This window comes from Salvia splendens, chromosome 6, assembly GCF_004379255.2.
Source record: "Salvia splendens isolate huo1 chromosome 6, SspV2, whole genome shotgun sequence".
Taxonomy (NCBI): Eukaryota; Viridiplantae; Streptophyta; class Magnoliopsida; order Lamiales; family Lamiaceae; genus Salvia; species Salvia splendens.
In genome coordinates, this window is record NC_056037.1 from 30,462,912 (window position 1) to 30,748,512 (window position 285,601).

General features: G+C 38.9%; 28 protein-coding genes and 3 pseudogenes across 44 annotated transcripts; 15 read left to right on the forward strand and 16 right to left on the reverse strand.

The window, feature by feature from the left end:
- Window positions 1–10,697: 10,697 nt before the first annotated feature.
- On the forward strand, window positions 10,698–11,418 carry LOC121806928. Its single transcript, XM_042207105.1, has one exon. It carries the CDS (start codon window positions 10,797–10,799, stop codon window positions 11,292–11,294), a length of 498 nt encoding a protein of 165 aa, XP_042063039.1. The 5' UTR covers window positions 10,698–10,796; the 3' UTR covers window positions 11,295–11,418.
- Window positions 11,419–13,503: 2,085 nt separating this feature from the next.
- On the forward strand, window positions 13,504–14,326 carry LOC121809250. The gene has a single exon (XM_042209777.1). It carries the CDS (start codon window positions 13,698–13,700, stop codon window positions 14,220–14,222), a length of 525 nt encoding a protein of 174 aa, XP_042065711.1. The 5' UTR covers window positions 13,504–13,697; the 3' UTR covers window positions 14,223–14,326.
- A 146-nt stretch (window positions 14,327–14,472) lies between these two features.
- Window positions 14,473–18,014, forward strand: LOC121809248 (alkaline/neutral invertase A, mitochondrial-like). The gene is made up of 6 exons (XM_042209776.1): window positions 14,473–15,791; window positions 16,048–16,207; window positions 16,365–16,576; window positions 16,699–17,192; window positions 17,286–17,334; window positions 17,425–18,014. The coding sequence occupies exons 1-6, from the start codon at window positions 15,147–15,149 to the stop codon at window positions 17,749–17,751; spliced, it is 1,887 nt and encodes a 628-aa protein (XP_042065710.1). The 5' UTR covers window positions 14,473–15,146; the 3' UTR covers window positions 17,752–18,014.
- Window positions 18,015–18,368: 354 nt separating this feature from the next.
- LOC121807807 (putative pentatricopeptide repeat-containing protein At1g56570) lies at window positions 18,369–20,692 on the forward strand. Its single transcript, XM_042208139.1, has 2 exons — window positions 18,369–19,096; window positions 19,189–20,692. Exons 1-2 carry the CDS (start codon window positions 18,509–18,511, stop codon window positions 20,389–20,391), a joined length of 1,791 nt encoding a protein of 596 aa, XP_042064073.1. The 5' UTR covers window positions 18,369–18,508; the 3' UTR covers window positions 20,392–20,692.
- LOC121807806 (pentatricopeptide repeat-containing protein At3g62890-like) lies at window positions 20,684–25,070 on the reverse strand. 4 transcript variants are annotated; one of them, XM_042208134.1, is made up of 4 exons: window positions 25,058–25,070; window positions 24,795–24,912; window positions 24,360–24,567; window positions 20,684–24,283 (listed from the first exon to the last, which is right to left on the reverse strand). In XM_042208134.1, the coding sequence occupies exon 4, from the start codon at window positions 23,439–23,441 to the stop codon at window positions 21,051–21,053; it is 2,391 nt and encodes a 796-aa protein (XP_042064068.1). In that variant the 5' UTR covers window positions 23,442–24,283; window positions 24,360–24,567; window positions 24,795–24,912; window positions 25,058–25,070; the 3' UTR covers window positions 20,684–21,050. The 4 variants fall into 4 exon arrangements, with proteins under 4 accessions (XP_042064068.1, XP_042064070.1, XP_042064071.1 ...); XM_042208136.1 differs by having other exon boundaries at window positions 24,360–24,420; window positions 24,494–24,567; window positions 24,795–25,059; XM_042208137.1 differs by having other exon boundaries at window positions 24,494–24,567; window positions 24,795–25,059.
- A 111-nt stretch (window positions 25,071–25,181) lies between these two features.
- Window positions 25,182–28,374, reverse strand: LOC121807808 (AP-3 complex subunit mu-like). 5 transcript variants are annotated; one of them, XR_006052045.1, is made up of 5 exons: window positions 28,172–28,374; window positions 27,573–27,672; window positions 27,327–27,437; window positions 25,834–25,912; window positions 25,182–25,235 (listed from the first exon to the last, which is right to left on the reverse strand). XR_006052045.1 is itself a non-coding variant. In XM_042208141.1 (5 exons), exons 1-5 carry the CDS (start codon window positions 28,204–28,206, stop codon window positions 25,313–25,315), a joined length of 345 nt encoding a protein of 114 aa, XP_042064075.1. In that variant the 5' UTR covers window positions 28,207–28,373; the 3' UTR covers window positions 25,185–25,312. The 5 variants fall into 5 exon arrangements, 3 of the variants coding, with proteins under 3 accessions (XP_042064075.1, XP_042064076.1, XP_042064074.1); XM_042208141.1 differs by having other exon boundaries at window positions 25,185–25,321; window positions 25,834–25,923; window positions 28,172–28,373; XR_006052046.1 differs by lacking the exon at window positions 25,182–25,235 and adding an exon at window positions 25,259–25,321.
- A 237-nt stretch (window positions 28,375–28,611) lies between these two features.
- LOC121809609 (Golgi apparatus membrane protein-like protein ECHIDNA) lies at window positions 28,612–32,665 on the forward strand. Its single transcript, XM_042210330.1, has 6 exons — window positions 28,612–28,766; window positions 31,104–31,160; window positions 31,265–31,468; window positions 31,553–31,612; window positions 31,897–32,023; window positions 32,372–32,665. The coding sequence occupies exons 1-6, from the start codon at window positions 28,752–28,754 to the stop codon at window positions 32,458–32,460; spliced, it is 552 nt and encodes a 183-aa protein (XP_042066264.1). The 5' UTR covers window positions 28,612–28,751; the 3' UTR covers window positions 32,461–32,665.
- A 344-nt stretch (window positions 32,666–33,009) lies between these two features.
- On the forward strand, window positions 33,010–35,179 carry LOC121809607 (chloroplast stem-loop binding protein of 41 kDa b, chloroplastic-like). The gene is made up of 10 exons (XM_042210329.1): window positions 33,010–33,232; window positions 33,433–33,567; window positions 33,647–33,733; window positions 33,805–33,895; window positions 33,984–34,038; window positions 34,115–34,175; window positions 34,274–34,495; window positions 34,568–34,684; window positions 34,770–34,859; window positions 34,945–35,179. The coding sequence occupies exons 1-10, from the start codon at window positions 33,131–33,133 to the stop codon at window positions 35,122–35,124; spliced, it is 1,140 nt and encodes a 379-aa protein (XP_042066263.1). The 5' UTR covers window positions 33,010–33,130; the 3' UTR covers window positions 35,125–35,179.
- LOC121809608 lies at window positions 35,155–36,182 on the reverse strand (annotated as a pseudogene).
- An 11,229-nt stretch (window positions 36,183–47,411) lies between these two features.
- Window positions 47,412–49,750, forward strand: LOC121806461 (galactinol synthase 2-like). Its single transcript, XM_042206508.1, has 3 exons — window positions 47,412–47,753; window positions 48,077–48,364; window positions 49,266–49,750. The coding sequence occupies exons 1-3, from the start codon at window positions 47,412–47,414 to the stop codon at window positions 49,605–49,607; spliced, it is 972 nt and encodes a 323-aa protein (XP_042062442.1). The 3' UTR covers window positions 49,608–49,750.
- Window positions 49,751–68,662: 18,912 nt separating this feature from the next.
- Window positions 68,663–79,969, forward strand: LOC121810059 (galactinol synthase 2-like). Its single transcript, XM_042210953.1, has 4 exons — window positions 68,663–68,998; window positions 69,078–69,365; window positions 69,775–70,039; window positions 79,348–79,969. The coding sequence occupies exons 1-4, from the start codon at window positions 68,663–68,665 to the stop codon at window positions 79,524–79,526; spliced, it is 1,068 nt and encodes a 355-aa protein (XP_042066887.1). The 3' UTR covers window positions 79,527–79,969.
- LOC121810061 lies at window positions 78,552–79,386 on the reverse strand. The gene is made up of 2 exons (XM_042210955.1): window positions 79,244–79,386; window positions 78,552–78,973 (listed from the first exon to the last, which is right to left on the reverse strand). The coding sequence occupies exons 1-2, from the start codon at window positions 79,384–79,386 to the stop codon at window positions 78,733–78,735; spliced, it is 384 nt and encodes a 127-aa protein (XP_042066889.1). The 3' UTR covers window positions 78,552–78,732.
- A 138-nt stretch (window positions 79,970–80,107) lies between the features above and the next one.
- Window positions 80,108–81,985, reverse strand: LOC121810060 (trafficking protein particle complex subunit 4-like). The gene is made up of 4 exons (XM_042210954.1): window positions 81,912–81,985; window positions 81,647–81,760; window positions 81,393–81,561; window positions 80,108–80,564 (listed from the first exon to the last, which is right to left on the reverse strand). The coding sequence occupies exons 2-4, from the start codon at window positions 81,704–81,706 to the stop codon at window positions 80,368–80,370; spliced, it is 426 nt and encodes a 141-aa protein (XP_042066888.1). The 5' UTR covers window positions 81,707–81,760; window positions 81,912–81,985; the 3' UTR covers window positions 80,108–80,367.
- Window positions 81,986–87,411: 5,426 nt separating this feature from the next.
- On the reverse strand, window positions 87,412–91,801 carry LOC121809091 (ADP-ribosylation factor 2-like). The gene is made up of 6 exons (XM_042209639.1): window positions 91,744–91,801; window positions 89,987–90,076; window positions 89,918–89,931; window positions 88,085–88,204; window positions 87,784–87,902; window positions 87,412–87,694 (listed from the first exon to the last, which is right to left on the reverse strand). Exons 1-6 carry the CDS (start codon window positions 91,799–91,801, stop codon window positions 87,604–87,606), a joined length of 492 nt encoding a protein of 163 aa, XP_042065573.1. The 3' UTR covers window positions 87,412–87,603.
- Window positions 91,802–94,369: 2,568 nt separating this feature from the next.
- LOC121809092 (probable calcium-binding protein CML41) lies at window positions 94,370–94,897 on the reverse strand. The gene has a single exon (XM_042209640.1). It carries the CDS (start codon window positions 94,895–94,897, stop codon window positions 94,370–94,372), a length of 528 nt encoding a protein of 175 aa, XP_042065574.1.
- Window positions 94,898–98,988: 4,091 nt separating this feature from the next.
- Window positions 98,989–101,829, reverse strand: LOC121806438 (annotated as a pseudogene).
- Window positions 101,830–121,606: 19,777 nt separating this feature from the next.
- On the forward strand, window positions 121,607–122,945 carry LOC121809646 (E3 ubiquitin-protein ligase RNF185-like). Of its 2 annotated transcripts, none has more exons than XM_042210388.1 (2): window positions 121,607–121,765; window positions 121,962–122,945. In XM_042210388.1, exon 2 carries the CDS (start codon window positions 121,985–121,987, stop codon window positions 122,708–122,710), a length of 726 nt encoding a protein of 241 aa, XP_042066322.1. In that variant the 5' UTR covers window positions 121,607–121,765; window positions 121,962–121,984; the 3' UTR covers window positions 122,711–122,945. The 2 variants fall into 2 exon arrangements, with proteins under 2 accessions (XP_042066322.1, XP_042066323.1); XM_042210389.1 differs by having other exon boundaries at window positions 121,612–121,765; window positions 121,976–122,945.
- Window positions 122,946–123,985: 1,040 nt separating this feature from the next.
- On the forward strand, window positions 123,986–131,914 carry LOC121807198 (structural maintenance of chromosomes protein 2-1-like). The gene is made up of 21 exons (XM_042207415.1): window positions 123,986–124,403; window positions 124,613–125,293; window positions 125,418–125,561; window positions 125,645–125,935; window positions 126,021–126,206; window positions 126,313–126,477; window positions 126,558–126,617; window positions 127,189–127,251; window positions 127,845–127,936; window positions 128,081–128,177; window positions 128,428–128,544; window positions 128,674–128,892; window positions 129,307–129,447; window positions 129,539–129,706; window positions 129,776–129,960; window positions 130,051–130,144; window positions 130,214–130,302; window positions 130,452–130,677; window positions 130,923–130,997; window positions 131,223–131,355; window positions 131,678–131,914. Exons 1-20 carry the CDS (start codon window positions 124,086–124,088, stop codon window positions 131,340–131,342), a joined length of 3,531 nt encoding a protein of 1,176 aa, XP_042063349.1. The 5' UTR covers window positions 123,986–124,085; the 3' UTR covers window positions 131,343–131,355; window positions 131,678–131,914.
- A 1,205-nt stretch (window positions 131,915–133,119) lies between these two features.
- Window positions 133,120–140,468, reverse strand: LOC121808484. Its single transcript, XM_042209008.1, has 16 exons — window positions 140,165–140,468; window positions 139,987–140,070; window positions 139,800–139,873; window positions 139,685–139,718; window positions 139,103–139,161; window positions 138,304–138,418; window positions 138,074–138,111; window positions 137,621–137,718; window positions 137,486–137,541; window positions 136,466–136,733; window positions 136,209–136,324; window positions 135,684–135,737; window positions 134,912–134,977; window positions 134,457–134,531; window positions 133,811–133,902; window positions 133,120–133,582 (listed from the first exon to the last, which is right to left on the reverse strand). Exons 2-15 carry the CDS (start codon window positions 140,002–140,004, stop codon window positions 133,813–133,815), a joined length of 1,161 nt encoding a protein of 386 aa, XP_042064942.1. The 5' UTR covers window positions 140,005–140,070; window positions 140,165–140,468; the 3' UTR covers window positions 133,120–133,582; window positions 133,811–133,812.
- A 1,086-nt stretch (window positions 140,469–141,554) lies between these two features.
- On the reverse strand, window positions 141,555–148,880 carry LOC121809592 (leishmanolysin-like peptidase). The gene is made up of 17 exons (XM_042210315.1): window positions 148,367–148,880; window positions 147,596–147,952; window positions 147,357–147,497; window positions 146,974–147,106; window positions 146,753–146,866; window positions 146,582–146,655; window positions 146,422–146,496; window positions 145,701–145,793; window positions 145,476–145,536; window positions 144,920–145,252; window positions 143,909–144,035; window positions 143,725–143,824; window positions 143,342–143,411; window positions 143,042–143,194; window positions 142,864–142,959; window positions 142,087–142,406; window positions 141,555–141,994 (listed from the first exon to the last, which is right to left on the reverse strand). The coding sequence occupies exons 1-17, from the start codon at window positions 148,454–148,456 to the stop codon at window positions 141,812–141,814; spliced, it is 2,520 nt and encodes an 839-aa protein (XP_042066249.1). The 5' UTR covers window positions 148,457–148,880; the 3' UTR covers window positions 141,555–141,811.
- A 7,255-nt stretch (window positions 148,881–156,135) lies between these two features.
- On the reverse strand, window positions 156,136–158,701 carry LOC121809093. Its single transcript, XM_042209641.1, has 7 exons — window positions 158,262–158,701; window positions 157,311–157,446; window positions 157,150–157,159; window positions 156,884–156,985; window positions 156,696–156,755; window positions 156,554–156,622; window positions 156,136–156,482 (listed from the first exon to the last, which is right to left on the reverse strand). Exons 1-7 carry the CDS (start codon window positions 158,476–158,478, stop codon window positions 156,411–156,413), a joined length of 666 nt encoding a protein of 221 aa, XP_042065575.1. The 5' UTR covers window positions 158,479–158,701; the 3' UTR covers window positions 156,136–156,410.
- A 3,837-nt stretch (window positions 158,702–162,538) lies between these two features.
- LOC121809094 lies at window positions 162,539–163,762 on the forward strand. The gene is made up of 3 exons (XM_042209642.1): window positions 162,539–162,618; window positions 162,687–162,809; window positions 163,430–163,762. The coding sequence occupies exons 2-3, from the start codon at window positions 162,750–162,752 to the stop codon at window positions 163,760–163,762; spliced, it is 393 nt and encodes a 130-aa protein (XP_042065576.1). The 5' UTR covers window positions 162,539–162,618; window positions 162,687–162,749.
- Window positions 163,763–170,025: 6,263 nt separating this feature from the next.
- Window positions 170,026–174,413, reverse strand: LOC121808434 (NAC domain-containing protein 41-like). Of its 7 annotated transcripts, XM_042208921.1 has the most exons (7): window positions 174,056–174,413; window positions 172,949–173,029; window positions 172,330–172,426; window positions 171,766–171,992; window positions 171,491–171,661; window positions 170,645–170,993; window positions 170,026–170,550 (listed from the first exon to the last, which is right to left on the reverse strand). In XM_042208921.1, the coding sequence occupies exons 2-7, from the start codon at window positions 172,988–172,990 to the stop codon at window positions 170,336–170,338; spliced, it is 1,101 nt and encodes a 366-aa protein (XP_042064855.1). In that variant the 5' UTR covers window positions 172,991–173,029; window positions 174,056–174,413; the 3' UTR covers window positions 170,026–170,335. The 7 variants fall into 7 exon arrangements, with proteins under 7 accessions (XP_042064855.1, XP_042064851.1, XP_042064856.1 ...); XM_042208917.1 differs by lacking the exon at window positions 172,330–172,426 and having other exon boundaries at window positions 172,949–173,152; window positions 174,056–174,409; XM_042208922.1 differs by lacking the exon at window positions 172,330–172,426 and having other exon boundaries at window positions 174,056–174,129.
- Window positions 174,414–182,789: 8,376 nt separating this feature from the next.
- Window positions 182,790–187,666, forward strand: LOC121808339 (methyltransferase-like protein 2). Its single transcript, XM_042208764.1, has 10 exons — window positions 182,790–183,141; window positions 183,230–183,452; window positions 183,641–183,771; window positions 183,959–183,992; window positions 184,252–184,327; window positions 184,442–184,619; window positions 184,690–184,779; window positions 184,851–184,950; window positions 185,030–185,170; window positions 187,535–187,666. Exons 1-10 carry the CDS (start codon window positions 182,845–182,847, stop codon window positions 187,537–187,539), a joined length of 1,275 nt encoding a protein of 424 aa, XP_042064698.1. The 5' UTR covers window positions 182,790–182,844; the 3' UTR covers window positions 187,540–187,666.
- On the forward strand, window positions 186,747–188,978 carry LOC121808340 (geranylgeranyl pyrophosphate synthase, chloroplastic-like). Its single transcript, XM_042208765.1, has 2 exons — window positions 186,747–188,051; window positions 188,277–188,978. Exons 1-2 carry the CDS (start codon window positions 187,541–187,543, stop codon window positions 188,825–188,827), a joined length of 1,062 nt encoding a protein of 353 aa, XP_042064699.1. The 5' UTR covers window positions 186,747–187,540; the 3' UTR covers window positions 188,828–188,978.
- A 5,198-nt stretch (window positions 188,979–194,176) lies between these two features.
- LOC121809530 (protein BRASSINAZOLE-RESISTANT 1-like) lies at window positions 194,177–196,242 on the forward strand. Its single transcript, XM_042210224.1, has 2 exons — window positions 194,177–194,619; window positions 195,170–196,242. Exons 1-2 carry the CDS (start codon window positions 194,332–194,334, stop codon window positions 195,863–195,865), a joined length of 984 nt encoding a protein of 327 aa, XP_042066158.1. The 5' UTR covers window positions 194,177–194,331; the 3' UTR covers window positions 195,866–196,242.
- A 17,840-nt stretch (window positions 196,243–214,082) lies between these two features.
- LOC121808524 (arabinosyltransferase RRA3-like) lies at window positions 214,083–216,955 on the reverse strand. 2 transcript variants are annotated; one of them, XR_006052223.1, is made up of 3 exons: window positions 216,537–216,955; window positions 214,895–216,086; window positions 214,083–214,656 (listed from the first exon to the last, which is right to left on the reverse strand). XR_006052223.1 is itself a non-coding variant. In XM_042209062.1 (2 exons), exons 1-2 carry the CDS (start codon window positions 216,711–216,713, stop codon window positions 214,974–214,976), a joined length of 1,290 nt encoding a protein of 429 aa, XP_042064996.1. In that variant the 5' UTR covers window positions 216,714–216,955; the 3' UTR covers window positions 214,795–214,973. The 2 variants fall into 2 exon arrangements, 1 of the variants encoding a protein (XP_042064996.1); XM_042209062.1 differs by lacking the exon at window positions 214,083–214,656 and having other exon boundaries at window positions 214,795–216,086.
- Window positions 216,956–222,481: 5,526 nt separating this feature from the next.
- Window positions 222,482–223,303, reverse strand: LOC121808525 (protein P21-like). Its single transcript, XM_042209063.1, has one exon. The coding sequence runs from the start codon at window positions 223,260–223,262 to the stop codon at window positions 222,600–222,602; it is 663 nt and encodes a 220-aa protein (XP_042064997.1). The 5' UTR covers window positions 223,263–223,303; the 3' UTR covers window positions 222,482–222,599.
- Window positions 223,304–224,689: 1,386 nt separating this feature from the next.
- Window positions 224,690–229,093, reverse strand: LOC121806963 (annotated as a pseudogene).
- Window positions 229,094–243,017: 13,924 nt separating this feature from the next.
- On the forward strand, window positions 243,018–244,458 carry LOC121809095. Its single transcript, XM_042209643.1, has 2 exons — window positions 243,018–244,409; window positions 244,453–244,458. The coding sequence occupies exons 1-2, from the start codon at window positions 243,018–243,020 to the stop codon at window positions 244,456–244,458; spliced, it is 1,398 nt and encodes a 465-aa protein (XP_042065577.1).
- A 23,788-nt stretch (window positions 244,459–268,246) lies between these two features.
- LOC121806518 (nucleolar and coiled-body phosphoprotein 1-like) lies at window positions 268,247–271,782 on the reverse strand. Of its 2 annotated transcripts, none has more exons than XM_042206584.1 (7): window positions 271,503–271,782; window positions 271,314–271,378; window positions 271,159–271,199; window positions 270,422–271,041; window positions 269,835–269,924; window positions 268,947–269,008; window positions 268,247–268,479 (listed from the first exon to the last, which is right to left on the reverse strand). In XM_042206584.1, the coding sequence occupies exons 1-7, from the start codon at window positions 271,710–271,712 to the stop codon at window positions 268,374–268,376; spliced, it is 1,194 nt and encodes a 397-aa protein (XP_042062518.1). In that variant the 5' UTR covers window positions 271,713–271,782; the 3' UTR covers window positions 268,247–268,373. The 2 variants fall into 2 exon arrangements, with proteins under 2 accessions (XP_042062518.1, XP_042062517.1); XM_042206583.1 differs by having other exon boundaries at window positions 270,422–271,044.
- Between the last annotated feature and the right edge of the window lie 13,819 nt (window positions 271,783–285,601).

A 285,601-nucleotide genomic window follows, 5' to 3' on the forward strand; every position in this document is an offset into this window, starting at 1 on the left:
AACCTTTAGATGTGGAGAATCTGCATGCTGTGGATGTCATTAACCCATTGGTCCAAGAATATCTTGAGACTGAATTAATGCATGAACATATTGACAATTCTGAGTTAAGCCATCCTATTGATAGAGAGGTAGCAGGATGGTGTGAGGCCATGAACACTCTGGAGTTGACGGATGAAGAGCTGGCAGAGGCGATTGTAGAATTCTGTAAGAATCCTGAATCCGCCGAGTCAATGAGATAAGCCCATGCGGCTAGTTTGGAAAAATTTCCAGGGCCTAAAGGATTAATCACCAAAGAAATGGAAAAGAATCTACTGCCCCAGGAGACAAGTTCGCCAAAAAAGGAGTTGAAGACATTTCCATCCGGTCTAAAGTATGCTTATTTGGAGGAGAACGAGACGTTCTCTGTAATCATCAACAATAACTTGACCCAGAAACATGCAAATGAGTTATTGGAAGTGATCAGAAGAAACAAGAAAGCTATAGGTTGGACTCTATCAGACTTAGTGGGAATCAGTCCTGACCTCTGTATGCATCATATTCGCTTGGAGGAAGGAGCAAAGGCCTACTGGGATCCACAAAGGAAACTGAACCAAAATATGAGAGATGAAGTCTTGAAGGACGTTCTGAAACTACCGTCCTTGGGAATCATCTATTCGATAGACAGTGAGTGGGTAAGCCCAGTCCACATGGTACCAAAGAAGTCGGGGATACAAGTGGTGAAGAATGAAAAGAATGAGCTTGTGCCCACAAGGCTGGTAACGGGCTGGAGGATGTGTATCGACTACCGGAAGTTGAACGGGGCTACACGAAAAGATCACTTTCCGTTGCCCTTTATTGATCAGATGCTTGAGAGACTAGCGGGCAAGCAATTCTTCTGCTTTTTGGACGGGTATAGTAGGTATTTCCAGGTATACGTAGATCCGGAAGACCAGGAGAAGACGACTTTCACGTGTCCCTTTAGGACATATGCGTACAGAAGGATGCCATTTGGCATGTGTAATGCACCAGGCACCTTTCAAAGGTGCATGATGAGCATCTTCTCGGACCTGCTGGAAGAGTGTATCGAAATTTTTATGGATGATTTTACAGTTTATGGAAGTTCATTCGAAACCTACCTAGCTAACTTGGATCTAGTACTACAAAGATGTCGAGAGAAGAATTTGGTGCTGAATTTTGCAAAATGTCACTTTATGGTGCCAGAGGGAATTATCTTGGGCAACGTCGTCTCGGAAAGTGGTATTCAGGTGGACAAGGAAAAGGTGGACGTGATTTCAAGGCTTCCTTATCCTACCAATCAGAAAAGAAGTAAGGGGATTCTTGGGCCACACGGGATTCTACCGAAGGTTCATCAAAGACTTCGCAAAAGTTGCACAGCCACTTACCCGCCTCCTGCAGAATGATGTGGATTTCAACTTTGACGAGGCATGTCAAGGGGCCTTCCAACTTTTGAAAGACAAGCTTGTATCAGCCCCTATAATCAGAGCTGCGGACTGGAATCACCCCTTCGAGGTGATGTGTGATGCCAGCGACTACGCCGTCGGAGGAGTGCTAGGTCAAAGAATTGATGGGAAGAGCTATGTAATTTTCCATGCCTCGATGACTCTTAACCAGGCCCAGAAGAATTACGACACCACGGAGAAAGAAATGTTAGTTGTGGTGTATTCCTTTGAAAAGTTCCGACCATATTTACTTGGGTCGAAGGTGATAGTGTTCACTGATCACGCAGCGATTAAGTACGTGTTGACAAAGAAGGAGTCTAAGCCAAGACTAATCTGATGGGTGTTGTTACTGCAAGAATTCGACTAGGAAGTGAAGGACAAGAAAGGGACCGAGAATAAGGTAGCCGATCATCTAAGCAGAATTTTTCAAGGAGATACAGAGGAGGCTATACCAGATGCATTCCCAGAGGAGCATCTATATTACATGGGAGAATCCTCTAGACCTATTAGATGGGAGAAGTTGTTGGCAGTAACCGGTCCAGGAGATTCGGACAAAGGGAAGTATCAGCTGAATGCAGAGCCATGGTTCGCGGACCTGGCAAACTACTTGGTCACAGGAGAGCTGCCCAGTACACCAGATATTTCTCGGGCCCAGAGGATGAAAATTAGGAGTGAGGCCAAGTACTATTTTTGGGATGATCCATACCTTTGGAGGATGGTTCAGATCAGGTGATTAGAAGATGTATTCCGGAATGGGAACGGAGGGACGTGCTGGACCATTGTCATGCATTGGCATGCGGTGGGCATTTTGGCCCAAGAAAAACTGCACGGAAGGTTTTAGATAGTTGATTTTACTGGCCGTCGTTGAACAAGGGTGCTTATGGGTTCTGCCAGAATTGTGGCCTCTGCCAGCAGACTGGGGAATCTCTACTCGTGATGAGATGCCCCAGGTCCCAGTAATTGTCTGTGAAGTGTTCGATGTCTGGGGGATGGACTTCATGGGTCCATTCCCATCTTCCTATGGAAATTCTTACATACTGGTGGCAGTAGATTATGTATCGAAGTGGATAGAGGCTAAGGAGACTGCCACATGTGAAGCAAAGGAGGTCATGAAGTTCCTTAAGGCTAACATTTTCAGCCGATATGGAGTGCCGAGGGTAGTCATTTCAGACCAGGGAACGTATTTCTGTAACAGAACCATGTAGGCCCTTATGAAGAAATACGGAGTACACCACCAACTTTCTACTCCGTATCACCCACAAAGCAACGGGCATGCAGAAATTTCCAACCGAGAGATTAAAGAAATTCTAGAAAAAACAGTCAACCCGTCAAGGAAAGATTGGAGCAGACGGTTGGATGATGCACTTTGGGCCTACCGGACTGCGTTCAAAACTCTCATTGGAATGTCGCCTTACAGGCTCGTGTTTGGCAAGATGTGCCATCTCCCAGTCGGTGTAGAACATAGGGTGTACTGGGCAGTCAGAGAGATGAATATGAAGCCCCAGGCCTGTGAAGAGGAGAGGAAGCTCCAACTGCAAGAGCTGGAGGAATTGCAGCTTAGGTCATACGATGCTGCGATGTGGTACAAGGAAAAAAACAAGTTGTGGCACGACAAAAACCTTCGGGTCAAGGAGTTGCAGGTTGGTTAGAAAGTGCTCCTGTTCCAATCACGGTTGAAGCTGATGCCCGAAAAGCTAGAGTCTAAGTGGATCGGACCCTACACGATCGTTGGTCACAGAGCAAACGGAGCTGTGGAAATTCAGGAAAACGCTTCTAACTCTACCCCTTTCCTTGTTAATGGTCACAAAGTTAAGGTGTTTAGGGACAGTTCAGAGCTGTGTGTGGTGGAAGAAATTCCACTACGCATGCTCCCCACTATCGACTAACTGGTCAAATTGTTTAGGTATACTTCGGGAATTCTTGGGTCAGGTAGATAGGGATGATTTTCAAAAAAATCTGTGTACTGAACCATGATATTCCCAAGAATACTTAAACACGATATGTAAATAATGTGAATATGTTTTCTTGAAACTTGATAAAAAGAAAAACCAAACAAAGAAAAAAATTGTTTTAACCCAAAAATATTTTTGTAATACCAAACATGCTTGGGAAAGTAATTTGACATTGAAAATTTTTTTTGGATTCATATCTCCTGGACCAGGCTGTTCGGTGTTCGTTTTTAGTTAAAATTTTTGTAAGTGTTGAGAGTACATGACCCGGGAGAATGGGGGAAAATTTCTAAGGAATCATATGTAAGAAAAAGGTGGGAGGAATAGAAAAAAATGGAGGAGTTTTAAAAATTTTAAAATTTAAATTTCAAACCTGGGGGACGCGTACGGTCGCTTGCGCTAGGACGCAACCGTTCGACCTTCCCCTGTTTTTATTTTCTTTTTTCTTTTCTCTTTTCTTTCCTTATTTCCATTTTCCTTATTTTCTTTTTCCTTTTCCTAAAATAACTTCCCCTAAACTCATTAACTTCCACCCCCAAAATATTTTCCCCCATAACTCCCAAATTATTCTCTCACAACTCACCAATTCCTCTCTGCAGAAAAGTAGTTTCTGATAACCTCGCCATAAAACAACGCTCACCAGATGGAGAAACAACCCGCAACCCGCCAATCCCGCCGGAAGAATGCACAACCACTGAAAGGAATGGTCGGGGAACGTCGAAGAAGGCGTCGTCTTCAAACCCTACCGCCCAGAAACCGCCGTCGGTACCACCACCAAAAATTGTCGAGCCTGCGACTGCCCAAATCACGGTGCCTGCAACCGCTCCAACGTCAATGCTAACACCGACTGCAGTCCCTCCACTGCCAGAAACCAGTTCGAGCGCGCCTACCGCTACGGTCACTCCCACCGCCACCACGATGACCGACCCAGAGCAGATTATGAAGGAATTTCTCCAGAAATTCGACCGTGGAGTGAGGGCGAGTGATCTTTTCGCTTGAATGGCGGTTGCATGTCAAGAGGAAGAAGTCACCTCAACCCTAACCCCACTCAAGATTCTACCCAGACCCCAAACCTTGATTGAGACACCCACATCTCAAGCTCTATGCACACTAAGAAACCCAAGACCCTACCGAACCCCCCATATCGAAACCCAAGACCCTACCGAACCCCCTGTGGAAGAAACAGAGAACACCAAAGAGGGGGATGATAAATTCGAAGATGAGGAGGAAGTGAAACTGACTGAGGAGGGTGATGAGGGCGATGAGGGTGATGAGGCAGGGGATGAGAATGAAGTGAAACTGACTGAGGAAGGTGATGAGGGTGGTGAGGCAGGGGATGACGAGGAAGTCGAATCTAAGGGCGAGGGGGTAGGAAAACAAACGGAAGGATGCGAGAAGGATAACGAGATACAAGAGCAGGTTGAGAGTATGGTAGGTGAGGAAGATGAGGGGACTGTTGAGAGTGATGTGGAGTCTGATAGGGTTGATGAGAAGGAAGAAACAACACCAGTTGTCTATAGGAGGAAACCAGAGATCGAGATACAGAGATAGGAATTGAGGCCGAGATCGTCGTGCTATACGATATAACGTCGGACGAAAAGGGAACCCCGGTTGACGAGAGAACGGTTAGGAGACAGTCACGTCGGGCTAAGAATTGGAAGAACGCAGCGCCGGCCAAACCGCAAAGGGAACTGAGGCTGAGCGACTCCGAGGAAATAGGGGACGATATTCCCCAGGCCCAGGAAACTCCGGACGCTGCAGAGGATGTCACTCCAGAGAAAATCCTAGTTTCGTTTGCCTCGCCGACTGAAGAGGAAGAAGCACAAAAGGAATTTGAAAATAAGACCGAGGACCCCCAGGAGGAAGATGGTGTGTTCGAAAAGATGGAGGTCTTTGTTACCAAAAAAATATTGGAAGCGATGGTCCATTTCGAGGACCCCAAACAGAGCATGGCGTGCGAGGGAAGAGTGTCGAATGCGAAAGTGGCTAAGTCAGGAAAAAGTCTGTGTCTCTCAGACCTGAGGGATCTAGGTGTGGAAGAGAAGTTCATCTCCTATTTCAAGAGCATCGGGTTCGAGTGGCTTCTGGACCACTGCATGGAAGAGGTACCGGTGGCTCTGGCGAAGGAATTCTTCACATCCTTCAAATTCAAATCCACCACAGATCCTGATGCAGACTCAATTACATTCCGACTATTCAACAAGGAGATGGTGATGAGTATCAGAGAGTGGTCACTGAGGATGGGGCTATTTACGCCCGAAGAGGATGAGGAAGGGGCCTGGAACGAAAGAGAGATTAGCCCACCCAAGAAGACAAAGTGCTTCGTAACTGAGGAGGCCTGGAGGATGATTGCCCACAAGAAAGGAGGAAAATTCAAGACAATGTGCTCTAAAGGAATACATATCACTGACCAAGTCCTCCGCCTGGCGCAAGTATACATCGGATACAATCTGCTGGGTCAAGTAGGCGCAACTCTCACCACTCCAGAGTTGTACTTTATGTGGTGCATGCTTAAGGGCATGAAGGTTTATCTAGGTTATTGGATGGCCCAATCATGCCACCTGGTCAGGACCCACTCAAATCGCCATCTCTACACTTGCAATCTCCTAGGATCCTTCATCAAGAGGAACGTGGCCATGAAGATAGCCGATTAAGTCACCCACTTGCCCCTGTGCGATGCCCTAGAGAGTTTTGATCTCCCCTTTCTCTTCAACAAGGGACTCACCATAATTAAGGATGGTGAAGTCCGATTCTATGAGGTCGGGAAACAGGAGGGGGTGACATTGAAGACCGATAGAGAGGAGGACGAGGCGCCAGCAAAGGTGGCTGATGATGGGTGGAAAACCAGGATGGAGGAAATGATGTTGAAGCTGGGCAAGAATGCAGTGGCTCAGAGGGGACTGATGGAGGTGCACACAGAGAAAATGACCCATGCCGTCGACGTGATGATGAGAATGGTCGTTGTGGTCGAGCAGCAGATCATCCCGGCCCAGCAGCGCATGATTCCTAAAGCACCTGCAGAGCCCAAACAGCAAGCCCCAGGAGCCACCCTAGTGAAGCCAGTTTCCAGCTCCCCAGCAACTACTCTAACCAAGAAGAGGGAGGATGATGAACCAGCCCCACCACCACCAAATAAAACAAAGATGGTAGCCAGGAAGTCTGGTCCCCGTGGGGACCAGAGTCGGAATTGATCGCCCCTATACACCAAGTAATTTTAAGTTTCTATTTTAGTTTTTATTTTTAGTTAAGTCGTATATATTTTATGTGTCGTCTCCCACTTAGGCCATGCTGGACCTAAGTGTGAGAAGTTTGTGTGTCTAATATGTGTTTTGTTAGTCTATATGTTTTAGATATACGCTCTGTCAAGGATGTTTTGTTTTTTTATTTCTGTTGTTCTGTGTCTTTTCCCACTTAGCCCAATGCTTGGTCTAAGTGTGAGAACTTTGTGTTTTTCTTGTGATTGTTTATGTCTGTTTTTGTGTGTGCACTAACTGCCCTGTTTTCCACTTCATCGGGAATGCTTGGGGACAAGCATGAATGAAGTGGGGGGGGGGGGTTAGTATGATAAGTGTCTGAGCATGCATGTTTCTACTAGGTCTAGGAATAAGTAGATTTTTTTTAGGTTTTATGTTTATGCATAACTGGTGAAATAAAAAAGCAAGTGCCCCTTAGTGAGAGTGATTGTAGAGAGAATACATGTCAATTTGTGAAACCCTCTTTTTTAATAAATTGAAGTCAGTTTGGACGAAGTGAGGACGATAGAAAAAACCTTAATTTAAGCCAACTGTGAAGCCCTCTAAGAGTGAGTTAGAAGCCTAGAGTAGAACACTTTCTACTAAACACTAAAAAACAGAGTGGCTGCCATTGATGCTAAGAGAAAAATTACACAGGTAGTAAGGACTAAAGGCAATAGGGATAGCCATTTGAGCTCAATTCTTTCGAACCTGCTGAACCTGCCTCATTGGAAATGCACACTTTAGTGAATACTTTGGGCCTACACTGAATTTTTTCCATTTTTTGTTTGGAACCATTAGCCTTCATGCCATGTGAACAAGGGGACAGGGATGGAGCAGCTCACCATTTGGGGTACGAAATAGGATGATAGAACAGGGGAGAAAAAGAAAAAAATTCAGAAAAGAAAACGTGTAGGAAAAGTTGTCACCTAACCCAAGAAAAAAGAAAAAAATTCAGAAAAGAAAATGGGCAGGAAAAGTTGTAACCCGACCCAAGAAAAAATATATATGTATATATAAAAAAATAGCAAAAAAAAATAGAGAAAAGAAAAACAAAGGGCGGAAAAAATTTTATCCGACCCGGTAGAAAAGAGTAGAGAATAAGGCTAATTAGCCAGGGAACATCTCCAAATTTTGGGAAGTTAGAATTGTACATAGGGAGGTTGTTTCCAATTTTTATGTCCCTAAGTTCACATGTCCGCAATATGTTTTCACTTATACTTCTTGAACTTAGGACCCCTAGGACTCTCACCTATATACACTGTAATCCCCTAGCCATATTACAACCCAATGAAAGACCTTAAGGAACTATTCTGTGTCAGCCGATCTCAAGGCATCAGTGGTATGGCAAAATGATGAGCGAATGATCCTAACATTCCTGGTGAGGAATGAGTGATCGAGTGAATCCAACGGATGGTAATGACTAAGGCTATCTTGACGAACTGACAACCTGACTAGATAGAAGAAGGGATGGGGAGGAATCTGAGGCTGTAGAGACTTGAATTGACCTTAATCTTGTGGGGACGGTACTAGAAAATAAAACCAGTTTATGCATTATGTGTCGATGTGTTTTTCTTTGTTTTATTGTTTTCTGTATGTGTTTTTGTGTCTGTTTTCTTTGTCCAAGTCTTTTTGTGTCTAGGTCTAGGAGTTTATATCTTTTTCTTTTCCGTAGGGTCGGTTAAAAGGGGAACCATGCATCCAAACTTGACTTATTTCTTCTTCGTGTCTTTCATACTTGAGGACAAGTATGGTTTAAGTGTGAGCAGTTTGATAAGGCTCGTTTCACGCATTGGTTTTAGATCAAAACTCTGTATTTTCGGTGCACTAATGTATGTTTCTAAGTTCAAGTGCGTAAAAAATCTGCCGAACCTAGGAAGCGCATATAAATTACAAGGGGTCAGAGAAAAGGAGGAAAATGAAGTGAAAAACGCTAGCAATTTACCTGACCGAGGAGATGAAAAGGAACACTGGCGGAATACAAAAATGGAGCAAGGAGCAAGTATAAGGATGGAGGGCAAAAAAGACAAATTATGAAGAGGGAGTGCCCTAGGGATTGATGCATATATAAAGGGACGATCCCTTTTAGAAGAGGAGCCTTCTTTTTAGCATTTTTTTCGATCTTTTACACTTAGTCTCCTTAGTTTCACTCTCCAATCACAGTTCACTTCACTTCACACGCACTTGGCACTTATGGGGTGACTTCTGGCTACCGTGGTGGTTCCTAGCTAGTTTCTGTGGTGTAACACCGTCCTCACGAGGGCGAAGATATAATTTGCTTTTATTTTCCGTTGTTTATTCCCATCGTGAACTTCCTTGCGCTCAGGGACTGCTTTGTGTTTTGGAATTTGTTCTCGTGGATATGGCAGTTTTTACTTTCTGTTTTACTATGGTTTCTGATGTTTGATGTTGTTCTACTGATTTTGGATGCTTTTCGCAATTGACTGTTGCATTGGAATTGAGATTGGTTGAATCTGAGGTTGTTTGTTGAGTGGTTGTTTGAATCGAAGTTCATGTTCCTGGAATTGAAGGTTGTTGGGTTTGGATCGGTTGGATCTGGAAGGGATTGTGAGTCGGAGTTGTGGATCTGATACGTGGCGAATTGAATTTGCATGATTATGGCATTTTTACTGTTGTTCTCGCATCTGCTAGGCCCAGTAGTTTAGATCTGTTGAGTTTAGCCTTTAATTCCTTGTTTAATTTCGGATCTGGAACTTGCTTTGTTTTTATGATGTTTATTACTCTGTTTTATTCTGTTTTCCCGATTGGATTCCTGAAGAAGATGAAGTTTGTTAGTAGTTAGGATCAAATCTGCGATCTATCTGTTCTCTCTGCCTTGTCCTTTTACTTTTCTGCAGCTTTTACAGAACCTGGACACTTAGGGAAATTCGGTTCCCACTTTCTGTGCTAGTTTGTTCGGTCATTTTAGGAAAGTCAGTATAGTCTCCAGTTCGTTGATTTTGTCTCGCAAGTTGATTTTACATTTTGAGTTATGCATGTGCCGTACGCACCCGTTTCCTGGACCCAGTAGATAGAGTAGTTAGCTTTCATTTCCTAAGTCCAGTAGTTAAAAATACTCGACCCAGTTGTTGCGTGGCAGCAGCCGAACCCTCCCAAAACCCTCCAAATGCATGCTAATTCATCCGTCCTCGTGGGATCGATCATTTACTTCTCTATACTAGCCAATAGTATAGTGGGTTGAGATTTTTGAAGCGGAAAAGTGTGTGTCCAACGATCGAATTCTGAAGGTTCCACGATCTCCTACACTCTGTGATCTAGCGAATCTTCTGGACCTAGGGGTTTGTGATATATCAATAGCACAACGCACTATTCTCCTACTTCCACATTGCTTATGTTGGGTATTGATGGTGCACACCCGAACTCCACATTAGTATGATATTTCATTGCTTATTATCCAATCATCTTCAAATCTTGATAAACTCTTCATATATAGTTAGGAAAAGAAATTTTGGAAATCACTCTTCCATTCATATACCTAGTTTCCAACATAATAACCTTTTATCTACTTCTCAATTTGAATGATAGAGAGTGACGCATAATATAATACTACAAAATACACTAAATTGTCCATTTTTTTGAATAGTAATATGAAAACACAAATCATACTAATAAACCCCATATAGTGAGGGGTGAATGGTTCAAATCGGACAGTTAGTTTAATCAGAGTCGCTAGGCAGTTTTGATTTTTATCATAACCATCTCTAAGTCACATAAATTTTAGTTAAAATTTTTTGAAATCATAATCGGCGTACAACTGTTGATTTTGACCCAAAATTGAGAAAAATCATTGTAAAAATGGTAAAAAAAAAATCAACGATTTTTATTCAGGATCGAAACATTATTTCCTATGGCCAATTATATGGTTCTAATATTTTTAGCATTGCAACCACATATGACAAACTATAACCGACAATTGACGAAATTCCTTAAAATAACTGATCCAAAGACTTTACTAGTGAATAGTGGCATTATAATTATAACCACCCTTGAAAATTTGAAATAAAATATAACTAGATAGGGTATAATGGGGATTGAAAGCAAAATGAATTGGGGCTGTCATCTCTATAAATAGATTAGACATAGAGAGCATATTAGACATAGAGATCAAACACCCCAATTGAGAGATATATATACATAGATCGAAACAAAAAAAAATGTCTCTGATCACCGAAGAAATAAGAGCGGCGGCATCAGAGATGTACCGCGGCGACGAGATCTGTCAGGAGAAATCGAAATTTCTCCTGACAGAAATGGGCCTCCCGAACGGGCTCCTCCCGCTGCGGGACATCATTGAAGTCGGGTACATCAAGGACACGGGGTTCGTGTGGCTGATCCAGAAAAAGAAGTTCGACCACAAGTTCGAGAAGATCGGGAGGCACGTGCAGTACGGGGCCGAGGTGACTGCCTACGTGGAGCAAAAGAAGATCAAGAAGCTGACCGGCGTCAAGGCCAAGGAGATGATGATCTGGCTCTCCATCTGCGACATCTACATCGACCATCCCCCCACTGGCAAGATCACCTTCAAGAGCCCCACCGGCTTCTCCCGCTCCTTCCCCATCGACGCCTTCGTTGTCGAAGACAATAAGCCTCCGGTCAAGGACGCCGTCAACCTCGCCGCCAAAGCCGAGGTGGTTCAAGTCAAGGAGGTTTAGGCTCATCTCATCCAACTGCTTCTCATTAATGTGTTACTATCATTTATTTCATCTAAAAACTATGTTGTTTTCTTTTTAATTTCATCAATGTGTTTTATGGATTTAAGTGAGTTTTAAATTTTAATCGTATTATCTTTTTTATTTATTGCCGAATAAAATTTAAAGATTATGAACTTAAATTTGAGATATTTGGCCTCATACGTTACCACTAGCTAGGCTAACCCGGATACGGTTAATCATACTACATTTACTTGTAAGATTAATTATAAGCATTTGTCCGTAATTTTTAGTTTAAAATGAAAGTTTAGTTATCCATCATTAAAATGTAATTATATAAAGTTAAGATTCTTAAATTTCTCTAATTATTGTGTTGGCAATTGAATCCTGATAATTTCTGATTGGATCGCCCGTTTATAAATTATATACGTCTACATGTGCAATTAATACTGATAGCTATATGGCTGTGACAATAAATACGGATACGGGGATCACTATGGTGGCAAACTAATGTTGAATATGTTCTTAAATCTAAGGATTTTTTTATTATTATTTTAATTGTGGTTGTTTAGTATAACCCTACAGTATAATAATATACTCCCTAGCAAAATTGGTATTTTTATGGAGTATTTTTTTTGATATAATAAGTTCGCTTTTGTGTATCGTTACATTGAAATTGAATCCACCAATTTCCTTAATTATGTTTGAGTAGATCCGAGGATCCACCATAGGAATGAAATAAAAATCACATATCATGCACTTATGAATAAGATGTCGGTGGTAAATTGTGGAAATAATTTCTTCAATGCCAGTATAAATTTGGTGGAAAAAGAATGTATAATTGTGGATTTATGGTGGATTATAATTTATCCCTCTAGAGGATTCAAACCTTGAATTTATTAAATGGAGGACATGCGTTGAAATTGTACAACTAACTCATGATCTCTTCTAGGGAATTTTACATGTAGTATAATATTTAACCTATAAATCTTATAATTATGTTTTCTGAAAAGTCTAAATCTCTAAAATTGTTTTAATTTCTATATGATTTATAAACCTCAATAATTTTGACATCACTTTCTAATTTATGGAGTAATAACAAATGCATCACAATGTGAGACTGTTTAATAGTACGACTAGATACCATTAAACATTCTCAAAAAAATTCGTAAATGATATTTAACCAACTTAAATGTTTTATAAACATCGTTAACCATCTGATTATTAAAGATTTCGGAAAATTCATCTATTGGACTTGCTAATACAACACCAATTTATATATTCGATCAAAGAAAAGAAAACTGTACATACTCTCTGAAATTGGAGTACTACTCAAACTCACAAATCAAAAGAAATTTGTTCTTATTTTCGTTACTGGTGGTTAAGAAAATTGAGGAGTTTTTCAGAAAAGAATTCTCCCAAATTAAGGAACCATAAATGTGTATAGCAGTGCTAAACGATTCTAACCATCTCCACCGTCTACGTATGGAGCATTAATCAAATCAATTAATATACATGACATCTACCGTCACAGAATTTATGACAAAGTTTAATGGAAAAAAATGAACAGTTTACAGCTATAGAAAAAACGACCACGTTTTAGCAATATAATGAATGAGTATTTGAACTTACCCACAGTTATGAGCTGACAGAATTGACTTGCTCTGACACGTTAATTAGACATTAATTCTGCAATTAATCTTCTAACTACCTTCATCATTAAGCAAAAAATTATTGATCATCAAGTTAACGGTGAGGGTCTTCTAATGATTAATCCCGCCTTCTCCTCTTAACAAACACAGAAGATACAACCAAGTACCTTACCCTCTGTGGTCACTAAAGTTGTCGGTGAAGGACTCCGTTGGGGTGGTGAAGCCCCAGACACCAACTTTTAATCCACAATCTTAGGCGCCAGATAAGTCTTTTTCCTCAAGCTCCCAATTCGATTCCAATCCTTGAAAAGTGATTTTGTTATAAATATTCCAAATTGACCAAACAAAGACATAGCAATAGAGCTCCAAAGTTTTTTTTATCCAATTTCTTAAATAATTTCAAATTTTAATGTTTATGTCATTTATGAAGATATTGAGAGCAGTGCTTATCGACGATACTCATATTCAGCATATAACTTTTTCTAAAATTCATGTGTTTTTTTTCTTTAAAGCTGCCTAATCTATGGATAAACTTGAAACAGGTGTATAATTACTACCATCTTGTTGAACATTATATACGTACCCATGCCTTATTTGATAATACGTACATCTAAACCATAAAGTAGTTGGTAGGCATTGATAACACACATACACAATAAATGCACCCATGATAATGCATAGCCAAGCCATCCCTCTATCCATCTATATAATATAACAACCTCATCTCTCAACTGCATTCATTCATTGAGAGAAGATGTCTCTAGTAACAGACGCGATCAGAGCGGCGGCGTCGGAGATGTACCACGGCGACGATATCTGCCGGGAGAAGTCGAAGCAGCTCCTGACGGAGATGGGGCTGCCGAACGGGCTCCTGCCGCTCAAGGACATCGTGGAAGTCGGGTACGTGAAGGAGACCGGGTTCGTGTGGCTGATTCAGAAGAAGAAGTGCGAGCACCGCTTCGAGAAGATTGGGAAGCCCGTGCAGTACGCCACGGAGGTCACCGCCTACATCCAGCCCAACCGCATCACCAAGCTCACCGGCGTCAAGGCCAAGGAGCTCCTGCTCTGGGTCGTTCTTAGGGAGATCTACGTCGACGTTCCTCCCACCGGCAAGATCACCTTCAAGACCCCCACCGGCCTCTTCCGCACCTATCCTGTCGACGCCTTCCAGCTTCAAGACGACAACAATAACAACAAGAACGAGAACGCGAATGAGAAGGAGAAGGAGAAGAAGCCCGCCGTTGAAATAAAACCCACCGTTGAAGTCAAGGAGGTTTGAATTTGATTAGTGTCACAACTCGAAATATATTGGACTTGTGCTGTTAAAATATGCCTATGCTTTGATTACTTTTATATAACATGAATTCTCGGTTTTCATTTTTATTTGAATGTGTTGGTTTAATTTACGGAGAATATGTTTGTATGGATGTTATGGAAAAATTAACTTATTCTAACCCCTAACAAAGACCAATTACGAAATGTCGAAATTAGTGATCGAATGACTCAAATTATGCCACGTGGGATTTCGAATATAAATCACTCTTCTATATGAGTAGTTAGTAAATACTACTACGTCAAATCTTTCGAACATTGACATATTTTCATCCTCCATATCTTCCAAATTAAAAGCTATGGATGTGTGATTTATTATAATATAACTTATTTGTTATTTTAACAGTTTGAATTTTGAATCATGTTGACGAGGTTAAGATCAACAACCTTAACAGTTTGAATTTTGAATCATGTTGACGAGGTTAAGATCAACAACCTTCATTAATTCCTGTTGCTTTACTTTTTGTTCCGTTTTTAAATTTTGGACAATATTATCCAGGTAGTTTCTCTTTCAAACTTCTAATCATCAAGTAGTCTATGTCTTGTACATGTTTAATACATATAATAGCAATGTAGTCATATTATATAATACTCCCTCAATCCCATAAAAATAAAATCTTGAAGAAGGCATGAATTTTAATATGATCGGTAAAATAAGTTAGAAATAGAAAGTGCTCAATTCAGAATTTCCGTATATATAGTTCCCTCTTCATATTTGAATCCTCCCTCCGCAATCCCTTCCCCTCTTCCCATTTCTTGAATCCATTTTCTTTTTACTACTTTTCTTCTAATTCGGATTAACTAAATCGCCTCTCCCCAACATTCCCATTAATCTTCCCCACAACTCAAATTGCTGTTTCCGTCGAAAGAAATGACCACCATTTTCAAATTCAAGAACATGAAGCCATGTTCCAGAATCCTGTCGCCCTCCAAGAACGCGGGCGTCCCTCTCCCCAAATCCTCCAATTTCTCATCCAACCCTAATCACTTCTCCGCTTCCCGATTTCGCACCATTCTTGGTCGGACCCAGAAGCGGAATTCTGCATTGTCTTCGACATGGGGCCAATCGAGAATCTTCTCCAGCTCCTGCTGTTTCAATCCCAGCAAGAGGGCGAGGACCCATCTCGCGGTGGCGCCGCATTTGAGGAATTTCTCGGCGCCGGTGGAGAAATGCGATCGGATTTACTTGAAGGGAGGCATCAATGTGAAGCCTCCGCCGGGGGATGAGGGGGTTGAAGAGGGCGGGGAGAATGTGCGGAAGAATGAGTGCTCGAGGTTGGCGGGGAAGGAGGAGACTGATGTGGAGAAGGAGGCGTGGAGGCTGCTGAGGAACGCTATTGTCACGTATTGCGGGAGCCCCGTGGGCACTGTGGCCGCAAATGATCCCAATGATAAGACGCCGCTTAACTACGATCAGGTGTTTATACGTGATTTTGTCCCTTCTGCCTTTGCGTTTTTGCTCAAGGGTGAGGGAGAGATCGTCAAGAACTTCTTGCTTCACACTCTGCAGCTGCAGGTAATCAACTCTTTGCTTTTATTGTATCGTTTTGTGATAATCTATGATGAATCATTGGGACTTACTATATACAGAAAGATGGATTGTAGTTAAAGTAGCTAATCTTTTACTAGTTTGACTTGATCAATTATGTATGAGCCTCTTGATATAAGAAAGTTCCTTATCTTTCCTGGTTTTGTAGAATAATTGATTAATCATTGATGTGGCTACTTGATTGACGTTCCTTCGTTTTCTTATATTACCTCGTTGTTTGAAGAGTTGGGAGAAAACGGTGGACTGCTATAGTCCTGGACAAGGACTGATGCCAGCAAGTTTTAAAGTTAGATCTGTTGCCGTAGATGATGATAAGTTTGAGGAAGTTCTTGATCCAGATTTCGGGGAGTCAGCTATTGGACGTGTTGCTCCTGTAGATTCTGGTATGCAAGTTGTTTCTTTATTAGCTACATGTCACTGCATTGGAATTCTGTTCTTTTTCTTCTCCGTTTACTTTTTCCCCTTGCATTTGTTTGACTAAATTTAATGGCTTCGTGTTTTATATTTCTGTGATGTTGCAACTGTGTCTAATTTATCTAGGACTCTGGTGGATTATCTTACTACGAGCTTATGGGAAGCTCACCGGGGACTACTCGTTGCAGGAAAGAGTGGATGTCCAGACAGGGATAAAACTTGTTATAAACCTCTGTTTGTCTGATGGATTTGATATGTTTCCTTCTTTGCTTGTTACTGATGGTTCCTGTATGATAGATCGACGGATGGGTATTCATGGTCATCCATTAGAGATTCAAGTAAGTTTGTTATGGGATTCTTAATTTTTTTTTGGAAGTTTAAGAATGATGAGTTTACTCGTCGATTGCAGGTCAACTTTATGCAAGTACCATGAATGATTCATTTTTATTTTGTTTTTCAGTCGTTATTTTACTCAGCTCTCCGGTGCTCTCGTGAGATGCTTGAAGTAGAGGAGGGATCCAAGAATTTGGTGAAGGCCATCAACAATAGACTGAGTGCATTGTCGTTTCACATCAGGGAGTATTACTGGGTTGATCTGAAGAAAATTAATGAGATCTATCGTTATAAGACTGAGGAGTACTCGACTGAAGCCATTAACAAGTTTAATATCTACCCCGATCAAATTCCTCATTGGTTAATGCATTGGATTCCTGAGACGGGTGGTTATCTCATTGGCAACCTGCAGCCGGCTCATATGGATTTTAGGTTCTTCACCCTCGGAAATCTCTGGTCTATCATTTCATCTCTGGGTACTCCAAAACAGAATGAGGCTGTACTGAATCTGATCGAAGCCAAATGGGACGATCTTATTGGTCAAATGCCACTTAAAGTGTGTTACCCTGCTGTCGAGTCAGAAGAGTGGCGAATTATCACTGGAAGCGATCCCAAGAATACGTAAGATCCCTTAACTACATTACCATAAATTGCTTTCATGTAGATGTAGTTTTGTAGTATATATATCTTATAAAATCTGAGTGATTATTGCAGACCTTGGTCATATCATAATGGTGGATCCTGGCCAACACTTCTATGGCAGGTAAGAATATCTTTTATAAAAATAACAGATCATTTGATGCTTAAAATGTGTGTATTGTGGTCTAATTGATGAATTGATTTGTTTACTCAGTTTACGCTGGCGTGCATGAAGATGCGTAGGACGGATTTGGCGAAGAAGGCTCTGGGAATAGTTGAGAAACGGCTTCCTCTGGATGGGTGGCCTGAATACTACGACACAAAGAACGGGAAGTTCATAGGGAAGCAGGCGCGGTTGTACCAGACATGGTCTATTGCAGGATACCTGACATCGAAGATGCTGATGGAGAAGCCCGATGCGGCTGCCCTTTTGCTGTGGGAGGAAGACTACGATATTCTCGAAAACTGTGTTTGTGCTGTGAGCAACTCCAACCGGAAGAATTGCTCGCGCATGCTTGCCAAGTCTCAGATCCTGGTCTGATCTATTCTACTTTGGATCAAGAAAACACCATACATATATACATATTACATATGATAGTGTTAGTAGTGTTGTTTTTTTACTTTTGTGAAATGCTAGAGAAGCCAAATGTTGTATACTAATATAGCCAGGAAAATAGGAGAGCCCCATTGATTTTGTAATAGTGGCGTGGCCTATTAGTGTTGCGTTGATGCAACACATTTAGATAGAGAGGAGAAGATTAAATTCATATATGAATTTTAAGTCACATTTCTCTTTTTTGTTCATCTCATTAGTACTTGTTTTGATGGTGATACGCCTCCATTTCATAATTAAATAATGTTACAAGTATTACTCCATTTTGAAGTTGATTTGCAAGTAAGAGTAAGACCACACCAATTGATAGTACTAAAATTTAGGGAAAAAGTTTGTGGCAAGCAGTGAGTGTGTGATAGAGGGATTCACTATTATTATTAATTAAATTTTAACTAATAGTATTTCTTTATAAAATAATAGTAAAAACTTTATATGTATAAAATAAAATTTGGTTTGTTAATTTTCTATTATTGGACTTTATTTCTTTAATTTTGTGTTTTTTTATTATAACTTAAAATATAAATTTATGTATGTAAGTTTTTAATTATATTTTGTAATATAACTACTCCTATAAAAATTAGAAAATATTTTGAGAAGCAAATATATTCTTTTAGGCTGGGTTGAGTGAGTTATTGATGGTAGTAGTAGTAATTAGTAGGTTGTGGGTTGAAAAACAAATGAAGAAATGACATCAAGAAAGCTAGTCCATCATCTGAATCCCAGATTCCCCAACTTTCTCCCTCTCTCCTCATCAACCCATTTCAGCTCACCGTTTGCCCCCAAACCCCCTGCAGTTCTGGCCACAAATATCATCAAGTCATACCTGGAGGCGGGCCTCGTCAATGACGCCCGCATCCTGTTCGACGAAATGCCTGACCGAGACGTGGTGGCTTGGTCCGCCATGATCAGCGGCTACACCTCCTGCAACCGCCCCGCCGATGCTTGGGCCGCCTTCCGCGACATGCTTCCTGAAGTCCGCCCCAACGAGTTCACCTTCTCCAGCGTACTCAAGGCCTGCAAGACCATGAATTCTCTCCCCCGTGGCGCCATGGCCCACGCGCTCGCCCTCCGGCATGGCTTCCTCGGGAGCATCTACGTTGCCAACGCACTCATGGACATGTACGCTTCGTGCTGCGATGATATGGACAGAGCCCGCACTGCGTTTGAGGAGATTGGTGTTAAGAACTCGGTCACGTGGACTACTCTGATCGCTGGCTATACGCATATGGGAGACGGCCATGGCGGTCTTGATGTTTTTAGGAGAATGTTGTTGGTATGCACTCATCTCCATACGTGATCGTTCATTCCTTCGTTTGTAAATTCTTGCTATTAGCTCTCTTGTATATGTGTGTTTGCTGGCTGCAGGAGGAGGTTGAATTGAATCCGTTCAATGTTTCTATTGCTATTAGGGCTTGCACTTCGATTGGATCGCAGGCCTTTGGGAAGCAGATACATTCTACAGTGTTCAAACATGGATTCGAAACGAATATCCCTGTGATGAACTCTGTTCTAGACATGTACTGCCGGTGTAATGGTCTGAGTGATGCAGATCAATGCTTTGGTGAGATGGTAGAAAGAGATATAATCACATGGAACACCATGATTGCAGGGTACGAGAAGTCGGATCCGTACAAGGCCCTGGACCTCTACTCGAGCTTGATGCTCGAAGGCCTCGTGCCAAACTGTTTCACATTCACCTCTGTCATAGCTGCAGTAGCTAACATTCCAATCTTGGGGCTTGGAGAGCAGGTTCGTGGTGGGGTCGTGAGAAGAGGCCTTGAAGACGACATGGGGGTGGCCAATGCCTTGATCGACATGTATGCCAAATGCGGTAGCATTGTGAGCTCATGCAAGATTTTCAAGGCGATGCGTTACAAGAATGTTGTGTCTTGGACCTCTATGATGATCGGATATGGCAGCCACGGGCATGGGAAGGAAGCTGTTGCGTTGTTCAACAAGATGGTTGAGTCCGGAGTCAGACCTGATCGGATTTTGTTTGTTGCTGTTTTGAACGCTTGCAGCCACACGGGGCTTGTTGACGAGGGCCTGGAGTACTTCAAAGCAATGGTGTACAGTTACAACATAACTCCGGACCAGGAGATCTATGGGTGTGTCGTGGATTTGCTTGGTCGTGCTGGGCGGCTTCAGGAAGCATACAAGCTGATAGAAGCCATGCCGTTTATGCCGGATGAATCCGTTTGGGGGGCGTTTCTTGGAGCCTGCAAAGCACATAAGCTTGCAGAGCTGGGGAGCAAAGCTGCAAGAAGGGTGTTGGATTTGAGGCCTGGTGTTTCCGGGACGTATTTGGCGCTGTCTAGCTTATATGCCTCTAACGGGAAGTGGGGGGATTTTGCGAGAATGAGAAAATTATTGAAAGGGATGGGGAGCAAGAAAGAGGCGGGGATGAGCTGGATCGAGGTGAAGAATCAGATCTGTAGTTTTGTTGCAGGAGATAAGATGGGATCCCATATCGATTGGGTTTACGAAGCTGTAGATACGGTGGGACTGCATATAAAAGATGCTCAATACAGTCCTGATTTGCAATGCTTAGAAGATGATTTGGAGTGAAGGAGCTGATAATCATTGGGAAGCAAGTGAATTCGAGGCCGTGTCTATAAAAGCTCGGACTCGTACAGGCACTGGTGAAGACTCATTCTTTCATTCATTTATTTATTTGTTCAAGTGATGCCCAGAAATGAAGAAATCTTAGCATGAGATTTGGGATCACACCACTAATGACTGAGTCCATCTACAGAGTTATGTTGTATGTTGTAAATGTGCCATGGTTTCCTGCGAAGCAGGTGCATATTTTGAATTGTTATGCTCACTTTTTGAGCAAAGAAATTGATACAATGACACATTATGATTTATGTAATTATTCCAAAAAAAGTTGAGATTGTGCTACACTTGGTGAAGAATAATTCAGAGGGAAATTGATACAATAACACACTACTTCTAAATAGATGCTACACCCAAATTATGATGAGCATTAAAGCATAAATACATGTAACCTCGACTCGGTGGCCAGGCTCTTGTTCACTGCACAGCCTCATATCTTCATGTTGTGTCATAATCTTGGCCGATCCCAGCAATCTTCGTGCAGTAGACATCAACCGGGCCTTTCAGTTTCAAACTAAGAACGCGCTCCAACTATTCGGTCAGCTCGGAGAATGCTCCTTAAATCATAATCAATCCCTGCGTTTGGCATCACGCCATATAGGCATCTGCTACCAATAATCGTTGCAGGAACAAGAACCACAGTTGAAATGGTGGAATCTGTGCCGATCCCTCACCACAATCTCACGATCAAAAGCTTTGGACACCAACTTTGCTGCCTCGTGACAGTCACTGCAGATTCTCAAATTCTTAACTATTCTTATCGGTGCAGGAGCATTCGTTGCAAACAGGCCAAAGGCAATTGCCAGCTTCTCGCTATGTCTAAACAGATTTGTTTCCTTCTCTTCTTCATCAATATCAAGCAGAACCTCATCCGTGCCCGGTGCATAACCTAGGCTCCTCAATCTCCTAACCATTTCAGCCAACATTGCCTCAATTTCCTTAATCCTGGGGTGTGATTTGTCCCCAGCCATGAATTCATGCACAACACCACCGGCTTCGATTATACTGCAACCTGGGGTTTTAACCACACCTTGCCGCACCATGATGTCTCTTATCTCCTCCACGTTCTCCCAGTTCCCTTTAGAGGCATAAATATTCGACAACAATACATGAAACCCATCGTGCTCAGGCTGAAGCTCGATAAGTTTCCTTCCTAATCTCTCTCCCATTTCCTTGTCACCGTGTTTCTTGCAAGCTCCAAGCAGAGCGCCCCAAGTAGCAACATCGGCTGGCATAGGCATCGTGTCAATAACTTCCTCCGCTTCTTTCAGAAACCCCGCTCTCCCAAGAAGATCTACCAAGCATCCATAGTGTTTAATGCCAGGTTCAATGTCATAATCTTTCACCATCGAATCAAAATACTCCCGGCCCTTCTCTACCAGACCTATATGCCGGCAAGCACCAAGAACAGCCACGAAAGTTATCTCATTTGGCACCATTCCACATCTTTTCATCTCCTCAAACCTCTCAAGCGACCTTTCTACTTGCCCGTTCATTGCCAGGCCGAGGATCAGAGCATTCCAAGAAGAAACTCCCTTTTCGTCCATCCCATCGAAAACCTCCATTGCATCCTCAACACTTCCACATTTCATGTACATGTTAATAAGAGTTGTGCCAAGAATAATTTTCACCTTCATCCCATTCTTCCGTATGTAAGCATGAGCCCACTTGCCTTGGTCGAGGGCAGCAAGCTGAGCGCACGCTGAAACCACACTCACGAGAGTGGTCTCATCAGGCTTAACACCTTGATGCAGCATCTCGTGGAATAACGCCAACGTCTCAGAGAAGTTACCATGTTGGGCATTGCCTGATATCATTGAACTCCACGATACAACATCCTTCTCAGGCATCCTATCGAACAAATCTCTAGCCTTCTCGACCAATCCACATTTAACGTAGCCAGATATCATAGAATTCCAAGATATCAAGTCCAAAACACAACCAGCTTTGAACAACTTCTCCGCTGCTGAGACATCCTCACATTTCGAATACATGTGAATTAAAGCATTCTGTAAATTTATATAAGATTCAAAACCAACTTTTGCGACCAAACCATGAACTGATTCCCCCATTCTCACACTCGCCAAATGCGAACAAGCTGAAAGCACAGACACGATGACTACCTCATCAACATTAATTCCTTTTCTACACATTGTCAAGAACATATCTAAGGCCTCTTTATACATCAGATTCTGCTCATAACAAGAAATCATAGCAGTCCAAGATACCACATCCTTCTTGTCCATCTCCTCAAGCAATTGACGCGCCTCATTCAACCTACCACTCCTCCCCAACAACACTATCATAGAGTTTGATGCAATAATGTTTTGCTCAGGCATTCGAGCATACAGCACCTTCGCATTGTCAACACTCCCCACTAAAACATATCCAGCCAATAATGAATTCCAGGAAACCAAATCCAAAACAGGACTTTCATCGAACACCTTTCGGGCATCACCAACCTGCCCGCACACGCTATACACGTTTATCAAATTATTTACAACGTAAACATCGCCACAGAAACCCATCTTGACGACATGATCGTGCACCTCTCTCCCCTCGAATTCAGAGAAACGGAGAGAGCAGGCCTGAATCAAGATGGGGTAGGTATAGTTGTCCATGAACATATAACCATTCTTTAACATTGATTTGTACAGAAAGATTGCATCTTTTGCTCTGTTCCGTTGGACAAAAGCTTTCAGCATTGTATTCCAAATGAACCCATTTGAGTTGTCAATTTTGGCGAAGATTTTGTGAGAATGATCAAGTGGAATAAACGATGAGTCGGTGGAAAACTTGAGAATTCTGCTAGCAGCATAAGTGTCTTTAATAAGACCAGAGCAGATGGTTTGACATAAAATCTGATTAAAGAGGCGAGGAGTAGGGCATTGAGAGAAAAAAGTCTCCAATTCCGAGCAAGTAATTGTAGTTCTTGAAGTGGATTTCTGGTTTAGGGATGATCTAATTGCTGAAAATGAAGTTAGCTTTGCAGAACTCATAAGAAAGATATCGCTGCACAAAGGCTTTTTTCAGGAAAGAGAGAGAGACGCGAGAAAGAGAGAGATCAGGTTTAAATCTCGCGCCATAATCCCAAAGGTTTAAAAGTTTCAATCAAATGAGTATGAATTTTGATTCTATGTTTTTCTGCAGATTCGCTGAACTGCTGTATGACTATAGCCCAATAAGGGCCCCTATTCAGTATCGCAGCCTTATAAAGCCCATTAAGCGGCCTTATACAGTAATAGATTTAAAGACTAAAATTTAAAATTGACCCTCTTTGTCGAATATTTTTTTAACACACATTAATTGTTAAAAATTAATGGTCAGTTGCTTTATGACATGATCTCAAACAATAAGTTTTGATCCATGATTTATTGTAAAAAATTAAGAATCAGAGCAAGAGCTAACGTATTTCACAATGGACCAAAATATATTATCGATTTTTCAATGTGTGAATTCTATGTTTGTGTGTGTTCAATTTAGAGGGGCCAACAACGCCGATGATGGTGGTGTGCGCTGGTGGATAGTGAAGGAGCAAATGATAGCGTGGTGGCCGAAGAGATAGAGAGGGAAGGACAACGACAGAAAAGGAGAAAATGAAAACGATGTCATTTCAAGCCTAACAATACGACATCGCTCACCCACTGGAGAATCTTGATGGTAGTTTGACGAAAGATCGGATGATTTGACACAAGGTGGTAGTTTGAACTGAACTGCAATATTATCAATTGACTTCCCAGGATCATTGCGAATTCCAACCAAAACACTTATACGACATGTCCCTGAATCTGAGGTGAATTGTGGCTTCACATATATTGGAGTACTCTTCAACTTCTTTACCCTAAAAGATAACATGTATTTAAACTACGGTAAAGAAGATGTATTGATATGCATGAGCACAATGAAACTGCACAAACCTGTAAATTGTCCATCAGGTGGCACAAAGGATAAAATCTGGTTAGCTTCCCATGGCCGAGTCTAACACAAGGGTGAAATCTCAGATCGTTAAAAATCGAAGGGTTTGCAAACGACAGAGTGAGATCCGGGAGACCTGATAAATTTGAATTTACTTGAACTTCACCATATATCTCGCATTTCACCAGATTCCCATCTCTAAGCAGAAGCCTGATGAGAAGGGGCGACAAATCAGAACATGATAAGCTATACAGATAAAATACATTTGCCAATTGCTTGGGATGTCTAAACCAAGAACTACCAGAAAACTTAATTTTGAATTATGTTTGTCATTTTAGTCTTTTTGATGATTCTAGCTAGTTTTTTATGAAACAACCATTGCAATAGTTGCTTTGTAATAGCAGATGAAAAGATGAAGATTCCATATCCACAAATACCAGGCATTTGAATCTGGATTTAGTCCTTTCGTTATATCATCGATGAATACCCATCTATGAAATACCGGACTGCCAGAGGAAAGTTGAGCAGAGCAGTGTAGAAAGAGAGAGAGGAAAACTGAAAAACCAGAAAGAACAAAACTGAAGAGCACAAACATGTGATGTTAGACCATGAGATGGAGCAGAGTTTTTAAGTAATAAAATGTCAGAAATCAATAAAAGAGAGGTAAATGCAAGACAAGTTTCTATGTTTATCCAAGCACCTGTTTACAGTGGCATCCATTTCTTCCACAAGATCAACATAAACTTCATTTGTGGCGTGCTTAAGGTAACTTCATTTGTGGCGTGCTTAAGGTCTGTCTTTCTCCATGGAACACAAGCAGTTGCCCCGGGAAGTGTATTGCTCACATTGGACGTGCTACCAGTGACAACACTCAGAACCTTACAAACAATGTTTGGAGGAGCTATCATTTCCCTTATGATATTAGGTTCTGTAGTTAGAGGGAAGCCATTGTCTATCATCTCATCTAGCAGTTGCATAGCATTTATTTGCGTCAGCTTTGGATTCTACAATAGCTAAGAAGTATATGAAACTAATTATAAAAGATTAAGAATTGAAGATAAATTCTTGACTTATTGTGCCTTGTATCATAATTATAATCCTTAAACCTGGCATAATACTAGGATAAGAAATAAGAATGAAGTGTATGGTAGGATTCACGCCAAATAAAAAACAAGTAATTGACATAACACGCTGGATTGGTATCAAGGAAATAAAGGGCTGACAATGGATTATCATTTTTACGAAAAATATAACCAGCTGGCAAAATCATACTACCTCCGTCCCTTTAAAATGAGAACTATTTCCTTATAAGTCAATCCTTGAAAATTATGAACTTTCTAATTTTGGAATAGTTAAAAAACCATTACGCCTACACATCATTTTATTTACAACTTATATCATTACACTATACATTAAAACCCATGTCGAACCAAATGTTCATACATTTCAGGGACGGAGGGAGTAGTAAATAGATACCTCATAAACAATAACAAAGTTATCCTTAATCACATCTTCATTCAAGCCATCCAAATAATTTGAAAGAACATCAGCGACCCTGCAAAGGAACTAGAAATCAAACTGTCAAGTGTTAAATAAGTAATTACAGCTGCTCAGTCTATATTTAACTCCATAAAATATCATATGGTGTGGTGGTATGGAAAAGAAAAGAAATAAAAAAATCATTAAGAACGTTAAAAGCAGAAACACTGGCATTTTATTGTTTTGACATACGTGTTCTGTTTCTACAGTGCATGCTTGCATACGTGAAACGTGAATACATTCTCAATATCAACATCTTTTATACTAATGATATATATCACATTCGAAACTGTCTGTGGCAAGATCGGCATCAAACAACTATGCTATCACTGTTATAATCGATAAATAATAACAAAATGCACACATTGTCATATGTAAAATAAACTCTCTTGTTGCATCAGTGATTCTAGTACTCCCCCGTCCCATAAAATAGGGACATTTGGGACGGCACGGGAATTAATGAATAATTGGTAAAGTAAGAATGATGCGGAGAAGGGTAGTTAAAATAGTGTTAGTGAAGAGCGGGAACCACATTATTATTAGTGTTTAATGGTGGGCCCTAGTGGTATGAGTTGTAAATAAATTGCTATACATGAGCAATGAGTTGAGGAGAACTTTCCATAAATGAAAATGGATTTTTTTTTATGGGACGGACGGAAAAGGAAAGTGTCTCTATTTTTATGGGACAGAGGGAGTATCATTCTTTATGATGGTTGTAGCATGTATAAAAGGTTAAGTTCATTTTTTATGGAATATGAGTATCAAAGAAGAAACTATGCAGACAGAGTGGCATAAAAATACAGAGCAATCATCCAAGCTATCCAACTACTGATTTCACATGATGAATTCTGTGGCTACATTGAGATTATCAATATACGCTTTCTATGGGCTTCATGAAATATATGGGCTTCCTAACAAATTTTTTCATATATTCGTTCGGCCTAAGCCATGCATTTGCTATTCAAGCTAAAAAAAGATAGTGAAGTTTTTACAGGTGAGGTATCCTTTCTCAATTGCCTACACATTAATTTTTTAACCTTCTCTATGAAGACTGCCTGAGTCACAGTCATTGTAGCCTTGTTCATTCATAAATTCTCAAAGCATCTGTAGACAAACACTGAAAGTCTTAACACTTCTTGAAGAAGAAATATTGCTTCCATTTTTTTGAGTAGTATATAGTTGATTGCTGATAGGTCTCAATAGAGGAGCAAGCAAAACAAACAGTTCAAAAAATTGCACCTCAAATCAGGAATGCAGATAGTTTCTGCCTACAATTACATCTGCTCATCTCTTCTATTATGTCAAAACAAAATAACACGTCGGCAACTCATTAATACTTCAAGGACTTTACATTGAAAATCCACAGTTCACTTTGGAGAGCTGAAAGCGATCTATAGTTAAATAAAAGGACTAGGACTGACGTTACCCACCTCAATTGCCATCAAAGGTGGCATCTCAACTTGGGTGCACGCCAAGAAGGTGATCCCCTCACGAACCACTTGAAACAGGTAATGGTTGGGTGAAGCAATAACAGGTACAAGCTATTTTATCACAAGGGAAAGAAAATCATACACAAAAATGCCAAATACTCAAATAGGCATCAAAAATCTAAAAAATAATTGATATCCGTGCAGAATCGAATCGAATCGAATCACAATTATAGTGGCTGGGGATACCTTCAAAGATTCACCTTGAGTAAGTATTTGGTCCCAAAACCAATCACATATGGTGCGGTCAACCCGGTGACCAGTAAGCTGTTTCTCAAGCAACACTTCCCTGAAATTTCAGATCATTTCTGAATTGTCAGCCCATTCTCTTTTTCCATTCCGTAAATTCAATTACTGAAGAAAATTCCCATTCCGAAATCCAAGCATTCCTATTTGAAGCACAACTGATGTACAATCTGTCTTCACTGCACAAACAGCTAGAGCTAATCCAAATCCTAGAACAGCCTATCTTACCCAGTTGCAACAGAAATTGTATCCAAGAATTTATGTTTTGGTCCCATCAACAATTTATCAAAGCTGAAAATATCCAGGTCTAGTTAATATGTAAACCCTTAAATACAGTAAATTTCAACAATTTATTACTACTATTCAATCTAATAACCTTTTCAACAATTTATTTCTGCTAGCAGGTAATGATTTTCAATTCTGCCAGCTGAATATGTAAAACCTTAAATCTGAATATACCATGGATAGAAATTTACATTTAACACCAACAATTTCTTGACACATATCATGAAAATAGTTGGGGTGGGGATTTGAGATCATACCCGGAATCTAATAGAAGAAATATACACTGCAACATGTTTACTCGATTTTGTTCCCAAATTTTGTAGAGCCTTCTCTGTTCCAATCCATTTTAACTCTAATCCTCAAATTATTTTCTTTTTTCCACGTGTGTGGAATAAATATAAATAATAAAATGACATGATTGATATGAAAATTAAATTGGATTGTTTATTAAACAAATCAAATTACTGAATTAGGTACGAGCATTCGAGTTACTCCTACTTATGAATCTATTGAACAATTATAGTTATATTTGGTGAAATTTTGAATAAAATATTATAATTATATTTGACCTCCATTAAAAACGTTATTGACTGGAAGTAGTATATAAAGAAAGAAGTAGGGGGTTATTTTGAGATATCACATAATACTGGGGTCAATCCACGATTACCAAAAACTCGAAATTCAGCACTCAATAACCAAGATGGGAATGGAGATGAGTATTTCTGAGTTTGTATAACTGGAATAAACTTAATAAGCAGACGCCCATCAATCACACCATAGAAAATTGTCCCAAGGGTCGGAATTCAAGGAGATCTTGCAATCGTAAAACTCAAAAGCATGGATCTTAATCAAGTAAGTTGATTTCTTCACCATTGTGCACTCGTTTTTCAATTCTTCAATTATTATGTCAAAATTTCCCTTGTCGGGACATGGATGATGAATCTTTACGACTAATTATACCCATTATAATGTAGCATGGATCGGTAAATTTAACTTATTTTTAAGCTGCATTTGTTGTTCGCGGCAAGTTTCACCCCTGCCATGGCAAGATCACCAATCCAAGGGTTTCATTTGGTTGATTTCAGAGGGTTTCAGTTCTGATACTTTGATGCATTGGAAATCATCATGGTGTGTGGGTCTCGAATCGGTGAAATGGCTGATTGACTTGGAAATACAAAGCGATCTTCATTTTTTTTGTTAGTTATTGGTCTTTACATCAGTTATTGATTTTGGGTTCTAAAACCTATATCATGAGCTCTGCTTGAAAAAATCTGTTCATTGATTTGGGAGGCTTCAGATGTCATGCAAAGCTATATTAACAGATTTATAGGAAATTTAGTTTATTCCTTCCCCATCTCTGTTTGAAAAAATGACCCATTGAGCTCTAGTATGATGGGTTTACAGTTGTTAATTGCCAGCAATCAGCATTATGTCATAGGTATATTTCTCTTTGAAACTCACATTAGCTAGAGTCATCTTAAGAAACCTAACAAAATACGTAACTTGTTTTTCTACTTCGCTGATCTTTAGGTAGCTTAACTAACTGAATCCAATGTCCACGACTCCCCTAATCTCTGTTAAGTAATAGAGATTCATTTTGAAGTGCTTTTGTATTCTAATACTTTTTTTTGCTTCATGAGTTGGAGCCTAAAGTTTTTAAAATCTTCTACGTAACCTTCAACTGTTTTTGTGTCTTATAGGTGAAGAAGCATGATGTTTATAAATTAATTTGTATTCAGATTTACAATAGCTCATAGATTCCTGTCTGATTGAGTGCATCTGTGTGTACCTCATTTATCTTTCTCTGTTGATAATCGTGGGGGTGGATGATATGTTGGAGCCATGTAACCATGTTGAAGATTCAGTGGTTAAGTGTTTTTAGATACACTGTGGTTATTCAAGAAAGGATAGTGAAATTTGTCCATTTGTGTGAGGTTCAGTTTTGAAATGTTACTCTTAGGCAATAATGTTTCATTTTTTTTCATTCATTCACAACCAGATGACCAATAAGTCGATAACACAATAAAAAATGACATATTCAACACAAAAAATTAAAATAAGTAAATGTGGAGACTGAAGAGTTCAATTTTTAAATAGTTTTATAACTTTTGGGTATACTAGTGGTTACTTATTGATTCTTTCTCATCTAATCTAATGTAAACATCAATATAACAAACCATGAATCCCTCACTTGAACCCACCTAATCATTGATGGCACCCTCTAAAGTTTCTTTTACAGCTTAACTTCTACAAAGTACAAATTACTAGTTGAGAAACTCCCTAGGCTTCTTTGATTGAACAACTGTATGTCCAGTATCACCTTAAAACTGCATCTTCTTACCCAAAATTTCTTAAAATCAGTCAGATTTGTCCTCACTCCACTGTGCTGGATTGCTTTATACTAAAATACAATGCCCTTGTTTTTCTGTGACAGGTTGTTGAGTTTAATTAGTCAATTTACTAGTGAACAGGGAAAATATTACTCCATCTTTCTAGTTAATGTCACATTGCCACTGAAGGAATATTGAAACTTAAGCTTGTTGTCCAATATCAATTACTTATCTTAACATTTGCTGAGAATATATGGAATCCTTAATTTCATTATCTTATTTGTCTTTGTGGAATGTGAATTAATCGATTCTTGTCTTTCTATGCTCCCTACAATCATATTTTGTATTGTTATTTAAACTGCATTTTCTTCAAGAATCTCTTATGTCAATTGTATTCCTTCTAATTTAGTGAAATAAGACCTACTTATATTCCATTATATCTTGACTGAAAAATGCTATGGTAGCCTTTAAAATGCTTTGCATATCTATAGTTCCTTTTGCATCCTAAAAGTGAAGGGTTTGGAATTTGTTAGGATGTTGTGATGTACCCTTTTGTTTTCATGTGTAAGTTCATCAATTTCTACAATTTGTTGATTTCAAATTCCACAATTAGTACATTGAACTATAGGGCGGACAGAAATTGTTGTCGATCTAAATGGAAAGTTTAATATGTTCCACTATGAACATCATGATTTCATGAATTTAGATAAAAATGTACAGATGAAAATATTTTTTTTATCTACTCCACACTTGTATTCTTTCCACCCTAGAGGAATACAAGAATATGTGGGAGAGAAAGAGTGGAGAAAAGTGCCAGAGAGGCAGAGAACTAATTTCTGTCTCTTTTTTTTCTCTGCAGCCTCAAGGGGAGAATTATGCTCATCCACAAATATGCTTCTTCCATGTGCTTTTCAAGGTTTATTGCGTTTTACCTATCTGACTTTTCAGTTTTGTCATTGTCTTGTGTTTTGCTTTTGAATTTGTCAATATTCTAACGCCACGAAAGTGATATCTTTCTAGGGGGCTGCCTTGGCATTTTATATTCTTTCAGCTCTATTTGTGAATAATTTTGTCATCATATTCGTGATCACCGTACTTCTAGCTGCACTTGATTTTTGGGTTGTCAAGAATGTAAGTGGACGCATCTTAGTGGGCCTCAGGTGGTGGAATGAAATCAATGACGATGGTGAGAGTGTGTGGAAATTTGAATGCCTTGACCAAGAGGTGAGGATATATTGCCACTTCAATGCATCTTATCTGTTCTACTCTGCCATAACCATGTTTACTCATCATTTTCATTTTATTCAGTCAATGGCTCGGATGAACAAGAAGGATTCATGGCTGTTCTGGTGGACCTTATACCTTACGGTAAATAAATAATCTTGAGTTAAGATACCATGCGGATATTATATTTAGTTCAATTGGAAAGGAAAGGATAATGGTAGATAGATGATGTTCAAAAGGTTAGGCAAATGAGAAGTTGCATATGAATGATGGCGTGTGTAACTGTTGAATTATCAATTCTTTCACAGCAATCATATAGGAGTATTATATTTTTTGCATGTGAAGCCTTCTCCATTTGATGCATCAGATCTTCCTTGAGCTATTTATTTTTTCTAATTAATTAATTAATTAATTTTTTTTCTCGGCAGGCGGTTGTATGGATCTTTTTTGCCATATTCTCTCTGATTAGGTTCCAAGCTGATTATCTCCTTGTTGTTGGCGTGTGCTTGACGCTTAGCATTGCTAATATCATCGGCTTCACTAAATGTCGGAAAGGTTCGTCTACTATGGATATCTATCTCAAGTGTCAGATTTTACAATTCCACTTAAGTCCTCAACTGTTTTTACTTGTTTTTCTGTATTGATGCTCATACGCTCCTGCTTAGTGCATAAATTATTTGACTGCTGCTGCTGGTTTTCTGTAGTGATACTCATACTTATTGTTGAATGCTGTTACTTATTACACAACACATCATTTTGGTTGTAGCCTCTTGGATTCTGTTTTCTACTATAGTGAATTATTCATGCAAATTAGAGTCCTCACTTTTAACCTAGGAAGTAAAAATAGTCATCTGATTATTTTCATCCTTGATGTAACTGTATGTGGTTCAATTTTTCTTCCAGATGCTAAGAAGCAGCTTCAGGCATTTGCTTCCCAGACCATTGCTTCTCGCTTCCAATCCACCATTCAGTCAGTATTTAGTGTTGTTTGAGTTGCTTAACTCATAGAGAGGAACACGCTCAAGCTGCTGTTTAGCAGATTTTATTATCCTATCGTGTAAATAAACATTTAGAAGAGTTGCTCATATACATTCATGTAAACAGAAGAAGGTGCATGTCTATGTGCCATTTTTTGATATCTAAAGGTGTTGTAATACGTAAAAAAATCATTATTTGTTAGGATTTCATTTGTTCTCATTGTGTGTGATTACTGAATGTGGTATAATTTTCATGAATTTTTTAATGATCATCGATATAAAGGATCGAGAGGATATTTGATTAAAGATGCATCAAGTAAGCAAGATGCTTTTAATAAATTTTGTGGGATTGGTGGAATTATGCTAAGGTATTCGTCTAAATTTCATATTCAGTTCAGAACAAAAAAATATTTATTCAATGTTTTGATGAAATTAAACTTAGGGACAAAATTGTCTAAACACATTAGCAACCCAGTGGCCAGTGTAAAGGTTTCGATGTATAAGGAAAATATGGATACAATGAAGGTTGTGGTGAGAGTGTGGCCTTGTCTTATCAGTTATCCCTATTGTAAGAATCACACACTCTCAAATGATAACCCCATAAAATGTTTATGTCCCATTTCAGTCTTTCTCTCAACGAACTAACTGATCACGGTGGTGGTGGTGGTGGTGGTTGATATTCATTATGGCAAGTCTGGTGGTGGTGCAGCACAGACAACCGTCTTCGACCGTCCTCTCGTCTTCTCTCTCCGACTTCAACGGCGCCAGGCTTACTTCTTCAGTCCAGGTATTCTCACAACACAAATGTGCAGAAAATCAGCAAAATACACTTTACTACTATTACAATCTTGTACTTGAATTCCATACAACTGTCTTGGCTTTTGAAGCAAATGATGCCTCAACTCAATGCAAGTAAATTAGTATAATGATCATACACGAAGCCTCAAATCTTTTTTAGTATGCAATCTAATCAAGATTTTGGTGCAGTTGAGGAGGAAAGTATGGCAGCCGAAAGGAGCATTACGCGTTAGTGCATCGAGTGCCAAGAAAATCCTTATAATGGGAGGCACTCGATTCATCGGCATATTCTTGTCCAGACTCCTCGTCAAAGAAGGCCACCAGGTTCACTCATTCTCCCCTGCTTCTGATTCTGTGTTGATGTTTTTCATTGCCTTTGAATGCCCGAAACACCGAATGGCAGGTCACACTATTCACTAGAGGGAAAGCTCCAATTACTCAACAATTGCCTGGTGAATCTGAGGCTGAATTCTCTGATTTCTCCTCCAAGGTATGCTAGCTTCCACCTGATACGAACGCACCGGATAATAAACGTTTCTTCAATTTTTGTGGTACGTGTAGATCTTACACTTGAAGGGAGACAGACAAGACTTTGATTTTGTCAAGACCAGTCTTGCAGCAGAAGGGTTTGATGTTGTATATGATATCAACGGTGTGTGTCGATCAATATCTCTCTTAACTTGTTTCATTTTCGTGTTGTAAAAAAGTCTCCCCTCACATTACTTGGCATTGTGGAATAGGGCGTGAAGCAGTTGAAGTTGAACCTATACTTGATGCTCTGCCAAATCTTGAACAGTTTGGATCTTTACCTCTTTGATTATTTTCCACAGTTCTATTGCTTTCTATTTCTGAGTTGTGTGTGTTTTTACAGGTACATTTACTGCTCTTCAGCAGGAGTTTACCTCAAAACTGATTATCCTCCACATTATGAGGTCAGTATTTATCTTGTTTAGAATCAAAATCTGCTTATCGAGTGTCTCAGTCACTTGCATACATATATCGGCATCTGATCTTCAATGCTTCATTGAAGGTCGATGCAGTTGATCCGAAGAGCAGACACAAGGGCAAGCTCGAGACAGAGAGCTTGCTAGCATCAAGAGGTGTGAACTGGACTTCTATAAGGCCAGTCTACATCTACGGGCCGTTGAACTACAACCCGGTTGAGGAATGGTTCTTCCACCGGCTGAAAGAAGGCCGACCCATCCCCGTCCCCAACTCAGGCATACAGATCACACAGCTTGGTCATGTCAAGGTATCTCACTCAAAACACCATCTCCACTACTACTCAAAAACCAACTTCATTCTCTTGTATCCAAACTTTCAGGACCTCGCCACTGCCTTCATCAAGGTGCTTGGCAATCCGAAAGCAAGCAAGGAAGTGTTCAACATCTCTGGAGATAAATATGTCACCTTTGATGGTCTAGCAAGAGCATGTGCTAAGGTATTAAATCCTCATAAAATGCACTACCCAAAAAAGAGTCGCAACCTTCAGCTTATAACAGCGTACTAAACACATAAATTGACAGGCTGGTGGCTTCCCTGAGCCCGAGATTGTTCACTACAACCCCAAAGAGTTCGATTTTGGCAAGAAGAAGGCGTTCCCTTTCCGAGACCAGGTACTGGAACGAGCATCACATACCTGTTTATACTACCAGTATTTTTGCATTGCAAAGATTGCTAAGATGTTGTGTTTGAATGCAGCATTTCTTCGCCTCGATTGACAAGGCAAAGAGCTTACTGGAATGGATGCCGGAGTTTGATCTTGTGGCAGGCCTTACAGACTCTTACAACCTGGACTTTGGCAGAGGCACATTCAGGAAAGCAGCTGATTTCTCAACTGATGACATTATCCTGGGCAAGTCCCTTGTTACTCAGTCCTAGAACAATACTCTTGTTGTTATTGTACAATCATTAATCAAACGAAATTTTGTTTTTATTGCACAATCAAAAGTAATGCTAGCTCCTAATGGTTGTTAACAAAGGTCCTCACATCACGAACAAGAAATTGAAACTCAGGCAATTCTTGAAAAGAATAGAAACCATGAAAGGCATTTGGATAGTCAACCAACTCTACTTGCTTCCCACACTTAGTGAGCCACTGAGCATAACTTCTCCGGCGATCTTGCAACAAATCAGCCCCTCCAACGCCCTCGGAAACTCCACGCTCTCCAACTCACCGCCGGCGATCACGTTCGCCGCCGCATTGTCCCGGTCAGCCCCCACCGGCAGGAACATCTTCCACATCCTCTCCGCCGTCAGCATGGGCCCACTCGCCAGCCTCACCTCCGACTCCGTCCGCTCCTCCCCTCCAAAGAAGGGCTGCACCGCCACCACCCCAGCGAGCCTCACCTTATCCAGCGCGTGGCCTTCACGCGCCGCCCTGACCGCCACGTGGTGCGCTATATTCCCGCCGGCGCTGTCTCCCGCCAAGAAGCAGCGTTGCAAGTCGCCGTTGAGCGGTGCGAAGCGGTCGTTGATGAAGCGGAGGGCGTCGTGGTATTGGGAGGGGCACTTGTGCTCGGGGGCGAGGCGGTAGTTGACGGAGGCGGGGATGGCAGCGGCGAGGGAGAGGCAGAGGTCGTGGCAGGGCTAGAAGTCGGGGGAGAAGCTGCAGAAGCCGCCGTCGTGGAAGAAGACGAGGAAGGGGATTTTTTGGGAGGAGGAGGGGGTGAAGAGGCGGAACCAGAGGTCGCGGGAGGGGTCGGAGAAGGAGACGGTGGCGGAGGGGGAGGGGGGGATTTTGGGGTCGAGGAGGCTGAGGAGGCGGCGGTTTACGGTGCCGTCGGAGCGGAAGCAGCGGCTGATCAGGAATGAGCTGATGAAGAGTTTGAGCCTCGTCATCAACGGGAAACTAGTTTTGTTGTCGTCGCCCTCGCGAGACAATTCTACTTTTGTTATAGAGAATTAATGGAATTCCATTTTAATGAAGGAGATTAGATTTATTCCGGATGGGGGAGTGACGCACAAGGGTTATGCGTCGTTATTATTGAACGACGCACAACCCTTATGCGTCGTTGGTTAACGACGCATAATCGTTATGCGTCGTTTAAAGACGCATAAGTATTATGCGTCTTACCCTAATGACGCATAACCCTTATGCGTCACACTGGTAAGCATTCCCGCCTATCACCCGGGTGACCCGGGTTCGATCCCCGGCAACGGCGCATTTTTACTATTATTATTACTATTGCAGCAAGGACTTTTGGAAATTATTTTATAATAAGCATTATTTTATTTTCTTATAACATAAAGACTTGGATTATGTAATTAATAGTATATAATATTATGCCCATGTATTCTATATAAGCGTAATCTATAAGTGAATAAAGTTTTGATTTTTATATTATTATACAATTAACGGCATAAACAATAGTAATTTTTAAGATATTCGAAAATAAACTTAATATATAAAATAAAATAAACAGCGGTCATAGATAATAGAAGTATAAATTAATTTGTCAATGTACATGTATTCGTTTTGGGGGACCAATTAGATTGGGCATTTATTCTTAACTTCTTTAATTAAGTCTTTTATAAGAGTAATATCTATTTGCCAAAAACAAATGTTTAGAATAACTCATTTTTATCAAATACTTATCACTTAAAAAAATGCGTCGTTGCCGGGGATCGAACCCGGGTCACCCAGGTGATAGGCGGGAATGCTTACCAGTGTGACGCATAAGGGTTATGCGTCATTAGGGTAAGACGCATAATGCTTATGCGTCTTTAAACGACGCATAACGATTATGCGTCGTTAACCAACGACGCATAAGGGTTGTGCGTCGTTCAATAATAACGACGCATAACCCTTGTGCGTCACTCCCCCATCCGGAATAAATCTAATCTCCTTCATTAAAATGGAATTCCATTAGTTCTCTATAACAAAAATAGAATTGTTCCTCGCCCTCGCCCATGTTTGTTGATGATTTTCTGTTTTCAGCTCTGCAACTAATGTCTCATCATCATATTTGTAGGAATTCCATTCACAAATTAATCCATCTATTATGGTTAGATATACGGGTGTGATCACGGTTCAAAAACCGCCGGTTCCGATTCACGAGGCGGTTCAAAATCGCCGGTTTTTTGCTGAAACTGCTGGTTTCGGGTCGGTTCGGCGGTTCGAAATTTTTTTTCTTTCTTCTCGTTTTAGTGTTTATTTCAACGAGACCACAAGTCACAAGTCACAACTTATAAGTTACAATTTACACTTAATGTTGGACTTGAGTCTTTGGATTGAAAGAGAGTGTATTGGATGATTCTCTTTTATAGCTACATGTTGTGTTGCTCTTTCTTTCAATGTGAGATAAAACTCCTTATTTATAACTACATGATACATCTCCATCATCTTTTTTATATTAGTTTATATCTTAACTATCTTCTATTATTACAACTTAACAACAAATATAATTACATAAAGTATTATTCTTTAATTCTTTATCATTATCGATTTGTTTGTGTATAAGTTTATGTGTATGTTAACTAATAAATACCATTATACACATTAAGAGAATAATTATTATACAAATTGTATTAATCTAGTGATAACAATAATATGAATAATTATTTATCTATATACAAATCATATTACTCAATAATTATTTATTCTTATCTATCAAGAATATATTCACAAATAATAATTTTATTTATATAAATTATACTACATCTATTAGAATAACAACTATTATACAAAATCATATTATTAGTCTACTAATATATAAATATATAAACTATATCATACCACTATACAAATCATTCTGTAGTTATCTATTTTTATCATTATTAAACCAATTATATTAATCATTGTTTTTTCCACATTTTAATCAATATATTGAGAAACAACATACTTACATTTAAATCCAATTATTTGAATACGTTCACATTCTATAAATATACAAATTATTATCAACAAGCAACATTCAAATTTAATTTAACTATTCTAGTTGATGCTATTATTATCTATAAATTTGTCTTAGAAAAAGAATCATAACAAAAATAAAGATAAAGTTAGTGAATAATAAAATGTAGTAAAAAATAAAGAAAAGTAGAAACAAAAGAAAGTTTTATATCCCACATTGGAAAAAGATGAATGAATGATCTAAACATGTAGTTATAAAAGAAAATATTTCAACATATTTTGTCCCACATTGAAAGTAAAATACAAAATATTCAATGATGTCTCTATAAAAGAGAAACAACAAAAAATGGTTCTTAGAATCATAGGCCCAACTAGGCATGCACAAACCGGCCCGGCACGTCGGTTAACCGGCGGTTCGGAACCGCCGGTTCATGAACCGGAACTGTGCCCGGAACCGGCGGGTTGAACCGGCAGAAGGGTCGACGGGTCGAAAGGGCCGGTTCAGGTTCGGCAATATCTTGAACCGTGAACCGGCGGTTCGGCGGTTCGAACCGCCGGTTCAAAGGGTCGCACAGTGTAAAGTAGGCTAGGGGTTCGTAGGGGTTCAGGTAGGGTTTAGGTAAACCGGCGGTTTTCGGTGGGAACCGGCGGTTTTCCGGGAAACCGGCAGTTTTCGTCAGAAACCGCCGGTTTGGCAGCCGGTTTCCGCCGGTTTCGGTGACTTTTCAGAGGCTAGGTCGTAGGTGCAGTGTTTAGGCCTGCAAAACCGGTCATAAACCGCCGGTTTTCTGACGCAAACCGTGGACGAACCGCCGGTTCCGGAGGTAAACCGGCGGTTCGGCCGATTTCAAATTTCAAATTTTTTTTTATCCAATTTTACTCCTATAAATACCTCACTTCTCCTTCATATTTCCTTACCCCATTCTTGTGTTAACAAGGATTTCATTCTCAATCTTCATTTCTCTATTCTCTCCTCATTCTCTCTAATTGCGCAAGTTTACGTTTCAATTCTACATTTTCTACTCACTACTATATGTGTTGTTGTGCTCATAATTTACCACTTCTTTTATACTTCATACATATTTCATTCCAAGTCCGTACTATTTTCATTTATCAATATGTCTTCTTCTCGTGGTGGATCGGGACGTGGTGATCGGGGCAAGGGAATAGCCCAAGATCAAAGTACTACGCGTCCCTCAAAATCTCGACGACCTAGTCGTCGAGATGTTATGGAAGAGGTTTCCCGATTGGCAGCCGAACGCATGCAAGTAAGTAATGAAAAATTTATTTTCCAATTCATATTTTAAAATTTCATTAAATCTTTTTATTGCGTTCATACTTTTAACTTCTACGAACATAATATTTGTAGATGGAAGAAGATCATAGGACCGCCATGCTACTTGCTGAAATGCAACAAGGTGGGGGTAGGGGAGGTCGTTCCCAACAAGATGAGGAGTTCGACGTTAATATATCGTCGGACTCGGACAACAACGGGGATAGATCGCATTCTCGTATTCCTTCTAGCACCGGCGGAAATGAGGAGATGTCTCCCCCTCCTCCACCCGCTACTAACCCGGTAAAAGCTTTGAAATCGGACATTTTTGTCAAACACTACAAGAGGGTCCCGGTGGTGATTCCAAATCCTCACGATCCGAACTCTCAAGAAGAGACTTCGGAGTTTCATGTTTACTGCAACTATTGCGATAAAGTGTACAAATGGTCCGCCGGTGGTGGATATGGCACCCTCCGTCGCCATTTGGTGACAAAGCATCCGGTAGAATGCGGCACTACCTCTACCCAAAGCCAACTAAACTTCCAACCCGCCGGCTCGGGTTCGTCAGGTACGCCTCTATTTAAATATGAGAAAAAGAATTTTGATGATACAATGACTAGATGGGCGGCTATGAAGCATTTGCCCTTTAATGTTTTTGATGACAAAAGTTTTGAGGTTACTATGCAAAGTGGTTTGAATGTAGCAATCAAAAGAATAGGTAGAATGACCGTGCAACGATCTACCGTTCGGCAATGCTTGGAGAAAAAGGTAGAATTATCACGTTATTTAGTTAACTTGGGCCACAGGGTGAACATTTGCTCAGATGTTTGGACGGATTGTTTTAACCGTCATTCATACATGGGTATTACGGTTCACTTTGTGGACAATAGTTGGACTTTGAACAAGCGTTTAATTGGTTTTAGAGAATTTGAAACTCCACACAATGCACCCGAAATTGCTTCGTTGATTATACAAGTGTTGAATGAGTTTCAGTTATGCAACAAGATATTTTCTATTGGTTTTGATAATGCAACTGCCAACACCGCAAGTATCGCCGATTTGATTGCGGCTTGTACACCGGTAATTGGAGGTAAGTATTTTCATCAAAGATGCATTTGTCATATTTTAAATTTATGTGTACATGATGCGCTTGAATTATGGCAAAAGCATGTTTCTCCTATTAGAAATGCAGTTAGATTAATCCATCAAAAGCCACCTATTGGCAAAGCATGGAAGAAATATTGCCATCAAAAGAATGTCAGGTACACGAATTTTACTATGGATGTGTCTCATAGATGGAATTCGACATATGATTGTCTGAATTCTACTTTGACACATAAAGATGCTTTAAGTGATTTTTATAGAACTAATCCCTACCGTGATTTATATCTTTCGCATAGTTGTTGGGATAACAGTTTGACTTTATTTAAATTGTTCAAATATTTTAAAAATGCTACTGTTGAATTGTCGGGTGTTTATTATTGCACTGCTGTTCGTGTTTTGGAGCATTGCATGTACATATCCCTTGGTTTTAAAACTGCAATGAAAAATGCTTCCTCTTCTCCCGAGTTAATGTGCGTTTTGTATTATATGATTGAAAAATGGCTCAAGTATTTCAGTGAGATTCCTAACGTGTTTTTTATTGCAAAGGTATTGGATCCAAAATGGAAATTAGCAGGTACCTCTAGAATTTTAGATTTTTATTATAACAATTTGAGTTCAATTGATCTTGGTCCCCTTCAAGCAATCCAATCCGATACCAGTGACGAATTTGGAGTCGACCTCTCAGAAACCTTTCAAATAAACCTCCCGGACCGGTCAGTTGTGCAACAAAACCTCGAGTTTAACTTGCGCTCTCTCTACACCGAATATGAAACCAAGTATAACACCACCCACCAAGTCAGAAGACCCCATCCTCCACAACATAACTATGGCTTTGCATTTCAAGCCGATTATGATGACCCCGACGCGCAATCCCAACTAGCCGACCTATACAACTACAGCACCGGCGGAAGGTCCTCAGGTATGGTCAGTGAATTAGATTTATATTTTGATTCACTCTTTTCCTTTGGTGATGAAGGTCCTACTCCTCCCGCCCAAATCGACGTCCTCGATTGGTGGGGAACCCACGAGAAAGATTTTCTCATCCTTGCTTCAATGGCCAAGGAGATTTTTTCTGTTCCGGCTTCCACTGTAGCCGTTGAGTCCGCTTTTAGTGTTGGCTCGCGCGTGTTGGATGAATCAAGAAGTAAGCTCTCGACGAAAAATATGGAAGCCGTGATGTTACTTGATGATTGGGCCAAAGCTGACGTCCGAGAACAAGAAAATGATTGGGATGATCGTCAAGAGGGATCACAAGATGAATTCACCGGGGATGAAGCTTAGGCCAACCGTCAACCGCCGCCGGCCAAGCCAAATAGGTAAGTAAGGTAAGAGAACTACGTGGACTTTGATTCCCTAATGCAAATGAGCAATTGGGATACGTAGGCACCTCAACTTAAATTTTAAATTTAAGTTGAGCTCAAGTCCTTTTTCTTTTATTTCTTTTTTTTTCCCATTAATTCCTACTTTAAAAATATGCAAATACAATTACATAATTGTATTTGTGTATACTCTAGTCGATGAAGTATATTTCTCTATACGGATAAATGAGGGAAACTTTTGACAATTCTACTATAATTGTTGATTGTTAGACGAAACTCAACATTTAAAGTTGAATTGCTAAATGTGTCCTTAATTTAGTTATGTAGAAAGATCTTCTTCGCCGGTTAAGAGTATATATATAATACACTTATACGTTTAAGAACTTCAACGTCGTTCTTGTCATTTGTAATTAGTTGTTGACTAGTAGTCTCATTTGTATTTAAATTTTGTTTAAGACTTCAAGACCGGCATATGTTTTCGATTTGTAATTGTTGTAACTTGTAAACATGCAATTTCAATAAAATTGCAACTTTAGTCGTATTTTTTTTCAATTTTATTTCCTCACATTTCATACATAAACAATTGTAACTTGTAAACATGCAATTTCAATAAAATTGCAACTTTAGTCGTATTTTATTTCAATTTTATTTACTCTCATTTCATACATAAACAACTTTGAAAGTGTAATGTAATTTGATTAAAAATTGAATAGTTGAAAAATACAAAAAAAAAAAAAGTCGACGAACCGTCGAACCGGCCCGGAACTGGCGGTTCAAGCCGAAAACCGGCGGTTTTGAACCGCCGCGTAAACCGCCGGTTTGTTGAACCTGAACCGGAACCGCCGGGAGCTAGGCGGGCCGGTTCAGGTTCAAGCATTTCCTGAACCTTGAACCGCCGGTTCATGACCCTGAACCGGCGGTTCGTGACCCTTGTGCACACTTAGGCCCAACAAATAAATATGGGCTATTATGAAATTATTGTATTTATTTATTTGTGAAAATTGATTTTTATATATAAAAGTTGATTTTTATAAATAATGATTTTTTTTCTAATGTTATGAACTGGCGAACCGCCGGTTCGCGATATTTCTGAACCTGAACCGGCCCGCTTGAACCGCCGAACCGCCATCCAGTTTCGATTCTGGTTCCGGTTCATGAATCGGCGGTTCTGAACGCAGGTTAACCGGCAGTCCGGTTCGGATTGTGTATGCCTAGATATACCTAACAATTAATATGCCTAACATATTTAACGGAAAACGAGGAACCTATAAAATTAAAAATAATTTAGAATGAACCATGATGTATACGTATTTGTGATAGTTTATAAAATTAAATTGCACTAGTATAAACTAAAGTTTCCGTCCCTTTAAATTCATCGCTTATTTCCATTTTCGTTCGTATTTGAAAAGCATTTTAGTCTATTTGTAATGAAAGAGTGACAAAACTTTTTGCCAATTCACCTTTTTAAAATTATTTGACAATTTTTTGCATTTCTCACCCAACTTTCTTCATCTATCTTTATTTTTCTTTTCTTCTTCTCAACATGGACATACAATGTGTGTATAGATGTGTAGTATGTGCCATGTGTGTATAGTGTGTGCAGTATATGTATTGCATGTTCAGTGTGTGCATTGCAAGTTCAGTGTGTGTATAGTGTGTTCAGTGTGTATAGTGTTTGCAGGATGTGTAGTGTATAATTGTACATATTTCATTCCATTCAAATGTTATTTAGAGTTACCAAACATAAGAATAAAATCAATCAAGGAATATTCATTCCATTTTTTATGGGACTGAGAAAGTATGTATAAATAAGATAATGAAAAAAAATTGAAATCCATAAATTAATGTTTTCATATCTGAGTAGATTGACCAAATTTTGTTATTTAAAGGACTATTTTTCATTTATTTATTATTTATTAAGATTTGGGCTCTCTGGGATTGAAGATAACTTATGTGTCTTTTGCAAAGAAGAGCCAGAGACTGTTGATCATGTCATTTTCAAATGCAGGTGTTCTAGTAGGTTGTGGTATTTCTACTGCGGGTGTTGGAATTTATCTTTTTGTTTTCCCAAAGACCCGGTCTCGTGCTTCCTCAACTGGATAGACGCTCCTTTTATCAAATTTGATAAAAAGCTGTGGTGCTCCCTCTTCTATGTGACGTCGTGGTCCATTTGGTGGCCTAGGAACTAAATTGTTTTCGAGAAGAGTGTCCCAAGTTGGGTAACTGAGAAGAGACTCTTGATGTGGAGGCTAGGTTCGTGGGCTAAAGGACGATGTCTAGAGTTTCCATTTTTACCGGAGCAAATTTGTGAGGATTTGAGCTGGGTTAGAAGATGGACTAACATCAAACATAAGGCTAAGGTTGCAATCAAAGACCACTAATGAGGTTCGTCTTGGTGGCTTTTGCTTGTGATGTGAGCTTTGGTCATTTGATTGTTTTTACTTTTGGTTTTCGCTGATGCTTAGTTTTTCGTTAGTCTTGGTAGGCTTGTTTTTTTTAGAATTTGTTGTTGAACTCATGCTCATCATCTTTTGGTTTGAACCTTTTTTTATTAAAAAAAATTCTAATGTCATATTATTGCTTACACTATTTAATACAGTAGTTTTATAATATTAAAAAGAATTAATTTGGGGGTGTCGCTCCCCCAACCTAAACGTGGATCGAAGTAATTACTCTAGTGTATATGAAAAAAATATTATTAAATTCAGTTAATTTTTTTTGGAATAAGCATACCTAATTAGGTTATACTGTATGTACTATTCACCAATGATTCGATGTGGACCTACATTAGGGTTCTCACCGCTCTTTAGTATTAAGCTTCAAACAGATCACAGCTCTTGGATCATTTGATTGGATGATTGTGATCAAAATAGTCGAGCTACATTAATTGACGAAAAATCTACATTATTAGAATGAAAATATACATTTTTAAACTACAATGCTACATTATTAGTCGGTGTACATTATTAGAATGAAAATCTACATTATTAAATAACACGTGGCATTAATCTAACCGTTAAATGACAAAATCGCGGGGCTGAGATTCAGTTGAATGTTTGGACAATATTTACATGTTTGAACTTGAATAAAAGCAATATGTATTTTGTTCAAAACACTCTATGTCAATCTTCCGTAACTAAAAAAATACTACTGAGATTTAGAAAACTCAGCCACTTTCATTAGTACTTGATAAAATAGAAAATTTCAACCTCCAAATCTGCATCTGGAATCACCATTGGAAATTAATAAAATCCAATTCCCAACAGAGTTACTGTTTAGCGCTGTTGATCTCTTGGAGTATAAAAAAGGTTCCTCATTATATTGTGGTACTTCAACTCATCTTATTTTTTGAAGTTATAGAATAGTAATGAAATTATTTTGCATTAATCTATTTTAGTGACTGTATAGGGATAACATAGTATTTTTATTAAATTCAATATAAAGTATAATGGCTATATGATAGAATCGCTGACCGAGAATGAGAATGAGAATGAGAATGAGAATGAGAATGAGTAAAAAAAGAGAAAATGTTACGGGCTTAATAGGTGATGGAAGCCCAAGCCTAAATGTGAACCGGGAAAAAATGATATTCAGTTTGAAAGAATTTTTAGTTTTATGAAACAACCCATGCATGAGTCTGCGGCTGTGCAAATTAAAGTAAAACATCTAAAACGTCCAACAAAAAACACAAAGAAGAGCCAAGGTAAAACTAACCAACAATCCATCCAAAATAGCAAACACAGAATACCAAGCCCAAAATCAACAAGACACCCACGAGAGACACTCAAGCTTAAGCCACAACAAAAGAGACCCAGGATCAATATAAACTCTGCACTCCGGTGTGTTGGTGGGTCGGCTGACCCCACCCAACTTCACCTGAATCCGCCACGGGTTTGAAGCCTTTTATTTAATGTCCTAAAAATAAAATTGTGAGAGCTTAGTCCTAAATAGATAATATAGGACCGCGCGTTTAAAGCCTTTTATTTAATGTCCTAAAATAAAATTGTGAGAGCTTAGACCTGAATAGATAATACTGTATTATATTAATGTTGAGTTTGGTGTGTGAACTCTAGCATCAACGAATAATAATACCCCAAAAATAAATTCACTTTTAGTACTCCATCAAATAGTTTAGCTTGAGATGATAACGAGGTTAAACTTCTAGCTATGTTGCAATTAGTTCTATAACTATATCAGTGTTCTATTTCATAATATCTTATACAGTAATACAACAAATGATGAAACATTGTTATTCTCAACTCTCAAATTGATACCTCAGTTATGTAATGGAACATTGTAGTATAGTCATGTTTTAGAACAAATTTAATTCGACAATGAATATATAATACCAAGATGATCATGAGCTTGAGTGCTACGAAAGCTTGCTACCCAAAATTATCGAATAATATATACCTTCAAATCCCTCCGCCTAACAGAAAAAGAAAAGAACAAAACCTACAAAGCAAAACAAACAAAAATTGGATATAATGTGGATGGCAAAGGTAGTAATGAAATGTTTGAGTTTATCCATCACCAATAGATAAAGACGATCATAAGTGTGGGCTGGTGCAGATTTTAGATTCTCTGTAAAATTTTAATAATAGTTTAGTGATTTGGATAGTATATTGTATGTTGTTACATTGTGTGTATAATTATTCATAATCGTGATTTTTTTTTCTTTTTTTACTCTTTTTTATATGTGGCAATATATCTAGACTATTGAATTTTTAATTGTAAAACTTGGACAAAAACTAATACAAATTTTGTTTTTAGTTAAAAAAGACTTTTGTGCAGGAAATTTTTAAAAGTGAAATTTTGTTAAGTGAGAAAAAATAGAATATGAAATGGATTGTCTAATAAAAAAAATCACTTTATTGAGGCTAGGGAGTATATACTTATATAGTTACTGTAATACGGCCATGTAATAAATTTCAATATAGAACGTGTTATAGTCAACTCAAACTCATAATTTTGGTCCGAACATTAATCATTCTAGTGTTAGTCAACAAACACACGGAAAAAAAAACTTTGCAATAATTGATATCCCTTAGAGCGGTCACGAGTTGGTTACGATCCATTGATTATGACTTTCCTTTCATCGCCATTTAAGTTATCGGAAAATTATAGAAAAATTCATTCAAAAATACTAAATTGTCAAAAAAAGGAACCGCTTGAGTTACAAATTTCATTCTATTATACTTTTAATTATTGAGGATGCAAATGACGAGTGCAAAGAGCTTAAATTCCTATTAAGTATTTATGAAACATAACATCTACTATTAATAAAATTTTCTCTGCGTTGCTTTATAGCATTATGTAGGACAAATTTACTTGTACTATTGTACGTTTGCTATTTTTGTTCTTGCAATAATATATGGAGTAATAAGTAAATATAAGTGCAAGAACCGAAGGAAGAAGAAGCAAAGATGATATGTTTAAATGAAGAAGTTCTCCACGTGTTATTACACGTTATCATTTTTGCTGACTTAGCTCCAAAGTCATCCACCTTATATATATTGGCAGCCCCATCAGAATCTCTTCATCCAAACACTGTCTTCCAAAACACAATCCATAGGTCACAAAAAAATTTGCAAATTGCAGATTAAACCAATCGTAAATGGCTCCCGAGATTGTCAAGTCAACCACCGGAAACGCCGCGGCGCCGGTGGTGGGCCCTTCCAAGCATGCCTACGTGACGTTCTTGGCCGGCGCCGGCGACTACGTGAAAGGCGTCGTTGGGTTGGCCAAAGGCCTGAGGAAAGTCGGCACTGCTTTCCCGCTTGTGGTGGCGATCCTCGCCGACGTGCCGGTGGAGCACCGCCGCATCCTGGTGGAGCAGGGCTGTGTACTCCGTGAGATCGAGGCCGCGTTCCCTTGCGCCGATGCTGATCAGAACCACGCTTATGTTAGGAATTATTTCCTTTTCAACTATTCTTCACCCTTGGAAGGTATTTTTTCTGTCCTAACTTAATTGAGTCGTATTTTTTTTTAAAATTATTCTATTTCTCTATCATAATGTATAAGTTAGTTGAGTCTTATTTTATTTTAACTTATTCTTAGTTGGTTTTTTTTTGGCAAAATTTGTTCAGTTTCCTATTTTACTTTTTATTCTTTCAATTTAATATTCGAAACATCAATTTTTTAAATCTCATATCGAAAAGAAACGGATTAATTAATTTGAGAGATTGAAGGAGTATATACAATTTTACACATTTGATCACATTTTTGTTTAGTGACATTTTTTGTGGTGCATTTAATATGGTTATGTATGATGATATGTAGTTTGTGGAGTATGAGAGGATGATATACATGGATGCGGATGTGCAAGTGTTTGATAACATAGATGACTTGTTTGAGCTTCCGAGTGGCTATTTCTATGGGGTGGTCGACTGCGTGTGCGAGATGTCCGGTGATGCCTGCCCACAGAAGCTCCGGTGGCCGCAGGAGCTCGGCCCACAGCCCCCTTTCTACCTAAATGGCGGCATGTTTGTTTTCGAGCCGGATCTCACCACCTATCATGACCTCATTCACACCCTCACCATCACTCCTCCCACCCCTTTCGCTGAGCAGGTACTCGTTATACATTTTAAATCACAAATTTTCAATTAAATATTATACTCATTTTTAATATACATATTATGAATTTTAATCAAATTGATCAATCAAATAGTGTTATATTAAAAAAAATCTGATTTATATATAAAATAATATTTTTAAATTATAAATTATGTTGCAAAAAAATTATATCACAAAAATTGTGATGCAGTCACTTGCATTAGAGATTTTTTAAAAAATATAACCACAATTTAGAACTCAAAACAAAGTCCTCTTAAGTTGAGGATTTATTATCTTAATATTTTATGTTTGTAGGACGTTTTAGTTATGTCATTTAATTATGGTTGGGATACTGATTATGAGGATGTTTTATTCTTGCAATTCTGCTCCTCCGAAATCAGGGTAGTACTGCGTTGCCCTTGCGTGCAATAAGGATGCATTATGAGATGACCGTTGATAGTATAGTTAGAAATATACTATATTAATTTCTTTAATTACATTAAAAATATAATTAATTTGATGTAATGAAACGTTTTTAGTATTTAATTAAATTTTGATCATGACCATATCACAAATTTAATCATGATTAGCTTTATAATATTTAAAACAATATTTAATCACAATTTGTAAATTTTCGGAGACATTCTATTCGAGTAGAAATGTAGAATACAATGTAATCTAGGTACAGAACGAAGTGTTTTGGTTGTGCTCAAAACTTGGGCGTTTTTATTTTTTATTTGATGAAATAGTATCTGGATTTTTTAGCAATATAAAAAGATGTTATTTTCATTTTGATAAAAGAATTCAGAAAACGTTTTATAATTTATTTTTCAAATTTAATTTTGAAACCCTTAGTAAAGATGTAGTGCACAAATTTGGAAAAATCCTATTAACATGGAGTTGGGAAATTTATCAGGATTTCCTAAACATGTTCTTTAGAGAGAAGATGAAGCCAATTTCGCCGGAGTACAATCTATTGGTGGCAATGTTGTGGCGACACCCTGAAGCTGTCGGCGTCGAGAAGGCGAAGGTGGTTCACTACTGCGAGGCCGGGTCGAAGCCTTGGAGATTCACCGGTGAGGAAGAGAATATGGAAAGAGAAGATATGAAGATGCTCGTGAGCAAGTGGTGGGATATATACAACGATGCATCCTTGGATTTCAATGTAGCCCAGCGCCTAACCAAGGGTTTGCCGTTGTCCCGGGAGGCGGCGAGGCAGGTGGTGGTTCACTATAGGTCCGCTTCATCTGCGGCGTGATCGATGCCCAATGTTGACAAATATTAAATTAGTGTTAGATAGATATCGTACGTAACTTTTGTATCAAAAATGTCTTGCAATGGCCTAGACATTATATATACTCCTTTTTTTAGAAAAGTTTGGTTAGTTTCTTCATTTCTTGCTTATTTACTTTTGCCAGTTACTTATTTGTAGGTAATTATACTCAAGTTATCCATTCTTGCTTACTTTCTTTGAGAAACTAATTTTTGCTTATTTTCTTTTTTAAACTATTTTTTTACTTACTTTTTATTTTTATTGAAAATCTAACATTTTATACTCCTCCTTTCCTTCCCAATTTAAGAGTTCTAATTAGTTAGGGCACGAATTTTATGAAATGTAAAGAAAAGTGAAATATAGATTTTATTTACTATCGGGGGCTGTTCGGTGCTTTCGGGGTGAATCTGGGTTGTTTCGGAGCTGTTCGGGCTGTTCGGTGCTTTCGGGGTGAATCTGGGTTGTTTCGGAGCTGTTCGGGGACTTTTGGGGGGTCTCGGGGTGAGTTCGGACAGCTGCGGAGCTGTTTCGAGCGTCGACAGCAACCTCCGGCGAGGAGGCTGCACAGCAGCGGCAGGAGTTACTGCAGGGCGGACCGAGGACGACAGCGCTGCTGATTTTTCGCCGGTGTGACAGCAGCGGCGCATCAGCGTGATAGGGTTTACCTATCAAAGTAGTTATTTGAGTGAAAGAGACGTGAAGAGACGTGAATTTTGAGAGAGATGAGAGAATTCGGTTTCTCCAAGAGAGAACCGTAGGGAGAGAATGATAAATATTACTTTAATTCATTCTTCTTGATAATAATAATAAAAGACTTCACACATATTTATAATATATGTGGTACAAAAAGATCTTTTGTAAACTAGGAAAGCAAATCAAATCCTAACCACTATGGAAAGTAAATAAAATCATGACAACTAAATAATACTAAAACATAAATAAACTAAATAAATATACGGAGAGAATATCAGCTCCCTTCCGGAATAAAATAGAATATCATGTCCCTATCAACTCCCCCATCGTTGAAAACCACCTTGCCCTCAAGGTGGAAGTCAGAAAATTCATCTTCCATCTCGTTGGCGCTGTCTTTGTTTGGATCTTCGTCTGCAAACAAAATTGTATCATATGGGATCGCAACGAGTGATGGACAAACCGTCTTTGGACATGAGATCTCTTCCGCGACTTCAGTGACATAACCAAGGATGACAATAGTGATTTTTGGGCTATGAGATTTTGGAGGAAATTTGGTTTCCACCAAATCCATTGGCTCATTTAGCTTTTCAAACGATTCATCATCATTTTTTACTGTCTCTTCGATAAAGGGATCAGACTTTACATTTGTTCTTGGCTCATCATCGTTTTTTGCGACAGACTCGATGATAGAATCAGATGTGGCCTCCTTTTTAGCCATGGCCTCCTTTTTAGCTAAATATGCAACTGCCTCCGTAATTTTGTTGAGAAGTTTATTCATCTGGGCGAAGTAAATGGCATCCTCATCAAAATTATGATAAACAACATCCAGAAATTCTTGCCATGAGCACTTAGGATTCGAGCGTCGATACTCATGGAGCCATACAGATGCTGGATGGTCAAAAAATAACCTCACAAAAAATAGACGATCAGCATCAGAAAACAAGTAATAGTCAAAATATTCTTGAATATCCAAAATCCATCTCACGGGGTTAACACCAGAAAACCGAGGATGAGAGTTTGACAGCAAGACGGACATGGTGGTAGAAAGTAAATCAATAGGAGGATAAGAACCTAATGAAAGTACCAATTTGATAGGGTTTACCTATCAAAATAGTTATTTGAGTGAAAGAGACGTGAAGAGACGTGAATTTTGAGAGAGATGAGAGAAATCGGTTTCTCCAAGAGGGAGAACAGTAGGGAGAGAATGATAAATATTACTTTAATTCATTCTTCTTGATAATAATAATAAAAGACTCTACACATATTTATAATATATGTGGTACAAAAAGATCTTTTATAAACTAGGAAAGCAAATCAAATCCTAACCACTATGGAAAGTAAATAAAATCATAACAACTAAATAATACTAAAACATAAATAAATGAGCACTGCATGGCGACGCTCACATTGCATGCCACAGCTTAATCAAGCCGCTGCTAACCAAGTTGATCAAGCCGCCACATGCCGAGTTGATCAACAAGGCACAATGTATGATCTCAAGTCACTGGACCGCCATGCTAATCAAGTTGCAATACATTGTCTCAAGTCACTGGACCGTCAAGCTGATCAAGCTGCAATGCATTGTGCGCTAGCCAAAACAATCACGAACTCCACGAGAGCTGAAGCTGAGAATGAGACAAAGAAGAGTAAGGAGTGTGCGGCACAAAATGAGCCAATGATCAACCTCGCACGTGTTGAAACCGCGGACAAGCCAGCTAAGATGGAGGACCACATAGGTACTTGGCGCGGCGTGGTGTTGCGCGGTTTAGAGAGGAAACATGCTTTGTAAAGTTTGTTAAAGTAGATTAGTACAATGCTCTAGATCACTGGAATGCTGAATATATGTATTGGATCGGGTTACATTTGAATCCAAGAAAAAATACAATTGGAGTTTGAATGGAACATTAGATACAATGTCTGCTTTATTCCTCTTCTTCGTGTGTTTGGTTACATCTTTTCATGGTATCAGAGCAGGTTCCTTGTGATCCTGTCTCTCCCATCCATTTTTAGTTTTTCTTTTTTTTTAAGAAAATGGCAGAAGCCAATGAAGCAATGCTCGTGGCAACACTGCCACCCATATTCTCATAGTTGCCTCTAATCTCAGTGAAGCTAACTAAAGGAAATTTCCTCATGTGGCAGCAACAAGTTGATGTTGCTGTGTATGGCTATGGCCTTGAAGGATTTGTCACAGGAGAATCAGAACCTCCTCCACAGATGATTCTGGATCGAGATGGAGAGTCCACGGTGTTAAATCCAGCCTTCATAACCTAGCAGCGACAAGATAGAAGGGTGGCTGGATGGCTTCTCTCCACACTGTCAGAGAATGCTCTAACCTTGGTGGTAGGGCTCAGATCTGCTAGAGACATTTGGAGTGCTTGGAAACCAACTTTGCAAGCTGCTCCACAGCTAAAGTGATGCAGTATCACCAGCAGATGCAAAATTTGAAGAAAGAATCGATGTCTATGAATGACTACTTAGGAAATATGAGAACCTATTTTGATTTGCTTGGCTCTGTTGGGTGTAGAATCTCAGAAGGAGAGCAAGTTCTTCACATACTTGGAGGACTTGGGCAGGACTATGATCCTGCAGTTTGTGCAGTGACCTCTAGATCTGATCCATAGAGCATTGGAGATGTTAGTGCCTTCTTGCGCAGCTTTGAGTCAAGAATGGAGTCAACAAAATCACACTCCGTTAGCTCAGATGGATCTCAGCCATCACTCAACTTGGTTAGACAGCAGCCTGGACAAAGAAGGGAACAAAACTTCAGCAACAACAGATTTGAGTCGGGCAGTGGAAGAGGCTTTGGAGGCAGATCTAATAGAGGAGGAAGAGGTGGAAGAAGCTACGGCAGAGGAAGCAACAACAAAATCATTTGTCAATTGTGTGAAAAGCCAGGGCATTCAGCTGCGTGCTGGCATAGGTTTGAGCAAAACTTCACACCACCTCAGTTTCTGCCTAGAGGGAGTGCTCCTCAACAACAAAGTCAAGGATTCTCTAATCCTTCAACTCATCTGGTGCAATCAGTTCCCAGATCTCCTTCATCCTTCTCAACTGGAACTCCATCAGAATTTAGCTATGCTTCCAATGCTTCTTCAAGCTGGTATCCGGACTCAGGAACGACACACCATGTGTCCAATGACCTGAGCAACCTCAACATAAGCCTGAATATATTGGAGGTAAGAGTTTATTGCTTGGAAATGGTGTTGCGGTTAATATTCAAAATATTGGTGAAGGTGCATTTAAATCTCACTCAGCTAACCTTTCTAGAACACTTTATCTCAAAAATCTCTTGCATGTCCCTAACATAACCAAAAATCTGATGAGTGTCTCCAAATTTGCTCAAGATAATTCTGTGTTTTTTGAATTTCACCCGAGCTTTTGTTTTGTTAAGGATCTGAGCACCAAGGAAATTGTGCTCAAAGGAACTCTTGAGAGAGGCTTATACCACTTCCTAGTAGATCATTCCCCAATCAAGCGAGGCACAGTCCCCATTTCTTCTTCCAGTCCAGAGAAGCCAGATATTCATTCCTTGAGCTTGGCCAGTAGTAGTTCTAGTCAGTCTTGTAATTCATATTTGTCTCTATGGCATAGTAGGCTAGGACATCCCACTCTAGATGTGGTGAAACTTGATCTTAATAGCTGTAATATCTCTTATCATGCAATGAAATCTCCTTTACTTTGCTACTCATGTTGTGTATCTAAGGCTCATAAGCTACCTTACTCTCAGTCCATTTCTCAGTATACAACTCCTCTTGAGCTTGTTCATAGTGATCTTTGGGGTCCCTCTCCTGTTAAATCTAGAAATGGATATTCATATTATGTCTCATTTATAGACCATTTTTCTAGGTTCACTTGGGTCTTTCTGCTAAAACACAAAAATGATCTGTTCACTGTGTTTAAACAATTCAAAGCCTTGAGTGAGAACTTGCTGGGTTCAAATATCAAAATTCTTCAGTCTGACTGGGGAGGTGAATTCCAAGGTCTAGCTCTTTTCCTAAAAGAGTGTGGGATTGTTCATAGAGTCTCATGTCCATACACCCCACAACAGAATGGTTTAGAATAGAGGAAACATAGGTACATAGTTGAAACTGGTCTGGCCTTGCTAGCTCAATCTTTTCTTCCTCAAAGATTTTGGGATGATGTTTTTGTTACAGCCGTTTATTTGATCAATCTGATGCCATCCAAGATCACAAACAACATTTCTCCACATGAAACTCTTTTCCTCAAAAAGCCTGACTATTCATTCTTAAGAGTGTTTGGTTGTCTTTGTTTCCCCTATACTAGGCCCTATAATAAATCTAAGCTTCAGTTTAGATCAGTTAGAGAAACATTTCTGGGATAGAGTCGCCCTCACAAAGGATATAAAGTACTCTTACCTGATGGGAAAGTGATAGTCACTAGAGATATCATTTTTTATGAGTCCATTTTCCCCTTTCAAAATCAGTCTTCTGATTCGCCCGTAACTGTTTCATCAGCTTCCTCATATCATCATTTCCTATCACATTCACATCCTGCTCTTACACCTTTAATTCCAGATAATCCACATTCCTCAACTCCATCTGTTTCCTCACATCACTCACCTTCTGTCTCAACACCTGACCACGACACTCCATAATCAGATCAGCCTCACTCTGATATCCATCCTCAGGGCTCTCAAGCATCATCTCATCCTGATCCATCTCCCACATCACTTCCACCAAACTCATCTCAGCCCACCCATACAATGACAACCAGATCAAAATCTGGCATTTTTAAACCTAAGGTCTTTACTGTTTCTGCACTGTCACCTCCTGTGCCTAGGACAGCCTTAGAAGCCCTTCTCATTCCTAGCTGGAAAATTGCTATGTTGAGTGAGTTTACTGCACTTCTTAACGATAAAACATGGATACTAACCACACTTCCTCCAGGCAAGAATCTTATAGGCTGCACTTGGATTTTCAAACTTAAAATGCATTTATCTGGAGCCATTGCTAGATACAAAGCCAGATTGGTTGCACAAGGATTCTCTCAACAACCTGGCTTTGATTTTAATGAGACTTTCAGTTCAGTTGTCAAACCTACCACTATCAGGATCATTCTGAGTCTAGCAGTCTCTCTTGGTTGGCGAATAACTCATCTTGATGTCAACAATGCTTTCTTGAATGGTGATCTTAAAGAAGATATTTATATGAAGTAACCTCCTGGTTTTGAACAAGGTGGACTGTTGATTTCTGGATTACAAGATAGCAAATCCGGGCGTAATACAACCCAAAAGAAGGAATACAGAAGGAAGAACTGAACTGAAATTACAACTTAAAAATGAAGCAACTAAACCAGTATGGTATGATAGCCGAGTCGATGAGGCCTCTTCTCGCAAGACGAGATACGCCCCGGTAGTGCCCTCGGTTTGGCGTGTCGTCCCCAAAGGTAAAACGGCTACGTCTCTTTTGATGCAGCACCGCAATCAGCAGAGCTCCGGCGAACTGGATAGAGGAGAGGGCAGAGCTTCGACAGAAGGACAATGCAGAGAGAGGGAGAGAACTTATGCAGAGAATGCTTGTATGTAATGTTATCCTAATGCAGTGGAATGGCTAGCCTATTTATAGGCCAAGCCACCATGCAGGGTCAACCAAGCCATGAAGGCTCATCATGGCAGATCCGTAACCGCCGACGGTTACGAGCGTGTGGCAGGAGTGTGCCATCCGTGTGTGGAGCGTGTGGATTTCTCACGTGGCAGCCGTGACTGTGCCTCGCTTGACGACGTGTCAAGCCACTTGGATTGCTGACTCGGCGGTGGTCTAAAAAGAATAGTTTGGGCCAAGCACCAAGCCAAAAGACCACCCAAAGACCAATTGCCAAGATCCAAGTCCAAGTCCAAGATCAAGATCGAGATCGGGCTCAGGCCCGAGGCCCGCGGCCCGCGACCACGACCACGAGCACGAGTACGGGCACGGGCTCGGGCGGGCGGCGGCGGCGGCGGCGGCGCGCGCGTGTGCGCGCGTGTGGGCTCTTTCACCCATCTTGGTCCACTATAATTATTAAGTAACATAAAGTCACTTAATTTATACACATTAAAAGATGTGTTAATCCTCCAATGTGGGATAATTAACACTAGTTAATTATTCCCTAAGCTCCAACTCCAAGCTTTAATTAAAAGCTAATTATGCCCAACTTTAATCCACTATTTCTCACTCACCGGAAATCGGATTTGAGAAAGTGAATATACTACATTTATCTACGTAAAATGTAGATCGACGATATGTCATTTAATTTCACAAAATTAAATGTCTCGTCACATTTATTATTTGGTCAAAATCCATTGACCGGGCATATTTTAATCCATGATTTTTTACATGGACCTCATCTGGTGTGTAAACTCAACAAAGCGCTTTACGGCTTGAAGCAGGCCTCTAGAGAATGGTTTTCACTGTGCACTCTACTCTCCTCAAGCTTGGATTCTCACAATCAAAGGTTGATGCTTCTATGTTTATTAGACAGAAGGGTGGAGAAATCATCTATCTTCTTATTTATGTTGATGATATGCTTATTACATGAAACTCTCAAGTTTCTATCCACCAGGTCATCTCTCAATTGAATTCGCATTTTTCATTAAAAGATCTTGGGGAGGTGAACTTATTTCTAGGAGTTGAAGTTGTAAGTACTACTGATGGAGGCCTCCATCTCTGTCAATCCAACTACATCAAAGATCTCTTAAAGAAAGCTAACATGTCAGGGGCTAAGGGATGTCCAACTCCCATGGTTTCAAGTTCTGAGTTGAGCAAGCACTCTGGACAGCCGGTCACTGATTCAAAACTTTACAGAAGTGTTGCTGATGCCTTGCAATATGCAACAATCACTAGGCCGGATATTAACTTTGTTGTGAACAAAGTAAGTCAGTATATGGCTGAACCTCTAGATAGACATTGGAGAGCTGTCAAGATAATCTTAAGGTATCTCTCGGGAACCTCAAATTATGGAATTCAGATCAAGAAGTCAACTACTGAAATACCAGTCTTCTCAGATTCAGACAGGGCATCTGATTTGGATGACAGAAGGTCCACTACAGGCATTTGCGCATATCATGGAAGAAATCTTGTTTCTTGGTGTGTTAAGAAACAAACCGTAGAGGTTAAGTCTAGTACAGAGGCAGAGTATAGAAGTCTAGCTCAAGCTGCGGCAGAAGTGTAATGGTTGTCATCTCTACTTGGTGAATTGAAAATTAAAGGGAAAGGGAGTCCAGTGATTTGGGTGGATAACTTCAGTGCAATAGCTTTGGCCTCAAATCCTGTGCTCCATGCAAGAACTAAACACATTGAGTTGGATATACACTTTGTTCGTGACAAAGTGCTTGGAAAAGAGCTTGAGTTAAGACATGTGCCTACTGCAGATCATATTGCAGACATCTTCACCAAACCATTAAGTCATCAACCCTTCGTGAAGCTAAGAGAGAGATTAGGTGTTGTGTCCTTAGCCTCGCTTGGGTTGAGGGGGCGTGTTGGAAGTGATGGCAAAGTTGATCGAGCCGCTGCATGCCAAGTTGATCAAGATGTTGATCAAGGAAGAGATGATCAGGCGCATAGGCTGGATCAAGCCACTGCTAATCAACTTGATCAAGTCGTTGCATGGCGACGCTCACATTGCATGCCACAGCTTGATCAAGCAGCTCCTAACCAAGTTGATCAAGTCGCCACATGCCGAGTTGATCAACAAGCCGCAATGCATGATCTCAAGTCACTGGACCGCCAAGCTGATCAAGCTGCAATACAATTGTCTCAAGTCACTGGACCGTCAAGCTGATCAAGCTGCAATGCATTGCGCGCGAGCCAAAACAATCACGAACTCCACGAGAGCTGAAGCTGAGAATGAGACAAAGAAGAGTAAGGAGTGTGAGGCACAAAAGGAGCCAATGATCAACCTCGCACGTGTTGAAACCGCGGACAAGCCAGCTAAGATGGAGGACCACATAGGTACTTGGCGCGACGTGGTGTTGCGCGGTTTAAAGAGGAAACATGCTTTGCAGAGTTTGTTAAAGTAGATTAGTACAATGTTCAGAGTTTGTTAAAGTAGATTAGTACAATGCTCTAGATCACTGGAATGCTGAATATATGTATTAGATCGGGTTAGATTTGAATGCAAGAAAAAATACAATTGGAGTTTGAATGGAACATTAGATACAATGTCTGCTTTATTCCTCTTCTTCGTGGGCTTGGTTACATCTTTTCAAGTCGGCGGTGCGGAGTGAATCGAAGGCGACGGACTTTGGAGTTTTTTTTGCAATTTGGGGATCTTGGTTGTGTGAAGTGTGAAGGGAAGGGGGAGAGGGCGGAAATACCGATAGTGGAAAAGGGAGTATTGTTTGGTGGGTCATTTTTTCTTGGGCCTCCCTATTTTATTTTAGAGGAATAAGGTTGGGCTAAAATTAATTTGATTTTGGGCTACTTCTTTCGGGCTCATCATCTCTTAAATTAATTTAGGCCAGTAAAATAAATCCTTAGGCTGATAATTTAATTCCTTGTGGGGATTATTTAATTAATTCCTAGAATAATAGGTGAAAATTTAATCACGTGCTTAATTAAATCTTAGGATTTACGCGACGCCTTGTGCGGTCGCCGAATAATCGAAAATATGCGAAAACCACGAAACGAGATAAAAGACTTTAATTAGGGTGCATGCATTCTAATTAGTAGTTTTCTCGTTCTAATTGTTGTGTTACTACTTTACTTCTTTAAAGGGAATTGTTCCGTGAGACTCTAATTTCGGAATGAGGAAATACTCAAGTGCGATACCGTTTTAAGCGAACGAGGTGGGCATTTCTATCCTACATTACTATGTGGGCTTCCTGTTTAAATATGGTTTATGTTTCAAGTACGTTCTATGAGAAAATATATGTTATGTCATGTCATGTTTTGTTTTATGGAATGCCTATCTGAAGTGGCTTTTGCCATGTATAGTTAATCAAATTCGGGTCCCAGTAGAGCCGCAAACTCTACTCAGACTAGTGTACACAACATGTAGATCGGGTGTCATCTTTCGAGTTGGCCGATCTAGTGACTTTGAATGTGGACACATTCTCTGTCATGTATAATTCATATATGGTGAATGATGAAAGGAAGTTAGGTTGCGCAGCAATTTGTTTATGAGAAAATGTTTTAGTGCTCGGGCTATTTCAAAGTTAAAACCCCGATGTCACTCAATGAGGGCTTGACATGATATTTTATGAAAATGTATTTTGGCATGTGACCAATGAGTATAACAAGTACTCAGCACTGGCGGATCCAGGTGGGGTCGGGCGGGGCCCCCACCGCCGGCCAGCTAAGGCAGGGGGAGTCCATTAGTTCCAGTCTTTGAAGTCGCCGCCGACCCCACGGTGCACTGGAGTGGGAAAAATAGCAGTCATGATTCTTGGTGGTCATATGTGTGTGAGATAAGAAATTCATATACAAAGAGGAGTTGTTTGAATAATTGAGACGAAGAATTTAAAATTTTGAGTTGCATAGAGTGAAAATGGAGTTACAGGTGAGAAGATGTAATGAGATGAAAAAGAAAAATACTCATTGTGAGACCCAACTTTTGGTTTGTTAGAGCATCCTCATCCGCGCTCTTGCCAAAGAGCACGGATGTGGGCCCGGACCCACTTTTACTCCCTGCTCTTAGGCAAGAGCACAACACCCACATTCGTGCTCTTCCGCAAGGACAAGCTCAAGGGTCCCACCATTCTATTATTCTATTTAAATAAAAATATTTCCACAAAATTAAAATGCATTAAAAATATCTGGAATATTATTACAAATTACAAACAAAAATTAAAAATTACATAATTAAAATCCTAAAAATAAAAAAGTACATAATTAAAATCCTAAAAATTTAAAATTACATAATTAAATTCATAAAATTAAAAAAACCCACTACTCGTGGCCGAATTTCGCTCAAATGTGTTTGATTAGGTCTTCTTGTAGCTCAATGGTGGGTTCGGGTATTGCGCATTGTTTTCCTTGTTTCGATCCTCTCGCCCACCGTCGTATGCACACCTCGGTGTGGGGGAGACCTCGCGGTTGAGCTTCCGACTTCATCCTTGTCGTAAAAGATAGAAGTCATCAGTCCTTCGTCAGCTATAATCATGTTGTGCAAGATAATACACGTGTGCATGATGTCGGTGATATTTTTCACGTACCACAGCCGAGACGGGGCCTTCATAATGTTGAATCGGAGATGATTTGATGTGAAAAATGGATGATAAATGTGTGTATTTATAGATGATTATGGGAATAAAAATATATAAAAAATCAAAAAAAATCCAGAAAAACGGTAAAAAAACAGCCATATTTTTTGGAATCTGAAAATATATTTTTTTTAAATTTTTGGTATTATTTTCGATTTTTTAAAAAAATGAATTTCCAACGGAAATGCCGTTGGCCAATCAGAACGCGCCACGTCAGCTGCTCGCTGGCACGGACGTGCCCGATGCATCGAGCAGCGCCGCGCCAGTGATGAGCAGGCGGTGCCGCACGGCTGGCACAGACGGATGGACGGGTGTCCACTCACCGCTGCGGATGCTCTTATTATCTCTTTTGTTAAATACGTACTGTAGTATTCAAAATTAACAAAATTGTTGTAATATCTCAAATAATTCACTCAATTATTAAACTTTTTATAAGTAATAATTAACAGTGATTGGCCACTAGTATCAAATTAATACCTATAAATCATAGTAATTATTATTTTTTCATACATGGATTGATAATTATTTATGTACATATCTATCTTATTTATTAAAAGGATTAAAAATACATGATTTCATAATATTAAAAGGTTGTGTTTCATAAAATTTTAATTCATTACGAGAGGCTTCATATTATTTTTGTCTAATTAAACAATTGTCAAATGTCAATTTTTAATGTTGATATATTTGTTCATCTTATCGAGTTTATGATTTTACATTAACAATGAAGTAAAAATAGGATACAATATTATTTACGGCAAGTTGCGATTTTTAGGACATGTAGTTCTCTAAACATGAAAAGAATAGTTTAGATGTTGATAATATTTGTAGATTTGATTACTTTAGTAGAATTTATGAAGACGACAGCAGAGCAGGAAGCAACGAAAAGAGAGATAACAAAAATATTCTTTATTATATTCGACCCTACGAATTTCATTTTCTAGATTCGCCATTGGTACTCAGCCCTGCATATGTTTTAAAAATGTGCAGGTTGAGCAGTGATGACGATGGGCCGTGTTGAGCAAAGACGGCGTATGTTCTTCAAAAAATAGTGATTGGATGCATCGTGTCTCCATACATGATGTCATTCGCTCTTGAACGCTTCCGCTAAACATTATTTCTTCTGAGTTCATGTAATTGTCGAGATGATACTCTGATTTTATTCAAGTTATTTCTATGATTTCAAGACAAGTCCAATTATACAGTTGTTTTCCCCCTTCTGCCCCGCTTTTTTAATCACTCACTAGTCGCAATCAACCGTTCTTTCTATCTTTAGAAAGGGCGGGCGTGACATTTTGTCCTTTCTAACCTCAGAGAAGAACCGTTTCTTATTTTTCTTATTTTTATATTTCTCTCTTCTTTTATCTCTCTTACCATCTCATTTATATCTCTATCTAATTAAATAATGCTAAAAGTCAACTTATATTTTTTTATTGGAATAATGTTTTATGTTGATGCTTGAACCGATACTTAATCATACCTATAATAAACCGGGAATAATTATCCTAAGAACTGTGACTCCTTTTCATTTTAACACTATTGTTCAGATAATAAATTGGACTAACACTATAAGCACATTCATTTAAGTAGTGGCAACCTTTCGTTTCAAGTGTGACATTTATCAATATGGGCAACATAATACTCCTACAACAAAGCATTTCTTATCAATAGGATTGTGAAGAACGAACCTACGGTTGTGATGACCGAAATGCAAATTAATGAAATGACAACATGCAAGGAAGAACACAAGCGAATTACGTGGTTCGGCGTAAGCCTACATCCACGGGCAGAATCTGGTGTGTTTCTTTATTGATCACTCGAGAAATTACAAACATAAGAGCACTCAAAACTCTCAAGAATTTACAAGATGGAAAACCCTCAACTCGCCCGAAAACTTCTTGCTTCGAGAGCTAAAAACGCACAGCTGAAAGATAACACTTCCTCTCTTGAATTCTCTCTCTATCACTTTTGATTTCTGTTGTTGTTAGTTCCGGAATGAATCGCAACTCCCTTAAGAAGTATCGATCAAGAAAACCGCCGAACAGCTTCCAATTGCTGAACAGCTTCCTTTTGCCGAACAGCTTCCAATTGCTGAACAGCTTCCTTTTGCCGAACAGCTTCCAATTGCTGAACAGCTTCCTTTTGCCGAACAGCTTCCTTTGGCCGAACAGCTCCTTTTGCCGAATACGGTTATAACCGTTTCCAACGGCTAGTTCCTGTTTTGGTTCCCAACGGCTATTTCCTGACTTGATTCTTCCACCAGCTCAATCCGATCTTGATGAGCTCAAACACTAACAAATCCTCCACCTTTGAGCAATCTAAGATCCATCACCACCAGTTCCACCTTCCTTCCCATACTTACAAATTTCGGACCACCCCAACCAAATCCAAGCAATGTCGGAACTTGGATCTTGGTAGGGCTTTAGTAAGTGCATCAGCCGCATTGTGCTCGGTGCTGACCTTCTCAATCTTCACCGCACCCTTCTCAACCTCATCTCGAATGAAATGCAGCCTCACGTCTATATGTTTGCTGCGTTCATGATATGTCTGATGTTTCGAGAGACAAATCGCGCTATTGCTGTCGCACTTGATCACAACATTTTCTTGCTTCACCCCAAAATCACCAACTATACCCCTAAGCCAGAAGCTTTCCTTTACTGCCTCAGCAAGAGCTATATACTCTGCCTCCGTCGTCGATAGAGCCACCACGGATTGGAGATTAGACTTCCAGCTCACCGCGGAGCCGAACAAGGTAAATATGTACCCAGATTGTGAGCGCCTATTATCAAGGTTAGCTGCATAATCTGAATCGCAAAACCCAATAATGCTATCCTTATCTCCTTCATTCTCTGATTTGAACATTATTCCCAGATCACTACTTCCTTTGAGATACTTGAGAATCCCTTTCAAAGCCAACCAGTGCTCTCTTCCCGGACAGGACATGTATCTGCTCACCACGCTTACCGCATGAGAAATATCAGGCCTTGTGCATATCATCATATACATCACACTCCCAACTATGTTGGAATAAGGTATCTGGCTCATCTCTCTTTCTTCTTGCTGATTTCTGGGACATTGTGATTTGGACAGCTTAGTCTGTTGTGATAGTGGAACTGAGGTTGTTCTACTCTTGTCAATCTGATATTTGCGCAGTACTTTCTGAATGTAGCCTTCTTGGGACAACCACAACACCCTCTTATCTGCATTTCTGAATATATCCATTCCCAAAATCTTGCTAGCACTCCCCAGATCCTTGATTTCAAATCCCTTTTTCAATAAGGCTTTCACCCTATCTAGCTCCTGTCTATCTGGTCCAGCAAGCAAGATGTCGTCTACATATAATAGCAAATACACAGCAGGTCCCTCAGACTTTGATTTGAAGTAGACACAACTATCATATCTGGAATTTATAAATCCCATACTCTGCATATGTTCATCAAACTTGATATGCCATTGTCTACTTGCTTGCTTCAAACCGTATAGACTTTTCTTTAGTAGACAAACCTTATCTTCACTCCCATGTATCACAAATCCCTCTGGCTGATTCATGTATATAGTTTCCTCAAGCTCTCCATGAAGAAAGGCTGTCTTCACATCAAGTTGGTCCAAAAACCAACTTCTTTGAGCAACTATAGCTAGCAAAATTCTGATTGAGGCATGCTTTACCACTGGAGAAAATACTTCATTATAGTCTATTCCCTCCTCTTGTGTGAACCCCCGAGCTACAAGCCTAGCCTTGAACCTAATCTTGTTCCCAACCTCCAACTTTTTCTTGTATATCCACTTACAACTCACTGGTTTTTGTGTGGAAGGTCTCTTCACAAGCACCCATGTCTTGTTCTTGATCAGGGACTGTATTTCATCTATCATAGCCTCCATCCACTGCTTGCTCTCCTTAGAACTCATAGCTTCCTTGAAGCTTGAAGGCTCTGCATACTCTATGTTTTCTGCAACACATAGTGCATATAGCAAGTATTCTTCTTCACTGTATCTTGTAGATGGTTTAGGGATTCTTCTGACCCTATCTCTGGCTAGAACATAGTCACCCAAATCCTGCTGCTCTTCTTCAGGGTTCAAGACATCAGCATCTGCTTCTTCTTGTTCACTATGATTTCCCATCTGCTGTTCAGGCTCAGCAATTCTATCTGCTCCAGAAACCTCCACCTGAACTGATTCCTCAGCCTCCTCAAGTTCTGGAACACCCATCTCCACCATCCTCTCAGGCTCTGGTTCTTTCTCAGAATGAGATGGCCTCTGGCTCTCTTGAGCCTTTTCTAGAAATGGCATCCTACTTTCTTCAAATTGCACATCTCTAGAGATAATAACTTTCTGATTTCCTGGCTCTATGCACCACAGTCTGTAGCCCTTCACTCCCTTTGGGTATCCAATCATCACACATCTCAAGGCCCTTGGCTCCAACTTACTTTGCTTGATGTGTGCATAAGCCATACAACCAAAAATCTTCATATTCGAATAATCCATGGCCTTTCCATACCATCTCTGATCAGGAGTGTCAAAAGCTATAGCTGAAGAAGGACTTCTATTGATGAGAACTGCTGCCATACTCACAGCCTCACCCCAGAATCTCTTAGCCATTCCAGAGCCAAAGAGCATACATCTAACTCGCTCTAGGATGGTTCTATTCATGCGCTCAGCAACTCCATTCTGTTGGGGATTAGATGGAGATGTCCTATGCCTCTTCATACCTTTCTGCTTGCAGAAAGAATCAAACTCCCCACTCAGAAATTCCAGCCCATTATCAGTTCTTAAACACTTCAAAGAACACCCTTTCTCCACCTCCACTTCCCTACACCACTCCTTGAATTTCATGAATGTCTCTGATTTTTCCTTCAAGATAAACACCCATAATTTTCTAGAAAAATCATCAATAATGGATAGAAAGTATCTACCTCCACCCAATGAAGCTGGTGTAGCTGGGCCCCACAAGTCACTGTGGGCATAGTCTAGTGGTGACTTTGAGCTGTGAATTCCTCTTCCATAGGGCAGTTTCTTACTCTTTCCGAGCACACATTGCTCACACAAACCCAACTGCTCATTGGGATTTTCCAGCTTAATCAGCTCCTTCTTGGCCAATTCTTTAATTCCAGTTTCTCCCAAGTGTCCGAGTCTGAGATGCCACATTCTTAAGTCTAATACCTGCACCAGATTCACAGATCCAGTAACCACACTTGCCTTTAGATAGTATAGGCTTCTCTTTCTCTCAGCCATCATAACAACATCACCATTCTTGACGATGTTCATAATCCCATCAGATAATATGCAATTATATCCTGCTGCATCCAACACTCCAATAGAGATCAAATTCCTCTTAATCTCTGGAATAAACCTCACACCAGTGAGTAACCTGATGGAGCCATTATGAAGTCTAAGCCTGATGGACCCAATTCCTCTGATTCTGCATATCTGGTCATTTCCTAACAAAACTGATCCAGCTGCATTCTTGATTTCCTCAAAATGACTTCTAGTTGGACACATGTGGAAGCTACATCCAGAATCCATGATCCATGGAAGTTCTTCCATGTCCTCAGTCACACACAGAGCCTCCGGGACCACCAACTCTTCTGCAATATCAGCATTGTTCTTGCCATTCTCTTCCTCGGCCTGCTTCTTCTTCCAAACCCAACAATTCTTCTTTATGTGGCCTGGTTTCTTGCAGTGATGGCATGATCTGGTCTCTTTCCAGTCAGCTGTCTTGTTTTTCCATGGCTTCTTCTGTGACTTTCTTTTCACATTCTTCTTGTGATCAGCAACACTCAGACTCTCAGACACCATTTCAGTGGACTTTGGATTAGATTTCTGGATTTCCTTGAGCTTTAGAGCAGAGTACACCTCTTCATATCCAATCTTGGACTCTCTACCAAGAAGTATAGCATCCTTGAAATGCTCATAACTTGGTGGCAAGGAATTCAACAACATCAGAGCCTTGTCCTCATCTTTAATCTCTTCATCAATGTTCTCAAGATCATCGATGCATTTCCCAAATTCTTCGAGTTGTTCCAACACACCTTTTCCATCAGCAATCTTGAAAGTGAGAAGTTTCTGCTTCAGGTGCAGCCGATTTGCCAAGGATTTGGCCATGTATAATGACTCCAACTTGGACCAAACTCCAGCCGCTGTCTCCTCCTTTGAAACTTCTCTGAGGACTCTGTCATTGAGGTTGAGTATCAAGGTACTATATGCCTTGTACTCTCTGTCTTGAGCCTTTGCCTTCTCCTTTTCATCAGGCTCGGGCTTCTCCTCCTCATTACTGCCTCCACCATTTAGGGTTTCCCATAAACCCTGTTGCATCAAGATTGCTTTCATCTTCAGCCTCCATAGGCCAAAATCATTTCGGCCTGTGAACTTTTCAACATCAAACCTTGCTGCAGCCATTATTCAAACAGGTTGAGCGCCTTCTTGAGGAAACAAAGAAAGAACTCCCAAAACTTTATGCCTTCTCGATCAATTCAGTGGACGAATTTCCCACAGACGGCGCCACGTTGTGAAGAACGAACCTACGGTTGTGATGACCGAAATGCAAATTAATGAAATGACAACATGCAAGGAAGAACACAAGCGAATTACGTGGTTCGGCGTAAGCCTACATCCACGGGCAGAATCTGGTGTGTTTCTTTATTGATCACTCGAGAAATTACAAACATAAGAGCACTCAAAACTCTCAAGAATTTACAAGATGGAAAACCCTCAACTCGCCCGAAAACTTCTTGCTTCGAGAGCTAAAAACGCACAGCTGAAAGATAACACTTCCTCTCTTGAATTCTCTCTCTATCACTTTTGATTTCTGTTGTTGTTAGTTCCGGAATGAATCGCAACTCCCTTAAGAAGTATCGATCAAGAAAACCGCCGAACAGCTTCCAATTGCTGAACAGCTTCCTTTTGCCGAACAGCTTCCAATTGCTGAACAGCTTCCTTTTGCCGAACAGCTTCCAATTGCTGAACAGCTTCCTTTTGCCGAACAGCTTCCTTTGGCCGAACAGCTCCTTTTGCCGAATACGGTTATAACCGTTTCCAACGGCTAGTTCCTGTTTTGGTTCCCAACGGCTATTTCCTGACTTGATTCTTCCACCAGCTCAATCCGATCTTGATGAGCTCAAACACTAACAAGGATAATTTACGCACTTCTTTTTATTACTATGTTCAATGAAGAATAAATAAATAAAAGAGTAACAAAACAAGAGAGTAAGTTTCGTCTCAATCAAAACGAAACATTTTATATTAATGTATATATGAACTATTTGTGCAATGTTGTTTACGTGTGAAATGAAAGAATAAATAAAGAGAATAATATCTAGTTAATATAATGTCGTTATGCATTAAATGTAGAGAGAATAACGTGTCATGTCAAAGCTGGTTTCAGTGTTCTAATAAATTTATTTTTCCATCTTATAAGCAGTATTTGTTTATAGATATAATTATATCATTGTCGGTATGTGTATAGCACATATAGTTAAATGACAAATTTTAATAATACTACTACTTTTTCTGCTCTAATTAGTGTATAGAAGCTACTCTCTTTTCTACTAGAATATGCTCTTTTGGCTGAATATGAATTTTAATATACAATTAGTAAAGTAAAAAAATAGAAAAAAAAGTAGTTTAATTATTCTTAATGAAAAATGAGTCTCACTTAATTAGAGAGAAAAGAATTTCTAAATTTAGAAAATGCACATTTTTATGGAACTAACCAAAAATGAAAGAGTGTGTATTTTTGTGAGACAGAGGGAGTATAAGTTTATTCCTGTCGTCGTCGTCATCAATAAAAAATTTAAGATTGTATAAAATCTCGTTACATAACTGTTTTTAAGCATTCATAACCTTCAAAAGAATTTTTAATACCCATTTGTCTAAAGATAGTTGAATCACATTCATTGTCGTATCTTCAAAAGTAGTTGAGTCATTTTTTTATTAACAAAATATTTATTTACTCTCATGCTTTACTTTACCTTTTCAGCTTTATTTTAATTTTTAAACTTTAATTTTTTAAATCTCATACTCATAAAAAAACATCTCTAACTACCTTAAAATAAATAAAGTATTGTTTTCTTTTAGCAGAAAAAAGTAAATTTTATGAAGTTTAAATCTTCTAGCATAAATCAAAGAATTCTCTCCAAAATCTGTCTTCCAAAAAATGGATCCAGAGATTGTCAAGTCAACAGCCGGAAACGCGGCGGCGCCGGTGGTGGGTGCTTCTAAGAATGCCTACGTGACGTTCTTGGCCGGCGCCGGCGACTATGTGAAAGGCGTCGTTGGGTTGGCCAAGGGTTTGAGGAAAGTCGGCTCTGCGTTCCCGCTTGTGGTGGCGCTCCTAGCCGACGTGCCAGCGGAGCACCGCCGTATCCTTGTGGAGCAGGGCTGTATACTCCGTGAAATTAAGCCGGCATTCCCTTCTTCCGATGCCGATCAGAACCACACATATGTTAGGAATTATTTCCTTCTCAACTACTGCAAGCTTCGCCTTTGGAAGGTATGTATTTAATCACATTTATGTTTAGTCACATTTTTATGTAGTGACATTTAATATGGCTTTGTATGATTATGTGTAGTTTGTGGAGTATGAGAGAATGATATATATGGATGCGGATGTGCAAGTGTTTGATAACATAGATCACCTGTTTGAGCTTCCGAGTGGCTATTTCTATGGGGTGGTTGATTGCGTGTGCGAGATGTCGGGCGATGCCTGCCCACAGAAGCTCCGGTGGCCGCAGGAGCTCGGCCCTCAGCCCCCTTTCTACCTCAATGGTGGCATGTTTGTTTTCGAGCCGGATCTCACCACCTATCATGACCTCATTCACACCCTCAGCCTCACCCCTCCCACCCCTTTCGCCGAGCAGGTACTCAAATTATTACAGGGATAATAGTTCTTTAAATCACGGAATTTGGTTTGAATGGTTTCATAAAGTTTGGAAACGCAAATATTAAATTATGAGATTTTAGTTTTTAATTACTGTCGCATATATATATCCAAATGTTTGTTGATGATTCTCAAAATGCCATGTATTAGTACTTCTTTCTTTTTTCTTCATTATTTTTGGGGAAACGATATTGTTTGAGCACGTCCAAAAGACGTCATAATTTAATATTCCATTTTAAAAAATTATATTCTATTTTAAAATCTTATGAGACTCTCTAAATTTTTACGGTGATTTAAATGAAAATTACATTTATATTAGTAGTATGTTTAAAGAGATGTAGAATGCAGATTGTCGAAGTGTTGTTAACATGGAGTTGGAAAGTTGTTAGGATTTGTTGAACATGTTCTTTAGAGAGAAGATGAAGGTGATTTCTCCGGAGTACAACCTATTGGTGGCAATGTTGTGGAGGCACCCTGAGGTTGTGGACGCGGAGAAGGCAAAGGTGGTTCACTATTGCATGGAGGGGTCGAAGCCGTGGAGATTCACCGGCGAGGAAGAGAATATGGACAGAGTAGACATGAAGATGTTGGTAAGCAAGTGGTGGGATATATACAATGATGCCTCCTTGGATTTCAATGTCGCCGGCCAAGGTGGTGGTTCATTATAACTCCGCTTTAACTGTGGCCAGATCAAATTGTTTGTCACTTTGTTACTACAATGTTTTAAAAACTGGACCAACAAGTGAATTGGTCCAATTATCGATTCATGGTCAACCGATTATCTATTAGAAAGTTTTTAAAATGACATTGTGTATTTTGTTTGAACTTTTAATCATTATTTACAAAATTTGAATTTTTATTTTATTTTTTATTTTTCTATCATACTTTCTTTTTTTTAAATTGAATTCTCTTTCCTCATGTTAAGGAATTATGGAAATAGTTTTGTATACGTGCTTATGTTATTGGGTAATTGTGGACCTGTATTGAAGCTAATATGTACATTTCTCTTGCTTATTCTTATATGAATATCTGTTAAGACAATTTAATTACTCATTACACAAGTCTTCACATAGGATGATAGGATATACTAAGTTCTAGCATGGATATTTTACAATCATACATTAATGCATGCTAATGACTATTGACATGCAATACTTCATGAACACATTAGGTTATTAGTAAGTTCCACTTGGGATATGATTTCCTTGCCATTGCCATTATAAACATAGACAACTAATTGTTGGGAGGTTGCCTTTCAAAAGAAATAAAACAGACACTTATGTTTTGGCCACCAAGAACCTTATTAGTTTATCGCCCTATAATAAGCCAGTTTGAATACTCAACTTCAGAAAGTAAGTACATTGCAAGTCAAGAGAAGCTAAAGATGGGAAGCCATTAGTTGAGCGGTTTACAGAAACGTGAGATGGATTCAGACCGTTGCCCTAGGCCGAGGAGTGTATCAGTAAACAAAATAGAAATAAGCAGTGCTTCATATGAAAATAATTGCCAAATTTTTTCAATTTTATTTTCAACTTCCTTTGAAAGAAATAGCAGTAGTACAAGATTTCAAACAAATGGGAACTAAATGTTGAATCTTCCAGAAACTAGCAATAATTTAACCATATGATTGGGGAAAGAAAATTAGTGGATGGGCAGGTATTTATTACTCCTGCAAAGATATTTTGAACAAAAATGTTTTGCATTGTGTTACTCAGGTAAGACTCACACTTGATAAAATATCTTTTGATTTAGCCTAGTTTTTGGTTCAACATTCAATTCTTTTCATGTTGATAAATTTTCTGCTGAATTATGACACAAGGTTCTAATTATGTGCAGGGGTGACAAACTGCATACATTCGGTTGTAAGCATGCAACGCGAATGAACTCTAATGTTTGGCGTTATACGACACTCTGCAGGGAAATCTCCGTGCCATTTCCTTTACTCGTCTCATATCATCCCAAATCAAAATAGAAATGTAGTTGAACGTGGACATTTAATAATAGATTCAACATTGTTATCGGAAGAACTCTACATTTCAAAAGGTTGCATCCACTAGATTATGGCATAAGCTATGTTTTTAAAATTTGAAAAGATCAAAGTACATTTTAATCTCTTGTGAAGGATTTGTCCTCAAATCCGGATCGAATCCTGAGACGTCATAAGGGCTCAAGTCAGAGACATTGAATGTTGAACTAACATTGTACTCACCCGGTCGGTCGATGACATAGGCATTGTTGTTAATCCGCTTCTTGACTTGGAACGGCCCATCACCTCGTGGTGCAAGTTTGGATTTCACCTTGTTTGGGAAGCGAATCTTTCGGAAGTTCACCCACACCCAATCACCGGGGTTGAAAATTACTTCCTTACGCCCTTTGTTGGCCACTCTCGCATTGTGCTCATTCTTCTTTCGAAAATTCTCTTGGACCTTGACATGGAGATCCTTCACAAATTGCGCCTTTTGGGCACCATCTACATCACAAACAAAAGAAGAAGGCAATGACGATACCGCAAGGTCCATCGGGGTAAGAGGATTAAATCCATACACAACTTCAAAAGGTGAGAAACCGGTAGTAGAGTGTGTTGTGCGGTTGTAAGTAAACTTGGCAATTGGTAAACAAGGTTCCCTAGTTTTCCGATTCTCACCCACTAAAGCTCTAAGCAATGCCCCTATAGTGCGATTCACCACTTCGGTTTGACCGTCGGTTTGGGGGTGTGCGGTGGTGGAGAACAAGAGCTTTGTACCTAGCTTAGACCAAAGTGTCTTCCAAAAGTAACTTAGGAATTTGACATCCCTATCACTCACTATGGTTCGGGGAACCCCGTGGATCCGTACCACTTCCCTAAAGAAAAGACCGGCTATGTGTTTGGCATCATTATTCTTCCTACATGGAATGAAATGAGTCATCTTGGAAAACCTATCCACCACTACAAAGATACTATCATTTCTTGCTTGGGAAGGGGGTAGGCCTAATACAAAATCCATTGACAAATCAACCCATGGGTGTGTAGGGGTAGGAAGTGGAGTGTAAAGACCGAAGTTATTGGTTCTAGACTTAGCTTGTCGACACTCAATGCACCCCCCCCCCCACAAAACCGTCTCACGTCTCTCCTCATTTTGGGCCAATAGAAATGTTCACTCAATATCTCATAGGTCTTAGCTACCCCAAAATGACCCATCAATCCCCCAAGGTGGGACTCCCTCACAAGCACCTCCCTCCAAGACCCTTGAGGGATACACAACCGATTTCCCTTGAACAAATACCCCTCATGCTTATAAAATTTCTCAAAAGAACCCTTTGCACAAGCAACAAATGTAGATGCAAAATCATGATCATGCTCATAGAGTTCCTTAAGACCATCAAAAGCAAAGAATTTAGATGCACATATTGCAAGCATATGACTCCTCAAAACAAGAGCACCACTACCATGCATATCACCACAAAGTACTAAAGTAGGCTTACATGATAAGGTATCGGCAACAACATTTTCCTTTCCTTTCTTGTACCTAATGACATATGGGAAAGTCTCCAAGAAAGCACTCCACTTGGCGTGTCTCTTGTCTAACTTGTGTTGGCCACCCAAGAATTTGATGGACTCGTGGTCCGTGTGGATGACAAACTCCCTATGCATCAAAAAGTGTTGCCAATTTTCCAAACATCTTACAATGGCATAAAGCTCTTTATCATAAGTGGGATAGTTCAAATGAGTTTGATTGAGTTTTTCCGAAAAATATGCAATAGGTTTCACTTCTTGCATCAACACTCCCCCAATCCCTACCCCACTAGCATCACATTCAAGCTCAAAAGTTTTATCAAAATTGGGTAAGGCAAGTAAAGGTGCATGTGTGAGATCGTGCTTTAAAGTATTAAAAGCATGCTCTTGTTCCTCTCCCCATTTAAAAACAACATTCTTTTTCACAAGATAGTTCAAAGGAACGGCTTTGGTTGAGAAGTCTTTCATGAACCTTCTATAGAAACTAGCAAGGCCGTGAAAAGAGCGTATCTCACTAACATTCCTAGGCGTGGGCCACTTCTTTATGACCTTAACCTTTTCGTCATCTACCTTGATATCATCTCTCCCAACAACAAATCCAAGGAATATAACTTCATCAACACAAAACACACACTTAGGCAATTTAGCATACAACTTGTGTTCTCTCAAAAGCAAAAGTGCTTCCCTAAGGTGCCTAGCATGCTCTTCAACATTTGTGCTATATATCAAGATATCATCAAAATAAACCACAACAAATTTTCCTATCAAAGGTCTAAGCACATGGTTCATCAACCTCATAAAAGTAGAAGGAGCATTAGATAAACCAAAGGGCATGACTAACCACTCATACAACCCAAATTTAGTTTTGAAAGCCGTTTTCCATTCATCACCTTCTTTCATCCTAATTTGGTGATATCCACTAGCAAGATCAATTTTTGAAAAACAAGTAGCACCACACAAATCCTCAAGCATATCATCAAGCCTAGGTATGGGATGTCTATACTTAATGGTGATTTTATTGATGGCCCTACAATCAACACACATTCTCCAAGAGCCATCCTTTTTAGGCACAAGTATAACCGGCACGGCACATGGAGAGAGAGATTCACGGACCAAACCTTTGGCAAGGAGTTCCTCGACTTGCCTTTGCAATTCCTTGGTCTCGTTCGGATTTGCTTTGTAGGCGGCCCGGTTTGGTAGAGAGGAACCCGGCAAGAAATCCATTTGATGCTCAATTCCCCGAATTAGGGAAAGCTCGTTCGGAAGCTCACTTGGAAACACATCCTCGAACTCCTGCAAAACAACTTTAACAATATCCGGGACAAGTTCAAGGTTAGTGTTAGTCAAGCAAATCCGCCTTGAAATGGCGAGTAGCAAAGGAGAGTGGCTTTGAAGTGCCCACCCAAGTTTGGATTTAGTGGCTATGAGACACTCTTTTCTCTCACGGGGTTTTTGGGTGTCACTCTTATTGGATTTGGAATTCCTCTCACCATCCTCACACTCACTTGGCTTTTTTCTTTCACTCTCTTGCCTTTTTTCTTTCTCTCGCTCTCTACTCAAGTGTTTATGAGCTTCTATGATGTCACTAGGGGACAAGGGCTTCAAACGGATCCTCTTCCCATGTGACACATAAGAGTATTCATTAGTGTACCCGTTCTTTGACACCTTGTTGTCATATTCCCAAGGCCAACCAAGAAGTAAGTGGCAAGCGGACATGGGAATAACATCACAAAGTACCTCCTCCTCATATTCCCCAATCTTCAATGGTACTTGGACTTGGGCCGATACCTTGATATCCCCACTTTCACCCAACCATTGGAGTCGGTATGGGTTTGGATGTCTCGTCAACGGCAATTGCAACTTTGCAACCAACCTTTCGCTCACTACGTTGGTACAACTTCCTCCGTTAATGATCACAAGGCAAGTCTTGGATTGAACTTTACACTTCATATGGAAGATATTGGAATGTTGCTCTACACACTCATCTTGCTTAGGTTGGGCACTTAACGTGCGGAGGACCACAAGATTGGTCACCCTTTCGGTTAACTCGTCTTCACTATAGAACCCAATATTTGTGTTTGGGCAAGACTCACCCCCTTCTTCCTCATCCGCTTCATCTTCCTCCTCACTATAGATTTGGCTATCCGCCCCAATTACCATAACTCGTTGATTGATGCATTCCCTAGCATAGTGGCCAAATCCCTTGCATTTGAAGCATTGAGTTCTTCTTTCACCGGTTTGTGGGGCCCCTTTGGTTGGTGGAGGGGCCGTTAGTGCTTTCATTGGAGTTTTTGACAAAGTGGTAGGAGTGGTGGGTGCTTCTCCCTTCCTTTGAGGTGTGCTCCACTTGTTTCCTCCTCTCCCACCCGAAGTAGGGGTAAAGGTCGCCTTCCCCTTGCTCACGGATTTCTCCTTGCCTTGCCGCTCAAACGTCTCGGCAAACCCGAGAACCTCATTCATGGTCAAACCTCTCATGGCTTCAACTTGGACCTTGTGCTTGAGGTGCACATTGAGCCCGTGGATGAAGCGGTCTTGGGTGACCTCTTCGCTCTCCTCAATCCCAACTCTCCCCTTGAGTGCTATCAACTCATAATAGTACTCCATGACGCTCTTACTCCCTTGCTTTAAGTCTTGTAGCTCTCCCCTCAACTTATGATAGTATGATCTAGGCACGAATGTAGCCCTCATTAGATCGTTCAACTCGACCCATGTTCTCACCTCCCCTCGCAATGCGGCCCTCCTTTGCCTCATAAGGTCGGATAACCAAGTGTTGGCATGTCCTCGAAATGCGGTGATAGCTAACTTGACCTTATCCTCCTCCGAGTAGTTGTGAAGGGAGAAAATCTTGTCTACTTGAGACTCCCATTCTAGGTACGTGTCGGGTTCAAACTTCCCATGGAACTCAGGAATAGTGTGCTTGAAGTTCCTTGAAGGGTCATCATACCTTGGCACCTCTCCTTCATACTCTTCACGATGGTTTCTCCTTGGCACTCCATTGAATCTATGGTTACCACAGCCTCCCCCTCTCCTATTTTGGTTTTGGAAAGGCATCTGCTTCCAATATTCTTCATCGGTATATTCATGATGACTCGGATGATGAGAATACTCGGCTTCACTCCCTCCTCTAAGAGTCCGGTAACTCCCGCTACCTGCCCCGGCTCGGTGTGTAAGTGGTACTGAGGCGGAGTGGTGTTCGACCCGATCCCGCAATATAGTCACATCCTCATGTAGGACGGTGAATTCCCCTTGCACGGCGTTGATGTCGCCTTGCATCTCATTCACTCTTCGATCAACTCCGTCCACCTTATCCAAGAGCATTGTGAGTAGCTCCTTTATAGATCCCTCGGATGACGACACGAGGACCGGCACATCATCTCCTATAGGAGAGTTTGGCCTAGAGGCTCCATTTCTAGTGATCGGTGGCATCTTGAGTACCTACAAACACAAATTTTGCAAAAGACTAGGGACGAGTCCCTTTTGTTAGTAACACAAAAAAACGCACACACCCTAGAATGGAGGTTTTAGTGAGGAGCTCACTTCCCACAATGAAAATCCCTTTTCCCCAAAACTCACACCCAATGTCACTCGGAAGGCTTAGAAATTTTGGTGGCTAGGATACTCTCCCTCACTTGCTCTCAAAATATTAATCCACAAGGGTAGCACAATTCACAACTAAGATCTGCAACTAGGCAAGTAATTACTAGTTCTAGAAGCCAAAAGATAAGTGAAAGTAAGGTGCTAGGCCAATGGGACAAATAAACAAACACTTTGTGTGCACGAATTCACTTAATAACAATAGACCCAACAATTGAAGTAATTTTGGTCTACAACTTTGGAACAATCACATTGACATACCCAAGAACACATATATCAATTTATAGCTAAAGCCCATGGATATATTTTGAAGTATCTTCTTTTTTTTTTCTTTTTTTTTTTGATAATTTTCTAACAATTACAAGAACAAGAACCAATGGCTCTTGATACCAAATAATGTGAATCTTAAGGATTCAAGATACATATGTTTGCCCCGGACTTGCTCTTGTAAATATTTCAACAACCCAAACAAACCCAACAAGAAATGAAACAATAAAAATGGTGGAAAAGGGAGAAGGTGAAGGTGTTATGATTTAGATAGATGTTTGGAACCTATGGACCTTCTACAAAACAATGAAGACAACCCAAGGCAACTTTCACCAAAGCAAGAATCTAATGGCTCCACAAAACTAGCAACACAAGAACTAGAATTGCATACCTTAACATTCAATCTAAGCCCGACAATAGATTAAAATGCAACCACAAGGGATTTTGATAAATCTCCAAAGATGAAGAGGAATGCTCACAATGGAGTCTTTGGTAGGTTTACAAAATGTTCAAAGCTGCTAACAAAAACCCTAGACATGGGTATTTATACTAGAGGATAAAAGTGCTAAACAAAAGAGTCAAAAAGAGTTCAAAAACGCAAGTCGCGTAAAACGCCCGGTCGGGCATTTTTACTCATACAAAAGGCCCGGTCGGGTGAACTCTCTGGAATTCGCGACCAAAATCTGTCAGAACGCCTGGTCGGGCGTTTTCTCTGGAATCCTCCAAAAACACTATCTTCGTCTTCGAAAGGGCTTCGCGTGAGTATCTTGCACGCCCCCATCGGAGTCCGGATGAGAGAGTTATGACCATTATACGAAAGGCGCGCAGTGAGGAGCAAATGACTCCATAAGAAGCGCTTGGACGGGCATCGCTTCCGTTCCCTCCTCCAACGAGGCCTTGAGCACCATGCTTAGCTTCCGGTTGTTTCCCACGCGAGCATTATCTTCGGAGGAGCTTAATCCACTGATGAATGTGCTTAAGTTGTCTTGCATCTTCTTTGTCATTCCCCTCGTCATTGGTCGATGGATGTCCTTGGTGGGGTTGATCAAATGATGTGTGACTTATGGATTCGCAACAGTATGTCATGATGTCATCTGCTCTATTCTGTTTCCTCTTTCCTCTACTGTTATTTCTTTCATCCTTGGCTGATCAGTCAAATCATCCCTTTCATAATTCATACATAAAAGGTACTGGTTTATGATCTTTTTCCTATACCTCAATCTGGATGTTGGTAATATGTATTGCTAGTACATTTTCTCAGTTTTTCTTTATATTTTTTCGTTTACACTTCTGAATTTCTTTCCTTATGTGACTTAAGAAAATGGTATTTCTTCCTATCCAAATTTTGTTTTCATTTATTCTATTTATTTGTTTATTTCAGGATGTTTTTTAATTAAAAAAAAACATTTAGCATCAACCATATGATAACCTTTTTGACCCATTAATTACAGAAACATTGATAACACTTTCTCAGTTGCAGTAACTATTTATATTTTGTGGTCTTTGCCAAGTAGTCTGCTCTTACACCTTTACTGGTAATTTGTAACCTATAGCTACAATGATTTTCAGATGTATTAGTAATTTTTTGTGGGGGATGCGTGTTTCGGATCCGTGCTAAATAAAAATACCGGGGACATTGCAAGAATACTAACATGTGAAATGTAACATAGAGCATGTGGTTGAATGACAGATTTCTTCAAACTAAAATGAAGGCGGAGGAGCACAGGTTCCACTTCTTCAACTCATTTTAGCTTGTCGCTGTAGGCTGTGAAGGAAGAAAGTGTTCGAAAATGGACAAGAAATGTGAACCTATTTGAAAAAAGATTTTATATTCATACCTATAAACTTGAGGTAATAAGTTCTTTTGTGGAGCTTACACATACACTGATTGTCTAGTTGGTTGTCTAATAGTCTAAGGCTGTTTCGTGTTTCGTTAGCTATTTAAGTTTGATTATTATCTACCATCTTGGGGAAGCGCCTCATTTGAAAAGTATCATCTCTCGCAGTTTGTGTAAGGTCTTCGCAGGACAACTGATGTTCCAGAGGAGCATCGCAACATGCTCTTGAACCAGGGATGTATCCTTTGTGAGATCGATCCTGTTAGCAACAAGGAGACCTCCTTTTCTAGGGCATATTTCGCGTCAACTACTGCAAGCTTCGGCTTTGGAAGGTGATCCTCCTCTTCACCCAGTGATTGCCTTTTTTCTTTCCTTGTTTTGAAAAAATTTAACTGCCTGGTGATTGTTACATTGGGACAGTTAATAGTTATTGCATGTAATGTTTAGGCTAGGTCTTAAGGAAGACAGTAATGTATCTTATAAATTTATATCCATTGAGTTCATTTAATATTAGTAGTAGTATATTTATAACTACATTAGTAGGCACCTCAAATTTAATATGACATGTGTTTTTATAACTCTTGCAGTTTGCAGAGTATAAAAAGATGATTTACATGGATGCAGATATTCAAGTGCTTGCCAATATAGACAACCTTTTTGATTTACCGTCTGGTTGCTTCTACGCAGTGATGGATTGCTTGTGCGAGATGGGTGGCCAAACTTGTCCGCAATGATATGGCGCCACCCTGAGCATGTTGAGTTTGATGTAGTGAAGGTGGTTCACTTCTGCGTCGCTGGTTCAAAGCCATGGCAGTATACGGGGGAAGGGGAGCATATGGAGAGAGCAGATGTAAAAATGTTGGTTGACCACCGGTGGGAAATTTATAACGATTCTGCAAAGGAGCAAGTAGACAGGTTTCTGGTTGATGGGGATGAACTTTATACCTAATAAAGGAGACTCACATGTTTTGTGGCTGTCTTTGGTTTGCATGTTGTAGCTGGATTAGCTTGTAGTCTTTGCATCATTACCTGTATTATCCAGACCTGTTTGTCTGTTGCAGAATTGCAGTACAAACGTATGTATAAATCTCTACTTAGATCTGTTTCTATTGCCCGAGTTCCAACAATGGACTTTCAGCAAGATCTAATCGAAGACATTAGACACACAACCACTAAATCACAATTATTTCATCAACTATTTTTGATATGTCATTGAAGTAATTTTGACTATTATTAGTCATTAATTTTGATTTTGCAAATATCACACTTAAATAAATACTATGAAAATTGATAATAATAAAAAAATTATGAAATGAAAACATTGATTTGTAGCGAAAATGGGACTGATTTTGATGGTATTGTTGTGGATGATTAAGGTATTCTTGCAAAAAAAAAACCTTCTGTGTATTTGGCCCCAAAACACAACATAAATAAGCAACATATGGCCTCTTCAAGGGGAAGAGCAGAAACCAGTACAGCATTTATATTTTGAAACAAGAAAGCAGCATAGCATATTAGTAGCATAACTTATTACTCATAATATGGATCCATAGATTAATTCCGAAAATAAACATGCATTTCCCATGCTCAGCACGAGTTCAGAATTCTGAAATTTAAAACAATCGGCCTCGACAGGAAGCATGTGCATATACAAATCTGTGTTTTCTAAAACTGAATCACCTTACCTTCTATCATGGGTTTCAAACAGAACCAGAAAATAATCGAAACGAGCTTGCTATAGAACGAGCATGAACACAAGAAAGCCTGGTAGCAGGTTATGATGTTGCAGATCATCTGCCCAATAAGGAGACTCGCTCCTTCTGTACAGCCTGTGCCAAACTTATTTCAAACAACTCGCATCGAATTGGCATCTCCATCTCATAGAAAGGGTTCTTCAAGACATAATCTGTGTATAACTCATATATATGTTTCAAGAGATTCTCCATATGCTGAGTTCCAGGCTCACAGACCACAAAGAATTTAGTACCTACACGATATGATTCATTAACTACAGTTATTCATACAACATCACACCACGTGAGATGAAAAAAGCCCACAAAGTTTCAAGAATCACTAGGCAATATGTAAGGGGGGCAGTGGCGAGATATAGAAATCGCCTTTATATAGGTAACTGTCAGGAAATTCCCAGGAAGCAATTATATATACATGGAATTACCACATTTCTGCATAGATCTTTTTCAAGATATAACAAATTTATTCCATTTACTTTTAGACCAGCGTTAATAGTAGCCATCAAGCTTGAACTGCTCAACTTAAATTAAGGTATAAAGCATAAATGCTGATACTAATTGACAGCCTCAATTGAAACTAAAAAGCTGACACTAAATAGCAAGTTTGTTCACAAACTATCAAGTCGAGGGATACAATGCTCGGCCATTTACATCCCTTGGTCCCATGAATCCATGTTTGGTTCAATAAAGAAATAAATGACAGGGGGGTGTTGCATCAAAATCAGTGACCTGTCTCCACAAACCATCAGCTGTATTATACGATTAGTAGCGTCAACCATTCACTATTTGACCCTGTAATGACTGAGCATCTGACTAACTTTATCAACCATAAGCAAACACGATATATATTAGGACTAGGCTCAGCAATGAGGTTTATAAAGAAGATGACCTCTGCAGCAACTCAAACTTACTAGGTCAACCAAGCCCATAACTATGTAATCAGAACCTTATCCCGCTCTACACCGCACCCCACATTCAATCAAGAGCATAGGAAGACAGGGTAACGATTCCCACGATAAGTTAAATACATAAGCCCAAACCAGTAACAGGGGAAATCTTCTAACCAGTAAGAGACTGGAAACAGTGAAGATCGAAAGTATCAGCCTGAAGAAGCTCGATTCCAAAGCAGCCGGAAACGGGAGAGAGCTGCTGCGAGATGGCGTGCATCGAGTGCCAGAGACTCGCTAACCTCAAACTGTCGTTAGTATCCATTCTTCCGGCTGATCCATAATCCTAAATTCAGTATTAAGATTTTCTCTTTAATTCCAAAACATCCAACACTGAACAGAGTGAAAGGTATTACCAAAAGGCATTTTACCTTATAGAAAATGAGACCGCCGGATTTATTGATGATATAGAGGCTGTAAATCGCCGCCATGGAATTGTGGGTTACTCCGATCTGAGGTTTATGAGCTCAGTTTATACACGATCTCTGCAAATTTGGGGAAAATTAATTTTCCGCTGGAATCACATTATTATACAAACATCACATGATTCGCAATCAACTAATAAAGTGGGTTGCCGGATTAATCTTCATCGGACATGCTAAAAATGTATAAGTAAATGCTCAGATGTAACTTCACCAGAAGCAAAGTATATAAAATCGCCTCCTCCTCTCCCCCACGGCACGCTCGTCAACCTTCCCCGGGTAATGATTCGGGAATTTGCTTTTGTTTCAGAGCATCCACTACGCGTCCTGCGCGGGGCTCGCGTTCCGTCCCGGAGGGACGGTTCTGCTGCGGGACGCGTTACAACGTTCGTCCCGTCCCGTAGCCCGTCCCCAGCCCATCCCGTATCCCGTATCCGCGAGACAAGGGACGCGCCCGAGCGACGTGGCGCGCCACCGATGCATGCGTGACGCCCACTCGCTGGCCCGTGAGTGGGCGTCGTCACGGATGACGCAATAAATCAATTTTTTTTAAAAAAAATCGAATTTAAAAAAAATACTTTTTATTTATAAAAATTGTTTTTATATTTAAAAACAATTTTTACAAATAATTAAATACAAGAAATTCGTAATAGCCCACATATATTTGATGGGTTTGCGAATTTATGAAACTCATTCTTGGTTGCTTCTCTTTTATAGAGACAACCTTGAATGTTTTATGTTCCACTTTCGATGTGGGACAAAGTCATTCTTCGTTGCTTCTCTTTTATAGAGACAACCTTGAATGTTTTATGTTCCACTTTCGATGTGGGACAAAATCATTCTTGGTTGTTTCTCTTTTATAGAGACATCCAAGAATGATTTTGTTCCACATCGAAAGTGAAACATAAAACATTCAAGGATGTCCATATAAAATTGTATTTTAAATTATGTCATTTTTATTTTTTTAAGATTTTAATTATGTTTTTTTTATAAATTTTAAGTTGTATTTTTATTTTATGTTGTAATGTTGTTTTAATTTTAATGAATTGTGTTTGTTTAAATTGAATTGGGTTGGAAAAAAAATAAAAAATGAAATTGAATGAATAGTAATTAAGGGACGGAGCGTTGCAGGTTCCGTCCCTTAGTTAAGGGATGGAGGAAAAAAGGACAGTGTGGCCCTCAAATAGTGGTCAAATAGTAGTTAAGGGACGGTATAGAGACAGCGTAGTGGATGACCTTAGAGCATCTCCGATAGCGGCGAGCGCAAGAATCGGCTAGCCGGTCGCTGACCATTGCAGCCGGCGAGCGCCAAATCGGCGAGAAAAACGGCGAGCGCACGCCGATTCCAGAGCGCTCGGCGATGCGCTCGCCGATCTCCTGGCCGCCATTGCAGGCTCCAGAACAGCGGCGTGATTTTTTTATTATTATTATTTAATTTTCGAAACACTGTATATACGCGATCTGCACGTCATTTTCATTTGCACCACTTGTTTTAACGAGTTTTTTCTCTATCTTAATTTCTGTACAAAATCAACAACGCGAAATGGAGCACAACAACGAGCCTACTCCATGGACGAGCGGGTCTCAAACTCCGACGGTACCCGCGGGAGGTGGATGGGGTTCGATGCCCGAGTACTACTACCCTTGGCAGCAGATGATGCCCGGGGTGGTATCCGGGGGTGGTATGCCGGGATGGCAGGGGATGCCGGGGGGTCCGGCGATGCAAGGCGGGCCGGCGGTTCCGGGCGGGGAGGGGGGACCGGGGATGCAACCCCCTATGCCGATGATGCCGGGGTGGACACCCGGGATGCAGATGACGCCAGGGTACCCGGGGATGCAGGGGACGCCGGGGGGGACAACGTCTATCGCCCCAGTCTTGATTTTGCTACTGCTGCTTCGCACACATCGACCCCAGCGGAGACGCAGTTCGCTTGGTTTGAGACCTTCTTCTTAGAGGAGTTGGGACTAGATCTCGGGGATGCGGACACTCCCGTTCAAACTGGGGGAGTAGGGCGGGGTCGGGGCGCGCCCAAGAAGAAGAAGGGGAAGAGGGTGGTCGGCGAGTCGTCGAAGCCAGCTGGTGACGACAGCTCGGCACGGAGGAAGTGGACGGACGCGGAGAACGTCACGCTGTCCAAGGCGTGGGTGAGTGTTTGTGATGATCCCCTTGCCTCAAACAATCAAAGGATCGCCAACTTGTGGGCTAAGATAGCAGCAGCCTACAAGGCATTTTGCCCGGAGGGGAGGCCACGCAGAGGGGAGGAGTGCCGGAAGGGGTGGGATCGAATCCGGCAAGGGGTCTCCCGATTTTCGGGCTTGTACACCAACGCCCTCCGAATGCAGTCCAGTGGCCAAACTGACGAGGACTGCAGGAGGATGGCAGAGAAAGAGTTCCCCGTGCCCGGGCTTTACAAGGAGTTCACCTACTGGAACTGCTACCTGGTGCTAATGGACTCCGAGAAGTTTCGGACAGGAGTCGATGTTGGCTGGCCGAAGAAGCAGCGCCTAAACTATGCTGGTGATTACGCCGGTGGCAGCAGCGGCGGTTCCCACGACCTCCCCGAAGATGCTCAGGAGACCCCGTCCCCTCCCGTGTTTACTCGCCGCACTCGCCCGGTTGGTCAAAGGCAAGCACAACGGGCTTCTTGGCGCGTCAGCAAACGCGGGCTGAGATGTACAAGGTCATATCTGATTGGAAGAATGCCACTGACCCCGAGGAGAAGAGTTTTTTTCACGCACTGCTCGTGAGTATGCGAGCCGATTTGACTGCCGCAGCGGCACAGGTGGGGGGCTCAGACGCGGGCTCAGATGCCGCAGATTTAGGGGTCCCAGATAGAGGCGACCACGACGACGGCGAGGCGTGAGGCGGCGGCCGGGGGGCTCATGAATGGAGTAGGAGTTTTTTTTAAAAATTAATGTAATTTTTTTTGTTAATATACTTTTTTTAATTAATGTACTTTTTAAATTTTTTATATTATTATTGAATTTTCCCGTATATGTGTCGTAAATTTAATTCTGTGTTTTGTGTGATTGTTAATTATTTGTTTTTAATAATTTTGTTTATTGTGGCTGGGCTATGGCTGGGTTATTGCTTGTCCAGTTGCTTGTCCTGATGATGTGGCATGAGGAGTTTGTGGTTGAGCTATAGCTGGGCTATTCTTATTGGAGATGCTCTTAGTCTGGTATATCGTTTCACAATGATTGAAATTTGAATCTTCCGAGCATCGGAATTCCCAAAAACATCTCCTGCCACGTCATACGGACTTCCCACTACACTGCCACGTCATAAGGACTTCCCACTGCACAGTGGCGGACATCCTCAAGGACTTCCCGAAGGTCTTCCCACAATTAAAAAAACCACAAATTCACAAATTAAACAATTTCCGAAATTAAATAATTTACGGAATTAAAATTTCGACACAAATAGGGAAAAAATTCCATTAAATAAAAAAAAGAAATGTACATTTCACCAAATTAAAAAAATATTTCAATAATTAAAAACTACATCAACGGCAACCCCTCCGCTGCCATACTTCTTCAATAATATCGTTCTGGAGCCGAACATGGCTTGTCTTTGGCGCATGTCGGCAAATGCACGGACTCGATCGACATCGTCATGGGGTATCCCCATGCGTACACTGCTAGTGGCCACGCTGTGGCTTGGACCCACAGCACCAGCATCATCATTGGTCCAATCAGTCAATGCTGGGCCTTTATCTTCGACAATCATGTTGTGCATGATAATATTTGCGTACATGATGTCGGCGATGCTGTCAACATACCACAGCCGTGTTGGACCCTTCACTGCCGCCCATCAAACCTGGAGCACACCAAATGCCCGCTCCACATCTTTGTGCGCTGCCTCCTGGCGACCCACAAAATATATCTTCTTTTCATCTGTTGGGCATCTGATCGTCTTCACAAAGACGGGCCACATAGGGTATATCTCATCTGTCAAATAATAGCTCATATTGTGCTGGTTGCCGTTGGCAACGAAGTTGACGCCCGGACCAACGCCCATGCACTGCTCGTTGATAAGGGGCGACGACTGGAGGACGTTGATGTCGTTGTTAGACCCGGCTACTCCAAAATAGGCATGTCAAATCCACAGCCGGTAATCAGCTACCGCTTCAAGGATCATTGTGGGATTCTTGGCCTTGAAACCAGTAGTGTACATCCATTTCTAGGCAGCGGGACAGTTCTTCCATTACCAGTGCATACAATCTATGCTGCCTAACATCCCCGGAAACCCGTGTTGATTCCCGTGCATATCCAGCAGAGCCTGACAATCTTCGGGGGTAGGCCTCCGAAGATACATATCCCCGAATATCTCTCTAACGCCATGACAAAAATACTTCAGGCAATCGCGGGCAGTCGTCTCGCCGATGTGGAGGTACTCGTCGAACATGTCGGTCGCGCCTCCGTATGCCAGCTTCCTGATTGCGACAGTGCACTTCTGAATCGGCGTGTGGCCGGGTTTACCAGCCGCATCCTCCCGCACCATGAAATACCCGTGTATACCATGCACAATGGCGGACGTCCGCCGCGGAATTTCGGCACGCCGGTTGGGATTCCGCCGGGACGGGCGCCATTGCTGATGCTCTTACCAATTTTATAAATTTTATATCGTTAAAATTATTTTGAATACGTTTATTTAGCCAAAATATTTTTCACGAAAATGTCCCTATAATGATTCGCGAGGTAGCATGAAACTTTAATTTCATTCAGTATACAAGAATTTGCATTATCACCCGAAATCATTCAACTACCGCATTCGTATGAACACGAAAATTTTGTACAATTTCATTAGATAATTGCTAGAATAGTGTTTAAATGGCTCGAATTTATATATTGACAGAGAATAATAGTCTCTGTAGAATTTTTATATTGACAGAGAATAATAAACTCTTTATCCCATATTAAGTGTCTCACTTTTTCAATTTGGAACTACCTTTATACAACGTGTCATTTCAGTTTTATAATTTTTTCTAAAAAAACCTAACATTTTACTAATCACATTTTATTAATATTACTAGATGACTCTTTCCTTGGGCAACACAGGATTATTGCAGTTTTATTTTGTGTTAGATGTAGAGAATAAAATAAAAAAATGAATAAAATAGAGATAAATGAGTTTCTAATTTTATTAAAGAGTCACCTTGGGACAAACTTAAAAGTAATGTGGGTCATTTTCGATGTTTTTTCACTAATTTTTCTTTACTTAAAATTCATGCTAAGTCAAAGTAGGACAAATAATAAAGGGCAAGAGAAAGAGAGTAATTATTATTCACTAATGTCACTATTTTTGAGATCTCATCTCCCATACTCACAATGTCACACAAATAATTTTATTATTGTAATAATATTTGTTATAACATGATAAAAGTATATCATTATATAATATATTGTGATTAACATTTATAAAAAATTTGAAATTTTAAAATTCATAAATTAACGAGTCATTATCTATTCAAGTGGATTTCACATCAATCCAGTGATGAAATAACAAAAACATTCTAGTTTCGTTGGGCAGAAACAACGATAAGATTAGGAGAAAAACACAGAGATATCATAGTTTGTGACATTTGAGTTACAAATGGACAGTTTAAGAGATGCCTTTTGTGTATGTGATTTTATAAGTTCAACCCTGCAAGCCATGCCAGACCGAGGGGGAAGCAAAGGATTGTGGAATGTGAAATGAGAAAATAGTAGGATATCACTATCAACTATATATATATATATTTTTTAGAAAGTAATCACGGTACATGATCTCGCATGAGAAAATACCAAAAAAAACCGTACTCTTGATTGGTGCCAAAAACCATCCAACCTTTCTTCTTTAAGACTGTAAACCAAGGAAAATAGAAAAATGTAATCAATTTCCATTAGCTCCTTCAGGGAATCACTCAACCTACCTTGTTAGCAATGTTGTTCGAGAGCCAGTCAAGCCCCTCGTATAGCCCTTCTCCAGAGGTGGCACATGTGCTCTGGATATACCTGCAACCCATACCAACACACCGTCTTTAGAGTAAAAATAGGCAATAATCTACTAACGTATAGTGAGAGATAGAGGGAGGAGGGGGTACCAATGGCGTTGACGAAGGGAGTGAAGCCCAAGCTTGTCAGTTATCTCAGCAGCATTCATAGCATTTGGAAGATCCTGTTTGTTGGCAAAAACTAGCAGCACAGCATCCCTCAGTTCTTCCTACATAGGCACCACACAAACCTTTTGTAAGGTAAAATTTTCAGTTAATATAATATTTGAGCATACTTTCTCGATATATTTAACTGTCTTCGCCACAACCCAGCATGACAAAAAAAGTTGTAATAAAATGAATTACTGGTGATTATGTAAAGCAAAAACTGAAAGTAGTCATGTTTGAGTACCTCATTTAACATTCTATGAAGCTCATCCTTAGCCTCAATAACACGATCTCGATCATAACTATCAACCACAAAAATCAACCCCTGAGTGTTCTGGAAGTAATGCCTCCACAATGGTCGAATCTAGACAATAGAGGCCATAACGAACATAGTCGGGTGCAAGCAACAAGCATAAAAAATAACAAGGCATGAATATTGCTTTAGCTAAAAGCTAAAAAGAAAAAACAAACATGAAATAACAAGAAGATATTTTGCTCCCTTTTTTACTCCTAGTATAGATAGTTACATTATGGTTTGTTTATAGCAGCTTTTGACATGTTGTAAACCCTCCAAAGACTCAATTTTGAGCATCTTCTTCATCTCTGAAGGTTTATCAAAATCCCTTGTGGTCGCATTATTCTTTAATTGGGCTAAGTTCAATGTTAAGGTATGCTTTACTAGTTCTTGTTAAGTTTAGTAGAGCCATTAGGTTTTTGTTTTGGTGAAAAGTTGTCTTGAATTGTCTTCATTGTTTTGGTGAAAGTTGTCTTCAAAGGTCTCAATCATTAATCAAACTCATAACACATTCATTTTCTTTTTCTTGTCACCATTTTCTTATTGTTTCATTTCTTTGTTGATTTGTGTTGGGTTTATTTGAATATTTTGTAAGACCAGGTGTTGGTAACATATGTTCCTTGAATCCACAAGATACATATTAAAGTATCTTTCAGGAAACCATCAACAGGAAAAACATACATCTATCAAATGAAGTTAGTTTGCTACATACTTTGTATACCGACTAACACATGAAAAACAATTAGCTTACCCAATTCCACCTCCATTGCTACAATATCACTCAACACTCTAAACAGAAACTACTGAGCATAGTAACATTGACCATGTAGTCTATTACTAAACAGTTAATCAACATTTGGACATTCAAATGATAATATCGAGAAGCAACAAAACTATATGAAGTTATCGTAAATAAACATCTATTGGAACCTGTTCTTAGAGTTTTCATGAATAATAGGAGGTCATTGACCTATAAAGATCCTAACATTATATCAAATAAATATTTGCAACGAATATAAACTGGAATATTAATTCCTTCCAAGCATCTTTTATGGCTCAAGCTGTAATATGCTATGGAGGGTTGGACTAGTCCTATGATGCCCAACTTACTCGAGCAGATCAGTAAGATAAAGATATGCATATAGCAGATTTGAAGCTATTCTAAGGTTCTCATGAGGATACTCACTTATATCACAAATCTTAAAGGTAATTGAATATCAATAATGCAGTTCAAAATGAAATTCTAGCAGTCTACCTAGTCTTAAGAGGCTGAAGTCTGAGATTCTGCATACAAAATACTACTGTATATCTTAAGAAACGTTACTGCAACAGCAAGTTCATAAAAGGTAAAATTTTATTTAAAAGTTGATCAACATTTCAAACTACATATTTCACCGTCCACAAAAAATAATCGTGTTTTTCCATTTTGGTCCATCCATCAAAATTAATCTCTATTTATTTATGGTAAGTATATCTCTAATAGGAGGGTCTCATTTTCCATTAATAATATGTCAACCACTTTTGCTCTCTACTTTTCTCTTACTTCACCATTTTTTTTTTGTAAAACCCACATAGTCCACTGCCAAGTCTATTTCTCTTTATCTCTCAAATGTATTTAAAATATTTCCTCACTTTGAATGAACTAAAACTCAAACATCATTTCCTCTATAATGTGTGCCTAAAATCTACAAAATGTGAAAAACTAGAAATTATCCAACACATGAATAGAAATAGATGAAAGTCAATAGGTGGAACAGTGTTGCGAGATAGAAAGAAACATACCGATTGTCGGAATTGTTGTCACTATTTCTCCCAACTTGAGTTTATACAATATTGTGGTCTTAGTCTTACCAGCAGCATCAAGACCTACCATAAGAATTCGCATCTCCTTCTTGGCAAATAGCCGACTAAAAAGCTCGGTGAAAGACAACCCCATTTTCTCTGCATATCACACACAGAAACAAATGTTAACAACTTAACACTCATTTCTCTAGGACAACGCTAATCCAATGCCCATATAAATAAAATTAAAGCTTCTTTGCTACATTTCATAAGACAAGGATAGATATGGGATCCAATACTATCTCCAGTTAGGGTCCAACATGAAAGCCATGAAATTATAAAAGTATGTTATGTGAGTACTTTTTCAACATAATTTACCATGGATCAAATTTGAATCTATTAGAAGTAATATATATTCCAAAAGTGAACAAAAAAGTATATAACTCACTGCTAAACAAATTTACCTTAAAAATTCCATATCATATTCTTAACTTGATAATTATATGCAGTTATAGCTAGGGCTAATCAGTTTAATGATAGTGTATGACTGTATGGTAGTCATTGTTGCAAACTTGCAACTGTCTCTTTTTTTCTCATAATATGAAAGTACGAGCAGGAACAAAAAAAAAACTCTTTAAACTTTGGCTTCCTCATGTACTATTTACTTTCACCTACGAATTATGTGATGGTTCATGGTTGGAACTTGCAGATATATATAACTTGAAATTCAAGTGAACACTTTATTTTAAAATCAACACCAAGCACAAAAGCTTCATTAAAAGATAAAATAATTGGTTAAGCAGAACCATTAACTTTGACGATAGCATTTCAATTCAATCAAATGGAGAAAATCAGACGATCTAGTAATATTTTGAATAAGCCAACCACAATAACACCTATGAGCCTAAATCCTGCCAATTATTTTTAAATCTAAAGAAAATGATCATACGATGATGGAGAGACTGCTAAACACCCGATGTATTATCATACAACCCCATCTCCTCTCCCAAAACAAGAAGATAAACATAGTTCAGCAACGAAATATATATATATATATTCAAGCACTCATGACGTCCACGAAGACAAACAGGATGCAGATTCAGCATTTGCAATATACGAAAGGCAAAAGAAAATAAAATCGTATCAGTTAACCCCCCAACAAAGATTTACATGGGTAGAAGAATTCCAGCGATCACAAAATTTCATAATATGAGGATAAATCGAATTCGGGAATCTGGATATGCAATTCTAGCGACAAACAAATAATATAAAACAATTTGACTATAGGTAGAAAATAAGATGCAAATGAGATAAGAGAATAGCTTTACAAAGATGAAGAAACTCTCGACGAAAGAGAAGGGGATCTAGCTCTGAGGCAATCTTATATATTTACCTATTTTTCAATTCAAATAGAGTATCATTTTAAATTTAATATTATTTCGTTCATCATCCTTAACTAGCTTTAAAATATTGTTTGTGTTAGTGTATTATGTATATATTATTATATTGTGTTTGATTTGTAGATTGGACTTAGTGAATAAGGGAAATATGTTTCTTTACATTGTTTGAATGCAAGGGTTTTAGTGATTAAATGACAAAATTGTCCTCAACAGTCTCATATAGACCATGAGATTGACGTAGAACATGGTTGCCTATAAATCTTCCTCATGTGTTCCATTAATCACAACAATGGTACCAAGGCTGTCGAAACTGAAGAATACGTGATCGATAGTTTTCGGATTCTCCTTGCAAAGAGTGCAGCGAACATCTTCAACTCTGGTAACGCTAAGCTTGAAGAATTTCTCCTTGGTATCGGGCTAGCATACCATAAGCATAAACCACAAATGTAGTTGTACTTGTGGAACCATTGCTATAACTTGCCATCTAGTTTGATGTTAAATTGTTAATATAACTTGCATCTTATTTGATGTTAATATTAGTATGTTTGCTTTTAATTTTCAAGATATACTAAGAGCATCAGGAGCCACTACTATAATGCTATAATATGTTGCATGTGTAGATATAATATGATTAGGGTTTGAAGCTAATTAAATTAGTGCATAACCTAATATTGCATTTTTATTTACCTTTATTTAAAGCCAACAACTCAGATTTTAATAGATTGGAGAGTTGAGTGGATTATCACTCAGATTTTTTTTCAATATAATAAATTGGGTTGGTAAGGATCGAAAAATATATACACCATGATTTTGTAAAATAAGGGCTAATGAGAGAAAAATGAGCTGTATATAGATTGTAGAATACGGAATTTTCGAAAATTAGTAAAAAGATTGGTTTGTTATATATCTCCCAAATATAAACTCAACAAATACAATGTCCCACATATTGGGTTCTTCCAATCAACCATACATTTTTTTTGTCCTGATATGTCGTTCCAGACAAGTGGCATTTAAATTCGACTGTCCTCTTATCAAACTTTACTACTTGAAAATTTTCCAGAAAAACAATAAGTGAAGGATTTAAATTGTGAGGGCATCCAGGTCTTGAGCACTAAATAATTTAGTAGTAGTAGTAGTATTTTACTTATTCTCGTTTTATTAAGCATTATTTATAATCCTTGAGAAGTTACATTATTCACTTACTTTATTTTATACTACTACTATTTTCTAATTTTTTTAAAAAAGTTTTACCAAATTTTCACTAAAATAATTTCCTTCATGTAATACTACTAATATATAAATGAATTATTTTTTAATGGCACCGCAAATGGAATATGAATTCAATTACAGTGAGCAACTATATATGATGGCAATTGGCACAGATTCAATCAATTACATTACAGCAAGTATATAGTGTATATATGCTGTGGCAGATCACAGTAGCAGTATTTCGAGGCGAAAGGATGACACATTTATTGCTGCTGCATGGGCCGTTATTGGATTATATTAATATTAATATTTATTTTGTTTACTATTCATTAAAAAGAAAAGGACACCAATCTTAACATATTCAACTTCGTGAACCTTCAAAATCAAATAGTCTTGATTATGAAAATATTATAGCAATAATTAATATTATCAATATTATGTAGCAATAATATTAAATAGCAATTCTGTACAATATTATGTATAAAATACTGTATAACATTATATAGCCAATCCCATATACTACATTTGTTTTTACCATCGGCGGATCCAGGTGGGGTCGCGCGGGGTCGGCCGACCCCACCGGCGGTCCACCGAAAACTGCCGGAAAACATCATCTTCGACCTTTGACCTGGTGCAGTTCCGTCTCCGACCCCACGGCCAGCTTCAACTCTACCCGAAGCCTTCCGCCTTTTCCAAAAACTAAGAGGAGAAAGGAACAATACTAATAAGAATAGAGTAGAGATAGATAAGGGGAGGGGTTGCAGAAGAAGCTGATGTATTCTCAACGAAGAATATGAACAGAGAGGTTAATATTGATTTTTGGGCTGAGGAGTGGTTAATACTCCTATTGATTGTTGGGTTAGAAAATCTATAAGTAAAAAATCTAATTGATTGCCTCTGGTCACTCGCCGTTAATACTGCTTTTTCATTTAATTCGTCTGCCAATAATTTTCTAAGCCATGTAGTATTAACTTTTTTTCTCCTTAATTTTCCCACAAATTTACATAAATTCCTAATTTATTTAAGTTTATTAGTTAAAAAAATCAGTCAATACTGTCCTTTTTAAATAATTTTATCTTTATTACAAGAGTTACAACTTTCTTTATAAATAAAAATTCTATATTTCTACCCAATTATTATTTTGATTAAATAGAAAGTTATAGTAGGAGACTAAGATTAAGATTTTTGAGGGGCATAAGCTTTGCACAAAAAAAATTGGTGCGTTATGATATTCTTTTAATCATGTTTTATTATTTTTTTACTTTTATTTTGTTTATTTGACCTAATTTTTATGAATATAATAATTATATACTTATGTTTTTTTATTATTGATTTTAATTACCATCCATATTAAATTAATGGATAAATTTATTTTAAAAATATCTTGAGTTTGTATATGTTCTCATGAGTTTTATCTGTTCTTCTGGTACTAATGTTGAACACAATCAACGACTGGAAGATATGTTTGCAATTATTTCCAATGATAAAATTTCGGCCAGCTTCAAAATATGAATATTCGTAAAAGTTAAAAATATGAACTCGTAAAAGTCAACTATCGTGATAAAACAAAGATAATTTTATTTGTAATGTATTTTTATAATATATATAATATTATTATATTAATTATCTCATCCGACCCCACGATTTTTAAATCCTGGATCCACCCATGGTTTTTACCATAAGTCACCAGTCACCACACATACAAACACATAATTATAATTGTGAAATAAAAAATCATTGTTTTTAATTAATAAATTTGTAATGACAGATCTATTACAATTAATTCATGAGTAATGAAGATGAGAAATGTTGTTTTGTTTTGTTATACTAGAAAGCAATGAAATCAAGTCATCATCTTCGAAAACTCATGGAAATCAAGAACCCCATTGCCATCAAGATCATAGACACCAATCATGGCCTCGCATTCACGAAGCGACTTGACGTGGCCAAGGCGGGCGAGCACCTGCCTGAGCCCCTCCGCCGTGATGCAGCCGCTCCCCTTCTCCTCCTCGTACACCTCGAATGCCTGCCGGAGAACCTCCTCGTCCGCGCCTCCCTCCATCACCCTCACGAACTCCTCGAACCTGAGCAGCAACGACCCGCCTCCCGAGCACTCCCCGATGATCCGCTCCGCCTCCTCCCGCGACACCGCCTCCCCCACGCTGCCGAAGTAGGCCGTCAGCTCGTCCGCCGATATGCTTCCGTCGTTGTCGGTGTCTAAGAACCGGAAAACCCGCCGGAATTCATCTTCTCTGCCGCCGGATTTCGGCGACGGTAGTGGAGGGGCGGAGGTGCTTGGCTTGGAGCGGAGGTGGCGGAGCTTCGAAACCCCGCTGCTGAAGGGCTTTGTAATAATGGTTGCAATCGCCATTGTGAGTAGAATTTTGAAGGTTTGGAAATTGGAAACAACGATGGGGTTTATATAGAAATTTAAAATTGTGTGACAGTAAACGGCCAAATTTTCACAAGAAATTGCTTCGTAGTTTCCTCTCTACTTACGGTTTAACTATTCTACTCATGTACAAAAATTACTCTATCCGTCTCTTAAAAATAGAAGTTTCAACTCTCTTAAAAATAGAAACTTTTGAAACGTGATAGGTTTTAATACAAAATTGGTAAAGTAAAAGAGATAGAAAGAAAGGTGTGTTAGTGGAAAATGAATCGCATCTCATTATAGCTAAAAAAGGGTATCCTGAGCAATTGCAATAATCGGGTTCATTGATATTCCTGGTTTTTAAATAGAAAGTTTTTTATTTTTTTGAGGACGGACAAAAAAAGAAAGAGTTTCTATTTTTAGAGGATTTGAGGATTATTTTTAGAGGAGGGAGGGATAATTTAAGTATTATTTCGGTTGCACTAAAATTGACATTTTTTTTCTTCAAAACTTTAGTTTTAGATTTGAATCTCATTAATGTTTGTTGTTGTGGATATGGGAATATTTTCTTCAATGTGAATCAAAAATAAGGATAAAGCTTACGCTTTCACATTTTATCATTATCAGTATTATCCAATGAAAACTTTTTAATCCACAATGCATGTTCTTTTCTATTGGATTTTCATGGAATCAATTCCTGTGGATTGTCTTGGATGAGCATCACAACTCTGATAAATTTTTTTAGACTAAATTCTAATATAATCCCTTATCTTATATTTGTCTTAAAACCATTTTGATTCTATACAATAAAAGTTTTATTTTTGGATCTTAATTTTGGTTCAGAATTAAAAAATTTCTTTTTAAATTTAACGGTCAAAGATGGTTTGACCAAATTAATGATTAATTATAAGTCTAACCAAACCATTAATCTAAATAATTTAATATTAAAATTTACTTATACTTTTCAATTTTTATGATTTAAATTGTGCCATTTTTAATTTTTAGGATTTATATTATGTAAATTTTAATTTTAGGAATTTGTAATGTAATTTTTGAGTTTTTAAATGAAGTTTTATTAATTGTATTTTAAATTGAAGAATGAAATAGTGAGACTAATGAATAGTTATGGTATGGGATTAATTGTTGCAGGAGTATCCCCTAGTTCAAGGGATGAAATAAAAAATGGTTAAAAGTGGTGTGAGGTCATGAATAGTTAAGGGAAGGAATGGTAAGGAACGTCAACCGATTTAGTGTGATCAATTCATTGTAAAAAAGAATAATAATTATTTAAATCATGAAATTTGTTTAAAGAAATTTTCTACAATATTCACGTCTCTTGGTGATGCTTAAAACGACATTGTTTCATTAAATGAGTTTTTTCATTCTTTTTCTTTACATGTTTTATTAAAACAATGTTGTTTTAAACATCGCTAAAGATGTTTTGTATGTTGATGGATAATTGAAACCTTTTAGTTTAACATTTCATTTTCAAAATTGTAAGAATCTATTATAATTTGATTAAATTTCATGATTTAAATAACTATTTTGAAAATTTAAAAAAAACAGCACTTATAAAATATAAAAAACACATTGTCTATGTTGCTACATACAGCTGTATGTTAAATAAATTACTCTTGCAGTTGCTCCGTGATACTATTAACTTATTAAGTATGGGTGAATATCAGTTTTTGGTTCATTTTTTTGGCTTAAATCAATTGAACCAAACATTGAAATCGAACTGAATTATTCGAAAATTTAAAAACTGAAAAAATCAAAATATAAAAACCTTTCCCAACTTAAAAAAAAGTCAAAATTGCATAAAAAATATCCAAAAACTAAAAACTAGAAAAATCTACACTCATTTTTCTAAAAGTACAATATCTCATAGAAGTTTCATTCACTTAAACCACCTAACACAAATACAACAAAAAAAAACTTCAATACAATAAATCTAAACCATTACTCCATAATTTTCATAAAATCTGAATAACATATTCTGTAAATTGGAGAATCTTCCCATGTATACTTCAAATCATCTGCAATTATGAAAATAAGATTAATAATTTGAACAGATTATAAGAATGAAGACAACAAAATTCAATAACACAACTTTGTACTATATTGGATAGCACCTTTTCATTTCTTTTCTTTTTCCCAAAAAATCTGTAAAATTATATTTATTAATAGAGTGGACTACAAAAATGATCCATGTACTTTTTCGTTTGCACAGTCCTTGAACTTTAAAATTATCATTTGCAGCCTCTGGACTATGAAAAAATGAAAAAAGAGTGCAAAATGACAAAAAAAAAAGTGCAAATATTAAAGTCCAAGGACCGCAATTGATATTTTTAATATCTAGGGACCGCATACATACAAACGGTAAAGTCTAGAGACCAATTATGTAGTTCACTATTTTATTTGACAAATAACATAACTTTTTAAAGGTCGTACGATGATAGACTTGAACTTGTGACATTTTGTCCGAGCATTAATCACTCTATCATTAAACCCAACACGCAAAAAATAGTACTCTCAGTTCACTCTTATTAATAAAGCATCTACATAAAGTGCTAAAATCCAGATTCGGAAAAGAGTTAGATTCAACTAGGGCTGTCAATTTTTGATCCAACGCGATAATCCGACACGAATCCGCACGAAGTTAACCCGACACGAACACGCACGTTTAGGATTTGGGTCCTTATAGGGTCGACCCAATAAGAACTCGAAAATTTTGGGTTGGGTTGGGTCGGATTTGGGTCGGGTTGGGTTATCCGTTAAGAAAAATAATAATTATTTTGATTATTTTTATTAATTAAAATAGTATATTAATTTTTAATTTTATTTATTTTTATTAATTAAAAAAATATTCTATTTTAAGTTTATTAGTAAAAATATGATTAATACTATTATTAATTATTTTTTATGATAAAAAAATATTACTGCATACTTAAATTTTATTAAAAAATAATTATTTTAATTATTTTAACTTTATTATTTAGATTTAATTTTAATATAATTAAATTTTATTATTTGGATTTAAAATTTATTTAATTTAATTATTTTAATTTTGTAATATCTTATTTTATCGTGTAATATCAAATTTTAATTATATGATATTATATGTCGGTCGTTATCGTATAGCGTTAAACTATATTGTGTAGTAACTTACTATCATTAAAAGATGACAGATATTTTTTTGGATGACACGAAATCCGCACAAATCCGACACGAATTTGTTGGGTTGTACCCGATAAGAACACGATGATTTCGGGTTGGGTTAGGTTGGGACCCGATAAGGTTGGGTCGATATTGGGTTGACCCGATAGCGACCCAATCCGCACGATTTGTCAGCCCTAGATTCAACGGCTAAATCCAGATTCGGAAAAGAGTTGATTCAACTCGTTAGTTCCTAAACTTAATAGCATATAGATACCCACATGATCCGAATTTGATTAGGAACATACTTCTTTATAAGAAATCAGTATTAATTTGAGATTGAAACATGATAATTTATAACATAATATAACAAAATCTCAATTTCACAAATTCATTTTATGGAAATTGCATTTCATTGATTATAATGTACTACTAATTTTGATAAAAATTGTATCATTGAGTTATTAACTAATCATTAAATATACAAATGTAACTTCCAATCTTGTTTTAGCAAGTATTTTTAGGGATGTAAATTTAGTTCTCATGTTTGGGATATACCTAATCCCAACCAAATACACAGTGGATTTTGGGTATCTGAAACTCTAGTGTAAGGATTTTTTTAGATTTCAGGTACCTGAATAGTACCCGATTATAAGATTAAAATTTGTGGAATGTTTTTTGTTGTAGGCTCATGGCTGCAATGCCCTTAGCTGCAACGCTTAGCATATAGTGAACATATAATTAACAAAAACATTTCAAACAGTGACGAATTCATCACAAGTTGAATAGGCAACGTAAACAGTGACGATATTTTGTAAGAGACAACGAACACAGATGTTGTCTCTGGGCTTCTTGGAGACGAGCTATTTTTGTAGTGCGTAGCAAATTAAAAGAGATGAACACAAACGTCTAGTTGATTGAAAGCACAATAATCAATCAGTTCAATAACTTTTCTTCATGGATCTACCTTTGACGAATGTATCAGCAGACTTTAGTCTGACATTAAAATAGCTAGGTATACACAAGCTAAACAAACGTAAACCTTAAACCAAAAGGATGAGAAAATTGTAAGAAACAAGAATAGGCTAGTAAAAGCAATCACCACTGCACAATTAGCAACACATTTCGCTGTTGAGAGTTGCTCTTCTGTTCCGTGGTCAGGAAAATGACCGTTCACGATGAAATCGGTGAGCAGCTGATCCTTTAGTACGAAAGCATCCATTAACCACGTAGCAGCTTTGTTTTCTGTTGGGGGGATTTGCTGCAGAGGGATGCGTCTAATATTCATGTGCACTTCAGCAGGGTCCACACCGAATACGTTATCCATGAAAGAAGGGCATTGATTCTTGTAGGCTATAGTTACATCATAAACTGCCAATATATGGTTTCAAGAAGTGAGATTTATGAAGCTGCAATATTATGACAGCAGAGTATTTGATGGTTTGCTTAATATAGAAACTTGTTTGGTCATCTAATCCTTCAAATTTGATCCTATCACACAAAGTGAACACCCATGATCCTAACACATCTCGTTCAAGTGACATCAACATTCGTGTATGTAGCGCCAAGCAGAACAGGCAGAAGTGACAGACAGACAGAAGCGAATATGCAAATGCCAAACAGAAACATTACAAAACAAACTCACGAATCACGGCCATGTACAAAGGTTTTATGCATTAGGCCAAGAAAACCAATAACTAATCATGATTAGTAGACAAAAGACTGGTTGATGAAGGCATATTGCACTAGATCATAATTTTCAAATGACCATCCCAAATGATTATTAGAAACAACCAAGAGAAAAAACCTGCATCCAGAGAGTTCCGCAAGATCTTCAAACAAGCATTGAAGCCCTTTGTCTTCGGAAGCAAGACATTTTTAAGTATTGGCAATCCACCTTCCTTTGCAAACTTCTGACTTCTCATGCATTTCTGTTCTCTGCATGAAGCAAGAGGGCAGTAAATTAGAAACGTCATAAACAGAAGAGGGATAAAAAAAGCTGATATCCGAATGCCTGAAAAAACTGCAGCGAGCAAGAGAAAAGCATAGGCTTTACGTATAATCTGTTCCTTCAGGGAACACAGCAAGCCACAATGGATCCTCACGATCGCCAAAGCTTGAGAGCATCTCATTCATTACTGGTTCATCAACTTCCCACTTTCTCTCCACTGGGATGAACTCTAAAAATGTGAAATCCCCAGCCAAAAATCGGCAGCTTCATCAAGCTGCTTTATAGAACATACTTAATGTATCCCAAACAACCTTTCCGTGGGGCGAAATCCCATAGATACATCCAGTCAACCTCGGTTCTGTGGTTGGAGATTAAAAGAACACGCTCTTCCACTGGAACTTGATCACCAGAAAATATAACCCTGGTTTTGTTTATCTTCTCAAACAAAAATGGCCAGAGACCAAGCCATAGGCCAAACAAGAACGACACAGCTTTTCTACTACAGCGCAGACTGAATAGCCGTATGATAACAGCAGCTGCAGGTGCAAAATACACTAAGAACATGGACGCAGTCAAAAGATATACTGCTAAACATAGCAGACCCCTGAAAATTCTAAACGGAGTCAGTGGGAAGTGCTTCATGTTTTTGGTAGATTCATTGGACTGATTAATCTCCATGTTCAACTGAATTATCCTTCACTTCTTTGGCCAGAACACAAGCACCAGACAAGAGAGCTTCTTTACGATCAAGATAATCTTCTCTTCAAGAATCTCATTACCAGACTGCTTATTATAACACTGCTAAAGTCCATCGATCGAACTCACATCTGCAACGACATCCCTATCTATCATCAATATGAAAAATACCAAATGCAGAGATCGCTCAATATTTTGAACATCAGATTAATTGAACAAAAGCAGAGCTACCAAATGTGTATCAAAAATTCCTTCACTGTTATAGCCACTTTCAGTATATACAGTTATGAAAATTTGAAAAATACATGGGCTAGTGCAACAACCCTATGATCGAATGAGAATATGATGATGTATCAAGCCAAAGTTCGTGACACGATTTCCTTTTTGTATGTTCATAGCACCTCAAACATCGAAACTCCCAAATAAGCCAGAGATTCAGTTTTTACCCCAAATAGAGTTCATTGAATGCTCAGTAGTCAATAACGAAAGAGGAGCATGAAATTAAATCGCAACATCAATATCAATATCATATCAGAAGAAAAAAGAAACAAACCATTAGCATATACAGCAGCTGTCAGCCGACGTCATATTTTATTCCAATAAAACAGAAAAGTCGTATGAATCGCATTGTTCCAGCTCATAAATTATCAAAACTGCATGGCAGCCACAAATTTCCACAAATATCCATTCCATACAGCTAAAAATTTCCAGATTTGCGAATCTATCGGATTAACAAATACAAAAACGAAAGTCACCGCAGCGAATCATTGGAGCGCATTTGTTGAATCACCAAAAACAACGAAAAATCATATAATCGTCTAAAAACAGGGGAACGCGCGAAGTAAATCACAATTACTGAAGGAGAAGATCGACAAAGAGATAAAATCCAAGTTTTTCGATAATTTTAATCTGGTTGAGACGCATAGGCTTGCTTATACCTGATTGGAAACGACGAAGTTTGTGTTCCGAAAGCGAGAACGGTGCACGTCCAGCTTCCAATATATACCCAACCGATACAAACAAATACTACAAATTATGCGATGGGTATATATGAATAAAATATAGCTGTTGGTATATGCGTAGAAACTTGGTTTCTAGAAACCTTGGAAATGGTTTGGAGAAGCAATCTGGTGTGGACCATCCTATCGTTATGAAGTCATTTTAGCGGTTGGCAAAACATAATTAATGTTGGGTTGCACGAATTATATTAACTAGATACGACCTTTTATTTTTTACTATAACTAATAATTATATAAAAATCTCTAACCAACTTTAATTGCTATCAGAAGTTAATTAATATAGCAACTTATTGTGAATATACGATCTACACATGATAGAGTTTTTCGAGGTTGATAATTAAGGTCAAATAACTTGTGAATTCTAACTAATTCAATATTCATCAGAACAAAACTTAAATAAGGTAGACTGTATGGTATTCTGCAAAAACTATTTGGTAGAGCACTGATTTATTATTGTATACTAGTATTACACCTGCACAGATTAAGATATTTTTAAAATATTGATTTTAGATTGAAAAATCTATTAAATGAAATTAGGAACAATATAATATAAAATTAAAACAAAAAATTATTACTCTCTCCGTTCATTATTATGAGTTTTGGTTTACCATTTTAGTATGTCCGTAACAATATTATTATATGGGTCTAAAATTGTAAATTTGTTATAAACATATACAATAACACACTTGATAAAAGTAGTAAACTTTATTAGTGTATAAACATTACTTATTCTTAAGAAATCTATTTTATAAAATATTATTATTTAGTTTACTGATTTTAAATTATAGCATGTGTCATTTTTTTTCTCTAAAATAGTAATATTTATTTCTACAATTTTGTTTTAATTTTTATATTATATTGTTCCTAATTTCATTTAATAGATTTTTCAATTTAAAATCAATATTTTAAATTTAAGAGTCATCTGCGGTTTCTTCTGCAGAAATTGATTCTTCCTTTAATGAACTTATTATATTGTCATTTTCTTATCAGCAGTTGCATAAATAACAAAGGATTTGTTTACAATTACTCAAAATATTTGTAGTAGCTACAGTATGAACCTATATATTCGTATATAATGTACGTAGATAAACGTAAAAAATCGTCCAGTTTGGGATCTGCATTTGCTTCACTTTCCCCCCAGAACTTCTCCAATAAGAACTAATCTCTCCATCTTCCACAACAACAGTAAGTCGAATAATACCATGATCTGTACTGTAAAGTGTGACCCCTTGACAATGAAATGGTCATACACTGCAATGTGTCCAAAATGAGCAATTCTCCATCGGTGGATCCACTGAAAAGGATGCTCTTGAAGGGATGGAAGCAAACATCTAAAACGAAAACGCGGTGGATTAGAAGGCCGCCTGCGCATTTTTCTTTATTTCTGCCTACTGCTTTATGAGACAATATGTCAAAGAGATTGACTACATTCAAAACCCTAATTAGAAACATGACTCCCTAAAAGAAAATTTACACTGATCTGCATAAAAGTAACATTACATGATCAAAGCATATATGTATGAATCATGTGTTTGTTTGTGTCTGCGTGTGCGTGTCTTTTATAGAGTGAAAAAGTTGCAAGGTTGTGTAGAAGAAGAAAGGGCTCAATAAAATTAACAAAATATTTACTATGATAGATCAATAGCATTTACTCCATTTGATAATCATAAATTTCTCAATTTAATACATCAAATGACACAAAATGAAAAGTCATGCATCTTACCGTTATATTATTAAACTGCCATATGTAATTTAAAAATGACTATAATTATCATATAAATAAAAATAATTTCTAATGGCATTCATGTAACTATCTAGAAAACTCCCCTTTTACACGCCCGTGCGATGCACGGGTCATATTAATTTCTTCATATTTATTTCATTATGCGAAATAAAATTTGTGAAATGATAAACAAAATAATATTCGACATCCTCTTACTTTGGATTATACTTTTTCAATCACAATAACCCTACCTGGCCACAAGAGTGCGTTTAAATGCTAACTTTTCTTTAAAATGTCATTACAATCACATTAAATTTTCAACAGATATTTGTGTTGACATTTAAATATCAGACTTAAAATTAAAAAAGCATTTTAATTCCGTGAAAATATGAATTAACCGTTGAGTTATAACTACAGGAGCAAGTTTACGTTGCAATAATTTAAGATTGCACTGGTGAGATACTTCCTAGTTGAGCTTCATTTCATTGCAATATAGTGACCCTATACACTAAAAACTCAAACCTTGAAACCTAAATCATAAACCCTTAACTTTAAAATATACTCATCATGACCAACAAATGAGCCAAATATCTATAAAATTCTCCCTCCGCCCAGTTCAATTTTACTTTGTTGATCACTTATTCTATTTTGAGGGTTTTAGATCTGTATTCGATATCTTACACTGGGTCGGCCTACTTGACAATCCTTACTGATAGTAGAGGTTTTTTTACCTGAATCTTGGCTGCAAATCTGATTATATGCTCATATCAAGAAAGTGCAATTTTAATTAAAAAAAACATGAAGACATTCTTTTTTTAAAAAAAATTGTGCAAATCTATACATATATAAAAGTGAGTTTTGGATCAATATGAGTGGCTCGCTCGATATATTTGAATCCTAAACCATAAATACTAAACTCTGAACTCTAAACCATAAATACTAAACCCTAAACCCTATTATCTTCTAGATTTGAGATCAATTAGAATGGCTCAATACACTTGAACCCTAAACCCTAAACGCTAAATATTGAACCATGGATCTAAACCGTTGCCTTCATCTCAATTATATGAAGATATGTATTAGTATTAATTTTCATAAACTTTCTCACTTCCTCTTCGCCTAATTATCATAAAAAAAATATTTCCAACTTCTAATTTTGTTGAAATATGCATAATAATAATTTATTATTAATCGGCTAAACTGAATTACAATATAGATGAATGTTAGTTAATTTAAATTAACTAAACGTAAATAAATTAAATCAAATACTATCAATCACGAGTTCTAATTATCTGTGTCTCTCTCCATTTATCTTTGAAAAATGCTAAAAATACATACAGTCGATGTATATTTTAAAGCTAAGTCAAAAATAGAGAAGCCTTTACAAATGAAAGAAAACAAATCGATCTCAATTATCTTCGGAATGACACCGACGGTCGAGGGATGGGTGAACATGGTTGTTTCCGGCTGCCGCTGCTCACTTAAGATTTTCGCCATTTATCTTTTTTGTTCATGTACTTGTGCTTGTTCTTGGGGGTTCTCCATTTATTTATATAGAGCCAAATCAGTTTTGATTGGTCATGGGTGCAAATGAAAAGTTTTAGCTCTAATTCCTCAAACAATAATGTATACGTTTTCATTTTCAATTGGAGCCTTTTAGCTTTCTATATTCATGTAACTATTGGCCTTCTATATTCATATTCAATTGGAGCCTTTTAGCTCTAATAAGTGAAATAATAATGCGTTTCACATTTATGTTCAATTGGAGCCTTTTAGCTCTAAGCTAAGATAATAATGCATACGTTTAATATATCAAAAGTTATTATATATATTTAAATATAATTACAATGACATTCTTGTTAATTTTCCCAAAACTCCCTTTTTAAATCCCCAAAGTGTGTCATCTATTATGGGACGGAGGGAGTATGTAATAGTAACTTATATGAAAAATGATTAACTTAAAAGTAGAGGAAAAGAAACCAATGCTAATAAAAATGATTTAATTAAAATAGAAAAAACCATAGTGTTGTTAAACGGCACAACTAAGACTTTAAATTTTTATAACTTATATAAAATTTTATTTTGTTTATAATTAAATACACAACAAAAATAAAGAACATGTAAAAAGTAAGGAGAGGCGAAAGAAAAGAGTACACAAATTGTACATTTTCTAAAACAACACAATTGAGTTAATCTTAATTTCATACTATTATTATATTCCATTTTAGGTATTTTGTAAATGTAATTAATAGTAAATTGTAGTATTAGTCAAATATGTTAATAATATAAGCATCTACATAATTAATTTACCTAAATTGAGTTAACCATGATTTCATACTATTAATTCCCATTTTTTCCTCACAATTTATAATACTATTAATATGCTACTCAGCCGCAATTTCTGTCATGAATTTGCCAAAATATGAAACAAATCACGGAGGGAAGGAAAATAATAAATTCAAAATTAGATCGATATTTTAACTGAGAATAGTTCAAAAAACCTTCCTGTATGCCCTACTTGTTTCTTCTATAAATAAGAGGTTGTAAACATGTAATACAAATATAACAATACAATGAAAATACACGAATATGCCTAGTCTATTTCTGTTGATGAACTCTAGTCTGTTTCTTCCATTGTATGGCATGTTAATGCCGATGAACATTTGAACCCATCCTTGCAAGTCGTCTCCCCGCCAGATTACATGTTGTAATTGATATTCCACAATAATAGTAGCTCAAGAATTTGCATATTATGCCTAAGCAAGAGTTTTGCAAGCGCCCATCCATACTCATTATCTTCAGCTATACCAGAATTTATATGGGAATATAGAAAATTAATGGCATAAATGTGTGGGAAGAAGAAAGGGCTAGGAATTCACAGAGTTTTTGAAATAGAAAAAAAAAACTCTCAATAAACCTGACGTAAGGTTGACATTTGAATACTATTTATGTTATTTCTCTAAAAACTTTTCAAATTATCAAATTTTATTAGAATATTCATAATGGCATAATGGAATCAACAACATCTCCCCACAATGTGCAAAAAAGCATGTTATGGCTGTGGAAAAGGGATTCAAATACGTTATAAAAATAACAAAGCGAGACAATTTTCAACACTTACTCGGAATTTGATAGCCGGATTTCGATGAGTCTAGATGTAGAATGCGTAACAATTTTTCCAGTGTCGACAACCACACCAATGATATCTGCAAAAAATATGAAGGTAAGAATTGTGGACAAAAAAAGTGTAAAGTAAAGTTAAAGATGCTAAACTTACCAAAGAGTGGTTCATCACATACATTACCAATCTACGTAATCTCCTCAAATGACTTCAAATTTAAAAGCATTTTTGGAAATTGAGGTTCATTAACTGCAATCATTTGTGTGCTTGAAATCATTTTAATGTGGTATGCATGATTTGTAACTGGATTGCGAGGCCGATTTTGCCTCATGAGAAAATTGCGTATACGAAATATACCCCCTTCCCTAATTAGTGCACCAAACCTTGCGTGTAGAATTCGTGGAATAGTTGCTTGAATCCTTGTGCCCTGAACACAAAAAAGTCCATAGGTAATGGTTTCATATAACTTGCAAAAACATATCTAAAAAGCACAAAACAACATACCATTCGATCATGAAGCACACATTCTAAACTCACGATATTGGTTTTGTCTCTAGGAGCGGCAACTTCATAGACATGGATACAACGGACTTTGATAATCGAATTAGTTTTCGTTAGTTGTAGATCATCGAGCAAGGTGTGGAATGGTTCCATGGTATCAACCTTGCTACTTGTGGGAAGAACAAAAAGATGAAGCTTAAGTAGTATAAGGTAAGTAGGTATGTGTGGATAGATCAAATCATCTAATGTCATATTTATAGGGCAAAAAATGAAGTATGAGGCATCATTTTAATTAGTGGAGAAACCTAATCGGCCTACAATTCTATTCAATGTCATATCTAGAGAAACATCCACCGTTAGAAAAAGTAAAAAAATTTCAAGGCAATCTCAAAAATTGGGAAAAAAATATAAAACTCTCAAAAGTCATTATTAAAATACCAAATCACATTATTCTATTTAATACTACTACACGTGTATTCGATGAGTACTGTGGTTAGGATATTAATATTAAATGCTTTACATATAATTATGAGTTTGTGCATCATCATATTATTATTATCAACATAAAATGAAAGATCGATCTCTCTTCCCTATTGTCCTTAAACGTTTCTTCTCTTCGTAACCTCTTGTTTTCTTCCCCCGTCTCCTCTTCTTCTCATTCCTTGCTGGATAACTAACCGAGGCATCAAGAGCAAGGTTCTTATAATAATTTTTTCCCTACATAATGTCAAATGACAAGTCATAGAAACATTGGACCTCCAAAGTATGTGAAATAATTTTAAAATAAGGGTTAAAATTGTGAAATAAATACTGAAAATTTAATAAACGTTATTATGTACATTAAATACAAATAAGATAGTTGACTGTTTCAATTTAATTATTTCCGTTAAGAACGTTATGTCATTATTGGATAGAGAATGGTTTAATTTTATTTTATAATGTTCCTCGAGAGACTTTAATTTCTTTCAAGTTTTTAACTTAAAAAATTTAACCGACACATTCATCATTTATGCTCTTAATTGATTAATTACGTAATACTTATAAATATTCGTAGTGCCTTCTTGGAAGTGTAAATTAATTTATTATAACAACAATAAAAACCGTACACATTATAATTTTATTTAAATATTTATAATGGCACATTATAATCCCAAACCAAAATTTTTAATTTCCAAAATGCCCCCAAAACTCAACTTTTATATATGTATAGATTTGTATCGTTTAAGCTTTAAAGACAAAAACTGCGTTGAATATATATTTAATTAAAAATTAGAATATTCGATGACAAAGTCTAATCGCCTGCAACGCAAATGATTGGAACACAACCAGGTATGAGGTAACCTACCGATGGGCCGAGACATCTGCCGAAAAATTTGTCATATTCTCATATTTGAATCCTGTATAATACTGATTCCTATTTTAATACTCTTTCGTCCTATAATAGATGTCACACTTTCTTTTTTGTTTGTCCCACAAAAGATGTCACATTTTCTTTTATGGAAAAAGCCCTCCTCACATAAATATAAATACTCATTCCGTCCCGCCTAAGCGAGACGTTTCTATTTTGGCACAAGAATTTAGGTAGCGGTATTTAGTGAATTAAATTATTAATAGTAAAGTAAGAAAGAGAAAGAGAGAAAAAAAGTAAGAGGGAGGATAAAGTAAGAAGGAGAAAGAGATAATAAAGTAAGAGAAATGATAAAGTAGAAGAGATAAGAGGATAAAGTAGAAGAGATAAGTGATTTGATTGTTGTCAGAAAAAGGAAACGTCTTACTTAGGTTAGAACGTACCAAAAAAGAATACGTGCTATGACGGAGGAAGTATATTATTTTCTATCTCCACCTAACACATAAAACATCTCCTAAAATCCCGTGTCATTTTTCAGGTGTGTCATCTATTATGGGACGGAGGGAGTAACACGAACTTTTATAAAATACTATATTTCAGCCATCAAAACTATGCGACGACTTAATATATGTGAAGAAATTTTCAATTTGATGATTTGATCGATGTTTGACCGTGGGAAGCGAAATATGACTCCGTTTTTAATGACAGTCAAATATAGTACAAAGAGTTAACTGCAAGTTTCCTTTAAAATATTATTAGTATCTGGCTATCTGCTATCAAAATGCTTTATTAAAGGCAAAGAGCAATAAACAGATCACCAAGGCTAATCCAATTTAACATTATTGACGGATTCTCGAAACTATATTGATAGATCAAATTAGCTATGACATTTAGTTATTTATACTACTATATTTTATATTCACAATTCAATTTACTCTGATATTTTTGTCCTCAATGTTTAAATGAGGGGTGTCACACGGGCTAGTTGAAGCACATCCACTACATTCTCCACGGTCAACTGCTTAGCCAACGACTCTGTACACCTTGTGGTACCAATAAATATCCAAAATGGGAATATCCAAACTGCGCCAGAGCAAAAATTTGATTTTTAACTTTTGTTTTTCAAAATTCATTTGATTAGGTACGTTTTAGATTTTTTCTTTGAAATTTAGTTAATTCAATTCGGTTCAACATTTTTAAGATTGTAAAAAATATAAAATCAGACCAAATTCGAATATAACATACAACATCAAGATTCTGTCAAAGATCTATGAAATACTATGGATTTGTTCGCAATTAATTACGACAATTTTTTTTTGTAAAATTATACTACTCCTCTCCAGTTGAAGCAATTCTTATGGGCACGAGATTTAAAAAACTAATATTTAAAAATTAAAGAAGACAAAAAGTAGTAATAAAATACGAGGATAAAGATAGAGTAAAGAAGGAGAGTGATAAAGTTTTTTCCAAAAAAGGAAACGACTCAACTACTTTGGGACGACCGACAAAGAATACGACTTAACTACCTTGGGACGAAGAGGGTACTTGATATCACAGTTGATTAATAAAATGTGGACGTTGGGATGTCATCGAGTATCCGTGGATACATGACCTTGTCTTTTCAGACACCCAATCTTGAAAATCCAAAAAATAAACTCGAACTTAATCCCGAATTAGTATCGGTTGCCCGATTACCTAAATCGGATACTTACCTAACTTGGAAATCTAATCCCAAAATTTGAATACTCGAAACACCCAAAATTTAAGAGATACTTACTCTAAACAATTCTCTGGCCGATCCCTAACCAATAATAAAAGAAAAGAATGGAAAAACAACTTACATCTCCAACACAAATGACGATTTCCATTAGCTTAAAGCAATAATAGTGAGTACTATTTTTTGGAGGATTCTCCAAGGAAATTATCCTAAGTCAGTATACTCTCTACACAAATTATACATTTACTCATTCCACAAAAATTAATTTAATCTTACAACAACCCAAAATACTTTGGAGACTTTGAGACTAGAGTCTTGGAGCGAAGGCGCCCAGGCGGCGGTCCTCAAGTCGACGCCTCAGAAGAGGGGATGGGAGTGGGAGTCGGAGAGGGGTATACGTATACCATATTTTTCGATTGGATTAGATCGGACGATACCAGATATCTAGTTGAACAGTTTTACGTGAATATCATTATAGGTGAATGATGGGGTACGTACTAAACAAGCCCAATAGCAGTGACAGCTCGGCCAGCCCAAAGCCCAAGAGTTCAGTTCGGCATTACCAAAGAGTTCGGCCTCAGCCTACAGCTCGGTAAAAGCCAACCCATCAAGCTCTACTCTCAGATCGGCAACCAAAGCAGTTCGGTCTCGGTATTCGACCGAACAAGGAGTTAGTGGACCCATACCGGATGTCCAACACACCCACTACCACGTGATGTCAGTTCAGGCCACGATCGTAGGCCATGACCTACGCTTCACCCACGATCTTAGGCCATAACCTACACGACATCCACGACTTAGGGTGGTGACGCAAGCCATGATCTGAGTTCATTATATAAATAGAACTTAGATCTGATAGAAGAGGTTAGAATCTCTCTAGAGAAACAATCATATAGCAAGTCTGTGTTGTAAGCTGTATTTGGCAGATCAAGCAATACAATCTTGCCCTCCCTTTTTCCCGTGGACGTAGATTTACTTCAGTAAATCGAACCACGTAAATTCTTTGTGTCTGTATTTTCATTCTCTACCAGCCTTTGCTAACATCAAAAATTCGCGGATCCATCACTGGCGCCGTCTGTGGGAAACGAAGAACAAAATTTGTGATAAAGCGAATTTTTGATCCATTTTTTCCACCCAAAAAATGCATACCAGATCGCAGAATACCCGCATTCCTGCCCGTGAGAACCCGGAGGAAGCCAATCCATCCCATAGGTCTGGAAAACAGCCTAGGGATAAATCCACCACCAGTTCTCATGGCGAAGGAACAGGCCGCTCCAAAAATCGTCCCACTGAGTCTTCCCAGCAGCCTGATTTGAATGAGGCTGTCAAGCTGTTCTTGGCTGAGAAGCAGGATGAGTTCTTAGCCTTCCTGCAAAAGAGCCAAGAGCCGAAGACGAAAGCGGAGGATTCTCCTTCCTCATCCAGACATGAAAGTCACTACCGCAGTAGTGCCGTGTCTTCCAGGAAGAAGAATCCTCAACCCCGACATATTCCTGCTCTTCCTCGGTACCGGAATCACAGGAGAACTCAATCTCCTCCATACCGACGAGATATCGGATTCGCCGTGTACGGAGCACTGAAGACTCCGTTCTCGGACGACATCACCCGAACTCCCCTACCGCAGAACTACCGAACTCCGTCGATGACTTACGACGGGCTCGTGGACCCTCACGATTTCTTGGGGCGCTATCAGTATAACATGGCGAACCAGGGTCTCAACGAGGTCCACATGTGCAAGCTGTTTCCCGAGCTGCTCATCGGGAACGCGAGAAGGTGGTTCGATAGCCTCCCCCAGGGCAGCATCAGATCTTACCGAGATCTAATGGATGCCTTCCACAGGAGGTTCTTTCAGAAAGCGGAAGCCCGAATCACTTCGGCTCAGCTGCTTTCCATTCGTCAAGGTCGCGACGAAAAAATCAGCGACTTTATGACAAGATTCCACAAGGAATGCCTGCAAGTAGACGATCTCAACGATCTGCTTGTCATCTCGGCGTTCCAAAATGGAATCCTGCCCGGAGCTCTCTACAGGAAGCTCGTTGAGTGCGGTCCGCAGACAGCTCAGGAAATGTGGGACATTGCGGACCAGTACTCCCGGGCCGATGAGGCAGACCGTCGCAAACGGTCGTTAGACAGCTCATCGTCCCGAGGAGACAGGAGGAAGCCCGATCATAGCGATCAGGGACATCCTCGCCGAACTCCTTTTGGCGATCAGGGACATCCTCGCCGAACTCCTTTTGAAAGGATTCAAAGGACTCCGGTGCAAGACAGATTGGGACCCCGTCTCAATCCCGAGAAGCCGCCCGCTCAGTTCGTACCGCTGAACAAGCCGAGAGCGGAAATTTTCGAACTACACTCCGACCTGTTCGAAAAGCCAAAGCGGATGACGAAATCTGCCGCGCGCCGACCCCAGGATAACTACTGCTCCTACCATCAAGACCACGGTCACGATACCGAGGAGTGCAGAAACTTGGCTGCAGGTATCGATGTTCTTGTGAGGGCAGGGACATTGAAAAAATACCAAAGCAAGCAGTCAAAGAAGAATAAGAAGCAGAGAGGTGCGAACTGCGCTCCTCAGGATCCGAAAAGGCAGCCGGATCCCGAAGACGATGACGAGCCGCAATATGATGGAGTAATCCTGACTATTGACGCTCTCCCTGCCGGGAAGACCAAGTCGTCCCTGAAGTCAGAGCGCAGGGGCTCCAATCGAGAGGAGCCAACGCATAAAAGGCTGAAGCAGGACGAAGTGATTACGTTCTCGGATGCTGATCCCGTCCCGGCCATCTCTCCTCACCAAGACGCCATTGTCATCCAAGCCGGAGTGGCAAACAAACTGATCCACAGGGTGTTTGTGGATACAGGAGCGTCAGTCAGCATTCTTTTTAAAGAGTGCTTCGACAAACTAGAAGTGGACCCAGCTCGGCTCAGCCCGGCTCCGCTTCCCCTGAAGAGCTTCGCCCAGGAGGACACCCGCCCTGAAGGTATTATCAGCCTTCCGATCACGGTGGGGAAAGCGCCTACTAGCTCCAGTACGATGATTGAGTTTTTCGTGGTGAAAGCTCGGTCCCCGTACAACGTCATCCTGGGAAGAGACTGGCTCAACACAGTTCGGGCCATTTGCTCCACTTATCACCTCACCATCAAGATCCCTACTAAAGGAGGGATAGCGGTCATCCGAGGTGACCAAAAGAGAGCAAAGGAATGTCTGCAAATTGCGCTTAGAAGTGCCGAGCAGTCAGATCGGCACCACCAAGCATAGCAATCACAGCAGCCGGAGTCAGAGGCGATGACCGAAGTCATACATGAGCCGAACTCGATGACAGTTCAGCTGTACGAAGACGACCCATCCAGAACGGTTAAGATCGGCTTCGCGGGAACGCCTCTACTTCGGGAAAAAACCATCCAGCTCCTCAAGGAGTACAAAGACGTCTTTGCATGGTCTCCGTTGGACATGACCGGAGTGCCCCCCGAGGTAATCACTCATCGTTTAAATATTGATCCTTCGGTCCGGCCGATAAAACAGAAGCAAAGACTCTTTGCGGCAGAACGAAGTCAAGTCATCCATGACGAAGTCCGTCAATTATTGAAGGCGGATGTGTTATTCGAAGTGAAGTACCCTTCGTGGGTGGCCAATCCTGTCATGATCAAGAAAAAGGAAGGAGGATGGCGGATGTGCATAGATTTCACCGATCTAAATAAGCACTGTCCCAAAGATTGCTATCCCCTTCCGAACATAGATAAAAAAGTAGAAGCTCTGATAGGTTTTGAAATTTTTTGTTTTCTTGATCTATACAAAGGATACCATCAGGTTTTAATGGATGAGATTGACGCTTCAAAAACGGCCTTCATTACTGATTTCGGCATTTTCGCTTATAAAAAGATGCCATTCGGTTTAAAGAATGCCGGAGCCACTTATCAAAGGATGGTAGACAAGCTTTTTCGGCACCTGATTGGAAAGGAAGTCGAAGTATATGTTGACGATATAGTCGTCAAGAGCAAAAGCACCTCGGAGTACGAGCACAACCTCAAGTCCACTCTCAACGTGCTCAAGAAAGCCAACCTCAAACTTAATCCCCAAAAGTGTACCTTTTTGGTAGATTCGGGAAAGTTTCTGGGTTGTTGGGTTTCAAAAGACGGACTCAAGGCAAACCCCTCAAAAGTTCAAGTCGTTCAGAACATGGCAATGCCGAAGTCCATACATGACGTGCAAAGGCTAACCGGATGTCTGGCCGCACTGAGTCGATTCCTTTCCCAAGCAGCCGAAAAGCAACTGCCGTTCTTCAAGGTGTTGAAAAAGGCACCAAAGTTCGAGTGGGGAGCCGAGCAGAAAAAGGCCTTTGACGAGCTCAAAAGTTATCTAGCCGAGCTTCCTATTCTCTCTGCTCCAGCCGAAGCCGAAGTACTATTCTTATACTTAGCGGCATCGGATCAAACCATCAGCGCGGTGCTTGTACGAGAAGAAGGCCTAAAGCAGTTTCCCATCTACTTTACAAGCCGAGCATTAAGAGGTCCAGAAACAAGGTATCAACCTCTGGAAAAAATTGCTCTGGCGTTAGTAAATGCAGCAAGGAGACTGCGGCCATACTTCTATGCTCACAAGGTATGCGTCTTAACCGATCTACCTCTTCGGCAAGTTTTGACCAAGCCAGAAGCATCAGGCAGAATCGCCAAGTGGGCTATAGAGTTGGGAGAGCACACAATTGAATATCTACCTCGGAAAGCCATCAAGGGACAAGCCTTGGCAGATTTTCTTGCAGAAGCGAAGTTCGATCAAGCAATTCCTATTATTGCCGAACAGAAGAATTCTGCCAATGCCGAACTAGCACAGCCCTTGGAATCCGAAGTAGAGCCGCCGGACTGCTGGAGCGGATTCGTAGATGGAGCTTCAAACAAGATGGGAAGTGGAGCTGGTATTTTACTTGTCGCTCCCGACGGACACGAGGTAACCTACTCACTTCGTTTCCTATTCCCCACTACTAATAATGAAGCCGAGTACGAAGCCCTCCTGGCCGGACTCCAGTTAGCGCAAAGTCTACTCGTCAAATCTCTCAAAGTCCATTGTGATTCACAAGTCATAGTAAATCACATGTTGGGTACAAGTGAAGCCCGTGACGAGAGAATGAAGAAGTATTTGGACAAAGCGCAAAGCATCAGCCGAAGTTTCTCCTATTTCCGGATAATCCGCATTCCCAGAGCGGAAAATAGCCGAGCAGATACCTTAAGTAAGTTGGCCTCAGATCCTAGCTCAAAGGCGGAAGAATTAATGCATCGAAGCATTGATGAAGCCGAGGTACATTCTGTATCCAGCTCGCCGAACTGGATGACGCCGATCTTGCAGTATCTGGATCAAGGACAATTGCCCGAGGATAAGAGAGAAGCTCGGAAGATCACTTGCCGAGCTCTTCGGTACGAACTTCATGAAGGAGTCCTCTTTAGAAAGTCTTACCTCCAGCCGTTATTGCGGTGCGTAGGACCAGAAGAGACGGACTACATCCTCAGAGAAGTTCATGAAGGATCGTGCGGTAGCCACATCGGAGCCAGAGCTTTAGCTAAAAAAGTTCTGAGATGGGGATATTATTGGCCAACCATGGTACAAGAGGCAGTGCAGCTCGTCAAGAAGTGTACGAAGTGCCAAATTCATGCAAATGTCCCAAGGATGCCGCAGACCGATCTATACACTATGCAAAGCCCTTGGCCTTTCATGCAATGGGGCATAGACATAGTGGGACCACTTCCTCAAGTTCCTCGGCAAATGAAATTCCTTATCGTTGCCGTGGACTACTTCACGAAGTGGGTGGAGGCTGAACCTTTAGCTACGATAACGAGCTCAAAGGCATTGGACTTCGTCTGGAAGAACATAGTGTGCCGATTTGGCATACCCCACATCCTCATCTCGGATAATGGGACTCAGTTCACCGACAAGACGTTCAAGAATTGGTGCCAAGAGCTGAACATTCAACAGCGGTTCACTTCGGTCTCCCATCCCCAAGCAAACGGACAAACGGAAGTAACGAACCGGATTCTGGTGAAAGGGTTAAAAGCTCGGTTAGAACAAGCCAAAGGACAATGGGTAGAAAATCTCCCTCAAGTCCTATGGTCCTACCGAACTACACCCAAAACCTCCAACGGTGAAACTCCGTATAGCCTGGTGTACGGCACTGAAGCCGTAATTCCGGTGGAGATCGGCGTACCCAGTCCCCGAACCCTAAATTTCTCCTCAGAAATGAATGACGACGGACTGAGAGCAGAACTAGATCTCGCCGAAGAAAGAAGAGAATTGGCGTGCATAAAAGCAGCCAAGTATAAGGAGCAAGTAGCCCGGTATTATAACCAAAGGGTGAAAAAGCTTCAATTTCAAGTGGGAGATCTCGTCTTGAGAAACAACGAAGTAAGCCGAGCAGAAAAGCTGGGCAAACTCGAACCCACATGGGAGGGTCCATATCGGGTGTCCGAAGTCCTCGGCAAAGGGTCTTATAAATTGACTCACATGTCAGGAGAACAAGTACCCCGAACATGGCACGTCTCCAACCTCAAGAAGTTCCACTTGTAAGAGACAAAGTCCGGTCAGTCCGTCTCGTGTCTAGTTCGGTCATAGGGGTATGTGTTTTTATTTGTTTGTTTTTTACTTGTACCTTTTACTTGTCGTTTTATAAAAAGTTTAAAGTTTTTTCTTTCGTCTTTTTCATTTTTTCTCTATGTGTTTTGTCCCTATGTGCTTGTCGTCTCTTACAAATGGTACCAAGGTATATCGTTCTTTAAAGACTGATCCCCTTTTTAGATCGATTATTAAAGACTATTGTGAGTCCAAGCTTCTAAGGAGGATATAAGACCACAATTCAGCTTAACAAGCAGTCCGTCTGAAACGAACTGCAATAAGCCAACGATTGTGAGTCCAAGCTTCCAAGGAGGATACAAGACCGCAATTCAGCTTAATAAGCACTTCGTCTGAAACGAACTGCAATTAGGGAAAGTCCGATCCACGCGATAAACCTCGCCGAATTAGGACGACCAAGTTCGGTCAAAGAAGTTTACCTCATAAGACCGGGGACGACCATGTCTAGTCAAAGAGGTTTACTGCATAAGACCACGTCGGTTAACTGGGAAAGTCCGATCCACGCGATAAAACTCGCCGAATTAGGACAAGGGAAAGTTCGATCCCGGCGACAAAAATCGCCAAATTAGAACACAAACCAAGTCCGGTCAAAGATGTTTATTTCATCAGACCAAAGACGAGTCCGGTCGAAGATGTTTATTTCATCAGACCAAAGACGAGTCCGGTCAAAGATGTTTATTTCATCAGACCAAAGACGAGTCCGGTCTAAGATGTTTATTTCATCAGACCAAAGACGAGTCCGGTCAAAGATGTTTATTTCATCAGACCAAGGACCAAGTCCGGTCAAAGAAGTTTACTTCATAAGACCGAGGACAAGTACGATGAAATTTTTTCGCTAAGCTGTAAATACAGTGTTAGAAGCGAAAACAAAATTTCATTTATCAAATCTTGTTCGGCATACAACTCCGCTACCCTACAAAATGGCGTTACGCTATTACAAAGGACTATTCTACTGTCCAGGGTTGCTGAAGTTAAGCCACCTATCTGCAAAATCCTCTGGAAGCCGAGTTCGGTTGTTCCGAGCAGATGAAGAATAAGCAGGTCGACGAGATGCTATCCTCGACCCAACGCCTCTTCCCCGAGCCCGAGAAGTCCTAACACCTCGGCGATGAAGAGTCTCTGCAATAAGCATCTGCTGATCTTGCTCGCTCATAGTCACAACTCCTCGGCGAATTTCAGTCCGTCCCCGTCTTGACGATTCCGGTTGCTCCTGAGCCCGTTCTCGTCTTGACGTTTCCGGCTGTTCCGGAGTTCGTTGTTGGCTGGGAGTAGGATTTTGAACAAGGGAACCAGAGGTTTGATCTGGAGTGCGAGCATCTGTTGGCGCGATATGCCGGAGGAATCTCTCAATTGAGGGACGCCGGGCAAGAACAATGTCATACCGAGAAGCCCAGCGCCGCAATGATTTCACGACTTGTTGGCAAGCCGAGCTCTCCAGCGCATTGTTCCTCCGGAGTACATTATACTCCTCCCACAGTTCGTCAACTCGTTCCTGAACTTCTGATATGGTCATTCCCCCGCGCACACGGATGTAATCCTCATACGCAGTCCTCTCAGCAATGGCCGTATTCAGCTCGGCCTCCAGATCTTTCTTATCGGACTCTAAGTCCTTGATATCGGCCTCCAGCTTCACTAAACGAGCCAGAAGCTCGTCATTCTTCGTCTGATCGGCTATAGCTCTTCTCTCAGCTTCGTCCAAAGCCGAAGAGTACAGCCGTTTCCAGTGAAGTATCTCCATCTCCTTGGGTACAAAGCAGCTATATTAGTTCGGCAGCTATACCGAGCAGATAGTAAAATACAACAGGAATAAAGGCGAGTACGAAAAGCTATACGAAGACAAATGTAGAGAATTTTTCATTCACAAGGAAAATTTTTTACACTAGGGCTTCAAGGCCATTTTACAAGGAAGAAACTAGACTAAGAGAAGGGAGACGAAATCATACTCCGCCTGCTTCGTCTCCGGCTCCTCGGTCTGGTACAGCTTCCTTCTCCTGGGCTACCTCAGCCTCGGCCTCGCCTCCTGCCGGCCTCGCCTCCGCCTCCTGATCGGCCTCCTTCTCCGGAGGCCCGGCCTGATCGACTTCGGCCTCCCGCTCCAGCGGCTCGGCCTCACCCTCTCCGTTGTAAGTCGAAGCGGGAGAAACGGGTCCCACGGAGGCAAAGATAGCCTCCAGGTTCTCGTCCCGATCAGCTCGACAACTCCGGACTCGGTCTGCAGAAAGCAGGACCGAGGATGAAGCGAGCTCCTCAAGGAGCGGCAGATTCTGAAGCTGAGCAGCTATCTCTCGGCTGTACAGAGGCAGCACGACGTCGGGCCCCTGCTCGCCCTTATCGGCAATTAGCCTTACCAGACTACCGACAAAGGCCGAGAACTGGCTGCTCAAAAAGAGTCTCTCCGTGTAGGCACGGAGACCCTCTCCTTGGGCAACCACGGCGGCAGCATCCCTCCGTTTCGTCTGCTCTCGCTGGATGACGAGCTGGTTTTTGGCAAACTGAGCTTCATCCTGGGCCGAAATCCTAGCAGCCCTGGCTTTCTCAAAGTTTGCCTCAGCCTGCTCGGCCCGGTGACAAGCAGCCGCCAATTTCCTCTGCATCTCGGCATAGTCGTTGGACGCTTTGGAGAGTTCGACGGCGACGAGCTTGGAGAGCATATCATTCCTCTGAAAATGGATAAGGAAAAAAGTTAACAGAGGGCACCAAAAATACAAGACAGAAGCCAAGCCAAGGAATCAAGAAGACAATTCACCTCGGCGAAGTCCGTGGGCCATAAAAATGGCTCACAGATATGCTCCGAAGGAGGCGCCAAGACCACGTCTTTCTCTGGCGCCCTTGGGGGCTTCTGGGTCTTCCCCTTCTTTGGACCCGAAGAGGTCTTTTGCCTCTTCGGATTCTTCTCGGCATCAGGCGCCGAGCTGGTAGCCTTCTCTCTCTCCGGCTCCACAAGCTCGGAGGACTTTCTGATAGCCTTATTCAACATGAACACTGCCAAAAAGCAAGAAAGCAAAGTCAGATTTTCTTCGTTGAAGCAGTAGAGCATAAAGATAAAGAGAAATCCTCACCCTCGGCCTCTTCGTCCGAAGACGAGATGTCGAACACGACGTCGCCCTTGACGAGCTCAGACTCCGTGTATTGTTTCCTAACTATGGGAATCTTGTTGAGCTCGCCATCGAGCTCGTCCAACGGTTCAGGCCGAGGGTGACGGATAACGGACTCCGGCCCTCTCCAGGGAAAACTAGGAGCCGCGGTCCTATCATAGTAGAAGAAGCGATTTTGCCACTTCGGCCACTTCGTTTTACAAAAGGCCCTAAAGGGCTGTAAAGGGATCAAGTAAAACCAAGACCCCTTCCTCTTAAATTGAAAGAATTTAAGGATCGCCTTCAAAGACAAATCCCTTCCTAACCTACGGAGTTCGGCAGCGAAGGCCGACAAGTGCCTCCAAGAGTTCGGAGTCACCTGGCCTAAAGGAAGCTGAAAAAAATCTAGTAAATCTATAAAGGCAGAAGGGAGGGGGAAACGAAGCCCGCATTCTAAGCAGGCCTCATACACGGTGACGTAACCCTCCGGCGGGGAGTCAGCCCTGTGATCACCGTCAGGTACCACCGCCTTCCCCCCAGGAAAAGAGTATTTTTCGTAAAGGGATATCACAGTATCCTTACTCAAGATACTGTGAAAATACTCTACGGTCTTCTCCCCGGATTCTTTCCGGCTAGAAGACCCCTTACCCCCTTTCCTAACGCTACCCGACTCCGAAGAAGAAGAAGAAGACATTTTTCTTACTTTTTGAAGGTGAAGGTAGTCTGAAGAAATTTTTGAAAGCGGAAGGAAATTTTTCACGCAGAAGATAGAGAGTGCAGAAGAAGCCAATAGCAAAGGTGTTCAAATGATGAAGAAAGACGGTATTTATCAGATTTGGAAAAGATTTCAAATCATCGCACCGTTTCATATCCCACCTTTTCAGGATTCAACGGCCGGATTTTACTGTCGCATTTAATGCCGCATTTAATGCAGTCACGCGCAGGGCACGTCCCCTGACTTCAGCCTCCCCCGTACCCTTTTCCAGAATGCCGAAGTGACTCGCTTCGCCGAAGTGAATCACTTCGCTTTTCGGGGGGGGGTAGTGATGGGGTACGTACTAAACAAGCCCAATAGCAGTGACAGCTCGGCCAGCCCAAAGCCCAAGAGTTCAGTTCGGCATTACCAAAGAGTTCGGCCTCAGCCTACAGCTCGGTAAAAGCCAACCCATCAAGCTCTACTCTCAGATCGGCAACCAAAGCAGTTCGGTCTCGGTATTCGACCGAACAAGGAGTTAGTGGACCCATACCGGATGTCCAACACACCCACTACCACGTGATGTCAGTTCAGGCCACGATCGTAGGCCATGACCTACGCTTCACCCACGATCTTAGGCCATAACCTACACGACATCCACGACTTAGGGTGGTGACGCAAGCCATGATCTGAGTTCATTATATAAATAGAACTTAGATCTGATAGAAGAGGTTAGAATCTCTCTAGAGAAACAATCATATAGCAAGTCTGTGTTGTAAGCTGTATTTGGCAGATCAAGCAATACAATCTTGCCCTCCCTTTTTCCCGTGGACGTAGATTTACTTCAGTAAATCGAACCACGTAAATTCTTTGTGTCTGTATTTTCATTCTCTACCAGCCTTTGCTAACATCAAAAATTCGCGGATCCATAGGTGAATTAAATGATACTCCGTACTATCTATTCATAAAGAAAACAATTTCTCTTAATTAAAAACCACACACGAATCAAAAAAAAATTTATGGCCTTTTCTTGAATCAAAAAAAATTTATGGCCTTTTCTTGATATAATAGAATATAACAATATCGAAGAAAATTCCGTGTTTGCTTTGCAGCTGCTTTAGTACTCAACCAAACCCAGAAGTTTGACAAACGTGTTACAATATCTTTTTTCCAGTTTAACATTTACTCCTCCGTTCCTTTCCCCCAAGTTTTCTTTCAGAAATCGGTCATCTTCTATTCGATCTGCTCGGTTAAGGTTTTTCTCTCTCTCCCTATCTGGTTTGTTTGTTCTTGATCTGCTAACTTCAACGATTACAAATTTATCCTTTATTTTTAGATTTAAGACTTGAAACTTGATCGTGAATTTTGGATTAGAATTTTAGTTTTGATTTGTGGATTGAATTTTATTATCGATTTGAGGTTTAATTATCTGTTCGAAATTTGACAAGCAGTTTGGTGTTTTGAGGTCAAAAAAATGGAGGGAGGGTTTGGGGAATCGATGAATAGGCAGCCCCCAAGCCATTCGTTTGCAAGCAGCAGCATCAGCAATAACAATAGCGATGCTGGATATTTTGAGTGTAATATTTGCTTCGATTTGGCTCAAGACCCTATAGTTACTCTTTGTGGCCACCTCTTCTGCTGGCCTTGCCTCTACAAGTGGACTCACATCCACTCTCTTTCACATGAATGCCCCGTTTGCAAGGCGCTTATTGAAGAGGAGAAGTTGGTTCCTCTATATGGCCGTGGAAAGAATTCCACCGACCCTCGCTCCAAGTCTATTCCTGGGACGGACATTCCACATCGTCCCACGGGTCAAAGGCCCGAAACAGCTCCTCCACCTGATCCAAATGCTAATAATGCCAATGCATTTGCACATCAAGGGTATGGATTTACGGGAGGCTTCGGCCCCTTTGGTGGTTTTGCACCTGTGGCGAGTGCTAGGTTTGGGAACTTCACATTATCTGCGGCACTTGGAGGACTGCTGCCTTCGTTCTTTAACATTCAAGTGAATGGATTCCCAAATCCAAACTTGTATGGAGCAGGTCATGGTTTTCCATACGGGTATCCTAATACGTTCCATGGTGCACATGCTCAGGGATTCCCTCATCATGGAAACCAGCAACAGCAAGCGGATTCCACCTTGATGCTCCTATTGCTGGTGGTCGGTTTGAGTGTGCTTTTAACTTTAATTTGGAGTTGAGGTAAACCATCAGTTGGAGCTTGAATTTCAAATCTCTGTTCCTTCCCTGTATTAATATATGTTACTGCATTTCTTCTATCATTCTATGCAAGTTATGTTTATTGTAATCCTTCACTTTTTTTGTGAGACAACTTTCATTTTTATTACATCTCAAGTGCTATCAATCACTTGATGTGTTGTAAGTTTCTTTATATGTATGCACTGCCATTTCTAAAATATATGGTGTATCAAGGTACGGATTTGGAATTTTGGTGGTGAAGCGAAGCATCATCAGAGAGTTATAGGGCTCTATGATTAGCAGTTTGACGTGTGTCGTTAACGTCGTCTTGAATTGTAGGGCGTTTCTGTTGTCGATAGGTACTTGGATATAGCTTCTATTGCATTTGAAACCATGTGTAGTTCAATAAGTTGTATTCCAAATCACAGCAATCTAGACTCACTTCTTTGATTTATGTTGGTAGTCCCTGTGATTCAATGTTCTATGAAGTTCAAATGTTATAAAGTGATTTCTTTTGAGTATAGGATGCTAGTTTACTTTTGAGGCGAAGGAAAAGTGAATCAAATAAATGAAATCTCTTTTCCATTCGTATTAGCTTGTGAACCACCTTGATTTAAACTTGAAAACTCACTTATTGAATGTCTAACTAATAGTTTTCACTTATTGAATGTCTAACTAATAGTAGTAATTAAAACAAGATTTGATATTTATGTGTTGTTTACATTTACATTCCTTTAACAAGTCGATTTTTCAACAAGTCTATAATTCATTACAATCAAATTTTGTTACTCTACAATTTTTGTTCGGATATTCTGTATTGAGTATTAAACCACATTTGATAAATTCACCCTTGACCGTTTTCCTGAACACTAAACTAAAATGATACAGTAATATGAGACATTTAATAGCGAACAAAAAAATATAAGAAATACTAGCAGGAGAGACAAGGGAAGATGTGCATGAACGGGATATATAGCAAGAAGAAGGAAGGAGAATGATTGAATAGAAGAACTCCCGAATATTTGGCGAACTAAGATGTATTGATATCAGAACTCATTATTTCGATCAATCGTTTTTTTCCAAACACAGGAAAATTAAGACAGCAGTAATTTAAATAATTAATACTTCCACTTTGGCATCATAGAGGTCCATCTGTTATTGTTGAGCCCAAATCCGAAACTAAAGCCCATAAAAGAGCCCACGGAAAGAAATTTTGATGTACATGAAATATTTCCCGCCTCTGGGAAAACGATTTAAATTTCCGTTCCCTCAAAATTCGGCATTTCGATTTCTCAGTGAAACCACTTGCGAATTCCCCCTAATCTTCGAGAGATTGTTCCCAATTTCAACCCCTAATTCCTCCAATTGAGAGAGGAAATGCACATTAAGGAGATCTGTCTCGAGGGGTTCAAATCCTACGCAACGAGAACCGTGGTTCCGGGCTTCGACCCGTATTTCAACGCTATAACAGGCCTCAACGGCTCCGGCAAATCGAACATCCTTGATTCGATATGCTTTGTGCTGGGCATCACCAATTTACAACAGGTCAGGGCTTCTAATTTGCAGGAGCTGGTGTACAAGCAGGGCCAAGCTGGAATCACCAAGGCCACTGTGTCGATTGTCTTTGACAACTCCGACCGCAGTCGATGCCCTCTTGGCTACGAGGATTCTCCTGAAATTACAGTAACTCGTCAGGTATGCGGGAGTTCTAGCGTTTCATTGTACTAGTTCTTGCTTTTGGTTTCCGTAAAGCTCTCTCTGATCTTGGGGAACTTCTTAGGGCGGTTTTGCAACGATTTGATGGTTTTGTCCTTGCAATTTTGTGAAATTGTATAGATTGTTGCAGTTATGAGTAGTAGTATTTGATTATTTTTTAGTCTGTTGAACCTGAGTGAATTCTGCAGATTGTTGTTGGTGGAAGGAACAAGTACTTGATCAATGGGCATCTGGCTCAGCCTAGTCGAGTACAGAATCTATTCCACTCAGTTCAGCTGAATGTAAATAATCCACACTTTCTTATAATGCAAGGGCGTATTACTAAAGTCTTGAATATGAAACCTCCTGAAACATTGTCAATGCTCGAAGAAGCTGCTGGGACAAGAATGTACGAGACGAAGAAAGAGGCTGCCCTTAAAACACTTGAAAAGAAGCAGAGCAAAGTTGATGAGATCGACAAGCTTCTGGACCAGGAAATACTCCCAGCTCTGCAAAAATTGAGAAAAGAGAGGATGCAGTACATGCAATGGGCCAATGGTAATGCTGAACTGGACAGACTTAAGAGATATTGTATTGCTTATGAATACGTGCAAGCAGAAAAAAATAGGGATAACACTATCCAAGGTGTTCAAGCCATAAGAAATAAGATGCTGGAGATTGATTCAACTGTTGGAAAAATGCATGAGGAAACACAGGAAATGGAGACGCAAATATCAAAACTGATTGCTGAAAAGGAAGCAAGCATGGGTGGGGAGCTAAAGATATTGTCAGAAAAAGTTGATGTTCTTTCACGTGATCTGGTGAAAGAAACCTCTGCATTCCAAAGCCAAGAAGATAATCTTAAAACTGAGAAGGATAGTGTAGCCAAGGTATGATGCATTTGTTAGTAGGATCTATTTTGTCGCGATATGCTCATGAAGTTTATCGTCTTTTACCTTGCTACGTAATATAGTTTGTGTTTCATATGCACCTGATTTCTTTTACTATATACAGATTGAGAGGAACCTTCAAGAATCAAAACTAGCAGCTGAAGAGAAGGCTACGGCTATAAAAACTGCTGAAGATGGAGCTTCTGATCTTAGAAAAAATTTTCAGGAGCTTTCAAATAGTTTGGATGAGCATCAAAAAGAATTCCAAGTAAATTGCTGAATCTTTTCTGGATTAGTATCTAAGTTATACCACTACACTGATCTCACTATAACGCTCATGTATTGCTGCAGGGTGTAATGGCAGGTAAGAGCAGTGGAAATGATGAGAAGTGCCTCGAAGACCAATTGGGAGACGCCAAGAAAGCTGTAGGAAAGTCAGAGACAGAACTGAAGCAGCTGCAAAATCAGATAAACCATGTTGACAAAGAGCTGAAGGAGAAAAAAACTCAATTAGTGTCTACATCTGCAAAAGCTGCTGCTATAGATAATGAGCTTAATGCCAAGAGGAAAGAAGTCAGAACAGTTGAAAAGGAACTCGAATCTCTTTCTTATGATGAGACCCTCATGGAGTCACTCCAAAAGGTACCTTTCATTAAATTGCATCACACGGTTATTTACTAAATGGTGCATGCATCTTTGCCTCATTTGGATTGCTGAATGCTCTTAGGATCGGACGATTGAGTCAGAGACAGTGCAGAAACTTGAAAGGAAAGCACGTGAGGTTTCTTCAAGATTGGGTAGGGTTGAATTCAATTACCGTGATCCAGAAAATAATTTTGATCGGTCAAGGGTGAAAGGTGTGGTTGCAAAACTAATTAAAGTAAAGGATAGCTCTGCAGCAGTTGCCTTAGAGGTTTGTTATTGTATTTTCGACATGTGGTACTTCAAATTGTTTCTTTTAGATGTCTTCCTCTGATGTAATCTCAAGGTCTTAGTTGGTTTATTGAACTCTTGTTCAGGTAGCTGCTGGTGGCAAGCTGTTTAATGTTGTTGTAGACACAGAAAATACTGGAAAACAACTTCTTCAGAAGGGTGGTCTGCAGAGGAGAATCACAATTATTCCTCTAAACAAGATCCAGAGCCACCCCGTCTCAAAGCGAATCCAAGATGCTGCTGTTAAATTGGTTAACATGCAACCCATCTCTCTGATGTATTTTAGCTTTGACTTGTTATGTCAATAAACATGTTATTTTTAATTTTGCAGGTAGGCCAAGGTAATGCCGCAGTGGCACTTTCTTTGGTTGGATATGACCAAGAACTTCAAGTAAGCTCCTAGACAGCAAAATTGATTTTGCTAGTATACTAAAACAGTATTCTGGGTGGCTCTTTTGTTCTCTATGATTGTCAGAAATTTGGGAGTTGGGACTCTGTATTCCGAACTGTGCAAGCATAATAGAAAGTACATTCTCGTTTGACGAATCTGCTAATATTAAGAGGGTTTTTGACTAAGTGTATCCAAAAAATATAGGAAGTTATTAGAATTTATAAAATGCTAGCTTTTATTTTTAAAATTTAAGTTGGAGCATTGGATGATTGAGCCTGCAAGATGTTAGTAATTTGTAAAGTTGTAATTCTTATGACCAAAAAGGAAGGAGTTTTCTAAAATATTTCAAAAAAAGTTGGAGCACTCTTAACTGTTGAAATACAACTTCTAATATCTTCACATTTTATTTTGGAAGCAATTTGAATATTTTTAAAAAATAGTTGCTGAAGACTGTGAAGGTGCATACTGCATACATGTTCAGCCAAACACCCTCTCAATTTTTTTCCCTGTAAACTGTGAAGTAGAAATATTTATGAGCTATACCCTTATGAGACATATCAATGCTATGCAGAGTGCCATGGAATATGTGTTTGGATCAACATTTGTTTGCAAATCAATTGATGCTGCAAGAGAGGTATGCTTACTTTATACTCCATCTGTTTCATAAAAAAGGGAACTTTTGTAACGGCACGTGTTTTAATGCCAAATTGGTAAAGTAAGAGAGAGGAAGAGAAAAAATGGGTAAAGTAAGAGAGAGGAAGAGAAAAGGTACTAGATTGTGGAGTCCATTTCCTAAAATGGGAAGTTTCTATTTTTAAGAAACGGACCAAAAAGGAAAGAGTTCCTATTTTTAAGAGACAGAGGGAGTATGATTTTTTGTAGCTTCTCTAACAGACCTGGTTGAATAAGATTTTTGTTTTGATATTCCTTGCAAGTACAGCCTTATCTGATGTTAGAATCCCATTGACATCCCCACTGCATCTTGCATAATGTATCATCTTTCAAATTGTTGGAATTGTCAAGTTACTTTTCAAAGATGAACTTGTATTCAAATTCTGTTGCTGTAATGATGAAGAGGAATGGGATGAAAGGTGACATATAACATCTTTTGATTATGGCACTGATTGAACTGTGGACATGTCTATGCAATGCCACACCTCAAATGTGTGTGCTTTTCTCTTCTTTCCTTTAATATTCTCATATGTGACCTAATTGCTTGGTTTGTAGGTAGCCTTCACCAGAGAAACAGCAACCCCAAGTGTTACTCTGGAAGGTGATATTTTCCAACCTAGTGGACTTTTGACTGGTGGTAGTCGCAAGTAAGTGATGCTACTTTATGGAGTCAAAAATTCTTAAGGCTAACCCACATCATGATATACAATTTAGTTTCTTTGTGTTATTCTTTTTATATGGTCTACCATCATAGTAACGTATATACATTTTCAAACTCTTCATAATTCCAGAGGTGGAGGTGAACTGTTGAGGCAGCTTCATGCTTTGGCAGAAGTTGAATTGGAACTCTCTACTCATCAAAAGCGACTATCAGAAATTGAAGCTAAGGTTATTTTGAACCTTGATCAACTTTTGTGTCTTTTCAAAAGAAGTGTAAATGTGATAATAATCTTGATTAATTGAGTTTCTCTTATTAAACATTAAAAGAAGGTTAAACCTAATAGTTACGAAAATGACCTTGAGGTTCAGCCGAACTGCAATAGAAATAAATGTCTTTCTATACCTCACAAACCTACAATTGATGTTTCCCATTTGTCAACCTAATCTTAACTCTAATTCATCTATGTATTGGCATCAGATCAATGAGCTTCTTCCTCATCAAAGAGTGTTTGAAAACCTTAAGAAAGATTTGGTACTCAAGTCACATGAGCTCAGGCTCTTAGAGGACAGGGCTAAACAAACTGAGCACCATCAGGTTGAGCCTTAATCTTTATTTGCAGCAGAACAACTCAATTCTTCTGGTTTTTTCCATTACATATTTTCATATCTGATTCCTACTTCATTGTCACTCATAACATTTCATGAACTCTGTCTTGTAATGTAGCTCAGGGAGTGGGTACAGAGTACAGAGGAGAAGCTAGCCGAAGCAAAATCAGCAATTATAGATAAGAAAGTTCTGTATGATGAATGTGTAACCAGAGTGTCATCCCTTGAGAAGTCGATCCATGACCATGCTGGAAACAGGGAGAGTAGGCTTAAGGATTTAGAGAAGAAGATCAAGGCTATCAAAACCCAGATGCAGGCAGCCTCAGAGAACCTCAGGGTATGTTCACCACATAACGGGCATGAAGGCCACCATTGTACCTGAGATAATTCTATCTTGAAGTTTATTAGCTTGATTGGTCATAAGACCTTGGGCATTGAGCTGATTCTGGCAGTGATTCTGGCAGTATGATTAACCTCTTATGTTCTATCAATCATAAAAATCTTGCAATTTAGTAAGACAACTAACTATTCTAGTAGTAGTCATGTTATATCCCTGCTATTATCTTTGTGCAATAACCTTATGCAAATACTATTTCCGTTCGCTCAATTATGGGCCCCATAAACTCATTTTTTATTGTTTCTGGCTATTAATTTGACCTGATGCATTGAACTTCTTGAGTATATATCTCACCTCAATTCTGCTTTGGTCAACTTACATCGCGGTTCTTGTTTCATTGGTGGGAACCATTAGCGACATGAGACTGACCGAGAGCGGCTTATAATGGAGATGGAAGCAAATAAGAAAGAATGCTCATCACTGGAGAGCCAATTAGAAGCTTTGAATAAGCACATTGAGGATCTTACTTCTGAACTGGATTCTCAGAGAACCAAGGTACAAACCAATTACAAAATCAGATATTATGTGTTCTAGAACAGTGCTTTTCCTGCATGGAAATAAAGTGATGTTCCTTGTGTCTTTTCAGATTTCTTCTATTAAACAATCTCATGATGAGGTCCAAGCTGAGCATAACATGGCCAGCAGGAAGATCAAGGAATGTGATTCACAAATAAGTGGTATTGTCAAGAAGCAAAAGGATATCCAGCAAAAAATTAGTGAAGTCAATCTAGAGAGGAAAAGAATGGAAAATGAGGTAATTTATTTATTTGGGTAATCGGAAACGCTTCTCTAGACGCTATCTTCACTTTCTTTCCGGCTCTAGGTCAAACGCATGGACATGGATCAGAAAGATTGTGCAATGAAGGTTGATAAAATGATTGAAAAGCATGCATGGATTGCATCTGAGAAGCAACTTTTTGGACGAGCTGGATCAGATTATGATTTTGAGTCCTGTGATCCCCTTAAGGCTAGGGAAGACTTTGAGAAACTGCAAGCTGAGCAATCTGGGTGAGAATGAAGCAAGATATTTGGTAAACATACAATTCAATTAGAAGAAGAATTCCTCTAATAGTATTTAATCTTCATTTCCTATTGCAGTCTAGAGAAGAGGGTGAATAAGAAGGTCATGGCCATGTTTGAAAAAGCTGAAGATGAGTACAATGATTTGCTATCTAAAAAGAACATAATTGAGGTTAGCAATGTGCATTATAAAAGTTTTCATCCTTGTTCTACCTTTATTTATTCTACATTTTCTATGTAGAATGACAAGTCAAAAATCAAAATGGTTATTGAAGAGCTTGATGAGAAGAAGAAGGAGACGCTCAAAGTTACTTGGAATAAAGTTAACAAGTAAGTACCCATTTAATTTACAATAAGCGCTAGTTCTCAATTAAAGAAATATAATTTCCTCCAAACTGACACATTAGTTTTCCTCCTATTTGTTAAGCTGTAACCATACTAGCTTTAGTTAATATTGATTTGGTGCTGTCTTTATTCAGAGATTTTGGTTCAATATTTTCTACTCTCTTGCCTGGCACAATGGCCAAGCTGGAGCCTCCAGAAGGAGGCAGCTTCCTCGATGGCTTGGAAGTTCGAGTTGCTTTTGGGAGTGTCTGGAAACAGTCTTTGTCTGAACTCAGTGGGGGACAACGATCTTTACTCGCTCTTTCTTTGATCTTGGCTTTGCTTCTTTTTAAACCAGCTCCATTATATATATTGGATGAGGTATGTATTACATGTATCTTGAACTTGAATTATCAGCTCAAACTATTTAAATTTCTTTCTCAAACCACTATTCATTCTTCTTATCCACTACTGAGTCATTATTTGAGACTGCCATAAACCTCTTAATTCTACAAACCATGTGCATGAGAATTCTTGAAATGTAAATGCAGTCACAGAATTTATATATGCTGAAGTAAATAGAAAAAGTTCATGATTCAACCTACACTTTCTGAAATGTGTCTCAGGTTGATGCAGCTCTTGATTTAAGCCACACACAGAACATCGGAAGAATGATCAAATCTCACTTTCCACACTCTCAGGTTAGAATTCATGTTTCTATTGCTTATTCTCCTGTTTCTCCATAGCAGCCAGAAACAGATTTGACCATACCTGATATGTCTCAAGGATGTTTATTGACAATACATAATGTTGACATATCAATCATTATTTTATGTTCAAATCATTTCTATTTTGATTTTCATCTGTATATTCAAATCATATAGAATCTGATGCCTTCTTTTTTCTCCCCCCAACAAAATGTGCAGTTCATTGTAGTCTCCTTGAAAGAAGGCATGTTTAACAATGCCAACGTTCTTTTCCGAACAAAATTTGTAGATGGTGTCTCTACTGTTCAGAGAACTGTGACGAAACAGCAAACCAAGTAACTGTGATTGTCCGGTGAGCATTATTATACCTACACATGACATCTTTTTGTCATATAAATAAACAACCATGTGATTTTACATGCCAAATGGGTGTTACCATTTGTCATCATGTTGATGGCTTTGATGAACTCAATTGTTGGTTGGATCAATTCTGGCTGACAAAGTTTAGCCAGGTTCAACTTCTCTACATTTTCTTACCCAAGAACTCAGCATGCTACACCACAATGTCCTTTCTCTTCTGTTTTTTTAACTCAGCATGTTACACTATTGTTTGTTAACATATCATCTCAAATAATATGAATCAAATGTGATCTAATCTGTCTTGTTTCTTGCAGTTTCATAATCTTGGTTTTGACTGCGGGTAGACAATCTGCTTGTCACTGGAGGTTTTTGGGGTCATCTTAGAATACATCTTTTGTGATGATGTACCCAATTAGAGGTTATTAATTCAGGCTCTTGTAATTAAGCTGTGGTTTCTCATCTTCATCTTGTTGGGTATAATTTGTGATTATTCAAGTTATGGAAGAGTTTTGAAGTCCAATAAAGTTAAAATCTCCAGCATAGGCATTATATATGTCCGCTAAAATTAATAAGGTGAAATGAATCTTACAAGGCTTAATGTACTTCAACATGCCTGATTGGTACCATATTTTTGGAATTATGGAAATCGGAATTGGATGGTATTCAATTTAAAGTTAGTATTCAATTCCAATGCTAAATCCTTAATTAGTACTACAATTAAATAAAAGTAAATAATTATATTTTAATTTCAAATTCTTTGTTTGATATGTAAAAAAACAATCAAAATTAGTATTAACTTTTCTTTAAAATTTTATAAATTATTATTTATATACTCCTTCTATCTACAAAAAATAGTTTTATTTGTGGACGGTATGGTTTTAATGAGAAACTGATAAAGTAAGATAGAATGAAAAAAAATAGGTAAAGTAAAAGAGATAGGGAGACAAAGTAGTTAAAGTGACGTAGAGAGAAGAAAAAGTAAGTAAAATATAGAAGTGAAATTTTTTATTTTTAGAAATGAGACTATTTTTTTATGGATATCCACAAAATGATAAAATGAGACTATTTATCCTAGACGGAGGGAGAATTACCTAAATTTATGAATGCACACAATACACACTACACATGCACACACACTATAATTTTTTCAAATTCAATTTGTTAGGTGTGGGTGGTCAGCACAACAGATGCACAGCTCGGTGCAGCTAAAGGGAAGCATGAGATCAAGAATTGGTTGAAGAAAAATAGCCGTTGTGAGTTAGTTTTCTTGTTATCAAGTTAGTTTTTGAGCTCACAATAGGATATAAGCTTTGTTGATGTATAACCGATTCAATTGAGTGAAATCATCAATAGAAATCTATCTTTACTTTCTGCAAATTCAGTCTCTCTATTCTCTCTCTCAAATCCCCTCTCGTTCTTGCTCGATTCATATCTGCTTTCTTCTCAATTACATCATTTTTACCGAACAAAGGATATGAAATTGAATTGTAAATCAATTCCTTCAAATTCAAATCTATAGAATTATAGATTCAGTTATATATACTGAATGGACTCGTAAAAGAATTTTGAATTAAATTCAATTTCAAATCCAAATATTTTTTTACACCATAATACTTAAAGAATGGAATGCTTCAATTCCATGATACCAAACCAACTCTAATTGCAATTACCAATAATTCCTTTTCCCCTTACTTGAAGTCTTGAACCTTCTGTGCTACTCAGTGGATACACCCACACAGTAACTAATCATGCTACGTTTTGGTCGAAATTTCAACTTTTATTCAAAATATTTATACAGTATGATATGCAAGCAAGCATAGTAAACCAAACTATACATGCAGGCTTTCTCTTTTTTCCCGTTTCTTTTCTAATTAGCAGTTGAAACATTCCCAAATCCAATAAAAACAGTGTGGCCATATAGCGAGTAGTGAGTACAAAGGTGATATGTAACGGCATGATACAGGCGGAGACGTCGATATAAATAGCTAGAACTATACCCCCTATTGTCTCTGGCTGTGGCAGTTCAATGAGAGGCATCCCTTGTTTGCGATAATAACAATCCACACCTCCATCTCCTATCACCAGAAAGCTGCACCCTCGTTTATAATTTTACATTCAAGATCATCCTCAATTACAAGTCGTCCCTGGAATCTGTATTTGACATTTCACATTAAGTAGGAACCACCAATACCTTGTCTTCGGATGACGCACTGCGAATTCTGTTTGTCAGGAAAATTCAAGTACAGGAACTCAAAACAAGCTGAAAATAATCCAAAGGTTAAATCCATGCCTCCTGGGTCTTAGGTCGAATGGCCTGCCCAGTTGCAAGGCTCACATGTAGTGTTTGTTTAACCAACAATCTAAGAGCAGATTCATCAAATTGAGCACACGTAGTGTGTTCTAATTATGTTACTTTTATCAGATTGATGCATGCTGGGAAAACATACCTTCAATTCACCAAGCTATGATATTTTTGACCTAATTTCCCAGTCTGACCATCACTCTTAGCAGAAACTGAAGTTGTACCTTGCTCAATGCACTATATGCAGAGAAAAAGAAAACCACAATAAGAATATATGATTGAGCCAATGTGACATAGTACATGTTAATATTTGCTCATTCAGCTAACAAATGAAGTAGTAGTAAACATGTTTTGACCAATGAACATGGAAAGATTTAAATTCATTCCTTCCTTCCACCCAACTGGGACCTGGTAATTTAGAAAGATACAAAGAATACAGAAAGCATACTACATTAAATAATTAACATATTATATATTCATAGCATTTACAATAGTCTTAGCTTCTAACTTTTGTGACTATAAGTATAAATTTTATAGATGAGATTTAAAATACAGTAGAGTGGAAGGTGCTTTAACATCATATTTGCCATAAGTTGTCAGTCAATGTCATATCTTTATAAACCCAGACAAGGTTCTGAAACAAATTATTAATGACGAGTTCCTATTTAAGTCTCATGTCTTCAGAGTCACACTCCCATCCTCTTGTGCCATAGAAAGACAGAGAGAGAACAAGGAAATCAAAGGACAAAAACGGCTAGGACAACACCAAATCTCAGAAGAATATCTATTACCTGAAGTAGGTAACTATGCAGCCAATCTAAAGTCTGAGGGAATGCTGTAGCCGATATATTGACAACTGAGTAACCCTGCTCACAAGTTTTCATTAAATACAATTAGCAGATTGGAAGTAAATTAAAGTGTGCAATTAAAATCATCTAACTTCACTTTATTCGAAAAGGATTATAAAATTGTTCCTTTGCAGGATTAAAAGTTTTTATCCAATTTATTACAAATAAAGAATAACCAATAGAGGATAGACAAAAGTTGTGATTGCATTTACTTTTTTCAGCAGACACACACATTCAAAGTCTTCCTATCTAGGCAGAACAAAAGGATGATCAACAGATGGGGCAGAAGAACATATCGATAATTGGAATTTCACCACACGATTTATTAAAAATTACAAAAATCGACCATAACACAGTAGTGTCTTTACTTTGATGGCAAATGTTTCAAATGGAAGTACCTGGGACTTAAATGAACAGAGGTAGTCCTGGATAGTTTTCAAGTTAGCAATTAACTTATCCTTGTCCTGGAAAAACAAGTAGATTATGATTGTCAACGATTTATTGTAAGAAATGACTCCAGAAGCATAAATAAAAAAAAATCATATAGCTAATATGTATTCCTAAAGCCTATGTGGAATTTATGAGTCGAGTATTACAAGCTTATAGAACACATAGAGATAAAAATTCAAGACTTGATACAAACTCAAACCAGAACTATAAAAAGTGTAAGTAATGTGTAAATAATTCCCAAACTATTGAGCCTCATACACCAGATTGAAATCTTCAATGAGGAAAATATAAATTAGGCTCACTAATTTAAGTTACCTTCAATTGATTCAGAGGTACATCCGAAGTCCGAGGATGACTTGAGAACAATAATTGCATTGTGCAGTCACCAATAAGGATAATGCACAATACTCTATAAATCAATATGCATGATAAAGTAATTCAGCACTTCACATACCGAAATTAGCACTTAAGGGAATTTACTCGGTAATAGGATAGATTGATAAAACATAGGATTGAGTATTTGAAGAATAAGAGGGTCAAACATGCTAAAAAATTAAAATGTAGATTAGCTTAAGATTATTTTTATCAATTAATCATATTACTCAAAGTAAAGGTCCCATCACTGGTTTAAATGTATAACAAAAAATGAAGCAGCACTGTATTCTAATCACACTGAACAGTTTTAAAATGAAGTTTGTGAGAGGACAGTTAATGTATAACCTGTACAGGGAATTTTTCCATAGCACGAGTAGATAACCACTCCTCCAGCAAAGCCTGTGAAATCCAACCATTTTAGGCAAACTTCCAAAAACAAAAACCTTGTTTTGAATATTATAGCAAGGTTTCTAGAATTCATGAACACATCAAGATAAGCCGATCTCTAAAGAAATGACAAAATTATTTCGCTAAAAAACTTTTACTCATTTTTTTATCACCAAATCCAGTGACCACCTGATTGCACGATAGATCCAACTTACAATCTCTAACTAGCTCTCCCTTCCATTAACCAATTTCACTTCCACATTTTAAGATTCCATTTCCTATATGATGTTTGGCTGTTTGCCCAACCTTATATTCCCAGGCATGCCTAGTGAGGATTTGCCCATCATTAAATTTTTCCGTACTCTTGCCCAGGTTTTCTCAAGTCTTAGTTCATAATATAGGAGTAATCTTTAGAGCTATCTGAGGCAAGCTCTCATTGTGGTAACAAGGAAAACCATCAAAACAATAAGTAACTTTAGACACCTTATGGTCAAATTCAGCCATCTTCAGGATTATAGGAATAATAATGGGTTCAGGTCCAGACTTTTCTTTATTGACTGCAGGTGGCTGGACGGGTTCAGCATCTTTCACCATTTTGTCTGTGAAGATAATTAGAAAGTTGGAAGTTTTGCTCAGAAAAATTAGTGCAAGCAGGTGAGATATCTTCTAGCAGAAAATACAGCACGAGGAACCAAATAAAAAATGTGAAAGTCAAGATCACAAAAAACAACAATTTTCACCTTGGCATTCAGGGGCGCTACTGCTTAGGTTCACATTTTCCAGAGCCCCTGAAACCATATCCACACCCGATGCTACTTCCTCTGACCTGGCAATCTGAGTGCCAGAGTTGTCATTGTCTTGATTAACAGATACAGCAGTGGAATGATTCTCAGCTGAGCTTCCATTTTTTATTTTTTCTGCAGCCTTTTCTCCCTCTTTTCCTTGGTTCGTGGTTGATGACTTATTTTCATCATTCATTAAGTAAATACTCGGGTCCAAATGTATGCCCTGTAATTTTTATTAAAAAAAAGAAATACATAACCATGAGGACATATGTTAACAGGGTCCACCTCGATAAGAATACAAATCCTCGAATAATAATATGTAAAGAAGCAATTTAAACAAGTCCTAAAATAAGTTACATCTGTATATCTAGACTATAATTAACTATTCATTATTTCTATGCAGGTTTAAGCAAACTAGAATACGTTCTTGCATGCAGATGTATGTACTTGTGGAAAATTACCAAGTGCTTTGCATGCAACTGTAAATGATAATACTGGGTACCAAAAATTGTGCTTCATGGTCAGGTCTGATAATCACATCCGAATATGATTCAGAGCATAATAATATTCATGTACGGTGATTATGATCTAATCTTTTAGTGTTTGAATTATAAAAAGAAGCTCAATATGATACTGATACAAATTGTGTCCTCTTATATACTGCATGGTAGTATCGATAATCAATTCAGGCTAAAGAAAAATAGGATTTGACCATTTGTCATAGCGAAGAAAATTCAAGGCTCCTCTACTCCTGGTTTTCCAATATCCTTACCATGTAAACCATCAGATTCCACAATATATGATTCTTAATGTAATGAACTCTGAACTTTTAGGTACAACCTTTCAACATCCTCACAATATTATTAAGATATAATGCCAGTGATCGAAGATTCAGTCCAGAAAAGAATCAAAGGAAAAGTAAGTAAGCAAGCAAACAAGAGAGTCGCAAAGCAAGCAAAGCTAGCTGGAAATTACCTCAATTATAATTGGTTTCCCATCCTTCATTGCTTTCTTCAAATCACCAGCCAAACCTATTCGAAGCACAAATTATACATGATTTATAGGATAATTTCAATGCAACAGTGAAAAATACTGAAGCTATTGCAATACCTTTCCGGACAATTCGACACTCTCTGCAAAATTCAGTTATTAACTCATCAGACGAGTTGAAATCTCGTGCCCAAACTGGGGAAGATGTTAATGGCGCACTGAGATGAAAGAGTAGGCAACATTATGCAGAATCACCATCAAGTACTTTAGCATCACATATGCAATATTTATCAATTTTAATCAAAATAACAATTAATGCATTTAAAAAGTATAAGTCTGATAATCTGCAATTGGATAAGCACAAACTTCTTAGAAGCAGTCTAGAAAATTCTCTAGTAGCCCATATATTGACTATTTCCAGCCTTATGGCTTGATTTTACCATCAGTGAACACTACCTAAGGCTGAACAAGTTGGACATTAATTGACTAAGTCTGTCAGATAAAAATCTGGTTTTTTAAGTTAATTGCAGAAACTGTTAACAAAGCAAAATTATAAGCCATGGAGGTACATACTCTGTTGCTGTGCGCAGTAACTCGTACACCATACTCGTCTGTGCATTAAGACAATATAAAAGCACTAGAGTTAGTTTGAGAATTCCCGAACAACCAAGGGAGAAACAAAAATAAAGAAATATAATAAATTATAATTCAAAACTGGGAAAAAATCCAGGAGAAAGAATTCGAGCGTGGGGACTCCAACAAATGGACTTTAAGCATTACTTTTGTAATAAGGAGAATCTCACCTGCAACACATTTGGCAAATTTAGCCTTTGTGCAAGTTGAGTAGCAATAGTCGATTTTCCAACACATGCAGTTCCACATACAAGAATGACCAGTGGCACTCTTTGATGATGAAACCTTATAGACAGAGAAAATCATTTTAAAGTAATGGTAAACATTAGAAGAAAATAAAGTACTCTCTCCGTCCCTCTGTAGTAGAGGCGTTTCATTTTGAGCACTCGTTTTGAAAAAATTATAATAAATAGCTAAAGTGTAAAAAAAGTAAAGTAAAAAGAGAATAATATAGTTAAGAGTCTTCTCTATATTATTTTTCTCTTATTTTACATTTTTTCTATTTTAATTATTTATTATCATTTTTTCAAAACGAGTGCTCAAAATGAAACGCCTCTACTACAGAGGGACGGAGGGAGTATCAGTTAATATATCATCTTAATACTCAGGTATGCAACAAGCAAGTAGATATGGGTTTGTTAAATCTGATATTCCTCTCATCATTCTAGGGAAATGTAGGTGCATTCTGTACTTTGGGGGAGTACACATATTCCCTTTTTCACCCATCTTCCAGACCTCTAGTCATCTTCACATATGCCCAAGTCACAAAACAAAGTGAAGCGTGTATTTGTTTTTTCAAACTCGTGGATCCGCAAGTGATACAATTTATCATCTTCCAAATGATGTCTTAATGTTAAAAAAAATGATGTCTTAATGTTAGGAAATATTCAACCCAAGTTTTTTTTGCATAAAAATACACGACCTCAATAATCAATATCAACATAAAACAAAGATGAAGAAGTAACTGACCTCGTCATCATTTTGTATCGGTTTATATACTCCTGTCCATAACCTCGCCGCTCCATGAGCTATGAGAATGAGGGAAAAATTATGGAACCATGTAATCACGTGTGTAAGCCTCCGTATACAATGCAAGCAATACAAGACAATACAATGAGAAGATTTAAGAGCATAACAAAATAAGGAATACCAGTCCGGGAAATTCACTAGTTGAAAGAGATATATTCCTTGAGTTCATTTAAGAAATGGAGTTAAGTTCACCGGTACTATGTTGGGCCATTAAGGACATTGGAAACCCCACAAACAGACTGTAAACAGAAGCAAAGCACAAAAAGTACACCCAAGAAAATAACAAATGGTCTGCTAGAACTTCTAGGTCGCAGTCTGAAGGCACCAATCAATGCAGCAAAGTCGTTCAAGCTCAATAAAGTAAATACTAATCCAGTATGACTTAAAGCCTTATCATAGTAGTATCATACTACCATTTACATCAATAAAGGACTAATGGAATTCCAAAACATGCATTGCCATTTATCAAAAAGCTCTAATTTAACATAAATGCTGAAAAATAAAGATAGAGAATGAACCCACCTTAAATAAGTTAGCTTCAAGGTCAGACTGTGAGCTGCAATGCAATTATCTTAGTCAATTAACAGTAGAAGAAAACGAATTAACATCCAAACATGTGTGTGGTGGCAGAACATACACGTCTAGAAGGCTATTATCTATAAGCAGCTTTTTTAGCTCAAGAGCAATCTTAATAGCCACGTGATTAGGAATCTGCAGTGAAGATCAAATAGAAAACCATAACTACATTTTGATTTAATTTAACAAAATAATCAGGAACACTCCAAAAGTGTAAAAACAAAAAATGCAGGGGGTTTTTGTTTTACCTTAGTGACAGTTAACATTCTGCTAAGCAAAAACCGGGAGAGCACGTAATAGTGGTCGGCATTGTCTCCCAATCATACCTTCACCTGAATTGAACAAATAATTGAACAAGCAAGTGTGAAATTTTGACAACAGAAAAGAAAATAAAATAGAAGATGATTTATGATCGGATGAGTAAACCTTAACAAAATCATATTTAGAAGAAGCGTTGCGAGTGGAGAAGGGGAGAGCGGCTGATTGGGCGTTTTGAAATCGACGATCAAAACCATCTTCTTCTTCATCATCGTCTTCCTCTTCTTCCTTAGGGTTTTGGATTGCGACTCCTTTATCTTTCTTCATTGCTGTATTGGAATTGATTCTAGCGCTGTGTTTCTGGATTTCGTCACAGTTTGTATTCGACTTACGTGTGCGTGTGCTGCTCTTCTTCTTCAACACCTGTGCTGTGCTGTGCTGTGTATTTTCAACTCTGCTCCATAAATTAAATAAATTGATTGTAAATTTCTACTTGTATAAATAAACAAAATGGCCTGAAACCATGAACTTTCAAATTAGTCTCAAATTTTATAAATATTTTATTCTTTATGTTATTTCATATAGCGAGTCAATAACTATATTATACGAATCTAAACACTTTTTTTTATTTTACTTGACACTACATGAACTTAAAATTAGTTAACAATATTATAAACGTTTCACCACTACTCATAAATAATAAGTTTTTGCCCAAAATATTTTACTTACATAAAAAAATAATATATAGATGTAAAATTTGTGATATTTTCGACCAATACTTCTATATTCTACTATTCAGCTTTTTTTATAGAACCAACAAAATTAATGGCCAAATCGAAAAAGAGTAATTTATTCATATATATAACCTGTATCCACAAAGAATTTTGGGTATCAAAATTAGTTTCCATCTATTTATGATAAGTTATTTTCTCTAAGTGAGTCTTATTTTTTTTTAATTGACTACGCTTTAATAATTTCTCCATCACTATCATTTACTAATTTTAGTACTAGAAACTCATGTTATTCACGATTAAGATTTTTTTTATGAACAAATATAATGACTAGAAAAACATCAATTTAGAGGATTTTTGATCAAATTTTTTATGAACAAATATAACATGAAAGACTGAAATTTTTTTACACTCTAGATGTTCATTTTATTTGATCAAATCATTAATATTTTGAAAGGATTTTTGTACTTAAATGTTTTTAGTTTATTTTCCATAAGATTGCTGTGTGATGGTCGTCAATTTTTTTAAAAAATCAATAATTTTTTTGTTTCTAATCCAATTACTACTATTTTTGTAATAGGATAAATTGTCAAATAAATCTTGAAAATTAGTCAAAATCTAGTTTGTGCCATACTTTTCAAAATCGAAGTAATATATGACAAGTTTCTTAATTTTAAGTCGCAATTCTAAATTTTTATCTTCATTTCATTCTTGTAGTAGTTTATTTTTCCTAAAGTTGTATACTTTCACCAAAGGGAAGTGCTTAGTTATAAAATAAACATTACAATCAAGATTGAAAAAATATGTTGATTTGAGAGATAGTAAACTACACAAAAACAGCGAAATGGGACTTTTACATTTCACAAAAGCCTTGAGCCGAGATACATTTGCTCTCTCTCTCTCTCTCTTTCCAATTTCACTCTTTACATGAATCAGAGATGGACTTTCTTCTTCGAAAGCCAAAAACATAAATATGAATCGTTTTTTGGGTGGAAAATGGAACTCTAAACTAAAGCAAGATTGAATTCAAGAAAATATTGATTTGATACCTAAAGCTTCCTACAATTTACATACTCAATTGCTATCATAACCATGAACTCAGCTCTCCCCACCCTGTGCACAAACCTTCTCCCTCTTGTTCGTTGCTAAATAGCGTCTGGTCCGAGCAATCCAGTGACGCCCCGCACGCTAAGTTATACGACTGGCATGCAGAGTGGCACACTCGTAGCCGGTTCTCCCCATTCCCATCACATTTCTGAATAGATATCTAGTTCAACCAATCAAACACACAATAATAGTATTAGAGTTGAAAGCAACAACACAAAACTTAACTAAACTATGCATTGTGAAGAAACTCACCCAGCAGGCTAATCGTTTGGCCGCTCCATCGCAGTCTCTACCTCTTATATAATTTAGAAACTTCCGAGGGCCACCTGGGAAAAGGCGATGGTAGTTGGGCATCACCACGACTTCTTCTAGCTGTTGTAGGATGCTTAACTCACTAGGTGCACAATGTTGCCCCGACATATCGTTCTCAAGGACAGATTTGCACACTGACAGACTTGGGAGAAGCGCTGAACTGTTCTGGCACGTGTAGCCAGCATAGTCGGAGCAACGAAACTCACAGACACCATTGTCACAGACACCGCCGTGAAGACTGCACTGTTCATCACATGTGGCTGCAGATAGCGAAACAAACAGAGGACTTACTCAAGGCACTTTCAAAATTAGTACAATTTCAAATAATTTGCTTTTTCCTTTCAATAATTTTTATGTTCATGTAACAATTACTTCATCTTCTCACTTCAACAATAGCTTCTTTAGCTTTTCCTAAGTAAATATACATATAATCGGACGACTAAGAAACTGAAACTTTGTGTCCCTGAAATTATTAGACTTCTAGAATTTCTCATGAGATCTTATCATGCGCAAGGTAGCATGGATCCAACCCAGGCTGACACCTCTTTCTAGGGAATATTATGTTGGAATGAATCTTTCTATTCGTGTAATTCAAACTATAGCACACTTCATTGAGCAAACAAAACCACCAACAGAGTCGAGATTTTCTCATACAAATTATGGAAAAAAAAAACCCACCCAAGCCTAATAAAAGACAAATCGATTTGATTGCAGTACCTGTCGAGCAGTCAGTTCCAGTGTACCCGGGTTTACAATTACAGACTCCGTCCATAAGGCATTCACCATGACCCCCACAATTGTTAGGGCAAGATCCTACAAACAGACGAGGACACAAGTTGGGAAACAAATAAGGATTGCAGTTTAAGCTTGAAAAATAAAAACTTTGACCACTCACGCTGGCTACAATCATGGCCCTCAAACCCCAGAAAGCACTGACATCTTCCATCAATGCAATCACCATTAAAATAACAGGCATTGGGACATTGACCAGATACAGGGGCAGGATCTACATTGCAGAGTTCATGATAGGCAGGGCAGATCAGCTCACCTACAGAATAGACGTGACGATACTCCATAAGGAAACATGCATTAAGATGCAACTTATATATAAACAGACACGATAATCTGTGACGGCACATGCACACATGTTTGTGGGTGCACAAGACAGATAACCTATAGAAACAAAAGATGTTACCATTAAAGCCAGAAAATTTAATGGGTCCACCAGTTTGAGGACATACTTTCCAAAGTCCATCTACCGCAACCTAGTAATACAGCAAAAAGCACTCTTACAGTCAGAAATTAAAATACACATGCATTTATCAGACATTTGAAGCTTAACAGTAGATGCATCAGACGGTATCACAGGCTGCTGTTTTGCTTTTTTCTCACACCTAAATATTAAATCTATGAAAAAAAAAATCATTTTTTAAAGTTTTTCAAATATTTAACAAATTAATATGTCCCGAAATATGGAAAAGGGTGATGATGCTCTACAACATCAGCGTACAAGAACTAGCTATACAAAAACTATTAGCATACATACATGTATGAGTATGTTTAAAGAGGAAACTGTACCTCCAGTGAGTTGTTTAAACATCTGTGCTGATAACAACCGTTTCCCTGCGTAGCAGACCCTCTAACAAACCCAGTGCGCACCAAATTTGAGGCCATGCATCTGTTATCCAAGGGTACGAGAACTGTAATTATCTGTTATTTATGAATTTCATAATGGTACAGAAATGGTGCAGATAAAACTCACCTTGAATTACTTCCCCGCACTTCACCCAACATACTGTCAGGTGCCCTAGCACTGTTAGTATCCGTACATGAACCGTCAGAATATGCCACATAATATGTACAATAATCAGCCAATGATGACTGGCCGCCTGCAAAGATAAAAAGAGAGGTATTAAGGACCCCAAGCCAGCTGATATGGGATATTGTGAAATATACTGCTCCTATTAGCCAAATTGTGAACTACTAGGATTACAATAACGATGCACAATAAGTATATAGGAAATCATAGAAGTGAATTGTACATCAAACATCAAAGAAAGCGATCCCTTAAAAGATGAAAAATCCTCAATTAGAGCACTCAACATTTAAACCACCAGGTAGAAGTTGTTGTCAGTTGTCACTAGACACTAATACATAAAACATGTCAGGAACAGGATACTTCAAATTTCAAACTGAATCATCCATATTGAAAAGGTTAGCAAAACCCAAGCAAACATTAAGTCATCAACTCATGATCTTCACATAACATCAGACAAGATAGACTTGCAAGCATATAGTGTTTCCACATTGGATGGAGGTCATTCAAGAAACAAAAAGTAATAAAATACGATCTGCAATTAACTGTCCCAAAAAATTTAGACAGATAGTAAAAAGTGACTGGGTTTTGGCCAACTCTATCCAGATTATAGCTTATAAATGTCCAGTTTACTTCTAAATGAGATTTTTCCTTTTCCAATAAAAAATGGCAATTCAAGAACTGAACAGCAGGCAAAATGAAAAAGAAAGGGAACAAGGATCAACTTCGCCTGACTTCAAGTTGACAGAGTAACTTGCATTGAAATGTGGAAAAAATATATCTGGAGAACGATAAAGGACCGAAATGCATGGCTTTTTAACCTATCATTACGTGTAGATAAGAGTATAAATTGACATGCAACACAGAACCGCTAGTAAAAAGGATGCACATGCTACGGCATTACTTGTTAGGGAGCTTAGAAAAGTTCAATTCAATGGAAGCAACAGCAGACCACACCTTTATTAGCTTGTGAAAAGTAGCGAGCCCATTGTGGAAGATCACGACTGTAGTTTATAATAGGACAATAACCTTCTGCCTCCCTATTATATGTACATCCAGAAAGCTGTGTTGAATTGCAACGATATGCACCCTTCCAATGGTTGCAGGGCAATGTAACAAACTCAGTTCCCTGGTTGTGGCCCCAGTCAAGATGGTCTGCTATGCTGTAATTAGCCTGATACCACCCACTGTCCTCTAGTAAAGCAAGCGTCATCTTAGAAACAACTGATCTTGTATCAACTGAGCCCGTCATAATCTCATTCATTAGAAGTCTTTTCTCCCAATGAGATCCTGTGTTAAAAAGGTAATTATAAAACTACAAACATTAACCACTCTCTACTTGACGTAAATGTGTGCAACTGCAACTTAAGGTAAAAACTCAACACAAGAATTTGGATTTGAATTTTGGTGAAACATATATCTTCACTTTCTCAAGACCATTCCACAGATATTTTAGAAATGGTGATACAAAATAAAAACATTAGGATATATGCAAAATAATACAGCGACCAACCTGATGTGCCGCGCCCACCACCATCTTCAAGCTCCAAACCAGTAAAGTTCTCAGAGAAAGCCTGCCAACCAAAAATGTGAGAAGCTTTATCCACTATGTATGTATATATATAATCTACATAACTACTAAGAAAAGAAAATGAAATTAAAATAATGTTTCTCGACATATGCCAGCATACAAACCATTTAAAATAGAATTTGAATAAAATTGGACTCATAACTTTACCCCGTAATGATAGCGAGAGTGCATGATAACTCGAGGAAGTACCACTCTTGTTACCATCCGTCCTAGTTTTTCATCCATAGCTTGTTCTGTTACCTACAAAGAGGTTTGATGATGAAATAGTTGTGAGGACATATCTTACGAGCATGTTAGTTGCGTGGAAAATCCACTAGCTAAAGTGGGTGTCAAGCACGTGTATTTACCCTGATAACTCAAAATAGAACCTTTGGTTGGGATTTTAGTTACAGTTTTATTGAGGCAAAGAACATACATGGTTGTCTCATTTTCAGAATGAACGCTAAACTAAAAGTAAATATATTATCAAATTATTAAGAAAAGGGCTCCATGCTGGGAACTGCTCTATTGATTATTATAAGTAGAGGAAAAGTTTCAGACACAACTTTGTACTTCAATTCAATGCAACAAGCTATCAAACTACATAACCAAAACATAATTTTAAAATTATATCAGTAGTAAGAAAGCATGCAGAATATTAACTTGTTGAAAGAATTTGCTTTTCGTAGATTAGAGTCATAAAATAACAAAATCCAATTAAAAAAGATTATAAAAAAAGATAGGATTCCTGCATTAACATATTCAACGTGGGAAAAATGGCATTTTAATTCTACGATGTCAGTGACAATCTCCTAAACTTAAATACACAGTGGTGGTCTAGTGATAAATTTCCTGATAACCAGTATGTTGAAAATCTTTCTAGACTTACCTGAATACGCCTTCTTTTCCTCTCATCTCGAAAGTGAGCAAAGGCATGGGGATCGAATCCAAGAACATGCATAACCTACAAAAGCCAAACTTCACTACTTCTAATAAAGAAGAGCAACCTAACTTCCCAAGTGTTAACTTGATTTAATCATTTAACTTACCTCGTGGATTAGGGTGGCAGAAAGTAATGATTCCGCTTCAGCAGTCAAGTGCCGAGGTGCAACATTCACATGCCCTAATCACCGAAAAACAATATTGGTCAATGAACTTCCACCTTTAATAATAGCTAATTACATTATGAGAATTAGCTCATTCAAATAAAAGAACCATACCAGCAATAGCACGACCCCATTGATCCCGTTCACATGCAACAGCCCAAGCAAGAGTGTTCCCAGTTGTCGGTCTTGTAGTAACCAAGAGAACTAAATCTGCATCAGCTACGCCTTCTGAAAAAGATAGAAAAGATGTATTTAATAATGCTGAGATTTTGAGAAAACCAACAGATGGAAACATTAATCATCTGAAGTGTTATAGTCTTTTGCAAGAGATAGACCTTCCACATATTCCCTGGGAAGCTGCACACCTCCGTCTTGACCACAAGCAGAGTATCCACTCAGCCGCAAGTTCCCCCTCACAGGCTCAACAGAGAGCGCTCTTCTGAACCAATCTGCTGTTTGCCCAAGAGCCTGTAGTAGAATGAGCATATTATAACATGCTTTCAGTATAGAACAATTTAAGGATTACATTGAATATTAAGCTTAAAGAATATATTTTTCAAGCTATACCCATCAGTAATCCACCTATCATGCAGCAAACTCATAAAAAGAGTTGACGAGAAATTCTTAAACAAACTCCAATTTTAGATTCAACTAAGCTACTAATTCTGTCAAAGGTTACACTTCCCACCATATCACAACAAAATAAATAAAACAAAACCTTGCGAAGACGGAGTTTCTTGTCCTCCTCGGCTATGTCATCTAGTGTGCAATTATACCAACAGTCACCATAAATAGGAGGATCTGCTTGAGGGTTACAAGAAGGGGCACCAGAGTAAGAGGCTCCAGCTGGTTCTCCCAACTGGAAAAGGAAACATAGGCATAAAGGGAAACAATATCCAGCATCAGTACCAGATCAACAGTATAAACAGAAATTTTCATGTTTAAAAATATACTTGCCTTTACAATGTCCCCCACATTCCGGCAGTCTCTATCAGAAGAATGACCAACGGCATCATAATTTAAGTAAATTCTAATGGGTTGCTTAGCATCAATATGCGACAATGGCGATTCAGAAACACCGAGCAGCCCACGTCCCTTTCTCTTAAGGGACTTGGATAAATCAGGCTCAACATAGACTTGAGCAGACACGGAATAAACCTTGTGACCAGGTCTCTTCCTTTGTTCGAGGATTTGATCATGAATGCAAGAATGTGATAATATGTTCTCTTTGTCCTTATCAAGCACCCGCCTTTGAGATTGTAATCCTTCACTCGTTGCAAAATCAGCTTCCAATAGAAGCAACACCAATAATATCTGAGATCAATAGAGATAACTTAGCAATTACTCCTATAAACTATCTGTCCTTTGCAGAAGAACTTAGAAATTCATTGAGAGAAATACAAACTCCATAAGCTTAGCTGAAGAAACAGACCCTCAACTAAACCAAATGAAGCCCAATTTAGATCCATAAATATATCTATTAGTCAATCCAGCAAACACTTGACTTGATCCAATTTTACAAAGAAAATGTCAAAGAAACCCAGAAAGGAATTTTTGCCGAAGATAACGAAATAAGAAAGTAAACAGACACACCCACCTTCCATAAACAAGCACCCCAAGTTTAAAGCAATAATGCTCGTCAAAGAGTAAATAATTAAACACCAAAAAATATCCTTTTTTTTTGTAGTCTCCAGCATTAGCTCAACAAAAATGAAATTGAATGTTTACCTTGAGGCAAATGACAGCAAGATTGAGTTCAAATCTCAGGAGTGAAGAAACCTCGCCGGCGCATCGGTTACATCGAGCCCTCAACTCCATTAAACGACGAACAACCTCAATTGAATCAAATCGCCGCCGCTCCCCTGATCGGCAAAAGCCTCAAAACCCGCCGCATTATAGGCCGTGCTCAAAACCAAAAAGCTGAAAACCGTCAAACCCAAAAAATTTGGCAAAGGCGCCTCGGTTTTCGAAGAAGTCGGCCGAAATATGTGAGCTCTGTGTCTCTTGATGTGTGTGAGCTGTGTTCACTGATTTGTCCAATTCCACAGCACCAAATCTCGCAGATTTTTCAGTTTGGGGGAGAGGAGGAGAGAGAACGGAGATAAGAGTACACTATGCATACACAGTAGAGAGAGGGAGAGAGGAAGATATACTGAATTACTGAACCGAAGATGAACAACTTTTTGGGCGGAGATTGAAAAATGGGTAAAGTTGGAATTGGTAGTGGTAATGGTGAATTCAATTCAGCGCATATATTATTAATAATTAGTATAGAAAATATTCATAATAGCTTGTATTTATTCACGAAAGCAGAAGGTGATTTATGTTACTTTCCTTCTATTCAATTATTTTTTGTCATCCTTCAAATAGTATTATTGGAGGCTTTAAAAATTGGACTTGAGTAATTGTTATATTTTCGTAAATTATTTTATGGAGTATATTAGTACAATTATATTTAGTAGTATAACTTGGTAAGCTAATTTGGTTTCTTGGTCCGATTTTTATGTGCTATGGAAATAAAAAATCAATTATTTTTTATGTGCCGGGGATGATGCCCCAGATGAGCGGGATGATGCAGGGGCAGCCAGCCACTGTTGGGTCGCCCGGGGACAATGTCTATTGCCCCACTATTGATTACTTTACAGGGGCATCCCAGACTTGTACTCTACTGGAGTCTCAGTACACTTCTGCTGAGACTCTCACTGGAGGAGTTGGGTCTATCTCCGGTTAGGGTGCCTCCCACTGAGAGTCCACCGGCTCCAGGCCGTCAGGGTGGTTCGAAGAAAGGTAGGGGCCTCCAAGGGCGAGGGGGTGGCGGGTGAGTCCTCGCAGTCGAGGGCTGGGGCGGAGGAGGCGGGGCTGAGGCGGATGACGACTACGATGAGACACGGCGGACCGTGTGGAGTGAGGAGGAGTGTGTGGCTTTGTCAAAAGCCTGGATCAATGTCTGCGATGATCTCATTCGCTTAAGCAACCAGATGATCGACAACATGTGGAAACGCATCTCCCAAGCCTACTGTTCGTTTAAACCGGGGGATGGAAGGTATCACACGGCTGAAGAGTGTCGGAAGACATGGGGCCGACTGAAGACCGTTGTCTCCCTATTTGCCGGCCTATACGAGAACAACGGTCGCATGCTTACCAGCGGCCAGACCATGGAGGATGCGGAGTAGGTGGCGATGGTGGAGTTCCCCGAGCGCGGCAAGCACGACACGTTTAACCACTGGGACTCCTATGTGGTGCTGATGAAGTCGACAAAGTTTCGGGCGGGTGTCGTCGCTTGCTGGCCGAAGCGGCTGAAGATCAACTCCAGCGGTGACTACAGCAGCAACGCCGGCTCCACCGACCTCCCCGACGATGCTGAAGATATCCCGAGTCCTCTCTCGTTTAACCGCCGCCGTCGCCGCCCGATTGGGCAAACGACGGCGATGTGGGCGTCTAGGGGAGGCGCCAGCAGCGGGTCCCAGGAGATCCAATCGGCAGCCCCTGCAGCATTCCAGTCGACCCCCGAGTTCTCCCGTATTGCCCATATCCAACATCATACGAACATGATAGAAACCACCAAGGAGTGGAGAGCGACCGATGACCCCATACACAAGGAGATGCTGCAGAGGGTCATCGACTTGATGAGGCGTGATGTTGGGCTCCCACCCATCAGCGGTGGGGGAGCATCTGGGGACTCCGACGCCGCCGCGACTGGCCTAGGGGACGACGAGGAGTGAGAGGAGGGCCGCGTGTGTCAAAGCTTGGGGATGGTTTTTTTATTTTCTCTTTGAACTATGTATTTTTTCACTATGTATTTTTTTTTTAATTATGTATGTTTTTTATTTATATAAAATGTTCGCATTTTCTCCGTATTCGTGTCGAAATTTTAATTCTGTATTTAAATTTCGTATATAAAATGTGAAATTGTGTTGTTGGGATGTCTTAGTGCTTGTCTATTATTGTGCAGTGGGAAGTCCTAGTGATGTGGCAGTGGGGTGAGAAGTGCTTATGACGTGATAGAATGTGTTTTTGGAAAGTTCTAGTACTTGTCCGTGGGGAAGTTCATAGTATTGTGGATGCTCTAAAGTTTAATAGCAATTCACAATTAAAAAATATGCTCATATTTTTCTGGTGATCCTACCCAACCCACTTGCTTCTATGACAACTAGACTTTGATTTAATTTGTTAAATATACAAAGTTGCTGGCTGGATAAAGTTTGATTTATTTAAAGTAATTTTGGTTTTCTATTATTGATAATGGAAAGGGGTGCACGCAATTATGGAAGAATCATGAATTTTGTTTATATTGGAAAGCAATTTATTGTTATTGTATAAATGTATTGGGATATTGCGATTTGCATATTCCATGACCATCAAATTAATTTTGCTAAATATAATTACTATTCATACATTTTCGATGTCAATTTTAGAATGGCTCCGAATTTCTTAGCTGAATATATTAATGATTCTGCATGGATGCGTGACTACATAACTATAATTACCGAATCTATTAAGAGCAATAGTGAAAAAGTCAGTTGGTAAAATTTGCAAATTAAATGTCTTTGCTCACATCTATTTGTGGGTATTTATGTTCTTAACAAATTGAGAAGAGCTCCTGTGAACAATTAATAAGTAGTATTAATTAAAATTCATTACCCTAATTAAGATTTAATAATCCTAATTAACCAAGTGATTAAGGGGAGTTAATGATGCGCGCCTACATAAGTTTTTGTCTAGCAAATTTGCATAACCCTATCTTATTTTCAAATGTCAAATTAATTTTAATATTCTTTTCAATCGAGCCAATACATCCCAACTGAAATTACGTTCACTAATTTAATTAGACAAAGTGAGACTAATTATAATAAATAAAACCTAATGCAAACTTTATGGACTAAAATTCAACCGAATCCAATCCAAGCTATCCAATAATTCAGGACATAGATTTGGACTTTAGAGAAAATTAATTGTCCTAACAAAAAAGTAAATAAGTAATTAAGAAGAAATATTGAATGAACTAAAACATAAATTATGTGGGTGTTAGGGCAGTTGGGTTTGGTGTTTTGCTGACCAAAGTCCGACAGGCTATATTATATTTTTTGAAATGGATGAGTCCAATAGTTGGGAATTTTACCTAATCCACATTTTTTAAACATTATTTCACACCCAACTTATAATTATAATTTCGTATTATCTACTTTAATAATCTTCTAGCTTAACAACTTTATTAAGGATACAGCTCACCAATTGATTGGTAACTATGCATTCTAATGCAACAATCCATAAGGCTAATAATTACCTCAAGAGTATAATAATATTATAATCACTAGCTAGAGAGACAAATCAATTAAATCAATTTGCAGAAAATTACAAGCTATCGGATCCTCGGCTACATAACACAGCAACACGTAGAAAACCATTTCAATTTTAAAACTTCGGAATTATTTTGGTATTTAGTGTTGCCAATACATGCGAAATTATATTTTACTATAAAATTGTCGGTCACGTTTCCCCTATTTTTTTGTTATCAATTTAAAATATTACTAATATTGAAAAAATTATTCAGTGTCCATTATATGTACGAAGTTTTAATTTGGATGTAAATATTTTTATGAGAAAAAAAAATTATTTCAGAGAATTAACAGCACTAAAAAATGTAGTCCATATCAACATACTCAAATTCAAAAGAATATTGTTTAAATTATGAAATACTTGTAGTATTACATACTTACTATATAACTTTAATAAAATAAAATAAAAACTTTTCATTTTTTATTTATTTTTGTGTTTGTTTTGTTTTGTTCTGAGATGATGATGGATGCGAATTTTAGGAGAAGGAAAAGTAGTTATCCTACTTCGTTTTTCTTTGATATGTCATGTAGGTAAGATTTTACTTGGGAATGAACATACATAAAAAGAGGCTATTTTCGTAACTAAACTTAGAAAAAATATCTCATGTTTGGTAGAGATGATGTTAACAATTTTGCATAGGAAAAAAGGGCCAATGGTTGGTTTGACACTCCAACAAACTTCTTTGAAATAGTACTCTGTAATAGTTTTATATTGTAAATTTTTTATTATATGCAAATATTTAATTTATGATAAAATGCTAATAGGTGGAGTAGGAAAACTTAAAGAGGCTATTTCCAATTTGTACATCATAAAAAACCAGATCAAAACTATGATAAAATCAAATTGGACCGAGAGGATTATTTTGTCTAAATTTACATTCGAAAGAGAATCTCAATTAAGAGTAACAACTTTGTTAGGAGGTAACATGATTGGTGGTCTTATTTAATACTAGTAATGTTTCATAGAATCATTTGCAGCTATATTCAATCGAATTCCAATCTCATTTCTAATTAACATTTAATTCATGGTAGAGTTGATGAGGCAAAATTATGAACTCTCACAATTATGTTGTTCAAGTATTGTAGTTGGGCTTGCTAATGGGCTGATAAGGAAATCAGTTTAATGGATTGTGCTTTAAAATGGAAACAATTTGGAATGGGGGATGAGTTGGCCCAGATAGCAATAGGTTCTTTTTTATGCATTATTTCAAAATTTTATTTTTAGAAAAAATTTTCTCTTATATTAATATAATAACTATATGTTCTCTTTCTAGTTAAAAAACAAAACCTTCTAAAATTTCGTATTATTCCACAAGTTTGACATTTTCAATGAGACGAGGGAATGGTTTTTTTGTTAGTGTCCAAAATTGTCTTATTAATCGTGGGGGCGGTGGTGGTATTATTAATAGTGTCAATTCAACTTTGCAAACACTTCAATTAGAATTAATATTGAAATTACAAAAAAGTACAATCCATATGTCTGCAAAACTTGGTTGAATTACCATTTGTAAATAATATATTGTCTCGACTTTATTATCATTTAAAATATAGGATCAAATGAGAAAACTACTGCAGGATAATTTATTTGTTAGATTCGAAATAATTAGCTTGTATTTAATCCCAAGAACAAATATACTGGCAGTGGAATTAGAAAGTACTAATGATAATTAAATTGTTGCAAGATTTATGTGGCAAATATAAGAAAAGCAGCAAACTGAATTAATGCAGCACTAAAATAGTACATTAATGCCGTCTCCACATTTAATGATAATTAAATAGCACCTATATATTTATTGCCTCACCTTTATACAGTTCATACGAGCAAACATACCACATTGTCAGTTAATTAAATGTAAAATGATTACACGTTTAAGTAAATGGTTGATTTTTGTCTCATCCATTATGAACATGTTGTATCACTCTAATATGTCTCAACAATTATGCAATCATCATTTTATACCGTCGTTTCTTTTATGGGATTAAAATAGCTAAAACTTTTCGACAATTGGGATATAGTTCATGAATTGAAAATAAATGTCCCTTATCTACACGTTCAAGGATTGCCCATTAATCTTTATAGTTTTTTTATTTGATTGAAAACTACATATCATACGTAATTATCATGTAAATATGTGATGTGTATTTTTGACTGCCACAATAGCTGGATTTCTTTTACAAAATGTTTTATTCTAAAACAAAACAATAAATACTGAATGAAAAATATTCAAACGGTGATAAATTTTCTGAAAAATGCCTCAAACATTGAGCTAAAATCAATCATATACTCAACATTTAATCATATCTTATGCATGGGCTAAAATCGATCATATACTCAACATTTAATCATATCCTATATAGAATTAAAATTTGAACTTTTATTGGCATTAAGAATACACAGTCTTGCTCTAATTTGAATGCGATTTTAATGCTCCCTCTGTGCCCTACAAATAGATAGATACTTTGGGAATAAGATTCACAAGAGAAAAACTTGTAAAAATGAAAGTGGATTAATTTTATGGGATATATCAAAATAAAATAAGAAGACTATTGTTTGGGAATAGAGGGTGGAATTTGCTTACATTATTACCATTCTTATATTTATAATATATACACTATATGGGATGCGTTAAAATGGTAATTTTTCTTAAATTGCTAACTTGCTAACACATCAGCATAGTGTATTAAAAATATTAACACGATCACATTAAAATGTCAACACATATTTTTATAGACATTTTAATAAACTGTGTTGACATTTAAATATCAATGTCAACATAATGTATTAAAATATGAACTTAAGTTTATGTTGACATTTCAGTATCATCGTATTGACATTTTTAATACAATGCATTAATGAGTTGGCAATTTAGCTAACTTAAGAAAAGTTAGCAACGAATCACACGTCTCAACACTATACAATAGTATATATTTTGACTTTTTCTAAATATTAGTAAAAAATTCCCCACCTTCAATAGGAAATAGCTAACATGCGTAAGTTCTATGACCTTTAAAACTACAATCCAAGTACTCTGTCCATCTCTCTCCACAGTCCACTGCATCTTGTTTATTTTCATCTTTGATTAATTTTATCATGCGACAAAAAATAAAGTGGCATGGCACATGGAATTTTGGCTGCTAAAACTCCAAATATTGTAGTCGCAACTCCAGTTACCTAAGGTTTTTGATAATAAATTAAAAAATCCAATTATTTTTACAATTATATAAAACCAGTTTTGAATGATTGTATAAGAATATAGTGTGATATCAGTCCTTATTCATTATTATTTGAGCTAATCACGCCATTAATGAGTGGGAATGCTCAAGTCTCCACATGTGCTTACATGTACCTAAAAATGAGAGCCCTAATTAGCCATCCACAACGCTTTCTCTTATTCGTCTCTTAACCGTCTCATCTCTTCACTATTCATGGGCCGCACTGTACTTTTCATCTCATCTCTTAACTAAGAGACAGCACCTGCAACCCTCCATCTTTTAATCATCTCATCCCTTAACTATTCATTCAATTTCATTTTTTATTTTTATTTCCAACAAATTCAATTAATAAAAACACACTTCATTAAATAAAAAAAATTACAACTTAAAATTCTAAAAAAATAAAAAAACCACATTAATTAAAATATAAAAAAATAAAAAATAGTTGTCTAATGGCGTTTGAGAAGAACAGATGTGTGTTTGTGTGTATAAATGAGACTGAAATGGGAGTATTTATAGAATAAAAAAAGAAAAAAAATTAAAATTTCAACGGTAATAATACTGTTTTCATGTTTTTATTTTATTTTATTTTTATTAAAATCAATTTTTTTAAAAAAGTGATTATTGCGTCAGCGTGACGACGCCGACTCGCGGGCCGGCGAATGGGCGTCACGCCTAGCGCCAGCCGTCTCGGAGGGACGAGCCACTCGGCGAGACAGGGACGAGACGGGACGCTGCAACGCATCTCTTAACCGTCTCTTATCTCGTCTCTTCGAGACGAGACGGTTAAGAGATGCGTTGCGGATGCTCTAAGACCATCTGGTAAAGTGACACGTGGAGGATTACCATTGAACATATCAATGCAACATAGGATGCTCCATCTCCAACCAACCAACATAGGATGTTCTCTCATAACATTTGATAAAATGTCTAATTACTCTTGAGAGATTTTTGAGAAATAAGAAAGGATCCATGAAAAGGGTTAAGGTAATTTGATTATAGAGGGAGGGGGCTATACAATTTGAAGATAAAGTCCCCAGTTTTTTTCTTGCTTGCTGCAGGTTAGCACAAATGTTTGGGATATGTCATTCTCTCAGTGATCAGTCATATCTACATAGAGCTTTATCTACACTTGCACTACTAGACACCATTACTAACACATGTACATTCCAACCAATCGCAGCTTTGTTAGGGTTGTTTGTGGTCAGCTCTCCGAAACATGATCACTTGCAAACTTTCTTCAGTCTCTTTGCCGCCTGCACGAATCCTGCTATCACTTGAAGCTCGTCCAGTTGCTACACCCAACACACATATTTCTTAATCAGTAATCGCAACACAACAAGACCTTGTGCAAGTATTAACAAACCTGTGAAACAAAATGCCTCTGGACAACATCGATTAGTTGATCCTTGGAAGGGTTAGGATTTGTATCCACCTGAAACCGGACAAATTAGGTTAATATGAATTGTAAAGCAACTGTATCTTTCTTAGCTGTGGAAGCCACTCACGAGGTTAAAATGCAGAGCATATCTCCAGAGCGCGGCCATCTCAAGTTTGCTGAGGTCGACCTGAGGTATTTAGCAATGATCAATTGTAGTAGATGATTTGTGTGAATGAGATAAAGAAGCAGCAAAAGTTGCTTTAGTCTTTTATTCTAATTAAGAGAGAATAATGGAAAAGGGAAAGCCTTTCTCACCGAGGACCCTTTTGCTGTAGAAACAGAATCCTTCAGCTGTGATTCAGATGAGAAAGAGCGACGGAGAGCTTGTTTGATGAACGGTGAATGCGATGCCTTGACCTATGGGAATTATGAGCATCGTCGAAAGCTACAAAAATTGCAATACAGCATATAATTAGATCACTTTAATGGATGAATACAAGGTTGTACAAAAATGGGGGACAATATTATTAGAAAAAGTGGTAAACAAAATATAAGGAATCCTATGTAACTTTCACAAATACTTTTGCACATCTTCAAACATAAAGCAATATTTTTGCTTGAATAGGAAATATTTATATCATAGAACAAGATCAGTTTCAGCTTCAAAGTTTTTCATTTGATTTTGCAGAAAGAGGACCTCATATAGTTCACATGAGCCAAAATTAAAAATTCAAAAACCTACCTACAAGGCTTACCAATATCCGAGCAATTCCAATGCTCGTGTTCACTCTCAGGATAGTCGTCTTCTTCGTTCCCAGTAGGAGGTTCAAGAACACTTAAAGCATTTCTTTGCAGCTTCACCTCAATTCCATTAGGCATTAGTGAGAACCTACACATCCATCAGCAACCCATCAAAAAACTAATTCCACTAAATAATCATCCTATCACAATGTATCTTTCTCAAGCATCTCCAATCTTTTTTTAAAAAAATTACGAATTTCATGGAATATTATACAATGATCAACAATCCTAACTCTTTCCTTCAAAAACAGTTTCTGTTGAGTTGGGAACTCTTGAAACTCTATAGCTCAGATAATACAGAAATACTCATCAATAAATGCAAAACCAATGCATCAATCACGGGAAGCACTGATCATCCTTAGTTAATTTGCAATATATGCTAAATTCATATAAAAATTTAAATAAAAATGAATATAATGTCAGAATTGCCTCAACCTCCCATGATAAGCTAGTTTGCTATAACAAAACATAGCGAAAGTTATCTTAACGAAGAAGCATAAAAGGGGGAAAGTAAACAAAAAATTTAATCAATTGGTAAAAATAGAAGTCAAATAGCACCCACATTATAAAAACAACAGTAATTAAATCAGTGCTAGCACAAAAGCCCCACATGCAAAAAAAGGAATCCATTATCACCATAGCTCAAACAATTACTCAGATGATAAATTTCAATGTCACTTCTGTATAAGTTAAATTATTAATTACACAAGTTTAAGCTTAAAAAAGAACAAAAAGCATTAAAATCTTGCCAAAATTACTTCCTTTATTAGCCCCAAAATCAAAGCAGAATGATTCCAACTAAAACAGCACATTTCTCCAATAAGCAAATTGAAAATTGCAAAATTGAGAGGAGAAAAACGAAAGAAGAAAAGGAAAATTTTGTAGTGAAATCATACCAGCCAATGCCATCCACCGAGGCCAACAGCTTTCTTGAAGACGCCCTGAAGCCCCACCAGCACCGACTTTGTGCGGTTGTTTCCGGTGACGACAACCTTGGTGTGGCGGGTCAAAACAGATAGCTCCTCCTCGGAGCTGTCTCCGCAGCTGTGGAGATGCGATGAGTGAGATGAGAATCCGCCATTGCTCACCACTGCTGCAGCTTCCAGCATTTTTCAAAAATTGAGGAAAAAATGGAAGTCGGTTTCCGGAGCCCTAGGTATTGAAATGAGGAAGACAATTCATTGGCTGGCGTAGCTTGTAACTGCCTCTGGATGAAGAGTGCTGGCAATTCAGGAAGAATTTGGGTGTTTTTTGGAGAGAGAAAACACAGTGTGACTGAAAATTGAAGAAGATGAGAGGGAGAGAGTGGGTGTGTTTGTGTTTTCTTGCTGCTTTTTGATTAAACTTTAATTATTAAGTGAGGAGCTGTGAATCCCGATGGTCTGCAATGGTCCAATTATAGTTCACCACGTACTCACACTGGCTAGCCAATCATGCAGCCGAGTTGACTGTTTGACTTCATGGAGTAGCTACATGACCAAATTGCCCTTTCATATAAACTTTGCTTTTTATTTTTGTGTTTGTCTTATTTACATATAGGAATACTGAATCTGGGAAGGTCCGATGTTAGAGCACCCATAATAGGGCGGACGATAGGCCACTCGATGCCTCGGGTGCGCCATCGTCTGTCCACTGTGGACGATAGGATACCGTCCGCTCCATCGTCCGCCCATTGTGGGCGACGCGGACGATGCAACGCGTTTTTGCTTTTTTTTTTTATTTTTTAATTCCGAAAAATTTATTTATATAAATACCCCATACCCCACCTTCATTTGTAACATTTCCATTCACTTTTCCACACTCAAATTACACTATAAAATGGATTCTGGTGAATATCCAAATCCGAATAGTCCGATGTTTGGGGGTGGTGCACGTTGGCCGGGTACAGACCCTGACGAATATCGGTCGTTCGACTCCAACACGCAGTACGATCCTGAATTCAGTACGGATTCGTACAGTCTGTCTGACATGGAGCCGTCTCCAACTCGCCCCGCCGCCCCTTCCCGCCGCGCCGCCCCCGCCACAAAGAAGCGGAACCGGCACCGGGCGTACAAGGTGCCACCTCCGAAAACGAATGAAGAGTACGTCCCCGGGAGGATGAACTACTAACCGGATGAAACCCTCGTCTTGGCGAGGTGTTGGGTGGATATTTCGAAGGACCCGGTATTCGCGAACAACCAAAAGCAGGTTGTGTACTGGGAGCGCATCGCCGAGCGCTACAATGTGGCGAAGCCGCGGAGAGCTACAATGTGGCGAAGCCGCCGAGCGCATACAAGCGCCATAGGGAGCACCTCCGCAAGCACTGGGATGAGGTGAAGAAGCAAGTCAACCTGTTCTCGGCGGAGTACGAGAAGTGCTCGAGGGAGCAGGGAAGCGGCGAGAGCTTGAGCGATGTGCGCGATAGAGCACTGTTGTCGTACCAGTCAATGTACGTCGACTTCAAGCATTTCAACATCTAGGCGCTCTTGAAGGACAAGCAGAAGTTCCAGGGCGGGATTCTGCCATCGGCTGCGCCAAAGAGGACGAGGACCACCGAAGCCGGTGCTTACACAAGCAGCGAAAGCGGCGCATATCCGGTGGACCTCAACCGGACGATGTACGGGGAGGAGGAGAGTTCTGACACACCGGTGTCTTCCCAACGTCCCATTGGTGTCAAGGCTGCGAAGAACAAGGGGAAGGCGAAGGCGGCATCCTCCTCATAAGCCGCGACCGTCCCCCATCGCCGATCCCGACCCCGGCGGCACTTGCGTACGCGGAGTTGGCAGCGGCCGCCAACCGGAGGACGTTGTTGGACACGCACAACGCCCTCATGCAATGTCAGGACCCGGCCAAAGCCGAATACCTCCAGAGGATGATCGATGAGTTGCACCACAAGTTGGGACTTTTGTAGAGTAGTCAACTTTTTTTTCATTTCTAACTCGTTTAAACTTTTATTAATCAACGTAGGATTTGCCGTTTTTAATTAATCGTGATATTTTAAATTATTTTGCATTAACATATTTAAAAATATTTAAATTAATTAACAAAACAATAGTGAAACCTATATGGCGGCCTTTAGGGTGGCTTAGAGCATCTCCAGCGGCGGACGTCCGGCTCGGACGTCGGCGACGGGCGACCGGACGTCCGCCATTGTGGAAAATAAGGTTGGATACGCCCATGCAGGTAGGACGTCGCACGTCCTCGGATATCCGCGGGACGTCCGAGTCGACGGGCGCCATTGTGGGGGGGTTCGGACGTCCGTTTTTTTTTTTTTGATTTTTTTAATGTAATTTCTACTTACTGATTTTTTTTCCTTTTTTCCCTTTTATTATGTAATTTTCCCTTTTATTATGTAATTTTTCCATATGTCCGAGTCGGACATCTATGTATTACATAATTTTCCCGTATTCCGTGTCAAAATTATAATTCCGTTAGATAATTGTGATGTATTTTATTGCGGGAAGTCCTAGTGGGAAGGGCGATGGGAAGGGCGGATTATGCAGGGGAAGTTCTAGTGACGTGGCAGTGGGATGGGAAGTCCTAGTGACGTGACATGATGTATTTTTGGGAAGTCCTAGTGGATGTCCGAGTGAGACGGGCAACCACTGGAGATGCTCTTATAGGCCGCCGCACTGCAGGTGGAAGGGTAGGAGGATAAAATACTGACGTGACGATGCATAGGGCGAGCTTTAGGGTGTCCCTTAGGACGCCACACTGCTAATGCTTTGAGTTGTAGATTCTTAATTTATAATTAGAGTATGAATGTGCACAGTTGCAACTAGAAGAGTTTGTATAAATATGATATTGTTAAAGCTGACTTTTACCTGTATGGAAATAGTAAACTATATAAACGTTGTCCTATTATTCCATTTTATATTCATTGATCAGATTATACCAGGTTGATAAATATGGAGGAGTAGTATAATTAAGTTGCTCTTGTGTTCATTTGATGGAATATACTGTAACTATTTTACAAGTTATCAAAATCTATAAGCCTCATTTCTTCCACTAAAAGCATCCATTTTAAAAAAGAGAAAAATATGTGTGAATTGACTTAATAATAAAGTGATTAATGTTTGAGACTAAAGATTATATGATAGTAATGTGGCATTGAAATTTTTGTCAATTTTGCCTATAAATTGCTAAGTAGTTATAAATAACAAGAATTGTGATTAAGATATATCATTATTAGTATTATTAAATTATTGTTATCCAGCACATGCCTACTCAACTAATAATGAGAAAAACATCAATTATTGTTGTATGTTTATGCGACGGTACTGTCCCCATTATTCTATTATCACTGCTTAAAACTATTTACTATCCTTGATATTGACATAACTGTTAAGATGTGTACAAAGGACAATATATTAATTCACAATTCATCTAGCATTAAATTATATTTTGGTAATGAATTCACTGTGCCTGAATTAGTTACCACACATAACAATAAGAATTGATGCATATCTTTCTCTTTTGGACAGTTATACATGTCCCCAGCAAACAATAATTCAAAATATTCAAGGAATTTTTTAAAAAAGCAAAAATATCAGATATTGTCCTAAAACTTTGTTCTAAAAAACAACATGTCACGCCAATGCAATAGTCGAGGCAGATGAGATATTCTAGTACGGAGAAAGAGATGAATCATAACATATCGATTTTTCGAGATTAGAAAATATATTTGTGACAGTTTGCCACAATAATTATATGCTACTCCACTTAAATTGCAAGTACTACAATTTAAATATATATATATATATATATATATAGGTCCATGATCAATTGAGATTTTTTAAGCTAATTGAGAAATGAGATGCAATCTCAGCCACTCATTTTTATTAAATGAGTGGTCCAGATTTTGCCACACAAAAAATATTTTTAAATTAATTTATTATGAAAGGGTATAATGGTAATTTAAGTTAGAAACAAATGAAACACGCGTGGTTTCCAGCACTCCAATTCCATTCCCAATTTTCCTCCAATTCCATTCCCAAATTTCTTCCATTAAAGCAACGCCTGCACCAAATCTTCAACCAATTAGCCAATGGAAGGCGTTTCCGCCACCGTCTACCGAGGAAGCTCATGAGAAGATTATCCAAAGTAGGCGACTCGTCGCAGTAGTGGCTGCTCAGATCGGAGTCGTTGCGGAAGCGCTTCTCCTCCGGCGCCGTTCCGGAGGGGCACCTGCCGGTGTATGTCGGCGATGAGATGGAGCGATTGGTGGTGAGCGCGGAGCCTGACGTCAATATTTATCTTCCAATTTTCAGGTTAGCATTCCCCAATTTTACCGATTCATTCATGAACTCCGTCGATCTCCAGCCGAAATTGATTTCAGATGTGGATGGTGGCGGTGACGGAGACACCGCGGCAGCGGATGGAAGGGATGGGGATTTGAGAGATGTGTTTGATGTGCCACGGTGGTTCTGGAAGTGTGAAGAGCATTACGAATTATGCGCTGGTATGTAAGTGTTGCATATTTCTGCCAACTGTTTGATGAAAGTTCTAAATGAGTTGTTGACATTTGATATTCTCGCTATTGATATGTGAATTACAAGTGTTGTTTTTTAGTTGTTGCCATTTTAATACGAGCTGTTGACATTTGATATTCTCGCTATTGATATGTGAATTATAAGTGTTTTTTTTAGTTGTTGACATTTTAATACGAGTTGTTGACATTTGATATTCTCGGTATTGATATGTGAATTATAAGTGTTATTTTTTAGTTGTTGACATTTTAATACGAGCTGTTGACATTTGATATTCTCGGTATTGATATAAGAATTATAAGTGTTATTTTTTAGTTGTTGACATTTTAATACGAGCTGTTGACATTTGATATTCTCGGTATTGATATGTGAATTATAAGTGTTATTTTTTAGTTGTTGACATTTTAACACGAGTTGTTGACATTTGATATTCTCGATATTGAAATGTGAATTATAAGTGTTATTTTTTAGTTGTTGACATTTTAATACGAGGTGTTGACATTGATATTCTGGATATTGATATGCAATGATTTTGTTTCTTTGATTGGATGTGGTGACATGATACACTATCCTCTGTTTTTTTCCATTGAAGGCCTTCAAGAGAGATGCAGAATCACTGGAGAAGCTAATGGATGCCACGAGGGAAAAGTTGTCGGACACCATGGCTGCCGTTCGATTATTTGTGGTGGAGATCAGCGACTTGACAATGGAGCTCAGTGACAATGGTTCTGATTCGAAACTATTCTGCTTCAGATCTCGCGAGCTCGTGGAGGTGACGAAATCGTCCAAGGATCTGAGGCACAATGTGCCGGCGGTGTTGGAGGTGGAGGTGGATCCGAGCGGTGGACCTAGGATACAGAATGCGTCGATGGAGCTGTACAGGAGAAAGGAGGAATCCGCGAAAATCAATATCACAAGTTGTTGACAAGTTGTAGACATTTTGCTATAAGTTGTTGACATTTGATAGGTAGGCTATTGACATGTGTTGTATGATCATGATGCAGAACTTGTATCAAATAAAAAAAATTAAGATAAAATAATTGTTATTTTTTAATTACAAGAATTGTTTTTGAGTTGTTGACACTATATACAAGTTGTTGACAAGCTGTTGACATTTTACTATAAGTTGTTTACATTTGATATGCAGGCTATTGACATGTGTTGCATGATCATAATGCCAGAACTTGTGTCAAATAAAAAAATTAAGATAAAATAGTTGTTATTTTTTAATTACAAGAACTGTTTTTGAGTTGTTGACACTATATACAAGTTGTTGACAAGCTATTGACATTTTGCTATAAGTTGTTGACATTTGATATGCAGGCTATTGACATGTGTTGTATGATCATGATGCCAGAAATTGGGTCAAATTAAAAAATTAAGATAAAATAGTTGTTATTTTTTAATTACAAGAATTGTTTTTGAGTTGTTGACACTATATACAAGTTGTTGACAAGCTATTGACATTTTGCTATAAGTTGTTGACATTTGATATGCAGGCTATTGACATGTGTTGTATGATCATGATGCCAGAAATTGGGTCAAATAAAAAAATTAAGATAAAATAGTTGTTATTTTTTAATTACAAGAATTGTTTTTGAGTTGTTGACGCTATATACAAGTTGTTGACAAGCTGTTGACATTTGATATACAAGATGTTGATATTTTCATATAAGTTGTTTACATTTGATACGAAAGCTATTGACATGTATTGCATGATCATGATACCAAAACTTGTTTCAAATAAAAAAATTAAGAGAAAATAGTTGTTCTTTTTTAATTATAAGAATTGTTTTTGCGTTGTTGACATTTCAATACAAGTTGTTGAACTGATTGACATTTCATATATATTACATACTGCTAAGTTCAAAAGTCAGAAACCACAATAGTTGTCCATGGTTTGTGTGGGTAGTGCAGGTTTTAGGAAGAAGCCTTCACCAACCCAAAGTTCGATGAGTTTAGAGGCACATATCTCACAATCTTCCGGGAATGCACCCAGGTAAAGGAAACAACCTTGAAGTCTAGCGGGCAAGTAAAGGTAGCTCTATAGCCAAGATATCCAAGTAGAAACCCTCCCCCATTGCAGCAACATCAGCAGTATCTTTTCTGTCTTCTGAATGAGAAGACCACCAACCACAACCAGTGACAGAGGAAGACCTTTACATTTCTCGGCGATCGATCTTTCAATTTCCTTCAAGAGAGGAGGGCAGGGCAATGTAACATCATCATTATCATTTTTCAGCATATCACCGAAGGTAAGATAACAGAGCAACTGCCAGCTGTGCTCCAGCCCGAGCGGCTGCATCTCATGAAGTAAACTAAATTTTTCAGAAATTTTATCAGTGACCTCCCGAAGCCTGGTGGTGAGAAGAATCCGAATGTCGTTCTCCTTATCCGGCAAAGCGTGCGCGATCCACTATTAGAAACTTGAGATTGTAAAGCTCTTGATGGAGGCGCTGGAGCAACGTCTGCTCATCGCCCTGAGTGGCATAGTGGCTTGCTTGGTAGTTCTTGCTTTCCATGATTACTAGCAGTTCATGACCTCACCTATAATTTATTTACTACTATTAAATATTAAATGAACTTTATAAATTTGTTAAATTTAGTCGTGCATCAAAAATATTATTCTGATAATTCATACTAAGAAACATATTTTTACAAGCAGGACGAAATTAATTGATATCAAAATCATAAAAATAAAAAAATAAAAACACTTTGATTAACTTTCAGTAGTCAACTTCATTTAGAACTTTCATCAAACAGTTGGCAGAAAGATGCAACACTTACATACCGGCGCATAATTCGTGACGCTCTTCACACCTCCAGAACCACCGCGGCCAGCGCGATGGAACTCATCCTCAACGTACAAGCTGATCGACACAGTCTCTTCCTGCAAATCACAACAATTAAACCTTATCCACAAACTCCTTAATATCCCCTTGATTCAATCGAATTAAAATTGAAAACGTAAACACAACCTTGAAATAGTTTCCAACTGGAGAAGCATACACCAAAAATGTGTACTCGGAAGACGGCGCCAGCCCCAAAACCAGCACCTCCCTATCAGCAGAGGCTGAATGTCAATTTGATTATGTCAACAACGATTCTAATAAGTATACACTATGTCAATAACAAGTATATCCTGTTGTTTAAAGCAAGCACAATTATCTTATTACTATTATATCAATTGTTAAAGTTTATAATGTCAACAACAATCCAAACATACATACACTATGTCAACAGTATACAATATCATCTCAATGACAAGTATATGCCGTTTATAGAAAACACAAGTATATTATGATAACTATGTCAATAGCTATTATATGAAATGTCAATAATCTTAAAATTTTAAACAAATCCTTAACTGGAAGAAGATGTTTGTTCTCTTCCGTTTTTTTCAGCAGCATTGTTCATTTCCATCTCTTCCGATTCTACCATCGCTAATCAACAAAAAAAACAGCAGAAATCGAATTAAATAAAAAACTGCGAGATCTCTGCTGAAATCGCGAGATAAAAGCAAAATTCAGCATTGAAATGAGCAGAAATTAAATTTTCAGATTTTTCCCCAAATGTTCAAGCATTTTGATAAAAACAGCGAAGCGAAGTTGAACCTCAAAATAGCTGATTCCTCGACTTTCTGGATTCTACACAGAGCTCCGGCGACAAACGCGAACAACAGCAGCGAAAACATAGGTAGTGATTTCTCTCACAAAAAATCAGTTCACATCCAACACAATTGATAATACAAAGCCTAATACCTCCAAATCCATACTCGAATCAACAATTAAGCTTCCGGCGAAGCGACGACGTGAGAAGCGAAGGCTGTTCGGAGCTTCATGCAGCAGGAGCGGCGAAGCGCGATGAACAACGGCGACGTTAAACCGCGAGAGAGAGAGGGCGTGTCTGGAGGCGTTGTCGTCTCTGGCTTGATTGATGATCGGCGAAGACGATTGATGGTGGCGATATATATTAGAGAGGGTTTTAGAAAATGATTTCAAATCTAATTTTTTTTTTCCACCATTTGATTAACGAAATGACACTTATACCCCCATGTTGACATAATGTGATAGTTGTTGACATTTTGTTAATCTTGTGGATTAGTGGCTGAGATTGCATCTCATTTCTCAATTTAGCTAAATAATCTCAACCTAACAGCACCCTATATATATATATATATACACGTTTGTCACTATGCTATCTTATACAGTATTTTCTCATGACATTTAAACTCGAAAATCAATTTAATATTTCTAGAAAGAGGGGACCACCGCCCCTCCCCGGCGATCTGCTATCATGGACCCAGACGTGATTTTTCTATTGCTGCCCCCTCCGATAGCTTCCGATAAATTTTATTTTGCCCCTTCCAGTTTAGAATCTTGTATCCGCACTGCTTATAGCAATGATTTTTTTTGCAATAAACTCAAAATCCATTTAATATTATCAATAGCATAATTAAATCTCTATTTATCTTACTCCCTCCGTCCCATAAAAATATGTGCACTTACCATTTTCGTCTGTCCCACAAAAATATGTGCATTTCAATTTTTAGAAAGTAATATCAATTTAATAATGTATGTCCTACTATCCACTAACTATGTTTTAACTATCATTCTCCTTATCTCTCTTACTTTATTAATTTTGTCTTAATTCCCGTGTCATCTGATCCGCCCATATTTTTATGGGACGGAGTGAGTATTATACTCCCTCCGTCCCGGGCTACTCGCTCCTTTCCTTTTCGGCACGGAGATTAAGGAATGAGTGTATAGGAAAGTCAAAAATGACGGCTATAGGTGAAATTTTTTACTAAAAATGGAAAGAGTGCAAGTAACTTGGGACGCCCAAAAAGGAAATAAGTTCGAGTAGTGCGGGACGGAGGGAGTATATATTAACTTTAGCAAACATACAAACAAAGCACTTTTGTTTGCAAATTGGATGTGGAAAGAAGCATAACATTTGAACGAAAGAAAATAGGATGAGAAAGAGGAAGTAAATGTTTATTTAAGTCAAAAGAAATTTCTGATTTGAAGTTTAAACTTGAGGAGTTCCTAAGCAGTTATTATTCAAATGCTACATCAGTCACTCTATACTCAAACATCCATATGAACAAATTAGATCAAACTACAAAAATCTTAAATTACAAAAACAATTAAAAAAAGGGAACCAAATTTCAAAATTTTCGTATGGATTTTGGCCGATACCATACCATGCATGCTTTCTTAGACCAGTTTTTCAGTCCGTGCACGCTGCTTAATTCGCAGCCTATACCTGCCTTGCTCCCCATAATCGACAATCTGCGCTCGGACTTCACTTCTAACCAAATCTTGTCAATAGCGATTAATACTACAAATAAATAAATAGCTGTAAATTATGTACCCTATGAAATTAGAAAAATACCAATAATTAGAACATATAGTATTGTGTATTAATGAGAAAATCACGCAATAGATATTATAAATAATTGAGGCAACATAGTATTAGTTGTGTCATCTAGCGGCAAAATTTCACGCATCAAATAAGGTGGAAAGGGAAAGCAAATATATTGATGGTGAATGGTGATCACAAAAATTAAAACATTAACATAAATGTCAGTCCCCCCCTTTTTCTGACATAGTCCCAAAATTAGTGAAAAAGAGGAAATTGTCAAAGTTCATTTCACGAAAATGTAAGGCGGGAAATAGGAAACCGATGCGGTTTCCTCACTGGGTCCCACTTGTACCAACCTTGCCTGTCTTTATCCACATCATCACTGTTGTCGTATTCAATATCGGACTACGTGTTCTATTTCCAATAATTAAAATGAATGAATTATTTCATAGCACTAGTAGACTTGGAGTAGTAGTTTATTTAGCTTAATTATAAATTTAAATCTCAAGTTTTCAACATTTTTGCTAATTAAATTCAAATTTTAAATATTTTTATAATGTTTCAACTTTTCTGTACTGTTAGCCAACCAAAATCTATCAAATCAATCGTGAATATTAATATTGAATGACTAAACGAATAAAAAGTTGATATAATATTATCCCAACATTTTGAAATTATCGTTTCTTTTGCAAAAAATATCACTCTTTTATCTCATTAATAATGTACTGTATCAGAATTCAGAGGGCTAGGAGCATACAAATTCAGGAATATAGTTATTGTTATTATAAATTTAAAAGATTCTCTTGTAAAATACTTTTAAATGTTTGTTAAGTTTGAAATATTATTAATGGAAGAATAAAAAACTAATTTCAGGACATTAAATGGAGCATATAATTTGAAGGAACTCTATTTATTTGGTGGTCCATTCCCTTCAACGAAAAACACATTTCCGACATATTATGCCTAAAATTAGTTAAAATTTTTATCAAACCTGAAATGATGGCTAGATTATCATTCTTCAAAATTAGTCCACTATTTTAAAAATTAGGAAGATCCTAGTATTAGAATTATTATTTGATTTTTCTAATATAATTCTTGTGATGTTGTAGTACTACAAGCTATTGCAGGAGAGCATAGGTTTAACCAATGTGCACTAATAAAAATGGTCGAGCACAGTGAGTTGTATATGAAGTTATTGTGATTATGAATTGTGATGCGTAGGATGATTTCGGCGCTGTTTGATTGGATATATGTGAACAGTCATAGCATGCATAGAAAGAAAAAAAAACACAGTAATGTTGAATTCATTTTTTTTTATCAACTCCGTCACTGTTAAAATTTGAAATTCACAATATAAAATCATGCATTAAGGTGGTCCTACATTTGTTAAACAACATAATATTAAAATGCTCCCGTATAAATTAGTGGTTACTTTTTACTATTATTATTTGATTGACTAGATTATATAGTATGCAAATTTAAGTTTTTATGTTCTGAATTTTCATTGGAAATTTCCTCCGGCCAAATCCAACATAACCATAAAACTGATGTGATCCTAAATAGATGGAATTTGATGAATTTAAGAAGGGAAGAGATACAATTTGACTTATGTTTTGGCTGAGTAGCAAATGAAATAACAATGGGTTTTGGATAGATCTGTGACTATCAAATACCATTTGTATCACTCTCTCAATCATAAATTAGGCCCAATGACCAACATTCTTTTTCCTAACTTCAGCTTTTATAAGTTTCGAGTTGGATACTTAAGTCTAAACATGTCTCAACCCATAGTTTTGTACCGTTTGTTTCGTGCAAATTTGATAAGTTCTAACAAAACGACCTTGATAGTAATCAAGGAACATCATACAGTCATAACAATGATTCAAATTAGGTTATACCACTACATATTTTACACTAACACAAACACTATAAATTACAGCTTCAATCAGATATTACTACATAACTTTTTCAGTTTTCTAGTACCCTGTCCTCATAGGCTTAGTTTTTTTAAAAAATCATTTATTTTTCTGTCCTTTCTTTTTCTTCTTCCTCATATACTAAATTTAGCATATCCAATGACAACCTCATTTTCTTCCATTTTTCTACCTTGTTTTCTCCAAGAATGTTGGATTTAGAATGCTGCAAAACAGAAATAGGTCTTGAACTTGTTAATTCTGCTTGAACCACCACTCTTCTTCTCTTCTCTTGTCGCACCATTCGAAGTCGAAGCAGCTCCTTCAGCTTTTGAGTGAACTTTTTTATCGTTTGAGGTTTCGTCTGCACCTGGACTGGTGCTTGGAGTCTCAGCGACATCACCCCTTACAGAATCATACACTACAGAAGAACCTATAAGACAGAATTCAACACAAAAAATTATCAAACCATCAGTATTTACGTGATAGGAAAATGTAACCAAAGAGTTCGAGTGTAAATGACTTACCGGGAAGTGCAGGCTGCAAGACCACGTTGTTTTGCACAATTTGTGCGCTAAATCTGTGACATGAACGTGAAAATTGCTCCTCTCTGCAACTCTTCTCCACTTCTTCCTCAAGATCCCGCAGAAAATCAGAAGAACCAAAATGATCAGAACCAAAATATTCTTCTGATAACTTGCTTGGACAGCTCGAGTTCTGTGAGCTAGAAGAATGTGATTCAGGATCTTGTAAATCATCCAATTCCAGGAAGTCGCCTCTAGAGAAGCATTCTCCTTCGGAAAAGTCTCCCGGAGGAGAGCTTGGTTTCACATCAGATGCCATAGCAAGTGTCCCGACATCATTTTCTCTATTTGCCTACAAATGAGTTAACCACGTTCAAGCAAAAAATGGAATAGGGAGTTCAAAACAAGACCTCTGCCTCAATCTTCATGTCACACTATATTGGAATGCTTCTATCACAAGAAGAAAAATGGGCAAGATCATATATGACACCAGAAGTTTCTATATGAGAAAAGTTTAACAACTCATTTTTCTTCACGCAATTGAGTAAAGTTTAGTGTATTGCTAATACATGTTTCCAATTACATGTGACAAAAGCTATGAATTTCTCCTACGCTATAATATAGCAATCCAGCTAAAGATAACTCCGTATCTTAGACGAACATGTGAACTGATACTGTGCCTAGAAAGAAGGTCTTAAAGAAATTAACAGAAAAGATCCAACAAATTTGTAATGAAGAGTAAAGATCTGTATTTAGTAGCTTTCAAGATTCAGGACTGCACAGAAGGATTAACAGGATATGAAGCATAAAAGCTAGAAATCAAGCCACTGCACAGATATGTAAACCTACCCGAGGTTCATGCTCCATGTCCTGGTCAGATGTTACATTAGCATCAGGTTTGATCGACTTCACTGGATTGAGATTCTTTGACTCAATGATGTTTTTGCAGTTTTGGGATATCATCTTGCTCCTGGAAATGTCGTCGCCACAGAGGAAGACTCTGCATAGCAATCTGGAAGCCTGCACAAACACCAACCAAACCGGCAAATTTACTGGTAGGTTGGCTGTAATGTGAATAAAAGAACAAAAGAATAAAATCATAGATAAATTGTTCCTTTGCGTACCTTTGGACTACATTTGTCACCTAATTCATTCGGTGAAATTTTGTACTCTTGCATAAACCAATTAGTTAACTGTCCATCGGGAGCTAAGCCTTCAAAATATTCAAGAGTGGTTCTCCAACCATTTATCCCATTGTTTGAGTAAACCTTACAAGGTTCTCCTTTGGCTTTCCAGAACCCATCAGTCATCCCTTTTTTCTCATTCGAGTGGACCAAGAACCACATTCCATCTGCGAGGACAACATGTTAAAGATAAGGAGCAAGCTTTCAAAGCTATGTGGCTACACATGGTTTTATATTGTCCTACTTATTTTGTTAACCCAAACTACCTCAAAGCAACTGTATATATAGGAGTATATATTTATCAATTCTCAAGATATCATAACTTAAAATTAGCTATTGACATCTGTATCATATATTGGAGTACTGGAAGAAGGCCTATGCCATTATATCTGGATCTTTAACTATAAGTTGTCTGCATGAACACACCAACTTAATGGATTAAGTAAACTATCAACAAAAAAGTAAAATGACCATAATATCAATACAAATTATAAGGAAACAGACCATAATAAGACATGTTTAACCAGAAAATGCCAACAACTCTTTCCGGGTGGCTAGATTGTTGTATTACACTCCCTCCGTCCACGATAAATTGTGTGACCTTATGGACAACAAGCACGGATTTAGATAAAATAGTTGGTTGTGTGGTGGACATTGTGAGTTGAGTAGACGCACTTTAAATGTGTGGTGCATGTTGTGAGTTGTGTGCACACTGTACCCTACTACTCTAAATGGAAGGAGGTGAATTTTTGTGGACGGACCGAAAGGAAATAAGAGCAAATTTTTTTCGTGGAGTAGTTAAAGTTAAAAGCTATGACTAGATAGATAACAATTCAATTATTTAAGATTGCAAACTGTAATCAAACAAGAATAACAGCCATGATAACATAATCGGCACCATGTGAAGATCCCTGACCGGATTGCCAATGGTGATTCAGCCCTGAATTTGTTCTACAAGACTTGTGATTTGTTAAAAGAGAGGATCTACAGCCCAAAAACTAAAAACTCACCATGATTGTTTTTTCGTACGAAATAAAGAACTCAAAATTCACCTTTTATCTAGAGAATTATACCTAGATATCAGGTTCTATAAATCCTTGACAGCAAGAATTTAACGACTAACCAGGTAAATTACGGGGATGGGACTGGAAAGGGTTTGAATCATCTAGCACGTTATCTGGGATACGGGACCCCGGTGAGTAATCTGCAAGTAACAAAATAATTTGCTCATCGCTCCAGTAAAAACCAATCTCACAAGGAGTGGGCTGTGCCGGGGGACACATCTCAACCCAAGCGCACGAAGAGCCGCAAAAACAGGGTGCTTTATCTGATTGAGTTAGAGAAAAAGATGAATGGAAGCGCAAAGAAAGTTCGTCCAGATTAACAAAATACATATGCGAGGAGAGGAAAGGAAATGAATCTAAAATGATAATAAACATTTAGCATTAACAAATAGCCACAACCCAATATCAAGTAGAACTACAAACTATAGGGATGCATCCTGATAAACTGCAGAAGTCTAGTGTTATATTATACATTGTTGGCCAATTATGCTATTGATAATATTCAAGTTATGATGCAGAAAGCCTTGAGCACAAGTAATCCCCTTTTGCATAAACTGTGGCAGAGTTCACCAAATCTAACCAAAAAATGTGGAAAATCTAAACGAAAAGGTAAATTAAAACCTTTGCAAGAAATTGAATAGTACTAAAATTTAGTTGGAGGCTAACACAAATAAATGCAATTAAATGTGTGTAGCAAGAAGCATTGTTTAGATGAAAGCAGTATTATGCATAAAGCATAAGGCTAAACTAATGATTTCTTGCCTTAAATGATCAGAGCTATTGGATCCCACAATCATTCAATTATGCCTGAGTCAAAAGTTAACAACAGGGGATCGATGAAAAGTACTCCTATTAGTTATTTTGCAAACCAAAATCTATGTGAACCAAAACAGGTGGGGAACAGTTTTAATTAAACATCATCCGGCTCATGATCACATGAAATTAACACTCGTGAAAATCAGGAACACACATTACAGCATGAAATTGCAAAACATTGACAATAAAAACTCTCACCAAAACACAAAAAGAAGCAACCCAAAAAAACTGCAATCACAAATAGACAAGGAATAAAAATAGCAATCAGGCCAAGAAGCAAATAATCAGACTGCAAAACACAAGAAACCAAGTGCAAAAGAAGGCAAATTTTAAAAGTGCAAGATTTGTACCTTGAGGTATCTGCGTCACTTGAGCAAGTGAAAGCGCCCCCAAATTAAGAATGAAATATGATTAGCATTTAGCGGAGTTGGTGGTGTATTTATAGAGGGTACGGGTGGCTTACCGCCGTTGGATCATTACACTAGACGATCACTGTGGTTGCTTAGCGAGAGACGCCAGTGACGTGGCGGCGTAGCAGTGGCGGAGTAACGCGAGTGGGCCCCAGATCACTTGGTGGCTCTGAGTCGGGGCGTGGGCCACCACAACCTCTTTCGAGGAAGATTCATTCAGACCATTTTATCCAGAAAGCATTTTGGTATTTTGGCGGTCGCCGCTGACTCCATCTCCCCCTTGGACGATGACGATTGACGCCACAACAACCCTCCCCCCGTTTAAGTGTTTGATGACACACTAATTTGAAAAATGCTGTCAAAAGATAATGATTAAAATTTAAGGAAATATAATGATGAGAGGAATAGGTTGTTAATCGAAAAAAAAAACAAAATATTTTAGTTGTTGCTCCCTTCATTTGCCAATAGAATTTTTTTGTCATTTTGTTCCACCTACAAATAAAAATCCCAATATATAAATGATAAGAAATCTCAAATTTTGCATCATTTAAATTAGTACTCCTTTTGTCTGCATCTCATTCCTATCCACACACAGATTTTAAGAAATATTAAGAAGATTGAATAAAAGAAAGCAGGTGGAATATGAGCTTCATTTATATATTACTTCCTCCATCACCGATTAATTGTCAATCTTTCCATTTCGGTCCGTCCCTCAATAATTGTCATACTTCATTTTTACCATAAATGGTAAATAGGTCTCACATTCCATTAACCCACTCTACTCACATTTTATTATAAAATCAATATAAAAAAGTGAGTCTCACATTCCACAAACTTTTTCAACCAACTTTTCTTTACATTGCTTAAAACATGTGTCCGGTCAAAGAGCGACAATTAATCGGGTACGGAGGGAGTAGTTTTAAATGATACTATGTGAGTGAAGTGAATTAGTGTAATGTAGAACCTCTTTACAATTTATAGTAATTATAAACTGGGACTCCTATTCATAAACAGATTAAAATGAAAAAATAGGACTCCTATTCGCGAACAGATAAAATAATGGAGCAGTATATACAAATACAAAGATTCATATTTTATTAATTTTCTTTCATTCATTTTTTTAACACTTTCTTAAAATCAGTGTAAAAAGAACAAAATAAAAGCCACGGGGCAAGATAACTTTGAGTAATGACCTATACACTACCTCATTTGTGAACTGAAGTGGCATATTTGGTTGTGTGGCCAAACCGTTGAAATTTAACGCTATATGCCATCAGTCCACTAATGTATCTGGACATCATATGATTTACTTTATGTAGTGACATATATATCGAGACAAAAACATCACACGCAAATGGCTCTTTTTATCTACATATTCCATGCTACGTTTGAATATTGCTAAAATATAGTTATATGGTCGCAAAACTCGTAGAACCACTCTTAGAATAAAAGCTACTAATGACATTCATTTATGTCACATGACACTCAATTAATATTCGTTTCTACTTATTTTAATGCAACAATAGTATAACTGTTCATTAAAGTTTATATAATTATTATGGGAGTATATCTTAAGGTGCCATGAAATTCATCCAACCAAGAAAGTCACCGATTGTTTGATATTTGTGTTTAGTTTATCATTTTTACTAAGATAATGACGCTTAGAGCATCTGCAACGGTGGACGAATGGCGTCCGTCCGTCCCGCTGGCAAGGACGAGCTCCGCTGCCGCTGGCACGGCGCTGCTCGATGCATCGAGCATGTTCGTGCCAGCGAGCAGCTGACGTGGCGCGCAGCGATTTTAATTAAAAAAACCGATTAAAAATAAGAAAAAAAAATATTTTTCTACTTCCCAAAAAAATGTATCCGTTTTTTACAACTTTTTAATTTTTATTTTATTTTTTTCCCCCAAAAAATACACATTTTCATCTATAATACCCCCACTTTCACACCCAAAAATTCACACCACACTACATCCATTCTCATCTTCATTCTCACATATCCATTCTCATCTTCATTCTCCCATATCCATTTTCAATCTTTCTTCCACTCCTACAACATAACAATGTCCGGCCAAGGCAATAACCTCCCGGGCTCCCACGGTTGGAACCTCGAATGGTTCTCTTCACAACCGTTTCCTAGTCCTGAAACGGAATATTCGGCCCCTCCTCAAACCCAAAGTTCGGGCGTTCCGGGTGGCTACCGGCCATACCCAATCGACGACCAAGATGCCCCCGAGCCTAGGCCGACCGCCCCCTCCCAAACTCCGACTCCTCCTACTCGCGGTGTCCGCACACCGTACACTCCGGCGGAGATGGATAAATTGTTCGCGACGTACTTGGAAATCTCCGAAGATCCGGTGGTTGGCACGAACCAATCCGGCGATCACTTTTGGTGGCGCATCGCTCGCCGGTACAATGAAAACCGGCCGCCGGGAACAATCGAGCGCAACGAGAGTATGGTGCGCAACGCCATCTACCGAGCCAACGAAGAAATTGACAAGTTCAATGGCTATTTTCTCCAGGAAGAGCGGTCGGCGGGGAGCGGCCGGAGCGAGGTCAACATCATCACTGCCGCGATGAGCACCTACCAATCCATGAACTACAAGCCATTCAAGTACCTCAACGTTTGGCAGAAGACGCGGACGCACCCGAAGTATAGGGGAGGCATAACATCCTCCTCTAGCGGCTCCTCTAAACGGTCAAGGTCGGCATCCCTATCCGACGCCGGCTCCGAAGAAGTGGCTAGCCAACTCGCCGGAGCTAACTTGGGTAGCCCCGACGCCGGCCCGAGCGGTTCCCAACGCCGACCGCAAGGAAGGAAGAAGGCGGCGGCTGCAACCGCCAATGCTCCCGAACCCGCTCTCGTTCCCGTTCCCGTTCCATATGCGCCACCTCCATCCCCACCAACTCGTTGTGGACCCTCTTGGCCCAACTCAATATGGCCGATATGTCAACTATGACCCCCTCGCAACTTCGATCGCATGAGGCCATGATATTGGGCCTCCAAAGACAATTGGGGGTAGTGCCGCCGGATGAGTAGTCTTCCATGGGGGTATTTTTAGTTTTTAATTATGTAATTTTTAATTATTAGGAGTTTAATTATGTAATTTTTAATTTTTAGGATTTTAATTATGTACTTTTTAAATTTTAGGTTTTTAATTATGTCATTTTTATTTTATTTGTCATTTGTAATATTATTTAGGTTTTTTTAATGAATTTTAATATTATGGAAATGTTTTTGTTTAATTGAATTTTAAATTGAATTGTGCTCGTCCTTGCGGAAGAGCACAGCTGTGGGTGTTGTGCTTTTGCCAAAGAACAGGCAGAAAAAGTGGGGTCTGGCCCACAACCGTGCTCGCTGGCAAGAGCACGATTGTGGGTGCTCTTACCCCCTTAATTTAATTTGGCATTTTCAGTTTATGCCTCCAAGAAATCTAATAAGAGGGTGATTTTGGAAAAAATAGTTAGCCGCGACTCTTCATTTCTTTTCTAGTAGCGGTGATGCTTTGCTATTTTTTCTGAATTGAATTTCACAATAATTATCATAAAATTAGAGATTCAATTAAACTTTAAACATCCTAATTAATTAGGGCAAAAAGTAAAATGTAAAAGATCTATAAATGTTGGCAGCAACTTACAATCAATTTGCAAAAGGCGAATTGCCGAAGATCGAAAGAATAAATTGAACGTGGAGATCCACTGGTATATTCCGGCTAGAATTCGCAAGATATTTTGCAGAGAAACAAAAAGGAGGGTAGCTCAAGTGGTGGTCCTCTCACTCGACTCTAATGTCGAATGACTAGACTCAGGAGTAAGCAAGTGTGCACATATGAGAATTAATGCAAAGCTCGGTCCAGATACAACGCTCCTTAAATCCACTGGATCACTGGGTCCAGGAACTCAAGAGAACTACAGTGTTTTTGTCGTTGGACACACTCGACTCCCCTTCAAAAATAAATCCCTCAACCCGAATACTATGAATTAGTATAGGGAAGTGGGGTCGATCCCACAGAGATTGATTCGCAAAGTAGTGCTAAGAGACTATGGAAACAAACGGCTGCTGCCACGCAAAGGGGTTGAGATTTTAACTATCACTAGATCTAGGCAAGAAATGTAAACGCTAGACCTAGGACACAGAAAACTTACTGGAATCAGACATCAAATCCGAAAGACACAATTACTCCCTAGACTAAGTAAACAATTACCTAATCTAGCTAAACAGAAAGCAACTAACAGTGGGGACCATGTTTCCAGAAATAGCAAGTACGGTAAAAGCTGCAGACAACCAACCCTTGCAATTTCCTAACCAACTCAGACGCGTAAATGCAGAAAACAGAGCATACTCCTGGATTCGAACAGAATATAGAAATTTGGACGCCGGAAACTTGCTACGAATCGGAAATACACCAGATCTACGTAAACTAGGCGAAATGAAATGAAAACACGTAAGCGCGGCATAAAATTAAACACTCCTGCTCAGAATCACGTCGGACGCTTAATCCACTCCGGATCCAAGCAATCCAAACTCAACAATCAACAAAATCAACTCCATAACTCCGATTCTAACAGATCTGCTCCGATCACCGCCAAATTCCAACAATCACGAACAACTCCACAACATTAACCAGACAAAACCTCGATTCATTCACAAACCAGCTCCATTCTCCCAGATTCAACCATTAACCTGCAATAATCCAGAAATCAACCAACTCCAACAATCCAACTCCAGAATTCAAGTAAACACAATCAAACAACAGGAACCATCACGATCGACGTAAACGAAAACGAAACTTGCATAAAAGTAAGAAATATCCAGAAACAAAAGAGGTCCGAGCTTCGAACAGCGAAGCTCGGCGAATTCAGCAGAAACGAAAGCGGAAAATAAATTGTTTCTTCGCCCTAAAGAAGGACGGTGTTACAACCAGATCGAAAATGTATGAAAGCTAGAGGTGAACCCCCTAGTGTGCCCTGAATTTCCCACCGAAAGAACCCAAGAGTGTGAAGAGAATGGACTAAGCTACAGGCTGTTAGCAAGGTCTCCACCGAGAAGATCCCTCCAGCTTGCATGCTTCTTCCTTTTATAGATGCGGACATAGCCTTCTAGAGTCTTCGTAGAAATCCCTATTCTACCCTTCAACTCCGAGGCTTCCTCCGTCAAGCAATTTCCTTCATAATGTCCACTTTTTCGCCCGTTTCCTAGGACCATGCAAGCGTCCTCTTCTTTTCCTGGATCTAGCGAAAACCTTCACACACCTGGCTTAAATCGTGCGTTAGACCCAGTAATTTCACGAAATAAAACCCCTAGACCGATGCATGAAATTAGCCTTATCAGTAGCCTTGAATCCATGCCCCGTGGGAGGTAGTGCATGTGTCAAATTTAAAATCTCCGAATCCAAACGAGAAAATTTCCAAAGCAAGAATCAAATCTGAGAGGCAACTTTGGAAATGTGTAAAATTAGGGAAGATTTCATGTAGCCAAATCTTTAGCGTAAAATTAGAGAAGATTTCATGTAGCCAAATCTTTAGCCCATCTAGTGTAACCTCCAAATGGTTTATGAGGTGCCTTAATATCAAGATCTTTCATGCGATTTCTCTTATCCTATAAATAGGTGGGTTTGAGAGATGAGAAAGACCAACAAAAGCATTCTATCTTCTCTCTAGCTCTCAACATTCTAGTCTACATTTTAGCAGCATTACATTGCTCGGTTCTCGCCTCCAAATCAAATTTGTTGGTGCCTACAAATGTGAGGTGGTTGTACTCGATAGGAGGAAAGTCGTTTCATCATTGGGGACGTTGCCTAATCTAAGAGCACTAGCCGTGTCTTATCTCGGCTTGTGGAGAGAGTGATATCTCGACTTGACTCGAAGAAGACAATAGTTTGCATCTTGTTATTTTTATTGTATTTATATTGTTATATTTGTCTTCTAGTTTTTTGGTTATTGTGTAATATCCTCATGTAAAACGCTACAATATTTCCAACATTCACAAAAACAAGATATTGTACTCTTGCCGAAATCATGTCGAACAAAGTTAGAGGGAATAGAAACAACACCATTGGATCGTCCAACTATACCTGAGGATAAGACATACTATAATGGTTGGGATGCCGATGATGTTTGCCATCAAGAAGATTTCTCGTGTAAGAACTATATCTTGAATGACTTAGAGGATAGTCTCTATTCTATCTTTGCCGGAGCCAAACCTCCAAAGTTTTGTGGGAGGCTCTTGACAAGAAGTATCGCGTTGAGATGCCGGTACAAAGAAATACTACCTTCGTCTACAAAAAATAGATTAATTTTAATATTTTTGGTCGTCCATCAAAATTAGATCAATTCTAAATATGAAAACTTTTAAACAAATACTAACCTTAGAGCATCCGCAGCGGTGAGCAGGACGACGTCCGTCCGTCCGTGCCAGCGGCAAGACACCGTTGTCCGCCGCTACGCACTTGCCGCTAGCGCGGCGCTGCTCGATGCATCGAGCACGTCCGTGCCAGCGAGCAGCGTACGTGGCAGCCTCCCATTGGCTAACGACATAGCCGTTGGCAATTTAAATTTTTTTTAAAAAAAATCAGATTTTAATTAAAAAATCTGATAAAAAATAAAAAAATATTTTCCCACTTCCCAAAAAATTATATCCGTTTTCTACCCACTTTTAATTTATTTTTCAATTTTCCCCCCCAAAAAATACACATTTTCATCTATAAATACTCTCACTTCCACACCCAAAAATTCACACCACACTACACAATTCTCATCTAAATTCTCTCATTTCCATTCTCAATTCTCAATCTTTCTTTCACTCTTACTCTTACAACAAAATAATGTCCGGCCACGGCAATCACCCCCCAGGCTCCCACAGTTGGAACCCCGATAGGTTCGGTTCACAACCATTTCCTAGTCCGGAAACGAAATATTCGGCCCCTCCTCAAACCCAAGGTTCGCAAGTTCCGGGTGGCTACCGGCCTTACCCGATCGACGACCAAGATGCCCCCGAAGGGAAATACAGGTGGACACCCGAGCCATCCATGCCTAGAGCGGGACGGAGCGGCCCCTTTCAAACTCCTCCACTTGTCAATCTCCGAAGATCCGGAGGTTGGCACGAATCAATCCGGTGACCATTATTGGTGGCGCATCTGTCGCCGGTACAATCAAAACCGGCCGACTAGAACAATAGAGCGCAACGAGAGTATGGTGCGCAATGCCATATACAGAGCCAACAAAGAAATCCAAAAGTTCCAGGGGTATTACCTCCAGGAAGAGCGGCCAGACCGAGCTTGACATCATCAGTTCCGCCTTGGCGACCTACCAATCCATGAACTACAAGCCGTTCAAGTACCTCAACATTTGGCAGGGGACGCGGTCGCATCCGAAGTATAGAGGAGGAGTAACATCCTCCTCTAGCTCCTCCTCCAAACGGTCGAGGTCGGTATCCCTATCCGACGCCGGCTCCGAAGATGTGGCTAGCCAACTTGCCGGAGCTAACATGGGTAGCCTCGACGCCGGCCCGAGTGGTTTCCAACGCCGGCCGCAAGGAAGGAAGAAGGCGGCGGCCAACTGTCGTCGCTCCGCGACTCCATCAGCCCCCACTCCCGAACCCGATCCCGCTCCCTATGTGCCACCTCAACCCCCCACCAACTCGTTGTGGGGGATTTTGGCCCAACTCAATTTGGCCAATAGGTCCAATATGACCCTCGAGCAACTTCGATCGCATGTGGCGATGATACGGGGTCTCCAAAGAACATTAGAGGTAGAGCCGGATGAATAGTCATCCACGAGGGTAATTTTTAATTTTTAGGTGTTTAATTATGTAATTTTTAATTTTTAGGATTTTAATTATGTAATTTTTAATTTTTAGTATTTTAATTAAGTAATTTTTAATTTTTAGTATTTTAATTATGTAATTTTTATTTTTTTTGTAATTTGTAATATTATTCCGGGTATTTTTAATGCATTTTAATTTTGTGGAAATGTTTTTATTTAAATTGAATAATATAATGGTGGGACGCTTGAGCTTGTCCTTGTGGAAGAGCACGGATGTGGGTGTTGTGCTCTTGCCTAAGAGCAGGGAGTAAAAGTGAGACCGGACCCACATCCGCGCTCGTTGGCAAGAGCACAGATGTGAATGCTCTTACACATCATTTTAAATGTGGACCCACAATCTATTAACACTATTTCCATCATATTTTCTTTTTCTTTCTTACTTTATCAGTTACGTACTTCCTCCGTTTTTTAAAAATAGAAACATTTAAAACGACAGAGGTTTTAATGCACAATTTGGTACAGTAAGAGAGATGGAAAGAAAAATTGGCAAAGTAAGAGAGAGGGAGAGAAAAAATAATGTTAGTAGATTATAGGGTCCATTTTATTAGTGATATAAGTGGTAAATAAATTGATGTACATGGGTGTAATAATTTCGTAAAATAGAAAGTTTGAAAGTTGCTATTTTTAAGGAACAGACTAAAATAGAAAGAGTCGTTATTTTTAAAATTCGGAGGGAGTACTAAAACTAGCGTCATTTAAAGCCTTTTTTTATTTTTCCGGGTTGCAGCTGGGCTTTGACTTTGGGAATTGCGCCTTGGATAACTTGGGCCATACAACAACATTGGGCCGAATAATCTCAGAGCAAAAGCTGGGCCAAATAATATCAGAGCAATAATTGGGCCTTGGTGTGCAGTAAACTTATCTAAATTCCCCTAACAGAAACCGCAACTCACCGTCGCCGGTAATGGTTGCCTCCGAACCGGACGGTCGGTTAGCTGCCTTCCTGAAATCGGGCATCTATAGGCTTGATGAAGCCAACGCATTCTTCATCGATCCTGTTCGGCTCCTGAACCGATCATACACCCGGTTTAGGGTTTCTCCGTCCACCTACTACTCCCGCTTCTTCCCCTATTCGTATCCTTCAATCTGTAATCCCGATGTTTCGCCCAAAAACCCTAAAAAGCGCAAATTCCGCAGCAAGGACAAGAAGATATCTCAGGCGCTCAACTCGCGGGAGAAATTGGCCGAACGACGGCATCAGGTGATTAACCAAACAAGCGCGGGAAATATTATGTTTTATTCATGCCTTTCAAAATAAATGATTGTTCGTGTTGTGGTTTCGGATGTAGGAGGTGAGAGTGGGTTTATTGAAGGCGCATGAAGCTTTGCTCGGTGATAGTGAGCTGCTGCAAGTTTTGAGGAATCTGAGGGTTGATGGAGAGGAAAATTGCGGAGAATCGACTTCTGCGGAGCGTGACCTAGATTTTGTGGAGTTAGGGAGCGTTTGGCAAGCTCCATTTTACGAGATTGTTCTTAAGGTTGGAGATGACGGCAGTGCGGTTGAAAATGCAGGTCAGGGTTTATCACATAAGATTTATATTGCTGTGGCATTACGATCGTCTTCTTCCAATACTGAAATCAACGTTGATCTGGATTATGGAATTGTTTGATTTTAATAGCTGATTGAGATAAAAATGATAATTGGATGCATCTTGTTGATTTTGCTGCCCACGGGCATAAATTTCCCTTCAAATCTTCAGGTATTGGGTCCTCATATCAAAGAGAGGTTCCTGTCTTTGACAACTTAATCACCAATGAGTCGAGTCATGACATAGAAGCTGAACTATTGGAGCACAAATACATATTGCCGAAGAAAAGTTGTTTCTATATGGTATGTGTTCAAACTATTTCCAAGAGCTAGCTTGTATTGATACTCAATTGTTTAACTAACAGATAGAATTTAATTGCTTAATGATTATGCCATGGATCATGTTGGTGGCTTTTTTTGCTGGGAAGTTGATTTTGGTGGCGTTCAAACTAACTTTTTATATGCTTTGTTTTCCTTGTCAACAAGGAAGTCCGATCTGAAGCAGATTCACAAGCTGATTCCCGGTAAGGAACTTAGTTCCTTGTTAAGATTAAAACGTGTCGTTTCACATGTCTGATCTTAGTGTATTTGGTGGATAAAAGTTATTCATTACAACACCAATTTGTAGTGTACTATTATTGGCTGTGTTTCTGCCAGTCTTATATGTTTTGCATGGTTTAGAAGTTATTAGCTTATATTCTTCCATTCTTTGCATGGTTCTGGGACTTAACGTCCTATGCTTTTTTACAAATTGTACTAAGGTTTCATGTTGATCTCTGGCAGTGGAATCTGATTGTGGCTTCAATCTAATAGTGATTGATCCTCCGTGGGAGAATAGCAGTGCTCATCAGAAACAAAAGTATGCTCATGAAGTTCTTTGTTTTTTACTAACACTGGTGCAGAAAAAAGTTACTACTATCACATGCTCATAAAGTTCATTTGCTTTGCCAATTCTTTGGTTTTCCACCTGCAGGTACCAGACTTTGCCTAATAAGTACTTTTTATCTCTTCCTGTAAAGCAACTCACGCATAGTGGTGGAGCTTTAGTAGCCTTATGGGTAACCAATCGGGAAAAATTGCGAACCATTGTGGAGAATGAACTTTTTCCCAAATGGGGAGTCAAGTCTGCTGCTACGTTTTACTGGCTGAAGGTATCGTTGTATCCTCGCACTATTAACAAGCACAGCAGGGCGTTCTGTTTATTTATAAATCCAGTGATAGGTGAAGGCGGACGGCTCCTTGATTGGTGAATTGGATCTCTTCCATCACAGACCATACGAATGTCTTCTCCTGGGTCTCATTGATGGAAAGGTGAGGCTGAGTGGTCAAGTTTTCAGTCTGCTGTCGTTCTGTTCCCAATGTTGATGATCCAGTCCATGCAGGGGATGGATTCTGAAGAGTTGCAGAGACCGATAGCAATTCCAGACAACCAAGTGTTCATCAGTGTTCCAGGAGATCATTCAAGGAAACCCCCAATTGGAGGTATTCTTGCAGCGAGCTTTTCACCTACTTGAATCGTAGTGTGTTGTTGCTTTGATCCTTATTTATTTTCTCTGATCAGAGTTGCTACTGGACTACATCCCGGGACCCAAACCTGCACGTTGCATAGAACTGTTTGCTAGAGAGATGATCCAAGGGTGGACTTCATGGGGTAATGATCCACTGCATTTTCAAGATTCGAGGTACTTCCTTCCTTCTAGAGGTAAGTAAAGATTCTTACTTTTGAGGATTCCATCTAATGTGATATTTTCTCAAAAAGGACCGCAGAGATGAATGATTTATCACAATAATTAACAACATCATTAACTTGTTTTCTCGTATCATGGAATGCTTACTGCTGTTATTAGTCAATTTCGTACCGCAATCATAAAATTTAGAGTCAGAAAAGGAGGATTTTTGTTTATTACTACTAACCAATTAGAATATTTTGACGACAATTGCATAATTGACTGGAAATGTGTGATATTCATTGATTCAGTTACTGTACTATCTTTAGTTGGTCTATTTTGGCTGTGCTTTAAAAACAAAGATTCATTCTAACCAATTAGAATATATAGACATTTGACGTAATACTGGTTTCCTGCTCCGATGTTACAAAGATTCATTGCTAAACCCTTTCTTTCTTACATATATTAATCGTTTCTAAATTTTAATGGCTGCGGATTATTTTTCCTACATACTCCCTCTGTCCCATTAGATATTTTGAGTTGTCTAATTAAAAATGAAACGTTTCTAAAAATGGAAACAACACTCTCTGTACTTTTTATTCCTTTTACTATACTCTCTCTTTATTAACTCACAAAACAACACTACATAAAATCTCATGCCGAGAACCAAATGTTTCATATTTAATGGTACGGAAGGAGTATATTATAGTAGTCGTTACAGTCATGCCACGGAAACTAGAGGTTGATTTTGAAACTAACATGACTTGGAGACGTACTGATTTCACTTGGTACCAAACACTACAAAGTATTAGTATGACATAAGTTTTAAGAAACGTGGCTAGAAAAAAGTAGTATACTTGAAAATGAGTTTTATTTTTTATATATAAGTTTCATAGTAATAGAATGGAGTGAAATGAATTTGTAAAATGTGAGATCTACATATCAAAAATTGTAGAAATTGATAATGTAAATTAGAGATTTATTACTACTAGTATTTTGGGGTAAAATGAGATATTTTATTATGGATGATGAAGTATATTACTATCGAAATGGTTACTACTATTTGTTTGAGAATTTTATTCACTCCATTGTTGAGGTTAAGGAAAATATGAGGCGACTCTTCAACTAATGTGAGTGTATGCGAATTGTAACTACTCCATACCCCAAGTTATCTTCGTCTATAGAATGTAGTCTTAGTTATAGAGGACACATAAAATCAAGTAGGAGAGAGATGGAAAAAATGATTGAATTGTTATTAGTGGAAAATGATGCTCTTATTAAAGAGACAAAACTAATTTTGTTTGGTGATCCAAAATGGAAAAATATGATTTTTTTTTGCTAATGAAGATTGTACTTTTTTGGTTTGTACGAATTGATATCTATTCGTTATGTTGGTCTTCTCTTAGGGACAAAAGGTGATTCGCTCACCCCAGGCGCCCCCATAACCCGGCCCGACATCGCTATGGAGGGGTTCAAACACGGTACCTCAGCGGCCCATTAGGTGGGAGGAACTTATACTGGTAACCAGCACACAAGGAGCCACCACAGTGGTGAAACTCCCACACTGCGGCTGCCAGCATTCGATCCTGTCTGCTTAGGGACAATCTACCACCCAGGAACCAACTGAGTTAAGCCCGTGCGCCCCCATAACCCGGCCCGACATCAATATGTTGGTCTTCTCTTATTCTTATATTATGATCTTACATGTTTATTTTTTGGATTTTTATGCTATATTTATTTGTTACAAGCTAGATCAAATGTAAATAAATCTGATTTAAAGATTCATTTTGTATAGAATTCTGTAAAATGACCAATGATTCTAGATCTAAAGATTCATTTTGTTGGCCACCTAATTGTAATTATACAAGTATCTTAAACTAAACAATGCCAAATTTGATTTCTCAGAATTACCTTTTAGATAGTAAAATAAAAATACTGTCTGTATGTAAAAGCCAAAATGGATCAATAATAACCATATAATTTACAGCTATCATTTAAATATATACTCTTCTATATTTAAAATATCATACAATAATCAATTACTTAGTCGACCGCTCTTTATATTTGATCGATTTTGATTTTTGCATCTACTACAAAGATTATTGATGTTGATTAAAGCATTCACATTTGACCATAAAAAACGACACAAATATTTTTGGTTTAAACATATTGACTCAATATTTTTTAACACCATTCCTATATCACTAGTAGTAGGTTGATTTTTGCCCTCCTCATCCAAAACCCTATCTCTTCTCTTCCACTCTCTCTCGCACACAGGCTCAGACCGTGAGTGAGTGTGTATATACTCCATATAAATATGTGTGCACATTTGTGGACGACTTTAATTAAACTCCATCAACTGACTTTCTGAGACTCTGAATATTCAATTCATTGAAAAGGATAAAATGAGGTCCATGAATCTGGTGGATGCCTGGGTCCAAAACCTCTCAATCTTGAAGCACCCTTCCCCCTCCAAATCTCTGCTCGGATCCATCAGATTCCAACCGCTTTTCCTCAAATCGTCGAGGCTAATCGCTATCTCCGCCGTGCTCACCGGCGAGGAGCCCAGAATCTCGGCGCCCTTCAATTTCAACGCCTACGTCCTCGACAAGGCCAATCATGTCAACAGGGCGCTCGACGACGCTGTGGCGGTCAGGAATCCGCCGATGATCCACGAGGCCATGCGCTACTCGCTCCTCGCCGGCGGCAAGCGCGTCCGCCCCATGCTCTGCATCGCCGCCTGCGAGATCGTCGGCGGCCCCCAGTCCGCCGCCATCCCCGCCGCCTGCGCCGTCGAGATGATCCACACGATGTCGCTCATCCACGACGATCTGCCGTGTATGGACAATGACGACCTCCGCCGCGGCAAGCCAACCAATCACAAGGTCTTCGGCGAGGACGTCGCCGTGCTCGCAGGTGTTGCTGATTTACCCCTAAATTCTTCACTTCAGATTTACTTTGATTTAATTATAAATTAATGCTTAAATTCTACTGTATTGATTTTTCAATTTATTAGCGAAATAATGCCCTCACTTTTTTAATTCACACCAAAGGGAGTAGTATTAATTTTGCAGTAAATAAATTACTAGTTAGCAATGAACCTTTTTTTTGTTTTGTTTATTGAAATTTCTGTTATTACAGGTGATGCTTTGTTGGCATTCGCGTTTGAATTCATGGCGACGGCCATGGTCGGGGTGGCGCCGGAGAGGATACTGGCGGCGGTGGGGGAGCTGGCGAAGGCGATCGGGACGGAGGGGCTGGTGGCGGGGCAGGTGGTGGACCTCAACTGCACCGGCGACACAAATGTAGGGTTAGACACATTGGAATTCATACACATTCACAAAACTGCCGCATTGCTAGAGGCCTCTGTAGTTTTGGGGGCTATATTGGGAGGTGGAAGCAACGATCAAGTTGAGAAATTAAGAACTTTTGCTAGGAAGATCGGTCTGCTCTTCCAAGTTGTGGATGACATTTTGGATGTTACAAAGTCGTCGGAGGAGTTAGGGAAGACGGCCGGGAAGGACTTGGCTGTCGACAAGACCACATATCCGAAGCTGCTGGGGCTCGACAAGGCGGTCGAGTTTGCCGAGAAGCTCAACGAGGAGGCCAAGGCGCAGCTGTCCGACTTTGATCCGCTCAAGGCGGCCCCGCTCGCTGCGCTGGCGGATTACATTGCTCACAGGCAGAACTAGTTCTGCTATCAAAAAAAAAAACCTTTGGTGTCTGTTGTAGAAATATTGAAGAGATGTTTTGCTATGCCATGAAATTGCATAGCAATTCTTTTGGATATCAACTTATATGGTTTCTTATAATCTTATAATCTCACTTGTTGTTGTCTGCTAATCTGTTTTTTTTTATTATGCAGATTCTGTGCATTGTTAGATTGAATGTAATAATGGTAAAAGTGTAGTAATAGTGTTGGTTAAGCTTGGTTCATGAATGTGGACAGCCTCTTGGTGATATCCAGCAATTTTCTTTGGTGTGGTTGATCAGATTTTCGAGGTTTAGATTTTCTTTGGAGTAGGATTTATTAATCACTTTCTAGTTAAAGAGTGTGAAGAGACAGTTATATTTTGCATATGATCATCGATTTGCAGAATTGAACCTTTGAATATCGCAGCATCAAAGATTAGTACTCCTCTATTAACAAACGCACATAAAAGATTATTTAAAAATAAAAAGTCAGCTCAAATTTAAGTCCCTGTCAATCCAAATAATAAATATTATCCTAAGTGCCTAAATTTTGTTTGGTATGGATTAGCATCAGCATGGAATTAACAGCATTACTATGAATTCCTATCCACCTTAAATATTTGGTCCATTTTGACTTATTAACCAAATTAGACCATATATTAAATTGGATGGAATAACTAACTTGTTACTACTATATTTTAATGAGATTTGGCGCCTAGTAGTGGAGTATTAACTTTGAAGATAATGCACGACTTTTGATAAATCTATTGTAAGAGTTTGATAAGAAAGAGCAAAGTTGGCGAAGGCACTCGCAGTAGTGCTCATAAAAACTTGTCATATGTGATCGGCAGGTTTTTAGCGCTATTGCAAGTAAAGATGTCAATCTGGTCAGCTTAGAAGATTTTCAAGCCAATCCTGCTCGGGTTGCGGGTTAATTGAGAGCAGACTAATCGAGTTGCGATTTTATCTAGTTATAAATATTCAATCCTAACTTTAACGGTTCAGGTTTTGGACTAGTCCAGCTGGATAATTGGGCTTCCATCAAGGAAATTAATATGTGGTCCGACTAATACATAATGATGAAAATTAGGCATATTTATAGGGTAGTAAAACATTTAACTATGAGGTATGTTTAAACTAAAACATAATTACGTACAGATGGATATATTCAATCAGTAACACTTTTCAACAACAAAAAACAGGAATTACCAATATTATCGGTAAAATTGCAGTTTTTTAGTGTAATCCGTGGATACTTCCTCATCATTGGTTTGATTAGTGTTATAAATTTTTTACTACAATCAGCATGTTGTTTGGTTCAATTCAGACATAAAAATCGTCGAATAATTGAGGCATCTTGAACTAAAAAAAAATTCAGTTGATTAACTGCGTGCCAGACAGGGATTAAGTTGTTTTTTCCACTCTCTAAGAATAATTTTGATTTGTGGCTAATAGGATTTAATCCCTTCAGCAACAGATAAAGTATGCCATTTATTTGAAGGTTATAGTGAAATAATTGTGGCTATGATCACACTCACACCTATTTATTCCACGCCGAAACTGAAATCTAATAAGTCTGCTTGAAAATCTCACTTGTCATATTAGTTGAAGCATATAGTTACTCCCATCCTTAAATAATGATAAATAAGTAGTAGTACTAGTATTTAATTTCCCATCCTAAAAAAGAGAGAAAACGAATAATATTTTTTTAATAAATGCATATATGCTAATCAGCTTTCTTGCCAATTGTGTATACTAGAAGTCAAAAGTCTCATGAGTGAAAAGTAAGTATTAGGCTCCAGTCTAACGTGGAAGAAAATGAATGGTTTGCTGACCAATTCGATAACCGATGAGTGATAATTTTGGCCAAAAACTTCTTTTTGAGTGATTTTGATTATGAGGCCACCCACGACGCATTACGCGGGTGGCTCGTGTCCAGTCCCTCCGTGATGAGACGGGCGCGAGACGCGTTGCAGCGTCTCGTTTCGTCATCATTCTGCCGGAACTCCCGTCACGCCGAGACAGTCCGCGAGCTGTCTCGCAACGCCTGTGAATGCAAAGTAGGCTCTTTTTGCGCAGAAGCATGAGGCTGCTCGGAAGGATATGGAGCAGGCGTTCGGGGTTCTCCAAGCGCGCTTCAACATTATCAAAGCCCCGGCTCGTACGTGGTTCATGGAGAGCATGGTCGACATCATGTATACGTGCATAATCTTGCACAACATGATTGTCCAAGACGAAGGACCCGAGGTGGGAAATTGGTTCGACCCTGAAACCCCCGGAAGCTCAACCGCAAGTAGTTCGCGTCGAAGTGGAGTGCATCCGTCTATACAAGAACGATTGTCTATTCGGGCAAGGACACGTGACTCTACCACCCACGCCCAACTCCAAGATGATCTAATAGAGCACATTTGGGCAAAATTTGACGGAGGAAATTAAATTATGTATTTTTAATTTTTTTAGGATTTTTAATTATGTTTTGTTTTATTGTTTTACGAATGTAATGTTGTAATTTTATTTTATTTAATGAAATGTGTTTTTATTAATTGAATTTGTTAGAAATAAAAATAAAAAATAAATTGAATGAATAGTAATTTAAGGGACGGATAAGAAATGGAGGGTTGCAGGTTCCGTCCCTTAGTTAAGAGATGGAGTAAAAAAGTACAGTGAGACCTATGAATAGTAATTTAAGGGACGATTAAGGGACGGATAAGTGACAGCATTGCGGATGGCCTGATACACCAAGATTTCTCTTTTGCTTTTCCCCCTTCATTAAAAGATATATAAATAAATAAGTGTTTAACAAATTAATAAAATAGTTACAGTAAATAGTATATTTTTCCTTAGCCCTCCCTCGACCTACCAAATTTTATGTTTAATAAAGCAACATTTTCACATATTTAATAGTTCAATTTTATGTTTAATAAAGCAACATTAAGACCATCCACTACGCGTCTCGCCGGCGTCTCGCGTCCCGTCCCGGAGAGACGGGACCCCGGTGCGACGCGTTGCAGCTCGCCATCCCGTCCCGCGTCTCGTCCCGCGTCGCGTCCCGTCGAGCCACGAGACGGGCTGTCTCGCCACGCGCCTAAGCGACGTGGCGCGACCCGGCGTCGTGCGTGACGCCCACTCGCCGGCCCGCGAGTGGGCGTCGTCACGTGCTGATGCAATAAATATTTTTTTTTCAAATTCGAATTTTAAAAAAAATAAAATAAAAAATAAAAGAAAAATAAAAGAAAAAAAATTGTAACGGTAATAATACCATTTTTTTGTTTTTTTTTAAATTTTTTACTCTATAAATACTCCTAAACTTATCCTCATTTCACACACAACTACACATCTATTCTTCATATCATCTAAATTTTCTCTCAAATTTTCATATAACAACTCAAGATGTCCGGCGACGGCGACGGCAACTACGGCGGTTCCGGCTCCGGCGGGTGGGATCTCAACGCGTTCGGCGATTGGGAGACCATGATCAACACATTGGGCGGTTCCGGTTCGTCAACGCCGGGGACCCAGGGTTCGGCGACGCCAGGGGGGTACCAACCACCCAATTTTGACCTTGATGCATATGTTCGTCCCTCCGCCCCGCGGTATTTGCAGGGATTATCCCAGATCCGGGAGGATTTTCCCGTTGATCCCACGCCGGGAGTAGGCCGAGGCAGTGGAGGTGGCCGAGGCGATGGAGGTGGCCGAGGCGGTGTACAACCCCAGGTGGGCGAGGACGAGGAGGAAGAGGATCTAGGCCGGCATCCGTACAACAACCTCGAAACGCTGGCGGTGTACAACGCCTGGATCACCGTCTCGTACGATCCCATCGTCGGGAATCAACAATCTCGGAAGTGTTTCTGGGAAAAGGTCTGCGAGGTCTACCACCAGATAAAGCTGAAAGGCTCCCGCAAGCGCAAATTTAAAATGCTCCGCTCTCACTTTGACCGAGTCGACCGATAGGTCAAAAAATTCTGCGGCATCTACTCGGCCGAAGAGGCGCGCTACCAAAACGGCGCAACGACTACCGACATTTTGACGTCCGCTTTGCGCGCCTACTACCAGGACGAACGTCATCAATTCAGATTTGTTAATGTTTGGCAGGCCGTCAAGGACGAGGAACCGTGGGCCGGCGGTTTTCGCTCCAGCTCGGGCTCAACCTCGAAGCGCACGAAGCATATGGCGAGTGGCCAATACTCGTCTGGTGGTGACACCGCTGAGGGCATCAGCCAACCTGAGGCTGAATCCCAGGAGTTTGCGGGTACGGTCGGCGATGCTGGAGGATCCGCGAGTGGGCGCCGTCGGCCGCAAGGGACGAAGGCGGCGAAAGCGGCTAGAGCAAGGAAGGGCCGAGGAGAATCAAGCCAGCCGGCCTCGGGATCGGGCTCGCGGGGAGGCTCGGACACACTTATGGTGGCGTACATGACCGCCACAATGGCGGACACTTCCCGCTTCTCGTACGCCCAATTCACGGCCTGGTGGAACGGAATTGTGTATATGGCAGCACAACTTGGCCTTCCGACTCCCCCTCAACCTCGAGCGCCTCCGGAAGATGATTAGCCGGCGGAGTAGTTTTTTTATTTTTCTTTAAATTTGTATTTTAAATTATGTTGTGTGTTTTTTATGTTGTGTGTTTTTTAATAAAGTGTGTTTTTAATAAAGTGTGTTTGTTTTAATTGAATTGAGTTGAGAAAAAAAAAATAAAAAATGAAATTGAATGAATAGTAATTAAGAGACGAAATAAGGGACGGTTAAGGGACGGAGCGTTGCAGGTTCCGCCCCTAAGTTAATGGAGGGAGGAAAAAAGGACAATGGGGCCTTCAAATAGTGGTCAAATAGTATTTAAGGGACGGTTTAAGGAACGGTACAGAGACAGCGTAGTGGATGGCCTAAGTACTCCATATAGTTTTGAGAAAACAAAAAAGATACAACTACTACTACTACAGTTTAATACTGTGCATCTTCTTCTTATATAAATATAAATTATAACATAAAATGGCTTGGAAAAATTTGATAGGGACTTAAAAAAATTCCAAATCTAACTTTGTATGAACATGGAATATTTTCAAGTATTTTCACCATTTAGAAGTTGGTTAGATAAAAAATACACAATTTGGCACATGAATGAAAAATTAATGGTAAAAGAAGTTCAAATAATTACGTTTCTAATTAAATATTCACAAATTTTGATTCGATTTTAATTTTTGACATTTAATAAACTGTTACAAATAAAAATAAATTAAAAATAAAAATAAGTGGATAAAATCACCCTCTTTAACATGGAGTAATAAAATTACTTCAATTATTATTGCTTTATCTCTGGAAATAAAAAAGAAAAACATGCACATTTATATCATGATATGAACACACACACACACAAACACAAACACACACTCTGATTCTTCCACACTTGGCAAAGCTAATTCCTCTTCACCGTTGCACCCCTCTGCCCTATAAACTCCTCTCCCACCACTCCCTAAATCACACAGATCTAGAGAGTGTTTGTGTAGCGAAAATGATGTGGGAAGCTGGAGGATCAACAGCTTCTTCCTCGGGTGCTGCCGGAGCTGCCGGAGCCGGCAGCGGCGACGGTTCAGGGAGGAGGAAGCCTTCGTGGAGAGAGAGAGAGAACAACAGGAGGAGAGAGAGGAGGAGGAGGGCGATTGCAGCTAAGATTTACACAGGGTTGAGGGCGCAGGGGAATTACAATCTGCCAAAGCACTGCGACAACAATGAAGTTCTCAAAGCTCTCTGCAATGAGGCTGGTTGGGTTGTTGAGCCTGATGGCACTACCTATCGCAAGGTGAATTGATGATTCCCCCTCTCTTTTTTATAGATGAAAAATCTATTCGTTTTAGCTTCATTTTGCTCTGGATTTTATAGGGTTTTGCTTGATTTTGTTTGGATCTGTTAATTGGGATCTTTGTTTCTCTGTTTCTACATGATGATTACTTTTTTCATCTAGGAAAAGGTTTTTAAAGAGAGTTTTCTATTCCATTGCTTCCTAGCTAATTTTTTGCCCCAAATTTGAATATAGAGGTGAAATTGTTATGGATCTAGCACTTGGATTAAATGTTTGCATGCCATAGATGAGTACTCGAATCTGTTCTTTTCAATTTCTAGAATTTGGTAGTAAAATTTGCTTATTTAGAAGTTTAGAAGTAAAATTTTAGCAGTTTCTGTTTTATTGAGGCCTGCTGTCTATTTTTGAACAATGATGTGATGGTGAACATTTACAATCTCTTATTTTGAGAATTACCTATTAATCTGGGTATTTCCATATTTGTGATATGATTTAGAGGTAATGTTTGAGATTGTATGGGTGTTAAGTTTAATGGTTGAATTGGATATAGGGATGCAAGCCAATCCCAATGGAAATAGGAGGCACCTCAACCAACATTACTCCAAGTTCTTCAAGAAATCCAAGCCCACCATCTTCCTATTTTGCAAGTCCCATTCCTTCCTACCAGCCGAGTCCGTCATCCTCGTCCTTCCCCAGTCCATCCCGTCTAGATGGAAATGCTTCGTCACACCCATTTGCCTTCCTCCTTAACTCGTTCCCTTCATCTTCTCTGCCTCCTCTTCGAATATCCAACAGTGCCCCTGTTACCCCACCCCTCTCCTCCCCTACAAGACTTCCCAAGCAAACTTTTAACTTGGAGACCCTTGCAAAAGAATCCATGTCTGCCTTGAATATACCCTTCTACGCTGCCTCCGCCCCTGCCAGCCCAACCCGTGTCCAGCGCTTCACTCCAACCACCATTCCAGAGTGCGATGAGTCTGACACCTCCACCATTGATTCTGGCCGTTGGATGAACTTCCAAGCCTATACGAATGCTGCCAACATGGTCCCAACTTCTCCTACCTTCAATCTTGTGAAACCCGTGGCTCAACCTGTTCCTTCCCAGGATGCCAAGTTGGATAAGGGCAAGGGTGTAGAGTTCGACTTTGAGCACATGGCAGTGAAGCCATGGGAAGGTGAGAGGATCCACGAGGTGGGAATGGACGATCTTGAGCTCACCCTAGGAAATGGCAACACTCGCGTTTGAGGCACTGGCCCAAAGGATTTATAGATTTGAGGTTAGTTGGTAGCATTCCTTGCTCTTGCTGCGGCCTTAACAAGTTCATGCCTCAAGTTTTAGTTTTCATGGAAGACGAACGTTGGCCCATAAAGACCGAATCAGTTTGTCTTTAGGTTGGATTCTCCATTCTTGTTGTTTCTGTCTGGCCTTTTATTTGATCTTTTTACTGTTTTAGCTATTATTATTGGCCCCAGTTTAAGTTGCTTGGGGTTCATTACATGTTGATATTTTTTTTTTCTCATTTTTTCGATTGTGAGCAAGATTATTATAGACTAGTAAGGATATTCTTCCATGTCTGAACTATTTGATGTTTCTTCTTAATCAAAGATTAGTTTTTTTTAGCAGAGCATTTTCCTTCTTGCAGTCTGCAAAAATGTGATGCAAGATTTGGTTGTATTTCTTAATTCTTGCAGCATCATGAGAGGCGATTCGATTGCTTATTTTTATGAATCATGATTTATTAGAGATGGCTAAGATTAGATTGAAGTATTTGTGGTTAATAGTGACTTGGTAGTCGCAATAATACAGTGTACACATAATAAGTTGGTTATTAAATGAAATAAACAAATTCAAGAATTGAAAGATTGGATTATCATGTCATATTTTTGATGGGGCGGTGTATATTTGGGTGGTGGTGTTATTAGAGCGTAATGTGTGGGGTTTTGTTGTCACATGTAAGTGGTTGATGAATGATAATGGTGTTGGTCTACTTGTCTCAAAAAGATATGGATGGCATTATTATCTCATGCTCATGTGTTTATGTCTTTGGTCAACCATTCATAAGTAACCACATTTATCCGCACAAAACGGACTAAAAAAATGATCAAATCTGATCGTGGTTGGGATTTTGGCCATCTAAAGGGTGATGATGATGTTGATTTTGGTGGTCAATTAATATTACTTGAGACATGACTCTCATAAAGTATTTTTTGCCCTTTAAGAGGAGAGAAATTCCCCTGTTACATATACATGGTTAAATAGAAAGAGTCATTTGAAACCCAAATGGTGTGGGCGAGTAGCATACACTCATCAATCTTTAACCAAATAGTCAGGGGATCGATCCATGCCTTTTAAGCTAGTTATCTCATTATTGAGATGCCTTAAAAAAAAGATTGTTTGAAGAAATTTGAAGTAGCGACTGGACCACTGATCCCAGAAAGAATTCACTGCAGCGGTGGGCCATTCCAAGAGCAACTCTCGTACAGTTTTCTTATCCTTCTTTCATATGGTTATAAAGTTATTTCTCTCATTATCAATTATTATTTGTATATAAAACCAATCAAAGGAAGTTGGTACTAATAAGAGCAAGAAGGAAAAGACTGAGTCTCAATTCTCAGCTTTCTACAGCTTGAAGATTAAAGCTTCTGCTTGTTACTGATGAAACAAATGCAAAGATCGACGCGCAGTATTTACGTGGTTCGATTCTTGACAGAATCTACATCCACGGACCAAGAAGAGATCAATATTATTGCGAACACAAAACAAACGAAGACGATTACAATACACTCTCACTCAACTCGCCACTCGATCGGAGAAACAACTCGATCGTGAATCAATCAACTAGCTAGCTTGAGAATTACAAAATGTACTCACTTCTCTATCTACTTCTTCAATTGAAAAGGGTGTATATCACAAGTTCTGAAACTGAATTTTTATGTTTCAACTGAACGAGTAATTCAATTACAACGGCTATATTCAGCCTTAAGTCTTGGGCCATCAGATTTGGGCCTCGATACTCAACCACATGGGCCGATGGTTGATCCAGTCACAAAAGCCCAACAAAACTCCACCTTGGCTGCATCTACCATCTAGCCAGCCAGCTCCACCTTCACCAGAATTCTCTTATCTTCTTGATGTCAAGTTAACCAATTCCAAACAGTGCTCAAACTTAGCACTTGGTAAAGGTTTAGTCATCATATCAGCTGCATTTTCAGAGGTGTGGACCTTTTTGATTTCCACCATTCCTCTGCTTATCTCATCCCTCACAAAATGGAGCTTGACATCGATATGCTTACTTTTTTCATGGAAAGTCTGATGCTTGGCTAGGCTAATAGCACTGTTATTGTCACATAAGATGGTTACAGCCTTCTGCACCACACCAAAATCCTCCAATATACCCTTAAGCCACTTAGCCTCTTTAACTGCCTCTGTCAAAGAAATATACTCTGCTTCTGTTGTAGAAAGTGCTACCACAGCTTGAAGATTAGATTTCCAATTGATTGTTGTCCCATAAAGCTTGAAGATGTAGGCAGATTGGGACTTCCTACTATCAATATTTGCAGCATAATCTGCATCACAGTAGCCCATGAGCTCACTCTCACCATCCACTGTGCTGAACAACAACCCCAAGTCTTGTGTCCCCACTAGATACTTCATTATCCACTTCAAAGCTTGCCAATGTGTACCACCCGGGTCTGCCATGTATCTACTAGTTAGGCTTATGGCATGTGACAGATCAGGCCGAGTACATAACATCATATACATGATACTTCCCACAATATTTGCATATGGGACTTTGGACATCAGCTTCCTCTCCTGATCATTTGCTGGTTTCTGGCTGACAGAAAGTTTGAAGTGTGGACTTGTTGGAGTAGATACCTTCCTTGAGTCAATCATTTGAAACTTGATCAACATCTTCTTGATGTAGCTATGCTGCATCAACCATAGCTTCTTGGCAGCTCTGTCTCTTATGATATCCATGCCAAGAATTCTTTTTGCATTACCCAAGTCTTTCATTTCAAAAGCTTTCTCCAAGTCCTCCTTCACTAGTCTCACCTCTGCCTTGCAAGGACCTGCCACGAGCATATCATCTACATAAAGCAACAAGTAAGCCACTGCTCTACCCTCCTTATATCTTATGTAGACACAACTATCAAAAGCAGATTTCTCAAAACTCATCTTCTCCATCTGCTTATCAAATGTCAAGTACCACTGCCGGCTACTTTGTTTGAGACCATAGAGACTTCTCTTCAAGCAACAAACCTTGTTTTCATCTCCCGGTTTTATAAACCCTTGTGGCTTCTCCATGTAAATTGTTTCTTCCAACTCACCATGTAAAAAAGCAGTCTTTACATCTAACTGCTGTAACTCCCAGTCTTTTCGAGCCACAATTGCCAAGAGTATCCTTATTGAGCTATGTTTCACAACGGGGGAGAAGACTTCAGTGTAATCAATGCCTTCTTCTTGTGTGAAACCTCTTGCAACTAAACGAGCCTTGTACCTGATACTATCATTCTCTGAGGCCTCCACCTTTTTCTTGTAAATCCATTTGCAGGAGATAGGTCTTTGTTGTATCTGTGATCTGAGAACTAGAACCCAAGTTCTATTTTTAATGAGTGAGTCTATCTCATCCTCCATGGCCTTTATCCACCTTTCTTTGTCCTTGCTACCAATGGCCTCTTTATAGGTACTTGGCTCTGAGATTTCCAACTCCTCTGCAACACACAAAGCATAATAAACAAAATCTGCATCTCTGAACCTTGCTGGTGGTCTGATCTCTCTTCTAGTTCTATCTCTGGCCAGAACATAATGCTGATTTTGTGTCTTTTGATCAGAGTTATCTGGACTCATTTCAGTAGGCCGCTCATTTTGTTCATCCGAGGGTATCAAATGCTCCCTGCCATCACCACTCATGCCTCTGCCCTCAATCTCAGATCGATCAGAACTGGTCACAGTAGGTTCTGGGATCAGTTCTACCTGCTCAGTGGGTTTGAATGGCATATTGGTCTCATCAAAAACAACATCACGACTGATGATGACCTTTTGATTACCATCCTCAGTACACCACAGCCTATATGCCTTTGTTCCTTCTTGATATCCAAGAAAAATGCACTTCAAGGCTCTAGGTTCCAACTTCCCTTGCCTTATATGAGCAAAGGCTCTACAACCAAAAACTCTGAGCCTCTCATACCCTCCTAGACCTCCATACCATCTGCTATCTGGGGTTTCAAAACCAATGGATGAAGATGGACATTTGTTGATCACTTTTGCTGCAGTAGAGACAGCCTCTGCCCAGAATTTTTTAGGCACCTCAGAGGTGAACATCATGCACCTTACTCTCTCAAGTAGTGTCCTATTCATTCTTTCTGCAGTTCCATTTTGTTGAGGATTGCCCGGAGCTGTCCTATGCCTCTTTATTCCTCTCAGTTTACAGAAATCATTAAATTCTTTTGATAGGAACTCAAGTCCGTTGTCTGTCCTTAGACACTTCAAGCCATGTCCCTTCTCAACTTCAACAGCCTTACACCATACACTAAACTTTTCAAAAGTATCAGATTTCTCCTTGAGGATCCAGACCCAAACCTTCCTGCTATAGTCATCTACTATGCTCAAAAAATACCTTCCACCTCCTATGGAATTTACTGGGCTAGGTCCCCACAAATCAGAATGGCAATAGTCCAGAGGTCTTGTAGAATTGTGTTTTCCTGAGCCATAGGGCAGTTTCTTTCCCTTACCTAACAAACAAGACTCACACATCTTCACACTCCCCTGTTCATCACATAAGAAGGCACCCTTCTTGATCAGCTCTTTGAGTCCCTTATCACCCACATGGCCAAGTCTTTTATGCCATAAAATCAAATTCTGATCGTGTGTAACATGAGAACTCCCCACAATGACTTCAGCTTCCAGATAGTATAGTCTATTTCTCCTAGAGGCTGACATGACAGTAGCATCACCAGCCTTGACTTTCATACTTCCATCAGAAAATACACAAGAAAATCCCTTCATTTCCAAAACTCCAACAGATATGAGGTTCCTTTTAATACTAGGTATGTACCTCACTTCAGTTAGCAGTTTAATAGAACCATCATACACCTTAAAACGGATGTTGCCAATTCCTTTAATAACACATACCTGGTTGTTGCCTAGTAAAACAGATCCTTGTGCTTCAGTCAGGTCCTCAAACCAATTCTTGTGGCTGCAAATGTGGAAAGAACACCCGGAGTCTACAATCCAAGAATCTGCAATGGGCTTCTCAATCACATTCATGATTTGAGCCAAATCCAAGTCAGCTGCACAGTCAGCAGTGTTTTGATCAGAATTTCCTTCGCCCTGTTTCTTCTTCAAGGCCCAGCAATTCTTCTTGATGTGGCCAGGTTTCTTGCAATAGTTGCAAGACCTGGACTCCTTATGAGGTGGATCTTTCTGGCCCTTTCCTTTCCATTTCTCAAAGCCCGGTTTCCTCCACTTATCATTTGACTTCTTGCCACTGAATTTCACATTCAGACTCTGTGCAGTCTGGTCAAGAGATTTCCCTGAAGAATTCTGGAAGTCTTTCAATTTTAAAGCTGAATATACCTCATCATATGTGATCTTGGAGTCTCTACCAAGGAGTATGGCATCTCTGAATTGTTCGAAACTCTTTGGTAGTGAGTTCAGGAGCATAAGTGCTTTGTCCTCATCTTTAATCTCTTCATCAATATTTTCCAGATCGTCCATACACTTGCCGAAGTCTTCAAGTTGCTCCAAGATGCTCTTCGTTTCTGACACCTTGAAAGTGAAGAGTTTTTGTTTGAGGTGGAGACGATTGGCAAGCGACTTCGTCATGTAAATTGACTCAAGTTTCTTCCAGATTGCCGCGGCCGTTTCTTCCTTTGAGACCTCTCTCAGAACCCGATCGCCCAGGCTGAGGATGAGCGTACTATAAGCCTTTTGTTGAAGTTCTTGAGCCTTTATATCTGCCTTCTTATCGGCATCATCGGTGTCGTTAGCCTTCTCGCCCTGGACAATTTCCCAAAGCCCTTGCTGCATCAGCACGGCTTTCATCTTCAGCCTCCATAGGCCGAAATCATTGTTGCCTGTGAACCTCTCCAACTCAAACTTCACCAGAGACATCGCGCCGATCAGAAACTTCCCACAGACGGCGCCAATTTGATGAAACAAATGCAAAGATCGACGCACAGTATTTACGTGGTTCGATTCTTGACAGAATCTACATCCACGGACCAAGAAGAGATCAATATTATTGCGAACACAAAACAAACGAAGACGATTACAATACACTCTCACTCAACTCGCCACTCGATCGGAGAAACAACTCGATCGTGAATCAATCAACTAGCTAGCTTGAGAATTACAAAATGTACTCACTTCTCTATCTACTTCTTCAATTGAAAAGGGTGTATATCACAAGTTCTGAAACTGAATTTTTATGTTTCAACTGAACGAGTAATTCAATTACAACGGCTATATTCAGCCTTAAGTCTTGGACCATCAGATTTGGGCCTCGATACTCAACCACATGGGCCGATGGTTGATCCAGTCACAAAAGCCCAACAGTTACGTAGAATTTTCTATCATATGATGAAGTAATTCATAGATTACTAAAGTAACTAAACATCCTGTTATTTGGTCCAGGAATAATCATCGATGCAAGCCAAGAGTGAACTCTAGAAACACATAAGAAACTATTGATAACTAATTTTGACATGAATATTTATAGCTAAAACAGACATTGTACATCATTAGGCCCATCAGCCGTCTGCATAAAGCTTGGGATCTTCCTTTTCTTGTTCCGAAGGGTGATAAACTGGTAATTTCTTCACTTCAATGTAATTCACAAACTGGCATAGAAGAAGAAGAAGAAGAATCACATGGCGCACCTGCGAAAGATAAAAACTTTGTTAGCACATTAATAGGATCATTTGTACCATGATTGCACACAACTAAGAGGAATTCCTCATTCATTAACATAAGTTCAGAACGAAACAAAATCTTTGAGGTATCCAGAATCAATGTATATGATTGAAGGGTAACATTGAAGTGCATAATAAGGACATAAAAAAATGATGTATGATCTGCAAGTAGCTTTGTGAAAAAGGCCAATTAACTCAAGACAGAACATACCAGTCTCATAAGGATTGAGAGAATGAAAACAGTAACAAATTGACCCATTAAACCCAAATTTGAACAGATGAGTTTTCACCAACAAAAGTAACTTTCTACCATGGCAAATACTAGAGCACAAGTAGTGACGAAATCTCATTGAGAACTAAACAATGAATTCCAACAGAGCACGATATAGAGTCCCATGCAGGACTAAAATCTGTGATAGGGATATCTTAAAATGACAGGAACTACTGGCTTCTTTAGTACTTCTGGAATGCTGAAACAAAACTTAGAAGACATTCTTTTTAGATTTTCTAGCCACGGGAGAGCTTAACTACGACATGCTATATCTATAGCTAATGCCATTTCACCAATTCATTACGCTCAGTGTGTCGTTTCACAATCGCATAGATCCAACTATACCTCTAGCCAAAAATCCTATGTGAGCCACACTCTCAGATGCACCAAAACACTTCAACCAAAATTCACCCAAACAAATATTTTAATGCTAATTCACTCTAAGGAAACACATGGTTTTGCAATCTTAAACAAAATAAATCCATTAAACAGCTGAAAAAGAAAAAAAGTAGTAGCTCGCTAGATCAGTGTTCACCTCGGCTGTGGCGTGAAACACGCATGACGCTCTCGCGTGTTTTCGAAAACGCATTCTATTAAGCTCCCTCGTGGCTGCTTCAAACACACAACACCCCTTTCCCCTTCCACCATCTCCAGCCGGCGAAACTCGACGTCAATCCGAATTTAAGTGTTAATCGGTAACATTTCACCCTTAATTTCAATTATTGTTGCTATATTTTTGTTGGATATAGATTTAGGGTTTAGGGTTGGAGATTTACATTGTGTGCAAGAAATTTAGCCATTCATTTATTTTATATGATTGTAAACTAAATAGAAACTAGTACTACTCCATTTGATTACTCTTCATTTAACAATGCAATATTGATAACTGCAGTTTGGGGTTTTATCTTTATTTCTGAAATTTTTACCTAAATTGTTTCTTGTACTATTTCTCTTTGGCTCATCTTTAGTTCTGAGTTCACTATCCCTTTTTAAATTTCCTAGACTCTTTTCTAACTTGATAAATTTGAGAATTTTCAGAAATTTCCACTGCATTCAGCTTTCTGCCTTTTTTGATATTGTTCTTGTGTATTGTTTTGGGATGCTTGGCTTGCATTTTCAACAGAAAGAGGATAGAGAAATTGAGTTTCTCATTCCAATTTTGAATTTTCTCTTAGGTCATCCACAATAGGAATAGCCCAGCAATAGCCCAGCCATAGCCTAGCCACAAACTCTTCCTACCACATCATCAACCCTAAAAATCCTCCTGCCACATCATAAATAGCCCAGCCATAGCCTAGCTACATCATAAATAGCCCAGCCACATCAATAGCCACATCACTAATAACAATTATATAAAAATGAAATAATTAACAATCACACAATATACGGAATTTAATTTAAGAGACATATACGGGAAACATTAATAATACTATTAAAATTTTAAGAAGTACAATAATTTTAAAAAGTACAATAATTTAAAAAAATTACAATAATTAACAAAAAATACAATAATTCACTCCTCTGCTCCGTCGTCGTCTCCTCCGTCGTTGTCGGCACCATCGCCTCCGCCTCCGTCGCCGCCTCATCTACTCCCGGCGGCTTCCCTCCGTGCCGCCTCCAAATCCTCTTGCATGCTCAGGAGCAATGTTTGAAGCAAACTCTTCTCCACGGGGTCCACCGTCGCCCGCCATTCGGCCATCGTCTTGACCATCTGAGCGCGCGTTTGTTGACGCGGGAAGAATTTGAGATCCGCTGTGGATTGGCCAAGGGGGATGCCGACTGGACCTCTTGGGAACCCCCTGCGACCCCCATCGCCTCCCGTTGAGCCCGCTTGTGCCCAACCGGGCGAGTTCGGCGAGCGAACGAACGAGGGGTCGAGACCTCCTGGGCCGTCTCGGGGAGGTCGTGGGAACCACCGCTGCTGCCGCTGAAATCACCAGTATAGTTCAGTCGTTGCTTCTTCGGCCAGCCAGCGTCGACACCTACTCGGAACTTCTCGGAGTCGTTCAGCACAAGATAGCAGTTCCAGTAGGTGAAGTTCTTATACACCCCCTTCAGGGGGAAGGCTTTCTCCGCTATCCTCATGCAGTCTTCCTCCGTTTGGCCACTGCTCATCATGCGGAGGGCGTTGGTGTACAAGCCCGAAAATCGGGAGACCGCAGCCCTGATTCGGTCCCACCCCTTCCGGCAATCCTCCCGGTGCATCGCCTCCCCTCCGGGCCAAACCTCTGGTAGGCTGCTGCTATCTTGCCCCACAAGTTGACGATCCTCTGGTTGTTCGAAACGAGAGGATCGTCGCAAACACTTACCCACGCCTTGGACAACGCGACGTTCTCCGCGTCCGTCCACCTCCTCCGTACCGAGCTATCGTCCTCACCCGGCTGCGAGGACTCGCCGACCCTCTTCCCCTTGCTTTTCTTCTTTGGGGCGCCACGACCCCGCCCTGCGCCCCCCGTTTGAACGGGAGCATCCGGAACACCGAGAAGATCTAACCCCAATTCATCGAAGGAGAAAGTGTCAAATTGGGGCAACGGCTGCGCCTCTGTTGGGGTCGATGTGTGCGACGAACCAGTCAAAAAATCAAAACTGGGGCGATAGACGTCCCCCGACGTCCCCTGTGTTGCCGGGGATCCCCCGTCGTCCATTGCGTCGCTGGTACCCCCCCGGCGTCCCTTGCGTCGCCTGTACCCCCGGGCATCATCTGCATCCCGGGTGCCCACCCCGGCATCGCCGGAAACCTCCCCGGCGGACTCCCCCCGGCTGGCATCCCGGGCATCATCTGCTGCCACGGGTACATGTTGTAGTATGATGGCATCTGACTCCATCCACTTCCCACGGGGACCGGGGGAGTTTGACCTTGAGACCCGCTACTCCCTGAAGTAGGCTCGTTGTTGAGATACATTTACCATTGTTGATCTTGTACAGAAATTTAGATAGAGAGAGTACTCGTTAAAACAAGTTGTGCGAATGAAAATGACGTGCAAGGCGCGTATATATAATGTTTCGAAAAGAAAAAAAAATCGCGCTAAGCTGTGCGCTAGGCGATCCGGACGCCACAATAGCGCCGAGCAGATCGCCCAGCGCACCTCCTAGCGCCACGGAACCGCCGAGCGCTAGACGGTTTTTAATTCCGAAAACCGCTAGGCGATTGCAATAGATCGCCTAGCGCACCGCCTAGCGCCGACGCTCGGCTAAGCGGTGCGCTAGGCGCTATTGTGGATGGCCTTATGCAGTTAATTCTAGGCAACATCACTGTTTCTATGTTCTTTCTCTGTATCATTATTGTAAATAGATTTGGGGAGTGATATGGTGGGAAAATCGGGTTTCTAGGGCACTTTGCCTTTAAAATTACAAAAATGTACTCATTTTGTTATCTATTCCATATATGGGAAAAACGCCAACCGCATTGGCGTTTCAATAAGTAAAGACGCCAACAACATTGGCGTTTTATAATTTCGTCGTATTTTAGCTGTATTTTCTCCAAATACAGCTACGTTAGAAAACGCCAACTCAATTGGCGTGTTATATGAAAAAACGCCAACTCTATTGGCGTGTTATATGAAAAAACGCCTACTGTGTTAGCGTGTTCAATTTTGAAGACGCCAATGTAGTTGGCGTGTTCAACTAAAAGACGCCAATGAGATCGGCGTTTTTATCATAAAACACGCCACCCTGGTCGGCGTGTTTCTGTTGAACCATATACCAATCAGATCTCCCCCAACATCGCGAACCCTAAACACTTTCCCTCCCCAAAACGCGAAAACCCTTCCCAAGGCAGAAAAACCTTAAGGAAACCCTTGCTCGGGTCGATACCGTACTACTAGGATTCCTAATCAGATGGATGTCCGTGAAGCTGACCAGCCACGAGCCCGACGCCGATGTAAACATTGTCGTCAACCAGGTCACGACAGGCGCAACTGCCCGAATGCTCTTTCAAGGATGGATACTCAGTTGGTAGATGAGGCCGCTGACGATTTTATGCCTCCACCTCTACCAAGATCTGCAGTTCGAGGTCGTCATTCTGTCAGCCACACAGATGCTGGCGATCACGATTTTATGCCTCCACCTGCACCAAGATCTGCAGTATGAGGTCGTCATTCTGTCAGCCACACTGGTGGTACAGGCGTCGACATCGGTCTCAGTGATGTCCCACATTCTCCACCTCGGTCTTCTGTGCGAGACGATTTTTTCAGGGTTGATTTAGAGAATGTCGTTGTGCAAGATACTCCTCCGTCTAGACTCTCAACCGCCAGAATCGGGAAGGGTATCTGTAGCTTTTTTACGCGGAAAAGGCGAGACAATTGAATGTTTAACAACTATTTAGTTGAATTGAACATTGTTTTGTTTATAATCCTAGTTATTTACTGAATTGAACATTGTAACGTTTTACTTATGTCCGATTCCGTCGTGGGAAAAAGTGGCAAAATTTCTTCCAACTTAGACACGCCATCTAGATTGGCGTTTTTCACAAAAACGCCATTGGCGTTGGCGTGTTATGAAAAACGCCAACAGGAATGGCGAGTTTGTTCAGAACGTCCGCTTCGTCGTGGGAAAAATTGGCAAAATTTTGCCCAACTTAGTGACGCCATCTCGATTGGCGTTTTTCATATAAACGCCAATGTAGTTGGCGTGTTACGAAAAACGCCAAGGGCGTTGGCGTGTTTGTTCAGAACGTCCGCTTCGTCGTGGGAAAAATTGGCAAAATTTTGCCCAACTTAGAGACGCCATCTCGAGTGGCGTTTTTCACACAAACGCCAACAGCGTTGGCGTGTTATAAGAAACGCCAACGGAGTTGGCGTGTTTGTTCAGAACGTCCGCCTGGGAAAAATTGGCAAAATTTTGTCCAACTTAGTCACACGGATTGTACAGAATGTCGATCCTCACGGATTGTACGGAATGTCGATCCTCGCGGATTGTTCAATTAGTAATATAAAGAGTTCAAATTATCAAGATGAATACGTATAAAAAGAGGATTTATCAAATTACTAATATAAAAAGTTCAAATCAATGAAAAAACACCAATATCAACAGAATGTATCCAATTAATAATATAAAGAGTTCAAATTAGTTTAATCATCTCGCCGTTTCCGCATAAACAGGCCCTGTATCCCCTTCCCAATTCTGGATGTAGATCTAGGGATCCTGGAGGGAGGAGTATCTTGAACAGCAGCGTTCTCTAGATCCACTCCAAAAAAATCATCTCGCACAGGCGACCGCGGTGGAGAAGTGGGGACATCACTGAGGCCAATATCTTCTCCGGTACCACCGGTGTGACTGACAGAATGACGGCCTCGAACTGCAGATCTAGGTGGAGGTGGTTCCACAAAATCGTCATCGGAGCGGTGTACGAACTGAGATGACGACTCTCTGCAGGCGGTTTTCTTCTTGGTTCGACGTTTTGCCTTTTGTCTTACGGGTACGTCCACGTCCTTTGGTTGACCACACCTCAATATACCGCCGAACCCCATCTGGTCCACTATTGCCAAAACACGGTGATGTATGGGAACATTCCAAATTATTCCTTCATATCGTCGGCAGCGTACGTCTTCGGAAGGAACTCTTGCCCATATGTTATTAGAGACGTGTTGTCTCTGAAAATACAATACAGAAGGATCTGCAGGACCACATGCAAGCCAACGACCATAAGTTGAAGATGATGCCATAATTTACCTACACAACATTCATAATCCAAATTAAACAATTACCAAACATAAATCATTTCAATAATTAGATATAATTTAATCCAATTTCACAAAATGGAACACCAAAATCAAATAATTCACAATACACAAATTCACCTACACAACATTTCACATCCAAAATCATAACACAATTCACTTACGCAAAATTAAAAATTTCAATTAACAATTTGTCCAACCTAACAATTTCAATTTGCCCAATTTCAAATTGTCCAACCTAACAATATAAACAAAATTAACAATTCAAACTAAACAATATACATCAACCAAAACCCACATAAACCAAATCAATTTGCCCAATTTTTTAGCTATAACAACCCTAGGGTTTAGGTTTATAATCAAATTTATATACAAATTCACTTAAACCCAAACAATCCAACAAAATAATCAACAATAACGTCATTTAAACATTCCAAAATACATAATATTTCAACTCAATTCACAACCCATTACAAACCCTAGCTAACTATCCAACAATTACTCTAATAATGTAAAAGATAAGCATACTAACCGAAGAAAATATATGAATTTGGGGAAGAATAGCACCGATTGATGAATGGAGGGCGAATTCGCGGAGATTGGCGCTGCTTGGAGAAAATCGCAAAGTGTGTGTGCTGTGATGTTTTCGCGATTTGGGGGAGGAGGCTGGTATATCAGCCTGTTAAAACACGCCACTGTTGTTGGCGTTTCTCCTTAAACACGCCACTGTTGTTGGCGTCTTTCCTGTAAAAAAACGCCACTCATGTTGGCGTTTTTTCTTCAACACACGCTACTTATGTTGGCGTCTTTCCTTAAACACGGCATTTTCTAGTAATACACGCCATCCAAGTTGGCGTGTTTCAACGTAATTGTAATTGGAGAGAATACGCCCAAAATACGACACAAATATAAAACGCCACCTATGTTGGCGTTTTTACGTGAAGACACGCCAATACGGGTGGCGTTTTTACTTAAAAACACGCCAACTTCATTGGTGTTTTTTCCATATATGGAATAGATAACAAAATGGGTACATTTTTGTAATTTTAAAGGCAAAGTGCCCCAGAAACCCGATTTTCCCGTGATATGGTTGAGGCAGTGTTTTTTACTCCCTTCGTCCATAAAAAAAATAGAGCACATTTGTCATTTTTGGTTATCCACGAAAAATAGAGCATATTTAAAAAAAAGGAAAGTTTTCAACAATTCTCTCTTACTTTTTTTTTCTTTCTCTTTTACTTTATCAATTCAATATTAAAACTCGTGTTATGCATAATGTGTCATATTTTTCGTAGAAGGAGGGTGTATGATTTATTGAATCATGTTAAACGAGTATTTCAATTACATATGCATTAATATCCGTTAGCATTTTTGACATGGTTGAGTCATAGAGACTGAGTCAAATTATCTTTGTTTTTACTCAGAATATTTCTATTGACTGGTGATCTTATATCTACAAATTCCTTCAGAATTAGGAAATAATAACAAATATGTCATGCATTTGTTTCGCAGGAGAGCATAAGCACTTTAGATTCAGAAGTTAGCTTAATTAGGACATAAATGATATTTCTTTTGTCTAATAATATGAAAGTGTTTTCTTTAGGGATTCTAAAATTGGTGCATCATCATCAACTACATCATCATTAATAAAGACTCTAAGTATCGTTTTATATAATAGTTTTATCATTGCATTTATTTATGTCATAAATTATTCACGTTTTTTTGTCACACTTGAGACATTGGCCTGTGTGTATCACTTGACGAACGGTGTTGACCAGGAAAATGCCCACAGAGAGTATTACACGATATTAGGAAGCTTGTTTTTTACTGCCTTGTCGAACGCGGCAAGAGTGAATATACGATCTTGCCTACTACACCACGCACTGATGTGGATATGTCCCACGTAGCTGGAGAGTTGTCTAAATGACCCCTCCCGTCTATCATATACAAGTTCAATAGTTTTTTTGCGAGCATACCCTGAGTTCTTTTAGCTGCATTTCACGTGAAATTTATCCTTCATATATGTATCTATGCACAACACTTGAATTCAACATCGTTTTCTAATTGATTCCGAATCAGAGAGCAATCGTGGATGATGTAAGATTAGCATGTTCTCTTAAATTGTGATCTCTCATACAACAATGACAAGCAACCCATGAGTTGATTGACCATCTACCATCGCGCTTTTTTAGTGATGCTTTAACCTGCCAATTACATGAGCGCAGTTGGTCGTGGCTCCGACCAATATTATCCTTTTTAGTATGGAGTCTTACAGACTGCGTGCCATCTTTTTTGCTTTGTTTTCCACAACAATATATACCCAATCTGTTCCCACACGCCACAATGTTACAGCAGTTTTCAACTGCAATTTGCTATCAGATTTTGTTCTCAAACCCATATGGCTCAGGTTATCCTCATCCCAAAACCACGAGATTTCTTCATTCACTCCAGGATTTCTAAAATCTAACCCCGACCTTCACATGGTAAAGTCCGAAAAAATGGTAACTCTGTAGACACATATTCAAGAATAGGTTGTTCCCTATAAAGAGATGGTTGTACACAGTTTTCAACCAAATAAAGTATCTCATAGTCTGAAGAATCTTTACTATAATCAGGGTCATTTGATTGAGACCTACCTGAATTATCTGACATCTCTGGAGGAGGGGACAATTAGAATCACTTGGACACAAAACAATCACATGTCACATTTGGTACATCTATTTGTAAAACAACATCCTTCCTAGATGTGCCGAATTCGAAGCTATGATGTTCATCCCTTCTAGATGTCCCTACATCAAAACTATGATGTTCATCCCTCCTAGATGCCCTAACATCATGATGAATGGTAGGTTCATATTGCAATGCAATCAAATGAGCATATTCAATAAACAATTCAATTTGACAAGGATTTTCAGCAAACATATACTCCTTGCAATTCTCATTCACTTGGTGTAGCTATATAATTGATCAGTCCACTAAAAGATACAAGATGTCTCCATGTTAAATAAGTCGTGTGTGCATTCATATTTCTTCCAATTTTTTTATATATCATTGAAACTAGCTAATAATTAGGTATCCATTCAATCAATATAATAAATGTTTTAGCACGAGGGGATCATACGCAACACCTAGACCCGAGAGTTGACAATTTCTCAATTCCAATATAAACTCACGAACACCATCAATCCTGCAAAATAAGGAGTACAATAAAACAACATTAGTAAAATAAAACATTATATACTCTTAAAACACATGTTTTGTACCAAAAAACTTACTCCCTCTATCCAACTATAAGTGATCAACTTTCCATTTTGGGATGTCCCCATCATTAGTAATTGATTTCATTTTTTGGCAAAAAGCAACACCTTTATTTTTATTTTTTACTTTATTCATCTCTCTTACTTTATTATCTCTTTATCTCTTCTACTTTTTTCTCTCTCGTATTTATTCTCTCCACTTAATTCAATAAATATCATTTTCTAAAAATGTGTGCCCAAAAGATATTCATCACTTATGGTGGGACGAAGAGGGTACCAAAGTGAGTTGAGATTGTAAATTTTCGAGAGCAGATTGGTGAACAATGAAACCAAGAACCCTAAAAGCGTACTCCCTCCGTCCCAATAAATATGAAACATTTGGTTTCTGGTACGAGATTTTATGTAGTACTCCCTCCATCCACTAAAAATAAGGCACTTTCATTTTCTGCATTCGTTTTGAAAAAATGATAATAAATAATTAAAGTGGAGAGAAAGTAAAGTGCGGGAGAGAAAAATGTAGAGAAGTCTCTTGTCTATATTATTCTCTCTCTTACTTTTCTTTCTCTCCACTTTAACTATTTATTATCATTTTTTCAAAACAAGTGTAGAAAATGAAAGTGCCCTATTTTTCGTGGACGGAGGGAGTATTATTTTGTAAGTTAATGAAAAGAGAGTAAAGTAAGAAAGAGAAAAAGTAGATATAATGTTGTTTCCAACTAAAACCGTTTCTTTTTAATGAGACAGATGTAGCATATAAATAGAAAAGCGTTAGACACACGAGAGTCTGTCGCGTGTTTAATGAAACACACGAGAGCCTTATGCACCAAGCACCCCCTCTATGTTTATCTATACGCTTCCAAAAATGTCATCAAGTTCTAATTTTGATGCTTCTAATATTCCCAATTTATGTTTAGCACTTGCACGGGTTTTATATTACTCCCACATCCCTCTGTAGTAGAGACATTTCTTTTCGGCTCGAGATTTAAGAAAATTTGTGTTAAGTGAGTTAAGTAAATGAATAATAAAGTAGAAAATGAAAAAGGTATACAGAATAAAGTAAGAGAGAAGAAAAGTTATTGTTTTTTGCTAAAAAAGGAAATGACTCAGCTACAGAAGGACGGATGGAATACTAGTCTTTCTAAGTTATCAATTTTATTACTTTTTAATTAATGTCAAATTTATTACTCCCTCCGTTCCATGTTAATAAAGTCATTTTTCTATTTTGGAAAGTTTCAAGTTAATTGAGTCATTTCTATTTTTGGCAAAAAGTAATTCTCCATTTTATTGTATTCTCTCTTACTTTTTTTACCAACCATTTAACACACTATTCTTAAACTCTTGTAAAAAAGAAATGCCTCTATTAACCAGGAACATAGAGTATAAAAATTGTTCTAGTGATCGAGTCTGTGACGTGTAGACACTGGCAGAGATACAAGGCGACATGGGTCTCATGGAACCCCCAACTTTATGTTACTAATATATAGGAGTACTCCATATTGGCTTCACAAAATTTAAACATACATTTGTTAGATTAAGGGGCTGACACTTCAGCCTTTCGTTGGAGGGACCTGAGTTTGAACCCTATGAGGGCTGTAATTCTTACACAGTTTAATTCATGCATACCATTTACACAGTTTTTTATTTTGTTTTCTTTTATTAGACACACTTTCCATTTTTTCAAACAAACAAGCTATTAATTCCAAATCACATGCTTTGCAAAAGTTATTCTCCTAATAGTTATTGTATTTATTACTAGTAGTATTATTCAAAATAAATCATTTCAAAAAATTTGGTTATTACAAAAAGAGTAAATATCAATTTTGGTTATAAATATATGATCAAAATACAAATTTGGTTCAAAACATTAACTTTTTGAAAAACAGGTTCATAACAAATGAAAATATCGCCGAAGTAGTCTTTTTTTTGACGATTCTGTTAAAAACTAACGGTCAACGCTAATTGCACAGCGGCATGACTGTTAGTTTTATGACGGAACCGTAAAAAATAGACCACTTCAACAAGGATTTCATTTGTTATGAACCTGTTTTTCAAAAAGTTAATGTTTTGGACCAATTCGTATTTTAGCCATATGTTTAGGACCAAGATTGACCTTTACTCTTAAAAAAAACAACATATACTCCATTTTGTAATTTCAACATATGAGTACTTGATAAATTAAAAAAAAACAACATATACTCCATTTTGTAATTTCAACATATGAGTACTAGATAAATTTCAAAATTTATGATATAATCAATAAAATCACTACTGAAGTTCAGTCCGACAGAAACCATTTATGTGTTCTGCAAGACTCAAATAGCACATAGTCAGCATCTCTTGTTTCAATATTTTATTGAAAACACCGCAAGAGTTGCATCACATTACCTACAAAAATAGGTGCAATAGTAATAAATAGGAGCATGATATTTATAGAATGCTATCAAACTACTAATGATCCAAGCATGCTATCAAACTACTTCTCGACAATGCAGTCTCTGTGAACAAACAACACCCCACAATATGCAAATGCAGAGACAACCCCATTTGCACCAACAACCACTTTAATTATAGTAATGGAGTCCAAGAAAATGGGACAGGCACAGGAAAAGTGAAAATCTGGTCCATTGAAAATGAAGCTGGTTGCAGAGATACTAACCGGGAATCTCTTCTACGTTGAGGTGGGAGAGAATGCCACTGTAGGCGACCTCAAGAAAGCAATTGGGAAACAAGAAAACCTACCTGGGGATAGCCTCATTCTGCTGCTCGATGCTGAGGAGCATTACTTGTTGGATAAAGACGAAGCTTCCCTCAAAGATTGTGGGGTTGAAGATAGCTCCCATATTTACATCTTCTTTCAAACCCAGGACAACATTGCTGCTTCTCCTTCGACTCCAAAGAACTCTTCGCGAACTCGTGAAGCCTAATAGTAGCTCCCACAAAATCTACCACTTTAGAGGTTAAGTGATACATATTTAAATTTTAGTCTAAATATGCGTTTGCTGTTCTTATAATAATCTAACCCTAAGTAAAAATAATGCAAAAAATGAAGAGTGTACACTAAACAAGAAAACTAGTATGATATATAGAAATTCATATATTCAAAAAACTACATTACATGAAACTAAGAGTCGAATATGGAGAAGGTTAAACTAATGTACCATAAGAAAACAGAGTTTGGAAGGAAAATGAGATGTTCCAAATGACATTTGGCAAAACAAACTTCATGACTTCAACTCTTCACTGAGATCCATCAGGAAATGGGTCCAGAGCATCTTGTTTGCCATTCAAGTAGAAATCTATAACAGCTTGCATTCTTGGATATTTATCAGGATGGTAATTAACGTGAACGATAACAGGCTTGATTTTTTTCAGAGTAGCATCTTTCCTCACGGTTTTGAAAAGGACCTTGCTGTTCATAAAAAGATAGAAATCCATAGTTCTCTTGGAAGCATGAAGCCCAGTATAACCAGGATGAGTTGGGAAGAAGAGCTCTTCGTTGAAAACAGCTTGATCCCAAGCATTTTCCCGAGCAAGCCTGCCAGCCACGCGATCTAGCAGCTCAATAGAAGGAACAGTGGGCCTTATATAAAAGAAACCGGAATTATAGACCCATATCCTCATTGTGTGAGCATATCGAGCCCAACCCATAGCAGGCTCATCAAAAACATCATCGAACCCATAAGCAGTCATATTATTGTGACCATCTGACATAGACTCCACATCAGAATCTCTATGCAAATGATCGAACGGATTCTGCATGAATATTATATCTACATCTGAAAGAAGAACACTATAGCCCAGCTGCAGAAATTCCCTCAGTATTCGAAATTTCAGACCTGATACAGCATGATTACCGCCACCCTTTCCAATAGCATCCACAGATTCATCTCGGTCCCTCTGATACACAGGGACGTCATTTGCCTTGCAGAACTCTAGAATCTCATCATCTAAAGCTACCACTAGGTAATTAGGAATCCCGGCTTTCTTAATGTTTGTAAACCAAAGTTCAAGCATTGCTTTGACATTTGAATTGGCAAGAGCAACTATAATCTCTTTCCTAACAGCAATCTCAGCCAAGATCTTTGCAAGTCTAGGGTTGACAGTTTCATCAGGAACAACAGTTGGATTTGTCCTTAGACTCTTAACAGTACCAAAGGGTCCAGCCTTATGTGGTTTACTAAGTCCCACAACTTGTTCGTGCGCATGTTGGTTCCCCTGCTCAGCCAACCGCATCTTTTCATTCAGCTCCCTCACTTGCCTCTTCAACTCGGCATTCTTATCGGATAACCTCCTAATATCTGACTTGAGAAGATCTATTTTTTCAGACGATTCACAAGATGCCGCATCAACCTATGCACCAATCCACACCATAAACAGAATTTTGATAAATTCGTATAAGACATAAGAAGATCAATCTATCGTTCACTACAACCTTCTAATATCTGGCTTGTTTATATCATAATTCACTGCCATCTACATTCATAAATTTGGTCCAATTCAACAAAAGAGATGCTAGCATACAAAGAAATTTAAAAACGAAACCTCAATATGATCTATTAAAACAAGCAAATGCAGAAAAAGTTAACTTCTCCCAGTCGTAAAAACATGATGAATAAGTAGGCAACAAAACCAAAATCGAGCTCATTGCCGCATCCAAACATGCATTTCTAGAAGTCACGAACAGAAAAACTTGTTTAAGCACATTCGCATGTAAGCTGAAAGTCCACACTAAGGAAAATCAATGGCGATAAACGAATTGAAATTGAAATAAAATAAAAGTAGAAAAAAAAGGTTTTGCACCTCCGAATTAGAATCGGAAACACGGCGGACTTGAATGGGCTGATTTGTGGAGAAGAATCCACGGGGAAACAAAAACGCGAACACGCATCCGACGGCTATTCCAATTCCAATCGCTGCCATAATCCGTGATCCACGCATTGATGACTGCAAATTCTTGTCTCGCCGCCCCAACGCCATTTCGAACTATCTCGATTTCCAGGAGATTTCAAAACAGCATCACGGAATTTGACTCAACCTTTAAACGAAACACAGAATTAATGATGTCACCCCAACATGAATTTTCTCCACATTGTCGTAATTACTGAAGATCTAGATTTGGGATTTGGCGCGAGTAACTTTACTCACTTTTTTTCTTTTTAGCATTGTCCAGTGGTTTTAGAGATTTGTAGAGAGAGAGAATAGTTGCGTGTTTCGCATTGTGTCCGTTCGATGGTGTGATTCTGTGCTGGCATAATGTTATTGGATGACATTTTCTAGACCATCTTCAATGTACAAAACTAAATCAAATGGATGTACTTTAAGAGCATCCACAATGGTGCGGAGCTCCCGCGCAGACACCCGACAGATTTTCCAAAAACACCTCCGGCCACGTCATAAGAACATCCCACTATACTGTCACTTCATAAGGACATCTCACTGCACAATGGCGGACATCCCGACGGACATCCACAATAAAAAAATCCCAAATTCACCAAATTGTAACACGAATACGGACGGAGAAAGTGCAATGATAATTTCATTAAATAAAAAAATGAAAAAAAGTATAGTTCAACAAAAAAAATTTAAACAAATTACATTATAAAATATCAACGTGCGCCCATCCGCGTCCATAGCTCTTCAATTATATCGTTCTAGAGTCGAATATGAGCTTGTTGTTGGCGCATGCCGGCAAATGCACAGACCCGATCGACAGCCACATGGGGTATCCCCATACGCATATTGGCGGTGGCCACGTCGTGGCTTGGACCGGCAGCATGAACATCATCATTGGCCCAATCAGTCAGTGCTGGACCTTCATCTTCGACAATCATGTTGTGCATGATAATACATGCGTACATGTCATTAGCGACGCTGTCAATATACCACAACCGTGATGGACCCTTCACTGCCGCCCATCGAGCCTAAAGCACACCAAATGCCCGCTCCACATCCTTGGGCGCTGACGTCCCGCAAAATAGATCTTCTTCTTGTCTGATGGGCATCTGATCGTCTTCACAAAGACGGGCCACATAGGGTATATCCCATCCGCCAAATAGTAGCCCATATTGTGCTGGTTGTCGTTGGCGACGAAACCGACAACCGCACCAACGATCATGCACTGCTCGTTGAAAAAGGGCGACGACTGGAGGACGTTGATGTCGTTGTTCGACCTGGCTACTCCAAAATACGCATGCCAAATCTACAGCCGGTAGTCAGCTACCGCTTCAAGGACAATCGTGGGATGCTTGCCTTTGAAGCCGGTAGTGTACACCCCTTTCCAGGGGGCGGGGCAGTTCTTCCACTCCCAATGCATACAATCTATGTTGCCCAACATTCTCAGAAACCCGTGCTGACTCCCGTGCATATCCATCAGAGCCTGGCAGACTTCGGGGGTAGGCTTCTGAAGATACCTATCCCCGAATATCTCCCTAACGCCCTTACAAAAATACTGTAGACATTCGCGGGCAGTCGACTCACCAATATGAAGGTACTCGTCGAACATGTCGGTCGAGACTCCGTACGCCAGCTGTCTGATTGCGGCAGTGCACTTCTGTATGGACGTGTGACCGGGTTTACCCACTGCATCCTCCCTGAACCTGAAATACTTGTATCGACGCTCTAAAGCGCTCACGATACGCATAAATAGCGGACGATGCATCCTAAAACGTCGCCGGAATAATTTATCCCCAAACCGCGGCTCCGGAGCGAAGTAGTCCTCATACAACCGATGGTGTGCAGTGATGTGGTCCCGGGGTACTATGGTTCAATGATGGATGGGGCTAGGTCCCGCCGGCTGCTGCTGCTGCTGCAAGGCCGCTTGTATCAAGCGATTTATCTCCCGGGACGTATAAGCCCGCACCTGTTGGTTAATTCGTCGCCGTATGTCATCAGCACCCCCACCACTACCACTACCACCACCACTAGCCATTTTTGATATGCTGATAGGAACGTAAAGAGAGAGAGAGAGAGAGAGAGACTCGTTAAAACAAGTGGTGCGAATGAAATAAAGTTCAACGAACCGTATATATAGAGTTTTTTTAAATATATAAATAAAAATCGGGACGTCAGCGCGGATATGCGGTGTCCGCAGCGGACGTCCGCATCCACGCCTCTCACGTTTAATGGCGGACGTCCTGCGCGGACACCCGACACTCTGGTCGGACGTCCGCCGGGAAATCCGCCATTGCGGATGCTCTAAAATCAATCTAATTTTTCATTTTTGAGTAAAAATATTTATAGTTTTTGAGTAAAAATATTTATTTTTAGATTTGCATTAATATAAAATAAAAAACTTTTTCAAATGTTATGAATAAAAAAATATAATATAGATAATATTCTTTTAAGTTTAAGTTTAGTATAAATGATTGGAGTAAAATTATAATATTTAACTGGACATATACACTAATATAAGTTTAAATTTAATGTAAATATTTGGAATTGTCCTCAATTTAATCACACGTTACTTGCTCCACTTCTCAAATTCTGACGACATATTTTTAGACCTCTGCCTAGTAATATAATGCCATCCATATCTTGTTATAGTCCCTCCAAAAATTTAGAAATTTGTATATGATACGAGTTTTAATGTTCAATTAATAAAGTAAAAGTGAGATTAAAAGAGTAAGAGAAAGAAGAGAGAAAAAAATGTTAGTAAAAGTAGTGTTAGTGGAAGATGGAATCCACATTTTTAGTAATTCAAAACTTTTATTATTTAGATTTTATTTAATTTTGAGGAATGGTCTAAAATAAAAAAATTAATCTATTTTTTAAGACAGGATGAAATATACTATAGTATGATTTGAAATCAAAATACAACATAAAATAGAATCTATGAAGTTTTAAGTGATTCTTAGTGATGGTGTTATCTGCCATACTTCTTTAATTGGCTCACAAGCCAGTATTTCAACTATATATGCGTTTTATGTACTACTATTTATAATTTGAACCTAGGCAAAAAAATGTTAATTATAATTCAGAAGGCATTGTTTGTGTTAGAGCTGACAAATCGTGCAGATTGGGTCGCTATCGGGTCAATCCAATATCGACCCAACCCAATAAGGTCAAACCCAATCCAACCCGAAATCATCGTGTTCTTATCGGGTCCCAACCCAACAATTTCGTGTCAGATTCGTGCGGATTTCGTGTCATCCAAAGATATCTGCCCTCTTTTAATGATAGTAAGTTACTACACGATAACGACCGAAACATGATATTATATAATTAAAATTTGATATTACACGATAAAAATAAGATATTACAAAACTAAAATAATTAATTTAAATAATTTTTAAATCCAAATAATAAAATTAAAGTATATTAAAATTAAATATAAATAAAAAATTAAAATAATTATTGTTAATAAAATTTAAGTATGCAGTAATATATTTTTATTATGAAAAATAATTAATAATAGTATAATCATATTTTTACTAATAAAAATAAAGTATAATATTTTTTAATTAATAAAAATAATTAAAATTTAAGTTTAATATATTATTTTAATTAATAAAAATAATCAAAATATTATTTCGGTATACCGAAGTTCGGTACGATTTACCGAAATTTCGGTACTGTAACAGTATAGATATTATCCATACCGAAATTTCGGTATACCGAAACTTTCGATACGGTAGCGTTATGAAATTCTTTCATATCGATATTTTTGATACAATAACGATACAAAATTTTTGATACAATATATCGTATCGACCCACCCTAATTGAGGTGGAACCCATTCTGTAACAGTATAGATATTATCCATACCGAAATTTTGGTATACCTAAACTTTCGATACGGTAGCGTTATGAAATTCTTTCATATCGATATTTTTGATACAATAACGATACAAAATTTTTGATACAATATATCGTATCGACTCACCCTAATTGAGGTGGAACCCATTCTCCACTAACAATACTTTAAATACCTTTTCTCTCTATCTCTCTCTTAGTTTATCAATTTTGCATTAAAACTCATGCCGAACCTAAAACACATATTCTTTGGGAATGGAAGGAGTACTATACTGCGTTGGTTCCCTTTGTATAGATAAAATTTCCAGGATCATAAGGAATTACATATAATTCCTACTTACTAACGATGTAAAGTCATTTGATATAGTACTCCATTCGTCCCACAAGAATATACACTCTTTCATTTTTAGTCCGTCCCACAAGAATATGCACTTTCTAATTTTAGAAACTCTTTTCTATACAACGAGGTGTGACTCATTTCCCACTAGCAATGCTTTAATTACTTTTTCTCTCTATCTTTTTTTTACTTTACCAATTTTACATTAAAACTCACGCCGAACTCAAAGTGTATATTCTTTGGGAACGGAAGAAGTATTTCTTTATGACATTCCCGCTCAAATTAAGTGACCTGATTATTAGTGGCGGAATCAAGTGTTATAGTTGTACCCCCAAATTTCATAGTACTACTATTTTCAGTGTATATTTATATAAACCCTTTGGTAGTCCAATGGAAACTCGCTTGAATTTTCTACCATTTTTCAGTGTATATTTATATAAACCCTTTGGTAGTCCAATGGAAACTCGCTTGAATTTTCTACTATGAATAATGAGAGGAATGGACACTTACTTCAAATATGTGTTGTGCATAATCCAAGAATTCAAAACTCCACTCTTGTTTTATGTTACAGATTAAATAACTTAATTAAACAACTTAAATTTGTTCAAATTAATGAAAATCACACACATAATATTTTATGCAACAAAACTAAAAAAGTTCACTCAGCAGTGATATTCGATTTGCAAGATTAAATCACATGATTAACTTTGTATTATATTTGATTCATGAAATTGAAGCTCATGACTTAATCCTAAATTATATCTTACTATTTTATTTAGAAAATTTAACACCACTTTTTAATATAGATAAATATATAGTAAAACTGCATAGATTTCCTTGTAAACTATACCGTGATCACATTTGTGATCCCTATAAAATAATAATACCTCCAAAAATTTCTAAACCATGAGGTAATATATCGTATATATGACAGTCCCTTTTTCACTTGTTTGATTTATTTGGACCAAAATGCCTCTCGGTTTTAATGGCTAATTTGGACTTTTTTGACGTTCTAGTATTTGTAGCCATTATTTTTGAAAATGATGTTTAAAAACCACTTTATTTGTCCGCTATTTATAATCTCCATATATTTTAAGAAATTGTTTAATTTTACAAAAAAAATATAGAGAAAAATTAATGGAATGTAACAAATAATATATAACCAATAATGTTATGAAATCACCCCTACATGGATCTTGAGTTGCAAACCTCAAATAATTGTAAATTTAAAATGGATTAATCGATCAATTGTATAGTTCGGGCATCCAATTCCAGACCAGCAACCCAATCTTATCATTTCTCTAAAATAAATAAAACGTGCGACCACAAATTTAATTTAATTTAATTTTCAGCAGACTGCTTTATTAGCTAATCCTATATTCCCTGTAATATTTCGACAATGATACGTACCAATAATAAAACCTTACGTAGAGTAAATAATTCACGTCTCTTTGTCATGATTAATCAACTAAAGTAAACCGACAGAGACAACTGGATGCCAACAAAAATACTACTACTACTATACTAGTATAAACAATAAAGTTGTTCATAACTTAAATTGTTTACTAGTACAAATGTTTGGATATCGAAAGCAGTGGATTTATCAAACCAAGAAAGAAGAACTTATCAGTAAATACTTGTTAATTTCAAACACAATCTTAATTAAAATTTACTTGTTTGTATTTTTAGTAGCAAACGATCCATTAGAGAATTGCACATAAAGCTTATTATATGACATCAAGTGACACAAAAACAAGAAAATTGGAAATCAATGAATCAAGGGCAAAAGACGACGCTATAGCTGGTGGAGGGCGGGCACTCGAAGGTGCTGGTGGGGTCATCCTCCGGGTACGTGAAGGCGTCGCGGCACCGGATCTTGAAAAACCTCGACAGATCGGTCGGCCGGCACGCCCCTGAGTGGCAGCAATACTGCGTCGTTTTGAAGACGGTGCACGGGTTGTGGCAGCCCCCGGGCGCCTTCAGCGCGGCCGGGCACTGGGCCACGATGTCGGCCGCGCAGCGGATGGGCCGGGTGCACCCGTTGTTGGTGGGCCGGAACTCCATGGGCACGTTGAAGCCCTCCAAGACCGAGATGTCGTAGTAGTCCTTGTGGTTGAAGGTGTTGAGGCCGTACTCCGCCTGGGTGTGCGGCGGCGCGCCGTGGGTCTTGCAGTCGAGCTCCCCGCCGCAGTCGCCGGTCAGGCAGCTGCCGCGGCCGCTCGCGTCGAAGCTGCAGTTGGTGCGGGCCCAGATTTTGGTCAGGTGGGGGCCTTTGGGGAGGCCCAGGGTCCACGTCTGCCCCGAGTCGAGGCGCCGGCCCCCGCCCGGGATGGAGGCCGGCCAGATGGTGTAGGGGCACTTGTTCTGTATTGTGAAGATGATTGCATGGCTTTGGAGGAAGAAGAGAAAAACAAGAGAGAGGCTGATTTTCAAACTCATTTTTATTTTGCTATGGTTGGCTGATACTTGTACATTTATACAAGTTGTGTTGTTGGATTCTTTTTCCATGTGTAACAAAATAAACAAATGATATGTTTGTTGTTTCAAAAAGATGTTAATTTAGTCAAGAATTGGGGACGATTCCATTATCTATAATGTTTCCTACTTTAGTTAATATATCTACCTAACCAATTTTAGTTCATTTCAAGCTGATATAAATCTGAAAAAGTGATGCCTTTGACCACATTATTAGATCGAGATATATACCAAGATTAATCTATATAATTTTATTGATTTTAGGACTTAAGTTAGGCATCGCGAATTATAATTTATTGAAGTATTGAGTAAATTTGAATTATTAAAATACAGTAATTATATTTTATCTTCGTGCACTATCATAATCGCTTAGTGAAATAAATTAGGATATAATTATCTATATATTTACATAATGAAGTCCAAAAAGTTGACTGGTTGGTTGAATTCGCAAACTAACAAAGGTTTGAATTTTATGCAATTAGCCGCCCTAGTTGTAAAGCAGCCGGGTCCACAGAATATAATTATTTTTTACAGAATTAAAGTATTTTACAATTTTTTTATTTTATTTTCCTATTGAAAGCGTGAATATCCATTTTTTTACGTTTCTGGTTTAATTATATTTGTCGAGAAATTGTGTTCCCACTGCAACGTTTAAATATTAAACGTTGAAATCATTTTAATCACAAGACATTGATTGCATTATTTGTGGCTCGTATGTTTGTCATCTGTATATACGACTGTCGTTTTAGTTGTATGCATCTTTTTATGATTGTGACGTCCATTAATCAGTGCTCTACAATTTATAAATCGGCTCGGTAACATAACAACCTAAAATATCTCGTGTTTGATATATTTCTTTTTCCTCAAAATGTTTTCTTCTACTGCATATTCTTTCATACTTAAGTATTAGGGATATGATACATCACCCAGGCTTATGAATATTGCAATCCATTTCTTTTAGATATAGAATTTAAGAAAATAGATTTTAGTAAAGAGATATTGGCCCGTGGAACTTTTAAAAAGTTAGGGTTTTCCCATGAACTTTTAATTTGACAAATAATATCACGAACTTTATCCGAAGTTGTTATTTCTCATCAACGAAAAAATTCTTGGTATATTAATGGATTGAAGAACAATTTTGGAGGGTGTATTTCAAACTATCCTCAAAGACTTGGAGTATTAGTTACAGTTAATTTGGCATAAATTATTTTTGTGTATGCAAAAGTCTAAAAAGATTTATATTATGAATAAGATGGGAGCATTTTCTTAAGACAAAAGTAAATAGTAGCCACAGCTTGAAAATTATTACTAGTATTAGTATAAAAATACAAGCTAACCAATGCTTGAAAAAGAAGCTTGGGTAATTTAAATTTAAAACTACTGCAAATTCGTTTCAACTCTTACAATGTAGTTTAACAAAATTGCTTGAGCAGATAAATTATTGCTGCAGTTGCTTTGTGAAGAGGGATTAAAACTCCTCACTAAAAAAAAGCATTTACAACCTGTTTCAACACAAATATATTTGCAATTTCCTAGCTAACCAACTGACTGAATGTCTGAATCTATCCCATCATGATTCTATTGCTAACCACCTTAAATCCTAAAACAGATGGACTAACTTTCTTTCCTTTCTTCCCCTTCTTCTTTCGTTCCCGCCACACCAAATATCTCTGACCCCAATCTATCAACAAAGCGCCATATGCCTTGTCGTTGTTCTGGCTTTTCAAGGCAACTTCAAGAACATCCGCAGGCAAAAGGTCTTTGTAAGAAACTTGTCGATGAACTCGTGGTCAGGATGAAATGAACCAAGATTCTCTATCAGAAGTATTTCCGCATCCCCTCTTGATTGTTTCAAACAAAATTCCAGGAAACAAGAAATAATGGAGGGGATACAAAACACTGGGAAGGGGGAGGGGAGAAGTAATTGTAATTATTTCAAGTATATCTATCTCTCTCAAGCAAAACCAGAAAATGCATAGAGAGCAGAAATCACAATAGGTACCTTTTGATCCTACAAGTCTGGTGCACTACTCTCACACCATTCCTTGAAGTCCATGCCTCTGTCACAGTATAGACAGATGAATTTCAGCATTACTCCCCTTTCCTGCTTTGAGAAATAAATAAACTAAAGCCAATAACAAAATTGTGTGCCTGAATTTTTGTTCAGAGAGGACTGAGTCGAGGAGGCAGCTGAAGAAAATGAATTCTCAACAGGCCTTCCACCGATGGATTTCTGTCGGTTCAATGGACCTCCAGTATTTCCTTTCACAGGTGGGGTTTTGCAACCCAAACTGCCCTGTGTTCCAAGTTGAGGATAATCTGGCCTGCAAGAAATAGAGTAGAAACTCGAATCACATAATCTAGAATGCATGTCATCAGCCAAACTTTATGCAGAAATCAATATCAATAACACTGATAGGGATATATTTTACCATTGACACTAGTATATTATTGTACTAAAACAATAGAGATAGTTCAAAGTGCATCTCTATTCTCTATAAGGAAAATAGTCTTAAAAATCATCTGATTTTTTCAAGAGAGATAATTGGTTATTTCCTGTTGTGCCATTAAAGAAATTACCAGATTCCAACTCTTTAACCAGATTATCAAAATAACAACCCTTCATCTAGGACCTAACATCATATCTGTTCAACAAACAATTGACATGCAAATTATACTTGCAAAAATATGGGCTGCAAGGTCAGTGCAACCATCACCTCATCGGTTCAATGGACCTCCAGTATTTCCAGCTGTATTAGCAAATGCAGGAGATACATAAAGCACCTTAGCTCTGAAGAAAATAAACAAGATAAAACACATGACTCACAAATCTCCCATTAAGGGTTCGGAGTGCTAGCGAAGTGCGGCCAACGCCCTTAACCTAGCACGTGAGCAAGGTGGCTGCAGTTATGTGACTCCTTAGGAACTGTGGAAAGCGAAGAAATCTATGTATTCATACCTCAAAATGTGAGGGAGCTTAGAAAAGGTGGAAGTGCCTCATTTGCAATTAGTGTAAGAAAGATAAAGACATAGAACCATCTGATTTAATTCATTTTCAAGTGTCAAACAAAATCTCTACCCTTATTTCATAGTACAACACACTGAGAGAGTTTTAGATACAAAGCTACAAAAATGAGGATGTTGAATTCCATTCATCAATCCTCTCATTTTTTCTCCCTCCGTTCCATAGTAATAGAGTCATTTTGCTATTTTGGTACGTTCCATAGTAATAGAGTCATTTCCCTTTTTAGTAAAAGTCAACCCATTTTTCCACACCTACATTACTCTCTCTTACTTTTTTCCTCTCTTCATCTCTCTACCTTTTTTATTGTACACTTTATTCTCCCTTTACTTAACTTACCTAACACAATTTTTCTTAATCTTCGTGCCGAAAAGAAACGCCTCCATTACTATGAAACGGATGGAGTATATGTTTGCCTCCATTACCCAAAAATTGCAAAGCTAATAGAAGAAATGGCACCAAATCTATCAGAATGGTTCAAATTGTACAATAAAACTATGTACCTGATGCATTGTCCACTTTCTGCAAACTATAAATGTGGGGCAAAAGAGATTTTGTTCTTGGATAAAGATGACAGTTTAGGTCATAACCAGCAGATTTCATTCTGTCAAGAAGCTCCAAAGCAACTATCACTTTATCCTTAGATTTGAGAAGCGCTCCGACTAGACTGTTACAGACTCGTGGTCTCAGTCTGTAGCCTCTCTGCAGGGTGTAGAGAAAGACATTGACTGCTTTCTTGAGTTCTCTTTTGAAGCAGAGCGAATCACCAGCACACACGAAGGGGGAGAAACAGGCACATTGAACTCCTCAAGAGCGTAGAACGCCTTCTGAGCCTCATCTGCTTGTTTAGTCAGGCAAAGTCCGGTCAGCCATATGTCATATATTGTTGAATCAAAATCTGCCAACTTGATATCCATCTCAAGTAAGTATCTCACAGCTTGCTCAAATTCACCCTTCTCAAAACATTCTTCAATTGATTGTAATACTTCATCCTTCACACCAGCTCTGTTCTTCAAGTACTTCAACCAGAAACTACTTGTGACGGACGTCTGCCTCTTCCTGCTAGACCAACTCATGAATGTCTTGTACACAGACGAGCTAGGTTTGCATCCATTTGCATTCGTTTGTTCAAAGAGCTTATACGCATCACCATCTCTGTCAACCTTTTGAAGCGCATATATGAGCGTTGCATATGTTACAGAATCCGGGGACAAGCCCTTGAGCTGGAGCTCCTCCAAGAGCTTTAGAGCAATATTGATGTGCCCGGCGCTGCACATGCCGTAGATCAACGAGTTGTACTTCTGCACATTTGGGACAACCCCACTGGCAGCAAGCTTCTTCAGAAGCTTGTAAGCTTTCAAAACCGAGCCAAACTCCATCATATCTTCAACCTTCTTTTATAAGCTCGCAGTATCAAGGATGCGATCAGCACCTTGAGAGAGGCAAAGAAACAATGACGGGCTCCTGCCAACTTCCATTTTATAAAGCATAAGTTGTGCCTCCTCGAGCTTCCCTGCCTTGCACAGCCCATCAATCAGGGCATTGAACGTCACAACTGAAGGCGAACATCCTAGCTTCTGCATGTTGTTAAAAATCTGCTGAGCCTCTACCAGCACACCATTTCTGCAGAAAGCACGGATAAGAATAGTGTAAGTGCACATGTTAGGGAGCTGATTGTTCTGGGAGATCTCTAGCTTGAGAGATTCAGCATCATCTAGCAACCCTAAGTCGCTAAACCCCTTGATCAACACATTATAACATTGAGTGTCGGGAACTATGCCTCTCCATATCATATCCCTTAACATATTCATTGCATCATTCATCCTTTCTGAAACAACACCTCTGCCTCACTAAATCTGTTGGCTTTCACCAACCCATCAATCAGACAGCAAAACCCCTTTATCCCAACATCATACTTGTCATCTTGAAATGATTTCAAGAGCATGTTTGCATCCACTACTCACCATCTCATTAAACAGATTATATGCATCACTAGTCCTCTTTATTTTGCACAGCCCTGATATAACCACTGTGTATGTGATCTTATTTGGCGAAATCCCTCTGCTAGTCATTTCTTCAAACAGATTGGGGTCAGCCTCAGTCATCCCATTCTTGCACAGCCCATCAATCAAAACGTTGAACGTATCGCATCTCATATCAACATTCAACTTAATCATCATGTTATAAACTGCCAGTGCCAATAATATCACATTCTCCTTAACCAAAACATGAAGAATCACATTGCAAGCAAATAAATTCGGCTTACAATCATAATCCTTCATCCTACCGAATGCATCCACCGCTCTCTCCGCGTTTTTCAATCTCCAGTAACCCAAAATCAAGACCGCAAACGCATCTGCTGAAATGCCCATCTTCTCATTCCTCAACACATCAAGAACGCCCCATCACAAATCCAACGAATTCCCATTCCCGGAGCTCAAAAGCATGCCAACCATCAGCTTATTCGAGAAGCTACTTCGCAAATGCGCCGTATCGGAAGCCCATACGAAGAATCGGAAGCTGATAATCGGTACCTTGTTCGATTGGAGGACAGAAATGACGACTTCGCGATTGAGCAACGGAGATAGCTCGGCGAGAGCGGGCTCGAAAGGGCGTTCAGAGTTGATGAGGGCGAGCACTTTGTTCGAGATGGAATCGTCGAGAGCATTGTTGGGAAACGAAGAGAAGTTGGATTTGGCAGTTAAATGTTGTGCCCGAATTGCACGGAAGATTTGGGGATGGAGAAATGTCTGCATCACCTTGCCTTGTCTTGTCTCAGTAAAGGGTCTGTTTTTTAAATCAATGATTTCCAGATCGTTTTCGCATCCCGGTCAAATGGGAAGTCATGATCCAATAAGTCCATCACTACGCTGTCTCTATATTGTCCCTTAAACCGTCCTTTAATTACTATTTGACCACTATTTGAGGGCCCACTGTCCTTTTTTCCTCCATCCCTTAACTAAGGGACGGAACCTGCAACGCTCCGTCCCTTATTCCGTCCCTTAATTACTATTCATTCAATTTTATTTTTATTTTTTTTCCAACCCAATTCAATTTAAACAAACACAATTCATTAAAATTAAAACAACATTACAACATAAAATAAAAATACAACTTAAAATTTTAAAAAAATATATAATTAAAATCTTAAAAAAATAAAAATGACATAATTTAAAATACAATTTTATATGGACATCCTTGAATGTTTTATGTTTCACTTTCGATGTGGGACAAAAATACAACCGTCCCTCGCCCCGTCCCGTAGCCCGTCCCCAGCCCGTCCCGTAGCCCGTATCCGCGAGACAAGGGACGCGCCGGCCCGTCACGCGCCCGGGCGACGTGGCGCCCCCCCGATGCATGCGTGACGCCCACTCGCTGGCCCGCGAGTGGGCGTCGTCACGGATGACGCAATAATTCATTTTTTAAAAAAAAAATTGATTTTTTTTAACAAAAATTGAATTTTAATAAAAAAATTCAAACGGTAATGTTACCGTTAATTTTTTATTTTCTTTTTTTTAAAATTTTATTTATTTACTCTATAAATAATCCTATTTCATACTCATTTCACACACAAACACACATCTATTACTCTCAAATTCTCTCATCACTCCAATTTCCATCTTAAATCAACTCAAACAAATAGATCCTTTTAAGCAAATGCGTCAATTAATGGAACAATCACTTGAAGAAGATCGACGACGAGAGGCGGAGGAAGCCGCGCCACCCCCACGACGCTCCCGGAAGTACATCAATCGGAACCGGAAGGAAGCCGTCGCACGGTTAGTGAACGACTACTTCTGCGATAACCCGATTTGGGGAGATACCTACTTCCGTCGCCGTTTCCGCATGAGTAAACCGCTATTTCTCCACATAGCGAATACTTTGGCGGCCAGGGAAGAGTTCTTCCTAGAAGGGTTCGATGCGGTCGGCCGTCCCAGCCACACGACGCTGCAGAAATGTACTGCAGCCATCCGTCAGCTTGCGACTGGACAAACGGCCGACATATTCGACGAATACCTCCACATCGGAAACACCACTGGGCGCATGTGCTTGCTCAACTTCTGCAGAGGCGTCCGGGCAGCCTTCAGTGACGAATTTCTCCAGAGGCCAAGCACGGACGATTGTCAGTTCCTCCTCAACCTGCATGAACAAGTGCACGGATTCCCCGGGATGCTTGGCAGTGTCGATTACATGCACTGGCAATGGAAGAATTGCCCGGTGGCTTGGAGGGAGTCCTACACGAGCGGCCACAAAGGCACCCACCCAACCGTTGTACTCGAGGCCGTTGCCGACTACCGGCTTTGGATCTGGCACGCGTACTTCGGGGTCCCTGGCTCGAACAACGACGTAAACGTGCTCCACCAGTCCGGTCTCTTTACCGAAGTTTTGGATGGTAAAGCGCCGGCCATCAACTTTGTCGCCAACAACCGGCTGTATAAAATGAGGTACTATCTCGCCGACGGCATCTACCCGAAGTGGCCGACCTTCGTGAAGACGTGCGGCAGGCCTGCGAACCCAAAGCAGGCTCTTTTTGCGCAGAAGCAGGAGGCTGCGCGCATGGATGTGGAGAGGGCGTTCGGGGTTCTCCAAGCGCGCTTCAACATCATCAAAGCCCCGGCTCGTTCCTGGTTCATGGAGAGCATGGTCGACATCATGTATACGTGCATAATCTTGCACAACATGATTGTCCGAGACGAAGGACCCGATGCGGGAAATTGGTTCGACCCCGAATCTCCCGGAAGCTCAACCGCAAGTAGTCCGCCGCGAAGTGGAGCGCATCCGTCTATACAAGAACGGTTGGCTATTCGGGCAAGGACACGCGACTCTAGCGCCCAAACCCAACTCCAAGAGGATCTAATTGAGCACATTTGGAAAAACTTTGGCGGAGAAGATTAAATTATGTTATTTTTTATTTTTTTAGAATTTTAATTATGTCTTTTTTTCTTTTGTTTAAGTTTAAGTTGTGATGTTGTTTTAATTTTAATGAATTGTGTTTGTTTAAATTTAACTGAGTTGTAAAAAAAATAAAAAATGAAATTGAATGAATAGTAATTAAGGGACGGAGCGTTGCAGGTTTCGTCCCTTAGTTAAGGGATGGAGGAAAAAAGGACAGTGGGGTCCTCAAATAGTGGTCAAATAGTAGTTAAGGGACGGTATAGAGACAGCGTAGTGGATGGTCTAATATCGTTTTAGCGGTTAAAACATGTCAGGAAATTGAGAACATAGAATGCAATAAAATGAAAAGTGACTGGAAATAGTTAATGGAATGTGAGTCATACTTTTATATGGTACTAATTTAGGATGCGCGACACACGACTTGTATAATAATAAGATGAATATAAAATTATGTGCTCTCTTCTTCGTCTATGAATAATAACCTCAGTTTGATTTAGTACAAGTTTTAAAAAAAATAATGGAAAGTTATTAAAAAAATATAATGTAAGATGAGTCATACTTTTATATATTAGCCATCGCGGAATGCGCGACACACGACTTTTACAATAATCAGATGAGTACATAATTATGTGCTCCCTTCGTCTGCGAATAATAAACTCAGTTTGATTTAACACAAGTTTTAAAAAAAAGTTAGGAACGTGAATAAAAAAAGGTAATGAAAGATGAGTCATACTTATATATTTTGTTTTATAATAAAATGTGAACCATATAAAGTTAATGTAATATGTGGTCCATTATCAAAAGTAATAAAGAAGTAAAAGCAAATGAGACATTTATTAGTGGACATATGAAAATGACAAAATGAGACAATTATTAATGGACGAATGGAGTATTGTTAATAACTACTTCCTCTGTCCCATTAAAAATGAAATGTTTTCTGGGTTGTTCCATTAAAAGTGGAACGTGTCTTAAAATTGAAACAACATCGACTACTTTTTCATCTCTCATACTTTATTCTCTCATTAACTCACAAGATAACATTACATAAAATCCCATATAAAAAAGCAAATGTTTCATTTCCAATGGAACGGAGGGAATCTGAGTTTTAGTATTTTATATATAGTACAAAGTATTTCAATTAGTTTATATTACTTCAAATTCGCTACGTAGAATATATATTAAATTTAACTTTATTAGCACTCTTTCCATAAGATAAAATCACTGACATCGTTGAAGAATTATGGATAATCGACATAGCAACATGGAAGTATAATGCTAACATTATCACTTGTAAGAACTTATGCTTCCAATATATAAGCACATTAGCAATAATAAAATGAATAGATTACACATTATTACTATATATATTTTTAAACTGTCTATTTAACTTTTATATACTTTTAAAATTTAATTTATGAAAGCTCAATAATATTGAATATATACAATAAGAAAGTGTGGTCTAACTTTTTAATTGGTTGGATCGTTTATTCTTAAGTTTGGTTTAGGTTGGTCCTTCATTTATATTTCTTCCTACTAACGCATTGTAAAATGTTTAAATATATGATTTAATTAGTTTAGAAATACATAATTGTCAATTTTCAAAATATTTCAATTTTACATGCTTAATATTATAGTACGATAGTATGTAATGGATAAATAAAAGAGACTAATGGAAGAACCTTTAAAAGTAGTTTAAGCATACATGATAAAATATACTAAGAACAAAGATGATTATGTTGAAGGATGTATAAAAACAATAATTTAAGTATAATAAAAAAATTATAAATTTGATAAATTAATGACAAATATATACTCTCTTCGTCCCACTCAATATGTCCACATATTCTTAAGTGACACGAGATTTTAAGAGAAGTTGTTAGTTGGAGTAAGTAGAGAGAAAAATATAATTGAATATTTTGATGAATGGGTGAAATTTATTTCCAACCATAATTTAAATTTATTGATTTTATAAAGAGATAGTAGTATGCTACATATAATACTATTTTTTATGAAAAAATAAAAGTTTCACCAAATACTCATTGATGTTGTAAATAAATAACTCTTATTAATGCCAACTTATTTACACAGTATCATAAATGTTAACAAAGTAGACGAATATTCAGCAATTTCCAAGTTAAATAGAATTGGTCAAACTGTCATCTTCTCTCATTTAAAAAACATATTTTCTTCTTGTAGCAAAAAGGCGATTTTGTCGCTTTGGCAGCCCCCACACTCTGACCCGACATCATGCGAGGGGGTTAAATCAAGGTACGCAGTAGTCTGTTAAGGGGGAGGCCTTAACCCACTAACTGCCAGAAGCCCATCTCCCAAGGCCTCACACTTGTGCTTGAAAGATGGAAGCAACTACACGACAGCAGTGAGATTCGAACCCAAACTCATTGCAGCAAGATCTGTCTACGAATAATAAATGGTTTTTAGTAATAAGATGTTTTTTAGTAATTATTTAATATAGTACTCACTATGTCCACGAATAGAAGTCTCGTTTTTCATTTTAGTCAGTCCGCGAATAGGAGTCCCGGTTCATTATTACTATAAATGGTAAATGGTAAAGGGACCCCCACATTCCACCAACTCATTTTACTCACATACCATTTAAAACTAATACTCTCTCCGTCCCTCAAGAATATACACTCTTTTCTTTTTACTCCGTCCTACAAGAATATGCACTTTCTAATTTTAGAAAGTATTTTCTCTCTAATGAGTGGGATCCATTCTCCGCTAACAATAGTACTTTATTTACTTTTTTTCTCTACCTCTCTCTTACTTCACCAAATTTACATTAAAATCCATACCGACCCCAAAGTGCATATTCTTTGGAGACGGAGGGAGTATATACAAGTGGACTCCATATTCCACTAATTTTATTCCACCCACTTTTTTTAACACTTCTTAAAACCCGTGCCAGAATGAAATGAGACTCCTATTCATGGACGGAGAGAGTATTAGCTTATTATTCAATAGATTAAGAATGAAATGAGACTCCTATTCGTGGACGGAGAGAGTATTAGCTTATTATTCAATAGATTATTTAAATATCAAGAACTATATCTACGATTAATTATCTAAATTTAAATATTAAGAACAAAATTATTCTTTTGTTGAAAATTTGAAAAAAAAAAGTACTGAGTAGGGGTGGGTAGGTACGGTATACCTTACCGAAACCATCATACCGTATACCTTACCGAAAATTCGGCATGAGAAAAAATCATACCTTTGCCTTACCAAAATTTTCGATTTACCGAACTTCGGTATACCTTATTTTCGGTATGACAAATTTCAATATCGATACCATACCTTATTTTCAGTATGTCATATCTAAATTTGGTATACCGTACTTTTGCGGTATACCAGAGTTTTACGGTATATCGGACTACAGTACGACATACCAAAACACAAATGGAAATAAAATTTCAAAAATACTTAGAAAACATGAAATTTAATCAATCTCAAACATATTCAATAAAAAACTGAAATAATTAAACTCCATGCAATCACACAACGTTCAACGATATTAGTTTGGAACTAATTTAACTAAAATCTTATATTTGTTAGAAACTAATTGATTCAACGATATCAAGTTTTCCTAATTGAGTTTATTTGATTTTATATTTACATGATTACCCGACAACTATAATGAGGCAAGATTTGATTTCTACATGTAAATATTTATTTGTGTGGTAAAAGTATGAATTTACTTGATATAATTTGACATATATTGATATCAGTATATACCGAAAATTATGGTATATATCATATTTTCGATATATACCTAAAATTACAGTATATATTGTATTTTTGGTATAACCCGGTATACCTCGGTATATGAAAATTCATACCGTTACCGTACCGAAATAAATCCGTAAGGTATGATACCTTACCGAAAATTGCGGTATACCATTTTTTCGATACGGTAAGGGCGGTATTTCGGTATTTTTACCCCGGCCTAGTACGGAGTATATAAATGATTTGATGCCAAAAGATTAAAACATTTTAAAAGAAACGAAAATTTTTTAATACACTAAAACTTACTATATCACTATAAATGAATGTACGGCCCAACTAAGTCACATAAAAGATTTGTAAATAGACGCTTAGTGGGCCAAATGAGATTTTTTTTAACCTACCTTCAGTTACAGCCAGAATAGAGGATGACCCATGGTAACTGCCATATACGTTGTGACTTGTGATTACCATTTATTAACATTATAACACTAATTACCATTATCATATTTATTACCATTACCATTACAATTATTCAATACTGGGATTAAAGAATTAGAGCAATTAACCACCATCACCCAATTAATTTGTTTGAATCATTTCTATGAATTAATGGTCTGCAATTAATTTATAATGTGGCAGTTATAAACGACGATAAAAAATCTATTAATAAAAATTATTTTTATTATTAGATTATAATTTGAAAGGTCAAAAAATTTATGATTCCTTTGTTATTAATTTAATTTATCACAAATAATATTGGCTTAAAGACACTAAGAATACGAAAAGCTATCCGTTTTCTATAAATTTGACTTGTACAAGAATACTTTCTTAAAACAGAAACACAACGATAATTGAGTTCCACCAAGCTAAAAAGCTTGAAGAAGTGAAGGAAATTCATTCTTGCTAGGAGCAACTTCAACAATGCTTCAACTCATTGCTAGGATTGAATTAGCTCCAATCATTCTATAAAAGGTATCATGTTTTCTTTTTTCTTTTTTATGCTATTATGTACAATATCTACTATCTATTGTGTTGAACTATAACAATCCCCAATATGTTTTTTTTCAAATTTATTTACACTATTGCTTCTTTGTTTGTTGATAGAAAAAGGGAGAGATGTCACCGGTTGAACTGACCAACGAGCAAAGCTTAGGTAGGAAGATGTTTGTCTTCCGGAAAGAAGATGATACATAAATATTTGACGAAGAAGATGAGAATGATAACTATTTTTGCTAGGTTAACATGTATTAGTATTTGAATATATCGGCCAATAAACTTATCAAATGTTTAAATATGCACATATGTGAATTTCAATTATAAACGTGTATAATTATGTAATTATTGGCTGATTATAGGAATATAGTCTTTCTTTCAAATTTATGTATTGTTGGAGGCGTAGTTTTTAAGGATAGATTACAGGGATATTTTTTTGAAAATAAAAATTAAACTATACGAATTTTGGAGGCGGTTTTTGGGTTTTTACTTTTTGGAAATAAAAATTTGTATATCCAATAATTAAGGCCTAGATATTGGGGATATTTTACTTATATATATTTAATATTATATATTAATTTATTATTTTATGAATTGTAAATTAATTATGAATAGATATTGTGATAAAGTTTTATCTTCTAGATTTAACATTTGAATATTATATTTTGTGATTTATTTTAAATTTATTATGTTTCAATATTGATTTGTATTTATTTTTAATCCCCTCGTACAATTAAAATTTTGTTCATTTCACAGTTTTCGTATCAATATTAGTTATTATAACTAAGTTATTATTCTTGCTCCACCTATTAATTAAAATATATGACAAATATTGCATTAATTACACTACCAAGAAATGTTAATTGAATTTTAATATTAATTTGAAATCAAATCTCACGGTATGGCCTCAGCCTCCCCACATTTTCCCCCTTTCTATCCTTAAATCAGTACTCTTCAAGAATCTAATAATTTTACAAAAAAAATTGTTGATACTATTCATGATAGAGAAATAAAAATTTGGATTTAAATAAATATATAATAACATAATCATGATAGTTATGGTAACAAAGAATTGTTCAACTAAACTTGAAACAATTAATAACATTAATACAATTGATATTTTTACTCGATATTCACACCTTCAATATATAAATTTACTAAATTTGTTAATATTTTGTGCAAGACTAATTGTTAGTGCATAAATATTTGTTTGTAGTATTATTTATGTCATGTAAATATTGCTTTTTTTCAAAAAATATTAAACTAATAAAAATAAATTAATGATATGTGCATAGCACGGATATGACACTAGTTATTCATAATGAACAACAAAGAAGACTACAAAATAAAAAATTATATTACCAAAGAAGAGGGATTATATGAAAGAAAAGACGATATTTTTTTGTGATCAAAACTATAACAAATATGGTCTCTATTTATAGAGGATGAAAATCAAGAATTTTGGTACAATATCATTTATTGATATAATATACAAAAGATATATAATTATTTTTAAAAATATTTATCAACCAATGAGATTGTGTCATTTGGTACATTGATTTGTTTATTGACCATTGGTTTATGGAGTAGCTCTTATTACTCACATCAATCACACTCCTTCACATTTTTTAATGTGTATTATCTAATGTATAATGTTGTTTTATTCAATGACAACCTATCATATCATGCATCTTGCATGAAATTTTTATTATACATATTAAAAGATTTATACAATATACTCTAAAAATTTTCATGAAAGTGAGCGGAAAAATAAAAATTCCCACTTATTGACTTTTATATATGTATAGATTAGAGAACATGTCATTCTCATTGTAATATCCCGGTATAGGACTTTGGATTAAATATGATCTTTCGATACGAATTAGCTAAAAGAAATGTCTCAAACTTCATGATAGTATAATGAAGTGTTGTTTGTAATTGTTATATGATAAGAAAACAAGAATATATAAGAAAAACTGTGAAAATCGTATGATTTGGAAATTTATGTTTATCGCGCAAAAGATCCTTATTGTGACGCCCCGGATTTTTAATCGTTTTATCAGATTCTTTTAGCGCGATTAATGTCCGTATGAACGAAGGATATCTTGTTGTAATCTCCGACGTGGAATCAAATTAAGCATTTTGTTGAGGAGGAAAGTTTAAGTGCAACAAGGATTTCTATTTAAATGGCAAGATTTGAAATAAGAGATTATTGGAATTTGTTGAAGAAAAGCAAATACAATTTCATGGAGTATTTGGAGTACAAAAGAAAAGATTGCAAGAATAAAAGTAATTGTGATACTTTTATTAAGAAAAATTGAGTGCCCCAAATATCTCTACATTCAAATGTCCAATGAAGAAAATACTACACCACTTTTGAGCTCCAAATCCAAGAGTTTCACAAGAATGGATATACAATTTCTCTCTACTAAACTAGGATGAGTAGGGGAGTAGGGAGTTGAGTGTAAGCAAATCTCATCTCTTCTCCCCTCCATCTCTCAAAAGTCCCCTCCACCAAGCTCCAAGAAAGCAGCTTACTTACCTGCAAAGAAAACACCCAAAAAAGGGGGAGGTCAATACTTTGCACACATGAGAAAAATAAGGAGCACAACTAATTTTGGAAAGTGAACAATGGACATTTCACAGCAGCAAGAAAGGCGGCAGATTTGACAATAAGGGCAGCCCCAAATGACTCCCTTCCCAGCTTTTCATCATTTTAGAAGCTAACTCAAGCAACCGCCAAAGGACTCCCTCCCCTCAAGAAATTCACTAATCTAGGCATGGAAGCCTCCCAAGGATCAGCCCTCACTAGCCAAGGCTTTTGCCTATAAATACCACCATCTCCTTCCCCACTCCACAACTGCATTCTGCCAATTTCTCACGGCAAGAGAGTGCAGCGGAGTAAGGAGCAGCGGTGCGGAGCAGTGGCAGTGAGGAGGGCAGACCGAGAGGGGATCACAAAGCAAGGTAACCCCTCAACAACACCCTTTTGCATCATATAGAATGATCGGGTAGCACAAGAACATAGAACTCCTCTTAAGAACCTCATGAGAATAGAACAGTAGCAAATCCATCAAGCCTCCCCAACATAAGCATATGCAAGAATAGAGTTACAGTGAGCTAAATGCTCCCAAATGCATATGCAAAATCATAACAATAGTAGCCAAGGATCAATTCCAGGAATTGAACTCCCCACCAAGAATCACAGCTTTAACCACAAGGAACGAACAGAACACTCAACGATTACCAAGCTGATGCTTAACTCGATGATAAACGAGTAAAAGGGGGAGTGGAGAGGGGACTTAGCTTTAGGACGAAGGGGCTGCCGGCGAAGGTTGGACGACGGCGGAGCTCCGGAAACTTCCGCGGGGCAGCTGCGGGCCGCGGCAAGGGAAGGAAGGAGGGAGCGACGCCTCCTCTCCACTGACCGTCGGGGAAGGGAGCGAGAAAGAGCCGGCGACGACGCCGTGGAGCGGCGATTTCGCCGGAAACCGCGAGGGAGAGAGATGGGCGCCGCTATTCACTTCCCAATTTGAGTCTTCCTCTTTTGAATTGCAGAATGGAATTTGGGGAGGGATTCTGGAGGAATACGATGGGGGTAGGGAGTATATGAAATTGAATTGGGCTTCTTGAAGAATTGGGCCCAAAAATTTGAATAAAAGAAAAAGGAGAATAGGAAATGGGCTGCCAACCTTTTAATTGTTTGGGCCGGAAATTAATTTAGTGGACTTGGGAAATTAATTTGTTGGAGTGGAATTAATTTAAGGAATTAAGCTTGGAGCTTAATTAATTAATTCCCGAATAAATTAAGTGTCCCAAAGACGTGAAAGGTTAAGCGGAGATGCGAAGGGCCGACCGGCGTCGCCCCGCGACGCCATGGGCGGCCTTAAGAAAAATCTTAAGAAAAGATCTAAGAAAGGGATTTTCCGAGAATCCATATTTTATTAAATAAGCGCCCAAAGAATTATTTTAGAGAAAATAGAATTTCTCCAAAGTTAGTAAAGTGAATAAATAAACTCTGCGGAGTAGTGAAGCCGGTGTAGGATTAAGAGAATCCTATAAGCCGAGACAAAGATAGTTGCTATCCAATAGGATGCATGCATTCTTTTCTCAAAAAGAATAGTTTGAGTACTAATTAGCGTGTTACGCTATTTATTTCTAAAGGAGAGATTGTTCAAGAGGCAAGAGAGGCCGAACGAGGAATTGTTAACTGGAGATAAGCATAACAGGTGGGCTTTCTTTTAATATCCAGCACTATAGTGTGGATATAAAGCAAATGTTTTGAAGTTATGAAATATCATTTCTGAAAAATGAAAATGTGATCATCTCTTTAAAGTTGTTGTCATGCCATAAAATAATTGTTTTTGAGACCTGTCTGAAAGGGGCTATATGCCGAGACTTTTGGCAATGCCGAAAGGTTAGTAACGAATTCGGTTCCCTATAGGACCGCAAATCCTATTCGGAAAAAAAAATGTGCACAAGAGCTGTGAGCCATCCTAGAGAGAGGTTGGCCGGCGAGGGTGTTCGTTGAAGGTGGCCACCTTCACGACACACTAGTTTCTCAGACATGGTAGAATACGAAAGAACTTAGACTGCAGTCGGACTTGTAAGATCACACAAGAATTTAGTATGCTCGGGCCTTTTGAGAAAACCCCGCGTGATACTGTGGATGGATGACAACTTATATTGTATGTTTTGTTTTCGGCACGTGTCCACTGAGTACTCCTGTACTCAGCCCTGCATGTATTTATAAATGTGCAGGTTGAACGCCCAGAGAGAGGAGAATTGATCGGAGTCGATGCTAGTAAATAATCGTGTGGATTCCCAGGCGATTCGTGTCCTCATACACGAAGTCGTTCAGTAGGGACCTAGTCCGCTGTGTTTTGTTAAATGAGAATAGAAATGTCTCATCATCGAACTCTGATTCATTTGACTTGTTGAATTACTCTGTTTTGAGAAATTGTAACCGAATACTTGGTTCTTATTTTGTGATATCCATCATTTGGCTTCGGCAAGTTCTTCAGATTCTACCCCCTTTCTATCCCCGCTTCTTTAATCCCCCATTAGTCGCGAATTACTCAATCTCGTTATCCTTAACGAGAATTGGGTCGTGACAGAGTGGTATCAGAGCCCTAGTTTCTTTCCGGCTCTGCTATCCACACACTTCTTCAGTCAAGATCTAGACTCGTTCACTAGATCCTTTCGAATAATCGACTCGATCAATGCTCCTGGACATTCAACCGAGGTGAAAGTTAAAGTAGTGAGATTTTGAGGTCGCTAGAACCAAGTGCGACGAGGATGCCCTCCTGATAAAGGAAATAAAGAAGAATCGAAGGGAAATAAGAACTTTCCTAGAGAATGTAGTTCAAACTGGGACTACGAAGGATGAACTATAAATCCTATGGTTGCTTTCCCGAGCAATCGATTTTTTTTTAGATAGATGATGCATCACAAAGTTGAGTATGAAAGTGTGAGCCAAGGAAACACGACTTTTAGCCAGAAAACCAACGCCCAGTGCGTGAGAGCACAAGAGGGGCAACTGTTAAGACAGAAAGACAAGGAACGGTGCTATAAGGAATTAGCACAAGATGGATCCTCACGGTGACCAAGTCACTCGTTTAAATCCAAAGAAATTGGTGTTCTTCACCACAAAAGCCTTACGGAACAATAGTTGAGATGAGAACTTAGTCTAATGACGATAGATCACAGTATAGTGGCTCCAGTTGGTGATTCCTTAGACTCGCATGCATCGCCTTTACGTTCTTTACGTTTTCTTACGACTGCACTCTCTGACTCGGGATCCACCTCCGTGCAGATGGAGGGACGGGACCCAGCCAGACCTACGCTTGATGCTTACGAGAGCCTAGCGGAGTACTTGCTTCGTGCATACCGATCTTACCGCCCGTATGACGGAGAGGGCATACTGCCGATTCTGTGCCGATTCTACGTGCTGTGGGAAAGGACCCACGAGTATGGTACCACCGAGCTTGATGGCATCCACCAGCTGATCTCTGTACTTCCCGATGAGTGGAGGGTCTGGGCCGCTTGGATGTCCAGTAGCTACATTTACAGGAGGGTCGATACCCAGGAGATGATTGGGGACTTTCGCGGCTTTATATCATTCATCTTCTTACAGTATGTCCATTTCCAGGACGTTCCACCTGTTGCGGAGGGCGACTTTCCACCACCCCCACTCCAGTGGAGCATGTCGACCCCTCCCGAGGGCAGCACCTTGGGCCGCCACGACCACGAGGCAGGACCGTCCCGGCATCCAGGGACGCCAGAGCCAGAGAGAGCCAGGCACGATCCAGAGGGGCGAGGCAAGGCCCCGATGGTGGTTGCCGACGAGGATGAGAGTCCGGGAGAGGTCCGGATGACTCACCCCATGGTAGCTCAGGAGAGGGCCCCGGAGAGGGTGAGACAGGCAGTCGAGGCACCCGAGCCACCACCAGCTCACCCCTGGGTGGAGGACCTCCGCGCCAGGTTCCGTCAGCAGTCGGAGGAGAGGATGGCATGGCTGCAGGCCATCCGCGCTGAGATGGACCTAGAGGAGGTCCTGTTCCCGATGGTCGCAGCTCCACCCCCAGCACTCGAGGATATGCCAGGGGCGGCACTTGAGGATCCTATCCTGGTTGTGGATAGTGATGATGACTTTGAGGGGAGTTCAGGATTGAGCTCTCTAGGATCAGACGAGGAGCGGTAGGTGGCTTGTACCATCAGAAACGTCTTAGTATGATGGCGTTCTGATGTAGTGTTTTTTTTTGAGATTGGTAGTAGATTTCTTTTGGATTAGCACGTAAGACCCGAGCTGTTAGACGGGCAGTGGCTAAGTACTTTTGGTAATGTTCCGCAGTATAGGAGCTTCATGATGCGTACTTGGATGTACGTTCTTTTGTAAAAAGACCTTTCGAGGCAAACTTGTTTGATGATGTACTAGTTTGCGATGGTATATATGATCTCTTTATCTGGAAAAGCGTTGTTCGTTTATATCTTAAAGATCCAAGCTTTCCGTTTAGCTATCGTGTATGTTGTGTACGTAATGAGAAAATTTTATAAATTATAGGATGCCACCACGGAGAGCAGGCAGGCCGCGAGGCCGAGGACATGGAAGGGGCAGAGGACAAGCCCGAAACAACCTCCCAATCTATGAAGGGGAAGTGCAAGAGGAGTGGAATGAGGTAACACCACCTCCATCGCCAGTTCCACCACCGCCACCACCCCAACCGCAGGATCGTCGGGTCGAGGAAATGTTTCTGAGACAGAACCCACCAACTTTTAACGGGTTAGGAGACCCAACGGTGGCAGAAACATGGATCCGCGCTTTGGAACGCATATTCGACTTTTTACACTGCACAGACCAGGAGCGGCTGTCCTGTGTGACTTTTCAGCTGACTGGACCCGCAGACTTTTGGTGGGAGGCGAGGAAAAAGACTATGGCTCAAATGCAACTAGGAGAGATGACTTGGGAGGAATTTAAAACTGAGATCTATGAGAAGTATATTCCCAAGAGCTACAGGAAGAAAAAGGAGACTGAATTCTACCATCTAAAGCAAGGACGAATGTCAGTGACGGACTACGACCGGATGTTCTGTGAGATGGCTCGTTACGCCCCAGATCAGGTAGATACCGACGCCAAGATGGCTGAAAAGTTCTGTACTGGACTTAGGCACGAGATACGCATGACGCTGGCTAGCCACGGAGGGCTGTCCTACACTGAGGCTCTGGGACGAGCACTGGACATCGAGGCAGCCATGCCAGGGGAAAAGACTACACCAGCTGTGAACCCTACTCCACCCCCGGCTCAGTCCCAAGCACCCAGGGACAAGAGGAGATGGGAAGGACCACGAGCTCAACCTGATCCTAAGAAGGGAGGGTATGGACCAAGCAGGCCACAATATGGTGGATACCAGACTACCCCTAGATCTTTCAGGGGGAACATGTCAAAAACCAGTCCGTGTCCTAGATGCAATAGGCTGCATGGCGGCATCTGCAAGGCAGGAGCTGATACTTGCTTCAACTGCGGGGGAGCTGGACATTTTGCTAAGAACTGCCCAAGCAAGGACCCAGGGACGGGAGCAAAACTTCACCCGTCAGCTCAGCGCCCACAGCTGCGCGCAATGAATGTTCAACCTGGAACAAACTCACAGCAGACACCTAGGAATCAGCAGCAGAGGCCGAAACTCCCGACACAGGCTCAAGCTTATGCGATGAGACAGAAGCAGCCAGAGGTGAACCAGGGAAATTTGGCAGGCATGGGTAAGCTTTTCAACACACCCGTTATGCTTCTGTTTGATACTGGTGCCTCGCATTCTTTTATATCTGCTCATTGCGTGACTACTTTGAAACTCGAGACGAAAGAATCTGAACATAGGATGGAAGTAGTTTCCCCAGTAGGAGGACGGATAGAAATATCTCGTACTTGCTCGAGCTTAGAAATCACTCTGGGTGAACTTAAGGTTGTAGCAAACAATCTCAGTGTTATGATTATGTGGAACGTAGACATAATCCTAGGAATGGACTGGCTGGCTGAAAATCATGCCACTATCCTATGCAAGGAAAGGCAAATTTCCTTTAAAACCATCGAAGGTGAACCTGCTCGCTTTCAAGGAATCTCCATGGGAAACCGGAAGTCCGTAATATCAATGCTGCAAGCCAGCAAGTTGATGAAGAAAGGATGCCCGGCATACCTTGTCTACCTGAACAAAGAGGAGAAAGAAGAGAGGAAATTAGAGGAAGTCGAAGTCGCTCGCGACTTTCCAGATGTGTTTCCTGACACACTACCGGGTCTACCGCCAGACCGACAAGTAGAATTCACCATAGATCTAGAACCAGGATCTGCCCCGGTATCAAAGGCACCATATCGAATGGCTCCAAAGGAACTGGATGAACTGAAGGTACAGTTGCAAGAACTCCTGGACCTGGGATTCATCAGACCCAGCGTCTCGCCGTGGGGAGCACCTGTACTGTTTGTCAAGAAGAAAGACGGAACCATGAGAATGTGTGTGGACTACCGAGAGCTTAACAAGCTGACTCTCAAGAACAAGTACCCGTTACCCAGGATCGACGATCTGTTTGATCAGCTCAAGGGAGCCAGTGTGTTCTCCAAGATGGACCTGAAGTCAGGCTATCACCAACTGAAGATTAAGCCGGAGGATGTGCCCAAGACAGCCTTCCGAACTAGATATGGTCACTATGAGTTTACGGTGGTGCCGTTTGGACTAACGAATGCACCGGCAGTGTTCATGGATTTGATGAACCGCGTTTTCCACCCATATCTCGACAAGTTTGTCTTAGTCTTCATTGACGACGTACTGATATACTCCAAGAATAGAAAGGAACATGAGGAACACCTACGGCTTGCCCTAGAGACACTACGGGCAGAGAAGTTGTACGCCAAATTCAGCAAGTGCGAATTCTGGCTCAAGGAGGTGAATTTCCTCGGACATATTGTAACAGCAGAAGGAATCCGAGTAGATCCTGCCAAGGTAGAGGCAGTAAGGAACTGGAAGGCTCCGACGACGCCCAACGAAATCCGAAGTTTCCTCGGACTAGCTGGCTACTACAGAAGGTTTATTGAGGGCTTTTCAAAGATTGCAAGGCCAATGACTCAGCAACTCAAGAAGGGAACCAAAGTCTCATGGTCTCCCGAGTGTGAGGCAAGCTTCCAACTACTAAAGGAGAAATTAACCAGCGCACCCGTACTAGCAGTCCCAGAATCAGGGACGGACTACGTTGTCTATACAGATGCTTCCAAGAACGGACTTGGATGTGTGTTGATGCAGAATGGGAAGGTGATTGCTTATGCGTCACGACAGCTCAGACCACACGAGCTCAACTACCCAACACACGACCTAGAACTGGCAGCAGTGGTTCACGCATTGAAAATTTGGAGGCACCACCTATATGGAGTTAGGTGTGAGATTTTCACGGACCACAAGAGCCTCAAGTACTTCTTCGAGCAGAAGGACTTGAACATGAGACAAAGAAGATGGCTCGAGCTAGTGAAAGATTACGACTGTGGCATAAACTACCACCCAGGGAAGGCCAACGTTGTGGCAGACGCTTTGAGCCGAAAGAGTCAGCACCAACTAGTAGTCCTGTTCACCCAGGAAGAAGAACTGCTTAGAGAATTTGACAAAATGAGTTTGGAGATGGTGCAAGCACCTGAGACAGTGGAAAGTATAATTTCGACTCTAGTAGTTGTTCCCGATTTGAGGGGCAGGATCGTGGAAGCCCAGAGACGGGACGAAACTCTGGAGAAGTTGCGTTTGAAATTGAGGACGGGGAAACAAGAGAACTACCAGGAAGAGGCAGACAATGCGCTCACGTTTGAAGGGAGATTGTGTGTACCCAACCAAGAAGAGCTCAGAAATGAAATAATGAGCGAAGCGCACGATACCGCATACACCGCCCACCCAGGGAGTACAAAGATGTATCAGGACCTAAAAAGGAAGTTCTGGTGGGACGGCATGAAGAGAGATGTAGCATCCTACGTCGAGAGGTGTCTTGCCTGTCAACAAGTGAAGGCCCTACACCAACGGCCGTATGGAAAGTTGCAGCCGTTAGAGATTCCCGAATGGAAATGGGAACATATAGCCATGGATTTTGTCACGGGGTTACCAAGATCTCAAAGAGGAAATACCGCGATTTGGGTGATAGTTGATCGTCTCACCAAGAGCGCTCATTTTATACCGATTCCTATCACGTATGGATCAGAGAAGCTAGCCCAGTTGTACGTGAAGGAAATCATTCGCCTGCATGGCATACCAGCGACGATCACGTCGGATAGAGATGCCAAATTCACGTCCAGATTTTGGAAGAGCCTACAGAAAGAGCTGGGGACGCGACTGAATTTCAGCACGGCATTTCACCCACAGACCGACGGACAGTCGGAAAGAACCATTCAGACGCTTGAAGACATGCTGAGAGCAGTAGTGCTCGATAGAGGGAGCAATTGGGAGCAAGTGCTACCATTGATAGAATTTGCTTATAACAACAGCTACCAAGCCACGATTGACATGGCTCCGTATGAAGCGCTGTACGGGAAAAAGTGTAGATCACCCCTCTACTGGGATGAGGTCGGTGAGAGGAAGATTTTGGGCCCAGATGTAATTGAGGAAATGATAGAAATTGTCAGAAGAATCCGAGAGAGGATCAAGGAGGCTCAGGACAGACAGAAGTCCTATGCAGATGTTCGACGGACTGAGTTGCAGTTTGAGGTGGGAGATAAAGTTTTCTTGAAAGTATCACCCTCAAAAGGGATAGCCAGATTTGGAGTCAAGGGAAAACTCCGACCCCGATATATAGGACCGTACGAGATCCTAGAGGCTGTGGGACCAGTAGCTTATCGATTGGCGTTGCCGCCAAGCTTTGGAAACATTCACAACGTATTCCATGTATCCCAACTCAGGAAGTATGTGTTTGATCCGAAGCACGTGGTTCATCAGGAGGAGATGATATTAAATCCGGATCTAAGTTATGAGGAAAAACCGAAGGCAATTCTGGACAGGAAGGTGCAGCAGTTGAGAAACAAATCCATTCCTTCAGTGAAAGTACTTTGGGAGCACCACGGGCAGGAAGAGGCCACGTGGGAGTTGGAAGATAAGATGAGGGAGCAATATCCCGAGCTGTTCGAGTAAAGCCGTACAAATTTCGGGACGAAATTTCGTTTAAGGAGGGTGGAATGTGACGCCCCGGATTTTTAATCGTTTTATCAGATTCTTTTAGCGCGATTAATGTCCGTATGAACGAAGGATATCTTGTTGTAATCTCCGACGTGGAATCAAATTAAGCATTTTGTTGAGGAGGAAAGTTTAAGTGCAACAAGGATTTCTATTTAAATGGCAAGATTTGAAATAAGAGATTATTGGAATTTGTTGAAGAAAAGCAAATACAATTTCATGGAGTATTTGGAGTACAAAAGAAAAGATTGCAAGAATAAAAGTAATTGTGATACTTTTATTAAGAAAAATTGAGTGCCCCAAATATCTCTACATTCAAATGTCCAATGAAGAAAATACTACACCACTTTTGAGCTCCAAATCCAAGAGTTTCACAAGAATGGATATACAATTTCTCTCTACTAAACTAGGATGAGTAGGGGAGTAGGGAGTTGAGTGTAAGCAAATCTCATCTCTTCTCCCCTCCATCTCTCAAAAGTCCCCTCCACCAAGCTCCAAGAAAGCAGCTTACTTACCTGCAAAGAAAACACCCAAAAAAGGGGGAGGTCAATACTTTGCACACATGAGAAAAATAAGGAGCACAACTAATTTTGGAAAGTGAACAATGGACATTTCACAGCAGCAAGAAAGGCGGCAGATTTGACAATAAGGGCAGCCCCAAATGACTCCCTTCCCAGCTTTTCATCATTTTAGAAGCTAACTCAAGCAACCGCCAAAGGACTCCCTCCCCTCAAGAAATTCACTAATCTAGGCATGGAAGCCTCCCAAGGATCAGCCCTCACTAGCCAAGGCTTTTGCCTATAAATACCACCATCTCCTTCCCCACTCCACAACTGCATTCTGCCAATTTCTCACGGCAAGAGAGTGCAGCGGAGTAAGGAGCAGCGGTGCGGAGCAGTGGCAGTGAGGAGGGCAGACCGAGAGGGGATCACAAAGCAAGGTAACCCCTCAACAACACCCTTTTGCATCATATAGAATGATCGGGTAGCACAAGAACATAGAACTCCTCTTAAGAACCTCATGAGAATAGAACAGTAGCAAATCCATCAAGCCTCCCCAACATAAGCATATGCAAGAATAGAGTTACAGTGAGCTAAATGCTCCCAAATGCATATGCAAAATCATAACAATAGTAGCCAAGGATCAATTCCAGGAATTGAACTCCCCACCAAGAATCACAGCTTTAACCACAAGGAACGAACAGAACACTCAACGATTACCAAGCTGATGCTTAACTCGATGATAAACGAGTAAAAGGGGGAGTGGAGAGGGGACTTAGCTTTAGGACGAAGGGGCTGCCGGCGAAGGTTGGACGACGGCGGAGCTCCGGAAACTTCCGCGGGGCAGCTGCGGGCCGCGGCAAGGGAAGGAAGGAGGGAGCGACGCCTCCTCTCCACTGACCGTCGGGGAAGGGAGCGAGAAAGAGCCGGCGACGACGCCGTGGAGCGGCGATTTCGCCGGAAACCGCGAGGGAGAGAGATGGGCGCCGCTATTCACTTCCCAATTTGAGTCTTCCTCTTTTGAATTGCAGAATGGAATTTGGGGAGGGATTCTGGAGGAATACGATGGGGGTAGGGAGTATATGAAATTGAATTGGGCTTCTTGAAGAATTGGGCCCAAAAATTTGAATAAAAGAAAAAGGAGAATAGGAAATGGGCTGCCAACCTTTTAATTGTTTGGGCCGGAAATTAATTTAGTGGACTTGGGAAATTAATTTGTTGGAGTGGAATTAATTTAAGGAATTAAGCTTGGAGCTTAATTAATTAATTCCCGAATAAATTAAGTGTCCCAAAGACGTGAAAGGTTAAGCGGAGATGCGAAGGGCCGACCGGCGTCGCCCCGCGACGCCATGGGCGGCCTTAAGAAAAATCTTAAGAAAAGATCTAAGAAAGGGATTTTCCGAGAATCCATATTTTATTAAATAAGCGCCCAAAGAATTATTTTAGAGAAAATAGAATTTCTCCAAAGTTAGTAAAGTGAATAAATAAACTCTGCGGAGTAGTGAAGCCGGTGTAGGATTAAGAGAATCCTATAAGCCGAGACAAAGATAGTTGCTATCCAATAGGATGCATGCATTCTTTTCTCAAAAAGAATAGTTTGAGTACTAATTAGCGTGTTACGCTATTTATTTCTAAAGGAGAGATTGTTCAAGAGGCAAGAGAGGCCGAACGAGGAATTGTTAACTGGAGATAAGCATAACAGGTGGGCTTTCTTTTAATATCCAGCACTATAGTGTGGATATAAAGCAAATGTTTTGAAGTTATGAAATATCATTTCTGAAAAATGAAAATGTGATCATCTCTTTAAAGTTGTTGTCATGCCATAAAATAATTGTTTTTGAGACCTGTCTGAAAGGGGCTATATGCCGAGACTTTTGGCAATGCCGAAAGGTTAGTAACGAATTCGGTTCCCTATAGGACCGCAAATCCTATTCGGAAAAAAAAATGTGCACAAGAGCTGTGAGCCATCCTAGAGAGAGGTTGGCCGGCGAGGGTGTTCGTTGAAGGTGGCCACCTTCACGACACACTAGTTTCTCAGACATGGTAGAATACGAAAGAACTTAGACTGCAGTCGGACTTGTAAGATCACACAAGAATTTAGTATGCTCGGGCCTTTTGAGAAAACCCCGCGTGATACTGTGGATGGATGACAACTTATATTGTATGTTTTGTTTTCGGCACGTGTCCACTGAGTACTCCTGTACTCAGCCCTGCATGTATTTATAAATGTGCAGGTTGAACGCCCAGAGAGAGGAGAATTGATCGGAGTCGATGCTAGTAAATAATCGTGTGGATTCCCAGGCGATTCGTGTCCTCATACACGAAGTCGTTCAGTAGGGACCTAGTCCGCTGTGTTTTGTTAAATGAGAATAGAAATGTCTCATCATCGAACTCTGATTCATTTGACTTGTTGAATTACTCTGTTTTGAGAAATTGTAACCGAATACTTGGTTCTTATTTTGTGATATCCATCATTTGGCTTCGGCAAGTTCTTCAGATTCTACCCCCCTTTCTATCCCCGCTTCTTTAATCCCCCATTAGTCGCGAATTACTCAATCTCGTTATCCTTAACGAGAATTGGGTCGTGACACTTATAGTGTCCGAGACGGGTCCAAAGGGGCATTCTGGTGTGGGAGGAGGGGTGAGACTCAGCCAGACCGCGCCAGCTATGTCCACAAGCTCGACCATGGGATGAGACGTGCAAGGCCACCGGGCTTGGCACGTGTTACCGAGCTATCGAGCCATCGTGCCAGGCCATAGAGCCATCGTGAGCCATTGTGCAAGGCCGTCGAGCCATCGTGCAAGGCCATAGAGACATCGTGAGCTATCGTGCAAGACCGTCGAGCCATCGTGCAAGGCCATCGTGCCAGGCCGTGTAGCCATCGTGCTAGGTCATCGTGCAAGGCCGTCGAACCATCGAGCAAGGCCATAGAGCCATCGTGCCAGGCCATCGAGCCATCGTGTCAGGCTATAGAGCCATCGTGCAAGGCCATCGTGTCAGGCCGTCGAGCCATCGTGCCAGGCCATTGAGCCATCGAGGAAGGCCATAGAGCCATCGTGCCTGGCCATCGAGCCATCGTGCAAGGCCGTCGAGCCATCGTGCCAGGCCATAGAACCATCGTGCAAGGCCGTCGAGCCATCGTGCCAGGCCATTGAGCCATTGTGCCAGGCCATCGAGCCATCGTGCAAGTCCACCGTGCCATTGTGCAAGGCCACCGTGCCACTGTGTAAGGCCACCGTGCCATTGTACTATCATGCAAGGCCATCGTGCCATTGTGCAAGGCAACTGAGATTTGTACTGGTCCCTTGGGCCATTTTTCAAGTATTGCTAAGCCTCAACCATATGATTTGTGAAAGATATGCGATTAAAAGAAAAGTTCAGGAGTCAAGCATAGACGAATGTGAGAAAAGATGAGATGTTGATACTTAGTACCTGCAAAAGATTTACTTGATGTGACTCTGCCCTACATGGGCTCTACAATTTACATGATTTGCATAATGTGTTTTATATTTGAGTAATACATGAGTCAACATTATAATAGAATATGTGACACTCGGTGTACGGTACCCTAGATGTTACACTCATCATCCATGGTGAATAAATTTAAAAAACAAAAAGAAATTATAATATAGAAGAAAGATTATATGTAGAGAAAAATAGAGATTTTTTTTGTGAATAGAACTATAACAAATGTGATCTCAATTTGTAGATGATGAAAAAATATGAATTTTGATATAATTTTTACATATATTTAATTTAACATGTAAAAGATATTTGAATAATAAATAAAATATTTATTGAGAGAGAAATCACTTGATCTTACCCATGGTCAAAAAGTGTGATTTGACTAATCGACATTCTTTTATTCTATCTATCAAATCAATCATATATTAATAATGTATATTATATGCTACTACAATTTTATAATATAGTTATCAATATTTCATGAAAGTGGATAGGAAAATTTTCTTTGCTATGTAATCTGCTTTTATATATTTATAGATTAGTTTTATACTAGTAATAAAAATGTGCTTAAGAATGTATTAGTTAAATATAAGGTCGTCCACTACAAAAAATGATAAAAAGTGAAATTTGACAAATTTTGTAGAACTGATGGAAATAAATAAATGGGATAAACTTTCAGGGACGGAAGGAGTAATTGAAACTGAGAGCAGTAAAAAAAATAACATTTGAGGCTTCTAATCAGATTAGTGATGGTTCACGGCTGAGTTTGGTATTCAACAAAAAATCATCCCGACAAATTACTCCCAATGAGTTGATTATGAGCGGGCCGGGTAAGCTTGGATTAGTTTTGGGTTGATGGGCTAAGAAATTGGGCTTGGCCAATTTGACAATTAATTCAATCCCCATCTCAGATAATTTACCTTGCAATTTGTCAAATTGAAATAATGTAATACGTATGATATATTCCCGACTCAATATATTCATACCTAGATTATATGTAACTATAGTACTATCAACACAACTAAATGAAGGAAATTACAAATATTCAATATGATGACGAGGAATTTGAGTAGTTAATAATAAAATATGAAACAAAATTATTCGCACGATTGTATGGTGTTGCCTCTATTTTTCAACGCCAAACATTCATACATGAATCCATTGAATTCATTACATTTTAGTTGCAAAAAATTACCATCTATTTTCCCAGTTAATTAGTAATACATAAAATAGGATACATGATCTCAATTTCAAAATAAAGAAAAAAGATGTATTTAGACAATCCTATATAGGGATGTATTCATTTCCTTTTCCTATATTTCCTCCTTTTTCCTTCTTAATATCAGCCATTAGATTAGAGAAATGGACGGTCAAGATCAACATTGGGTAATTAATCCCGTGTTGCATTATTTGTCCTATTTTATTGCATTATGAGGGTACAATAATAATCTAATAATGGCTGGAAACCGCTACGAATAATGCACCACATGGTCACGAGTAATGCATATAATTGCCTATATAATGCACAATATGTGAACTGCAATGCATACGAACAAGATGTGCTGTGTTATGATGTTTGACACACGTTTCTTGTTTTCCCTAAGGGTTTAATAAGCTTAGGGGCTAGGGTATAGTACGTAGACACGTATGTAATCTTCACATGGTAACGAGTAATGGATATAATTGACTATATAATGCACAATTTGTGAACTGCAATGCATACGAACAAGATGTGCTGTGTTATGATGTTTGACACACGTTTCTTGTTTCCCCTAAGGGTTTAATAAGCTTAGGGGCTAGGGTGTAGTACGTACGCATTAATAACAAATTATAAAACGATACGAATAATTCACCAAATTGTCACGAGTAATGGATGTTATTAACTATATAATGCACAATATGTGAACTGCAATGCATACGAATAAGATGTACCATGTTATGATGTTTGACACACGTTTCTTGTTTCCCCTAAGGGTTTAATAAGCTTAGGGGCTAGGGTATAGTACGTAGACATTACTAAATGCACGTATGTAATCTTCAATCCGTTGATTAACCCATATACACAATACCTCTAATAATGCATAATATACTGAGATAATGACAATTAACAGCTACATAATGCACTACCTAAACCAAATAATGCACATACGTATATTCCAATAACAACAATTTGTTAGTAATGTCTACGTACTATACCCTAGCCCCTAAGCTTATTAAACCCTTAGGGGAAACAAGAAAACGTGGTGTCAAACATCATAACATGGTACATCTTATTCGTATGCATTGCAGTTCACATATTGTGCATTATATAGTTAATAACATCCATTACTCGTGACAATTTGGTGAATTATTCGTATCGTTTTATAATTTGTTATTAATGCGTACGTACTATACCCTAGCCCCTAAGCTTATTAAACCCTTAGGGGAAACAAGAAACGTGTGTCAAACATCATAACACACCACATCTTGTTCGTATGCATTGCAGTTCACAAATTGTGCATTATATAGTCAATTATATTCATTACTCGTTACCATGTGAAGATTACATACGTGTCTACGTACTATACCCTAGCCCCTAAGCTTATTAAACCCTTAGGGGAAACAAGAAACGTGTGTCCAAACATCATAACATGGTACATCTTATTCGTATGCATTGCAGTTCACATATTGTGCATTATATAGTCAATTATATGCATTACTCGTGACCATGTGGTGCATTATTCGCAGATACCAAAATGTGGCAGTTACTTTTCCGTCAAATGTCAATAATAACCCTGTAATGCATACAACCACCTTCTATAATGCAACACGGAACCAGTTTTATAGAATCAATCTGATCCGTTGATGCCTTAGATCTAACGCGTAATATTAAGAAGGAAAAATGATCTAAGATGTGAAAAGGAGAATAACGCTCCCCATCCTATATGTATATATATATATAGGATTGTATTCAAATCCTTTTCACCTTATATATCCTTTCTCCTTTTTAATCTCATCCATGGATTTCAATGCATCTAATGGCTTAAATTTTAAACTGAAATTATCAAAAAAATTTAATTTTCAATGCTTGGGGGTGAAATAGGGATTAACCAAATCTGTTAGTTATGGAATTGTCCATGAATTACTCCTTTTAGGCTGTATGCAGTTTCAACAAATGATTTCTTCCCAATTTCTCGCTGATTTCTTTCTCCAGCACGCCGCTTTTAATTTTGATAATTTCAGTTCGAGAAATTGGCAGTTCACGATTATAGATCGTAGATTGTGCACGCCGGTGCTTTGTGAATCAAACGCAGACAATTGTAGATTGTGCACGATTGGTCGATAATCAATGGAAGAAGGTTATTCACCCGCTTCTCGCTCATGTTTACTGGTTTCGACGATTTCATTTTGTAATTGAATATCAGTCGTAATACATAATCAGTGTAGAGCTTCGAGATCGTTTTTCATGTTGGTGTGCGTCTGTTCTCAGTCGCATTACATAATCTGTGTAGATCAGCAAATAATGCATTAAACATAGGCATATAATGCACAGATTATACAAGGTAATGTACAAACAAATAATGAAGAGATTAAACCAAGTAATGCCACATCAACATATTGCATGTACTCTTCAACAATAAAAACCACCAGTTACATGATACATACACCAGGATATGCTTATGCATATAAATATTCATATAATGTGCGGAACTATTACAATAATGACACACACGAATATTGCATTAATGTTTACAACAATGACCACCAAAATACAAATAATGACTACATAAGTTAAAATAATGCACACATTTATGTTCTAAGTCTAAATAACGTTGTCCAAATACACGAGCTGCAGTAATTCATCTGGGATTGCACATTCATAGTGCGTAGGTTTTTTTTTTACTGATTTACATAATGTACATATTATATAGTATAATGCGCAGTTTAGTTTCTGTAATGCATTATTTGTGATATGTAATGAACATTTATACTGACCCGTTTAATTTAAGTTGTTCCGTGTTTCGATGTTTGGTTCACGTTTCTTGTTTTCCCTAAGGGTTTTAAACAAGCCTAGGGGCTAGGGTTGTAGTATGTTCTAAGTCAAACAAACGTTGTCCAAATACACAAGCTACAGTAATTCGTTTGGGGTTGCACATGCATAGCGAGTAGGTATTTTTTAAAACAGATATACATAATGTACATATTGTGTAGTATAATGCGTAGTTTTAGTTTCTGTAATGCATTATTTGTGATATGTAATGAACATTTATCCTGCTCCGTTTACTTAAGTTGTGTCGTTGTTTCGATGTTTGGTTCACGTTTCTTGTTTTCCCTAAGGTGTTAACAAGCCTAGGGGCTAGGGTGTAGTATGTTCTAAGTCTACAACGTTGTCCAAATACACGAGCTACAGTAATTCGTCTGGGGTTGCACATGCATAGTGAGTAGGCATTTTTTAAACAGATATACATAATGTACATATTGTGTAGTATAATGCGTAGTTTTAGTTTCTGTAATGCATTATTTGTGAATATGTAATGAACATTTATCCTGCCCCCGTTTAATTTAAGTTGTGCCGTGTTTCGATGTTTGGCGCACATTTCCGGTTTTCCCTAAGGGTTTAACAAGCCCAGGGGCTAGGGTTAGGGTAGTAGTTTTTAACCGATACAATAATGCCACCAAATGTTAATAGATAATGGATGGTATTGACTATATAATGAACGATATGTGAACTGCAATGTAAAGGTTTTCTGAGCGGTTTGTTTGTTTGTGTTATACAATTTCATGAATATGTCCAGGATTGGAACGGTTTGATTTTTGGGTTAGTTTCAAATCATTCCCAAGGGTTTAGAATCCTTGGGGGCTAGGGTGTAGTATGGTTTAAACATGTTTGCCAGATTGTGATTATGTGGGGTTTAGGGTTCATTCATTCCCCTCGGGTTGCCCAATTCTGGGGGGCTAGGGGTGTAGTATAGTTTGAGAAAACACAACCTCTACGAAGGACCGCGATCTATGAGTCCATTCCTTTAGGGTTTAGCTATCCTAGGGTATAGTGTGTATTATGTATTATTAACAAAACAATAGCAAATACCTAATTCACGTAATGTACACATTTGGCATTGTAATGGTTATTTTATGCCTCTGTAATTGAACGTTTTTATACTTTTATAATGTCTTAGTATCCAAAACATTTTTTATTTGTGTTTGTATACAGTTATGGTTGTGCCTGAATGTTCTCCGGAATCGAAGCCCGTCGTTGGTCAGAAGTTCCAATCATTAGATTTCGCGCTGTTGATTTTGATACGCGCAAACAAGGGATGAGGAAGGTGCAGAATAAATCCAAAAAATGCACACATGAATATTGCAATCACCCATTGTCCCATGTCCAACAGCAGTCACATAAAACATAAAACCATGATAAATAATGCACTAAATAGCTAAATAATGTACAGATACGGCCAAGTAATGAACATACAAATATTCCATTCACTCTTTGACCCCATGTATAACAGCAACCACGTGATGCATAAAACAGGATAAATAATGCATACAAATAACCAAATAATGTACAGAATAACTCAAGTAATGAACATACAAATATTGCATTGATTCTTGGACTCATGTTACAGCAGCAGTCTAATGATGCATAAAACAGGATATATAAGGCATAGAAATAGCTAAATAATGTACAAATATTGCATTCACTCTTAGACTCATGTACGAGTTCCGTGACGGCTTCCTTCTGCCGTGGAGTTAAACTCTTAATACAATTCAGAAACTCTGTTGGGGTTCGTCGACAATACAGATGGTCGACGTTCCTACCCCTTGGTTTCCTATCCTCCGTCTCTTCCGAAGCTGTACTAGTCCTGGCCTCTGATAATCGCTCTTGAAATTTTTGGGCAATTCCTACTGGCAGTATATCATCGACCGCCTCGTCGATGTCCAATCTTAGCTGCTTTGATGTTGTACAACATACAAAATAATAACATACAATTAGTTACATAATGTACAGACTGAATAAAATAATGTGGACAGTTATACTGCATTCACTTATACACCCTTGTACAGAAGCATCAAAATAATGCCTAAAAACTGATACATAATGCATTTTAATAATCAAATAATGTTCAGAATAAATCAAAAAATGCACCAAGAATATTGCAATCACCCATTGTCCCATGTCTAACAGCAGTCACACAAAGCATAAACCATGATAAATAATGCACTAAAATAACTAAATAATGTATAGATCTGGTCAAGTAATGAACATTCAAATATTCCATTCACTCTTTGACTCATGTACAACAGCAGTCACATGATGCATAAAACAGGATAAATAATGCATTCAAATAGCCAAATAATGTACAGAATCACTTAAATAATGAACATATAAATATTGCATTCACTCTTAGACTCATGTACAACAGCAGTCAAATGATGCATAAAACATGATAAATAATGCATAGAAATAGCTACATAATATACAGATTCGATCAAGTAATGAACATACAAATATTGCATTCACTCTTTGACCCATGTACAACACAAGTCACATAATGGCTAAATCATGATAAATAATGCATAGAAATAGCTACATAATGTACAGATTCAATCAATTAATGAACATACAACTACTGCATTCACTCATTGACCCATGTACAACAGCAGGTCTATAATGCCTAAAACATGATAATTAATGCATACAAATAGGTAAATAATGTACAGATTCAGTTAAATAATACGGCCATGAATATTGCATTCACCCAGACAATTATTCCAGGAATTGGACATGCAAATGAAATAGAATGCTCACCTTCAGACTGGGATGGTTGTGAAGTTGAAGGACGTCCTCTTTTCGTCATGATAAATCTGGGAGACGAACCAAAAAATCAGAACCCTATACGATTTCATCTACATAATGGGTAACTAAACAATTGTAAAATAGAAAATAATTACAAAATCAATTAAAGACCCAACCCTAACCACAATGAATACGAAATAATTATTTAAGAACATCCTGTCCAATACGATTTTGAAAACCTCATTTTTTCTGGGAAAAAATTTGTGAATCGTCGAGTTGGTGGTGTGGTAGGTGGATAAACGGTGGTTGGACGCAGAAATTAACCTTCTTCAAACCCGACCTCTTCTTCGACTTCAGGAGATGCTCGCACAATACGGGAATGACGGTTGGACGGTGAAACATACGACAATCGACGCTCTGTGGAGATTGACACTCCCTTGAAGAGGAGGCTAGGGTTTTGATAGTAGATGGAAATTGGGGAGACGAAATGGGGTGAGAGATTGAGGGAGAGTTGTTTGGAGTGAGAAATTGGTAGAATAGATGGAAGGTCGTGGCTATATGGCGCTTAAATTTCGCACCTGCAGTTTTTGGGCGTTTTTTGGTACTGTACATTTACTAATTTGCCCTTATAATGCACAAAAGGGCCCTAATAATGCACAGACGGGATCATTAGTAAGCTTCTCATCCGGATCGTCCATCCCTCAAATCTAACGGTTCCAATTAAGAAGAAACTTAAATCTAAGGGAAGAAAAGGAGATTAACACTACCCTATATATATATACGTGATTTGTAAAAATAGTCCAAATTAAAATGGATTATGGAATATGTGCGTGCATATATGTTTTTAATAAGGATTTCTAAACTGCCACCACCATTTAATAGTAGTAAGTTATAGTTTAAATTATGTATTTTTTATTGTTTAATGTTATTAAGTAAGTTTTCAATTTTGATTTATTTCCTTTTATTTTGTAGTAATACAATTAAATATATAAAATTTCTATATAATAACGGGATTATCCACAAAGTAATCATCCATTAGACGCCGGTGCGCACCGACTTGGTCTCGTGGGATTGTCCACCGATGAGTAATGGCACGAGGGATCGCATCCTCCGCCTCCTCTGCCAAACGGGCCGCCGCTTCCTCCTGGGCGGCCTGGTGTTGCACCTGTTGAATCAGAGCATTCCAGATGCCTCTCCACAAATTGTTCATTTCCGACCCCAAATTGTAGTGAGAGAAATTTTTATAGATGTAGAGTTGGAATGGTGAGAAAATAATGAATGGAGTGGGGTGTATTTATAGGTGAATTAAAATGTAAAAAAAAAAATTTAAAATCGGCTATAGCCGCGGCGGTCGGTGCCGCCACTATAGGCGCCGCGCCTATAGCCGCGTCCGCCCCCATTTCGCCGCGTCCTCGCCCCGGAGTCGCTGAAGCCCGTCCGCCCCCTACCGCCCACATTTCGGTGTTCGCCCCGCGGGCGGACAACTTCTCCACTACAGCCCGCCCGCCCTCCGCCCCAACCCGCAGCTATAGCCGCGGGCTCCCCATAGTGGATACCCTAAATAACCATAGGTTAATATACGTGTTTGTTCGTGATCTGAAATTGCCTACTAAAAAGAATAAAAACATACTATCAATATTATATAGAGTATGAGTCAAAGAATTATAAAATATGATAAGCCAAAAAATCATTAAACTGGGCGCCTAATCTGATCTTCCCAAACTGTGACTCTATATATGTATAGATATACAAGTGAGTTTTTACAAAGTGTGGAACTCTGGGACCAATTTAAGCATATGAAGTGGCGCTTCATTTAGTTGAGCATCCGCACTTTCAAACAAGCCTATGCTATTTATGGTTAATTGGTTGATTTGAAAAGGGCGTTTGAAGCCCACTTCTTTTTTTATTTTTATGGGAACAACGATGGATTAATTAAAGTATTCAACGATACAATCCGAAATAAAAGACCAAAACATACAAGAAGGATACATAAAAGAGTTACGAGCTATAATATGTGCTAATATGCTGTTTGAATGACGAACTCAAGCATTTATCACATCAAGTCTTCTTGTTTGGTTACATTTTAGAGCTTTCCACTAGACCTGATAAATAACACTCACCTAGTGGAAAAGTAAGAAAACCTAACACACAATCTACCATAACTCTAAGATTATCCTTATCGGTAACCCTTACCCAACCCAACCCCAATCAACTTTTTAATAAAATACTCATTCTCTTTCATACACATATACAACCTCCAACTTATTAAAACTTTTACTTCCATCAATGACCCCAACTCAACCGCAATACATATTTTCTTTTTCATATACTTTTAATCAATATAAATTTGATAATTTTATTCAAATAAATTTAAAAACTCATATAAAAATTATATAAATTATTTTATAATTCAAATTTATAATAAAACTTATTACACATTCGCATATAATTGGAGTACACTATAATAAAAATACACAAATAAAAGAAATACAATATAATAATAGAAAATAAATAAACCAAACTACAAACTAAAGTGAAAAATAAAAATAAATAACTAAATGAAGTAGTTCACATCATTGTTTGGAAGAGTGGTTCACATGATTTTTTGGAAGAATAATAATCTTTGAATAAACCAAATTAATAAATAAAAGTAAATAAAACATTTTAATATTCAACCAATAAAAGGGAGACATTTGGACTTGACCCCCACTTTTTCTATGGGTCGACAGAGTGACACCAAACAATGAGGTAGGGTTGGAATAATTTATTTTAGAATTATTTTTATTTTTGCTATTTTGTCTTTTTAAATTTGCTTTCTTGTAGAAAAGGAAATATTTTCTTTTTATTATAATCAAAAGAGATCTGGGTAAATGTTATTTTGATCCTAAGAGTGCGCATTAAATCATGAAATATATTTTGCAACGTTTAAAATGCCCACTTTAATTTGACAAAATAAATCATTTGAAACAAAATAATGAATTACAAAGATCCCTAAAAATCACCACAACCTCTCTTGAATGATAAACAATAAGATTGGAGATTATAATAAAATTTGGATTTTGAACAAATATATTTCATTTATTCGATGATAAATTTTTATAATTATGGATATTATTCGAGTATTATATCATTTAAATATGAATGGCTCTTTCAAATTAAATCTAAGTAAATTTTAATGATATTCTTTTGAATTTTTTATATGTATAAAATTTTATTGAAATATAAACCATGTTTGTTAATTAATTATAAAAATATTTCAAAAATAAAATATCATTCGAATTCGTGTGATATAATATTTAATAATCCATGATTCTAAATAATTAATTATACAATAATAAATTTATTTCTTGATAATTGAAGACCACATCTTATTATAATCTCAGTTTCAAATAATTTAGAACTAAAAAAATACATCATTGCCGTGTTCAGGGACCAAATCAATAAGAATGTGACATTTTTCATTTTTCAGATACATATGATGATATTTTTCGTTTTTCAAGATCTAAAAGATATACTTCTCATTTTCTATAGAATAAATTTGAAGCTCACGCTATACAAAAACTATGTGTGTAAATCTAGTGAAAATCAATTTTTTAATATTGTAGTTCTAAATGTTTGTTTAATGTTTTATACTTTTATGGTCTTAGTCTCTTATATGTCTAAGTTCATCTGATTTTCAACTACTCCACCTCACCAAATCTTCTTTCAAATTATTTCCAAATAAATGAATGCTGCTAAATAATTTTTTCAATTTGAATTTTGAATTACAAATGCACATTTAATATGGAAATGAGTAGGCGTCTAGTTGTAATTTGGAAAAAATCCATAAACACTTAAATCTCGTTTGTTTCTTTTTTATTATTAGGAATTTGAATTGAATGTAGATAATTTTATTTTGTGAATTGGTAAAAGCTCTATCTTATCTATATTCCTTTCATTATCTGCTATGATATAATTTTAACCTTTTATTCAGGAAAAACGTAAAGTTTGGAAATTGAGTAAACCAAACTTCTAAACAAGGATGATTATAGTCAACATAATTTATCAAACTTTCAAACTAGTTTACAGGCAAAATATATGCTACATATTTTTAGCATTTGATTTCAGGCTCATTTAGCGTTGTTTATTGTTTGATTTTTTTGTTAATTTTTTTCGTTTTATCTGTAACTACAAATAAATAAATGAAATAAAAAATTGGATTTGATTTTATAAATTATGTAAAACTAAAAATGTTAATAACATGTTTAAATGTATTAGAATCAAACTAAATATATAAAATAAAACAAGTAGGAGTAACATTAAACTATCATGAAACGAGAGTGATGCTCGTATAAGGCATTAACATATAATTTCCCTTAGTTTATGATATAAATCAGTGCAATTTTCTTTATTCTTTTAAGTCTTTCATACGTTATATATCAATTCACAAGTCCACGATTTGTGCTCTATACCCTTCACATATGATGTTTGATATATATTTGAAAAAGGAGCTATAATTTCAACTGTGTTGCATTCCATTGTTTCATAGGGAGTACTATTAATCTATCACAATATAACATTTATATGTAGCTAGTATGATAATGCACCACCATTTATTATTTTTCTTCGATATTTTTATTTGGTTTGGCTTCAATCACTAAAGTGTGTATCATAACAATATTAGTAATTATAACATAAACAAAAAATAAAAGGGCAAAGTATATCCGAAAAAATAATATGCATGCTATATCAGTATAATCCCAAAGTTGCTTTATCGAATGAGGGATTCAATTTTCAGCAAAAAGGAAATTTCGTAATTAGTTGAAATTCTTGCTTTTATGTTTGAGTTGGAAATTTCATAATTTAATATGCTTTGAAGGAAGAAAAAAAATGAGTATCAAGTAACAAGCATACTACTTACTAAATAATGAATATTATTAACATTAATGATGGATTTTTTGAGATGCCATCGAACCCACCGGTGCGTTAGCACGACCGATTACCTTTCTGGCAGCCAGTGGGTTAAGGCCTCCCCTTAACGGGATTGAACCCCCTCACATGATGTCGGGCCGGAGTATGTGAGCCGCCAAGGCGACGGAATCGCCTTTTGCTGCAACGACCGATTACCTTAGCTGTCGGCAAATGACTTTCCTGCCACGTGGCATTACATAGATTTTGTCTCATCAAAATGCAAAACGGTCAAGATATTCTACAAAGCTACCGTTTGAAAAGTATTTATTGGTCAATGGATTTTACCTTTTTTCTTTTTGCTTTTTTCACATTTTCTCCATTTTGTCAAATGTTTGTTTTACAAGTAAGGAACAAAGCAGCGAGGCGACAGGTCAGAGATTCTATAAATTACTTATCTTCACTAATATTATTTACTTTGATAAGAATAAGCAAAGTTCCGATAACATTATTCCAAACAAGTCATATCACCTTTATTTGACCAATAAAAATAAGTGACTATTGGTAATAAATTTTTTATTTGTACGAATACACTGATTTTTTATTGCTGTATATTGAACTAATTTTATATAATTAATACTATATTCTTGTTCGTCAAATTTTTGCTTGAAAAAGACCTACTATTATGACTTGCATATAAAGTCTTGAAAAAGACCTAATATTAGAGGCCAAACAAAAAGTGAAACTTCCTGCTACCTTCCTCCTTCATGTTTCACGTTTAGGGTTTGTTCGGTTACACACAATCGGTGTGGCCGATTTCACCAGAAATGGCTTTATTTCTGCGCATTTATGTTGTTCGGTGTGTCTTAATTATCAGAACAAATGGCAAAGCCCGCACTGTTGCAATCATAAATGCCAATTTTTAATTACTTGGGAACCACATATTTTTTAAGTCGGCATCCGGGACGTCATCAACAGATGAGGTGTGTCTTTCCCAAATTATCCTTCTCGTTTTTTAATATGCCCCCCTTCATTCAGCAATCATTTTCCCACACAACAATTGAAGCTCCAGAAACCCTAGACAGCGAGGAAGATGGCACACACATAGCTCTCAGTTCGCATCATCCAAAATCCAGACTTTGCCGGCGGATTGGCGTCTTCTACTCCAAACTCTCGAAGCTTGCTCCAAGCCGGAGCTCCACTTGGCCATGAGCTCTTCCCGCGCCCTTCCCTCCCCCGCCCGCTGCAGATGCCCATTTCAATGATCCCCTTTATGGAACCAGCAACGGCCATAACCACACAATCTTCAAATGCATTCCTCACTAATTTCATCCCCAAATCCAACTCCAATCGGTGGAGAAATTCACATAAATTTCAACAAAAGCATACACACTTTTGCTAGAGCTGAATTCCTACCTTCAATCCTCGTCAAATTCAAGGTTCGCAGAAATTGTCACAAAAATGTTGTTTCTTGTAAAAGAAACAGATTTTGTGTAAGAAATTCCTCCAATCAAGATGCAGAAGCCCAAATTTCTCAAAGGAGCTCGCGATAATGACGGCGGTGGCCCCTCAACTAGCTTCTTGTCTTTTCTTTGTCCCTTGCTTAAGCTCTTCTCTGTAAGTAACTATGATTCAATTGATCAATTCACGGAAAAAGGGGAAAAGGGAGAAGAAGATGAAATTGTATATGTTCAGAGAATTTGGCTGAATTGATCAATTCATGAAAAAAGGGAGAAGAAGATGAAATTGTATTTGGATTTTGCTAAATCATGGGGGTAGCGGGTGGAATTTTGAAAATAAAGTGAGGGCAATTTTGTCACCTGCACGGATTTCTCGTGTCAAGGGAAACCCATTTCGGTATCACCAAACATCAGCATTTGTATATGGCTAGGTGGGACCACCCACATTTATTTCTATCCGGTTTCATTTCACACAAAACCAATTGTGTGTAACCGAACAAACCCTAAATGTGAAACATGAAGGAGGAAGGTAGCAGGAAGTTTCACTTTTTGTTTGGCCTCTAATATTTCTCTAAAGCAAAATATATACCAGCACATAATTAATAATTCAGTATTATTGGTTGAAAATTAGTACTATTTCAGTAGGCTCACTGGCTACTTTGCACAATATTAATTATGAAACGATAAAAAATTATATAGTTAAACCAAAGAAGTGAGTTAATCTGATATGCATGTGTCGATTTTAGTGATAAATTATAAAACGAAAAAAATACTCAAGGCATTCGAGAAGGTGAACAATAGATCATGTACAATACTCAAATAATAGGAACAAGTCCAATCTAAACTAACAAAAAGAACAATGTAAGACCATAAACAACGACGCCAGAGTTCTAAGTATCCAAAACAAACACCGGTCTAGAGCTAAGGTCTATCTGCAACCGCAATCACACGATTATCACGATATATCTTTATCACGTGTTTCATTTCTTCAAAGTTATCCATCAAAAGACCTGATTTGTAAGGGAAATCTGGACACCATCTTTTAATCTATATTTCCAGTAGTATAGTATTTCGGATTTAAATTACTATGACGCAACCTTTAATTTCATGGAATATTTATCCATCCATAAAAAACATATGGGTTAATCCATTGATGACAACGAAAAGAAGGATTTGTTATTTGAATTCAACATTGACAAATTATCTTTATAGGTGAAACATATATAAATATCTTTCTTGATACACTTTACATAAAATAAATGAGTTTGGCCTGCAAAGTAAATCGTAGTGAGTTAGCGACTAGTAAAATAAAAGCATCATAAATTAAGAAAACTTAAATTGCAGGCCAATATACGGCGTATAAACTGTCGCCGAATCAGATAATACTATTTAAATAAATTAGAAATTAATAGTATCGTTATTAATATTAAAACTGCATAGTGGTTTGCATGAACATTAATTGATGGACACCCAACTACATGTTTCACTCAATTTTCTTTCTCTATGCCCTTTTTCCTAATTATGTCGGTATGTTAATATCATAATTTTTAATTATATTTTTGTAGAGGAAATTTAATTTTTCGCATGTGTAATGTGTTTAAACCTAACTAATGAATAATGAATTTGATATGACGTGGAGAAAGAAAATAAAATGGAAGACATCATGTGAAAGGGATAACTAAACATATGGGGCATTTCATGATTTGGGGAAAATGTGATTACTCCTATTGATTTGAGGAAAATAATGATAGGAATGCTTACATATTAATCAAACTAAAACAAGATTAGTGAAAAACTAAAAACTTTAGTACTTATTTTCATTTGATAATTGTAGACACTTCACCAATTAGAGCACTTCACAAATTTTTGTTTTCTATTGTGACATGTGTCATTCTGAAAATGGTTGCGACTTGCGACCTTCTCATGTGGCCAACTCTTCATAATCCTTTATTTTATATCCTCATGCTTTAACATTTCATCTTTCTTTCTAATTTCGCCTATGTTACTTAAGTTTGTTATCATTTATATTTTGCTACCACAAGTTATTTTTCTAGTACACAAGTCACATGTACCTACTTATCTACATGATAAAATGCACAATTCAATTAGTAACACGCTTCTCTTTCAATTAATATGTCAAGGGTTCAAGTTATCATATGAGTAGACGAGAAACCATTTGTTATCATTTTTCAAAAAATGTATTGACGTTTAATATCTCAAAACTTTCCAAAATTTGTTTATTCACACGAACTTTAAACTTGACATATAATATCACGAACTTATATATTTGTTAAATTTTTATCACCAGCAGCAAAAAAACAAATTTTTGAAAAGTTTCGTGATATTAGGCATCAATACCCCCCAAAAAATACGTGCAGACTTAGGGACGGATCAGGCTGCCTCGGACCCAACCCGGGGCTGGACAGTCGCTAGTCCAAACTCGGTTCAAATATACCCAAACTCATTACATGACCAAAATCATGAGCTATATATAAAAACATTATTACGAATAAAAATATTATTTGTAATAAATACAAGAAAGTGTTTATATGTGACTATTGTTATTAATAATCACAATGAAAATATTGTTATTATAAGTAAAAAGTTATTATTACTAATAAAAGTAAATGGTTGTTATTTTGGTAAAACAATTCGCCTGCTTTAGTTTAAAAAATACTAATAAAGTCAATAAGTATTGGTTTGAGTATTTGGAAATATGAAACCAGTGATATGTTATTTTTAGCTTTCAAATTCGAAAATTGTGATAAACAAATATCCGAATTATCTGATCTACTGACTTTTCAACAGAATATCCATGATATTGTCATAACAATTCAAAACTTGAACTTAAACAAAACTAACAAAATATCCACACTTTCAAAATTAAGCTTTTAGTCAAAGAAAGATTAAGGTTTAAGTAATCCATTACAATATATAAATTGAAACATTTTTTAAAGAAGTCTAATATATATCTTGGCTATCAAACAAAATTTTCCAGATTGACAGGAGTAATATATACTGAACTCATTCCACATAGCTTATCTCTTGGCACATGTTTGGTCCATATTAGCATTATTATTATTTTCAATAAAAAATTATAGTAGTACAATTTTATAAGTTTAATACTTTAGAAATTGTTTCGTGCATTGTTAATTTTACAAATTACACAAAGGCCAAATAGTTCATTTCTCCTTAATATAAATGAATAAAAGGAACTAATCAAGCTTTGCAAACTACTCTCCCTTAATTGCCAGAGTTTTTTGGCCAAAAAAAGATGTGGTTGGTGAAAATCAACATCATTTTTGTGTCCTTGAACACCCAAAAATACCCATATTTTTTTTGGCTGGAAAAAACAGAGAAAAAAATGAATTGAAAAACAGTACTAATGACCTACTTAGATTTGGCCAGATTCCATAATCTCTAAAGGAACCAACTTTAAACACTAGTAATAGTCTACCAGAATTTATAACTTGAGTAATCTGTGTTGACCATAGAAGATTAAAAAACATGAAGAGAGCAAGTGGAGAATAAAATCATAACAAAATATCAGTGTCATTATACATTGATAATATAGGACACCACCAAAACTGACTTCCCAATTGTGGGATAAAAAATGGACTACTGAGTTCATAACCTCACATGCAGGTTTCATTCTTCATCAGAATAATTGAACTTCACCGAGTGCGACTGCAGGTCGATTTGTCCTCCCCTGTAGCTACCACGCTTCTTCTTGGTTTTCTCGTGACGGAAGCCCCTACATACGACAGAGCAAGAGGGCCAGGATAAAGTACACAATACATGAACCTTGTGCATATTACAGTGTACCAGAAACAAATCAAAAACAAGATTTTCAGAGCTCAACAAAAGCAAAGAAAAGTGTACTGACAAGGAGAATGATATAGCAATACCACGGTGTCGTAAGGATAATTTCAGATAACCAAACAAATGGAAATTGATGGGTGAGCATCACGGTTTAAAAAAATACTTGTACTAAATTAGATTTAGAGAACTCATATGGAATTCATTCACAGAATGTTTTTAGGTTTGCTTTGAAATGTAGTTATTTTTCTTAAATTCAATAAATGCTCCATTATTACTCTACCCAGCAACCCGCCCCCATAAAAAAAGAAGGAAAGGAAAAATAAAATCCAAAGATACAAGCATAATTTATTTTTTTAATTGGGGGAAACTCTAGGTGGTAAATGTTAAATAGAAACACACCTTCCTTTGACTTGTCCCAAGACTTCTTGTGCTTTAGCACCATAACCAGTTTCGGCACCATCCTGCAATGAATTACATAAGAAATTAATACCACAAGACAAAAGATATCACATTCTTTCCACAAGAGTCAACAAAAGGCAATTTTATGCCACTTTCTTCCACAATCACCCAACCTATTTGAACTTTAAAACCAATAGGTGAGTGAACCTAGAGCGTCAACTCAAGGCTTGTGCGTATTGAAAAAGGCAACAGAAGTCAATAAGTGCGCCATTAACTCCATAGACAAATGGATCGAGCAAGAAAATTACTATCCGGACAAACCATGTGATTTTAATAAGTGCGCAATTAACTCCATAGACAAATGTATTTTGTTGATATCCATCCATATATAAATTTTTTCTGCCCATAAGGTAGCTATTAGTGTAATATCAGCTGGAATGATTCCACATTCAATATTTCACTTGCATAATACTATAGGCCTAATTGTTAAGTCTAAAGAACTAATTAATGGAGAATTGAAGAAGGTGCTCGGTTCAAATTCCTCAATGGTAATGATGTGCTGTTATTGAGGACAACAGAAAATGAGTGTCAATCTGATTAACGGAGGTGATAGTTATTGGAAATGGGGCAGTCACTGAGGATACCTTAACACAACATCATAAGTAGTAACAAATCCCTTCTGATGCTATTCAGCAATCCTATAAGTTCAATCAATTACACCTTTTAAGAGATTTCTTATTGGATAACATGAGAATTAAGTTAATCGGGTTGCAAGATATTACACAAGAAGATTTTAATCACTTTAGCAGATACAAACACAAATAGACATGCACATTCACTGACAAATATACTCCATATAATCAGCCAACAAGACAAGGAACCACAAACCTTTGCCCAATAAGAATTATCTTGAAGTCTGTCATCAACAAATTCCACCTCATCAATCTTCACTCTTTGGAATGCTTTCACTGATGTTGGCTGCACAAAAATCAAACTTATTTCCAACATGGACAAAAAGGCAAAACATGAAATATGTAAGAATAAACATATTTTGAGATGCTCAATACACTACAAGATTCCAAGAACATACAAATGAGAGCAAAAAGATAGTTTCTTACTCACATTCCGAATATGCACAAGCCACCAAACTTTACATGCATGAAATGGACATATATACTACCTTGCATGCATGGAATTCTAGAACAAGTAACAGCCCCATCCGCTTAATTACTTTCATTTGAATTGTGATTATGAAATGGTATTAAAGTGTGCATCTATAACATTATAGAGGAGATACCAGATCTTTATAGTGATACTACTCTCAGTACAAGAGATGCACCTTCAGGATTCAAAATATAATCTTTGCTTACATACATACTAGCTAATATGAGGCATCCATATTAACAATTTACAACACAATGTATCTCCTTAAAATTATTTATTATATTACTTTTAAAACAGAGCCATGCACATACCTCAGAACTTTTGGGTTGTTTGCTTGCAGATATTTTCTGACTTGATTTGCCCATTTCATTGTTGTTAGCAGAGAATTTGCGCAAATCCTCTTCAGTAGCTTCACTTTTTGCTTGATCATCTTTGCCTTCTTCAAGACCTTTGGATTTTTTAGACTTTGACTCTTCAATTGCTACTTCCTCATCATATTTATTTTCAGTTTCGCCCAGACCCATTCTTTTTCTTTTCTTGGATGCCTTCTTAGATTCATCAATCACATCTTCTGCAGCCTCAGCCTTTTCAGATGATAAAACTTCTTGCTTCTGTTCTGGTACATCAGCATTCGGCGTTGATGCCAACTTGCTTTTCTTCTTCTTCTTTTCTTTCGGTTTCTTAGTCAACTGGTCCTCCTCTAATTCGGGCACTTTGTCACCATTTGATGCATTTGATGTCTTGCCACTTTCTTCCTCACTGCCATTCTCATGTGATTCATTTATCTTTTCTGTCATGACTGTATCTTCAAGTGTTTTTTCACCTCCATTGACTGAAGTGCCATCCTTGCTCTTTTTCTTCTTCTTCTTGCGTTTAACTTCCTCAGCAGCTGTACCATTTGCAGTCTTTTCTTCGGCATCAACTACCTGCTCTTCTGGACAGAAGGATAGAACAGCTTTTATTATCCATGTCATTCAAAATCCAATCATCCAATAATCAGGATGAAAATAAGTGGAACTCGAACATGAAGTCATCCAATAAACAATACCTTGCTTTGCCTCAAACTTAAAGACTTTGCAGGCATTATTGCTGCAGAGAAAGACAATGATAGCAGCATGAATACAAAGGAATAAACATAACAAGCATAGGAGAGCTGAAAATAACCATTCGACCCTGAATGTAAAGACTATTGAATTTGCCTACCTAATCTCCAGATATTTGGAGAAAACATCATTCAAATTAAGCGCCTTCCCCTTCCAATCTTCGCCCTTCCCCAAAATATGACAATGTCAGCAACAGAGTTATATGCAGAAACAAATTTGTAGAGCAAACATTCGATTCCAAGCAAATGAATCTATCTATCATTAATCGAAAACACAACACACGCAATACCTCAATCTCAGCTTCGGCGCAGAATCGTTTGAAGACTTTGGAAAATCCCTTGTTCTGGAGCCAGAGCGCGACGGAGAAGATCAAAACAGACTCGTCTTCTGGCTTCAACTGGGCCATTGGTGTCGAAGCCGAACGGTTCAGCTGCTGGAGAAGAATTTGGCGCGGCTTGAATGCAATGAGGGAAGACCCGGCGTCAGAGCTTCCAAGCATACGATTCGCGTGTGTGTAGAAGCTTCTTAGCGACGCGGCAGTGCTCTTCCCAGTCGATGGAGAAGGGTTTTTCTTTTAGGGTTTGGCGCGGTACATAATATCTTAAAAAATAAAGAAAATTAAGATACCAAATTCAATGTCCCACCTATTTTATAAACAATAATAAATTAACTGGCCGAGCTAACTTATCCCGAACCAGGCCCAGTTTCTCAGTGGAATGAAATGGTACATGGGCTTGAGCTGGGCTCATTTGATGATGTTCACTTTATTTTGCTAGCTCATGGAGACCTATTTTATTTTTAGTATAAATGATAAATAAATTTCACCATTTACTAACGCATTCCATTTATATTTAATTATAACATATTCCATCCAATCCGGCTAACATGACAGAATTGTTAGTCTCACACAAAATTTTAGGGTTTTTACTTTTTAGTGAATGTGTTTAATCGTAGGGTGAGAAAATGACTATAGCTATTAAATGGAGAAAGAAAAATAGTTAAATATTTTAATTAGAGAGAAAAAAGTGGGTGGATGTATTAGTTGGAGAGAAAGTTATTTTGTTGTTACCAAAAATAGAAATGTGTCGTCTATTTAACACAAATTAAAAAAAATGTCATCTTAGCCGAGACATGGGGAATAATATACTCATATAATAAAGTGCGATACACATTTTATTACTTTTTCAACTCATATTTTTTTAACATTTCTTTAAACTCGTGGCGAAAAAATAGACTTCTAACCGATTATAGATTAAGAGTTCCAAGTAATATTTTTCTATTACAACTCACACAAACTTTGATGCATATGTCTTGAACTTTCCAATAAGTCTTCACCTTTCAACCTATTGAAAATGTTGCACTTGATTGTGGATTTGAGTAATCTTTGTGTGTGAATATTTTAACTAATTTGTGTAAATATGAAGTTTTTGTGTATTTTACTTCCTAACATGTGACATGAATCTTTAGTTATGCGATAAAGCACATTCTTTTCCCAATTTACCACTTCACTAATGGCCGTAGAGTTTATCTATCTAAAATTTTGTACACAACATTATTTTGAATTTTGATCAACCATACTGCACACTAATTTAACTACAGGTCCGAGAGAGAGATATCTTTTTTTGCAGGATTCCCCATTAAAATAAAAAAAATACTTATCAAAATCTAGAAAGAAATATATAATCAGTTGATTATATAATCTAGTTAGTTTTTGGTTCAAACAGAACAAGTAAATTATTAAAAAATATTATACTCTATAAAAAAAGATAGAGAAGTATCGGCCTCCGATCGCAAGAAAATTTTAATTAAAATTAACATTTTAAAAATTAAGATGAAACATTTACTTTTATGAATAGAAGCCACTGATGAGTCCGCAATTGATGTAAAAGGTAGAGAATGAGATTATGACACGTGAATTTACGTGCGAAGAGGTAAATCTACGTCCACGAGAAGGAGGCAAGGATTGTATTGCTTGATCTGGTTACAGCTTACAACACAGACTTGCTATATGATTTTATTCTCTAGAGAGCTTAACCCTTTTCTATCAGATCTAAGTTCTATTTATACATTGAACTAGGATCGTGGTTTGCAGCCCACTAACAAGATCGTGGGTGAGCAATAACTGCTCAATAACTGCTTCATACCACTAAATAGATCGTGGGTATAGTGGAGGTCGTGGAGGCCTTTCGTGAGTCCACCAACTCCTAGTTCGGTCGAATGCTGAGACCGAACTGCTGGACTTTACCGATCAGCTCTTGCCGATCTGAGAGGAGAGCTTGACTGGTCGGCTTTTACCGAGCTGTAGGCTGAGTCCGAACTCTTGGTCGTGCCGAACTCTTTGGTCGTGCCGAACTCTTTGGTGCCGAACAGATACTCTTTCTTGGGCTCTGGGCTGATGGGCCGTCACTGTTATTGGGCTTGCCATTAGGGTTTAGTTCGTACCCCATCACTACCCCCCCGAAAAGCGAAGTGGATCACTTCGGCGAGGTGAGTCACTTCGGCATTCTGGATAAAGGTACGGGGGAGGCTGACGTCAGGGGACGTGCCTAGCGCATGCCTGCATTAAATGCGACAGTAAAAATCCGTTGATTCCTGAAAAGGTGGGATTCGAAACGGCGCAACGATTTCGAAATCTTTCCCGTATCTGATAAATACGCTCTTTCTTCATCATTGAAGCACTTTTGCTGTTGCGTCTTCTATACTCTCTTTCTTGCGAAAATTCTCTCTCCGCTTTCAAGAATTTTTTCAGACTATCTTCACCTTCAAAAAGTAAGAAAAATGTCTTCTTCTTCTTCTTCGGAGTCGGGTAGCGTTAGGAAAGGGGGTAAGGGGTCTTCTAGCCGGAAAGAATCCGGGGAGAAGACCGTAGAGTATTTTCACAGTATCTTGAGTAAGGATACTGTGATATCCCTTTACGAAAAATACTCTTTTCCTGGGGGGAAGGCGGTGGTACCTGACGGTGATCACAGGGCTGACTCCCCGCCGGAGGGTTACGTCACCGTGTACGAGGCCTGCTTAGAATGCGGGCTTCGTTTCCCCCTCCCTTCTGCCTTTATAGATTTACTAGATTTTTTTCAGCTTCCTTTAGGCCAGGTGACTCCGAACTCTTGGAGGCACTTGTCGGCCTTCGCTGCCGAACTCCGTAGGTTAGGAAGGGATTTGTCTTTGAAGGCGATCCTTAAATTCTTTCAATTTAAGAGGAAGGGGTCTTGGTTTTACTTGATCCCTTTACAGCCTTTTAGGGCCTTTTGTAAAACGAAGTGGCCGAAGTGGCAAAATCGCTTCTTCTACTATGATAGGACCGCGGCTCCTAGTTTTCCCTGGAGAGGGCCGGAGTCCGTTATCCGTCACCCTCGGCCTGAACCGTTGGACGAGCTCGACGGCGAGCTCAACAAGATTCCCCTAGTTAGGAAACAATACACGGAGTCTGAGCTCGTCAAGGGCGACGTCGTGTTCGACATCTCGTCTTCGGACGAAGAGGCCGAGGGTGAGGATTTCTCTTTATCTTTATGCTCTACTGCTTTAACGAAGAAAATCTGACTTTGCTTTCTTGCTTTTGGCAGTGTTCATGTTGAATAAGGCTATCAGAAAGTCCTCCGAGCTTGTGGAGCCGGAGAGAGAGAAGGCTACCAGCTCGGCGCCTGATGCCGAGAAGAATCCGAAGAGGCAAAAGACCTCTTCGGGTCCAAAGAAGCCGGAGTCGACTTCGGCAAATAGGAAGGGGAAGACCCAGAAGCCCCCGAGAGCGCCAGAGAAAGACATGGTCTTGGCGCCTCCTTCGGAGCATATCTGTGAGCCATTTCTATGGCCCACGGACTTCGCCGAGGTGAATTGTCTTCTTGATTCCTTGGCTTGGCTTCTGTCCTGTATTTTTGGTGCCCTCTGTTAACTTTTTTCCTTATCCATTTTCAGAGGAATGATATGCTCTCCAAGCTCGTCGCCGTCGAACTCTCCAAAGCGTCCAACGACTATGCCGAGATGCAGAGGAAATTGGCGGCTGCTTGTCACCCGGTGCCGAGCAGGCTGAAGGCCAAACTTTGAGAAAGCCAGGGCCTGCTAGGATTTCGGCCCAGGATGAAGCTCAGTTTGCCAAAAACCAGCTCGTCATCCAGCGAGAAGCAGACGAAACGGAGGGATGCTGCGCCGTGGTTGGCCCAAGGAGAGGGTCTCCGTGCCTACACGGAGAGACTCTTTTTGAGCAGCCAGTTCTCGGCCTTTGTCGGTAGTCTGGTATAGACTAATTGCCGATAAGGCGAGCAGGGGCCCGACGTCGTGCTGCCTCCTGTACAGCCGAGAGATAGCTTGCTCGGCTTCAGAATCTGCCGCTCCTTGAGGAGCTCGCTTCATATCCTCGGTCCTGCCTTTCTGCAGAACCGAGTCCGGAGTTGTCGAGCTGATCGGGACGAGAACCTGGAGGCTATCTTTGCCTCCGTGGGACCCGTTTCACCCGCTTTCGACTTACACGGAGGAGGGTGAGGGCCGAGCCGCGTGGAGCCGCATAGGAGGGAGGCCGAAGTCGAGCGGGCACGGGCATCCGGAGGAGGAAGCCGATCAGGAGGCGGTAGGCGATGGCCGGCAGGAAGCGAGGCCGAGGCTGAGGTAGCCCAAGAGAAAGAAGCTCTATTAACCAGACCGAGGAGCGGAGACGAAGCTGGCGAGGTATGATTTCGTCTCCCTTCTCTAGTCTAGTTTCTTCCTTGTAAAATGGCCTTGAAGCCCTAGTGTAAAAAATTTTCCTTGTGAATGAAAAATTCTCTACACTTGTCTTCGTTATAGCTTTGCGTACTCGCCTTTACTCCTGTTGTATTTTACTATCTGCTCGGTACAGCTGCCGAACTAATATAGCTGCTTTGTACTCAAGGAGATGGAGATACTTCACTGGAAACGGCTGTACTCTTCGCTTAGACGAAGCTGAGAGAAGAGCTATAAGCCGATCAGACGAAGAATGACGAGCTCTGGCTCGTTAGTGAAGCTTGAGGCCGTAATAAGGACTTAGAGTCCGATAAGAAGGATCTGGAGGCCGAGCTGAATACGACCATTGCTGAGAGGACTGCGTCGAGGATTACATCCGTGTGCGCGGTGGATTGACCATCTCAGATGTTCAGAGTCGAGTTGACGAACTGTGGGAGGAATATCTTGTACTCCGGAGGAAACAATGCGCTGGAGAGCTCGGCTTGCCACAAGTTGTGAAATCATTACGGCGCTGGCTTCTCGGTACGACATTCGTTCTTTCTCGGCGCCCCCTCCATAGAAAGATTCCTTCGGCATATCGTTGCCACAGATGCTCGCACTCCAGATCAAACCTCTGGTTCCCTGTTTCAAAATCCTAATCCCAGCCAACAACGAACTCCGGAACAGCCGGAAACGTTCAAGACGAGAACGGGCTCAGGAGCAACCGGAATCGTCAAGACGGGGACGGACTGAAATTCGCCGATGAGTTGTGACTATGAGCGAGCAAGATCAGCAGATGCTCATTGCAGAGACTCTTCATCGCCGAGGTGTTAGGACTTCTCGGGCTCGGGAAAGAGGCGTTGGGTCGAGGGATAGCATCTCCGTCGACCTGCTTATTCTTCATCTGCTCGGAACAACCGAACTCGGCTTTCCAGAGGGATTTGCAGATAGGTGGCTTAACTTCAGCAAACCCTGGACGGTTAGAATAGTCCTTTGTAATAGCGTAACGCCATTTTGTAGGGTAGCGGAGTTGTATGCCGAACAAGATTTGATAAATGAAATTTTGTTTTCGCTTCTAACACTGTATTTACAGCTTAGCGAAAAAAATTTCATCGTTACTTGTCCTCGGTCTTATGAAGTAAACTTCTTTGACCGGACTTGGTCCTTGGTCTGATGAAATAAACATCTTTGACCGGACTCGGTCTTTGGTCTGATGAAATAAACACCTTTGACCGAACTCGTCTTTGGTCTGATGAAATAAACATCTTCGACCGGGACTCGTCTTTGGTTCTGATGAAATAAACATCTTTGACCGGACTTGGTTTGTGTTCTAATTTTGCGATTTTTGTCGCCGGGATCGAACTTTCCCTTGTCCTAATTCGGCGAGTTTTATCGCGTGGATCGGACTTTCCCAGTTAACCGAAGTGGTCTTATGCAGGTAAAACCTCTTTGACTAGACATGGTCATCCCCGGTCTTATGAGGTAAACTTCTTTGACCGAACTTGGTCGTCCTAATTCGGCGAGGTTTATCGCGTGGATCGGACTTTCCCTTATTGCAGTTCGTATCAGACGAAGTGCTTGTTAAGCTGAATTGCGGTCTTGTATCCTCCTTGGAAGCTTGGACTCACAATCGTTGGCTTATTGCAGTTCGTTTCAGACGGACTGCTTGTTAAGCTGAATTGTGGTCTTATACTCCTCCTTAGAAGCTTGGACTCACAATAGTCTTTAATAATCGATCTAAAAAGGGGATCAGTCTTTAAGAACGATATACCTTGGTACCATTTGTAAGAGACGACAAGCACATAGGGACAAAACACATAGAGAAAAAATGAAAAGACGAAAGAAAAAACTCTAAACTTTTTATAAAACGACAAGTAAAAGGTGCAAGTAAAAAACAAACAAATAAAAACACATACCCCTATGACCGAACTAGACACGAGACGGACTGACCGGACTTGTCTCTTACAAGTGGAACTTCTTTGAGGTTGGAGACGTGCCATGTTCGGGGTACTTGTTCTCCTGACATGTGAGTCAATTTATAAGACCCTTTGCCGAGGACTTCTGACAACCCGATATGGACCCTCCCATGTGGGTTCGAGTTTGCCCAGCTTTTCTGCTCGGCTTACTTCGTTGTTTCTCAAGACGAGATCTCCCACTTGAAATTGAAGCTTTTTCACCCTTTGGTTATAATACCGGGCTACTTGCTCCTTATACTTGGCTGCTTTTATGCACGCCAATTCTCTTCTTTCTTCGGCGAGATCTAGTTCTGCTCTCAGTCCGTCGTCATTCATTTCTGAGGAGAAATTTAGAGTTCGGGGACTGGGTACGCCGATCTCCACCGGAATTACGGCTTCAGTGCCGTACACCAGACTATACGGAGTTTCACCGTTGGAGGTTTTGGGTGTAGTTCGGTAGGACCATAGGACTTGAGGGAGATTTTCTACCCATTGTCCTTTGGCTTGTTCTAACCGAGCTTTCAACCCTTTCACCAGAATCCGGTTCGTTACTTCCGTTTGTCCGTTTGCTTGGGGATGGGAGACCGAAGTGAACCGCTGTTGTATGTTCAGCTCTTGGCACCAATTCTTGAACGTCTTGTCGGTGAACTGAGTCCCATTATCCGAGATGAGGATGTGGGGTATGCCAAATCGGCACACTATGTTCTTCCAGACGAAGTCCAATGCCTTTTGAGCTCGTTATCGTAGCTAATGGTTCAGCCTCCACCCACTTCGTGAAGTAGTCCACGGCAACGATAAGGAATTTCATTTGCCGAGGAGCTTGAGGAAGTGGTCCCACTATGTCTATGCCCCATTGCATGAAAGGCCAAGGGCTTTTGCATAGTGTATAGATCGGTCTGCGGCATCCTTGGGACATTTGCATGAATTTGGCACTTCGTACACTTCTTGACGAGCTGCACTGCCTCTTGTACCATGGTTGGCCAATAATATCCCCATCTCAGAACTTTTTTAGCTAAAGCTCTGGCTCCGATGTGGCTACCGCACGATCCTTCATGAACTTCTCTGAGGATGTAGTCCGTCTCTTCTGGTCCTACGCACCGCAATAACGGCTGGAGGTAAGACTTTCTAAAGAGGACTCCTTCATGAAGTTCGTACCGAAGAGCTCGGCACGTGATCTTCCGAGCTTCTCTCTTATCCTCGGGCAATTGTCCTTGATCCAGATACTGCAAGATCGGCGTCATCCAGTTCGGCGAGCTGGATACAGAATGTACCTCGGCTTCATCAATGCTTCGATGCATTAATTCTTCCGCCTTTGAGCTCGGATCTGAGGCCAACTTACTTAAGGTATCTGCTCGGCTATTTTCCGCTCTGGGAATGCGGATTATCCGAAAATAGGAGAAACTTCGGCTGATGCTTTGCGCTTTGTCCAAATACTTCTTCATTCTCTCGTCACGGGCTTCACTTGTACCCAACATGTGATTTACTATGACTTGTGAATCACAATGGACTTTGAGAGATTTGACGAGTAGACTTTGCGCTAACTGGAGTCCGGCCAGGAGGGCTTCGTACTCGGCTTCATTATTAGTAGTGGGGAATAGGAAACGAAGTGAGTAGGTTACCTCGTGTCCGTCGGGAGCGACAAGTAAAATACCAGCTCCACTTCCCATCTTGTTTGAAGCTCCATCTACGAATCCGCTCCAGCAGTCCGGCGGCTCTACTTCGGATTCCAAGGGTTGTGCTAGTTCGGCATTGGCAGAATTCTTCTGTTCGGCAATAATAGGAATTGCTTGATCGAACTTCGCTTCTGCAAGAAAATCTGCCAAGGCTTGTCCCTTGATGGCTTTCCGAGGTAGATATTCAATTGTGTGCTCTCCCAACTCTATAGCCCACTTGGCGATTCTGCCCGATGCTTCTGGCTTGGTCAAAACTTGCCGAAGAGGTAGATCGGTTAAGACGCATACCTTGTGAGCATAGAAGTATGGCCGCAGTCTCCTTGCTGCATTTACTAACGCCAGAGCAATTTTTTCCAGAGGTTGATACCTTGTTTCTGGACCTCTTAATGCTCGGCTTGTAAAGTAGATGGGAAACTGCTTTAGGCCTTCTTCTCGTACAAGCACCGCGCTGATGGTTTGATCCGATGCCGCTAAGTATAAGAATAGTACTTCGGCTTCGGCTGGAGCAGAGAGAATAGGAAGCTCGGCTAGATAACTTTTGAGCTCGTCAAAGGCATTTTTCTGCTCGGCTCCCCACTCGAACTTTGGTGCCTTTTTCAACACCTGAAGAACGGCAGTTGCTTTTCGGCTGCTTGGGAAAGGAATCGACTCAGTGCGGCTAGACATCCGGTTAGCCTTTGCACGTCATGTATGGACTTCGGCATTGCCATGTTCTGAACGACTTGAACTTTTGAGGGGTTTGCCTTGAGTCCGTCTTTTGAAACCCAACAACCCAGAAACTTTCCCGAATCTACCAAAAGGTACACTTTTGGGGATTAAGTTTGAGGTTAGCTTTCTTGAGCACGTTGAGAGTGGACTTGAGGTTGTGCTCGTACTCCGAGGTGCTTTTGCTCTTGACGACTATATCGTCAACATATACTTCGACTTCCTTTCCAATCAGGTGCCGAAAAAGCTTGTCTACCATCCTTTGATAAGTGGCTCCGGCATTCTTTAAACCGAATGGCATCTTTTTATAAGCGAAAATGCCGAAATCAGTAATGAAGGCCGTTTTTGAAGCGTCAATCTCATCCATTAAAACCTGATGGTATCCTTTGTATAGATCAAGAAAACAAAAAATTTCAAAGCCTATCAGAGCTTCTACTTTTTTATCTATGTTCGGAAGGGGATAGCAATCTTTGGGACAGTGCTTATTTAGATCGGTGAAATCTATGCACATCCGCCATCCTCCTTCCTTTTTCTTGATCATGACAGGATTGGCCACCCACGAAGGATACTTCACTTCGAATAACACATCCGCCTTCAATAATTGACGGACTTCGTCATGGATGACTTGACTTCGTTCTGCCGCAAAGAGTCTTTGCTTCTGTTTTATCGGCCGGACCGAAGGATCAATATTTAAACGATGAGTGATTACCTCGGGGGGCACTCCGGTCATGTCCAACGGAGACCATGCAAAGACGTCTTTGTACTCCTTGAGGAGCTGGATGGTTTTTTCCCGAAGTAGAGGCGTTCCCGCGAAGCCGATCTTAACCGTTCTGGATGGATCGTCTTCGTACAGCTGAACTGTCATCGAGTTCGGCTCCGGTATGACTTCGGTCATCGCCTCTGACTCCGGCTGCTGTGATTGCTATGCTTGGTGGTGCCGATCTGACTGCTCGGCACTTCTAAGCGCAATTTGCAGGCATTCCTTTGCTCTTTTTTGGTCCCCTCGGATGACCGCTATCCCTCCTTTAGTAGGGATCTTGATGGTGAGGTGATAGGTGGAGCAAACGGCCCGAACTGTGTTGAGCCAGTCTCTTCCCAGGATGACGTTGTACGGGGACCGAGCTTTTACCACGAAAAACTCAATCATCGTACTGGAGCTAGTAGGCGCTTTCCCCACCGTGATCGGAAGGCTGATAATACCTTCAGGGCGGGTGTCCTCCTGGGCGAAGCTCTTCAGGGGAAGCGGAGCCGGGCTGAGCCGAGCTGGGTCCACTTCTAGTTTGTCGAAGCACTCTTTAAAAAGAATGCTGACTGACGCTCCTGTATCCACAAACACCCTGTGGATCAGTTTGTTTGCCACTCCGGCTTGGATGACAATGGCGTCTTGGTGAGGAGAGATGGCCGGGACGGGATCAGCATCCGAGAACGTAATCACTTCGTCCTGCTTCAGCCTTTTATGCGTTGGCTCCTCTCGATTGGAGCCCCTGCGCTCTGACTTCAGGGACGACTTGGTCTTCCCGGCAGGGAGAGCGTCAATAGTCAGGATTACTCCATCATATTGCGGCTCGTCATCGTCTTCGGGATCCGGCTGCCTTTTCGGATCCTGAGGAGCGCAGTTCGCACCTCTCTGCTTCTTATTCTTCTTTGACTGCTTGCTTTGGTATTTTTTCAATGTCCCTGCCCTCACAAGAACATCGATACCTGCAGCCAAGTTTCTGCACTCCTCGGTATCGTGACCGTGGTCTTGATGGTAGGAGCAGTAGTTATCCTGGGGTCGGCGCGCGGCAGATTTCGTCATCCGCTTTGGCTTTTCGAACAGGTCGGAGTGTAGTTCGAAAATTTCCGCTCTCGGCTTGTTCAGCGGTACGAACTGAGCGGGCGGCTTCTCGGGATTGAGACGGGGTCCCAATCTGTCTTGCACCGGAGTCCTTTGAATCCTTTCAAAAGGAGTTCGGCGAGGATGTCCCTGATCGCCAAAAGGAGTTCGGCGAGGATGTCCCTGATCGCTATGATCGGGCTTCCTCCTGTCTCCTCGGGACGATGAGCTGTCTAACGACCGTTTGCGACGGTCTGCCTCATCGGCTCGGGAGTACTGGTCCGCAATGTCCCACATTTCCTGAGCTGTCTGCGGACCGCACTCAACGAGCTTCCTGTAGAGAGCTCCGGGCAGGATTCCATTTTGGAATGCCGAGATGACAAGCAGATCGTTGAGATCGTCCACTTGCAGGCATTCCTTGTGGAATCTTGTCATAAAGTCGCTGATTTTTTCGTCGCGACCTTGACGAATGGAAAGCAGCTGAGCCGAAGTGATTCGGGCTTCCGCTTTCTGAAAGAACCTCCTGTGGAAGGCATCCATTAGATCTCGGTAAGATCTGATGCTGCCCTGGGGGAGGCTATCGAACCACCTTCTCGCGTTCCCGATGAGCAGCTCGGGAAATAGCTTGCACATGTGGACCTCGTTGAGACCCTGGTTCGCCATGTTATATTGATAGCGCCCCAGGAAATCGTGAGGGTCCACGAGCCCGTCGTAAGTCATCGACGGAGTTCGGTAGTTCTGTGGTAGGGGAGTTCGGGTGATGTCGTCCGAGAACGGAGTCTTCAGTGCTCCGTACACGGCGAATCCGATATCTCGTCGGTATGGAGGAGATTGAGTTCTCCTGTGATTCCGGTACCGAGGAAGATCAGGAATATGTCGGGGTTGAGGATTCTTCTTCCTGGAAGACACGGCACTACTGCGGTAGTGACTTTCATGTCTGGATGAGGAAGGAGAATCCTCCGTTTTCGTCTTCGGCTCTTGGCTCTTTTGCAGGAAGGCTAAGAACTCATCCTGCTTCTCAGCCAAGAACAGCTTGACAGCCTCATTCAGATCAGGCTGCTGGGAAGACTCAGTGGGACGATTTTTGGAGCGGCCTGTTCCTTCGCCATGAGAACTGGTGGTGGATTTATCCCTAGGCTGTTTTCCAGACCTATGGGATGGATTGGCTTCCTCCGGGTTCTCACGGGCAGGAATGCGGGTATTCTGCGATCTGGTATGCATTTTTTGGGTGGAAAAAATGGATCAAAAATTCGCTTTATCACAAATTTTGTTCTTCGTTTCCCACAGACGGCGCCAGTGATGATTCCGCGAATTATTGATGATGATAAATGCTCGTAAAAATAAATCACGACACAGAGAATTTAACGTGGTTCGATTTACTGAGGTAAATCTACGTCCACGGGGAGAAATGGGGGCAGGTTTGTATTGCTTGATCTGCCAAATACAGCTTACAACACAGACTTGCTATATGATTGTTTCTCTAGAGAGATTCTAACCTCTTCTATCAGATCTAAGTTCTATTTATATAATGAACTCAGATCATGGCTTGCGTCACCACCCTAAGTCGTGGATGTCGTGTAGGTTATGGCCTAAGATCGTGGGTGAAGCGTAGGTCATGGCCTACGATCGTGGCCTGAACTGACATCACGTGGTAGTGGGTGTGTTGGACATCCGGTATGGGTCCACTAACTCCTTGTTCGGTCGAATACCGAGACCGAACTGCTTTGGTTGCCGATCTGAGAGTAGAGCTTGATGCCGACCTGAGAGCAGAGCTTGATTGGTTGGCTTTTACCGAGCTGTAGGCTGAGGCCGAACTCTTTGGTAATGCCGAACTGAACTCTTGGGCTTTGGGCTGGCCGAGCTGTCACTGCTATTGGGCTTGTTTAGTACGTACCCCATCATTTATGTCTCTCTCCAAGGCCTCATAGTGGCGCCGCACTTCCTGAGCGGATTTTCCACCTCCAACTGCTCGTGCGATGTTGTGCCACCGGTCGAGCGCATCCCTATCGTACTTTGCTAGTGCCGCCTCAAATTGCTTATTCTGCTTACCACTCCATGATGAGGATGTCATTGAGCTTGATGCCATTGGAAAAAAGAGAGATCGTGTTGTATCGTGTTGTGTTGTGTTGTGTTTATTAGAAATTTTGGAAGTCATGCATGAGATTAAATACTCACAAAAGGTGATTCTTTAGACAAGTTGAGGAATATATTTTCGTTATCTTTCTCTATCGGTTGTGGAATATGTGATTCGCAAACATCAACTAGGGGACCATAACCAGAAATGTGAATCAAGTCATGAACTAAAATAAGTGAAAATCCTTCTTTGCAAAAAAATTAAATATCATACACCATTAATTTAGTCCGCCGGTTCTTTTATTTTGTGATTTAATCATATTATTCTAAATGTTCTATACAAAAAATTATCTAGTTTTATCATTTCTATTAAATTATCTCATTAATGTGATTGCATGCAATATTTTTGTCTTTGTCCGACAATATGTGTTAATTAAATTTAATTATGTAGTCGGATTTTATGTAATTCTGTTATTAGAAATAAATGATTACATTACAAAACACTTAAATTTTTTATTTTCTAACAAAAAAATACTAGTACTATATTCTAAGGATAAGGTTGCCTTTCTCTAAATTTTTGAAAATTCATTTCTTGTCTCTTTTACAGTATATATATCATCGTCATCATGTGCAAGTGGATATTAATTAGAAGAATTATAATCAACTAGTGGGATTAGATATATCCCTGGAATATGAAGCCCCTACTTGTCAAAGTTAAATGCACCGGATATTCTTAATTTACTTTTTTGTTTTCGTGGGATTATGATCTTTTTTTTTCGTGGGAGGTCCAACCCATAACCATAACACATGGTTTTGTAGGTTTTTTCATAAAAGTGAGGTTTTGGGTAACCAATGAGAGAAACAAAGTTTGTACCAAATTATAGTTTACCATTTGATTGGAATAAATTTCTTAGCTAGATAGTTATAGCACGATCACTCCATTTTAGTAGAATCAATTCATAATCGTACTACTATATCTTTTCGGCTAGTAGTATTGGTTTTGAATGATGGAATGGCAATGGTAAAAGATCACATTACATTACATATTCCCATTACTTCAACCGATCGAAAAGGTTTGATATACAAAAACTTTGAGCTTTAGAAAACACAGTTTACCAAGCACAAGTCTTCACTACCTCCACTTTAACTAGTACTATTAAACACAGTTTCCCAAACATAAATCTTCAATATTATATCCATGATAATTTTAATTCGAATTTTGCACTAGCACTCTTCACAAAGTAAATAACATTAAAACTTAAACTTACGTATGTTAAAATATAATGAAGTAAAACTTTGAGGTAGGTAGGGCCCTTTATTAGATAGTTGGACTTAGCGGAAAGAATCAAATTAAATTCAGCTTTTTAACTATATCTCATATTCTCATTTGTGACGAAGCAAATCTCTCAACAAATCTCACTTTTAAATTAAATATTAGTATATTTTACGAATCACAAAAAATAAAGAATGATTGAATCTTTTTATCCGAGCAAGA

Bases quoted from the DNA above. Each gene is read 5' to 3' on its own strand.
- LOC121806928 (XM_042207105.1), top strand. From the start codon at position 10,797: ATGTCTCTGATCACCGAAGAAATAAGAGCGGCGGCATCAGAGATGTAC.
- LOC121809250 (XM_042209777.1), top strand. From the start codon at position 13,698: ATGTCTCTAGTAACAGACGCGATCAGAGCGGCGGCGTCGGAGATGTAC.
- LOC121809248 (XM_042209776.1), top strand. From the start codon at position 15,147: ATGACCACCATTTTCAAATTCAAGAACATGAAGCCATGTTCCAGAATC. The intron at 15,792-16,047 runs GTAATCAACTCT...CGTTGTTTGAAG, and splicing joins TTCACACTCTGCAGCTGCAG to AGTTGGGAGAAAACGGTGGA. The intron at 16,208-16,364 runs GTATGCAAGTTG...TAATTTATCTAG, and splicing joins TGTTGCTCCTGTAGATTCTG to GACTCTGGTGGATTATCTTA.
- LOC121807807 (XM_042208139.1), top strand. From the start codon at position 18,509: ATGACATCAAGAAAGCTAGTCCATCATCTGAATCCCAGATTCCCCAAC. The intron at 19,097-19,188 runs GTATGCACTCAT...TGCTGGCTGCAG, and splicing joins TTTTTAGGAGAATGTTGTTG to GAGGAGGTTGAATTGAATCC.
- LOC121807806 (XM_042208134.1), bottom strand. From the start codon at position 23,441: ATGAGTTCTGCAAAGCTAACTTCATTTTCAGCAATTAGATCATCCCTA.
- LOC121807808 (XM_042208140.1), bottom strand. From the start codon at position 28,206: ATGTTGCAGTGTATATTTCTTCTATTAGATTCCGG. The intron at 27,438-27,572 runs GTATCCCCAGCC...GTGATAAAATAG, and splicing joins CTCAAGGTGAATCTTTGAAG to CTTGTACCTGTTATTGCTTC. The intron at 25,924-27,326 runs GTGGGTAACGTC...TTTGATTTCTAG, and splicing joins CACCTTTGATGGCAATTGAG to TTCCTTTGCAGGGTCGCTGA.
- LOC121809609 (XM_042210330.1), top strand. The intron at 31,613-31,896 runs GTAAATAAATAA...TTTTCTCGGCAG, and splicing joins GGTGGACCTTATACCTTACG to GCGGTTGTATGGATCTTTTT. The intron at 32,024-32,371 runs GTTCGTCTACTA...TTTTTCTTCCAG, and splicing joins CTTCACTAAATGTCGGAAAG to ATGCTAAGAAGCAGCTTCAG.
- LOC121809607 (XM_042210329.1), top strand. From the start codon at position 33,131: ATGGCAAGTCTGGTGGTGGTGCAGCACAGACAACCGTCTTCGACCGTC. The intron at 34,176-34,273 runs GTCAGTATTTAT...GCTTCATTGAAG, and splicing joins ATTATCCTCCACATTATGAG to GTCGATGCAGTTGATCCGAA. The intron at 34,685-34,769 runs GTATTAAATCCT...ATAAATTGACAG, and splicing joins TAGCAAGAGCATGTGCTAAG to GCTGGTGGCTTCCCTGAGCC.
- LOC121806461 (XM_042206508.1), top strand. From the start codon at position 47,412: ATGGCTCCCGAGATTGTCAAGTCAACCACCGGAAACGCCGCGGCGCCG. The intron at 47,754-48,076 runs GTCCTAACTTAA...GATGATATGTAG, and splicing joins CCTTGGAAGGTATTTTTTCT to TTTGTGGAGTATGAGAGGAT. The intron at 48,365-49,265 runs GTACTCGTTATA...GAAATTTATCAG, and splicing joins CCACCCCTTTCGCTGAGCAG to GATTTCCTAAACATGTTCTT.
- LOC121810059 (XM_042210953.1), top strand. From the start codon at position 68,663: ATGGATCCAGAGATTGTCAAGTCAACAGCCGGAAACGCGGCGGCGCCG. The intron at 68,999-69,077 runs GTATGTATTTAA...GATTATGTGTAG, and splicing joins GCAAGCTTCGCCTTTGGAAG to TTTGTGGAGTATGAGAGAAT. The intron at 70,040-79,347 runs GTGGTTCATTAT...AGTTTGATGTAG, and splicing joins CAATGTCGCCGGCCAAGGTG to TGAAGGTGGTTCACTTCTGC.
- LOC121810061 (XM_042210955.1), bottom strand. From the start codon at position 79,386: ATGGCTTTGAACCAGCGACGCAGAAGTGAACCACCTTCACTACATCAA. The intron at 78,974-79,243 runs GTAAATCAAAAA...AACAATCACCAG, and splicing joins TGCGTAGAAGCAACCAGACG to GCAGTTAAATTTTTTCAAAA.
- LOC121810060 (XM_042210954.1), bottom strand. From the start codon at position 81,706: ATGGCGGCGATTTACAGCCTCTATATCATCAATAAATCCGGCGGTCTC. The intron at 81,562-81,646 runs GTAAAATGCCTT...TACTGAATTTAG, and splicing joins GCGGTCTCATTTTCTATAAG to GATTATGGATCAGCCGGAAG. The intron at 80,565-81,392 runs GTTAGAAGATTT...CATATCGTGTAG, and splicing joins CTGTTTCCAGTCTCTTACTG to GTACTAAATTCTTTGTGGTC.
- LOC121809091 (XM_042209639.1), bottom strand. From the start codon at position 91,801: ATGGCAAGTTATAGCAATGGTTCCACAAGTACAACTACATTTGTGGTT. The intron at 87,903-88,084 runs GTACTCAAACAT...GTGCCTATGTAG, and splicing joins TTCATAGAATGTTAAATGAG to GAAGAACTGAGGGATGCTGT. The intron at 87,695-87,783 runs GTACCCCCTCCT...TATGGGTTGCAG, and splicing joins TCCCTTCGTCAACGCCATTG to GTATATCCAGAGCACATGTG.
- LOC121809092 (XM_042209640.1), bottom strand. From the start codon at position 94,897: ATGGCGATTGCAACCATTATTACAAAGCCCTTCAGCAGCGGGGTTTCG.
- LOC121809646 (XM_042210388.1), top strand. From the start codon at position 121,985: ATGGAGGGAGGGTTTGGGGAATCGATGAATAGGCAGCCCCCAAGCCAT.
- LOC121807198 (XM_042207415.1), top strand. From the start codon at position 124,086: ATGCACATTAAGGAGATCTGTCTCGAGGGGTTCAAATCCTACGCAACG. The intron at 128,545-128,673 runs GTTGAGCCTTAA...CTTGTAATGTAG, and splicing joins AACAAACTGAGCACCATCAG to CTCAGGGAGTGGGTACAGAG. The intron at 130,678-130,922 runs GTATGTATTACA...AATGTGTCTCAG, and splicing joins CATTATATATATTGGATGAG to GTTGATGCAGCTCTTGATTT.
- LOC121808484 (XM_042209008.1), bottom strand. The intron at 136,325-136,465 runs GTGAAAATTGTT...TTATCTTCACAG, and splicing joins TAGCGCCCCTGAATGCCAAG to ACAAAATGGTGAAAGATGCT. The intron at 133,903-134,456 runs GTAATAGATATT...CTCTGCATATAG, and splicing joins TGCATAGTTACCTACTTCAG to TGCATTGAGCAAGGTACAAC.
- LOC121809592 (XM_042210315.1), bottom strand. From the start codon at position 148,456: ATGGAGTTGAGGGCTCGATGTAACCGATGCGCCGGCGAGGTTTCTTCA. The intron at 147,953-148,366 runs GTAAACATTCAA...TATTGATCTCAG, and splicing joins TTGCTGTCATTTGCCTCAAG to ATATTATTGGTGTTGCTTCT. The intron at 145,537-145,700 runs GTAAAGTTATGA...TTTGGTTGGCAG, and splicing joins ACTCTCGCTATCATTACGGG to GCTTTCTCTGAGAACTTTAC.
- LOC121809093 (XM_042209641.1), bottom strand. From the start codon at position 158,478: ATGCTGGAAGCTGCAGCAGTGGTGAGCAATGGCGGATTCTCATCTCAC. The intron at 156,756-156,883 runs GTGAGAAAGGCT...TAAATACCTCAG, and splicing joins CTACAGCAAAAGGGTCCTCG to GTCGACCTCAGCAAACTTGA. The intron at 156,623-156,695 runs GTGAGTGGCTTC...GTCCGGTTTCAG, and splicing joins ATGCTCTGCATTTTAACCTC to GTGGATACAAATCCTAACCC.
- LOC121809094 (XM_042209642.1), top strand. From the start codon at position 162,750: ATGTGTTTGATGTGCCACGGTGGTTCTGGAAGTGTGAAGAGCATTACG. The intron at 162,810-163,429 runs GTATGTAAGTGT...TTTCCATTGAAG, and splicing joins GCATTACGAATTATGCGCTG to GCCTTCAAGAGAGATGCAGA.
- LOC121808434 (XM_042208916.1), bottom strand. From the start codon at position 173,264: ATGTTTATTATCATTTTAGATTCATTTCCTTTCCTCTCCTCGCATATG. The intron at 171,993-172,948 runs GTTAGTCGTTAA...TTGTCCTCGCAG, and splicing joins CCATCCCCGTAATTTACCTG to ATGGAATGTGGTTCTTGGTC. The intron at 170,994-171,490 runs GTAGGTTTACAT...ACTCATTTGTAG, and splicing joins ACATGGAGCATGAACCTCGG to GCAAATAGAGAAAATGATGT.
- LOC121808339 (XM_042208764.1), top strand. From the start codon at position 182,845: ATGGTTGCCTCCGAACCGGACGGTCGGTTAGCTGCCTTCCTGAAATCG. The intron at 183,453-183,640 runs GTCAGGGTTTAT...TCAAATCTTCAG, and splicing joins CAGTGCGGTTGAAAATGCAG to GTATTGGGTCCTCATATCAA. The intron at 183,993-184,251 runs GTAAGGAACTTA...GATCTCTGGCAG, and splicing joins GATTCACAAGCTGATTCCCG to TGGAATCTGATTGTGGCTTC.
- LOC121808340 (XM_042208765.1), top strand. From the start codon at position 187,541: ATGAGGTCCATGAATCTGGTGGATGCCTGGGTCCAAAACCTCTCAATC. The intron at 188,052-188,276 runs GTGTTGCTGATT...CTGTTATTACAG, and splicing joins GGACGTCGCCGTGCTCGCAG to GTGATGCTTTGTTGGCATTC.
- LOC121809530 (XM_042210224.1), top strand. From the start codon at position 194,332: ATGATGTGGGAAGCTGGAGGATCAACAGCTTCTTCCTCGGGTGCTGCC. The intron at 194,620-195,169 runs GTGAATTGATGA...AATTGGATATAG, and splicing joins ATGGCACTACCTATCGCAAG to GGATGCAAGCCAATCCCAAT.
- LOC121808524 (XM_042209062.1), bottom strand. From the start codon at position 216,713: ATGGCGTTGGGGCGGCGAGACAAGAATTTGCAGTCATCAATGCGTGGA. The intron at 216,087-216,536 runs GTGCAAAACCTT...ATTGGTGCATAG, and splicing joins TTTCCGATTCTAATTCGGAG to GTTGATGCGGCATCTTGTGA.
- LOC121808525 (XM_042209063.1), bottom strand. From the start codon at position 223,262: ATGAGTTTGAAAATCAGCCTCTCTCTTGTTTTTCTCTTCTTCCTCCAA.
- LOC121809095 (XM_042209643.1), top strand. From the start codon at position 243,018: ATGCCACCACGGAGAGCAGGCAGGCCGCGAGGCCGAGGACATGGAAGG.
- LOC121806518 (XM_042206583.1), bottom strand. From the start codon at position 271,712: ATGCTTGGAAGCTCTGACGCCGGGTCTTCCCTCATTGCATTCAAGCCG. The intron at 269,925-270,421 runs GTATGTGCATGG...ATTTTTGTGCAG, and splicing joins AACAACCCAAAAGTTCTGAG to CCAACATCAGTGAAAGCATT. The intron at 268,480-268,946 runs GTGTGTTTCTAT...TGTCGTATGTAG, and splicing joins TTGGGACAAGTCAAAGGAAG to GGGCTTCCGTCACGAGAAAA.